This window comes from Delphinus delphis, chromosome 9, assembly GCF_949987515.2.
Source record: "Delphinus delphis chromosome 9, mDelDel1.2, whole genome shotgun sequence".
In the NCBI taxonomy this organism is placed as follows: domain Eukaryota; kingdom Metazoa; phylum Chordata; class Mammalia; order Artiodactyla; family Delphinidae; genus Delphinus; species Delphinus delphis.
Window position 1 is genome coordinate 7,594,716 of NC_082691.1, and position 288,358 is coordinate 7,883,073.

The 288,358-nt window shown below is 39.6% G+C and overlaps 1 protein-coding gene and 1 long non-coding RNA gene across 8 annotated transcripts; one reads left to right on the plus strand and one right to left on the minus strand.

Annotated features, from left to right (window-relative positions):
- Window positions 1-59,154: 59,154 nt before the first annotated feature.
- On the minus strand, window positions 59,155-66,828 carry SEC61G (SEC61 translocon subunit gamma). 2 transcript variants are annotated; one of them, XM_060020114.1, is made up of 4 exons: window positions 66,719-66,772; window positions 65,058-65,156; window positions 63,659-63,761; window positions 59,155-59,473 (listed from the first exon to the last, which is right to left on the minus strand). In XM_060020114.1, the coding sequence occupies exons 2-4, from the start codon at window positions 65,149-65,151 to the stop codon at window positions 59,464-59,466; spliced, it is 207 nt and encodes a 68-aa protein (XP_059876097.1). In that variant the 5' UTR covers window positions 65,152-65,156; window positions 66,719-66,772; the 3' UTR covers window positions 59,155-59,463. The 2 variants fall into 2 exon arrangements, with proteins under 2 accessions (XP_059876097.1, XP_059876096.1); XM_060020113.1 differs by having other exon boundaries at window positions 59,165-59,473; window positions 66,715-66,828.
- Window positions 66,829-66,884: 56 nt separating this feature from the next.
- Window positions 66,885-223,040, plus strand: LOC132430854 (uncharacterized). 6 transcript variants are annotated; one of them, XR_009520577.1, is made up of 5 exons: window positions 66,885-67,109; window positions 83,411-83,499; window positions 88,111-88,195; window positions 136,991-137,065; window positions 198,776-199,899. It is a non-coding gene; the product is annotated as an uncharacterized lncRNA (long non-coding RNA). The 6 variants fall into 6 exon arrangements; XR_009520576.1 differs by lacking the exon at window positions 198,776-199,899 and adding an exon at window positions 71,977-72,109 and having other exon boundaries at window positions 136,991-142,073; XR_009520579.1 differs by lacking the exons at window positions 136,991-137,065; window positions 198,776-199,899 and adding an exon at window positions 223,002-223,040.
- Window positions 223,041-288,358: the final 65,318 nt, after the last annotated feature.

The following is a 288,358-nucleotide window of genomic DNA, read 5'->3' on the forward strand; positions in this document are numbered from 1 at the left end:
GTCTCTGAAAACCTTAGAAGATGATCTGAAATGACTCTTCAGATGAATGCAAATGCATGGACAGAAAACTGGCTGAAGGTCCTCATACGAACAGCCCGCACAAGCAGCGACAAATAGCAGGCACCTATTTCCATTTCTCAGGTGTGTGTTGAGGAGGAAAGGTGGAACAGTTTTCATTGCTAATCTCTCAAAGGAAGGAACACACCGTGTTAATGTAACTCACTGATGAGAGAAAAAGTGGGGGTGGATTAATCACTTCTAATGGCAGAAAAAGTTTCTTTAAATGCTAGTTTTACAAAGAACCGGGATTCACCGAAAGAGAACTCTGTTCTCAGAGAATGCACACACGTACACACGTTCGCACACACATACACACGCACACACAGACACAAAACCTAACTCCCCCCAGGAGTTAGGATTACAGGCTGTGCATTTTTCAAGTTGTTTTAAAAGGTGCAGTAACCATAAGAATGGCATCACTCTCTGAACAAAGCTGTATCAGGCACCTGTTTATCTAAAGCTGTGGCTTGAATAATGAAAGAAATTAAGTAAATGCACCTGTTCAACTATATTTTTGGGCAGTGGATGTTTTCATACAGTCTGTATATCACACATTAGAGACCAAATTCGCTTTTTTTTAGCACTTCAACAAGGTAGCATCAGAAACCCCCAAGGGTTGTGGGTGTACCATTTTATTGACTGAAAATGCTTTAGATGCCCTGGCATATAATAAGGTATGGATCACCAGGGAGACTCTGAGCTTTGTCTTTACAAATAGAGAAGATGGAAAAGTAAATAAAGTACAAGTTACAAGGATTATATCATGTTTGGTTCTCCAGACCTCATACTGGAAATATCAAATTATCAAAATCCAGAGATGGAGCAGTAGGTATCCAGCGAGACCTGGAAGCAAGATTGCTGCAGAGGTGAAAGAGCATTGAGAGAAACGTTTCTCATGTGGTTCAGGGCTCCCAACAAGTTCCTTTGGGAGTGCGGAGTTTCTGTAGGTGCTGTGCCCAGACCAGAGCCTGGCTCAGAGAGCAAAACGGACCCCAAGCAGAGAACCCAGCATGGCCGTGAGAACAAGTTACTACCCATGGCTTAAAACGAAAACTGTGCTTTGTTGGTGATCTCCCTCCTGGAGACCAGGGTGCCCGATTGGAAGTAGAACTACCAGAAAAAGCCACGTGGAACACCCACTCAGTAACCAAGATCCATACATTTTTATCTCCTAGCTTGTCCACATATATGTATTTTGTTCTTACTAGAACAATGAAAACTTACACAAAACCCTACTATTTTTATTTCATCTCTTGACATGCTACCAACACTCCCTATCTTTAGCTTGCTGATGACAAAGAAGGGCTCAAGGAAGAGGAATTATATTTCCATTTCCTTCTTTTTTCTTTTGCAGCGTAAGTGGTTGGCTAACGTCAGAAAGTAACAAGAATAAGAAAGGCTTCCCTGGTTGTTCCTGTTTCTTAAAGTGCAAATGCATTCTTTCTCCATTCAAAGCAAATTCTAAGTCAGACAAAAAGTGTAACCTCTTGGGGCTGTCAGTACCCTGCTTACTCAGACACAGAGGTAACATGCTTGACACCTTGTAACTCACTGAGTCCCACTGAAGTCCCAGCATGGTGGGTCCCTGGGACTTCTGTGCTCATGGGGACTCTAAGGTTCTGTGGGGTTGGGAGGCGGAACTGCAGACACACAGACCCTGTGTATCTCCTCTTCTCGCAAGTGTGCTCCATTGGCCCATAGGACTTCACTGATAAAATACAAGTTCAGAGATAAATTTTTAAGAATCTCAAGATGGCAGCAGTAGAGCATAAAACCAGGCACAGGACCCTTCTGAGAGTGGGCGCTTCTGAGAGGGGCCCATTACCACTGTCCAGGTCACACGCCCCTGCAGCATCCCTGTGGGGAAGACTGTTAATGATACCTTGAATCTTGGGAGGTGTGGCCCCTATAAGCCAAATGCTACAGGCAGGTCAGACATAGAATGATGCCTTGTGGGAATTTCTACCAGGCATCAGAGTTTTTCAAGTTTTCTATCTGCCCACTATGTCAAAGAACCAGGCTGTAGAGTAGGAAAAGATTGCATTTCAGCAATAATAATAACAGCTGCTCCTTCTTTAGCCCCTATTAAATGTCTGCTCCCTACTAGAAATTGTACGGAGGAATGTTGCCCCTTAACCTGCCCTTAGCAACCTTCAGACTAGATAGATCTACCAGTATGAGAATGACTACATGGGTAAATAAAACATCATGGTACAAAACCAATGGCAGAATGATTTAAATTTATAAAAAATTGGAATGAAAACCCCTGTGCATTAGCAATGACTATCTCTAAGCAGCAGATTTAAAAGTATATATTTTTCTATTTCATTTTACAAATTTTCCACATGGAGCTTGTGATTTTTATAAGGTGGGGGGAAGTTCTGCTATCTTTTAAAGAGGCACAAAGCTTCCTGACATACGAACACTGGCTCTTTCCCTTCTCCAGAGCTGGTATGTCTCTTGCTGTGAATCAGTACAGCAGCCTTAGACAGAGTAACAAAACTCAGGCACACTTGGAGGATGCCTTCCCTTTATTTGGTCCTGGCAAGTCAGCTAGCAATGATAAAGGATGTCTGAGTGCTAAGAAGATTAGAAAACAACAATCTTTCTTGTAAAGAGAAGTTGGAATAAAAACAACAACAACAAAGAAAAAAGAGGGAGCTCGCTCAGCCTCCCCGCTCCAGTGTAGGCAAAGCTCAGTGAGCATGTGAGAAATCACATTCAGGGTTTTCCTGTTTTCTCTCTGTCTGCATTTGACGAGTCACATGAGTTTTACTCAATATATTAGAGTTGGGACACTAATGCTTTTGTAACAATTTTGTCCGCTTGTTTGCTTCCCCAGATCTGTACATGTAAGATTTATGCTTTGTATAGAATTTGGAGAATTTGGAATCTCGTTGAAATCCATCTATGCACATCTTTAGCCAGCTACGCCAGAGAATCGAAAACATTAAATTTATGCAAAGTGAGGAAGTGGCAATGATTTCTTTACAAGTGATTGTTGATTTATTGCCTGAGATGAAGGCTCGGGTCTCCTCACTGATCCAGGAGCGGGATGAATAACTAGAATGAGCACCGGAACTTTTAGACTCACCCCACTTGCTGCAATTCTCACGTCAGGGGCTGGTTCTTGAATTTTTGTTTTTCCATTAAGCCTCCTCTCTTTGCAAAACCACCCACCTACTCTGACCCCAAAGTCTCCTGAAGGACAGGCACCCAAAGGCTTGTGCTCTTATGAAGCCTTGTACTTCATAGACCTCATGATCCCTAGACAGAGTCCACCTCAACAGATAAAATCAGAAGGAGGAAGCCGACAGCCACAGAACAGTTTGGCATGTGTGTCAGGGGGCTAACTCCAAAGCTCGAGTTAAAATGAAAACACGCACAACGGGTCTGTCTCAGTGCAGCAGTGGCGGTAGAGTGGAGACTGCCTCTCCCAGGCTGCTTTCACCCTTGGAACCGGCGCCCTCCAGGGGTTCCCAGCCAAACTGGCAGGAAAGGGTGGTCACGGGGCAGGAGTGCGGGCATCTCTTCCAGGCTGGCCCCAAACCCTTGCCGCGGCTGGTGAGCACACCCAGGCGGCTGCACAAGCCTGTGAGGACGGCAGTTGCCCCTCAGCTGGCTCTGAACGGCTGTGCCTCAGAGACCCCTCCTCTGACCAGAGCACCATTGCCTGGGAGTTACGACACACCTTGGGGACCATTTGGCCTAACAGTTAGCTTTCCTTAAAAATTGAGATATTTACCCAGAAAGAACCAGTTAAGTTTGTTTGGTTATTCAGAACATTTAATGAAACAAGTTAACTTTTTAGAAAATCACAGAATGGAGGCAAAGAGTATGGAAATTTTATAGGAGCCGTTAAAAAAAATTAGCAATGTCGTTGATATACTATTTGAGAGTATTTTATAACCCCAGCTGCGGGCTCAAGTTGAATGCACATACAGAGAGCCTTACATTTGCATGAATACTGTATACTTAATACTGCTAACCTAGAACAGCTCTGTTGTGTGTAACCAATTCAGCTTTTGATCAATTTCAAATAATCTTCACCATGATTTTCATGTATAACAAGTTGGCCACATTTCGCATTTGTCTTCATGCTTTCTGCCTCTGTTGATGTTTCATTCTTTTATTAGTGACAGGAACAAGATTGTTTACCTGGGCAAGTGCCTTCCCCTTCCTCTCCCCTCACCCCCTGGACACATCCCCATTCTTCATCCACTGAGAAGTCAGTGCAGCTCCTTTGCAGGTGTCTCGTCAGGTGGAAAGAAGGGAAGAAGTAGTCTCGGAGGCTGAAGGACAGGGGACCTCCTTATGCACATGTCTAAGGTCATCATTATTTTGACAGGACTACTCTGCACTTGAGGCCGTGCGGCTCAGCTGGATGAGACAGCATGTTACCATACTGCTCTGTCTCCTTCAAGGTCATGACCACAGCCTCAGTGGCCCTTGTAATGCCGAACTTCCTTCACACACTTACTCTCCCTCTCCTTGTTGACTACTATTCTCTCTGTATTCCTTCACACCTCCCATGCCTTCCTCCCATCCTCCTTCTCAGTAGTCACCTGGCTCCCTTCCACTTAGAAAATAAAGCAATTAAGGGAGGATGCCCACAGCCCCCTTCTTCACACTTACCCGCCCACCTGAATCTGTGCCCACAAACTCCCTGCTTTCTCTCCGATTACAACATTGAGGCCAACATCTCAACTTGTTCACCACATCTCATTCCCTCTTGCTTACTGTCTCTCTCTCTCTCTCTCTCTCTCTCTCTCTCTCTCTTTCTCTCTTTGTCTCTCACTCCCCTGCATCAGTAGTTTTTCCCACTCTGCTGGGTCGCTCCCTAATTTTGCAAACACTTTATTACCCTTCCCATCGAAAGAAATCCTTCTTTTGACACCACTGTGCCTCCCCCTGTTGCCTGACTTCTCAGCTCGCTTTGACAGCAAATCTACTCTAAAGAGTTCTCGCTACTATACACTTGCCATTTCCAACTTCTCTCTTTCACTTCTCTCCAAAATCCACGCCAATCAGATTTTTGTCCTCTCCACACCAGTGAGCTCCATGTTGCTATAGGTTTCTCATAAAACCTACAGAAATTGACCCTATGGATCTCATGCAGTTGAGATTCTTCCCAAATTCTGAAAATGACCTTTCTGTGGCTCTTAATTTTTAGTGTGGTGAGTTTATGTCTTTTAGTAGGAAGTTAAGGGCGTTGACCTCAGGAGCTAGACCTTAGGTAACATTTAAAACAAATCTTTTAGACTATATTTCTCTTTTTTTTCCTTAACTTGTATTTGAGTTTTCCATGATTTATCTTATCAAAATACTTTATGGACACTGTTGCCTTAATTTCAACGTTCAAGTAAATCTCAAGATCTGTTTTTATAAATATTTAGAATATTTTAAGAATATAAAAATATGTATGTTAAAAAATTAATTACATTCAGAAAAAATGGATAATAGCTCAATTGTTATTGAGGAAAATAAATATAACCCATCAGAATTCCTATCTTTGTTACCTTCTGTTGTCTGTGTTGGATGTTAAAAAGCAGGGACAAAAAAGAACAAAGTGTTGATACTGTTAGTTAATATTGTTCTGGAAGTCCTAGCTAATAGAAAATGCCCCATCGATGTCAATATAAACGCCATCAAAGAAAGGAAATTTACAATATTTTCAGGTAATTTACTCATTTATTTAATAGTTCTTGAGACATTGTGCCAGGTGCTATGATCATCTATCTCATTATCCCAAAAGGATGAAGTGAAAATTTTTTGTATGTGTGCATGATGGCTTAGATGGTGGCAAGATATAAAATAAATACACAGACATCAGCTGGTTTCCTATTAATATTCTGGCAAAATGACCAGTAGGAAAATAGAATGGAAAAAGACACCATTCTCATGATACCTACCTCAGTGCAATGCTTCCCATGGTGTGGATCACATCACCCACACCAGGCTAGCGGAGGAGGAGTACAGATTCCTGAGATCCCCAGGATTCCTGACTCAAAATCTCAGAGCATAGGCCAAGGATTCTGAAATTTTAAACTATTTTAAACAGATCCCCAGGTAGTTACTTTGTTCTCTAAAGTCTAGGTTCCCTGATGTAGTAAATAAGAGGACACATGGTGTGATTTTGAGCAAATTATTAAACCTAGTTAGGTTTCAATTACTTTATCTACAAAAAAGAAACAATGATAATACCTACATCATAAGGCACTTTGGAAAAATAAGTGAAATAAAGTAGGTGAGGGGGTTAGGACACTATAAGTACTCAGTTGTTGTTAGATATTAGTATTAAATATTGAAACAAGAATATAAAATATATAGAAACAAGCTTGAGAAGGAAGGATGACTCAGGTCATAGGTGAATAAAACAACAAAATTACTTAGGAATACTTCTAAAAATCATATAAACTGAGAAACATACTATGTTCCTACTGGAGCAGAGGTAGGGAAGAGAATGAGAAAGCAATATTGTAAAGAAATCAATTTTTCAAAGTTGAGTTTTAAATTTCAGGTAGCTCTATACAAAATACTAGATAGACACTCTTCATAAATCAACAAAATGAAGCTAAGGGTCATCTTGAAAAACATGCAGTGGAGAAAAAATTATCCAAACCTTACCTCACACACACACGAAATGCAGAAGGAAGCATATAAAAGGCCACTTTCATTTCCAGGCATCATAATGCAAAGTTACAATACATTTAATAATATTGTATCATTACCAAAATAAGCAGGCACATTGATGAAAATGAAGAGAAAATGCAGAATTCTATCGAAGAACATGATAACTTAGTATATGATAGAGTTTGTATTTCAGATCAATGGAGAGAACAGGAATAATTTAATGCATAGTAATTGGATTATTGATTAACTAGTTAGAAAAAAGCTCACTCAAAATTCATTTCAATATGGATTAAAGAGTAAAATTAACTATAAAAAAGAAAATTGGCGTATACTGAGTAAGTATGTGCTTGGAAGCATTCTGTATGTTATGCTTATAGAAAGAGAAAATAAAATATCAGTGAATTTAGGAAGCCAAGCTTGATTAGTAAAATGTAAAAAGAAACAGGCAAGATAAGAAGAAAGAGGTGTTGAAATAATTACGATCTCTTGATCATAAGAAGATAAGCCAAGAACATTCCGACAAGTGGGGAAACATTTGGCTAGGATGAAGCCACATCGGCACCACTGAGAGTTGCTTAGGTTACTGGATACTCTCACCTTGCTAATGATATAATGCGATGATAATTAGCAAACCTACAATCCAATCATTCAAAGGCAATAAATAAACTATTAATCAGGAATGGAATGGCAGGTAGAGCTCCAGAGATCTCTGTGATCAGACCGTTCTGAAAAACGCACTCTACTATCTAATATGGTAGCCATAATCTGCTTCCCGTATCTCATACCTTAGATGGGTCTGTGACCTGGCTTCTGCCATCTCAGCATGTTCCCACACCTCTTGAAACCAGGGACCATTTTAGTTTCATGAGCATCTATAGCCAACGAAAGACAGCCATGAGAGCACTCCCCTCCACAGTGGATGTTAGAGATATGCTCTTTTCCTTAAACTTTGATAATCATTTCTACCTTTAGAAGGTAGCAGCGTTTTACAAGCTCTCAGGGGACATAATTCAAGAGTGGGTGGGAAAGACACACATGAGAGAGGTACTTTAGCATATCAATTTCCTAAAGGAAAAATGACCCCTCCAATCAGTAAATAGGTACAAACTTTCTGTAAGTCAATTTGATAATAGACCAACAATTTTGGCAGTATGCACATATTTTGACCCAGCAATTTTACTTTTCTTCACTGTGTTTTATTGTAGTAAAATACATATAAAATTTGCAGTCTCAACCATTTTTAAGTGTACAGTTCAGTGTTATTAATTATATTCATAATGTTGTCCAGTCATCACCACCATCCATCTTCAGAACCCTTTCCATCTTGTAAAATTGAAATTCTATAACCATTCAACAATAACTCCTCATTCATTTCTTCTCCTCTCAGTCCCTGGCAACCACCACTCTACTTTCTATCTCTATGAAGTGGAATCATACACTATTTATCTTTTTGTGACTTGCTTAATTCACTTAGCATAATATCTTCAAAGTTCATCTATGCTGTAGCATGTTTCAGAATTACCTTCCTTAAGGCTGAATTATATTCTATTGTACATATATACCACATTTTCTTATCCATTCATCCATTGATGGATACTTGGGTTGTTTCCATGTTTTAGCTACTGTGATAATGCTACCTGGGTGTACAAATATCTCTTTGAGACCCTGCTTTCACATGGTAATTATATTTTTATTTTGGGGGAGGAACCACCATGCTGTTTATCACAGTAGCTATACCATTTTACATTCCCACCAATAGTGCACAAGCATTCTAGTTTCTCACCAACATTTGTTTTCTGTTTTTTGATAGTGGCTATGATAGTGGGTGTGAGGTGGCAACTCATTGTAGTTTTGATTTGCATTTCCCTAATATATAGTGATGTTGGACATCTTTTCATGTGCTTATTGGCCATTTGTATACCTACTTTGGAGAAATGTCTATCCAACTCCTTTGCCTATTTTTGCATCAGTTGTTGTTTTTGTGTTGTTGAGCTTTAGGAGTTCTCTATATATTCTGGATATTAATCGCTTATCAGATACCTAATTTGCAAATATTGTCTCCCATTCAGTGGGTTGCCTTTTTACTCTGTTGATAGTGTCTTTTGAGGACAAAGTTTTAAATTTTTCAATAAATACGATTTGTCTATTTTTCCTTTTGTTATCTGTGCCTTTGGTGTCATACCCAAGAAATCATTGCCAGATCCAATGTGCTGAAACTTTTGTCCTATGTAGTCTTCTGAAAGTTTTATTGTTCTAGGTTTTACATTTAGATCTTTGATCCACCTTGAGTTAATTTTTGTACATAGTGCTAGGTATCCAACTGCATAGTTTTACACGTGGCTATCCAGTTCTCCCAGCGCTGTTTGTTGAAAATATTGTCCTTTCCTCACTGAATAGTCTTGGCACCCTTGTCAAAAATCATTTGACCTAATATGCAAGGGCTTATTCCTGGACTTTATTCTATGCCATCGATCTATATGTCTGTCTTTATACCAATATCACATTGTTTTTATAACTGTAGTTTTCTAGTAAGTTTGGAAATGAGGAAGTATGAGTCCTCTGGTTTTATTCTTTTTTTCAAGATTGTTTTGGCTATTCAGGGTCACTTGAGATTTGAGGATGAGTTTTTCTATTTCCACAAAAAAACATCATTGGGATTTTGATAGGGACTGCATTGAGTTACTGTCTAATGGCTTTTCATTTCATTTTGCAGGACTCCCTTGAGCATTTCTTGCAGGGCAGGTCTAGCGGTCAACTCACTCAGCTTTGATCTATCTGGGAATGTCTTACTTTCTCCTTCAGTTTTGAAGGACAGTTTTGCCAGATGTAGGATCCTTGGTTGACTTTTTTTTTTAACTTTTGGAACTTTGAATATATCAGCCCATCGGTTTCTGGCCTCCAAAGTTTCTGATGAGAAATCTGTTGACAATCTTGTCAAGTACCCCTTGCATTGATGATTCACTTCTCTTTCTGCTTTCAAGATTTTCTTTTTGTGCTTGGCTTTTGAAAGTTTGATTATAATTTGTACCAGTGGGTCTCTTTGATTTACATTGTATGGAGTTGGTTGAATTTCCTGACTGTTTATATTAATGTTTTTCATAAAATTTGGGAAGTTATCTTGCATTATTTCTTCAAATATTCTCTCTGTTCTTTTTTCTCCTCTCCTTCAGAGACTCCGACAACATGTCTGTTGGTGCCCTTGATAATGTCCTGCAGCTCCCTCAGGCCCTATTAACATTTTTTCAATCTTCTTTCTTTCTGTTCCCCAGATTTAATCAATTTTATTGTCTTATCTTCAAGTTCACTGGCTTTTGTCTTCTGTCTGCTCAAATCTGTCTTTGAATCCCTCTAGTGAATTTGTCATTTCAGTTATTGTATTTTTCAGCTCCAGAATTTGTTTTGGGTTTCTTTTTAAGTTTTCTATCTCTTCAGTGATATTTCCATTTTGTTCCTACATTATTTTCTCGACTTTCTCATATCTTCCTGTAGTTCTCTGAGCATCTTTAAGGTAATTGTTTTAAAGTTTTTACCTAAATAGATCTGCCATCGGGATTTTTTTCAGGAACGGTTTCTACTGATTTATTTTTTTCCTTTGAGTGAGCCATATTTTCCTATTTCATTGTATGCCTTGTGATATTTTTGTTGAAAACTGGACGTTTGAATCTAATAATGTTACTCTGGAAATCAGATTCTTTGCCTTCTCCATGCTCATTGTTATTTGTTATTGTTTTTGTTATTTAATTGCTGTTGGTTGTCTCTGTGCTGGGATCAGTCTGAGGTGTAAACTCAAGGTCTTCTCTTAGCCTTTCTGGGCATGTATAGTTACTTTCTCATTTTTCTTGTACATGCAGGTTCTTTTGAATGTCCGTCTTTAGTGTGTGGTTCCCAAAAGGAGAGAAATGATAGGGTGGAGTGGAAAGGGTTCTGGTCTTTAAATATTCTGGAATTCACTTCAGTAAGAGAAGGGGCTCACAACAGTGGTGGGAGATACAACAAATGGCTGCCCCCTCTTTTTCTTTACCTCTGTGATCAGAAGGAGCAATCAGCAATCAGAGCACAGACACCTGATGTCTGTGGACAGGGTCCTTTTCGCCACCCCTGGCTCTTGCAAGCTGTGTGCAAGCTGCTTCAGGAATGTGCGCACAGCTGCCTGCCATGTGGTTGGGGAGGGGGCATGGGTGACTGCTACTGTGCTAAGCACTGAAATTGACTAATATTAACTGTGCTTTCTGGTCCAAGTCTTCCCTTGGAAGGTGAAAACCTTTAATAGACTCCAGACTTCCACAGTAGTTACATCAAACAGATTCTGCCAATGCAGTTGTTGTCTAGGTGGGAAGACAGATTCTGGTGCTTCCTACTCCACCCTCTTCCCAGAATTCTCTGGTGTAATTTCACCCTTACTAACTTTTTAAAGAAAATAATTGGAGTTATTTTAAAAGATGTTTGTATAAGACTGGTCATAGCAATACTATTCATTATTGCAAAAAAATGAAACAAGCTGTGTTTCCAAAAATAGAAAATTGTTCAAATAAATTATGGCACATTTATAGAATACAATATTATGACATTAAAATTATGCTATAGATCAAGGTTATTATATAGAAAAACACATCATGTACATTGCTAATTTTACAAAAATCAGGTTAACTGGTTCATGAAACATTAAAAATAGTATGATTGACTTTTTGTAAAATAAATATATGTCTCTGTGTGTGTATGTGTATATGTAACAGAGGCTCAGTAAATTGTAACTTTTTTGCATGAGAAAGTCAAAATCCACCTGTATTTGTTGTGCATGAGACACTTAATCGCGTCGAGAAGAATCAGTTGCATTTCCCTTGTCATTATTTAGATGTAATTCAGGTTCTTGTTTTAGAGGAACATTGGAACAGACATTTTGTTTCTGGTTTAGCACAGACTAAGAAATAGCTCTAAAATGTTTTAGGAAAATCTCACTCATAACAATGTAAAAGTTAGAAGAACGGGCAAATCTGTAAAGGGGCCAAGAGAGTTCTTATGAGAAACGGAAGAGAAAATCTCTTTCTTCTTTTTTGAAGTTCAGCGTTATGAGAAAATTCCCCATGGCTGAAGTCACCATGCAGGCAGCTACCAGAGGCCCTTTACAGAACACTCATGTGTGGGAAGTAGGAAAACAGGTGGGCAAATTGTGCTAAACACCAGGGCATTTGGTCCTGGGCAGCAGAGGGTCCAGGCTCAGCAGAAGGCTAATGCTATTGTCAATCTTCTGACTGACCCTGCTTATCACCCCTCTCTTAGTAACCCAACTCATTTTGGGGGGAAGGCACGGTTCTGAGTGCTGGGGAGACAGCAAAACCTATGAGGGCATGGCTGTGTGTGTGAGTGTGTGTAGATATACTGAAGGAGTTCTGTGGTGAAGTATAACATGAGAAAACAAGAGCAAAAGAGAAAGAAACAAAAATTGCAAACCGTAATTTTCTCAGAGTAATTGACCTCTCTGGCAGTGACTTTTGTGAACTTGCTGGCTTGTTTTTCTAGAACTTATTTTTCTGTGTGCTTTGGAGAAAGTTTGTAGTGAAGCCAGCTACACCATGGATTACTCTCCCTCTTCCTAATTTATGCAACACATATAAGAAATAAAATTCAAAGTAAATTTTTCATGATCAGCTCACAAAATGGTTGAGGCAGCTTTTGGGCAAATGATCTCTATTGTTCATTCAGCTAATTGGTTTCTTTTCTCTCTTATTTCTGCATTTTGAGAGTATTTATTCCTTCTGCAGGAATGTTTTGGGAATTTTTGCTGACTGCTTTTTGAAATTGAATCCTCTGGGAGCAATACCAGAGAGAGATAAGCCTGTAGGTTTCCACTTCAATAAATTTTATAAGTTTTGAAAAAATACAGGCAGGACACCCCTCACGTCCCTGCTTTCTTGAGTGTGGGAGAATAATGCAGCGGAAGGTCCTTGCACAATGCACGCCTGCCCCCGGCATTGGCCTTGTTCCCTATGCTCAATGAATAATTGCCTAATGAACTCATTCATCCAACAAGCATTAAGTGGTTACCTACGATATTCTAGGTGCTGTGGAGAAAGCAATAAATAAAGTTCCTCCTTTGATGTAGCTTATATTCTTGTCCCCCCAAAAGTGAACCAACAAAAAGATAAAATGGCAGCTGGAGAGAGATACAGGGAGAATAAAGCGGGCACAGCACAGAAGGAGTATGTTTTGTATGAGGGATTCAAGGAGCTACAAGCAGGCCAGCAAGGCAAGAGGAAGGTGAATGTGAGGACAAGTTGAGCCCCGGGCACCTGGCTTTTTGGGCGGTGATAAACCACTCTGCTGTTCTTGAAATAGCAGCAAAGCCACTCGAGAGATTTAAGCAGAGGACAGAGAGGATCTGACTTGCATGTTCGAAGCCTCCTTCTTGCCAGTGTGTGGGGACAGACTCTCTTGTCTCCCAGGTTGGTTCACTGATATTCTTTGTTCTGCTCTCTATCCTAAGAGGGATGGCTGGGAGGCCTGGGCTTTGTAGCTGCTCAGGATTTCAGTTAGGTTTAGCTTTGCTGCTCCCTGGCAGGGTTAGCCAGAGAGGCTCCAGGAAAGACGGGGACAGGTCGAGGGAGAAGCTAGGTCTTCCTCTCCCTCTTTGTCTCTTCCAGGCAGCCAGAATCCACTGTTCAGATCCTGCATGATTCTAGGTCTTTCTTACTACACTGGCTTTCAGAGACTGGAAGCATCATCTCACCTATTTGTGCCTGCAGCCCTCAAGGCATTTCCCCACAATCCCATTCACCTTCTCAGCCATCGTTATGAAAGCAATTTCCTGTATAAAAGTCCCTCTATTTGAAATACTTAGAGTAATTATTATCGCCCTGTTAGACCTTGATGGATACAGAGGCAATTGCCTTAATTCAGGCAAGAAATGATCATGGTTGCACTAGGATTTAATGGCTAGAGACAGAAATAGAAAAACAGAAAAACAAACACAACACAGGGATCAAGGCGAAAACTTCCAAAAAGCTATAATTACTCTCAGAGAGATACAAAAATATACTATAAACATGAAAGAAGAACCAGATGCTATGATAAAAAGAAAAAGCAAGGCAAAACTATTTAAAATTGAAAACATGATAGGTAAAACAAAGAATTCAATTCTATGGACTGAAGGTTTATATCCTCCCAAAACTCATAGGTTGAAGCCTTAAGCCCCAATATGATGGTCCTAGGAGATGTGGCTTTGGGAGGAAATTAGGTTTACATGAGGCCATGAGGGGGTTTAGATTAATGTCCTGATAAGGTGAAGAAGACCAGAGCCTTATTTCTCCCCCCACCCCACCATGTGAGGACACAGCAAGAAGATGGCTGTCTGCAAACCACAAAGAGATTGACCATCAAATACCAGATCTGCCAGTCTGCCGGCATCATGATCTTGGACACCAGTTTCCAGAACAGTGAGAAACTGAGTTTTCTGTTTAAGCTGCCCAGTCTATGGTATTTTTGTTACAGTAGCTTGAACTTGACTAAAACACAGGGATTGACAAGGAAGTCTAAGAAACTCCCAGAAAGCAGATCAAAACAACAACAGAGACTAAAATTATCAAAGGCAGAAAATCAGGGACTAATCTAGACAGTGGAGAGGACATTACTGAACAAATAATACCATTTTGACTCAACTTTCAGATCTGTAGGAAAACGGCAGCTGCCTGATTTCAAATCTTCCCACACCCCCTCCCACACATGAGCAATTAAAAGCACACAGGAGCTACACCTTCAGCAGCACTAGGAAACAGAGATTGCCACAACCTTCAGACCAAATTGCAAATTCCACCACCACCAAGCCTTCGAGTGTGAAAGCATGGAAGGTGTGATAAGAGAATGTGTACAAGCAGAGAGGAGCATGGGGGATGCAGAAAAGCAGAACAAATCACCAAAAGCAGTGACAAAGTACTGAGCACTGTCAGGACCTGATAAACCACAGAGAAAGGCTTAGAATGACTGGGACTAGAACGGTAGCCATAAAGAATCAGCGCTTCCGTGGGAGAATCAGCTTCATGGAAAAGGGTGGTGCCTCTTGGAGACATGCTAGAGAAGAGAAAGAAGAGATAGGAAGGGGAGTTAAGTCTTCCGGTGGAAGAATGGTGTGTTAATGTCATATGTTTTAACAAAGTAGAAAGAATGTGGCTAAAATGGAAAGAGAGAGGGGAAGGCAGAATAAGATGATTAATTGTTCTACCGGTAATAAGTAGGAGTCAAGGATACCTCTGAACTATAGATGAAATAGTAAAATGTTAACTAAGGGGCTTCCCTGGTGGCGCAGTGGTTGAGAGTCCGCCTGCTGATGCAGGGGACATGGGTTTGTGCCCCGGTCCGGGAGGATCCCATGTGCTGCGGAGCGGCTGGGCCCGTGAGCCATGGCCGCTGAGCCTGCACGTCCAGAGCCTGTGCTCCGCGATGGGAGAGGCCACAACAGTGAGAGGAAAGTTAACTAAGAAAAGGGATAAATTAGGAGCACAATAAAGAAAACTTCTAGATAATATATATTTTGCTAACTACCAAGTGAAATTATTTAAAAACAAGAAAGATATACCAAAGAGAGAAAAATCCCAGTAAAACACACACAGCCTCATAACTGAATTCTGCCAGCAGCCACGTGAGCTTAGACAGGACCCCAAGCTCTAGAAAGGAACACAGCCCAACCAACACCTTGACTGCAGCCTGGGAGACCCTAAAAGGAGCCACCACTGTGCTCCTGACCAGTGGAAACTAACTAGGAGATCCTGAAGTGTGGTTGTTTTAGAAGTGTACAGGGAAATTAAAATAAAATAAAATAAAATAAAATAAAAAACTGATATTATTACATGTACAAAAAATACTATTAATATACATGGAGTAAAGATATTAGCATATGTGGGAGAAAATTAGGTAGAAATAAATAGGTAAAGAAATCAATTCATCAATCAGAAGTGAAGGGTAATTAACAATTAACATTAACAATTAACAATTAACATTAACAATATGTTAAGGATTTTATAAGAAAGGAGAAATTTTTAACCATATGGCTCAAAAGTACTTTTTTATTTTTTCAATTTTTTAATAATATTTGTAATATAATATTGATGTTGATTTAACCATAAATTATAATGTAACTATGTTAGGTGATGTGGCATGTAGGAGAGCAATACATGAAGTCCACACGTTAGATCTAATATGAATAAACAAAGGAAAAGAATAAAGTATTTTTTAAAAAACACCAGTGGAAGCAGCCTAAGTGTCCATCCACAAAGGAATGGATAAAGAAGATGTGGCACATATATAAAATGGAATATTACTCAGCGGTAAAAAGGAATGAAATAGTGCCATTTTTAGAGACATGGATGGACCTAGAGACTGTCATACAGAGTGAAGTAAGTCAGAAAGAGAAAAACAAATATTGTATATTAACTCATATATATGGAATTTGAAAAATTGGTATAGACTATCTTATTTACAAAGCAGAAATAGAGACACAGACGTAGAGAACACACGTATGGATATCAAGGGGGAAGAAGGGGTGGGATGAATTGGGAGATTGGGATTGACATATATACACAACTATGTTTAAAACAGATAACTAATGAGAACCTACTGTATAGCACAGGGATCTCTACTCAATGTTCTGTGGTGACCTAAATGGGAAGGAAATCTAAAAAAGAGGGGATATGTGTATACGTATAGCTGTTTCACTTTGCTATACAGTATAAACTAACACAGTATTGCAAAGCAACTATACTCCAATAAAAAAAATTTTTTAATAAAAATTAAAAAAATAAAAAATACCAGTGGAATCGGCTAGAGGAGTTGAAGTGGATCGCATCTTGGGAACAGGTCTGAGTGGAGGGAAGAGGTAAGATGAAGTACCACTGTTTTTTATAAGACATTACAACACTTTTACTTGAACTGCAGGCAGATGAATTTTTCATTACATTTGGGGTTAAGCAGCTATGCTAGAGCCGCCTTGTAATGGTTCATTTTCATGATTTACACTTTCAAGTTTATATTTACATTTTCATAATTTTACATTTTACATTTTCCAGAATCTGGCATGCCAGTTAGTAAACAGCCATTATTAAAGGGTGAATTATTTAAACTTACACGTAAGTAAATTATACTTAAAAGGTAATAACTACTTAGAACTCATCACTTCCTAGTTATTTTACTATTGGTATGCTTTACGCCTGGTACACTTTGGGATTATTTATGTCTGCCTGACTTGATGACAGAAACTCTGCTACAGAGCATCTCTGCCCAGCTCCTCACTCCTGACATCACGTTGACGGTCTAAACTGGCCCTGGTGAAAGTATTCACAGCATGGAAATTAGCACATGCTTCATTTCAGAGCTTGATTTATGGCATTTTTATTGTCTAAACATCATAAATTGATGAATAACATGTTAAGAATGAAAAGTTAAATTTTGCCCTGTCTGTAGCTGCTGTATTGTAAACAGCACAAAATGTCTTAAGAAATATTCATCCAGTATTTGAAAATTACTATTTAATTCTTCAAAGAAACCCCCATGAGGGCAGTTCCAGCACACAACTTCACTGTTTCACATTTGGCTTACTTGTTAACACAAATGAAAACTGATCAACCAACATTGAAATCACAACTATGCTCACTTGTCAACTGCAAACGTAAATTGGCTGCTGACACAATAGTTCGGCAAATTATCAGTGAAAGCCTTCTGTGACAGTCAATTGACTATCTGGAATTTACAATAAAGAATATTGGACACTCTATTATTATTTGTAAATTAATGCTACACATCCTTTATAGCAATAGAATCTATAATAAACTTTTGTACATAGATAATGCATACTTTTTTTTATTCAGAAAGCCAGTTGTTAAAATATACTAGCACATTAATGAGTTAAAGTATAATTCATTGAGCTCTATTACAAGAAGTCTGTGTTTCCTCACTTTTCTCCATCTAGAATTATGAATAATTTAAAATAAATTTAAATAAATATATTGGTACCACCTTTTCCAAAATTAAAAAACATGAGACTCCAGGTTGAAAGTGACCCACAAAAGATCAAACACAAGAAATGGATGCTGACATAGACCAAGTCCTTAAAAGCAACTTGCCTTATGTTTTAAGAGCCTTGAAAGTACTGAAAAATTTTACCAAATAATTATACATTTAAACATATTTCACAATGGAAATTATTAGAAACATGAACAATATCTACATAATAAGATACATTATTATTTGCAAAAGCAAAAATTGTGAGAAAATGAATATTTAAATTAAGTGTTAAAGTAATTATAATACACCTATGTGATAATGAGATTTGCAGATAGTTTTTATGAAATTAGACTCATTTATAGAATAATATTAGCAATGCATAAAAATAATGTATAAAACTCAAATATGCAAAGAAACATGAATAGAATTTTTTGGAAAAATATCAACATATTTATTATTATTATTGGACTATATGGGGTTTTTTTATTTTTGCATCTTTTCACATATCAGTGATTTCCAAATTTCTCTACCAGCACTTTCATAATGAAGAAAGTATAAGGATTACATAGAAATATTACGAAAGGAAATGGAGTAGGACATTATTAGACCCTTGGAGACAGAACTTGCTATATTCAGAGACCATGAAATGATGAAAGAAATTAGATAAATAGGCAAAAGACATAATCTAGTGATTCATATTTTATAAGAATATGATATAGTAAACAAGCACATGGGAAAATGCCCAATCTCAGATAGGAGCAAAAAAGAAAAGCAGTGTAAAATTAGTAAAATAAAGAATAAGACAATATATGGACAAATTGAAATGAAACAGTAACTTAAAATTCTTTGGAGTAAAAATTGGAATGAGACCTTTTGAATGTATATATATACATTGTGTGTGTATGTGCATGTATGTGTTTGTGTGCATAAGCACAGACATATACATCTATATACACACCCATCATTCCTAGTCATTGATTGAACAACTTCAGCTCTAGATTTCTACACTAAGCACCCAATTCCAAAACAGATAATGCTTTCTCACAGTGCAAACCAAAATATACTAACAGGAAAAACCAAAAATATATAACAGGAAAATGGCAGGTTGAATCACACACACACACACAAACATACACAGACATATTCACATATGATGGAAATACTATAAACCCAGTTAAAACTGTGTTTAAAATTTTTGATTTAAAATATTTATATCTGAATGGGGAAAAGTAGAGTCTTATATAAAGTTAAACAAAGTGCAAAATTTTACAACCATGTAAATAAAAAAATAATAGCTAATATTCATTAAATACTGTATGTTGAACACTGCTTGATGCTTCATACTTTTAATTTTGTTCAATCCTCACAACTCTATGAGGAGGTAAAGTATTGCTCCAATCTTATATATTTTGGAACTTCATAAACTAAAAATACATATAATAAAAATTGAAATATAACAAATGTTAAAAAAGGATTATGTTTTAGATTATGAGTTTTTCTTATTTTTACTTTTTGGTATTTTTTGCACATCTATAAATGAGAATCTATTATTTTTTGTAACTGGGATAAAAAGCAATGCCCTTTATTTTTTAAATAGGTCAAATAAATACAGTGAACAAACAATAGGAAAATGTTTGATCTCAGATACTAGCAACAAAGAAAAACAAGTGGAGAGAACATGAATAGTGTAACTGTAAATTAAAACACATGACTTGATCAGGAGGGTCAAGAACAAGTATATATTGAAATATCATTGATATGATAATATTTTTAATGCCTATCAACTGTGTAAAAATATTTAAGGTACATCCAAATAAGATAACTTCCAAATCAAACAAAAATAAAACTTTAAAAATCTAAAAAGAAAATCTTCAAGTAATAGAATATTTACCAGATCTGTATCATGAGAGCAATCTCAGCTTTGAAGCAGTAGAAGAAATCACAGTTGGATAAACTAGTGTATTTGAACATAAAATATTTACAAGCTACAGAAGGAAGAAAACAAAACAACCTAAAAAGCAACAGATTAGAAAACATTTTTAATATTACAATTGGGAAAGAATCATATTTTTTAAATGTAATTTTATATTTTTAATTGATCTTTATATTAACATCCCATTAGATATGTGGGAAAAGATTAAAATATTTCACACAAAACTGTATAGAGGTTTACAAATAATGAACAAAACATGAGAGAATATGATCCTAAATAATAACCAAAAATACTAATTAGAACAATAGCTGAGAATCTTGCACTTAATAGCAAAAAATATAGTATAAAAATGATATAAACACCCAACGGATGTAATTATATTGAAACTAGATTATCATAGCTCACTTCAAAGTTTACAGTGTTTTAAGAAAATGTTTTAGCACAAAACAATCTCACATCATTTGATTGTCTACTTCCAGGTAGAGGACTTTGATTTTATGAATTTATTCTAAACCCAGTAAATTTAGTCTCTCATGCTCTTCTCACAGCCACTCTGAAAAATAGGTATTACAATCCCCATTTGGCAAAAGAGAAAGTTAAGTGTCAGAGCAGTGGAGTAAGTCGTCCAATGCACTTATCAGAACTTTATTTCTGCTTCGGGAGATTATGTTTCTTCCACTGATAACATGCAGTCAGCAGACCGCAGGCAGTCACCAGGGATGAACAGAGCTGCAAGCATCACTCCTTGTACCTGCTAGGTCCACCTGCCTGCGTGGATTCGCACGGTTTATCACTTACAGCAGAAACCAAACAGCCTGGTGTCAGTTCACCACGTCCTTAGTTCCACGGATGACACTGAACCAGAGGGTCCAGATGACAAGCAGCATGCGGGTCACTGGCCGCCGAAGAGCCAATTCTAACTGCAGCCACGTGGTTTATAGCTGCAGCTGTACCCAAGGGGCATGCGGAGGAATTCCAGCGCTTTAGTGACACCGGGGTGCAGATGCCAGGCACCTCCCGCGAGGTAGGGAGGGAGACAGACAACTGCCTTTGACAGCTGCTTAGGGCTGTGTGTCTCCCTGTGTTCCAGAGCTGTTACGCGGCGTCACGCAAGTCATGAGTCTGGCCATGGCTAAGCCTCCCTTCCCGTGTGACCGTGTGGAGACAGCAAGATCATCAGGGCACTGCAGCAGAGCTCCTCGTTTTGCTTTCATCTGTCTCCTTTGTGCTTGCTTTTCCCTCATTGATCTATGTTCTACTGTTGTTCTCCCCTGGGATAGCTATCTTTCCAGTACTGCCTCCAAAATCAAGAGTGGGACCCAAATCCATTTAGGACCTCTGGGCCTGACCGTGCAGAGCGTAAGCGGAACCAGGATGGCAGGTTGACAGGGCCAGGCTGCTGGCAAGGCTACCAGACACCCCGGAGGGCCACCTGCAGGACTGCAAGGAGCTGCAAGTGTGTATCAAATAGAATCACAGCCAACAATATATCCGATAAGGGGTTAATATCCAAAATCTAATACAAAGAATTCATACAACTCAACATCAAAAAAAGAAACAACCCGACTGAAAAATGAAGAGACATTTCTCCGAAGAAGACATACAGATGGCCCACAGGCACGTGAAACAATGCTCACCATCACTTGTTATCAGGAAAAGCAAATCAAAACCACCATGAGATATCACCTCACATCTGTCAGAATGGCTGTTATCAAAAAACAACAAATAACAAGTGTTAGTGAGGATGTGGAGAAAAGGGAACCTTTGTGCACTGTTGGTGGGAATGTAAATTGGTTCAGCCACTTTGGAAAATCATACGGAGATACCTCAAAAAATTACAAATAGAACTACTGTATGATCCTGCAATTCCACTCCTAGGTATTTACCCAAAGGAAATGAAAACACTAATTAGAAAAGATATGTGTGCCCCTATGTTCATTGCTGCATTATTTATAATAGCCAAGGTATGGAAGCAACCTAAGTGTCCATTAATAGATGAATCAATAAAGATGATGTGGTATATATATATACAATGGAATATTACTCAGCCATAAAAAAGAATGAAATAATGCCATTTGTGACAACATGCATGGACCTAGAGGGTATTATGCTAAGTGACATAATTCAGACAGAGAAAGACAAATACTGTATGATCTCACTTACATGTAGAATGTAAGAAACAAAACAAATGCACAAACATAACAAAACAGAAACAGAGTCATGGATACAGAGAACTAACAAGTGGTTTCCAGGGAGGAGGAAAAGGAGAAGAGAAATAGTTGAGGGAGATTAAGAGGTATAAACTTGCAGCTGAAAAATAAATGAGTCACAGATATGAAATGTGCCATGTGGAGAATATAGTCAATAGCGATATAATATCTTTGTATGGTGGCAGATGGTAACTAGACTTACCATGTGGTCATTGCGAAACGTATAGAAATATCACTATGCTTTGTAACAGAAACTAACATAGTGTTATAGGTCAATTATACTTCAAAAACAAACAAACAAACAACCTCATAGAGAAAGAGATCAGACTTGTGATCACCAGAGGCAGAGGTTGCGGGGAGGGAGAATTGGATGAAAGCAGTCACAAGGTACAAACTTCCAGTTATAAGATAAATAAGTACAACATAATAAATATAATTAACACTGCTGTATGCTATATGTAAAAGTTGTCAAAAGAATAAATCCTGGGCTTCCCTGGTGGCACAGTGATTGAGAGTCCGCCTGCCGATGCAGGGGACACGGGTTCGTGCCCCGGTCCAGAAAGATCCCACATGCTGCAAAGCGGCTGGGCCCATGAGCCAAGGCCGCTGAGCGTGCACATCTGGAGACTGTGCTCCACAATGGGAGTGGCCACAACAGTGATAGGCCCGCGTACCACAAAAAAAAAAAAAAAAAGAATAAATCCTAAGTTCTCATCACAAGGAAAAATATTTTTCTACTTCTTTAATATTGTATCTATATGAGATGATGGATGTTCACAAAACTTGTGACCATCATTTCATGATGTATTCAGGTCAAATCATTATGCTGTACACCTTAAACTTATACATTGTTGTATGTAAACTATATCTCAATAAAACTGGAAGAAAAAAATTAAAAATAAATAGAATCACAGCACTCGAGTGGTGATTCTCCACTTAGAATATAACTAGTGGTTTTAGGAGAAGATTCCCCCATTACTACACCACCAACTCCACATTCCACGGCTGGATCAGCACCCACTGGGTGGGGCTGGCTTTACGCAGGTGCTGCTGTGGGGTAGGTACTGCCATCCGACTGCTGGATTCTCTCTGCAGCAGCAACCACCAAGCAAGAGGGCTGAGAACGTCTTGAACCAGAAGGTCTCTCACAGTGAGGACCTCTACAATACCTGCTAATGTGGCTCATGTGATAAGACACCTACTAAGATGCTTCTATGGTCAAATACCTGGTAGAGGGACTTCCCTGGTGGCACAGTGGTTAAGACTTCACGCTCCTAACACAGGGGACTAGGTTCAATCCCTGGTCAGGGAACTAGATCCCACATGCATGCCACAGCTAAGGAGCCCTAGAGCCACAACTAAGGAGCCCATGTGCTGCAACTAAGAAGCCAGCAAGCTGCAACTAAGGAGCTCACCTGCCGTAACTAAGATCCAGTGCAACCAAATAAGTAAATAAATATTAAAAAAAAAATACCTGGTAGAAAATTCACATAGTTCAAGGGGAAAAAAAGGCCTGAACTTTCTATTTTTCATCTGTGGGCTCTGATGATCAAACTATCAACAGGGACTCACTGGGCAAAGGCACTGTATTGGTTTCCTAGGGTTGCAGTAACACAGGGTCACAAACCAGGGCTTGAAACAACAGACATGTGTTCTCTCATTGTTCTGGAGCCTAGGTGGTTGACATCCAGGTGTGGCAGGGTTGGTTCTCTCTGGGGGTTCTGAGCCCCTGAAGAAGGGTTTGGTCCACGCCTCTCTCCCAGTTTCTAGTGATTGCCAATATTGTTGGCATCCCTTTGCTTGTAGAGGCACCCCTGCAATCTCTGGCTCCATCCTCACATGGTACAGTAGTCAGAGTCCTCCAGAGAAACAGAACCAACAGGATATATATGCATAAAGGGACTTATTATAAGGAATTCGTTCCTATAATTATAGAGGCTGGCAAGGAGACCCAGGAGAGTCGATGGTGTAGTCCATCGACTAAAGGCTGGAAGGCTTGAGACTCAAAACAGCCTAACTTTCAGTTTAGGTCTGAAGGCAGGAAAAAATCCAATGTGCCAATTCCAGGCAATCAGGCAGGAAAAATTCCCCCTTACTCGGTGAGGGACAGCCTTTTAGTTCTAGTCAGGGCCTCAGCTGATTGGGCGAGGCTCACCTGCATTGGGGAAGGCAATACGTTACTCAGCCTACCTACCTAAATGTTAATCTCATCCAAAACACCCTCACAGACACCCCAGAATAATGTTTGATCAAGTACCTGAGCACCCTGTGGCCCAGTCAACTTGACACCTAAAATCAACCATCACCCATGGCATTCTGTGTGTCTGTGTCCAGATCTCTCCTTCTTATAAGGGCACCAGTCAGTGGATTAGGGCCCACCCCAATTCATTATGACCTCATCCTAGCTTGATTACAGCTACAAAAAATTAATTTCCAAATAAAATCATATTCACAAGCACAGGGGTTAGGACTGGAACATGTCTTTGAGGGACACAATTCAACCCAAAACAGGTATCAATAGATGAAATAGATGCCTTGATTTCTGGTAGATCACATACTCATGGAACAATAGACCTTGACTGGAATCAGTTGACAATTTTGTAGAAAAATACGAGACAAAAGTCATCTATGCTCTGGCCCTCTTGTAATGGGCTGGCATCCATAGTGAGGGAGTTAGTTCTGAAGATGTTAGATTGAATTTGGTCTGGATACAAGATTGTTTAGCTCCTACAATGTTAAAGTGATGACTTCCAATCAGACAAGGAATTTCCCTTTCCTGAAAGAGTGAGGGTAGAAAAATGAGGGGGAAATAACCAGTAGTTATCGCTGGTGGGGGTGTAAAATGGTACAATTACTTTAGAAAACTGTTTGGCAGTATCTACTGAAGTCCATGCCATCGCCCTGCCCTCCTAGACATATACCCAAGAGACATGAGTGTGTCCACCAGAAGACACGCATATTTGCCAAGAACTGGAACAGCCCAAATTTTCACCAACCAGAAAACCAATGAATATATTGTTGTATATTCATGCAATAGAATACATCCCAGCAATGAAAATAAAAGAGCGAACTAGCAGTAGAGCAACAACATGGATGGATCACACAGACATCATGTTGAGCAAAAGAAGGCAGACATAAAGGACTTCAAAACGTGTGGTTCATGTGTGCGTAGTTCAAAAACAGGCAAAACTAACACATGGTGACAGATGTCAGATCAGCAGTACCTCCTGGAGGGAGTATTGAGTGGAAAGGGCCAAGGGAATCTTCTGGAGCGACAGACATGCTCTGTATCTTGGCGGTGGTTCTGTGTGGTTCTGTGCATATGTAAAAATTCAGTAAGCTGTACACAAGACTCACACACCTTACTGCAGGTATTTCATAACTCAGTAAAAAAAAAAAAACTAAACTAAAGAATGAATATCTTGAAGCCCTACTATGTGACAAGCATTATTCTAGGTCCAGCAGTAAAATAAAGTCTCTGCTCTCATGGAACTTACATTCTAGGGAAAGAAGATATTTCATAAACTAATAAACAAAAACAAACGAACAAGATGTGTGTGTGAGAGAGAGAGTGTGTGTGTAGAAACAGGGACAGAGACGAAGAGACAGAGAGATAATGAGTGGGAGAGAGTGAAATGGTGGTAGATATTGAATACAAGTGAAGTACACAAGAGGAGATAAAAGGACAGTGCCAGGAGAAGTGACCCTATGCATCAAGTGGTCAGGAAAAGGCTCACTGATGAGGCACCAGGTAAGAAGAGGCCTGAAGGGAGTGTGGAGGCAGCCAGAATTCTCTCCAGGTGGAACAGCATTGAGGCTGAAGGAACAGCACATGCTAAGGGAAACAGGAAATGCTCGAGGGATGGCAGGGAGGGCGATATGAGTGGACAAGAGTAGAATAGTGAGATCCATGAGGATGTGACAGAAATGGTGAGATTCTGGGACTATTTTGAAGATAGAGCCAACAGGATATGCTGATGGATTTGAGGTAGGATTTGTAAAGAGAGAGATTTTTATTTTGTTCTGATCATCTGTAATCCTAAAGTTCTCTTTTACAGATGTGAGGAATATGGAGTGGGATGCAGGTTTGGAGATGAAAATCCAGAGTTCAATTGAATCCTACTAATCTGCGATGCCTGTTAGGTTTCCAAGTGCTGTGCTCAGGCAGGCAGCCACATACATGTGTCCAGAGCTCAGGGGAGTGGTCTGCACTGGACACTTCCATTGGTAAGTTCATGGTGTAGATTTGATTTTTTTAAATAATGGGACTGGATAAGATGGACAGAGGGATCTTGGGGGCTGGAAGGGTTGGAAACTGTTGGATTTTTTAAAAGGCCCTATAGAATTATTTGACTCCTTAAAACATGTGCCTGCATGATTTTGATAAAACAAAAACTATAAATAAATGTAATAGTAAATATAGTCTCATAGTTAAATAATTTCTGTACACATTCTATCCATACCTTCCCTCCAAGCTCATTTTTCTTCTTACAGAAATACATCTCGATATGTTTTAGCAATTGTCAAACCTCTTAGTCTTTTTATATCTAAAAATGTCTAAGTTACCCTGAATGATAATTTAGTTGGTATAATAGGATATTTAGTAGGAAAATTCAAGGTACTGATGTACAAAGTGGGTTCTAAGACAGATAACCCTTTAAGATGTGAACAATTTTACAGGAAACAGCTCAGCAATGGTTGGACAACCTTTAAAATATCACATGAGAAACAGTGGGGAGGAGCTTCACTGTGTCCTCCCCCCATACCCCCAGCAATGGTGGGGGTCAGTGGTGCCAACTCAGATCGAGCTCCAGTTGGGTGACGTGGGGAGTTTCATATGTGGGCTGTGAAGTATGGTGGACACGGCGAACTGGCTTCTGAATCCTGCCTGTGAAATCTGAAGAGCTCTAGACAGCAGTCTAGCTGCTGAGGGAGAGGGGACCGTGGTGGGACCAGCCAGCACCCCCAGCGTTTGTCAGGACAAAGGGGAGCGTGCACTTAACCCATGGACCAAATGTGGGCGGCACCCTGAGAGCACTGGCGTGAGTCCTCTGAGGTCTGGCTTCCAGTGGGCAGGGGGTCTCAGCACCAGAAGCTGGAGGTGGATCGCTGGATTCTTAGAGGCCAGAGGACAGAGGGTAAAGAACAACACAGGTCATGTGGGTCAGGCCCATGCAAATCAAGCCAGCTTCCAACATTACTCAGGCCCAGAAAGTGCAGAGCCAGCTCTGATCAAGTCCAGGGAAATTTTCCTGTTCCCCTCCCTGACCTCCCCTCTCCAGCAACTTCAGAGTAATTTTGAATGAAGGGGAATTAGGAACTTTAACTGTAGGATGGAACTGGACGTCTCGGTTTGAATGTATTTCACATCTTAAAGTGCTCATAAAACTTTATTAACCGAAGAGTGCTCAGAAGCATCATGGGTCTGCTCACTTTGAGAGAGAGAAATGACTTCCCTCACTGACAATATTTTAAAGGAGTTGGAAGAGCAAGAAAACTTGCAATTATGTCGTCCTCCCATCTGGGCTTGTCCAGCATACAGGTAAAAGTAGCTACATCAGCACACTGAAAATACGATCCCTGTTTACCAAGCCTACAATTGCCATCAGTAGACTATTGGTCATTGCCCTCAGAATGCATATTAGATTTTCTTTACAGTCTTATATTCTGCAGTAGGTTACGTGTCTGGATGTGGATTTGTTTTTTTATCTAGCTTGGAGAGCTTGGGCTGCTCTCTGGATCTCAGGTCTCAAGTGGTTTTGTTTCAATGCTTAAAATATTGTGTCCTCATCATTCCTTCTATTTCCTTATTCTGGAACTCTCATCATATCCATATGGTGTATTCTCTGTCCATTTTCCAGGTCCCATTACTATTATCTCACCGTCTGGGCTCCAGCTCTCTCAGCAGCACTCTGAGACAATCTCTCAGTACGAACTTCTGTTCACTGCTTCACTATTCAATGGTGTCTGGTCTAAAATCCTTCCCATCTACCTTTCTAAAATAGTTATATTTCTAACTGATTGATTAATTGATTCTTCTTTATATCTTGCTGCTTTTACCTTTTCTACTTTTTAATGTAATATTGGTCACATGTTTATAGATGCCATTCCTTACTATATCTTTTTACATCTTAAATGTGATTATTGCAAATATTTAGCAAACAACTCCAGATAATTTTATCTGAAGTAATTTAATATTTCACTTCTTGATTTTTTTCTTCTCTTTTTATCCTTAAATATTTTATGCATTTTATAAATTTTTGTAAGCTTGTGTTTGGGGAATTTTTCAGTTTCTTTTTTTTAATTGGCTTTCATTTTCTCTTTGTTGTTTTTCCTGTATACTTCTTCCTATGTAGAGATTTTTACGTTGTCTTCCAGATACCAGTTTAGAGAAAGGTAGTTTTAGGACTCTTAGTCCATATTCATATTGGGGACAATGCTATTTTGTCAATGCTATTAACCCAGGAGGTACCTTGGCTCAGGTGTAGATGTGAAAATGTGTCTTTGTTCAGCTGCCTTCCCAGGCCAAGATCTTCTACAATGAAACTTTATTTGTATTTCTCTATCTTCTTTCATGAGAAAGAGGGTTCACCCCTCATCTGGCTTCAAGCTGTGAGCCTGGTTTCAGAATTTTTACCCAATAGGTGCTAAACCCCCACTATTGTTATACTCATAGCCACAGTCCAATAACCTTTGCCATCAACATTGCTCTATTTTGTCTTTTTACATTTTATCTATTATTGTTTTGGGTTGAGGATATGCGGTGCACCAAATATTCCACTTTGACCAGAATCTCCTTATCTATTCTAACTTATTGAATAAACACTTGGTTTATTGATTTCATCTCTTTGTTTAAAAACAAAAGCAGTCTCATGTAATGTAATATGACAAGAAAAGGAATTAAAGAGTATACTAACTGGGAAGGAAGAAATAAACTTTTTTTTTCATAAATAATATGATCGTCCATGTAGAAAATCCAAAAGAATCAACAAAAATCTCCTGGAATGAATAAGTAGTTATAGTAAGCTTCTAGGATACAAGGTTAACATACAAAAGTCAATCACTTTCCTATATACCAGTAAATGAACAAATGGAATTTGAAATTAAAAACACAATACCACTTACCTTAGCACTTAGTATAAATCTAACCAAATATGTACAAAATCTATTTGAGGAAAACTATAAATCTCTGACAAATGAAATCAAAAAACTAAATAAATGGAGAAATAGTCCATGTTCATGGAAAGGAAGACTCAATATTGTCAAGATGTCAGTTCTTCCCAACTTGATCTATAGAGTCAATGCAATACCAGTCAAAATCCCAGCAAGTTATTTTGTGAATATAGATATACTTATTCTAAAGCTTATGTGGAGAGGCAAAAGACCCAAAATAACCAACACAAGACGGAAGTAGAAGAGCAAAGTTGAAGAACTGACACTACTCAACTTCAAGTCCTAGTATAAGCTACAGTAATCAAGATTGTGTAGTACTGTCAAAAGAATAGACAGGTAAATCAATGAAACAGGATAGAGAGCCCACAAATAGACCCTCATAAATATAGTCAACTTATCTTTGACAAAGGATCAGAGGCAACACAATGAAGCAAAGATGTTCTTTTCAACAAATGGTGATGGAAGAGCTGGATGCCCACATGTAAAAAACAAACAAATAAATCTAGACTTTACAACCTTCTTAAAAGTTAACTCAAAATGGACCACAAACATATTTGTAAAATGCAAAATTATAAAACTCCTAGGATATAACATGGGAAAAAGTACAGAGGGCCTTGAGTTTGGTGATTGCTTTTTTCTTTAGACACAATGCCAAAGGCACAGTCTATGAAAGAAACGATAAGTTGGACTTCATTAAAATTAAAATTTTTTGTTCTGCAAAAGACACTGTCAAGAGAATAAAAAGACAAGCCAAAGACTGGAAGAAACTATTTGCAAAGACACATCTGATAAAGTACTGTTATTTTATTTTATTTATTTTTTTACTAAATTTTATTTATCTATTTATTTATTTTTAATTTATTTTTGGTTGTGTTGGGTCTTCGTTGCTGCATGTGGGCTTTCTCTAGTTGCAGCAAGCGGGGGCTACTCTTCGTTGTGGTGCACAGTCTTCTCATTGCGGTGGCTTCTTTTGTTGCGGATCATGGGCTCTAGGTGCATGGGCTTCAGTAGTTGTGGCACGCAGGCTTCAGTAGTTATGGCTCACGTGCTCTAGAGTGCTGGCTCAGTAGTTGTGGCACATGGGCTTAGTTGCTCTGCGGCATGTGGGATCTTCCTGGACCAGGGCTCGAACCCGTGTCCCCTGCATTGGCAGGCAGACTCTTAACTACTGTGCCACCAGAGAAGCCTAGTACTGTTATTTTAAATATGCCAAGAACTCTTAAATTCAACAAGAAAAACATCTCATTAAAAAAAAATGAGACAAAGTCATTAACAGTCACCTCACCAAAGAAGATACGCAGATGGCAAATCAGCATATGAAAATGTTCTCTACATTATATCAGGGAAATGAAAATTAAAACAATGAAATACCACTATACACCTATTAGAATGGCTAAAATCCAGACCACTGACAACATCAAGTGCTGGTGAGGATGTGGAGTAACAGGAACATTCATTGCTGGTGGGAATGCAAAGTGGTTTGGCTGCTTTGGAAGACAATTTGGCAGTTCCTTACAAAAGTAAACATAGTCTTACAGTATGATCCAGTAATAGCACTCCTGGGTATTTAACCAAGGAGCTGAAAACTTATGTCTACATATACACACACACAAACTGTACAAAGATACTTATAGCAGCTTTCTTAATAATTGCCAAAACTCGGAGGCAACCAAGATGTTCTTCAGTAGGTGAATGGATAAATAAACTGTGATATATCCAGACAATGGAATATCATTCAGTGCTAAAGAGAAATTTGCTATCAAGCCACGAAAAGACATGGCTGAATCTTCAATGCATATTACTAAGTGAAAGAAGCCAGTATGAAAAGGTGACATACTGTATGACTCCAACTCTATGACATTCTGGAAAAGGTAAAACTATGGAGACAATAGATCACTGGCTGCTATGGGTTGGTGGGAAGGAGAGATGAATATGAAGCACAGAGGATTTTTAGAATAATGAAACACTCTGTATGATACTATAATGGTGGATGTGTCAGTACACATGTGTCCAAACCCATAGGATATACAATACCAAGAGTGAACCCTAACGTAAACTGTGGACTTGGGGTGATAATGACATGTCGATATCAGTTGTGACCAATGTACCTCTGTGGTGCGGATGTTAATGGGGAAGACTGTGTGTGGGAAGAGGGTATAGGGGAAATCTATCTTCTCAATGCTGCTGTGAATCTAAAACTACTCTGTAAAAAAAGTCTAAAAAACAAAAAAAAAACAGTTATTTTAGGGTTCGAACCAAACTTGATTTATCAGACCAAATCAGATAAATTTTTATACAGTCTTTTCATTAACTTCATTTTCTCAGTAAGTGATGATTATATTTTTTTATTTCCTCTTTGACCAAAGAGCTATTTAGGAATTTTTGCTTCTTTTCCATCATAAATATGAATCAGTGAATAAATCACCTCTTTTTCTAATTTTAAATCTTTTTTTTTCAGCTATTCTATATATGCATTTCTCACTCTGTGAACCATGAAAGAAACGTCGCAAGTCATCAAAGTCCCTATTAATCTGTTCTCAGGAAGAAAAACACGAGAAATCCTACCTCAGCAAGCTTCATAGCTGTTTCCTATGTTTCACTGCTAACAAGATCCTGGCTAAAATTCCCCACAGCTGACAATATAACCAATAAAATAATACGATATTTTTAAATAATACATGCCTCCATTCCATAATGTTAGCTTTATGCTGTTTTTTCTTTATCTTATACATACTCTGACAATTCAAATTGAGAGGGGAAATGAAAATACTTCAGGAGACTTATTTAATATCCATTTTATTAAATCCACACTCAATCCACTAAGGCATTCTAGACTGTGCCTCAGAGCCAGAACCTACTTGGGGCAAATTTTTATATTTTGATCCTACTTCACATTGTTAGATCCAGTAAATATACATTGAGGAAACAGGAACATTAAATGAATTTAAATCTTATTTCAGCTGCTGACTTAATCTGATAAACGTGCACCCCTCTTAAGACAGTGAAGTAAAAGTTGAAATAGGCTCTGTGATTTGTGAGGTAAAAGGATATGCTAAAGGCACTGTCAGCAGGGATGCCGGTCACTCCAGCCTGTCTGCCAGCAGCTTTGTCTGAGTCATTTGGTGTGCAAGCACCTCGGTGGCCAGAATGAACTGATAAGAAGGAGAGAAAGTTAGAACTGAGCTTGATAGAGGTTTGGAAGAAAAGCAGCTGGGTACCAGAGAGGTGCCCCCTCTGGACAGTACTTGATTCAAGAGCATCAGATTTACCTGTGAGCTTCTTAGAAACACAAATACGTGGACCCTTCCATGACCTACTGAATCAGAATCTCTGGGGATAGAGCCCAGAGAACTGTGTGTTAAAAGCTCTCCTGGAGATTCTTCTGCACTAAAGCTTTGCATAAGTAGAGTAAAGCATAAGATTCTTGTGCATTACTGTTTGAGAACCACTGAGGTGGAGGAAGAGATTCAATTAGGCAAATTGGGTAGAAGAAGAAATTCAAGGAAAAATAATTGTCCCTATTAATTGAGGAAACATATAAATACTTACGTGGCTCCTAGGATTGATGTAGTCATAGCAAGACCATAGTTCACAGCTGGTAGTGGAGAGATCCAGAGAGGAGGTATAGACTTTTGATTGTCAGAATTATTGGCCCAGACAAGCTAAGCGATATTAAGAGTTTTAATCTACTCCCAACATGGAACTGGATTGTTAACCACTTAAACCAAAATTTGAGTCTGGTCATAAAGGTTAGAATCAAATTAGAATCTAATACAATCATTAGATAAATAGGGCAGGGGAGAAATGAACATTGCTGTGACACATGCTACACAGATGTCTGGAGCGAATCCCCAGCACGTAAACAGAGTCCAGGTCCCACAGGATGGGTGGATTTCGTCTCTGCTTTGGTCTGCACTGACTTAAACTGGTTCCATCAAGACAATGCCTGGCAGGTGGAAAAATGAAACAATAGTGGAGGACATGGGAAAACTACCCTGACTGTAGCATTTAAATCCAAGATCCTAGCAAAATCTTAGTCCCGGGAAAACCAAGATGTTTGGTCACCCTACAGCCAAGTAAGTTCTGATTTTCTAAGGAAAATATAACATTTATAAGATACTCTTTGTTATCTTGGCACCTTGTTAAGTCAATTAAGATATTACTTCGATAATAATTTTTAAATAATTCAAGATATTCATGTGCTTTGGAAGTGTATTTCCAGAAATTCGTATAACGGTTTATAGATTGTGAACCAAAAACAATGAAAGGCCATGTGAAGCTGTGTGCTATAGGGTTTTTTTTTGAAATACCACTATTTTAAAAAATGAAAAAGGTCATATTTTAATCAAGCATTGATTAATGGTTGCTAGGTGGGACACCTGGAGTGACGATGCTGTTGAAACCTTTGAGCAGATGTGTTGTGAGTGAATTATGAAGTGGCTGAATGAGTCACTGAGTCACAAAACTTATGGGCACATAAAATGACTCCAAATAGGTGCAGAGTAAAGCAACCGACTCTGATCTCTTTGGGCAAATTTGAGGGCTTACGTCAGCTTATTCAGAACACTTGTAAAGAAACCCAATTCCCCTTCACTTGAAAAGACAGCAGGTCCGGGGAGCATGAAGTGTAAGGACATGATGCTGCTGAAAGTCCAGGGAAAACTCAGAGTTAAATCTGAGGCTGAAGCGGAGGCATTGGCTGGGGGAGAGTGTTCCACATGGAAGAGAGTATGTGGTGAAGGCACTAAAGTATGGGAAAGGATGCACTTTTGAGGGACAGAGAACTCTTCAGATATTGCGGAGCACATAGAGTAAGGAGGAGAGTGGCACGAGCTGAGTTTGGAGACCTTGGGGGGACTTTGGAGGCCATTTAAGAGCGATGGGAAGCTGGTCCAGTTCCTTCCGCAGCAGTTACGTGAGGACACGGGATGTCTGGATCCCTCACGCTTGAGAGGATGTGGGGGACCTGGCAGGAGGTGATGGTGTTCAGGTGAGTGACAATGAGATTGGACAAGAGTGTGTGCGTGCTGGGGTGGGAGCACGCAGATATAGAGGAAGAGAGAAATGAATCAGTTCACATATTCAGATAAACAAAAAAACTTCCCTGAAAATAAATTCTCTTTAATATTTCAGTGACTTAGTGATTTCTCATCCTCAGCGTCATAGTTCTATTTGCCCTGGTATCTCCTTTGCTCCCTCTGTCTCTCTCTCTCTCTGTCGCTCTGTCTCTCTGTGTGTCTGTCTCTCTCTCTCACACACACACACACACACACTCATTGCCTCTCTTCATACATATGGCGATTTTATTTCCTGTTGAATGCTCTAATTTCACCATCAAATTCAGCCATTACCCAACTATCTCTCTTTTGCATCCACTTCATCAGAAGGCAAGAGGTAGATTGTAAATAAAATATTTATTTATTCTTTTTACACTTAGTTCTTTATTCCATATCAAAACTATTTCAGTGTATGGTAGAAATGAGTATCTATCTTTTTTTAGTCCAAATACTTGGCCAGTTTTTCCAAATCCCTGTACTGAATAGCCTCTCTCTTCATCTTTTGTTTTATGCACAGTACTTATATAAACCAGGATTCTTTTAGGTCTGCTTCGTTACAGTAGCTTGCCTGCTGGTTCTTGTACTACCATCTTATTGTTTTAATTTTTAATATTGCCTTAGCTAGTCTCATCTGTTTATTTTCCAAAGACCTTTAGAAATATTGAATCATGGTTAAAATTAGATTCAAATTGCATTAAACCAACAAATCATTTAGATCCAATGATAGTGGTGTCTAATTTATAATATTTCATATTTTCAGCCATAAACTATTTATTTCACTTTGTCTTATTCTTTTTAGTAATAATTTTTACTCACACATTTCTTATTCTTGGATAGTATAGGCTTGTGCTGCCGTTGTTATTTTTCCAGTACAATTTATATCTGGCCATTCTATTCATTAAGCCGTTTAACAAATGTTTATTAATCGTGAACCAAGTGGCAGGCACTGTATGTAATAGGTGCTGATGAACAAGACAAGTATTTTTTGAAGAGAGTTCAGATGTGCTCTGGCATGTATAACAGGAGTGCTTACCTAATCTCAAGACATTTCTTAATGAAATGATGCTTAAACTAACTTATCACAAATGGACCCCTAGGTGGCATTTTTGAAATCTGCATGGGTAATTGTAGTTGTCACAATAAATGGGGTGCCTCTAACATTTTGTGCAGTGTGGTTTCTTACTGACATTTTGTATTCAAGGAAGTCTAGTCACTAAGTACAAGGATGACAAAACCAGATTGGAGGCCATGAGGGGGTGTAGATAGAAGTAACTGAGGATTTCTGGAATGAGCATATGGATATCTAATATTAAAACTCAGGAAAAGCTATAGTCATTGTAAGTAGGCATCACTGGCACAGGAATAAACAGAGCAGTGAAATGACCAAATACACAGTGGATTCCTGTAGAGTATAAAGGTGTCATTTTTAATCAGTGGGGGAAATATGATTGATCAATCATGCTGAGATAATCATCTAACAGTGTGGAAAAATTAAATTTGATTTTTTTCCCTTAGAACCAAATTCATCTAAATGAATCCTAAATAGATTAGAAATTCAAATGGAAAAAAAACATACAAGGGCAAGAATACAGATAAGTATAATAAAATATTTTTGAAATAGAGAACTTATTTTAAAGCATATTATCAAAGAAAAAAGCTCAAAGGAAAAGATTGATAGTTTTGACGATTTAAAAATTTGAATGTCAAAAATACATCATATTTGAACTGGATATTAGGTGATATAAAATTGTTAATTTTATTAAGTGTAGCAAATGGTATATGGTTATATATATATACGTTTTATTTATATAATTCAATATTTTTACAGATACATTTGGAAGTATTCAGGGGTGATGTATTATGATTTCTGAAATTCATTTGCCAATGGTTTAGGGAAATATATAGAGAACACACCAAATAAATAGGGAAAATTGTTCACAGTTGTGAAGACAGGTAGAGACTATACAAGTATTCATTGTGTTAGTTCAGTGCTTCTGGATGTTTGAAAATATTAACAGTAGAGTTTTGGAAAAATACACTGTAAACAAAATGAAAAGGCAAATTATACACTGAAAAATTTTATTTGCAACTTACTGTGCCAGCGAACCAAAAGAAATCTTGCCTTAGCATGAAAAGTTTTGGCCATTTACCATAAGAAAAATCTGTCCTTCCTTCCTCCAGGAAAAAACTTGGAAACTGACATCAGAGGACTGCTGTACCAACAGACTCATATAGAAGTTATAATCAACAGAAAAAACAGAAGTATGAGGTAAAAATAATTATAGCTTGCTCTGTATCAGAAAATGTTCTCATGCTGGCTCTGCTGTGTTTCTGCTGGAGTGTAAAGGAAGTGCAACTTTCTACCCAGTCAAGAACGGAAAAGCTGTAATTGGATACCATCGCTGGCAATCATCCCACAAACTAAAGAGGGAGGTGCGTCCTTCATCCAGGGAAAATGTAGTGACTAGATTGTGTCGACAAAGGTTTAACAACTGACCAGCCTCATCTTTGTCTCATCTCCTAAGATACAATGGATCTAGGAAACAGATCAAAGAAATATACCTTGCCAACAGAAAGCTGTAGAACCACTGCAGATTGTACTCAATCATAAATACTATTTGTCCAGAAAGTAAAGGGGACTTAAGAACTAAAAATAATAAAAAAAAAAAAAAACCTCTTCTGACTAATGTCACCCTCTTGAATTCTCTCTGGCTGAAACACAGACAGGACATAGAAAAGGTTAACTTTGTAAAAAAATATATAAAGAGCTCTTACAAACCAAGAAGAAAAATATTTTTTAAGAATAGAAACGTAGGGAAAAGTCAGAATCATGAAATTCACAAAGTAATAAATACAAATGCAAGTAAACAAATAAAAAACAAGCTCAATCCTACGTTATTCAATGAAAGGCAAATTATAGCAACCAAAAAATATATAATTTTCATCTATCAAAAAGGCATACATTCTTGAAAGGATGATAATATATAGCAATAGACATTTCTTATATACTATTCATATATGACAGTTGTAGACATAAATTTGAAAAAGGCATTTGGAAAACTATCTTTAGCAGGAAAAAGGCATGAATGTGCATAAATATGCATCTATGTAAAGCAATAGCTGATTAGTGAAATAAATTCCGGTACATTCCTAAGATGCAGTCAAGAAAATGAAGTTGAATTAAAATATTTGTAATTTAAGCAAGTAAATACATGTAAACTCTGATTCTAATTTTAATTTTCATGTGTAGGCAGAGAAAAAACTTTGAAGGTAGTCACACCAAGTCCCCTCTGCAGTGGAATTCTGAGATATCACCCCTTTTTTTTGGTGTGTTTATTCATTTTCCATGAGTATGAATAACTTTCGTAATTTAAAAAGAAAAAACTGATGTGAAAACAGGGGCTCATGCAGCTACCCTAACTTAACAAAAATCAAATTGGTGATTAATGGTAAAACCAAAATTCAAACATGTATGGTTTTCCCTCTAAAGTCCATGGTTTTATTACTATGACATTTAACTAGCTAGTTGAAAAAATATATATTAAATTTAAACGGCGGGGCCAGAATGTACAAGACTCTTGAAAGCACACAGGGTGGCCTTCCTGGGTGGATGGATTAGAAGCGTCCCCTTCCTCCTGGATGATCCTGCTCGGTGCCAAGGCCCCCAGCTCTGACCAGTGGACGCCCCAGCTGGCGCCTTTCTGCTGTACACACTGTACCACCAATGGGCTTGGGAACAGGAGAGACCTGCAAGGTCACTCAAAGGACACTGGATTTAAGATTTACAATCTCTTCAAGTTCCCCGTTCCCTCAGAAAGTAGGAGCAGAAAATAACTCAGAACTTCACTGGCACCAAGTAAGATTCTCCTGAACTCTGGGGGAGCAAAGTTCTTTATCGTATGAAGTGTTAATTATGTACCTCCTGCTGCACTGAGAGAGAAGTAAATGACAAGGAGCAAAAGCAAGAGAGCAGATATTCATCAACCAAGGCAAGGATGAGGGAGCATTTCCTAATAAGCAATAATAGACATTTAGTAGGACTTGAAAATCAATATTTCTCTACAGTGCTGAAGCAATTCAGTTAAGATGAAAAAATATATAAATATGAGCTTTTTGTTTAAAGATGTGTGCAGCTGCATTCAAAGTAAGAAAAATTTATAAGAGATTCTGTGAAGTAACTATAAATATGGAGTTCTAATAATACAAGGTGGCCCACAAAATGTATAAGGAATCTAAGGTACTATGACTTAAACAAGGGATACACGATATTCATCTTAGAAAAATCTTTCCAACTTTAGGTTGATCATACAGTATTCTGTTTCCAAAATCATGATTCAGTCATTTCATTTCTATGCTTCTGGCATTGTTTTAACAGCATGGCCAAAATTATACCATGTGGTTTGTCCCTCTATTCAAAATCTGATTTTTTTTAGTATATCTAAGGGGCTTGGGTTATAGCCAGAAAAGTTACATCCTCCAGTAGCTCCCAACCAGATTTCCCCCAACCTTCTCACATGACTTGCCTGTATTAATTCCTCGACAGCATTGTCTGTGGTCTGACATTCGGGTGTGCATGCCCCATTCTCACCCCACTCTACTCTATAATTAGCTTAAGAGGTTCCCCTGGATAGAACCGGACATAGGGTTCGTTATGTGGTCAGCTCCCAAATTTTATCACTTACTCTCTCTCTGTTCAAGGATGAAGTAAGTGATGGTTAATTTTATGTGTCAACTCGACTGGGCCATGGGGTGCCCAGTTAAACATTGTTTTGCAGGGTATTTGTGAAGGTGTTTCCAGACGAGGTTAACACTTGAATGAGTAGTCTGAGTAAAGCAGATTGCCTTCCCAGGCAGGCTGTGCTTCTTGTCCTATATTTTTCTAAGTAATCATGTTCTAAGAGTAGCCTTTGGTAATTCTGTGAGTCTGAATGTTTAATTGAGCTTAAGAAGAAGACTCTTTGTTGGGTATTGCAGTACCATCTGAGCATAGCACTCTTCACCAGGATCTTAACATAGCTCACTACTGGAACCCCTACAGACCACATTGGTGACTCTAAGTTGGTGAGTACATGCCTTAGAGGATGCTACTTCTTGCTGCCTGCTTCCACACTGTCAGTATGCCATGCAGGCTGGTCTTTGTGCTGGTTGATGGTCACTCCAAGTCACATTTCTGCTTCTTGTGGTAGGGCTATCTCTGCTCCTGTCTGGAGAACTTGCAGCTGTCTTGAGAAATGGCCATCCCTCCACAGTGACAGGAAATTAACCATGGTTATTGTAAAATCTTTACCTAATAAGTTCAATGTCTCAATCACTTATGGTTTTATTTTTACTGTCTGACATTACTTTTAGTTATCACTCACTTGATCTTGTTTCCCAACATGCCTGGTGATTTTGTTTGAATGCCTGAATTTTCAATTTAATAACTACATTTTTGCATTTCTAGAAATCCCACTGGCTACTTTTTAAATCTCTGTTTTTTGCATTGTCTTTTTCTTTGGTTATAATGCCTTTTCCTTCTTTTACATTTATAATTATTTAAAAATAGAGTTTTAAAATAAAGTAATCAACATTCCACTTGTTTGACTTTCAGATTATCCCTTATTTAAAGTTCTTTAAGTACTATATTTTGAATTGTTTCTTAATTAATTTCCTTGTACACTTTATTAATTATGATATGCTCAGTTATGCCATGGAAGCATATAATCTCCAAATTTAAATGACTTTAAGATGCATATCTATCAGGCCTCAGGTTCAAGTTACTAAGACAGTGTCCTCAGTATGAGGGCTCAGAGTTACATCTTCATTATCAACATATATGCTTTCACAATCAATCACCAAGGTAGAATGAGAGTATTACAAATAATAGCACATACACTCTGAAATGCTCCCAGCAAGAAATGACACATGTAATCTCACTCACAATTTGTTAGCCAGTCGTGCCATTCACATGGCATTCAAGGGAATGGGGAAATGCATTAATACTGAATACATAATGGGAAACACCCAGAAATGTTGGTGAGCAGCCTTAGGAAACTACCATCTATGGTGACTAATGTTTTATTGTTAGCTCAACTTTTGGGGTTACTTTTTTTCTGTGGGCACTCTGTACCCTATAAATGTGAGGTGCCCGTACGGAGAAGATTTGTGTTAATTTCTGCCTGATATCCCAAGGATTTTACAGATAGAACAGTTTTGTGTTAATTTTTCAGCTTTGGTTTTCTTACAAATTATTGGCTCCATGCCCATTGGTTGCCCAGGTTTAGTGTTTCAATATTTCACTAGGTTGTTCAGGTAGAAATTTTAGACCCTTTACATGAAAGATGCAGCAGTCTGTTTCCATTCTCTACCCTTCCTCTCCCTGGACACCTTCAAACCCTGGCCTCTAGCCTTTAAAGCTTATATCCTGTTGGATGTCTTTATAAACCACTGTAGCATCACTTTACACACTTAACGTGCTTTAAATTTTATCCTCTTTATTTGTGTCACTGGAAATTTCCTGGCTATGCATTAAAAAATTTGTCAAAGTTTATTCTGCATATTTTATGTTTTGTCTGGGTTATTTAATCTGCCATGTTGCCAAAAACACAGGTGCTGTGTACTTGTTTAATTGTCGATCTTTTCTACAACACTATAATTATCACAAAGATAGGAACCATGTCAATTTATGGACTCCATCTCCATTTTGTTTCCCAGGGCTCAATAAATGTTTGCCATCTGAGAAATAAACAATTATTACCACTCTAGGGTAATAGATAGTGTTAATGAAAGCAGCCATTAACGCCTTCTGTTCGTGTACATGTATGCCTCTCATCTCAACAACAAAGGAAATCTGTCTTCCCTCCCTTGAATCTGGAGTGGTCCTGTGACTTGACTTGTCCAATAGAAAACAGTGGAAGTGATGTTCTGGGGCTTCCAAGCCCAGGCCTGAAGGGGATTTCAACTTCCACACTCTTCTCCTAGAGCTCAGCCATTTGGATGTAAGGAAGCCCAGAACAGAGCCCTAAATGGAGCTTGGCCCTGTAGAAGGAGAGGGCACCTTAGATATCCCCCCGGCCAAGCTTTCAGCTAAATGCATATGTATAATAGACCTTATGCAGAGAACCACCCAACTGAGCCCTGGCCCATGAAACTGTGAGAAATAATAAATTGTGTTGTTTAGGCCACCAAATTTGGAAATGGTTTATTACCTAACAATAAATAACTGAGACACTTGGCTAACAAACAGTGATTGGATGTGCCACTGAAGGAGACAGCAGAGGAGAATTGGACACTTACTTAAAAATTACATTTTTTAATTTTTAAGGGAAAATTTCTAGAAAGTAGAATGACTGTCTTTAAGGTAACATGACTAAAAGAAAAAATTTGAATTTAATTAAACAATTTGGAAGTTTTCAAAACTTCTAAAACTCAGAGGCATTGGTCTTTTCTTGGGTTGAAAGGTAAGCAGTTAATCATTTTGACTTTGCCAACTGGTTTCTGAAAAGATTTGCTGAATTTGAGGTTGGTTTTATTATATGTGCATCACTTCTCAGAATTTCTTAAGAAGAAGAAGAATATAACGTACAGATTTCCAGCTGAGGAAACCCACCAAGGACTTTCTTTTCACATTCAAGTGAATACAGTTCTTTACTGATGCATCTTAAATCTGGCATTTTGAAATAAAAGAGATAACACCCCTCCAGAACCAATGCCAAACAAAGGCTTCAGCAATAATCACCATGAAGACTGTAATTGTTCTTGCTTTTGGCAGTTCATAAATTCTCACTCTAAGTTTTAGAGAAAATGGAAAAAATTCTAAATTAACCTATTTTATTACAAATATAAAAAACACATTTTATATTATAGCACAATAGTTTTTATTTTATGAATGTCTAGATCAAGGAAATAAAACCATTTCCATGCATCTCAATAGAACTGTCCAAACGATGTGTCAGGTGTGTGGATGTTCTCCCCTTGGGCAGGGCTCATACTGAACGGAAAGTGGGTCTCAGCTTTATTCTGGGTGACTGCTGTATTTCTGCAAAGTTCCTAAAAAGTAACAAACTGAAGCATTCTCTAAACTTAACATTCCTTGTTTGATGAAGTATATTTATCATCCATATCATTTGTGTTGATTGCTAAAGCATGAAATAAGAGAAAAGAGAAGAAAATTGGCTGCTACTCACTGTTAAGCCCATGTTAATGATAACCCTACCTTCTGTGTGAACTTTTTGCATAAAACTGTCCTTTGGTCTTAAAATAGCTCCTCCAATACAGTTCTTCTGACATTATCCTTTCATTAAATAATCACTCAGGTAATTGCATCCTATTGATGAAAGAAATCTACTGATACTCTATTTCCTTTTTATCTAATAAGGGTCACATTAAGTGAACCTGGCTATTAAGTAAACAGCAAATAAATTGAAGGCTGTAATAAATGTCTTCATCTGTATACACTACAGAGAGGAAGAAAAATACTGTAAATATAGATTTTAAATGAGTTTAGATAAATATAAAATATTGTAGTATCTTGAGAAAATACTGCATAAGTGAAAGTCAGATGGCTCATAAGCAATGGATTTCAAAGTGTGGACAATTTTTCATTACTATAGAAAACTTTACTGCTAGTCCAGTAGGACACTCACACTTTTCTCCTGGTTTGAAAAGCAGATATGTAAGCTATATCTACATAATACTAAATAACTAGAAGAATAATGAAGGATTATACAAATTTTATTTCCTTTATCCATAGTACATATTAGGAATTTTATCTGGACTTAATTATTAACCAAGAATCTGGCAGCTATACAATGCACACACACACACACACACCACACACACACACACACACACACACACACACACAGTAATTCTTGAAGCTCAAACTCAAATAAAATATCGATAGTTACACTTTCTACCAACTCATGAAAAGAAGTAAAATATCTTCCTTTTAAAACAAAACTATATTGAGTAAATAGAAGTGAACCTAAATTTTAAACTAGCATAAGTTTTAAGCATCAAAACAGTCCTTTCAGTAATTCTTCAAGGACTTAAATCAAAGGTGATTATTCGAATTTCCTGGTACAGAGATGGTGGCATCAAGATAACGGTACTAAACATTTCACTAAACATTCACAAGTGTCTCATCATGTATGCAAATCTTAGAACTTCACCATATATTTTACACACTAAAGTGACATTGGGAATGCTACAAGACAGGATCAAGATGAAACATTGCAGTAATGAAAGAGACTGATTAACATAAGATGTGTTTGTGACAAACAGATTAGATTAGAAGAGGGATCACGGGTTTCTATTTTGCCAGAATGAGAAGGCTGAAAGACAGAAGACCTGTTTGTACTACAAATGACAGGAGAAGCAGGACTTCCATGTAAAGACTATGTTAAATTTGCAGTGCTAATGTTGACAGACTGACTTTACAGGACACCAGGGAGTCAGGGCTGGAACACCTGAGTGCTGAAACCACTTTTTCCTCAAGTGACAATGTGGTCTTAATGAATTTGATTCAAGAACCAAACACATCGGGACTTCCCTGGTGGTGCAGTGGTTAAGAATCTGCCTGCCAATGCAGGGGACACAGGTTTGAGCCCTGGTCCGGGAAAATCCCACATGCCGTGGAGCAACGAAGCCCGTGCACCACACCTACTGAGCCTGTGCTCTAGAGCCCACGAGCCACAACTACTGAGCCCGCACGCCTAGAGCCTGTGCTCTACAGCAAGAGAACCACTGCAACGAGGGGCACGCGCACCACAACGAAGGGTAGCCCCCGCTCGCTGCAAGTAGAGAAAAGCCCACGCACAGCAACAAAGACCCCACGCAGCCAAAAATAAATAAATGAATTAAATTTTTAAAAAGAACCAAACACATCTAGATGTCTATAAGTATTTTCTATTTAGGCCACAAACTAGTGATCTCCATCATATATAATTACACATGCCCCAATTATACAAATGTGTGTGGCATCTTATACAATTAAGATTCTCCCACCTGACAGGACCCTTACCTCAATGCTGCCAACAGCCAAAGGCCCTACAGAAACACTCAGGCCCTCAAGCAGCTGCTCTGAACAGGTTTTCCTTCTACTCTTAGGGGCAGCCTGGCTTTCAATATGTATTGAATAAATCAAGAAGCTAATCCAAATTTATTTGATATGCAGTAGGGAAGGAGCTCTTTCCACTGATTTTGAGGGCTTCATTTAAGATTCTGACCCAGTATAAGATAAAAGTAGGTTTAAGCTTGGTATTCAGAGCTGCAGAGGGATTAAAATTAGCTCAGAATTTTAAAATTAAGACCCAAAAATCTGTTGTCAATACCAGGTCACCTGAGAGATCCATCCATCTGTGCCCCCAAAAGTGGGCAGACTGGACCTCAGAGGCTGCAAAGTAAGGGGAGTGGCAGCAGACGTGGTGCTGGGTCAGGCACGGAGTGGGACAGCAGGACCTTTCTGGCAGAGGAGGTGAGGGTAAAGGCAATGAGTGGGGCTCTGTCCTGCCGTGTGTCCTGCAGCTGGAGGGACCTGCTCTCCCTGAGGAGAGACTTGGTGATGGGTGAGGGAAAGGAAAGGGAAGTAGGCAAAGAGATCTGAAGGGAATCTCTCCTGCTGTCTCCCCGGATGCTGGCCCAGACCTCTGGGACACGGCCCCACCTGAGGATCCCTTACCAGACATGGACCCCCCTCCCCCACCAAAGCTCCAAATGCTAAGTACACACCTCCCCTCACTCTGCCCCCAGACTTTCTTTTTACCATGTTCTGACCTTAGCTTCATCAGCTCCTCTAAGAGAAACCAAAAACTTGTGGACAGCGCCACCTTCTGGAAAACAAAAGGAAGGCTCCTAACTGCCAGCAGCCTGTTGAACTGTTAGAATCAAAATAAAGCTTTACCTGAATAAGAAAGGCTTTCACTACTTCAAATGTAGCAGCAAAGGAAAAACTCATCAAGCAGCATAGTAATTGGTCCCACACACAAAAAATGACAATTTTCCAGCAACCAAACCCAAAGACAGAATATCACGATATAACTGATAAAGAACTCAAAAGAGCTGTTACGACAAAATTCCGTGAGCTACGGGAAAACTCATAAAGCTAATACAATGATCTCAGGAATAAAATTAATGAAGAAAAGGAGTACTTTACCAAAGATATTGAAACTCTAAAAAAGAACCAAACAGAAATTCTGGAGCTGAAGGACTCAACAGATGAGATAGATGAAGAATGCATTAGAACACATTGGAAATAATCAGATCAGATGGAAGAGAGAGTTAGCAAGCTGGACGATAGAATCTAGAAATGATTCAGATGGAAGAGGAGAGTGAGCTAAGATTTTTAAAAAGTGAAGAAATTCTACAAGAACTATCTGATTCCATTAGAAAATCCAAAATAAGAATAATGGGTATTCCAGAAGAGGGAGAGAGGGAGAAAGCAGCAGAGAGTGTATTTAAAGAAATAATAGCTGAGAACTTCCCAAACCTGGGGAAGGAACTGAATATACAAGTCCATGATACTATTAGAAAACTTTTTATCTCAATGCAAAAGAACTTCTCTAAGACACATTATATTAAAACTATCAAAAGTCAATGATAAAGAATTTTAAAGGCAGCCTGGGGGAGAAGACAGTAACCTACAAGTGACCCCCATTAGGCTATCAGCAGATTTCTAGCAGAAACTCTACAGGCTAGGAGAGTGGAAGGACATATTCAAAGTATTGAAAGATAAAAACCATCAGCCAAGAATACTCAATCCAGCAGAGTTATTATTCAGATATAAAGGAGAAATAAAGACTCTCCCATCAAACAAAAGTGAGAGAGTTCACCACTATTAGACCTGCCTAACAAGAAATGTTGAAAGGAGATCTTCAATCTGAAACAAAAAGTACACAAAACTCTGATCAAGGTGATAAGTAGATAGTCAGAATTAGAAAACTGTAACTCTTTTTTAGAATAGTATATTAAACTCTTAACTACAGCACAAAGGTTAAAGGAAAAGAGCATTAAAATATGTATAGCTACTGCAATTCAATAACAAAATCATAACATAAAAAGAGATAATTTGTGACATCAAAAATACAAAAGGGAAAGAGTAAAAGGATGAAACTTTTATAGACAAATGAAGATAAATTACTATCAGCAGAAAAAGGACTATTTTATCTAGAAAATGTTTTATGTAAACCTGATGGTAATTACAAAGCATAAAGATAGAGAAGAGACACAAAACATTAAAAAGGGGAGACTGAGCAAATCACCACGGGAAACCACCAACTTAAAGGTAGAGAGAAACAAAAGGAAAAAGAAACAATGGAAAGACAAAATAACCAGAAGGCAAAAGATAAAATAGCAGTAGTAAATCCTTACATATTAATAATCACTCAACTGTAAATGGACTGAACTCACCAATCAAAAGGACAGAGTGGCTGGATGGATTGAAAAAACAAGACCCAACTATATGCTGCCTACAAGAGGCTCATTTCAGCTCTAAAAGACACATATAGCCTCAAAGTGAAAGGACATAAGATGATATTACAAGCAAATGGAATCCAAAAGAAGGCAGGTGTAGCCATATTTATATCAGACAAATAGACTTCAAGCCAAAAAAGGGTAACAAGAGACAAAGAGGTCATTATATAATGATAAAAGGGTCAGTACGTCAAGAAGATATAACAATCTTATATATGGTCACAACACCCAAGCACCAAAATATAGTAAGCAAATAATAACAAATCTTAAGGGAGAAATAGATAACAAAACAGTAATTATAGGGGACTTCAATATCCCACTATCAGCAATGGAGAGATTGTCCAGACAGAAAGTCAACAAGGAAACATTGGGATTGAACCACACTTTATAACAAACTGTCTTAATAGACGTATATAGAATATTCCATCTAACAGCAGCAGAATACATTCTTCCTATGTGCATAGGGAACATTCATCCAGGATAGATCATGTGATAGGCCACAAAACAAATCTTAGCAAATTTACAAAGATTGAAATTATACCAAATCTCTTCTCTGAACACAGTGGTATGAAACTAGAATCAATTACAAGAAGAAAGTAAGGAGATCAGCAAATATGTAGAAACTAAACAACACACTTGTAAACAGCATTTGGGTCAAGAAAGAAATCCAAAGGGAATAAAAAATTACCTTGAAACAAATGAAAATGGAAATATAACATATTAAGTATAGTGGGATGCAGCAAAAGCAGTTCTGAGAAGAAAGGTTATAGCAATAAATGCATATATTAAGAAGTTAGATCTCAAATAAACAACCTAACTTTACACATCAAGGAAATAGAAAAAGTAGAACAAATTAAATCCAAAGTCAGCAGAAGGAGGAAAATAAGAAAGATCATAGTGAAAATAAACTATAGACCTGAAAAACAACTGAAAGAATCAACAAAACTAAGAGCTGGTTCTTTGAAAGGATAAACAAAATTGACAAACCTTTAGTTAGACTAACTAAGAAAAAAAAGAGATAAGAGTCAAATAAATAAAATTAGAAATGAGAGAGGAGACACAGTTGATACTACCAAAATACATAGAATTGTAAGAGACTACTGTAAACAATTTTATGACAACAAATTACATAACTTAGAAGAAATGGATACATATCTAGAAATGCACAACCTACCAAGACTGAATTAGAAAGAAATAGAAAATCTGAAGAGATGAGTAATGAATAAAGAGATTGAATCAGTAATTTTAAAACACTCAACACAGAAAACTCCAGGACCAGATGGCTTTACTGGTGAAATCTACCAAACATTAATGAAAAATTAACACTAATCCTCCTCAAACTCTTCCAAAATATCAAGGAGGAGGGAACACTTCTAAACTCATTCTATGAAGCCAGCATTACATTGATACCAATACCATATCAAAATACCAGAAAAAAGAAAACTGTAGACCAATATCCCTGATAAATATAGATGTAAAAATTCTCCATAAAATGTTAGCAAATCAAATTCAAGAACACATCAAAAGGATTCTGCACGTGACCAAGTAGGATTTATCCCTAGGTTGCCAGAATGGTTCAACATATGTAAATCAGTAAATGTAATACATCACGTCAATAAAATGAAAGTTAAAAATCACATGATCATCTCAACAGATGCAGAAAAAGCATGTGACAAAATACAACATCTTTCATGATAAAAACCCTTAACATATTGTGTATATAAGGAACATACCCCAACATAATAAGGGTCATGTATAATGAACCCAACAATAACATTATACTCAATGGAGAAAAATTGAAAATGTTTCCTCTAAAGTCAGGAACATGGCAAGGAAGCCCATTCTCACCATCCCTATTCAGCATAATACTGAAAGTCATAGCTAGAGCAATTAGGCAAGACAAAGAAATAAAAGGCATCCAGATTAGAAAGAAAGAAGTAAAGTCATCAGTATTTGCTGATGATATGATCTTATACATACAATTTTTTAATTTACCCAAAGAGTCAGTCAAAAAAACTGTTGGAATTAATCATCAATCTAAAAAAAGTGGCAGGATAAAAAATCAACATACAGAAATCAGTTCCATTCCTTTATACTAATGATGAAGCATCTGAAAAAGAAATAAGGAAACCTTCCCATTCACAATAGCATCAAAAAAATAAAATACTTAGGAGTAAACTTAACCAAGGAAGTGAAAGAGCTATACAATGAAAACTACAAGACTTTGCTGAAAGAAATTGAAGACAAAAACAAATGGAAAGACATTCATGTTCATGGATGGAAAGAATTAACATTGTTAAAATGGCTATACTACTCAAAGCCACCTACAGACTCAACACCATTCCCATCAAAATACCAAAAACATTCTTTACATAAATAGAAGAAACAACCCTAAAATTTGTGTGGAAACACAGAAGACTCTAAATAGTCACAACAATCCTGAGAGAAAAGAATAAAGCTGAACATATCATGCCTCTGGATTTCAAACTATACTACAAAGTCATAGTAATAAAAAGTTTCGTACTGGCACAAAAATAGACATACTGGCCAATGGAACAGAATAGAAAGCCCAGAATTAAATCCCAGTATATATGATCAATTAATATTTCACAAGTGAACCAAGAATATCCAATGGAGACAGGATAGTCTCTTCAACAAATGGTGCTGGGAAAACTAGAGAAATGTTTGAAGAAAAATGAAATCAGACTTCTATCTTATACCACTCACAAAAATTAATTTGAAATGGATGAAAGACTTAAACATAAGACCTAATACCATAAAACTTCTAAAAGGAAAGGTAGGGAAGAAGCTCATCTATATTAATCTTGGCAATGATCTTTTTTTTAACATGACACCAAAAGCCCAAACAACAAAAGCAAAAATTAATAAATGGGACTACATCAAACTGAAAAGCTTTTGCACACAAGAAAAAAAATCAAATGAAAAGACAACCTACAGAATGGGAGAAAAATTTTGTAAACCATGTATCAAATAATGAGGTAATATCCAAAATATATAAAGAACTCAGTTAACTTAATAACAACAAAAAAAGAAACAATCTGATTAAAATATGGGCAGAAGAACTAATAGACATTTTTGCAAAGAGAACATCCAAATGGCCAACATACACATGAAAAGATGCTCACATCACTAATCATCAAAACCACAATAAGATTCCACCTCGTACATGTTAGGATGACTATCATCAAGAAGACAAGAGACAACAGGTGTTCGTGAGGATGCGGTGAAAAGGGAACCCTTGCATACACTGTTGGTATACTCTTGAGTCATTCCTCCCTCCCACCTTATTCCTGGAAGACTTTATTCCTGGCTTGCTCTCTCCACCCCTCTACTTCTAATGTAATTCTTGGTGATGTTAATATCCACAAAAATAATCTTTCCAATACTTTTGCTTTTTGTTTTCTTCCTCACTTTCAAGGATCTGGATTTTCACCCTACCTTAGTTGCTGTTTCCCACGGTGACCAGTGTTATGACTGGTCATTATCAATAACACCACCACCTCCATAATTTAAATTCAAGCATTCTACTTTTCAATCACAAACTCCTATCTTTCTAGTTCACTCCCTCCAAGACCTTAATTTCAACAAAGCTTCAACTCACTGGGACCCATAATCCATTGTCCCTCATCCAACACTTGTCCTCTATTTCTTACCTGGCTTAAATCCCATGGCACATCATTATATCACTGTCTGACATGTACCCTCAATCCACCTGCCTATTTATTTCCTCACTTGGAAAAAAATCAATTCTATATGCATATGCTCTTTCTTTCTGTTAGCAAGGATGAGGCAGTCCCACTGCTTGGGCAGTAGATCCCCTCTCTTCTCACCCCAGCATTAAAATGTTTCCCTTCTCTCCTGGACCATTCCTACCACTATAAAAACACATTACCATTTCTCTCATGTTAAAAATAAACCGTCTCTTGACCCTACTACTCCTTTCAATGGCCACCTTTTACAGAAATCTCTAAAGACTCATCCATAATTCATTTCTTGTATCTCTAGCCCCTAACCCTCTCCAGTCAGGCCTTTGTCCCAACACTAAAACTGCTCTTATCAAGGTCACAAATACTCTGTACATTGCCAGATTTGTCATATCTCAACCTTCATCTTACATAACCTCTCAGCAGCACTGACTCAGTGGTCACTTGCTTTCTGAAGCTCTTTCTTCACTTGGTTTCCATAGCGCCATGACCCCAGGGCTGTTTCCTACCTCACTGGCTGCTCCTTTTCCCACTGAGTCCTCAACATTGCCGTTCCCAAGACGCTACCCCAGGACTTCTTTTCTTCTCTTGCTACCTTCATTCCTTTGATGATCTTATTCCACCTCAAGGTTTAAAAAAATTTCTACCCTGATGATTCCCAAATTTATATCTCTTGCAGAACATCTCCCGGAAACACCAGACTAGTATATCCAACTGCCTACTCAACATCTCCATTTAACTGCCCAATGGGCATCTCGAAGTACCATGCCCAAAACCAAACTCCCAATTATCCTCCAAATCCACTCCTATCCTAATCATTCCCATTTTATTAACTGCAACCTCATCAGGCCTATATTTGTATGGGAGTGATTCTCCAGGATTTGTATATAATTGTTCAAAAAGGAGAACTATTTTGATGTCTATGTGGTCTTCAGGTCCCTTGGGATTGAAATATAAAATATTTAATTTGGGGGCTTCCCTGGTGGCACAGTGGTTGAGAGTTCGCCTGCCGATGCAGGGGACACGGGTTCGGGCCCTGGTCCAGGAAGATCCCACATGCCGCGGAGCGCTTCAGAAAATGATGGCCAGTACCAAGGTGGAGTGTGGACATACTTTTGAGCGTGTAATTTTACTCTTAAGTATGATCCAAGAGAAACCCTTGTACAGGTACATGTATAAGCAAACTCTTAGCAGAGTTCTTCTTAATAGCACCAAAAAAAAGAAAGAACGAAAGAAAGAAAAGAAACAATCCAAACATCCATCAACAGTAAAATGAATAAATAAGTTGTGGAATAATTTTACAAGGGACTGTTTGTTACACAGCCCTGAGAATAAATGGACTACAGCTACTACAGCTAAGTATCAATATACATGAATATCAAAAACACTATTTTGGGCAAAGAAGGCAAGTCATAGAAGAATACAAACAGCATCTTTCCATTTACATGAAGCTCAAAAACAGGCAAACTAAACAATATATTGTTTATGCACTCATGCATGTTGTGTACAGCCTAAAGAAAACTGAGGATAGTTATAACCTCTGTGTGGGTGGAAGGAGAGAAATACAACTAGGGAGCATATAGGATGCTTCTGCTTGGATTTGATTTCTTAAACTGGGTAGAGAACATGGGTATGTGTGCTATTATTCTTTAAACTGTTGAATCATTTGGTATATTATGTCTGAATATAAGATTAACATCAATGTTTAAATAATGACCATTTATCGAACACCTACTTTCTTCCACCCACTGTGAAATAAACTCCTCGACATAATAGATTGAATATTTACCACAACCTTGCATGGCAGGTATTTCCTCCCTGTTTTACAGACTAGTGAACAACACAAACTTGTCCTTATGGTTACTGAAAGCCCAGGGCAGGATTTGAACCAGTCTGACCCTGAAGTCTTCTGACCCTGAAGTCTTCTGATATCCCCTTTCTCATAATGTTCGTTATTATTGCGCTGGGAACACTTCCAAGCACTTTACATGCAACCTTCACAAGCACCCGGTTTTGAAGATGAGGGCATCAGGCACACAGAGACAATACCGATTTACCCAAGATGACACAACTGGCAAGTACTGAAGTTGCCTCCCTTTACACTCTAGTGCCTTCCAACTCTAACCTCCTCAATCTCCCTGTAACCCATTTCCCATCCTCTCCTTTCCTTCTGACTAGTGCTCTTCACTCAGGATAATCTCATCGCCTCTTAGAATCTTAGACCGCAAACTACCTTCTGCTTTCAGTTTTACTCACTGTTATTACCCCAATCAGTATATCCTCTGCACTACTTCTACTATGGTCTTTCTAAAATGAAATTCTAGCTAGTCCCAGCAACAAGATGGACTGACCTAATGCAGACACCTCACACTATAAATGCAAAGAAATACTGGATAATATATGAGGAAAACAAATTTAATATGCACGCTGGATTGAAGAATGATGCTGAAAATAAAGAGTCCTGTTCCCCTTTCTCACTATAGGCAGGAAAAATTGCAGACAAGTGTTTTTCCCCAGACAAAATAATAATAAAATAACTTTATTCCAAAAATGGATTGGTCCGAGAAGAATATTTCCCATCCTGGTGATTAGGAGTCTCCAAACATAATGGCCAGCTACCTGCCACCATAGGTAAATTTTGTTGGTCTATAAGCTCCAAAGATTTGTCAGTAAGAATCCAGTCAAGAAAAGATACTCCATGTAGCACAGACAGAAAATTTAATACAAGGAGCTAGTTTCAAAGTTGTAAAGTTAAAAAGGAAAGCGGGAATGGTGAGTAAACACCCAAATTAGTAAAAGGAAGCCACTACCATGTGTAGGTCTGAAGGAATAATGGGAGAAGGGGTGTTCCCTGAGGCTTGGTGCCAAGGCCACCAGTCGGAGCAATGTCCGGGAGCCTAAACCAGAAGGGAAATGCAGCACTGTGGCAAACTTTACCTGGAGCTGAAAGAGAAAAGAAGAAACAGTCTAGGTTCTTCCCTCCTCCAGCCAGTGCCTCTCTATGGCTGAAACCAGTCACTAAGACAGTCTGGAAATCTAGTTTGCAGAGTCAGCCACTAGGATGAATCTTAGAGCAAACAGGTAAATGATTGGCCCAAAGAACTCTCAATGATATTTTTATGCCCTATCCTTAAATATGAGCTAAAAAAAAAAAAAAAATGACCCAGCAGGAAAGATAACGCAAAGAATGGGAAAACAAACGTTCTTAAAATGAGAAACAGAAAACAATTCTCTTCTCAAAAAGACTTGAGATGTTATCGCATCCATGGAACAATAAGATGATGCTATTAAAAAATCAAAACAAAAAAGAAAGCTTAAAAAATGCTAAATCATTGCTGAAATTTAAAAATTTAAATTTGGAAGATTAAACTCTCCCAGGAAATAGAACTCCAGGACAAGGAATTTGACTAACTAGAGTTCTGGAAAAGAAAAAGAAAGAAAACAGGGAAAACAGAGGAAAGAACATTTTCAGAAATAATTTCCTAGAACTGAAAGACACAGGTCTTCAGACTTAAAAGGTCTAGTAAGTGCCCAGCACAAGAGATAAATCACACCTAGGCAATTCTTTGTGAAATTTATCAAGGTAAAGGAAAGCCCCTAAAAGCTTTCATAATATCAACAATAATAGTAATAATTACAACTATAATAACAAAAGTAACCAACAAAAAATGAGAATCACACTGAAAATATATCAAAAGCAGTACATTATCAGAGGCAATTATCAATATCTTCAAAGTTCTGAGGGAAAAATATTTAAGTTATTTAGAACCTAGTTTTTTATATGCAGTTAAACTATCAATCAAATACGATATAAGACTAAAGATATTTTAACCTCATACATTTTACTTAGGAGGTTATTTGGTGATATACTACAGTAAAATAAGAGAACAAAGCAAGAAAGTGGAAGAGAATCAAGAGAAGAAAGATCCCAGGGTGACAGCTGTACATCAGGACAAGAAAATGATCAGTCTGAATTGGAATGGGAGGACAGGCTTCAGAGGGAGGTGGGAGGGATGCAGAAAAGGGAAAATGCCATACATTCGATATTCCTTGAGAGATGGTGACAAGGCAGGCCATGTTAAGGAAAACAGAAATAAAAACATCAACACACAAAATACATACAACTGGTCAAAAAAGGAATGTAATCGTGGTATAACCCTTGGCCAGAAAATTAGCAATATTTACTTGTTATAGTAATGTAAACCCCAGCTATTAATTTTTAACTTTTAGAATCTACCTGTATAAAAAGGACACAGCATCAAGTCTGAAAATGTAAAATTAAAAGCTGAGATGACAAGAGATGAGAGGTGATGGAGAGGGGCCAACTGAAGAGAAAAGCAAGTCCACAAAATCCTCATCCTCACGGCGGGGAGTTGAAAAGATACCTTCCACACTTGTTAGAATAAGAAATAGAGGTGTGAATATATTATTTAAAGATACAAAGGTAGTCAGAGCAATTAAAAAGAGTGGTTTAGCTATGTTAGGAAGATGGAAAAGAACAAGTGGCAGGTATGTGAGCTAAAGTATCACCTATCATAACAGAATATCAAGAGTATATCTACATAGATGAATCTAGAAATCATTTCTATGATTTTGAGATCATCAGAAGAAACAGCTAAAATAAAAGAGTATGCTTCTAGAGAGTGGACTGCCAAGCTGAAGGAACAGAAAAGGTCGATGTTATTTATAAGCCTCCGTAACACTTGAAAGTCTTGCTTCTTATTAGTTTGATAAAATGTACATGTGTGAGAGTTGCAAAGGTTTAAGCTACAGAATACCCAGGTATGAATTTTACACCATAGACTAGGATGCAAGAAATTCACATTTTCTCCTCTAATAAAAGTTAACCTGTTCCAAGATCCCATCCTACAGGTGGTCAGGAATTCAACCTCAGTGGTTTGCAAAGACCCTCCCCCCAGGCCCGATGTTGCACAGGCCCTAAGGGCACACGAAGCCTTCAGCAGTCACAGTCTCCCTGGCGTTAGGTCCATCCAGCTGGCTGTCAGTAAGTTCATCATCTAACCCCTCAGCCCTCTAGAGGCAGAAAGCAGTAACCCTGTGCACTTCCACCTCATAGAGTGCAAGCCTTTGTTTTTTAAAAAATGAAACGGAATACATTTAATAGAAAATATAAGAATGCACAGTGAAAGGATAAGTACTGTTACCTAACCCTTTCCTTTCTCGTGTGTGTTCATGGACTCCTGTGTGTGTTTTTTTTATTGACCCTGAACAATGCTCCTTACTGACTTCTTTTTCTAAACGTCTTGTCTAGTTACAGAGCATTCAGATAATGGCCTAGCTTACAAGCGTAGTTTTGCGACTGCTGGTTCCAACAAAGGCTTAATCTAGTTCAGGTCACCTCAACATTAAGACCTATAATATCGACAGATAAAACATAGATGAGAGAAAGAACCCAAGCCTCCTAGGTACCCTAACTGTGCTGAAACTAATCAGGACAATCCAGGTCAGGTAAAGGCAATACGTGCAGAAGGCCAAAAAAGAAATATTTAGCAAGAGATGAGTTTTCAGGATTTATTACTTTTGCTTTTAGTACAATTTTTAATAATGGCAAATTTAAAGACAATAATGAATCATAAACCATTGAAAAATATGAATCAATGAGTCCAAGTAAAGCAAGTAAATAGAAAATTGAATAAGGCAGGACTCTTGCTCAGAGTAGAATTCTAAGGGCCAGGAGTAGGGGAGTGTCCACTTCTATAAAAGGAGAAGGACTTGAGGATCTCCTGTGCTTTTCAACCTCTACCATTTTTCCTTCTAACTTTATGTGCTTTTAAGGTTATCTGTAAAATCTTTTAAATGAAACATGTTCTTACTGAACAACAATGGAATGGGGAAAGACCAATTTCTAATAAATATTGAAAATAGTCAACACGTATTTCTTTAAACATATAGCATATAAATACAAACATTATTTATGTGTATATATATATATATATATATATATATATATATATATATATATAGACACACACACATATATAACTGTAATCGTTAAGTAGATGACTGACCTGGATTGTAATCCATTCTAGTGAGTTATTGAACCTGAGGACAGTTGCAGAAACCCCCCGGTTTGTAGCCAACTGTCATAAGTAGGGGTCGTCTGGGGACCCCACTTGCAGTTGGCGTCTGAAGTGGGGCAGTCACATGGGACTCAGGCCTTTACCAGGTGGGATCTGAGGCTACTTGAGACAGTGTTAGGATTGAGTTCAACTGCTGGACACTCAGTTGGTCGGAAAACTGGAGAACTGGGGTGGAAAAATGACACATACTTGGTGTTAAAAGAAAACCATTACAGATCCAGGGAGTGCCCCTGAACTGAAGGCCAGCTTTGGTGGGGTGGGGACACTTTCAGATAACCTAGTCTCCTCTGAATACGCCAGATCACAGAAAAGCAACACTAAGAGACACCTGAGAAATCGCCTCTAATTTCTTCAGAGACTAAACAGGTAGTGAGTCATGCACAATTTTTAGATGTCTTGAGGTGACTATTTTGCAGCTTCCTAAAACGAGTAATCATGCGTTTTCTATTGCCTACAGTGGATGTAATTCTTTCTACCCCAGGCTGATTAGGGAAGTGGTCAAAATAAACTACCAATAGGACTTTCTGCATCCTCTATACAGCCACACTTGGGAGGTTACACACGTTCTTCTCGCTTCTCAAGAAGGCATACCTGGGCTTCCCTGGTGGCGCAGTGGTTGAGAGTCCGCCTGCCAATCCAGGGTACACGGGTTCGTGACCCGTTCCGGGAAGATCCCACATGCCGCGGAGCGGCTGGGCCCGTGAGCCATGGTCGCTGAGCCTGCGCGTCCGGAGCCTGTGCTCCGCAACGGGAGAGGCCACAACAGTGAGAGGCCCGCGTACCGCAAAAAAAAAAAAAAAAATAGCAAGCTCTATTAGGACCTCAAGATCATGAGATAGGCATATACATTACTATAATAGTGGTTAGGGAGTGAGAGATGCTACAGGTAGAATAAGCCTTACAAAACTGCATCCACAGAATCTAGAAAATCTGCCACAAGACTTCTAGAGCACACTATGACATGCGTAACTTGCAGTAGATCGCAGCTGCTGTTAAGCAGGAGCTTTCCAATGTGAGGTGCACCCTTTAAACATGAAGCACCATGGTGCCTCCCGTAATCAGGTGAAACTAAGTACCCTTCTTTCCATGCAGATAAATGGGAGACAGATGCCCCAAGAGGGACAGAGTCTGGAGCAAAGCACTGCTTTCCAGCAGTAACAAAGACACTGAAATAGAAACAGGGCTTTACTTCCTACCCTTTCCTATCAAGACTCTGCCATCCTGTCTGGACCATTAACTGCCTCCCTCTTCGACGTGTCTTTCTGTTGTTAACAGCAGGTTTTAGTCTAGGTGGCCAAGCACTTGGTTGTAAGGTGTAGGGGTTCATGGAAATGCCAGAACTGCCACAAGGGCATTAGTATGTTTTGCTGCAGGTATTAAGACACCAGAAAATTACCAAGAGCTTTAAAACCTTGCCACTGAAAGCGTGTTCTGTGTACCAGAAGCATCAGCAGGGAGACAGAAATGCAGACTCTCAGGCCCACCCAGACCTGCTCACTCAACACTCTTCAGGCTGGGAAGAAACTCCCTCAGGTGATTCTTAAACTTGCTGAAGTTTAGGAAGTATTGTTTTACAAAACAAACACACTAGCATATCTTAGATATACTAGGGGTATGGTTAGTAAGAAAAATCTAGTTATTTATTCTTTCCTATTTAAGAATTCAATTGTTGAGTGTGAAGGTTATTCTGTTTTATCACCACAGTCCTTGGTCAGCCCTCACTTCACATTTATAAATACAAAATATTTATGTCATGCCTTACCTACCCGTGTGTCAGGAACCAGTAAGTCAGAAAAATAAAAAATGAGCTGCACAAATGTAGGCTATAGAGATTCATAATTATCTTACATCAAGTCAATACTTATGTACAGATTTTATCCTACAAGAAAATACACACATTTGCCAGAAGCAAGTCTGACATTTTAGCAAGTGTACATTTTAGATTTCTACCATAAGTACTCAATACATATGTGTATATATGTAAACGTGTATATATGTGTATAGGCACACTATATATGAGTGCTTGTGTAAACATAGAGACAAACATACATATGCACGTAAACACACACTTCTGGCCTTTAAGGAGCTACATAACTATCAAACGTAGCTATATGGTCTTCTTAAGAGCAGAGATGGCCAAGGCTTTATTTCCTTGAAGACATCAATTCATTCAAGACTGAAAACAGTTATCAGTATTTCAAAAATAGGCAGAAAATCTGTTATCATCACTATGAAAACAGACTTTGCTCTCTGAACCATGGATCCCAAAACTGAGGAATACTGCCAAACAATACCAGTTAGACACCTGTCTACCTTACTTGCTAAGAATCAGAGGACACCTACCAAATGTGTGCTGCTATACAATTTTTTTTTTAAATATTAGAACTTGAGAAATAAAGTTCAATAACACTCAATGAACAGATTAATAGTTTTATAAATAAAACTGAGAATAGACTGTCTCAATTTTATACCAGTATTTTTTTTAAAAGGGAAAGAAGACAAGGCACCTTTTCATCTCACATTTAATTATCAAAAAAATTATTTAAAATATTTAGAACTCCAATGTTTATGACAGTATAACAAATTATAGTTTACCTGAAGAGGAGCTCTCACTTTAAAGTTTTTAACCATGATTTTCAGGAAGCTATTTCAAGTAGCACATAAACTTGTATATAGGTCTGACTACCTACTTACACCTTCAGTGTTTAGGGACAAAACTCCTACCCCAACTTCAAGCTCTCTCTCACTATCTCTACCATCCTTTACTTCCTGTTTCTTCCTCCATGATGGCAAAACACTGATCTGATAGAGGAGTACTCAGAAAGTGCAATATTCCACTGTGCCCTTTAATTTCTCCTGTAAACCAAAATATAAAGGATTGAAGGAAGGAAAGAAGGGAAGAAGGGAAAAGAACCCATTATTTTTTAACCACTAAAATTTGACAAATATCTGTGATGGAAAAAAGAGAAATTTGTCTATTTTGAAATTATTTTAATTTACAAATAGAAAACATCTTGGAAGAAAAAAATGAAAGAAAAACACAAAACATATAGGCAAATTTTTAGTCCATGAGCGTCTCAAATCCTCACTTGTTCACCAATCCCCAAGATGAAAAACACTTTTCTAAAAAGGTATTCAGCCACCACTGTAAAAGAAAAAAAGATGGTCAATTTTGAGTGTACGTAAGATTTTAATAAGAAGAAAAATTTGAAATGCAATATGCTGTAATTTTACAGAACCAAAACCAGTTATTTGAGAACCACGCCTACGTTACTCCAAAATAGCACAAAAGGGAAGAAACTGAACTTTAAAATCTTGGAACTGAAAAGGTCCTTACAGAGGACGTGGCTGCTGGAACAGGCTTAATCTGTTAAACCTCAGAATCCTCATTTGGAAAACATGCTTAACAGTCTAGCATAAAATCTTTCTCAACAAGACGAAAAATATGAATTACATAACAGGGCGGTTAGTTAAGAACTTTTTCAATTTGATGTACAATCAGCCATTTGAAAATCAAGAGTGCAGAGTAGTATGCTGGTTCTCAACCACTATATCTTCCCATAATCACTCAAAAACCTGGATTAATAATGAACATAAGAATCACCTTTTCTACAGAAGACCTTCCAAGTTTCAAAAGCATAAACATTAAAACTGTATACTGAGATATACATTTTAAAACTGTGATGTTAAAGAAAGAGAATAATTCCAGTACTAGATGAAAGTTATACTCCTAAAAGAAACACTCCTGCATCTATACTTTAACGTGAAGTGCGTTAAGTGCTTATATCATTAAACCGTATTGCTGCAGCTAAAATACCCACAACTATAAAACTCCTTTAAATTATAACCCTGTGGATATTAATTTTGACTGCTGTAATTGTATAGAAGAAAAAATTTCATCATAAGGAAAAACATGTGATAATTCAGCCTAGTGAAAGAGAAGCTTGTGTTTATACTTCACTTGCTACCGCCTCAAAATGATTTAAACAGTGATTTATGCTCTTTCAAGTAGGAAAAAAAGATTTCTTTTAGTTTTACAGCTGTCATGGCGTATCATGAAGAAACTTAAAGTTTTCTGATAGCTTTTCTCACAAAATGTTTTATTTGGCCCTCATTTTAATGTAAAAACTATCTAGAGATATATTTTTTTAACTCTTTAAACACTGAAAACAATTGTGTTACTAGAAGAGAAGTTTTCTAAGCAACTAGCTTCCAAAAGGTCATAGTTCAACAATCTCTGACTAGCAAGGTTGGCAAAAGATATATTGTGCCTGTTGCAGAAATAAGAATTAAGAGAAAGCAAATTTTTTTTTAATTTTCTTTTTTTTATTAGTTGGTCAGAGTTTGAATGCAAGCCAAGGTTTCTAAGAGGAAAAAAAAAGCAAAGAGCAAGCATAAAAGTAAGGACATATTGTTTTTCTTCTCTGACTTGCTATCTGTAAGTTTCCCTGTGCCCTTCATTCTGGCAAAAATTAAAATTCATCTCAGTCAGGAAACACACACAGCATAACACCTGTATAGTCTAGTGAGACCAAGGCAAAAGACCACTGATAACGTGCATTTTCCGTGTAAAAGACAACTACATTCAATGGATTTTTTATACTAAATAATGATAATTAATCCTTGGATCTAAGCACACTAGTACCACATGCTGATTAATTATCCAGTGACAAATAATATTTACATTTACTGGACGGAATCAACCTAACAGAAATAGCCTTGGCCGGTGAATAAATGGATCCTTTTTTCTCAACAATTCAAATTATTACTGAATGTTTGTTAACTCTCTTGCCTTTTTTTTTTTTTTAACATCTTTATTGGAGTATAATTGCTTTACAATGGTGTGTTAGTTTCCGCTTTATAGCAAAATGAATCAGTTATACATATACATATGTCCCCATATCCCCTCCCTCTTGCATCTCCCTCCCTCCCACCCTCCCTATCCCACCCATCCAGGTGGTCACAAAGCACCAAGGTGATCTCCCTAAAATAGATAGCTAGTGGGAAGGGAGAAAACAAATCTTTAACACTTGTTTCAAAGACCTGTTGGGAACAACTGGACTAATGAATCTCAATCCCGAAAGGGTGTGCTAAGGGTGTCCTAAAAGGTACTTTAGGTCACAACTCAGATAATGAAATAAAAGATGTCTGAACACAAAACTAGGATAAATAACAATGATGAACAGATTAAAAATGCAAAAGTCTTCCATCACGGAATCTAGCAAAATGGAATTTAACAAGGGGTAATGTTCCATTCTTAGGCTAAAAACAAACCACACCAACTATGTAAACCCAGGATAAAGGAAGTTTATTGTAGCCATTATCTGTGAGAAACTGAAGATTTTAGCCTTTAGCAAGAAGACATCCACAGTAAGCACTGGTTTCTAAACACTGGATTTTAAGAGGGCTTAACGAAATGCAAACTGGAGCCTGAAGTGAGGCGCCTGACTCAGGATGAGTAGTGGTCTGAAACTGAGCCGGAATGAGAGATGGCCTATACAATGGTTAAGAACACAGGCTCCGAAGCCTGGGTTTCACATGCTGCTTTACCACTTATAGGCATGCGACGTACTTCCTTACTCTCCATGCCTCAGTTTCTTCATCTATAAAATGGAAATAATAATACTGCTACCTCACACAATTGTCATGAGGGTTAAAAGAGTCAGCTCACAGTAAGCTGTGTGTCCTCGGCACACAGCAAGTGCTCAATAAATGTTAGCAATTATTATTACCATCATAATCCTTAGAAAAAGGCTAAGAACCTGCCGTTGTTCACTTAATTCAACACGTACTCAAGTGTTTTCAATGTGTACAAGAATACACTGGACTAGGTTCTGTAGTGTATACACACACACAAACTACAGAATATATATATATATATATATATATATATATACAGTTACGTATTAATATTACCTTACCAATTAATTAAACTTCATAACAATTTCAAGAAATAACTGTCAGTTATACCTGTCTGACAATGGACTAGGGAGCAGGAGAGCAGAAGCACTGAGCTTATGTCACAGACTCCACCCTACCTCCTCTGTTTACTGACTAGGTAGGGGCTGTAGCCCAGAGACACTGAGCTCAGGTTTCCTAATTCTACTTCAGGATTCGCTCCGTGATTCCACTATTCCAGAAATGGCATTCCTCACTAGGCATATAATAGAGATTTCTGAACTGATGGAGGAGGTTTGAGAGACTTGGTCCTTTCCAGGTCTAACTTTCTGTGATCCTAAAATACCCCTTTGTGGCATGTCTGCATAATAGCTATGAAAACCTACTTAAGAAAGCCACCTGACAATACTCATCCAGTCTCGTCATTTAAAAGACAACTTCCACCAGCATCCATAATAAAATATCTAGTACTTAAAGAGACTTATAGTTTACAAAGCATCCCCACCCCATAAAGTCTAAAAGGCTTCTCTCATGATTATCTCACTGGCAGGTAAGGCTCAGAGATTAGGTGAATACAAAATCACAGAGCAAATAAGTACTGCAACTCATACTAACTCTTTACACCAAACAAAATGGCCTAAAATGACTGCTCTAATTGCACACTGCCATAAGGTGTTCCCAACAACTTGTAATGAATCTTGTAATGAATCTAAAAAGCAAAAGCATTTAGAATAGAATAAAGTAATCCCAGTGTTCCTCTGTCTTTTCTCCTCCTAATATACCTAAAAGTATATTAGTATCAATGGCTCATTACAATAACCACAACTTCCATTTAGGTTCTTACCCAAATTATTTTTTAGGGTTTTACATGACCTAAGTCATTAATCTTTCCATAGCCCTAGTTAAGAACTATTATCCTTATTGAATAAACTGGGCACAGAGGAGCTAAGCAAGCTGTCCAAGGTCATGACAACTATTAAGTAACAAGAAAGAGAATCTAAACCTAAGCAACCTGGTCCAGAGTCTGAATTCTATCGCTGTAGTGATTTTCAGATGGGGAGCATTTTCTCCGCACCTTAAAATTCTTGTGGACAAGTTAATATATTGCAGAAAGAGGACTTGGATTTGAATATTGGTCCTGTCACTGAATACTTGTTTTGTCTCATACTGAGTGCCTTTAACTCACTTCCTTGATCCTTTAAAATTTTACTTATTAAAAAATTAGTGCCTATCTCACAGAGTAGCTATAAAAATTATACAAGATTTAAAGTCACTTTGAATTATCTGGTACTCAGTAGACAGCAGCAGACTGTACCAACATTAAAAAGTCAAGAAACATATCTGTGTATTAACGAAATAGCAGGCTGTTAACTCAAATGGTTTGCATTTTCATTCTATCCTAGATATTGTCTATTTCATAAAGTTTACTTACACAATGATGTTATTAATAGGAATATGGATCAATTTCACAAAAAAGCCAATGAATCCCATTATAGCAAATCCTATTGCAGTTGCCATGGCAATCTTCTGGAATTCTGGATTTAAAAACACAAAATTTACATTATTTTTTGCATTGTCACTGCAAGTATAGGGGGAAAAAAATTAGCACTGACATAAACTTACTGATGTACATTTCTCCTGATAATAAGTACATAATTCTACATAAAACATGACAGTATTAATAGTAAATAAGGTATTTGACAGATTTTTTAACTTTCATATTTTATTGATATTTAATGATATATAAAAATAAACTGCATGTTCAGGCTAGTGATTCCATCAACCAACAGTGACATATTTATCTTCCTAGCAAATGACCAGAATACCAAAAAGAAATGAAACATGGACAGAATACACAGTATCTGTCTTAAAAACTTTGTAACATTGCTAAAAGTATTAATTATAAAAGCACAGAACATAACTTTTTATAAATAATAGGTCAACTGTCTTTGATATTATAATGAAGCCAAAAATAAGGCTTGAAAAACCGAACTGGATTGAGCACAATTTTATGTAAAGGTCCCAGACCCTGGTAATATTTCCATTTAATGTTATTTCCTTGGGGAAGCTCTCCCTGACCTCCTGACTTGGTCAGTCCTCCTATTACATGCTATCAAATATTCCTCTATTTACCTTCCATAATACTTACCATAGCAGTAACTAAAAATTGTAATTGTCATTATTTATGACTATTTTCTCTCAAAGAATCTAAGGTCCATAAAAGCAAGGACTGCTCCCTATTGTACATTTTTATATATTATGCTATATATGTATTATAATGCATCATATTATAGTCTCTATTATATTCCCACCTCCTAACTCAGGCAGCAGTCAATAAATGAACAGAAGCAAATTGTGGTACACCTTTTAACACATGAATTGTGATAAATAAGAAGTTAAACTTCCTAGGTTGGCACCAACTATGCTGTTGATTTCACGTTAAGGCCTTTTTTGCTTGGGGGAGGCTTGGGGAGGGAGTGGCACCACAGGAAGAGCTCCAAAAGATTTTCCAGAGTAGAAATGTGAAAGATACTAAAAACTCTCAAGTCATTAAATACGACTAAGGCAAAAGCAACATGGAAAATAAGACTGTAACAAATAACCTTATACGATGTGAAAATACACATAAGAGAAAAATTTATGAGGCGTGTAAAAAGTATACAAAATTTAGAAAAAATAACAATGTTAAAAAGCAATAAAGCAAAATAAATCAATAAAAATGTTGATGAAAGAATTGCAACAATTATTAAACAGGAAGACATTAATCAAATAAAGGGCTTAGAGAATGCAAAGATTTAATTTTTTTCTCTCATTTCAAAGCTATTTATTACCTTTTCTATCCGGTTTGGTGCATCTTTTAACCAGCCGAATTGAGTCCTTCACAAACTGCCGACTTGGCTCAACGAACTGCATTACCTGATCCATGATGCCTATTTAAAAAACAAAAAAGATACTCACTGATGTTATTTATTATAGAGCAAGGACTTGTTGAGTTATATCAAAATGTGAATGAGACCAGCCTGATATGGGTGGGTCGGTATCATCTCACAAAAAAAAAAAAAAAAAAAAAAAAACAGACTCCAAGAGTAAATTGACATTATTTTTTGCAATCTCCAGCCAATCATCAAAACAAAGGCAATAAGATAACCGCAGGTTTTCCCGTGTTCTTATCACTGACAAAGAATGCAAGCTCTTAATATAAAAGGGCTCTCACTACGAAAAGTCTAATAAGCACTTGACAACAGATCCGCTCCTCACCCACCCTGCAGTCCCCCGCTGCTCCTGCTGAGGAATCAACAGGGTTGGGCCCCAACAAATATTTGCTATATTTTATTTTAAACTCCCCAGACCCCAGTGTCCCGTGCAGTGAATGCTAACTGTGATGCTTCAAGGGCCTAGAGTAGAGGTAAATGTGGACTTCCATCTGACTGTTCCAAACCGTGGCCACACAACATTTTAAGAAAAGAGTTTCTCTGCATGGGGCAGATCATCTGTACAATTTTCAAAACCACAACAACGGGCTAAACCAAGACCCAGACTCTCAGAAGCTATCCGCTGAAGTCTGAACCTTTAGGTCTGGACACACCTTTTAAGGAAAAGGGCTATATGTATGTTACCGATGGGCTCTCTTGTGGAACCCGTCACACAGAAATGTCATCCAACCTTGGCTCTGACAGTCACTGGTACAACAGCCAATGAAGCCGATTCGCTACTTGGACTTCACTGTATTTCAGGTGCTTACAACCGTGGCCAGGCACCCAGATACTCGATAAGCTTTTGTTGAGCTAATGCCACCCGCAAGAGGTGGTGGTTCAAATCCCTTTCTATGAAATGCAGCCTCTCTAAGCCCCGGGTTCCTCACCCAGGAACACTGAAAGGACGTCCGGAATTCTATAAACGTCCCGGGCCAGGTGTGCTGGGCCCCTGCAACACACAGGTAGTAACGCCTGTTTCCTTAGTCTTGCACTTAACTCTGTTCTGCAAATCCACTGAGCCTAAACTTTACAGATGTCGTGATAAATGCGAAGGGTCCTTTCAGGAAAAAAAAAAAAAATACACAAAAAAACCCGTGCAACACCCGAAACACTGCACTGAGCGTCAGGAGAGGGGATCCAATAACCCACTATGGCCTCCTGATCCAGACTCTAGATCAACCCTTTCACCCTCACAGCACAGGGAGGAGCTCCCCGAGACACGCTCCACACACACGGCCCCAAAGCCAACACCGAAGAGACTCTCCGTGACCACAGCACCGAGACGGCGGAAGTGTTCCCAGCAAGGTGGCCGAGCCCGCGCGGCCGCAAAGCCGACCCCGAAGGCCAGAGGCCCTGGAAGCCCTTCTCCATCGGGTACGCGGGCCGCGGCCCCGGGTCTGCTTCCCCCGACGCCGTGCGGGCAGCCGGCGGACGGCCGGCGGACTCGCCCACGTCCGCCACCTCCGCGAGTGACCAAACGGTAGCCCGGAGCCCCCGCCAGACGCAGCCTGACCTACCCGCCGTCCGCTGGCCAAGTCCAAGACACGTAGCACAACAGCCGACACACAAAGGCCGACCGGAACCGGAAACCGCCTACTGCCCGCCCACCCCTCCGTTCATTGGTCCTTCGGGAAGACGTCAGCGCGCAGGCGCAGTCCGACGTGCGTCTCGCCCCCGCTTCCGGAACGGGCTCGCGGAGTGCGAGTCTATGGCGTCGGCGGCGGCTTGGGTAGTTCCGTGGAGAGCGTGGGGAGTGGCGTGGGCCCCTGCGCGGCGTGGGCGGGGCGTGCTCCCCGACGCGCTCCTCACCCGAGCTCCCTAGCTGGGTCAACTCTGCTGGACCGGTTCGGACGACAGGCTCTGATAGGCTTCGTCTTGGGCGGTGACCTCTTGACTGCCCGTCCCTTTGTACGTATTTAATTGTAGTCGTCAACAATGAACCTTATAAGCAACATAGTGTTTTGTGACCGACCTCCCTCGAAACGGTCTCCCACCCGCAAAACCTGGCCTTCCTCTGTGTCCATCTTTGGAATTCCCCAGGAATTGAGGCCATGATCTGGGTTTGCCGTGGGGACATGGTACAGGGTATACGTGTTATCCGACTATGGGTTTTGCTGAGACTATTATGAACCCAGACATTTGGTGCTAAATGGTGCTGTGATGTTACGTTTTTGGAATGAATCAGTGTGTCCTCGATTATTTATCAAGCACCTAAGGTGTATAACGCTTTACTAGGTGCTATGAATGAGCCAGATATGTCATGCCCTCTTATTACGGTCTAGTAAGGAATTTACAGGGTAGGGAAGGGAACAGACAAGAAAGCAAAATATACGTTAGTAAAAATACTATATGGCAAATAAAAAGTGTGTTGTGAAGAGAGAAAAAAAAGAAAGGACGGTGGAATAAAGACAGCATTCCTTTGGATGATCACTGTAGGATTCTAAGGCCACGTCACCTGAGCTAAAGGCCTAGGGGTGAAGACTTATTTAAACACCCCAATCTGTCCAGAATTTTAAACTTCTTAAAATTAAGGCCAAGTACCCATGTGAACTTTACAATACGTATGGACCACCTGCAGTACAGTGTATGAAAACTGTTAAAAACGTAAATTCCTGACCTCTAACCCACTGAATCAGAATATTTAGTCATTTAGGGATTAGAAACCTACATTTTTTTTAAACTTAGCAGGAGCGTTTAGGTACTGAAGATCACAGCACTGAGGGTTCTAACCTCTCAACTCAGCTCTATCAGCTGCTCCTGAGTTACATTTATTCCTCTGGTACCCTTGTCATGCTCCATTGTTAGGCAGAGAGAAGAAGTATGTTTTACAGACCTCTGGGCTTTGGAAAAGTTTTTACTCTGCTTCATTCCCAACACATCCTGTAGTCAAATATTCTGTGCAATAACTATTAACAGGCTCCAGTATTTTGCCTTGACATGGGACAAAAACCCATAATCATATCATCACATATTCGGAAAACCTAGGTCCTTACCTAGAAAACAAGTGATGCCCATCACCCTGACAATATATATATTACAGCAGACCGCTGAGCTCTGTGGACGCCACATTGAACCATTATGTCCTTGATATTTAGGTGAGACTATATTTGTATATCCACACTTGAGTAATTATAGAGTTTCTCCTTGAGTTCTGAACTTATGGACATAGATATGGAAATGCCAAATGTCATACAAGCAGAGTACAGCCTTTTACCATGGAAGGGGTGCATGGAACTATACTATTGCAACATTCTTATATTTTTCATGAAGTGGTGTAGTATTAAGACTATGTTAAGAATGCAACCACTAAAGAAAAAAATTAAAAACTGCAAAGCTATATAGCTGAAAAAACAATCACGTATTAAAATGGCATTCAGAGAAATACGCAATTAACCCAAAACCCAAAAGGAGGAAGGGAGAAAAAAAAAACAAAACAAACAAAACAGGAGAACTAAATATAACCACATCTGTAATTCCATTACATCCAAATGTAATTTTTATGTTTAAAAACTCCCCTTAAAAAGCAGATGTCAAAGTGATTGAAAAAAACAAAGATTTAGCTATATGCTGATTATATAAGTACACTTTAAGTATAAAGACATATAGGTTGCAAGTAAATAGATGGAAATGCAAACAATAAGAAGACGTCAGAATTTGGTACCGGGGTTTGTTTATATCAGATAATATTAGATAGTGTAGACTTTAACATAGGAATTACTGGAGATAAAAAGGAAGCATTTTCATAATGATAAAAGGTATATCAATCATAATATCTTCATCAGGAAGGTATATCAATCAAATTTGTGTGCACCAAGTAACTGAGGTTAAAAATACAGGAAACAAAAATTAACAAAAAGACCACTGTACAAACAAGTAGGGGATTTTATGTCTTCGTTCCACAACTTACAGCATTAGACAAAAAAGTAAATCAACAAAGAAATAGAATATCTGAACAACATTGTCAACTACCCTGACCTGATGAGTCTACAAGTGGAGCACTACCCCCCAAAACTGCAAATACACATCGTTTTCAAGTGCACATGGTAATTTTACCAAGGTAGAACATATACTGGGTCATAAAACAAGTCTTATATTAAAAAAGTTTCAAATCATACATTTTTTTCTGACCATTGTGGAATTAAATTAGAAATCTATAACAACCAGATACTTAGAAAAATCTCCAGGTATTTGGAAATTAAATAACATGCTTCTAAATAAATAATTCAAAGGGTTAAAGCAGAAATCAAGAGGGAAATTAGAAAATTATTTGAACCGAATGATAATGAGAATGTAGTATATCAAACTGCAATATATCACTACACACCCTGAGAATGCTTAAAAAGGTTGACAACATCAAATCTGGGTATAAATATGAGATCAATCAGAACTGTTATCATTGTCAACAGGAGTGTAAAATGGTACCCAGCAGTTTTATAAAATTAGGTGTATACCACTCTATAATCCCTCAATTTCAATTTTAGGTATTTACTGAAGTGATATGAAAATATATTCACCAAAAGACTTGTACAAAGATATAGCCAAAAAACTAAAAGTGAGTCGAGTCCATCAACAAAGAATGGATGAACAAAAAGATGTATTTCCACAATGAAATACTATTCCACAATTAAGGGAAAAATATATATATATTTATGTAACACCATTGATTAATATCAGAAACATTGTGGTGAGTGAAAGAAGTCTATGCAAAAGACCGCATACTGTAAATAATATTTGTAAGAAGTTCCAGACAAGGCAAAATTAATATATGTTGAAAACAGTGTTTGGGCATAGGGATTAAGACGGAGGATGAGAGAACTCAGGCGTGAAAATAATGTAACTTGACAAGGATTAGGGTTACACAGGAGCCTTAGTTCAGACTGCTGTAATAAAATACCATCAACTGGATGGCTTAAACAGTAAACAATTATTTCTCACAGTTCTGGAAGATAGAACTTCCAGATCAGGGTGCCAGCATGGTTGGGTTCTTAGTAGAGAGTGTGGTCCCAGTTTACAGAGGGCTGTCTTCATGGCATCTGCACATGGTTGCTAATCCCACCATGGGGGCTCCACCCTCATCCCCTGATTACTTCCCAAAGTCCCCACCTCCAAGCACCATCACATTAGCACTTCAGCAAATGAATGTGGGGCGTACAGACATTCAGTCATGGCAGCAGGTGTGTGCATTTCTCACACGGCATCAAATGGTACTCATAAGGTCTGTATTCTACTTCATGTAAAGTTTACCTCAAAAATAAAACACCATACACAAACACTGAACTCTCGCTCTAGTTAAATGATATAACCGCTGACAGGAGTGAAGTGTACAGGTACGAGTATACAGTCATTGAAAGATTCTTAGGTGTAGTAGTATGGGTATTCACTGAACAATTCAACTTTTACGTATGTTTGAATTTTTTCATAATGTGGAAAAGATCTATATGCACATGATGAAGTCAAGTTTTTAAAATTTTGTTTTGACATAAATAATGTCGACTATAAATTGTAAGTATACATAGTAGAAATTTTAAATTGCCCCTCAATTTAAAAATATCAGTGAAATATTGATAGTGTTATTTGAGATAAGCTGAATTAATGCTCCATTTAGATTCCTGAATCTCTGCTTGAAGTAAGAAAGTTTAAAAACCCTTGTATAGATACAGGATTTTTTTAAAAAACGCCAAGTTTAAATAATACACCCTCCAAGTAGGTTAAGTAATATTTTACCCAGAGTTCTAGTCTTTTGTTCCTTAAAGTAGAAAAATATAATCTTTAATTGAAAATGGGGTATATGATTTTTTTTTACATTTATTTTACTAACAAGCAAGATCTCTGTGCTTCTCTGAAAGAGAGTTAAAAATTATACCTCTAGGGCTTCCCTGGTGGCGCTCCGCCTGCTGATGTGCAGGACACGGATTCGTGCCCCGGTCCGGGGAGATCCCACATGCCGCAGAGCGGCTGTGCCCGTGAGCCATGGCCGCTGAGCCTGCGCGTCCAGAACCTGTGCTCCGCAACAGGAGAGGCCACAACTGTGAAAGGCCCGCGTACCGCAAAAAAAAAAAAAAAAAATTGTACCTCTATATCTTCTTTCTATAGGTTTTCAAAATGGGTACAGGTTTACCTTGGAGATATTGTGGGTTCAATTCCAGACCAGTGCTATAAAGCAAATATCACAATAAAGCAAGTCACATGAATTTTTTGGTTTCCCAGTGCATATAAAAGTTATGTTCATAATATAGTATAGTCTGTTGTGTGCAGTAACATTATGCCTAAAAAGTGTACATTACTTAAAAAATATTTTATTGCTAAAAAGCGCTAGTCATCATCTGAGCTTGCAGTGAGTTGTCATCTTCCTGATGGTGGAGGGTCTTGCCTTGGTGTTGGTGGCTGCTGACTGATCAGGGTGGTGGATGCTGAAAGCTGGGGTGGCCGTGGCCATTTCTCCGTAAAGACAGCAATTAAGTTTGGCACATGAATTGACTCTTCCTTTCACTTGAACACTTAGAGACTGTTAATTAGCCCAGTTTCAATATTGTTGTGTCTCAGGGAATAGAGAGGCCTGAGGAGAGGGAGAGAGATGGGGGAACAGCTGGTCAGGGGAGCAGTCAGGACACACACAACATTTATAAAGTTCTCTGTCTTACATGAGTGTGGTTTGTGGTGCCCCAAAACAATTACAATAGTAACATCAAAGATCACTGGTCTCAGATCCTCATAACAAATATAAAAATAATGAAAAAGTTTGAAATATCATGAGAATTATCAAACTGTGTTACAGAGACAGGAAGTGAGCAAATGCTGTTGGAAAAATGGTGCCAGTGGACTTGCCCAACACATGGGTGCCACAAATCTTCAATTTGTAGAAGTGCAGTATCTGCGAAGCACAGTAAAGTGAAGTGCAATAAAATGAGGTATGCCTGCTTTAAAACATGTAATTCTCTAATAATTATATTCTCGTTGCAGTAATTGAGCTAGTTCTATATTGGGTTACAAAATAGTAAATATCATACCACAAAATAGTAAATATGTACCACATTGGGTTACATTATAGTAAATATCACAACATCTATGTATTTATATATGTCTGAGGGAAAGCCTTTAAAGATATAGATCTGATATAGATTTGATGATGTTTGCTACTTTAGGTTTGATACTGTTTAAATTTTTTTCCACTGACAATTTTTACTAGTTTAAATTTAAAAAAAATTTTTAAGTCCTGTTTTTTTAAGGTAATAAGATATTTGATAAAACAAGAGATAGTAAAAGTCTACAGATGACTTAGTTTTCTAAAATAATTGCAAGAGAAAAAGAATCTATGAGTCAAATATATCTAAAAAGCATATTAACTTATGACAGCTTATATTTATCTTGATTCAATAAAGAAGCTGCTATTTTATACATACACTAATTATAATATTAAAAATTATTGTTAACAATTTAGGAATGATACTGTTATTGTCCTAAGCTTTAAGGTATGTGAAATAAGACTTGCTAATTGGGGAGTGGAGAGGATAGTCCACCAATTTAGTTGTTTCATAAAGTAGATTCTGCATAATAATTAAGTCTGTGGTTGTGCAGTTTTTGGTTGATGTAGCATTTTAATCCCTCATGTAGAGGCAGATGGGAAAGGTTAAGACAGTGATTGCTACCTAACCCCCTAAGTTATGTGGTACTGCTTCAGAGGGTAGAACCTGTGTAAATATGATGTCAAAATCTAACACTATAGTATGTATGTAGAGCAAATTCCATCCATATTTGGACATATAGCTGTTATCTTAATTTTTTTGGTTGTTGAGTACATCTTTTTTAAGCAGTTGTGATTATATTTTGGAAATAACTTTTTTTTTTTTTTTTTTTTTTTTTTGCGGTACGTGGGCCTCCCACTGCTGTGGCCTCTCCAGTTGCGGAGCGCAGGCTCCGGACGCGCAGGCTCAGCAGCCATGGCTCACGTGCCCAGCTGCTCTGCGGCATGCGCGATCCTCCTGAACCGGGGCACGAACCCGTGTTCCCTGCATTGGCAGGCAGACTCCCAACCACTGCGCCACTAGGGGAGCCCCTGAAATAACATTTTTATCAAAAATAATACATGCTAATTATTTTTAAAATTCAGACAGTACAGACAAGTACAAAGAAAATGTTAAAAATCAACCACTATCCTTTATCCAGTAAAATGCTTTGTTAACAGATGAACCCCACTCCTGTTCTGTCTCTGCAAACATACAGGTTGAAAGCTATCTAGGTAAATAGCTAGAAAAAGTATACAGATATATAATAAAAATATGATCATATTAAAATTATATTTAAAATATTAAGTTTATCTGAGTTTAACAGAAGAAAAATGAACTGAAATGAAAATGAAATAATTTCCAAATTTCTGAATGTAAGATGATAAACATTTCTTTACCACATGCTATATTGCTCCTTAATTATAACTCTTAGATTAAGAGAAAACATTAAGTTGGAGTTATTATAAGGTATATATTCTTGAAATGTTTTAATTTTAGTAAAATTGGTGCCGTGCTATGATGAGAAATTTAACACACTTCCTCCCTCCTTATTCCTCTCCCCTCCAACTTCTGTTAGTGTATTGGAATAGTCCCTACACAAGGAATTAATCTCTTGGTGAAGCCCACTTTAATTCTTTTAAAATAATAAAGTAAAAATTATAAGAAAAGTAAAAATTGTAAGACCTTCACACTCCTATTAACCATCATACTAGATGTCCTCACTCATGACATAGAAAAGGGGAGGGGGGGAAGGCATATAGATGGAGAATAAAAAAAACTTGTCTTTTTTCACAGATGACATGATAGTCTATGTAGAAAATCCCAAAAACTCAACAAAAAAATATCCTGGAACTAATAAACAATTACAGCCAGATTACAGGATTACAGGATACCAAGTTAATATACAAAAGTCAATTGCTTTCAAATTGGAATTTGAAATAAAAAATACATCACTTTTATTAGCACCAAAAAAAAAAAAAAAGGGAGAGAGAGAGAGATAGGCAGGAAGGAGGCAGGCAGACATAGGTATAAATTTAACAAAATATGTGCAAGATCTATACTAAGAGAACTACAAAATTGTTGAAAGAAATACAAATGTAAATAAATGGAGAGATATTCCATGTTCACAGATTGGAAGACTCAATATTTTAAAGATGTCAGTATTTCCCAATTTGGTATTCAACACAATTCCTATCAAAATCCCAGCAAATTATTTTGGGTATCAACAAACTGGTTCTAAAGTTTATAGAAAGACAAAAGAGTAGCCAACACAATACTGAAGAAGAATAAAGTTGGAGAACTGTCACTACTAGGCTTCAAGACTTACTGTATATCTGTAGTAATCAAGACAATATGGTATTGGTGAAAGAAGAGATAAATAGATCAATTGAACAGTAGAAAATCCAGAAATAGACCCACACAAATGAGACAACTGATCTTTGACAAATGAGCAAAGGCAATTCAAAAGAGCATAGATAATCTTTTCAGCAAAAGGTACTGGAATAACTGGATATCCAGTCACAGAACTTAGACATTTTACAAAAATTAAAATGGATCATAGACCTAAATGTAAAATGCAGAACTCTAAAATGTCTAGAAGATAACATAAGAGAAACAGAGGTGACCTTAGGTTTGGTGATGTATTTAGATACAACACCAAAGGCATGATCCATGAAAGAAAAAGATAAGTGTGACTTCATCAAGATCGAAAACTTCTGCTCTACATAAAGACACTGTTGAGAAAATGAAAAGACAAGTCACTGGGAGAAAATATGTGCAAAATGCATGTCTGATAAAAGACTTGTATTCAGAATATACAAAGAACTCTTGAAAGTCAGCAACTAAAAAAATTCAAAAAGAGGCAAAAGATCTGCACAAGATACCTCACCAAAAAAGATATACAGATGGCAAATATGAAGAAGTGCTCAATATCATGTCATCAGGCAATTGCAAATTAAAGCAATGAGATGTGCCTATTAGAATCGTTAAAATCCAAAATACAACAGCAAGTGCTAAGGAGGATGTGGAGCCACAGGAGCTCTCATGCCTTTCTGGTCAGTATGCAAAATGGTGCAGTCACTTTGGAAGACACTTGGGCATTTTTTACAAAGCTAAACATAATCTGACTATACTATCCAGCAGTCACGCTCCCTGGTGTTTAACCCAAATGAGTTGAAAACGTACACAGGGATTTTTATAACAGCTTTATTTATCATTGTGAGATGTGGAGGCAACCAAGGTGCCTTTCAGTAGATGAATGGATAAACAATCTGTGATACATCCATAGAATAGAATGTTATCCAGTGTTTAAAAAAAAAAAAAAGAGCTATCAAGCTGTGAAAAGACGTGAAGGAACCTTAAATGTGTATTTCTCGGTGAAAAAAGACAATCTGAAAAGGCTGCACACTGTTTGCTTCCAGCTATGACATTCTGGAAAAGGCAAGACTGTAAAGACAGGAAAAAGTTAGTAGTTACCTGGGGTATGGGGACAGGGAAGAAGGAATGTCTAGGTGTAGCATGGGATTTTGAGTGCCTGGAAACTTGTGAATGAACCACAATGGTGGCTACATGATGGTATGCATTCGTCAAGACTCAGAACTGTACAACACAAAGAGTGATACCTAGTGTAAATGATGGACTTTGGTTAATAATGTATTCATCAATAGTAACAGATGTGCAAGTTGTGAATAATAGGGGAAACTGCAGAGGGAGTGGGAGGGGGAGGGTGTAGTCATTTTCTGTACTTTATATTCAATGTTTTCTGTAAACCTTAAACAGTAAAGTGAGTGAAAATAAAAAATAAGACTAGGAAATGGGAAGAAACTAGTCATTCTGCTGTTTTCTTTATGCTTTATCAAAACCACTGTCAAACAACACTGAGTGTCCTGTGCTCTTTCCCTCTACTACCAGTCAGTCTTTTCTTCCCCCAAGATGATAAGAAGTCCAGCACCTCTCCCAAGACAAAGTGGATGAGATGACTTTGATCCCAAACCTAGCTATAACCAGTTGACTTATTTCAAGAAGGCAAGGGGTTCTGACCTTTCCATTGCATTCCCTGGGGCTTAAATAATGGAGCATGATGACATTCAATTGCACTTTCTTTACATCGAGCCATGGAGAGTGTTAGGAGCTGAATTGTGTCTCCCCAAAACTTACATGTAGAAGTCTTAAGCCCCAGGACTTAGAATGTGATTGTATTTGGGGATGGGGCCTTTAAAGAGGTAATTAAGTTAAAATGAGGTAATTATTGTGGGCCCTATTCCAGTGTGCCTGATGTTCTTATAAGAAAAGGAAGTTTGGACCCAGGTGCAGAGGGAAGGTGGTATGAAGATACAGTGAGCAGACAGCCATCTGAAGTTAAAGAGAGCAGTCTCACAAGAACCCTTCCCTGCTGACATCTTGATCTCAGAATTCCGGCCTCCAGAATTGTGAGAAAATAAATTTCTGTTTAAGCCATCCAGTCTGTGGTGCTTTGTTATGGCAGCTCTAGCAAATTGGGGCAAGTTTTTATTGCCTTTTTTTCTTTCTGCTTTCTAAAAGAAATAAAAGTTCAAGCAAGTATAATTTTTGGACACAGTAACATCACAAGAATATAAAAATCATGAAATGTTGTTTTCCATTGTTGCACTGTAGAATTAACCTTTTAGGAAGATATTTGTAGAGCTTTGTGAAAATTTATATTGAGAAAGATTGCAGATTTTAAACTATGTTTTCAAAATTATTTCTTGATCAGTTAAATTTCCTTGTCAAGTAGTTTTATTTTTTTTAAAGGTTCTTATAGACAGTACATTTCCTGAGTTCACACATGTTTGAATATATCTGTCTTTATATTTTAGTGACATGGGTGGGTATAAAATTGTCACTTTATTATTTTTAAAAATTTGGCTGAAATTAATCACTCCGTTATATCCTAGCACTAAGTGTTACTAAGGAGAAATTTGACACTGGCTTGAAATATTCCCATCTTACTTTGTCCCCTCTGTGCGATTAAAGAATTATTTCTCTATTCCTGAAATTCAGTGGCAAACAACTCTCAATAAAAACTGATATTCTGTATAATTTTTTACGTAGACTATTTGATTCGTACTTCAGGGAAATTTTGTAGTAAGTTTTCTGCTTGATCTGCTGGGGTATCTGTTTAAGGAAATGACCTTTTGTTAGCTTTTCTTCTTTCTTTATATATTATATTTTCTTAATTGTTTTACCTTGCTTGTTCCTTTGTTCACTGTGATTAGCTCAAGCCCTTTTGTACTTTATTATTTCAGTTTTTAACTCTCTATTCTGTTTCTTGCTATTTCTAATTCATTCCCTGATATTATTTTGTTCTCAATTTTTTTCTTTAGTAGTACAGTTTTGTCTTTTTTATTCTGTTTTTAAAATTTTACTGGCGAGTAATCATTTTCTGGAGTTCACATCCTTATTAAGGTTCTTTTGTCACAAAAAGTTGTAGAGAGTTTCCTTCTGTTTCTTTGAGATTTCTACTCTTAGTCTTCTTATGCTATCTTCATATCTCCTTGTATTTACCTTTCAGTAGTATGCTTGTATAATTTAAATTTAAACAATCCTTTAAAAATATTTATTATGAAAAATTTAAAGCCACAAAAAAACAGGGAATGGTATAATTATGTCCTTTCTTTTCATCTTGCATGTGCAGAACATAGGCTACTCTGCTTGACTTGCCCTTTGTTCTCTATAGTGTGGTCGAGTTTTCCTCAGTGTCGTTCATACTCAGAGTCCTGATTGTTTCCTTAGACCTGCAGCTCGGAAGATGAGCATTGCTCCTGTTGCCTTCTCTGTAGCCTGAGGATGCAGGGAAATGGCATAGGCCTGGCTCCAGCTATGTTTCCTTTGCTTAAGGATATGGATTCTGTTTTCTCCTCTGACCCAGTGCCCTATCTTAATATTCGCTTGCCCCAAAGTGCACCCAGTTATTGTGTGGGTGATCCCTTACTCTCAGACTGTTCTTCCAACCCACACAGGTCTTAGAGCTCTTCTGCCCCTCCAGAGCGTCTTGCTATAGATGCTTTTACTCCTGAAGATTTTGTTACCGAGCCCAAGCTCATACTCCTCACCACATGACAGGCCAATAAATTGAGAGACGAGTTGTTGGGATAAGAAATAATGACTTTATTCAGAAGACCAGCAGACTGAGAAGATGGTGGACTAGTGTCCAAAAGACCCATCTTGCCCAGGTTTGGGTGCTAGTTTTCTTTTATGGAACAGAGAGGAGGGAGATGAGGAGGTAACATTAAAAAGATAAGTTGTTGCAAATATTTCCTGGTTTCCGCCAGACTCCAAGGGGGTGAGTCAATTTCTTCTTTCCTGCAGCCATTCACAGGTGGGCCTGGTCAGGATGCTTCCTGTGAGCTGAAAAAAGGGATTTATCTTAATGTTCAGGCATAGGAGGTGGGGTTCCCAGAGATGGGCTGTTATGCATAACAAAGGTTAAAGTAAAAGAAATACATCCAATATGGAGTCAGATTTGTTCTTCCCTATTACAATTTCTTTTTGAATTTTACCTGAGCTTCCTGTTCAACCCTCCAACTACCTTTCTCCAAAATAAGAAATAATTGTGGAAATTCTCAATATTTCATTCCCTCTCTTTCTGGAGCTTAGGGTTAAGGCTAGGAAGCTATGCCAAACCATGCCAGAATATTTTGTTTTTCTTTTTTCACTACTTATTGAAGTCTATGGCATGAAGTTGTATGCTTTTCCTTGTTTGGTTCTTGCTCTTGAAATTTTCGCTGTGCTAATAATTATTGTTAGTTACGTTAGATGTTGGAGGAGATGAATTCTGAGCTCCTGCTTTAATTCACAATCATTGCTATTTTAATAAGAAGATTGGAGATTAAAATATCAGGCCCTGCTATCTTGTGATTGTTTTTAACCCAGAAGCTCTCTTTAACTGGAAATACAGAGATCTCTACACTATTACAAGAGGCTATTTGATATGCCTGTTTTTATCTTCTATTCACTTTCCTAGCACTGCTCTTAGCACCTACCCTCTACTAATAGATGCAATAGGAATAATTTAACCCTTAAGAAGGTAACTGTTCTAGCCTATGATATTACACCAATTAACATGGGATAATACTAGGAATAATGGTGAGAAAACAGAACAGTAGTAAAAATCGCCAAGCCAGAAGGATTGTTAAAGGACAAAGAGTTCAATTGCCCATTTTTACAGATAGAAATGGAAGGAAGTGTGGAGGATTATAAATGCAGAGTCTTGGCCTTTGAGCCAAGCTTCCTAACTCCCAGGAAGGAATTATTTTTGCATTTTATCTCTTTCTCTACTACCCCATAGTGAATCCTCAGATTGTTACTTTCTAGCTGTTTTAAGAAATGAGAAATTTAATACTTAACCCTCAGGTTAGTTCAACCCAACCTAAGGATTAAGTACCAAGGAAGGACATAATTTATTCACTGCACAGGAGGACCATCTATCTACCCACAACATCCAGCTCCCTCCATTATAGCTGGTGTTGACTCAGTGGATTATAATATCTCCTCCCTTTCTATTATTCATAATGCATACCACTTAAGACTGATAGTGCTATTAAGAGCTCTGTCAAAGGGGTTGAATATACCAGATGAAGAAAGATTACTGGTTTGGTCAAGCATGTATAAGAACTTCAGCTTCCAGCCATGATGGAGAAACTAGAAAAAGACATGTCCTCCCATTGTTTAAAAGAAATGAAACTGGACAAAATATATGAAATAACCGCTTTCAAACACTGAGTCTTAAAATCACTCCAGCCTTCTGCCTGAAGGGCACTGTCTAAAGCAAAGCTTCAGGGTTGAGGGGAGGATCCGTTGCAGAGGTCTTGAGTTCAGGAGATTATTATTAGGGATCAATAAGTCTGAGATGCTGGAATTTCTAGGGCAGAGCAGCATAGAGGAGGGAGCTAGATGGAGAAAGAGCTGTAGAAATCTTCAGGGTTCTCTGTGAGTCTGTTGATAAAAACTAAGCTATGCTAACATAAGGTAAAACTCCACCAGGCTGGGCTAACAATGACCAGGTGCCCTCAGATGAATCATTCCCAGAGGACACAAGATCTAGGAAACATGCAAGTTCTGACCAGCCAAATGGGGAATCTTTGTCAACTATATGGAACATTTAGTAGAAACCTCAGAAGGGTGATACCTTAGTAATAGTATTAAATTAGCCATAGAGTAAACACAGAGAGGAAGGGAGGGAAGGAAGAAGCAGTCGAAGCCAAACAGGAGTTGACAGTGTTCCTGTCAACAATAACAGGGAGTTAACAATGAGTTACTTTGAAACAATTATTAAAAATATGGTCAAGGGGCTTCCCTGGTGGCGCAGTGGTTGAGAGTCCGCCTGCCGATGCAGGGGACACGGGTTCGTGCCCCGGTCCGGGAAGATCCCACATGCCGCGTAGTGGCTGGATCCGTGAGCCATGGCCGCTGGGCCTGCGCGTCCGGAGCCTGTGCTCCGCAACGGGAGAGGCCACAACGGTGAGAGGCCCGCGTACCGCAAAAAAAAAAAAAAAAAAATATGGTCAAGGGACTTCCCTGGTGGTGCAGTGGTTACGAATTCCACCTGCTGGTGCAGGGGACTTGGGTTTGATCCCTGGTCTGGAAAGATCCCACATGCTGCGAGCAACTAAGCCAGTGAGCCACAACTACTGAGCCTGTGCTCTGGAGCCCGCGAGTCACAACTACTGAGCCCTCGTGCCACAACTACTGAAGCCTTTGAGCCACGACTACTGAGCCCACGTGCAGCAACTACTGAAACCCGTGCACCTAGTGCCTATGCTCTGCAACAAGAGAAGCCACTGCAATGAGAAGGTAGCACACTGCAATGAAGAGTAGCCCTCACTCGCTGCAACTAGAGAAAGCCCGCACACAGCAACAAAGGCACAACGCAGCAAAAAAATATATATATATGGTCAAGGATTCAAAGAAAAACATCATGAAAAGATCAATGGAAAGTATTATAACAAGATCCAAACAGAACTTTACAGCTGAAAAATACAGTATCTTAAATAATAAATTTACAGTATAAGGATAGCATCCAATGAAAACTTAAGAGTATCAGTAAATGTGAACACATAGCAACAGAAACTACCATAATAGAAAAACATAAAGAAAAAAAATTCAAAAGAACCAAATTTTAGTGACCTGTAGGCAGTAAATTTTAACAACTAGCTCCATGGGGGAAAAAAGACTTGATTTATAGCATAGGCCAATTTTTATGATGTAAATACTCACACTATTGTTGATTTCAAAGTACCAATGTGACATCACTGAACACAAAATTTTCCAAATTTGATTAATTATAAACCAACACACATATCCAATAAGCTAAACAAAGAAACAAACAAATAACCAAGCTGAAGAAACAGAAAAACACAGCAAAGTATATCATTATCATAATCAAATTTTTGAAAATCGTGATTAAAAAGATCATCTTAAAAGTAGCCAAAGGAAGCAATACACAGAAACAAAGACCAAGAGCAAGCATTTCATCTAAAACCAATCACATCTTTAAACTACTGGTGCTGGTTGGGGGAGTGAACCTAGAATTCTAAACTCTTTGGAAATGTCCTTCAGAACTGAAGGATTAAGATTTCTACCTTACAAAGCTAGAAAATGAGAGAATATCAACTCCAAAGTACAAGGAAGGAAAAATAAAGATGAGTTGAAATTAATAAACCAAGGGTCGGCAAACCACAGCTCGCAGGCAAAATCTGGCTCACCACTTGTTTTTGTAAATAAAGTTTTATTTGAACATAGTTCCACTCATTCATTTACTTGTTGTCTAGTGCTGCCTTAGAGATCATATGGCCGAAAAACCTAAAATATTTATTTGGCCACGAACAGAAAACATTTGCCACCTTTTTAAGTAGAAAATAGAGATAAATCAATGAAACCAAAGGATTCTTTGGAAAATCAATAAAATTGGTAAATCTATACCTAAGATGATAAAAGAAAAAAATACAAATTTCTAATACCAAGAATGAAAGAGAAGACATCACTATCAATCCTACAGACATTAAAAGGATAAAAAGAGAATAGTACAAATAAATTTATGCTGTTAAATTTGGTAACTTAGAAGCAATGGACAAATTCTTTGTAATATAAAAATTGATAGAAAATCTGAATAGCCATGTATATAGTAAACTGAATTCATAATTAAAAATCTTTCTACAAGGAAAACTCCCAGCCCAAATGTCTTCACTGGTGGATTTTACCAAACATTTTTTTTTAACTTTTTTAAAAATTTTATTTATTTTATTCATTTATTTTTGGCTGCATGGGGTCTTTGTTGCTGCGTGCGGGCTTTCTCTAGTTGTGCTGATTGTGAGCTACTCTTCATTGCAGTGCACGGGCTTCTCATTGCGGTGGCTTCTCTTGTTGCTGAGCACGGTCTCTAGGCACGCGGGCTTCAGTAGTTGGGGCTCATGGGCTCTAGAGCACAGGCTCAGTAGTTCTGGCACACAGACTTGGTTGCTCCACGGCATGTGGGATCTCCCTGAACCCCGCTGCATCGGTAGGTGGATTCTTAACCACTGCGCCACCAGGGAAGCCCTACCAAACATTTTAAGAAGAAAAAAATAATAATAATATTCACAAACTCTTTTAGAAAATAAAGAAGGAACCCTTTCCAACTCGATTTTTGAAGCTAACATCACTCTTATACCAAAACCAGACAAATACGTCAAAGAAAAAAACCTGCACACCAATATCTCTCAGGAACCTAGATGCAAAAATCATTAATAAACTATTAACAAACTGAATCTAACTATGTGTAATAAGCATAATATATTATGACCAAGTGGAATTTTTCTTGGGAGTGCCAGGTTGACTTAACATATGAAAAATTACTGTAACTCAACCTTAACAGAATAAAGAAGGGAAAAATAAGTTTTCCTGCTTCAGGAGGAGAAGAAAAGGTGCATTTGACAAAATTTAGTCTGCAATTATTACAAAAACTTGCACCAAAATAGGAATAAAAGGCAACTGATAAAAGACATTTTTCTACATAATATGTACAGCTAACATCACAGTTAACAGAAAAGATTGAATCCATATTCCCTAAGATCAGGCTCCATCCCCATCACTTTTATTCAGCCTTGCACAAGAAGTCCTTGCCAGGCTAGCCAGTACAAAAAAAGCAAGACAGCAGTAAAAGGCATTTTTTGTCTTGGAAACAAAAATGTTCATTTGTTTTATTTGCAGATGACATGATTGTGTGTAGAAGTTCCTAAGGAATCTCCAGAACTTATGTTAGAGCTAATGAGTGAATTAAGAAGGCCACAGGATGCAAGGTCAGTATACAACACCACTTGTATTCCTACATACTGAAAAATTAGAAAATGAAAATTTTTAAATACCATTATATTTATATACTGTCATCGAAATCATGAAATATTTAAAGATAAATTTAACAAAATATTTGCAAAACCTATTCACTGAATACTATAAAAGAATTGGTGAGAGAAATTGAAGATGTAAAGAAAAATATCGTGTTCATGGATTGAAAGACTCACTATTGTTAAGATGTTAGTTCTCCCCAAATTAATAGATGCAATGCCAATCCCAATCAAAATCCCAGGTAGCTATTTTGTAGAACTTGACACGCAGATCCTAAAATGTATTGGGCTGGCCAAAAAGTTCCTTTGGTTTTTAAGTAAAAATAAAAGACACATTTTCACCACGAACTTTATTGAACCACGTAGTCACCATTTTGTCCCACTACCTTCTGCCATTTTTCAGGCAACTTCATAATTCCATCTTTCCAAAACTTTTTATCTTTTTGAGCAAAGAACTGTTCCAGGTGCCTTTTACAGTCTTCCAGGGGATGGAAAGTTTTTCCATTAAAAGAATTTTGTAAAGACCGAAATAAATGGAAATCTGAAGATGCAATGTCTGATGAATACTACGGATGAATCAGAACTTCCCAGCCAAGCTGTAACAGTTTTTGCCTGGTCATCAAAGAAACTTGCAATCTCGTGTTATTCTGATGGAAGATTATGCATTTTCTGTTGACTAATTCTGGATGCTTTTCGTCGAGTGCTGCTTTCACTTGGTCTAATTGGGAGCAGTAGCTGTTGGAATTCATCGTTTGGTTTTCTGGAAGGAGCTCATAATAGAGGACTCCCTTCCAATCCCACCACGTACACAACATCACCTTCTTTGTATGAAGACTGGCCTTTGGTGTGGTTGGTGGTGGTTCATTTCATTTCCCCCACGATCTCTTCCGTTCCACGTTATTGCACAGTATCCACTTTTCATCACCTGTCACAATTTGTTTTTAAAATGGACCGTTTTCATTACGTTGAAGTAGAGAATAACATGCGGAAATACGGTCAAGCAGGTTTTTTTCGCTTAACTTACGTGGAACCCAAACATCAAAGTGATGAACATGACCAAGCTGGTGCGAATGATTTCCAACGCTTGGTTTGGATAATTTGAATATGTCGACTATCTCCCGTGTGGTATAACGTTGATTGTTCTCAATTAAAGTCTCTGTTTGATCACTATCAACTTTAACTGGTCTACCCAACCGTGGAGCACTGTCCAGCGAGAAATCTCCAGCACAAAACTTCGCAAACCACTTTTGACACGTTCAGTCAGTCACAGCACATTCTCCGTACGTGGCACAAATCTTTTTTTTTTTTTTTTTTTTTGCGTTTCAGTTGTGTTCTTATCTTTATTGAAATAAATAAAGCATAATATGCAGAAAATGCTTTTTCTTCCATATTCGATATTAAAATGGCTACACAAAAATTCACCAATTTTGATGTTTTTTTTTAAATGCACGCTTGTATGACAGCTATCACAATACAATCTAACAAAATTGTTTCAAATGAAGTTAAAGACAACTAAGGGCAAAAAACCAAACAAACTTTTCGGCCAACCCAATATAAGGAAATGCAGAGGACATACTGTAGCCAAAATAATTTTAAAACAAGGACACATTTGGAGGATCTCAAGACGTATAGAATGAGAGTAATCAGGACAAGTCTAAGTTTTGATAAACAGATAAAAGGAATAAAATAAGGGGTCCAGAAATATGCCCATACAAATATGGTCAATTGATGTTCAAGAAAGGGGCCAAGGGGAACAGATGGTCTTTTTAAGAAAAGATGCTGGTGCATTTAGGTATCTATCTAGGAAAAAGGAAACCTCAGTACTTCCCTCTTATCATATACAAAAATTAACATGAAAAGGATCATAGGCCAAAATACAAATATTAAAACTATAAGGTTTCTAGAAAAAAACATAGGGGAAAATTTTTGTGATCTCAGTATAGGCAAAAATTTTAGATAGGTAACAAAAAGCTATACCTATAAAAATTATTGATGAATAAACTTCATCAAAATTTTAAATGTTTGCTCTTCAAAGGACACTTAAGAATACAAAAAGGCAAGTCACAGACTCAGAAAATATACTAACAATGCATGTATTTGGCAAAAGACATGCAGAGCATATACAAAGAAATTTATAACTCAATAATTAGAAGACAACCCAACTTTATAAAAAGAGGGAAGCAAATTAATTAAACATTTGACAAAATAATATATATGAATGACCAATAAGCATATGAAAAGATGCTTAACAGTATTAGTGAACAGGAAAATGCAAATTAAAATCGTCATGAGCTACTACTATATATCCATCATAATGGATAATATGAATGACAACACCAAATATGAAAGATATGACTCAGCTGGAACTCTCATTGATTGCTCTGGGAAAATAAAATGGTAAGGCCATTCTAGAAAATACTTTGTCTGTTTTATGTAAAGTTAAACATCTATTTACCCTGAAACCCAGCCATCTACTTCTAAGTATTTACCAAGAGAAATGAGAACATTTGTACACACTTACTATACACATACTTTCGGAGCAGTCTTACTCAAAATAATTAAAAACTGGAAACAAGCTGTGGCCATCAACAGGAGAATGGTAAATAGAGGAGTAGTCACGCAAAGCAACAGTACTCAGGAGCAAAAATGAATGAGCTACTGATAGATGCAAAAGCATGAACAGATTTTAACAATGTTATGATGAAGAAAAAAGCACATACTTAAATACAGGCACAAAAGAGCACATACTGTATGATTTCGTTTATATGAAATTCTAAACATCAAAACTGATCTCTAATGATAGAGAGCAGATGAGTGGTTGCCCGGGGCAACAGCTGGGCATGGGGTTATCTGTAAATAGGCACTAGGGTACCTCTGGGAGATGATGGAAATGTTATGCAATTTGATTGTTCTGGTGGCTGCCTGGGAGTTTACATTTTTGAAACGCATTGAAAACTGGTGCACTTTAAAGGGTGCATTTTATTGAGTGTAAATCATACCTCAATACAGTCTTTTAAAAAACTCTTCTTTAAATAAATAAAACTTCTGTTTGAACCTTGAAACAAATGTTCAAATTTCTTTAATTAGAGAACATTTAGGAGTGCTAAAAGAAATAAGGGTTTGCTTATTTTTATCAGCAGTATTTAAGAAAGACGCAAGATGGCGATGTTACTCCAAGAAAGCATATACTCCCCCGGCCTCCTCTCAAATCAGGTTCTAGGCCCAGCACTTTCTTCTCCAGGGGCTTTCAGGAGTCTTTTCCAATATACTTAATTATTGTCTACATTCCAACTATGCCAACAGATTCTTTAAATATCTCCAGAACTTTTAAAGTTCTTCTAAGCATTAAAAATTTTTCTATTGTTGTCAAAGTCAAAATTGAAATAGTTCACGATCAATAAGATTGTTGTTAGGAAGATTTATGTCTACTACAAGTTGTTACTAACCAATTGAACTGTCTGAGATTTGTCTTACCTCTAGAAAAAGTGCCTGCATTTCGAAAATAATACAGTCATCCCTTGGTATCTGAGGGGATTGGGTCCAGGACCCCTGTGGATACTAAAATCCAAAATCTAGGGATGCTCACGTTCCTTATATAAAATGGCAGAGTATTTGCATATAACCTACACACAAACTCCCCTATACTTGAAATCATCTCTGGATTACCTATAGTACCTAACACCATGTAAATGCTATCGTTATGTAAATAGTTGCTTATAAGTATAATATACATGCTTTGTAAATAGTTGCCAGCTTGCAGAAAACTCAATTTTTGCTCTTTGGAACTTTCTGGAATTTGATTTTTTGAACATTTTGGATCGTGGTTGGTCGAATCCCCGGACGCAGACCCTATGGATACAAAGGGCCTGCTGTACTTTGATTTGTATTTCAGACAGTCAGCCACTAGAGGGCAGTACAGAAACATAAATAAGACACCAAAATGCAATGTGGAAAACGCCAGTGGAATTGTGTGGTTATTACGCTATGGGCACCGGGTTTAGCGTAGGAACCAACTAGATCTTCTACAAAAAGAGACTAAAATGAGATGATTAGTGAGCACCGAAAAGCATTCATTCTATCAGAGTAAAGGGTGAAAAGAAAATGAATACATTTCTAGAAACCATTTATTTGATTCAGAATTTTTTTGTTTAAAACATTATTTCTCAGTAATAGAGTGTCGAGGAACTCTCCTGAAGATAACTGTAATCTCGACATAATATATTTTAAACACTACATGAAGACGTAGGAGAGAGAGGAAAAGCAGGCAGATTCTGCAGGGGGTGGACGTGGAAGGAGAGAGGTCACTTGGTAAATTTCCCATTTTTATGACTCTTCCCCTGAGGGCAGACCCCAGTCCCAGGGGTGAGCCTCGTGATAGTGAAAGCAGAGGCCAGAGTTCAGGGCGGGCACGGTGATGGTGTGAGGGGAGGTGCCCTCACCTGTAGCAGCCCCACACCTGGCCCAGGAGGCGGAACCCGGGGCTCATCCCTGCTGCTCATCCCTACCACCGTAGGGGACACCTTGAGCTGTTCATAAACCTCCCTGAGCTTCAGTTTGTTCTTGCAGATCCTGAAGGAAAGCACGTCTTTCTCACGGGTTCTTTTTGAGGATTAACGGATAATGTGTACGGGGCCTGGCACATCGCAGTTCGGTGAGTGCTGTCTGCTTCCCACTTCTCTTTTGTGGCTTACGTGGAATCTTGTGACTAATTCTCAATTTCTGAGGTAAAGTCTGGTGGCCAACCCCGCAGTCAGCTTGAGACTCTGGTCCTGAACTTTTTTTATAAAGGGCCGTGAGAAAAGAAAAAAGCTTCTCACAAGCTTAGTCTATCTTCTCATCCCCCTTTTAAAATGCAGGTTTGAAGAAGAATCTGCCACATTTTTGCAGTGAGTGCTAGCTTGCGGGACCCCCTAAAAGAAGCCCTCAGATGACAGCTGCCTGTAAGGAACTGCAGGAGTTAGCACTTCCCGGGAATGTTTCAGAACCACTGCCTGTCTCCAGCTTCCTGTCACCCTGCACCCTCCAGTCTTTGTTCATCTTTATTTCCTGTGGCCTCCTACTTTCTTCTTGGTGGTTAATTTTACAGAATTTTGAGTGATCGTGTGCACCAGCTTTTAAAAGGGCTGCAGCCCCTCTCTACTCTGGAATCATCTGTGATTCGCCTTGTTCCCACCTCTCCCATCCCACCAACACTCACTGCAGGTCCCGTAATTAGACTAAGCAGTCTTTGCCCCTCTACCTTTCCCCACTCCCCTGGACCACGGTGGTAGCCTCCTAACTAGTTCCCTGCTTCCCTCCATGTCACCTGCATGCCATTCTCCTCCAGATCCAAGAGTTAAACTATTAAATATGCTTATGAATTTTTATTAATCCTTCACTTTAACTTCTCCCATAGCTCCTTCTTTTTTTTTCTTTTTTCCCGTAACTTCTTATTCCAGTTAGAACAAAACCTCATCTCCTTACCAGTCCCCTGATTACTTCTCTGAAGTCACCCCTAATACTCTTTCCCTCATTCACTGTGGTGCTCGATTTCTTTCTGTCCCACAGACATTTCAATCTCATCCTTTCATCCAAGCCACTGTTCTTGCTGTTCCCTGTGTTTGAATGTTCTTTCTCTGCTGGGCTGCCTGCCCTTTATCACTCCCGCTTTGACTCTGTTACCATCTCTTCCAAGAAGCCCTTCCTGACTGTCCTGCCTAGGTTGGTCCTGACCCAGCCTCAGTCCCTCTCGATCCAACTGCACTGTTCTGCTTCCTTCACAGCACTTATCACTATCGGAAATTGTATCTCTATCTATTTATTTGTTGCAGCACCATCCAGTTCAGATATAGAGTTTATTGAGAAAAACCTTCAAAGAAGTAGTAGAAGCAGATAGAATCTCCTTGACTCTTGTTACTTGTCAGAGCTTAGGCCGGGTATAGATATGTCCCATGGCCAAGGTACCAATGAAGAAGGACAGTCCCCTGCAATGTTCCATACATTTGTGGTGAGGGACATATGTATGAGGGACAGGGATGAGGGACAGGGTCAGAGAACATCCTTGAGATCACGTAAGTTCCCTGGCTGGGGAAGTAGCTTTGATGGAAAGGAGGATGCTCCAGGTCATGGAAACTAGTAATTAGCCCATCCTTCTGTTAAACTGGCTCAGGTCTCCTTCCCAAGCTCTCTGCTCAGCCACCAGAAGTGGGGAGGGCCTGAGCAGCGGGGCCCATCGGCTCTGTCTCCCCATAGAGCCAGGGATGCTGTCTGTCTTGTTTGCCACTAGAACAGTACATGGAAAGGCACATAGAAAGGTAAACAAAAAATAATTTGTTGAAGGAATAAAATAATAATAGCATGAGTAATGATGAAGTAAATGACTGAAAAAGGAACTGAAAGTTAGAAGGAAAGGCCATATTTACTTGAAGTTATGTCTCGGTAGTGACAGAGGCCTGCTAGGGAGATGTCTGAATTTACGGCAGTGCTGTAACTGGGAGCAGAAGCCACAGGTGCAGGGCAGTCACTGCTGTGACTCCAGCTATTGCTCTTAAATACACAGCCAAGCTCACGTCATGCTGTCCATACCTCATTTATAGAATTCTAATCGCCAGCTTGACGTGCACTGTCTCTTAAATCAGCGGTACATTCATTGGTATTGGAACCAAAGTTTCATGATCATTTTTGTAAGAGGAACAGATCGGGATTTGGGGGGAGACATCTTCCCAGTGTCTCTGTTTCATCCTAAGACTGTTTTCTTCATCTCAAACCACGACCACATCTGCCCTGGATTGCTTTTGGCAACAAGAGTGATAATGAGGTCATTTCCACTACAATAGGGTCATTGTTGGTAATGCTTATTGCGTCGTGATCAGTTTCTGGAATGCTTCTAAATCAGCAAAGTTAGAAAAAAATTATTAAATGAAGGAAGAGTATATGATGAGCTAAATCCTGAGGAGTATGACTAATAGCACAATGTAAAATCCTCAAGTTCTTGATTAAATTCAGGTCTTGAGGATTTCTCATTATAACAAAGTTCCCTGGGGTTTAAGTCAGCATTCTAGTTTTACTTATTTCATAAATATCAATCCTTGGGGTAGATATTATTGACTCATAAAATTAATAAGATTTACTTTCATAATGTTGATAAAAATCTATAAAGTAGGCAAAACAAATCTTTTGCAGGCTCTACCGTGACCCATTTCTGGGGTCATTTTCCTCTACCAGTGTAATATCTGTTTTCAGGGCTCTTAGGGACTAAAGAATGACACATAATGGAGAAATTACACAAGTTATTTCGCTGTGTATTTCTAGAAGTCAAGTCATCTGCTGCAGTAATTTTAAAGCAATTTTCTTAAACTAACAGTTAAGCTTAATACAATCATAAACTCTTACATTTTACACCCTTGGCTGACTAGTCCTTAAAATTCTCTTCCACATCATCTTTCCCCATTTCTATTCTACTCTCTTCCTGTTCCTTCTCGGACTATTTACTGATTGTTTTCTTGCTGTGATCACCTCCTAAACGTTAGTGAAACTCCACATTCAACCCACTGGTCTTCTCACTGGCCTCCAAGTCCCTCTGTCCCCCACCAAACCCTTTGTAATTTCATTTCAATATTGTGATAAACATCATCTACTTTCCAACCTCTCTCACTTACCACCACTTTCCATACCCAGTCATCAAGCCTCATAGTATATATTTCCTTAGAACCTTTCCTATCTTTTCCTTCCTCCACATCTTCATTCTACCCAAAATCACTATAATCGCAGATCTCTCTAAAGCTCGGTAGTCACTCAAGGTTCACAGCCACTGGGAGGCAGCAGTGCTGAATCCTTAGGTGTCTTGAGGATTGGCCTCAGGTCCACTCAAGCCCTCTTGTATGAAGCATGACCTCTTCACTATAAATAAGGCTCTAAGTTGATTATGCTAAAATTATAGGGAATATATTGGGATGAACGCAAATGATGCTAGCAGATCCTTCTTAATATAAAGAATTTATAAGAATTGGGGAATAAAAACCATAGGAATGAAAGCTGTGAGCCTGGCATCCAGAAAGGATGGGGGAGGGGATGAGTGGGAAACCGCAGCTGGAGTGGCCTGGGGTCAGATTTCTGCCCCACCGTCAGTTTGACAGTGGGCGAGATACTTACGTGATTTTTAGCTTTTCCTGATCTGTTAACTGGAGATAGGAATATCTCCACTCAAAGAGGTATTTTGACAGTTAAATAATATTGTATATAAAGTTTCCATCCTGGAAACTTGCATGTGGTAGGTTCTCATCAAATCATAGCTATTAATACTTATAGGCACAGCACTTATGCACTTGAAAAGTAAAATATCAATAATATCTTTAACTAATGGCTTAAGGAAATAATTATCAAAATGCCATAAAGAAATGCACATTATCTGTCAAGGAAGAGTGCTGATAGCCATTCCTAAAGGAGCCTGGCGTGTCTGTAATGGAGAGAAGTTATAGGCAGGTCACCCTTACCTTAGACAGGGCAGGACCACGTACAAAACGTTGTTTGACACTTCAGCTTCTGCAAAAAAAGTTTGCCACACACAGCAAGGAAAGTATAGAAGGTTTGCAGATTTTGGTGGTCTTTAAATAAAGTCAGTCTAAGGGTCAACCTCTCATCTCTGCCCAGTGACTTCTAAGTTTGAAAGCATTTTCCAGCTACTATCAATTATTTAAGAGAAGTACTGGGGGAAATATAGATAAATAAACCATCGTACATTGCCACTCCCTGGACCACCAGACTCACCTGGCTGTGAGCTGGGTGGGGAGGGCAGAGGTGGTCAGGAGTTGCCATTCATTTGTGTCTACTGCAGACAACAGTAAGAGAGATTGCCACTCGACGGGATTGTAGAGATCCTTTAGTCGAGCATTTCATTTACCGAAGAGGAAACCCAAGCTCAGGCCGGCTGAGCTGGGCACAGTCAGGCAGCTGCTGAATGGCAGAGCCGGCCTGGAGCCCAGTTCTCTCAGCTCCTGGTCCAGAAGTTCCTTCCACTGCACCCCAGCTGCTGCTTTTCAGCATTGAGGTTTGGGGATTGTACTCATTCAAATGCAAATGTTTTGTGTGCTTCTTTAACAGGACATTCTTTTGTCTTACTTTACCAAGTAGGGTTTGCTGTACTGAGTAAATGAGTATAGACCTGGAGGTGTTAAAATCATCAACCTCTTCTAAAGCGTCATTCTTTCCCCTTTGTTTCTATTTGTAACGTGGAACACTTGCTTCTTTTTTTCCTTACAGCTTGAATCGAGACAGCCATCCTTATATAACTTGATTTACTTGTTCTAGTGGATGATACAAGTACTGAGGATGAAATTAATGAAATCAGTGTAGCTCACAGGAAGCTCTTGCCCGTCCCCGCTCCCACCCCTCCTTTGGGAATTCATCCAGGGGATTCGTTGAGGGAATTCGTTGCTACGAAACAGGGCTGCAGCTGGGCTCAGTGAGGGGTCTGCGTGGTCTCACAAAAGCGAGCAACGTCTGCAGCTTTGAGAAGGTTGGAGATGTTAGGGGCCACCCAGTGTTATACCACTGGGAAAAGTTTCCCCGTCTGGAATGTCCCCACGGGCTCCATTCTGCCACCGCGGGCACTCTCTGACTTCCTGCCCAAGACGGAAACCGTCCTCCGCTTCCATGACAATTGGGGTCATCACCCTGGCTGTCGCACCACTACCCACCCACTTGCCCCCATTCGCGCCTGAGGAGTAAGTCTACCTGTAGGATCCCGGTCACCACCATGCACATGAAGTAATTCATGATCAGAGTGAAAGGGAATCACACCCAGCACTGGCGGTGGTTGGGCGGGACAAAAAAGAGGCTGCAGCTACCAAGGGGAAGAAGAGAAGAGGAAGAACCAAGGCTGATAATAAGTAGATGCCAACATGGCCACACTTTTGTTAAAATACTGCAGTATTTCCAAGTGGCTGGTAAATGGTCCCTGCTCCAAGCCTTCACAACGCCCTGTCACTCCAGCCAGTCAAGGCTAATGTCTGTTTCATTTTAATGATTGGTGCCTGTGTCCTAGGCAGTGGATAAATATGTTAAATATTACCCCTTAAGAGAACTAATACTAAAAGTGTGGCAAAAGGACACACTTGTATCTACCTTTAATTATTTTACTCCAGAGAGGAATTTCCATGAGGTACAGTCTCTCATGGAAAATGGAAATACGTAGAAATACTGTTCTAGTTGGTATCCTTCATCATTTAACTCTGATGCGGAAGATTCTGCTTTTACTTTCCTTCCTTGGCAGAAACATCCAGCAGAGAAAACTTTCAGCTCTGGCTCCCGTGAGCCATTCGACAGGGCCTGCTCCTTAGGAAGGAGGAGAGGCACGAACCACCCGGCCTCTTGTCTGGAGTGGCACCAGGATGTCCCAGGACGTATCCATAGGGAGGGCAGGGAGGCACTTATAAGTTCTCAGGCCCAGTGTGGCTCCTTCCCTGAAATCAATGGCTCACGTATAGAAGTATGGTTCAGCCACAAACTAATTAAAAAGGCATCGCTGGCATCTTGCAGGGACATCGAGAGAGACTCGGAACCCAGAGCAGCCCTTCTCCAAAGCCCCTTCCTTCACCCCCTTCCTTTGCACCCTGGATCTGCCCTCTGGTGGCAGACCCGTCCCCCCCAAGCCCCTCCTCCTCTCACATCCCCTTGCCTTACTTTGTAGACTGATAGCCTCTCCTGGCCCTCCTCTGTTCCTCCTTGTCTCAGGTCTCATTTCTCCTCTTTTCTCCATGTTTTGAAGATCCATAATCCAAAAGGTCCACAAATTACCTGGCAGAGGACGTAGAGTAAAAGGAAGAAATCTTCCTCTGTCTGGGCACAGAGGAAGTGAAGGACCAATAGAATTGGTGCTTATGGGTCCATTTTGCTTTCAGAAGATTCAGGAAGTTTTGAAAAAGCCCAAACTTTGAAAACGTCAGTTTTTATGCATTTCAGAAGCTTAGGCTTGACCGTCCTAAATTTTTATTGCCTAGAAAATGATGGTGGTGCGTAGTTACTAGGAGGGGCAGTGCCTCAGGGAGGAGACTCATCTGAGGACATTAAGTCAGTCATCTAAGCAAACCACTTCCTGTGAGTAACACAAATTAATTCTAGTATTGGTGAGGGAATTGGGGTGATAAGGAAACCCTGTGGGGGCTTCAGACACAACCCAGAACTCCTGTAGCCTGTGCCATTAGCCTGGGTGACTTACCAGTCTGGTTTCAGCAACACCTGTAGTCCTTCCTACCTTGTGCATGTCTTCTGTTTGAATTTTCCATATACTATTTTAAACTCTTAAATGAAACTTACAAAATAAAATCACCCATAATCCTAACACACTAAAAGAATTGTGTTAACTCTCCAGTGTGCTATTTTAGTGTTTTTCCATAACCATATAAATGTTACCATACCCTTTAAGTATTATCTCAAATATTTTTCGTGTTATTACATCGTTTTCCAAATTACCATTTTAATAGCTAAATATGTCATTGAGCCACTATGTCCTAATTTCCTTAACCATTCCCTTATTGTTAGATATTTGGTTTGTTTTTATTATTTTACAGTTACAGATAATCCTGCAATTAATACTTTCATGGACCTAACTTCTTCTCCTTTTTACTATTTCCTTAGGATAAATTTTTAGAGGTTAGAGTACTGGTCCAAATTATATGACTATTTCCATAGTCGATTAACGTTCCGTTAGGGCCGTAGCAATTTATACCACTTGCTTTATTATATGTGTGCACTCTGTTTGTACGTGTTACCCAGTCTTCTGTTGCATTTTTATTCTAACCCTTCTTTGCTTACAAAAATTTTACATTTCTATGTAATAGAATCTGTTGTTTTTCTCTCATACTTTTATATTGCTTCAATTCTTCAAATGATATCAACAGTTTAAAGTTATAACAAATTCTGCCTTTATGCAAGCTCGTCTGTGATTTCCCTAATATTTAGTTCTTTGATATATTCAGAGATTTCCGAATATGGTTATATATTTACTTTTTCCAAAATACTGTCTAATTTTTACCCAATATAATTTATTAAGTTTCTGCTGTTTCCCACTCATTACCCAGCAATATTTCAATAATCCCACACTGATCTAGGTCAATTTCTGGGCTGTCTATACTTTACCACTCATATGTTTTTCTGTTTTTCAGCCATATTTCTTTGCTTTAAACATGATATGTTATAGTATGTTTCTATATCTGGTTAGAGACTCTTATCTCATGTTATAATTTTTCTCAAAATATTCTTCTCCTGAACCCTGACAATCTTCACTTCTATTTCACTTAAGCAGTTTCTTCTCTTGGTCACACTGTGATTATTCCACCTCTGAAATAATGAGCTTAGATGTCACCGAGGCTGCCGTTCTTTCTCTTTGCCTTTTCTTTTATTCCGAGTAACACTGCTCTTTGTATCACTGGGATGTATATATCATCCTAGTTTCCCAGTTCACTCTATCAGCAAGGCTGAACAGAATGATTGACCATTTTACAATAGTACATCAGCATTGCACTTTTCTTGCTTTCTATCTTTCCACCAAAGCTGTGTCGTCAAATCCCAACTCCAAAGGAACCCATCTGCCCACACTCTGTTTCTCCTTCACTGCCTGGTGCAGCCGGATTGAAATCAAGTGATGGCGGATTGACGTTATGACAAATGCTGTTCGTGAGCATTTAGGATTTGTGCAAGGCTGGTAAGAGATGGGAGTCTCAGATGTAGGTAAAGCCTTGACAAAAGAAAATAAGATGCGTTCTTAAGTCCACAACCTTCTTATGGTCGACGTTAAAAAATCCTAGAGCAGATTATTAGAGGCATGTCAGTCACTGAGGAGGAGACTGTGTAGATACCCTGGGGATAAGACATGTGAGAACAAAATTCCTTTTTTGAAAGTAAAATAGGAAACTCTAGAAGAAAAAATAGAGGAGGGGTGATAAAGAGAGGGACAGAGACAGGGGGGACTTGAGGATTCTCATCTCAAATAGAAAAGATCTTTTAGAGTTTTTTAACACGTTATCTTTTTCAAGCCTGACAAAAATCCTTCACTGAAGTGATGACCAGAACTTGCAAAAGAGGGAGAGCTGAGACTCAGAGAAGTTCAGTGAGCTCAAGGAAACTGCACTCACGTCCGCGTGGCGTGAAGCCCTGTTCTCGTCTCCCGTAACATGCCTTTGCGACACTTCTGCAAGATGCAGGAACAGTGACTATGATACTGCCCTAGCCAGGGAAAGCTATGTCTTGTTGAATGAACGCACGGGTCTGATCCCCAGCCCCACAGATGCACCTGCCTGCCGCTTCTCCTGCCTGTGCACGTCACAGGCGCCTCACACCCCATCAGGCTGCCCGGACCGCTCCCCCGGCTCCAGGACTTCCGGTCTCGGTGAGCGCTTCCCCTTCCCGCCTGACTGTTCACGGAGGCCGGGGAGTCAGCTCTTCCTCTCAGCGGCCCCTGCTTTCCCGTCTCCCCGCTGTCCTGCTCCAAGCCCCGCAGCCCCTCTGGACTGCTGCTGCTCTCCTCCCCACGGCGCCTCTCACCTCCCTCCCGTCCGTTCTCTCTTTGAGAGGCTTGTTTCATCATCCCTGTTGTTTAAAACCGTGGAATGGCTTTCTATTGTGCGGGGAAGGAGGGCATAGAGTTCCAAGCCCTCCCCTCAGCCCATGCAGCCCAGCGTGCTCTGGCCTCGCAGCACCCTGTGGCCTCATCTGTCTCCTGCTCTCCACGTGGCCATCACAGACTGGCCTTTCCACACTACCTCAAACCCGCCATGTTCCTTCCAAGCTCAGATCCAGGGCACTTGAATAATTAATGATCCCCTCCACCCCTTTCTGTTTTTCCCATGATGCTTAGATTTTCCTAACCTATTTGAGAACTCATTTGTGATGTTATTGGTTATTGTCTGTCTTCCTGCTCACGAATATAAGTTCCACCAGAACTTATATCTTGCTCACTGATACCAGAGCAATGCCTGGTACACACCAGTTACTTAACAAATAGTTGTTGAAGAAATTGGTTCATTCATTTTAATTTATGACGTATACATGAACAAAGAACATACTCACCAAACTACTGGGTAGTACATACCTACAAGAGAATAGGGCATGTGCTGGGTGGTAGAATCATGGTCAAACACTATCAGACTAATAAATACACAGTGCAGTTTAATAGGGACTAAATAAAAAGCCTGCTTTTGGGTCCAGAAGGTAATAGAAAAACAGGATAATGGGATGAAATGACATGCTTAGAGGGATTATGAAAACTACTTTAGGTTTTATTTAAGAGTTGGGGTTTTTTTCTTTTTCTTTTTTTCTATTAACATCTAGCATTGGTATGGTACATTTGTTATAATCAATGAACCAATATTGATATATTATTAACTAACATCTATAGTTTACATTAGGGTTCCTCTTTGTGTTGTGTAGCTTTATAGTTTTTTTTTCAAATTTTTATTGGATTATAGGTGAGTATAATTGGAGTATAGTTGTTGTGTTAGTTTCTGCTGTACAACAAAGTGAATTAGTTATACATATACATATATCCACTCTTTTTTAGATTCTTTTCCCAAATAGGTCATTACAGAGTATTGAGAAGAGTTCCCTGTGCTATACAGTAGGTCCTTATTAGTTATCTACTTTTTATATAGTAGTGTGTATAGGTCAATCCCAATCTCCTGATTTATCCCTCTCCCTGCCATTCCCCACCCCCAGGAACCATAAGTTTGTGTCTACATCTGTAACTCTATTTCTGTTTTGTAAATAAGTTCATTTGTACCATTTTTTTTAGATTCCACATATGAGCGATATCATATATTTGTTTTTCTCTGTCTGACTTCACTCAGTATGACAATCTCTAGGTCCATCCATGTTGCTACAGATGACATTATTTCATTCTTTATTATGGCTGAGTAATATTCCATTGTATATATGTACCACATCTTCTTTATCCATTCCTCTGTTGATGGACATTTAGGTTGCGTCCATGACCTGGCTATTGTAAATAGTGCTGCAGTGAACATTGGGGTGCATGTGTCTTTTTGAATTATGGTTTTCTCTGGGTATATGCCCAGTAGTGGGATTGCTGGGTCATATGGTAATTCTATTTTTAGTTCTTTAAGGAACCTCCATACTGTTCTCCATAGTGGCTGTACTAATTTACATTCCTGCCAAAGGTGTAGGAGGGTTCCCTTTTCTCTACACCCTCTCCAGCATTTACTGTTTGTAGATTTTTTGATGATAGCCATTCTGACTGGCGTGAGGTGATATCTCATTGTAGCTTTGATTTGCATTTCTCTAATAATTAGCAATATTGAGCATCTTTTCATGTGCTTTTTGGCCATCTGTATGTCTTCTTTGGAGAAAAGTCTATTTAAATCTTCTGCCCATATTTTGATTGGGTTTTTCGTTTTTTTGATATTGAGCTACAAGAGCTGTTTGTGTATTTTGGAGATGAATCCCTCATCAGTCACTTCATTTGCAAATACTTTCTCCCATTCTGTGGGCTGTCTTTTCATTTTGTTTATGGTGTTCTTTGCCATGCAAAAGCTTTTACGTTTAATTAGGCCCCATTTGTTTATTTTTGTTTTTATTTTCATTATTCTAGGAGGTGGATCAAAATAGATCTTGCTTCGATTTATGTCAGAGAGTATTCTGCCTATGTTTTCCTCTAAGAGTTTTATAGTATCCAGCCTTACATTTCAGTCTTTAATCCATTTTGAGCTTATTTTTCTGTAGGCTGTTAGGGAGTGTTCTAATTTCATTCTTTTACATGTAGCTATCTATTTTTCTCAGCACCCCTTATTGAAGAGACTGTTTTTTCTCCATTTTATATTCTTGCCCCCTTTGTCATAGATTAATTGATCATAGGTGCTTGGATTTATCTCTAGACTTTCTATCCTGTTCCATTGATCTATATTTCTGTTTTTGTGGCAGTACCATACTGTCTTGATTACTGTAGATCTGTAGTATAGTCTGAAGTCAGGGAGTCTGATTCCTCCAGTTCCATTTTTTTCCCCTCAAGACTGCTTTGGCTATTCGGGGTCTTTTATGTCTCCATACAAATTTTAAGATTTTTTTGTTCTAGTTCTGTAAAAAAATAATGCCATTGGTAATTTGATTGGGATTGTATTGAATCTGTAGATTGCTTTGGGTAGTATAGTCATTTTCACAATATTGAGTCTTTCAATCCAAGAACATGGTATATCTCTCCATCTGTGTCATCTGTGATTTCTTTCATCAGTATCTTATAGTTTTCTGAGTACAGGTCTTTTGCCTCCTTGGGCAGGTTTATTCCTAGGGATTTTATTCTTTTTGATGTGATGGTAAATGGGATTGTTCCCTTAATTTCTCTTTCTGATCTTTCATCTTTAGTGTATAGGAATGCAAGGATTTCTGTGTATTAGTTTGGTGTCCTGCAACTTTACCAAATTCATTGTTGAGCTCTTGTAGTTTTCTGGTAGCATCTTTAGGATTCTCTATGTATAGTATCATGTCATCTGCAAACAGTGACAGTTTTACTTCTTCTTTTCCAATTTGGATTCCTTTTATTTCTTTTTCTTCTCTGATTGCCGTGGCTAGGACTTCCAAAACTATGTTGAATAAAAGTGGTGAGAATGGACATCCTTGTCTTGTTTCTAATCTTAGAGGAAATGCTTTCAGTTTTTCACCATTCAGAATGCTGTTTGCTGTGGGTTTGTCATATATGGCCTTTATTATGTTGAGGTAGGTTCCCCCTTTGCCAACTTTCTGGAGTTTTTATCATAAATGGGTGTTGAATTTTGTCAAAAGATTTTTCTGCATCTGTTGAGATGATCATGTGGTTTTTATTCTTCAGTTTGTTAATGTGGTGTATCACACTGATTGATTTGTGTATATTGAAGAAACCTTATATCCCTGAGATAAATCCCACTTGATCATGGTGTACGATCCTTTTAATGTACTGTTGGATTTGGTTTACTAGTTTTTTGTTAAGGATTTTTCATCTATGTTCATCAGTGATATTGACCTGTAACTTTTTCTGTGTGTGATAACTTTGTCTGGTTTTTGGTATCAGGGTGATGGTGGCCTCGTAGAATGAACTTGAGAGTGTGCCTTCCTCTGCATTTGTTTGTAAAAGTTTTAGAAGGATAGGTGTTAACTCGTCTCTAAATGTTTGATAGAATTCACCTTGAAGCCATCTGGTCCTGGACTTTTGTTTGTTGGAAGTTTCTTGATCACAGTTTCATTTTCAGTACTTGTGACTGGTCTGTTCATATTTTCTGTTTCTTCCTGGTTCAGTCTTGGAAGGGTGTACCTTTCTAAGAATTTGTGCAATTCTTCTAGGTTTTCCCTTTTATTGGCATATAGTTGCTTGTAGTAGTCTCTTATGATCCTTTGTATTTCTGTGGTGTCACTTGTAACTTCTTTTTCATTTCTAATCTTATTGATTTGAGTCCTCTCCCTTTTTTTCTTGATGAGTCTGGCTAAAGATTTATCAATTTTGTTTATCTTCTAAAAGAACCAGCTTGTAGTTTCATTGATCTTTGCTATTGTTTTCTTTGTTTCTATTTCATTTATTTCTGCTCTGATCTTCATGATTTCTTTCCTTCTACTAACTTTGGGTTTTGTTTGTTCCTCTTTCTCTAGTTGCTTTAGGTGTAAGGTTGGGTTGTTCATTTGAGTTGATTCTTGTTTCCTGAGGTTAGATTGTATTGCTATAACCTTCTCCTCTTAGAAGTGCTTTTGCTGCATGCATCCCATAGGTTTTGGATCACTGTGTTTTTGTTGTCATTTGTCTCTAGGTATTTTTTGATCTCCTCTTTGGTTTCTTCAGTGATCCATTGCCTATTTAGGAACATATTGTTTAGCCTCCATGTGTTTGTGTTTTTTACAATTTTTTCCCTGTAATTGATTTCTAATCTCATAGCGTTGTGGTCAGAAAAGATGCTTGATATGATGTCAGTTTTCTTAAATTTACCGAGGCTTGATTTGTGGCCCAAGATGTGATCTACCCTGGAAAATGTTCCTTGTGCACTTGAGAATAAAGTGTATTCTGCTGCTTTCAGATGGAATGTTCTATAAATATCAATTAAGTCTTTCTGTTCTAATGTATCATTTAAACCTTGTGTTTCCTTATTAATTTTCTATCTGGATGATCTATCCATTGGTGTAAGTGGGGTGTTGAAATTCCCCACTATTATTGTGTTGCTGTTGATTTCCTCTTTTATGGCTGTTAGTGTTTGCCTTTTATATTGAGGTGCTCCTATGGTGGGTGCATATATATTTACAATTGTTATATCTTCGTCTTGGACTGATCCCTTGATCATTATGTAGTGTCCTTCCTTGTCTCTTGTAACAGTCTTTATTTTAAAGTCTATTTTTTCTGATATGTATTGCTACTCCAGCTTTCTTTTGATTTCCATTTGCATGGAATATCTTTTTCCATCCCCTTACTTTCAGTCTGTATGTGTCCCTAGGTCTGAAGTGGTTCTCTTGTACACAGCATATATATGGGTCTTGTTTTTGTTTCCATTCAGCCAGTCTATGTCTTTTGGCTAGAGCATTTAATCCACTTACATTTAAGGTAATTATTGATATGTATGTTCCTATTACCATTTTCTTAAATTTTTTGGATTTGTTTTTGTAGGTCTTTTTTCTTCCCTTCCTCTTTTGCTGTCTTCTCTGATGGTTTGATGACCATCTTTAGTGTTGTGTTTGGGTTGCTTTTCCTTTTTCGTGTGTGTATCTACTGTAGTTTTTTGGTTTGCATTTCCCATGAGGTTTTGATATAACAGTCTATATATATATATCAAGGTTGTTTTAAGTTGCTGGTCTCAATTTCAAATGCAATTCCCATTTCCTGAATTTGTATTCCCCTCTTCTCATGGTAGCTGGTTTTGATATCATATTTGTGTGTGGATAATTTCCTCCTTTTACTGTATGTTTGCCTTTACCATTGAGCTTTCCCATTTGTGATTTTCTTGTTTCTAGTTTGGCCTCTTTTATTCCCCTGCCTAGGGAAGATCCTTTAGCATTTGTTGTAAAGCTATTTTGGTGATGCTGCATTTGCTTAGCTTTTACTCGTCTGGAAAGCTTTTGATTTCTTCCTCGAATCTAAATGAGAGCCTTGCTAGGTAGAGTATTCTTTGTTGCAGGTTCTTCCCTTTCATCACTTTAAATATATCATGCCATTCCCTTCTGGCCTGCAGAGTTTCTGCTGAAAAATCAGCTGATAACCTTTGGGGATTCCCTTGTATGTTATTTGTTGTTTTTCCCTTGTTGCTTTTGATATGTTTTCTTTGTCTTTAATTTTTGTCAGTTTGATTAATATGTGTCTTGGCATGTTCCTCCTTGAATTTACCCTGTATGTGACTCTCTGAGCTTCCTCAACTTGGGTGACAATTTCTTTCCCATGTTAGGGAATTTTCGACTATAATCTCTTCACATATTTTCTCATGCCCTTTCTCTTTCTCTTCTTCTTCTGGGACTCCAATAATACGATTGTTGGTCCATTTAATGTTGTCCCAGAGGTCTCTAAGAATGTCCTCATTTCTTTTCATTCTTTTTTCTTTGTTTTGTGTCAGTGATTTCCACCATTCTGTCTTCCAGCTCACTTATTCGTTCTTCTGCCTCAGTTATTCTGCTGTTGATTCCTTCTAGTGTATTTTTCTTTTCAGTTATTGTGTTATTCATCTCTGTTTGTTCTTTAAATCTTCTATCTCTTTGTTATTTCTTTTATCTTCTCAGTCTGTGCTTCCATTCTTTTTTCAAGATTTTGGATCATCTTTACTATCGTCATTCTGAATTCTTTTTCAGGTAGCTTGCCTATCTTCTCTTCATTTAGTTGTTCTTGTAGTTTTTATCTTTCTCCTTTATCTGCAACATATTTCCTTATCATCTCATTTTGTCTAACTTACTGTGTTTGTGGTCTCCTTTCTGCAGGCTGCAGGATCATAGTTCCTCTTGCTTCTGGTGTCTGCCCCCTGGTGGGTGAGGTTAGTCCAGGGGCTTCTGCAGGCTTCTAGTGGGAGGAACTGGTGCCTGCCCTCTGGTGGGTGGAACTGGGTCTTGTCCCTCTGTTGGGCAGTTCCCTATCAGGGTATGTGCTTTTTTTTTTTTTTTTTGCGGTACACGGGCCTCTCACTATTGTGGCCTCTCCTGTTGCGGAGCACAGGCTCCGGACGCACAGGCTCAGCAGCCATGGCTCACGGGCCCAGCCGCTCCGTGGCACGTGGGATCCTCCTGGACTGGGGCACGAACCCGTGTCCCCTGCATCGGCAGATGGACTCTCAACCACTGCGCCAGCAGGGAAGCCCAGGGTATGTGCTTTGGGGTGGCTGTGAGCATAATACTTTAGGCAGCCTATCTGCTGATGGGTGGGGCTGTGTTCCTGTCTTGCTGGTTGTTGGGCCTGAGGAGTTCCAGCACTGCAGCCTGAAGCTGTTGGGTGGGGTCAGGTCTTGGTGCTGAAACGGGGTCCTCCAGGAGCGCTCATGTCGATTACTATTCCCTGGGGCCTCTGCTCCCAGTGTCCTTGCCCCCACTGTGAGCTGCAGCCCACCACTACTTCCCCAGGAGGCCCTGCAAGGCCCGAAGGTAGGTCTAGCCCCGGTTCCCCAGGTCCCAGTGTACGTGAGACCTTGTGTGCACCTCCCAGAGTGGAGTCTCTGCCTCTCCCAGCCCTGAGGAGCTCCTGCACTCAACCCCCACTGGCCTTCAAGGCTAAATGCTCTGGGCGTTTTTCTTCCTGATGCCAGACCCTCAGACTGTCTTGGAGGACTATTTTTAAGTGGGAACGATGCTGTGTAGCCTGCATGGGTTTAATTGTTTTCTTTTTTTTCTTTTTTTTTTTGGTACAAGGGCTGTTTTTAGTATGGATGTCTGCCACCACTTTCTTCAGTGTATGCTGGCCTTTATCCCCTTGACAGGGGTTTTGATTGGTGTTGTGGTGACCAGAGCCTACACTGGGTATTGAGCAGGGCCTCCCGTTTGCTCTGTGGTTGTCACTGCCCTGTCAGAGGTGTAGTCTGCTCCCTAGTTGTTGCAGTAGAGGCCCCCAGATCTGTTTCCTAGCTGTGTTTCTGATCTGCGGTGTGAGGTATGTGCAATTGGAGCACTCCCACTGCGAGAGAAGCCACTGAGTATTCCTCCTTTGGAGCTGTTCACCTGTGGGTGTGCTCTGTTGTGGCGCCTTTCACCTGTTGTGTGAGCTCTCAGATTACACTGTTGTTGGCACTGCTCTCTGCTCCACCTTATCTGTGGGTGAGCCGGCAATTGGCCCTGGTGTCTCTCGAGCATTGTTCACACCAGGCCACCAGCATAGATCCACTGAAGTCAGGTTCCAGAATTGCAGTAATCATGGATCTGGACCCACTGTGGGAGTTATGATGCAGCTCAGAGTCCGGCCTGGCCCAACCCCGGCATGTACGTGCCCACAAAGTCCATAGCTGTGAAAGCAAGACCGGTCTCAGTTGCAGGAGCACTTGTTGTCCGTTCAGATGTTCCGCAGGCGCTGAGTTTACCAAGCCAGTCGTGGTGGGGTTTAATCCAAGGTTAGTGGCTGCGGCTCTTCTTCCTTAGTCACACAGCCCCTGGGGCTCAGCTTTGGTTTCCGCCACACCTCTGCGTGTGGACTACCCTCAGGTGTCTGCTCCCTGCACAGGCAAGAGGGGTGGAGGTGGCAACCGACTGGGGCTCATGTGCCCACTCAGGTGGGAGGGAGAGGAGGCGGCGACGGAATGAGGCACACGAACCTGCTCTGGTGGGAGCCCCTCCTAGTGCCTGCAGAGGCAGGGGCCGGCCCCTGGGGAGAGAGGCCGCAATGGCGACCCAGTCACTCAACAATGGCCCTTTGCTTGTACGGCAGACCAGGCTTCCTCCGGGAGCTTTTCTGGTTGCAGAGCTCCTCTCTCCTTTCCCCTCAGGCTGTCTCTGCACAGCCAACAGCAGTCCTCTCCCCAGGTTTGCTCTCCAAACCCCATGTTGCAGCACCCAGCCCCTGCCCATACCTCTCAGGCTGGGTCATGCAGCGCTGTGGCATGACCATCTGTGTAGGTCTCACTCTGTCCTGCCTGCCACAAACTGGGTGCTCTGCTCTCCTCAGGGCCCCCAAAGCTCCCCTTCTGTCTCAGCTGACCTATTCCGCAGTGAGGGGCTTCCCCGGGTGCGGGAAGCTCTCCGCTCCTTCAGCTTCCCGACAGGGGCACAGGTCCTGTCCTACTTCCTCTTTTCTTTTTTTTTCCTTTTCTCTCTTTCGTCCTGCCCAGTTACACATGGATCTTTCCTTGTCCTTTTAGGTTTCCCAGGCCCTCTGCTTGTGCTCAGCAGGTGCTCTGTGAGAATTTCCATCTGTCAACGTACTCTTCATGCGCCTGTGGGAAGAGGTGAACTCCACGGCCTCCTACTCTGCCTTCTTGACTCAGCCCCCCCTGTAGTTTTCACAGATGCATAATGTCATTTATCCACCACCATAGTATCATACACAATAGTTGCACTGCCTTAAAAATTCCCTGTGCTTCACCTGTTCGGTCCTCTATCCCCAGCTCCCAAACACCGGCAGCCATTGGTCTTTTCACTGTTTCTGTAGTTTTGCCTTTTCCAGAATGTCGTATAGTTGGAATCATATCGTGTGGAGTCTTTTCAGATTGGCTTGGCTGCGCCTCTGGTTAATTTTTTTGAGAGTTCATTGATGCATAACATTGAATTAGTTATACATGTACAGCATAATGATTTGATGTAGGTATATATCGTAAAATGATTACCCCAATAAAGGTAGCATTCATCACTGCACATAGTTACAAATTCTGTGTGTGTGTGTAATGAGAACTTTTAAGATAATCTCTTAGCAACTTTCAAATATACAATACGGTATTGTTTCCTACAGTCACCGTGCTGTATGTGATGTCTCCAGGACTTATTTATTTTATAACTAGAAGTGACTACCATTTGCCCACCTCTACCCCCTGCCTCCGGAAACCACCCAGATTGGCTTCTTTTACTTAGTAACCAGCACTTGAGATTTCTGCATGTCTTTTGGTGGCTTGATGGCTCTCTTTTATTGCTAAATAATATGTCTTTTTGTGGCTTGATGGCTCGCTCTTTTATCGCTAAATAATACTCCGTGGTATGAATGTATCGTAGCTTGTTTATCCATTCACCTATTGGAGGACATTTGGTTGCTTCCAATTTGGGGCAATTATGAAGTAGGTTTTAAGTTAGTAGAAAGCACGTGACTCTGCTAACACAGCTCTCTAACTGCTCGCCCAGCACGGACTAGTACTAGAGACATCTGCACACGGTGGTTCTACTCTTCTCTGCAGATTTCAGATTAGCTCTTTGACGCTTTTCACGATTATGTATCGAGGACTAAATAGACCTTAAATTCTGAGCCTAATATTTCTTCATAAGCTAGCACATTCAGGATAAAAGCAGCCAAGACAATTAAAAGATCCTTTGAGGAAATACGGAAGGCACTAAGGATATTTTGACTGAATCAGGAGAACTCAGAGACCCTGCCAAGACATCATAGGGAAGGGGGCTATCCCTTGTTCTGTGGGACCATGAGAAGCAGACTAGGAGCATGTGTACAAGCATGATGGAGTCAGGTTTTGAGAGGGTGCAGGGATCCCCACCCATGCTGTTGTAGGTATTTCCCCATCTCTCGTCAAGGAGCACGAGTGAGTGGCCATCTGACAATCTAGTCTCAAAATATCCCATTCCTGCTGAATCCCTAAATACACCCCACATAAACTTTATTCCAAAGTTTGTCAATCAAGAAATCTTCTGGGGCTTCCCTGGTGGCGCAGTGGTTGAGAGTCCGCCTGCCAATGCAGGGGACACGGATTCCTGCCCCGGTCCAGGAAGATCCCACATGCCGCAGAGCGGCTGGGCCCGTGAGCCATGGCCGCTGAGCCTGCGCGTCCAGAGCCTATGCTCCGCAGTGGGAGAGGCCACAACAGTGAGAGGCCCGCGTACCGCCAAAAAAAAAAGAAATCTTCTGAATAGAAACATTCTAAAACAATATTGAAATTGAAGCCAATAACCCATGTATTTACCTATATCTCAAACGTCACGAGATACCCTTGAAGCTGATTTAAGTTGTTTTTTTAAGTTGATTCTTAAAACCTGTAAAAGAGAACATTCACTATACTGGGGAGTATGGTCTCACCTGTGAGAAGGCGGACCTTGCTTCTCTCTGGGCCCACATGATTTGGTATCCAGAGCATTATCTGTGTCCTCCTAACTTCAGTTCAGAATTCCTCCTGCAGTTTCCATCTGAAGCGAAGCCTTCAGGCAGCCCCCGGTGCTTTTCACTAAGTGCTCTGCGGACCTGTGTGTGGCTCTTTCCGTTGCAGCCCAGAGGCCCCTGCCGTGCACACGCTGTCTGATGCCGAGGTCCTTCGCGTCCAGTGAGCCTCTTCTTCAGTTGACTCCCAGCCAGGGCCCGGTGCTTACAACTCCTGAGAAACATTCCTGGCTCTCCTCTGAAACTAAGTTGCTCAGGGCCTTAGTTTCATGCCTGAATCTCACTTCATTTACCAAGACCCCAATGTTCTGCTATTCTTCCTGATATTCTTAAACTCGATTTACCTTATTGCCCCCTCTCTGCTTCTCTATTACTTTCATACAAGCAGACATCAGGCACTGAGAAAACTGCCGTTCTTCCATGATGTTCTTGTGGGTGGATGTTCTGGTCTGAAGATCTGAGCCCCATTCTTTTTCTGATGCTGGTGTAATCTCATTGTGGCTGAAGCCTGGCTCTGGGTTAGGAAATAGTTTTCCATATTTAAGAACAGTGCCCCCAGGACATGCCTCGACTTTATGAACTCAGCCAGAGCTCCTCATATGAGAATCATAAAGGCCATTTTGACTCAAACCTATATTTCTCTGGGCTTTAAGGGAGGACTACATAAACTTTAACTTGGCTGTGCAGGTCAGGAAAGTAAATGTCATTGCAAGCCTCCATTTAAGATCAGACTTTATATTTACACCCTCTCTGTCAGAGTAAAGTACATAGACGCAGCAAGTCATGCTTACAGTGCAATCAGTTTAATGGGTTTCTACATTCTAATAAAATAGCAAACATTGGCAGCGTCACCATTTTCTGACTTACACTCGTCAACCTGAATGCATCACAGTGTTATCCTTTAGCTTCATGTTAGAACTTTATTGCATCATTTCACACACACACCCCAAACCCTTTATTTGTTCAGTCAGTTGTGCCAAAATAATCGAGAGAGAGAAGCAGACAGAAAACACAAGGCTGGCCTCGGTGTGACTCTGAAAGTAGTGGCCATTTAACCCCACACCATGCCTGTGTTTTTTTGGAAATTCCCCAAAGTGGTAGACTAGGGAGGCTGACAGAGGGGATTCCAGGGTTTGTCCTGAATGGGACTGTCCCTCGTTTGCTCGGCAGGCTGGAGCGCACGTCCTGGGAAAGTCGCACCGGGGGCTCTGGGAGACCCTCCCAACCTCAGCAAAGATGTAGAGGTTTAAGAGGCTGTGATGTCCTAGGAGCCATCAGATAGTTAGAACACAGGGTTTGTGCCAGAATTCCCCAAGGCAGTGGCTACAGAGTTATCTTTGAGACGGATCCTCTCCTCTGAAAATGGGATACGAAGGCACTGCGTTTTGTAAACAATTTCCAGGTTTCAAGGTCTCTGAAAAGTCCACGTCCTAAGCCTCTGAGTTTGTATCCACAGGCCAACCCTTGGGCACCTGCTGATGCACTGTCCCTGCTCTCGGGGAACCGGGGCTGGTGCTTCGCAGGTTAAGATATTTTCCACGTCAGCGCTGTTCACAGCTCGGGAAGGTGTTTGTTACCACCGAAAGCTGCAGTAATAAAACGCCAGTTAACAAGGATTAAGCCCACCTTGATACCAGAGGAACCTGAGGAGATGGGCTCCTTCAGCCTATTTTCTCCTCAAGCAGACAGCTTTTTCAAACCATCACAGATAGATGTGCATTTTCTTCTCAAACGTACCCTAAACCCGGAAGGCCGCGCTCCAGCATTTTTCTCAAATCACTTTTTTTGAATGAAATCTCTTCTCTTGTATTTGAAGCCATTCGTTCTTCCTCAGTTCTCTGTAAGCACTTAAAAATGCTGACTAGGACTTCCCTGAAAAACTCATTTATTCGTTTGTCAGCAGACTCTGATGTGTGCTTGGTGGTTAAAGACTGGTGTAGCGGCAGCAGCGATGCCTGTGCCGACACTGCCCTGTGGGCGCATCACGTCTCCAAGAGCAGGGCCCCGTGTGGCTGACCCTATAGCCCCCGTGCTTTTCCTTCTTTAGCTCTGTTCACTCATGCCATCCCCACCTTGCACGGAGATCTCTGAGATTTTGAGTGTAAAGTGCATTTCCTCGTACATCTCACAAAGGTGAGAGTGTATTTTCTAGTTCCTTTGTTATAATTTTCCATAGTCATGGAAACATTGATTTACATCTTTTAAAGCAGTAGCAAACCTAATACTTGGATGTTTCTTTTCAAAATGTGAATGAAGAGTTTGATTCAATAATCAACCCACAAATGTGCTTGGAGATTCTGCTCTGTGAAAGGCATCATTTTCTTGAAATGAGAAAATACTGAAAAATGTTAAGTGCACCATAAAATTCACTGTTTAATTCAATGTTTAGATAATCTGGATATGACATGACTAAAGAATAATTCCCAGAGCTACTTCTGTGCCTCTTTACTAGAGACAGAATGTTGTTTAGTGGTGTAACCTGAGACTCACCAAGGCACTGAGAAAGCAGAGGGTCTGCTTTCAGCTTTGTCTCCAAACAGAAAATTACTTTTCACATCAGTGTTGGATTAAGTAGCTTGTGGTGCCCTTCCTTTGGGTCATTAAATCATTAGTGAGCAATAATGCATCACTGGAAAACTGGCAAAAAGCCTTTCAGGACAGTCTTATGTTGTTGGAAGAGATCCTTTGATAGGCCATGGGGTGAGACCCAAGGGGGGCTCAGGTAACAACACTGGCCTGCCATCGGCCTCTGGGGAGGTAGGTCTGGGCCTCCACTCTTCTCTGTTCCTTCCCAAGCCGTGCTTAGCCTTCTCCTCTAGAAAAGTGCTGGACAAAGCCAGCACCCATTTCAGGGACACCAATAGGAGAGCTGTGCTGAGCACCCACTTTAAGTTTTTTCACTGTCAGTGACATCGGGGTGAGGCTCTCAGTGTCTGGAGGAACCTAGGAAGCCGTGTCCTTTGCAGAGTTCTGTCTCAGTGAGGCTATGCTGGGCTTGAGTATATCACCTTACGTTTGTAGGTCTGTAAAAAGTCCTGTATTTGAATTGGTAGAGGTACACTTAAATTTTCCCATAGACACAGTGGTGTAATATTAGGATACGTATTTGGCCAATGGCATCACACAAACTAGTTTTAGTAGACATGCAGGTAATTACGGTTATTCACTCCTTTTACTTGCTTTAGGGTCTAGGTTCTACCTCACATAATCTTCATAAACAAGACTGTGTTATTAAGGAAACATGCCGGAACACAGTTCTAGAAACTTTTCATTTTGTTTTTCCAGAATTATGCAAGCCAGAATGGCATTCCAGCGCCTCTATTTTTCCATTTTCTATCACTGATTATTTTTAAAAGCTGCAAGTTTACTCCCCATTCCTCAACAGAGGCAGATGCCTGCCTCTTACCGTTTCTGCCTGGAAGTGGGGTTTAAGACACTGTCGGAATATCTACTAACCTCCTTGCCCCAGTCAGTGCACCAGCGCCCGTCCCCACCAAACATCTGTGCTGGAGCCTCAGGAGAGATACCGGCTGCCTCTTCCAGAATCATCACACTGCACTCACAAACACAAAGGGGGAGTATTGTCACTACAACCTTTGCCCCTAAAAGACTGCGATACCTTCTGAGGCAGAGACCACTGTCTGTGTATCTTTCTATCCCCCAGGCTTGACACAAAGCTGGTGTTCAATTAAAGTTTTCAAAATGAGTGAATGAAAGAGTGAGGGAGATATTTGACAGAAAAGGCTCTGCAAATGTAGCTTACCTACAGTGGAGAGTTTACCTCATCCAGCCCAGTCCTTACCACGAGTGGCAACAGCAAGCACCAGACTTCAGGGACTAGCCAATTAGAAAGCCGCTAATGGAAGGAACGGAGCTCTGGGTGGGCGGACATCATGGTACCAAGGCAAGGTATGTTTCTGCCCCGACCCGGGTAGATGCTAACCACTGAAATCGGGTCAAGACGCAAGAAGCTACCAGACCAAAAGCCGCCTAGCTTGCCTGAGTGGCAAGGGAGGGAAGCATGAGGAGTATAGAAGTACTGAGAAAATATTCCAGTATTTTGAATTTTTGCCCAGGGTCCTCTTGCCAGCGGGAAGAAGGTGGATGTGCAGCGTGCCTTGTCCCATGTAAAGTCAGGGGTTCATGGAGGGGGGGCTCGAGAACACTTCTCAAGGCAGGCACACAGGCCTCTGAGGCCACTGCACACCAAAGTGTTCAATGCGATTTTAGCTCCCGATAATTCAGCTTTGTTCTCACATAGGTCCAAAATCACTTTTTTAAAAACAATGGATTGTAGGACTACACCAATAGAAAAATGACAAATTCCCATATTAAGTCACACCTGTACTATGACATGTGGCCAACGGGGCCCTCGGAGCAGGATTGCAAATTACAGGAAAGCATGTGTGCGGCACCTCCTCCCCAGCATCCTGCGCCCCTGTCCTGCTTCCCCATCACTTCCTCTTCGCCCCCCGCCCCAGGGGTGGGTGCTGCCCTCCATGACGGAAGCCTCCTCTCAGCCACGCAGGATGGTTACTGCTCTGCTTGGGTCTCCTTTCCCTGAGCCCACTGATCTCAAGCAGTTGTTAGGAAGAAAGAACACTCATACTTCTAATCGATTTGTTCACGTTGAGGTGGTAACTGCAGGTTTAGACTTACTGGCAAGGCATTCGCATTTACGAAATGTCTACCCTTCCATGAATCCCTGACTTAGCACAAGGTGTTGGGGGGATGTTTCCAGAGGAGAAGGTTTCCCAGGCCCAGGCCTTTTTCTCACATACAAGGGCAAAAGTCAGCACTTTAGATTGGAAGGCTGTGGAAAGGAATCCGAACTCGGTAGAATCTGGACTATTTCCTCAGTCACTGAACTCTGAACTTGGTTTACTTTCTTCCCTTATGACGGCAGCTCTGAACTTTACTCAGCCTTCAATTTAAGAACCAAAAAGCAAGAGGAGTCGCTGACCTCAAGGAAGTGATCTTGAATTTCTCTCGTAGGAGGGGTAGACTGTTACATGTTGTATAACCATAGCTCATAAAACAAGAAATGGCTTGAATTACATCACAATATTATAGGATGAGTGGCTAGAAGACATTTTATATTGTTAATTAGGTTCTGTCTGGTTGCGCAGATTCACCACTTTTTCAGAACATTTTTGGTGGCCGAATGGAATTGTTGTTTGTGTATCAGGCAACTTAGTACTTGGAAGATAACCCCAAATAAAAGAAGAAACAATCATAGATAAAAGTTTTTAGCTATGACCTAGACCAGTTCTTTGCTCAAAAAAGGTAAAAAGTTTTGGGACGATGGAATTATGAAGTTGCCTGAAAAATGGCAGAAGGTAGTGGAACAAAAGGGTAAAATAACTTGTTCAATAAAATTCTTGGTGAAAATGAAAAAAAGAAAAGTTTTTAGCTATGAATCAACTATGGAAAAACTGCCTAAGTTGAGAGGTGGAATTCAAATAAGAAGGAAGGAAATATTTTCAATGAACCCAGCCCATTAAAAAGTATACCGCTATGGAGGCAAGAGGATTCTAATCCTAACACATTCTGTCATGCCTCTGCCTGGTTCCACCTCATACATAAGCACCATTGACCAAAAACATTCAAGTGGTTGAAGATGGATCATAACGTTCAGTCTTATTTTCTGTTTTTACACCCATTTTTTTCAAACAATTTTGCTTCCGTATGTTGTTTTCCATTATTCCAAGGCAAAATTTTAATTTAGAACCCCTTGATTAATTTCAAGGGACCAGCTTTTGCCCTGGGTTTTCTACAGCTTCCTGTGAAATAGCTATTCTCATTTTATCTTCAGTCCACTCACCTCGTATAACCACGCCTCTTTCTGATAGCAACAGTGGTAGAATCCTTTCCCAAGGCGAGTGCTTGGCCTACTGAGCTATTTCTCCTACTTCTTATCCACTTCTTCAGTCTTTTCTGAACCATGTGCCAACAAGACCTTCTGCCCCTGGATACCTATTTCCTAATCGTACATTCGTTTTCCTTCTCTTCAAGGTCACTTAGTGTCTCTTGCCCCAAATCCAGTGGGATTTACCACTCGGTCACCTAAAGAGCCCCCGTGCTGCCATTTCTCCATCTCTCTTACCACATCATAACTCAGACACAGCTCTCCAATCCTTCTACCTGGAACGCTCCATTCCTTCCAGCTCTGGCTCCCACTCTCCTGCTCAAACAAAAGCCCCACGCTCTAGCACCTCTCACACCAGTCCACTGAGTATGGCTTCCCTCGTACGACCCACCTGGAAAGGAACAGCACAGGCATCGTGCTGACTGGCCTCTAGACCTAGACATGCCTTCTGGCTCTTCTCCAGGCATTGACATACCACCTTTCACATCAGCTGGGCAACTCCTGGGGGCTCTTCAGGTAATGAGACTCTCACATCTGGGGACTTGTCTAACTTTAGTAACCCTCCTCCTTTCCTGCAACACATCCTTACTGTAGTGTCAGTGGAGTGGGGAGTACTGTATTGTATTCTGGGGGTGTGGACCCTAACAATGAAATGCCTGACCAGGACTCAGTCTACTGGGAAAGCAGTGATCTGAAGACCAGCAGTCCCACTTCCTCTTGACCTGTAAAAAAGGGGTGCTGGTCAAGGGAAACTCTCCTGGCTCCTCAAACCACTGATTCCAGTTTTGCCTTCCTTTACTTAAAATTCCTGTTTCAACTTCTCTGGGCTTGATGCTCTACATTGCTACATACACAGCCTCCTTTTGTCTGGGATATGGTCTCTGATTCACCTTTGCTTTAGGCCTTTATTTACTGGCCAGCCCTTCCCCAGTGTGACTCCTAGAACAGAGGCTGGAGCCCTGGGATTCCTCTTACTTTCAAGGGAGCTTGGAACCTTCAGCCACCCCAGAGCTGAGCCTGTGCTCAGCACCTGCAGAGAAAGTCACTTTCCATGGGCCTCTCCTTACTCACACCAAGACAGTTCTAATTCAGTTGTGCTTAATACATTGAGCCAAATTAATCCCGACCGTGCTTCACATTTCTTAGTGTCTTTAGTGTCACATGTCTTAGGTCTCCTTTCTTAGTGTAAACCTGTAGTCACCTCCTCTATTTGTAGTCTGATCGCCTTATCGCTCTTCATTCATAGGCTCACTCATTCATTCATTCATCCTGCAGATATTCACTAGTGCCTACTATATGTCTGGTACTCTATTCAGCAGTGGGAATACAATAAAAATTCACACCCTCTGCTCTCAAGGATATAAAAATGGTAAGAATTTATAATTCTGAATTTTTCACTCTTCCCTCTGGAACCACAAATGTGGTAAACAAACTCTTCTGCATCATGAAACTCTTTGCAGAAGTGACACCCTCTGGCCTTCCCTGAAACCCGCCTCTCTCCTGAGGATGAAGAGTCCCTAGCAGCCAACTCGAATAGAGGCTGCTCATCCTCCCACACTCAGAGCCAAAAGGTGAGGCCAACATTCCTTTTCATCCCCAGTGTCACCTTAAGGTCATTGACTGCCCATTCTCATAGATACTTTTGCTCCTTTGAGGGTCTTGCCCCTCACAACCAACATATTTGCCCCACCTCATTTCTACCATTTATCAGATGTCTAGTAATTCTGCTGCATTTATAGAAAATCTGGTATCTGGCTCCAAGTTTTTTTTTTTTCCTCCCAAAGTCCTGCCATCACTCTGGGTTATCAGTACCCACCACCACTCAGATGGATAACCTATCCAGATCCTAGCCTCAAAATGCCTTGACCTCCTTACTAAAACGTAGGGAACATAAGTCATTCATTCCCTTCCCAGCAGGAGTTTCTAAACAATAAGGAGTCAAGATATGTTTGTTCTGTTATGACTAAGGCTTGGGGTGTGGGAGGGGGAGAGTGCAGTTTGGAACTGAGGTTAAATTGTGGCTTCTGTCTTCCCCCACAAGTGCAGACCTTGGCATGAACACAGTCTTGACTATTCACCCAAGCGCAGGCGCTGTCACCTAGCACGAGGGAGCACGAAGCAGAGAACATGGGCCAGTGTCACCCACATCACAAGACAGCAAGGCGGCCCCTGGAAATATGGACCAGTGAACCTAGCTTCCATTGAGCTCAGTGATCAAATAAGATTCCTCCTCCCAAAGAGAGCAGTGAGTAAGGAAAAGGGAAAGGGACCAAAATGTTCACCCTACTCCTGTTCACTACCAGGGGGTGAAGGAGGGGTTCTGTCCCTTCTCATGTGAGCAGGAGAGGGAAGAAAATAAGCGTTTTCTTTTGAATAATTCTCAACTCCAATAACCACTATCCCCTTTTTTCTTTACTTTCATGGCCACACACTGTAACTTATCACTATGAACTAGTCAACCTCTGAAATACTAGGTTTTATTCCTTCAGTTTCCAGGGCTTCAGCTTCCTAGAGATATCTTAAATCTCTGTTTCCCAAGGCTCATAGGCCTGGCCTGCCCCCTCCTCCTTCATTCACACTAGATCCAACAGCACTCTTGGTTCCCACTCCTGTCTTCACTCAACACCTGCCTGGTAGAATTTAGTCGTGTATCCATGCTCAAATCTGTCCTCTCTATTCCAAATCTGAGCGACTGAGTACAGACATACCTCAGAGATATTGTGAGTTCGGTTCCAGACCACTGCAGTAGAGTGAGTATTGCAATAAGGCAAGTCCTAGTGTGTATTAAAGTTATTTTTATGCTATACTGAAGTCTATTAAGTGTGAAATAGCATTATGCTTAAAAAAAAACAACGAACATATCTTAAAAAATACTTTATTGCTTAAAAATGCTAACCATCATCTGAGCCTTCGGTGAGGCATAATGTTTGTGCTGGTGGAGGGTCTTGCCTTGGTGTTGGTGGCTGCTGACTGATCAGGATGGTGGGTGCTGAAGGCTGGGGTGGCCATGGCCATTTCTTAAAACAAGACAACAATGAAGTTTGCTGCGTCGATTGACTCTTCCTTTCATGAATAATTTCTCTGTAGCATTCAATGCTGTTTGAGAGCATTTTATTGACAGTAGAACTTCTTTCAAAATTGGAGCCAATTCTCTCAAACCCTGCCACTGATTTATCAACTAAGTTTATGCAATATTCTAAATCCTTTGTTGTCATTTCAACAATCTTCACAGCATTTCACCAGGAGTAGATTCCATCTCAAGAAACCACTCTCTTTGTTCGTACATAAGAAGCAACTCCTCATCCATTAATGTTTTATCATGAGATGGCAGCAATTCAGTCACCAGTCCTTCAGGCTCCACTTCTAATTCTATTCCTCTTGCTGTTGCCACCACATCTGCAGTTACTTCCTCCACTGAGGTCTTGAGCCCCTCAAAATCATCCATGAGGGTTGGAATCAACTTATTCCAAACTCCTGTTAATGTTGATATTTTGACCTCTTCTCATGAATCACTAATGTTCTTCATGGCCTCTAGAATAGTAAATCCTTTCCAGACGTTTTCAGCTGACTTTGTCCAGGTCCATCAGAAGATTCACTGTCTATGGCAGCTATAGCCTAACAAAGTGCATTTCTTAACTAATAAGACTTGAAGGTCAAAATTAATCCTTGATCCATAGGCTACAGAATGGATGTTGTGTTAGCAGGCATGAAAACAAAATTAATCTCATTATACATCTCCATCAGAGCTCTTGGGTGACCAGGTGCATTGTCAATGCAGCAATATTTTGAAAAGAATCTTTTTTTCTGAGCAGTAGGTCTCAACAGTGGGTTTAAAATATTCAGTAAACCTTGTTGTAAACAGGTGTGCTGTCATCCAGGCTTTGTTGTTCCATTTATAGAGCACAGGCAGAGTACATAATCCTTAAGGGCCCTAGGATTTTAGGAATGGTAAAGGATCATTGGCTTCAACTTAAAGTCACCAACTGCATTAGCCCCTAACAAGACAGTTGGCCTGTCCTTTGAAGCCAGGCATTGACTTCTCCTCTCTAACTATGAACGTCCTAGATGGCATCTTCTTTCAATATGAGGCTGTTTGTCTACAGTGGAAATCTGTTGTTTCGTGTAGCCACCTTCATGAATTATCTGAGCTAGATCTTCTGGATTACCTGCTGCAGCTTCTACATCAGCACTTGCTGCTTCATCTTGCACTTTCATGTTATGGAGTTGGCTTCTCTCCTTAAACTTCATGAACCAAACTCTGCTAGCTTCTGACTTTTCTTCTTTTCTTCTGCAGCTTCCTCACCTCGCTCAGCCTTCATAGAATCAAAGAGAGAGTTGGGGCCTCGCTCTGGATTAGCCTTTGGATTGAGGGAATGTTGTGGCTGGATTTTTTCTTATATCCAGACCACTAAAACTTTCTCCATATCAGCAGTAAGGCTGTTTTGCTTTCTTATGAGTCACGTGTTCACTGGAGTAACAACTTAATTTCCTTCAGGAACTTTTCCTTTGCATTTATTCTCCTTAAGTCTCCTTCTCAACAGCCCTTATCAACTTTAGCAGGTTACTTTCCATCCTACCTCTTAAAGGAAGTTGAGAACAAGAGGCATGATTACTTTCAAATGTCTGTCCCCTAACTTTGTATATCTACATCTGTGCATATTTTCACATTTTCTTTAAGATCAGATAATAAAGTCCCTACAATAAAGGCTCTGCCCTTAGCTACTTCCCTCCCCTCTAGAAACCACCTGTTTTTTTTCGTATTGATGACTTTCTGTTTTATGTTTGTTCATTTGTTTTGTTTTTTAGATTCCACATATAAGTGCAACCATATGTATTTGTCTTTCTCTGACTTATTATTTCACTTAGTATAATACCCTGTAGGTTCATCCATGTTGTTGTAAATGGCAAGATTTCATTCTTTTTTATGGCTGAATAATAGTCCATTATATATATACCTATATATATGTGTGTGTATATATATATGTATATATACATATATATATATATCACATCTTCTTTATCCATTCATCTATTTATGGGCACTTAGGTTACTTCTGTACTTTGTGAGTAATGCTGCAATGAACATAGGGGTGCATATATATTTTCCAGTTAGTGTTTCCTTTTCTTTGGAAAAATACCCAGAAGTGGGATTGGTAGATTGTATGTTAGTTTTATTTTTAATTTTTTGAGGAAGCTCCATACTGTTCTCCATAGTGGCTGCACCAATTTACATTCCCACCAACAGTGCATGAGAGTTCCCTTTTTTCCCCATACTTGCCAACACTTTTTATTTGTTGTCTTTTTGATAATAGCCATTCTGAGGTATAAGGTAATACCTCACTGTGGTTTTGATTTTCATTTTCCTAATGATTAGTGATGTTGTACATCTTTCTTTGTGTCTATTGGCCATCTGTATATCTTGTTTGGGCGAATGTCCATTCAGGTCCTCTGCCCATTTATTAATCAGGTTTTTATTTTTTTTCTGAAGGTGAGTTGTATGAGTTCTTTGCACATTTTTGATGTTAATCCCTTAACAGATATGTCATCCTGCCATTCAGTAGTGGCCTCCTTTTGTTGATAGTTTCCTTCTCTGTGAAAAAGCTTTCTGGTTTGATGTAGTCTTGTTTCTTTTTGTTTTTGTTTGCCTGAGGGGAGATATTCCAAAAACATATTGCTAAGACTGACATCAAAGAGTATACTGCCTATGCTTTCTTCTGGGAGTTTTATGGTTTCAGGCCTTCCATTTAAGTCTTTAATATATTTTGAGTTTATTTTTGTGTGCAGTGTGAGTAAGCAGTCCAGTTTGATTCTTTTGCATGTAGCTGTCCAGTTTTTCCAACATCATTTATCAAAGAGACTTTATTTTCTGCATTGTGTATTCATGCCTCCTTTGTCATAGATTAATTGGCCATAAAAGTGTGGGTTCATTTCGGTACTCTCTGTTCTGTTCCACTGATCTATTTGTCTGGTTTTTTTGTGCCAGAATCATACTGTTTTGATTACTATAGCTTTGTAGTATAGTTTGAAATCAGGAAGCATGGCACTTCCAGCTTTGTTCTTCTTTCTCAAGATTGTTTTGGGGCTCCCCTGGTGGCACAGTGGTTGAGAGTCTGCCTGCCAATGCAGGGGACACGGGTTCGTGCCCCAGTCCGGGAAGATCCCACATGACACGGAGTGGCTGGGCCCGTGAGCCATGGCCACTAAGCCTGCACGTCCAGAGCCTGTGCTCCGCAGTGGGAGAGGCCACAACAGTGAGAGACCCACGTACCACAAAAAGAAAAAAAAAAAAAAGATTGTTTTAGCTATTCAAAGTCTTCTGTGTTTTCTTACAAATTTTAAAATTATTTGTTCTAGTTCTGTGAAAAATGCCATTGGTGTTTTGATAGGGATAGCATTGAATCTATAGTTTGCCTTAGGTAGTATGGTCATTTTAACAATATTAATTCTTCCAATCCATGACAAGTAGAAAGCTACTTGTTTGTGTTGTCTTTAGTTTCTTTCATCAGCATCTTATGGTTTTCTGAATACGGGTTTCTTACCTACTTAATTAGATGTATTCCTAGGTATTTTATTCTTTTAGATGCAATTGTATTTCTAATAGTTCTGGGGTGACGTCTTCAGGATTTTCTATGTATATTATCACGTCATCTGCAAATAGTGACAGTTTTACTTCTTCCTTTCCAATTTGGATTCCTTTTATTTCTTTTTCTTGTCTGACTGCTGTGTCTAGGACTACCAATACTATGTTGAATAAAGGTGGCCAGAGGAGGCATCCTTGTTTTGTTCCTGACCTTAGAGGAAATGCTTTCAGCTTTCCACCATTGAGTATGGTGTTGGCTGTAGGTTTGTCATATTTGGCCTTTATTATGTTGCGGTATGTTCTTCTATACCCACTTTGTTGAGAGCTTTTATCATAAATGCATGTTGAATTTTGTCAAAAGCTTTTTCTTCATCTATTGAGATGATCATATGATTTTTATTCTTTCATTTGTTACTATGGTGTATCACACTGATTTGTGAATATTGAAACTTCCTTGCATCCATAGGATAAATCACACTTAATCATGGTGTATGACCCTTTTACAGTATTGTTGAATTCAGTTTGCTAATATTTTGTTGAGGATTTTTGTATCTATGTTCATCAGTGATACTGGACTGTAATTTTCTTTTATTGTAGTGTCTTTGTCTGGTTATGGTATCAGGGTGATGCTGACCTCCTAGAATGAGTACAGACGTCTTCAATTTGGTGGGATAGTTTGAGAAGGATAGGCATTAATTCTTTAAATATTTGGTAGAATTCATCTGTGAAGCTGTCTGGTCCTGGACTTTTGTTTCTTGGGAGTTTTTAATTGCTGAGTCAATTTCTTTACTGGTCATATTTTTTATTTATTCCTGATTCAGTCTTGGGATATTGTATATTTCTAGGAATTTGTTCAGTTCTTCTAGATTGTCCATTTTATTGGCATACAGTTGTTCATAGTAATCTTCTGATCCTTTTGTATTTCTGTGGTGTTTGTTGTACCTTCTCCCTTTTCATTTCTGATTTTATTGATTTGGGACCTCTCTTTTTTTCTTGATGAGTCTAACTAAGGGTTATCAATTTCGTTTATCTTTTCAAAGAACTAGCTCTTAATTTCATTGATCTTTTCTATTTTGCTTTAGTCTGTATTTCATTTATTTCTGCTCTGATCTTTGTTTCTTCTTCTACTAACTTTTGTTTTTTGTTTGTTCTTCTCTTTCTAGTTCCTTTAGGTGTAAGGCTAAGTTGTTTATTTGACATTTTTCTTGTTTCCTGAGGTAGTCCTGTGTCACTATAAACGTTCATTTTAGAAATAATTTTACTGCATACCGTAGATTTTGGATAGTTGTGTTTTCATTTTTATTTGTCTATAGGTGTTTTTTAATTTCCTCTTTGATCCTCAGTGATGTATTGACTATTTAGTAGCATCTCGTTTATGCTCCATGAGTTTTTTGTTTGTTTGTTTGTTTGGGTTTTTTTTTTTTTTTTTTGCAGGTTTTTTCTTATAGTTGATTTCCAGTCTCATAGCATTGTGGTCAGAAAAGATGCTTGATATGAGTTCAGTCTTCTTAAATTTGAGACTTGTTTTGCATCCTAGTATGTGACCTGTCCTGGAGAATATTCCATGTGCACTTGAAAAGAATGTGTATTCTGCTGCTTTGGGATGTAATGTTCTATATGTATTTATAAAGTCCATCTGATCTAATGTGTCCTTTTAAGCCACTGTTTCCTTACTGATATTCTATCTGGACCATCTGTCCATTGATGTAATTGAGATGTTAAAGTCCCCTTACTATTATTGGGTTACTGTCAATTTCTTTCTTTGTGTTAGTATTTAGGCGCTTTTATGTTGTGTGTGTGTGTGTGTGTGTGTGTGTGTGTGTGTATATATATATATATATATATATATATATATATATACACACACACACACACAATTGTTATATATTCTTCTTGGATTGATCCCTCAATCATTATGTAATGTCTTTCTTTGTCTCCTGTAACAGTCTTTATTTTAAAGTCTATTTTGTCTGATATAAGTATTGCCACTACAGCTTTTTTTTATTTCCATTTGCATGAAATAACTTTTTCCATCCCCTCACTTTCAGTCTGTGTGTGTCTTTAGATGTGAAGTGAATCCCTTGTAGGCAGCATATATATGGGTCTTGTTTTTGTATCCATTCAGCCAGTCTGTGTCTTTTGATTGAAGCATTTAGTTTGTCTACATTTAAAGTAATGATTAATGGGTATGTACTTATTGCCATTTTTCTGTGTGTGTGTGTGTGGTATGTGGGCCTCTCACTTCTGTGGCCTCTCCTGCTGTGGAGCACAGGCTCCGGATGCGCAGGCTCAGCGGCCATGGCTCACGGGCCCAGCCGCTCTGCAGCATGTGGGATCTTGCCGGACTGGGGCACGAACCTGTGTCCCCTGCATCGGCAGGTGGACTCTCAACCACTGCACCACCAGGGAAGCCCAATTGCCATTTTTTAAAGTTATTTTGGGGTTGTTTTTATAGACTTTTTTGGTCACTGCTCCTTTCTTCTTTTGCTCTCTTCCCTTGTGATTTGATAACTATCTTTAGTGTTATGTTTGGATCCTTTTCTCTTTTTTGTGTGTGTATCTATTACAGATTTTTGGTTTGTAGTTGCCAGGAGGTTTATGTATAACAATCTGTAAAAAATAAATAAATAAATAAATATATATATATATATATATATATATATATATATATATATATATATATAGTTATTTTAAGTGCTGATCTCTTAATTTCAAATGCATTTTAACTACCCTACATCTTTACTCCCCACCCAAAATAATGTTTTGGACATCATATTTACATATTTTTGTTTTGTATTATTCTGTTTTGTGTTGTGTTATTTTGTTTTGTATTGTGGATATAGATGATTTTACTACTTTTGTTTTAACCTTCCTACTAGCTTTATAAGTGTTTGATCTACTACCTTTACCATATATTTGCCTTTACCAATGAGATTTTTCCCCTTATAATGTTCATATTTTAGTTGTGGTCTTGTCTTTTTCACTTAGAGAAGTTCCTTTAACATTTCTTGTAAAGCCAGTTTCTTTTACCTTTTGCTTGTCTGTAAAACTCTTTATCTCTCCTTCAAATCTGAATGATAACCTTGCTGGATAGAGTATTCTCAGTTGTAAGTTTTTTCCTTTCATCACTTAAATATATCATGCTACTCCTTTCTGACCTACAAAGTTTCTGCTGAAAAGCCAGCTGACAGTCTTATGGGAGTTCCCTTGCATGTAACTAGTCACTTTTCCTTTGTTGCTTTTAATATTTTCTCTCTATCTTTAATTTTTATCATTTTAATTACAATATGTCTTGGGTGGTGCTCTTTGGATTGATCCTGTTTGGGACTCTCTGTGCTTTCTGAACCTGGATGTCTGTTTCCTTTCCCAGTTTAGGGACATTTTCAGCTATTAGGTCTTAAAATATGCTCTCTGCCCCTTTCTCTCTCTCTTCTCCTTCTGGGACCCCTATAATGTGAATGTTAGTATGCTGGATGTTGTCCCAGAAGTCTCTTAATCTGTCCTTAGTTTTTTTTTAATCCTTTTTTCTGTTTCCTGTGTGGCTTGTGTGATTTCCACTACTCTGTCTTCCAGTTTGCTCATCTGTTCCTCTGTATCATCTAATCTACTGTTAATTCCTTCTAGCATATTTTCTATTTCAGTAATTGTATCTTTCACTCAGTTTGGCTCTTCTTTATATTTTCTAAGTCATTGGTAAACTTCTCACTGCGTTTATCCATTCTTCTCCCAAGTTCATTGAACATCTTCATGGTCATTACCTTGAACTTTTTTGAGGGTAGACTGTTTATCTCCATTTCACTTAGCTCTTCTGGGGTTTTATCTTGTTCCTTCATTTGGAACATATTCCTTTGTAGCCTCATTTTGATTAATTCTCTGTGTTTATTAGTTTACATTGTGTAGGTCAGTTATGTTTTCTGACCTTGGAGAAGTAGTCTTATATAGGAGATGTCCTGTGGGGCCCAGCAGCACACTCACCTCTGGTCACCAGAGCTATTTGCTCTACAGGTGCAACCCTATGTGGGTTGGGTTGGCCCTTCTGTTGTGGCTGGGCTGACTACTGTGGATGGGCTCATAGGTGGGATTGGTCCCCAGCCTGGTTGGCTTCCAGGTCCTGTCTCCTTCAGAGGCTGCCATCTGCTGTTGGGCAAGACCTTGCATTTTGTGATCTAGCAGCAGAACTGCTTGTCATCCCCAACTTGCCAGACCATTTCAAACAACTTTACATTTTTTTAATCTTGCCCCTGTGACCATTTTCCCCCTCAGTTCTCTGGCAAACTCCCACTTTAAGTCTTAATGGAAATATCATTTCTCCAGAACATTCTCCCCAGAACTTCTGTAGACCACGTGGGTTTCCCTCTATATTCCCAGGATGCTTTTTGCATACGGACTTATGAAATTTTAAAAACCTCTCCTATTATTTTCCCTCCGAATTGACACAGTTAAGAGTAATCAAATCGTTGATTTTATTCTTGTCTAATTCCTTGGCTCCTAGACTTCTCTGCAGTTGAGCAAAAGGTACGTCAAGTAAGTACACACACACCTCATCATTATGTGCACACCTTGAGCATTGCACTCTCCAGGCTGTACCGGAATAACACAGACTATATTGTAATAATTATTTCAGATGTCTCTTCAGCAGTCTCTAAGTCCCTGGGAGGAGTAAATATGTTTCTTTTCTTTATGTAACTCTAGCACCTGGCAGGATGACAGTCACAAAACAGATGCTCCACAGTAGTTTGTTGAGTTGATGAAATATTAACACTTTCTCGTCATCTCAGGTGATATCTTATCTCTAGGGCAGACGAGGAGGGTACATTTTGAGTTTTCAGCCCAGTTGTTTGCAATCAGGACATAGAAAAATATGTTTCCTCTTGGAACAGAAATGATCAAAAAACGTCTGCAAAACCCCATTCTCCCTTCAACTTCCTGTATGTAAACCTAACACCATTTGAAGCTTAGGGTGGTGTGACTTAAGAGTTTCTCACTTGAAACTGTGACTCAACTTCAGTGTTACTTGCTCTGTCACACTGTGTGCAGAATATAAATACACTTCCAAGCCCTTTTGAATCAGGCATTATTTCTTAAGAAATAAAATTTGTAGTGGACTTCATGGGAGTAATCTGGAGCAGGAAACAGCATGTTATTTGTTCTTTCTAACTTACCTTTAAAATATCCCAGAAAATGGAAAAAGCAGAGAGAGAAAACCCACAGCAGGTCTGGCACTAAATATAAACTCTATCACTTGCCTCCATCATAGGGTGCTGTGGCCTTAGCACACTGGGAATAGTTTATATGAATTAGAAAACTGTTGAGATCAGACTAAGTTTCCTCATCAGCAGACAGCACACAGTAACCTTCAGCTGACAGTCCACACAGGATAAGGTGCAAGCGTGAAGGCTTTTCTGAACATCTCTTTTACATTTGTGTTTGCTCTTTTTTCTCCAGTCCCTTACTGCAACTTTCCTTGCACCTAAACAAAACTCCTTTTTTTTTCTAGAATAAATTTGGAATGTTCTTTCAGACATTACTCAGTATGTAAAAATTTATGCCAGGAATAAAATTACTTGAACACTTAACCTAATTCTTGCAGCTGCCCTGGGATTGTAACTGGAGTCCTGATGCCCTTCACTCAGTCTAAGGTGTGCAGCTTTCTTGCTCAGATAATTATTCTACATCTTTATCTGGGTCTAGGACCATTCCTGATGTTACGAAGTCAGTAAATCTATTTTATTCACTCCCTTGTGATTTTGACTGCACCTTTCTTCTGAGTGTAGGCTTTTTGATGCCCAGGTCTATCTGACCAGGATAATTTGTGAAATGATAAGTGGGAAAAACTCCTATATGTGCTTTTGTGTCCCAATTTACTCTCCATGCTAAATCCAACTTGCATTCAGTAGCGTGAGTGCTGTGGCCTTAAAATGCTGTAGATGAGTCAGAGGAGCGGGTTTCTGTCTTTCACTGACTCTCATCTCAGCTGGGAAACTGCTAACTGAGGAGTTACTCCCTTGTTCTTTCCCTATCCCTTGTTCTTTCCCTAATTACTAGCCTGTCCTTATGCTCTATTGGGTTGGTGCCTCCTGCCCCTCGCTGAGTCTGAGCTGCTAGGAGGCTGACGAGCACTTCGTGCAAGGCTGCTGGAGGCCTTTCTAACTTTCTCTGCTAACTCAGATCAGCAGCTTTCGGATCTGCTGCCTTTCTGCTCCTTCTCCACTGGATGGACTTTGAAAACACATTAGGTTTCGTGGAAAGTTCTTCTGAAATAGTAGGAAACCAAACGTTGGCTGGTTAATATTTATGCTGAAAATTATTGCCATAATTTTGAAATAATCTATAAAAATATGCAGAATCTTTCATAATCCAATTATAATCCAATTTCATAATTCAGTTCAATATAAGATCTGAATCCTCACATCTGTAGACTTGAAAACATTACCAGGCACCTTTCCAAAATTCTTATGGCATTTTATTGTGTGGTGAATAAACTGAAGGTGATGAGTCTGATGTATTTATTCCCTTTCGTTTACCTCCCCTGAAAAATATGGTCATCCCATAATAATGCTCTAACTTTTACATTTCTTCTCCTGGAGTTTGTTGCTGTAGTATAAATGAACATTTTTTAAATAAGTGGTTGAGAATCATCAAATGAAAATATGCTATTTAAAATATGATAATGGGTAGATCTGTTTCATAATAAAACATCGTGGACTTTAGTAATGTGGAATTAGTAGAATTCACTACAATATGTCAATGAATCTAATCTTGTACAGTAAGTACAAAATATATTAAACTGTGTACTTTTAGTTCTTGAAGCAGCAGGACGAAAGGCAAGCTGTCTTTCCATATCTAAACTTTTCTTATTGTTCACTTAAATTCATTGCAGCTCATTTCTTTCTAAGGGAGAAATGTCGTGGCATTATTGCTAAGATATTGGTTCACGTGAAAACATGGGCTTTCGGGAGTAAAAAAAAAAAGAAGCTCTGATTTGTAGCATTTGCTGATTTCTGTGGTGTAAATATTCCAATCATGGCCAATGTCAAACTACAAACAGTTTAACAAACCAGTCACAGAATTCCTGTGTATTTACCAGTTGGTGCTTGGGAGCCAGTGTGACTGGGCTCCATGACCCTGTGTGTGGTGTCCCACCCGAGATGCCCACTCACAGTGTCCAGCTGAGGGCCTCCCAACACACACGGTCACTCCTGAGAGTGGTCACTCCCACTCAGCTGGGAGCGCTTCCTACAAACTCCTCTCTGTGATTTGAATATGACAGCAAATCACAACAAAAACAGGCTTTCTCATTTATGCAACAGACTTTACGTTTCCTGTATTATTTTCTGCACTCTTATAATTGGCAGAGACGAGTCCACACCTTCCTCCAGCGTCCACAGTAAAGAGCTACTTTGTTCATCTCAACACCATTCCTTCCAATGCTGCATGGAATTCTGCACTTTAATCAAAATGCTCGCTGCTGGGCCCTGCATTAGGGTGCATGACACACCCAGGCTGAATGGTTTTGTGAAGACAACCTTCTTGAAGATGGGCTGCTTGGACCTCCCAAGTTAGGATTCCAAGAGGTGGGAGGATCTTGCCCTTCCAGACAGATGTATGACCTGGGAGGTTTGCTTGTTTTAACTCTTGACTTAGTGGGGAAAAGTGAAACATTTGGGAAGTATCTATAGAAAGTCCTTAGTCTTTGCATATCTACATACTTCCCCAGACATCCATTTAGGGTAGCCCTTATCAGTACCCTTATCAATAATACCTCCAGGAAGGCGTTGTGTTCCCGCAAAATGAGTCCACGTATTTGCTGGTCGAGTGGATCTGTGTTTTGCTGTGCTGAGGTCCAGTCTGTCATCTAAGGGCGCCCCTTCCTGCATCTTCTCCATCAAACTGATGGGGTGCGGGGGTGGGCGTTTTAATGTCTTTTGAGTAAGTCTGATTTTGAAATAGATTTCTCAGGACAAGATTGTCGTAATACTTCTTGGATAGTGACATTAAATTCTCCCTCACTGACAGAGTAGTTTGAAGGTATTGCTACTTAATGGTTTCATCCCCAGTACCCTGTGGGTCACATACATTTGTTTTATAAAGTGTTCATGTGGGAGAGATATGAAAGTAATATAGCCACCGCTTTCCCTACAACCCAACTCTGCAGATCCCAGGAGAGAGAGACAACACTTCATAAATTCAGAGCATTGCTCTTTTCCTAAAATAAGCCAATAAAATAAGGTGGGAACTAGAAGTGGTTGGATCCCAATTTGGGAAGAGAAGGGGTCCCTGAGTAGAAGAGGCAGAGGTCCTGCAGGGAGTGGACTTGAGTTTTTTTCCGTGTCCCCTGCAGACCCTCACTTCACCTGCAGCAGGCCTCTTGCAGGAGCTGCTCCCTGGGTACAGAGAGCTGGTGCCCAGGCAAAGCTGGACAGCACCCCATCCTATGGACTGACAAAATCTTCCGTGGGCTTATAGGCTGGCATGGAATTTGAGGTGCTCACACCCCCCAGTGTAGAATACTTGGTACACACACATGCACACATTCCAAAGACTAGAAGCACAAATCTATCACCCCAAACCCAAATCCCTGGATTCTTACCCACCACATGAGAGAATGCTGAAGTTCTTCAGTTATCCCGAGAAAAGACATAATCATAACCTTGAAACAGTGATAGGGTAATAAAAGCATAAGCGAAACTCTGAAAAAGTCAGATGTAAATGTAAGAAGAATAAGAGAAGAATGTATAACTTTCAGGGATAGCAGAGAACTTTTGATCTATTCAAAGATTAAAAAAGAGGAGGAAAAGAGCAATAAAGTATAGCAAACCGAACACGTGAAATAAGATGAAAGAAACAAACTTTTCCATAGCAACCATAACACAGGAAGAGCATGCAGGCGGCGTGCATGCCGGGAGCCTGCTAGTGGCCAGGGCAGCTGTTGGGACCGCGTGTGGGTGGAGCCTGTGTATGTCCACCTGTGTCCGCATGTGTGCATGCGTGTGCACACGGGGCCAGGGTGGGGAGGGGAGCTGGTCAGGGCTGGGGCTACCGCTGCCACCCTCAGCTGATGGTATTCTATCACAGAGATCCAAGGAGTCTCGGACTTCTATAAACTCTGGGCCTCCACATCCTTTGGAAGATGTATTTCTCAAGAAAGAAGACTTCTTAAGTTTAATGGTTTGCTTTATACCTTTAAAATATTGAGAAATATGTTTGTGAGCCTCTCTTTGAACATTGTGGGTAGGCCTGGCAGTTGTAGGGGTGTTGAGAAGGGAGCAGATTCTGGGTTATTGGAAGCAGGGCCAGCAGGCCTTGCTGGTGGGTTGGATGTGGGCTGTGACAGAATGAGAGGGGTCCCCAGACCATGCAACGGATGGGCTTGCCAGCATCCGAGACTGGGAAGGCTGGGGGTGGGGTGGGCTTGGGGAGGGGTGTTCAGAGTCTCAGTTTTGGAGACACTGATCATTAGACGCCCACATGGAGCTGTCAAATAGGTAGTCATGTGGCTCCACAGGAGAGACGTCACCAACCGTGTGACTATAGACAGAGACCAGAAGAGGGGTGAGGACAGAGCCCCGGGGTCGGGTCTTCTAACCTAAAATAGCAGCTAACTCGTCCAACACGGCGGCACAGACCACTACTTTAGGTTTGTTGTTTTTTTTTTTTAACATCTCTATTGGAGTATAACTGCTTTACAGTGGTGTGTTAGTTTCTGCTTTATAACAAAGTGAATCAGTTATACATACGTTCCCATATCTCTTCCCTCTTGCATCTCCCACCCTCCCACCCTCCCCATCTCACCCCTCTAGGTGGTCACAAAGCACCGAGCTGATCTCCCTGTGCTATGCGGCTGCTTCCCACTAGCTATCTATTTTACGTTTGGTAGTGTATATATGTCCATGCCACTTTCTCACTTTGTCACAGCTTACACTTCCGTCTCCCCATATCCTCAAGTCCATTCTCTAGTAGGTCTGTGTCTTTATTCCCGTCTTTTTTTTTTCTTAGATTCCATATATATGTGTTAGCATATGGTATTTGTTTTTCTCTTTCTGACTCACTTCACTCAGTATGACAGTCTCTAGGTCCATCCATCTCACTACAAATAACTCAATTTCGTTTCTTCTTATGGCTGAGTAATATTCCATTGTATATATGTGCCACATCTTCTTTATCCATTCATCCAATGTTGGACACTTAGGTTGCTTCCATCTCCTGGCTATTGTAAATAGAGCTGCAATGAATATTTTGGTACATGACTCTTTTTGAATTATGGTTTTCTCAGGGTGTATGCCCAGTAGTGGGATTGCTGGGTCATATGGTAGTTCTATTTGTAGTTTTTTAAGGAACCTCCATACTGTTCTCCATAGTGGCTGTATCAATTTATATTCCCACCAGCAGTGCAAGAGTGTTCCCTTTTCTCCACACCCTCTCCAGCATTTATTGTTTCTAGATTTTTGGATGATGGCCATTCTGACCGGTGTGAGGAGATACCTCATTGTAGTTTTGATTTGCATTTATCTAATGATTAATGATGTTGAGCATTCTTTCATGTGTTTGTTGGCAATATGTATATCTTCTTTGGAGAAATGTCTATTTAGGTCTTCTGCCCATTTTTGGATTGGGTTGGTTGTTTTTTTGTTATTGAGATGCATGAGCTGCTTGTAAATTTTGGAGATTAATCCTTTGTCAGTTGCTTCATTTGCAAATATTTTCTCCCATTCCAAGGGTTGTCTTTTGGTCTTTTTTATGGTTTCCTTTGCTGTGCAAAAGCTTTTAAGTTTCATTAGGTCCCATTTGTTCATTTTTGTTTTTATTTCCATTTCTCTAGGAGGTGGGTCAAAAAAGATCTTGCTGTGATTTATGTCATAGAGTGTTCTGCCTATGTTTTCCTCTAAGAGTTTGATAGTTTCTTGCCTTACATTTAGATCTTTAATCCATTTTGAGCTTATTTTTGTGTATGGTGTTAGGGAGTGTTCTAACTCATACTTTTATATGTACCTGTCCAGTTTTCCCAGCACCACTTATTGAAGAGGCTGTCTTTTCTCCACTATATATTCTTGCCTCCTTTATCAAAGATAAGGTGACCATTTGTGCGTGGGTTTATCTCTGGGCTTTCTATCCTGTTCCATTGATCTATATTTCTGTTTTTGTGCCAGTACCATGCTGTCTTGATTACTGTAGCTTTGTAGTATAGTCTGAAGTCAGGGAGCCTGATTCCTCCAGCTCCATTTCTCGTTCTCAGGATTGCTTTGGCTATTCGGGGTCTTTTGTGTTTCCATACAAATTGTGAAATTTTTTGTTCTAGTTCTGTGAAAACTGCCAGTGGTAGTTTGATAGGGATTGCATTGAATCTGTAGATTGCTTTGGGTAGTAGAGTCATTTTCCCAATGTTGATTCTTCCAATCCAAGAACATGGTTTATCTCTCCATCTATTTGTATCATCTTTAATTTCTTTCATCAGTGTCTTATAATTTTCTGCATACAGGTCTTTTGTCTCCTTAGGTAGGATTATTCCTAGATATTTTATTCTTTTTGTTGCACTGGTAAATGGGAGTGTTTTCTTAATTTCACTTTCAGATTTTTCATCATTAGTGTATAGGAATGCCAGAGATTTCTGTGCATTAATTTTGTATCCTGCTACTTTACCAAATTCATTGATTAGATCTAGTAGTTTTCTGGTAGCATCTTTGGGATTTTCTATGTATAGTATCATGTCATCTGCAAACAGTGACAGCTTTACTTCTTCTTTTCCGATTTGGATTCCTTTTATTTCCTTTTCTTCTCTGATTGCTGTGGCTAAAACTTCCAAAACTATGTTGAATAAGAGTGGTGAGAGTGGGCAACCTTGTCTTGTTCCTGATCTTAGTGGAAATGCTTTCAGTTTTTCACCATTGAGGATGATGTTGGCTGTGGGTTTGTCATATATGGCCTTTATTATGTTGAGGAAAGTTCCCTCTATGCGTACTTTCTGCAGGGTTTTTATCATAAATGGGTGTTGAATTTTGTCAAAAGCTTTCTCTGCATCTATTGAGATGATCATATGGGTTTTCTCCTTCAATTTGTTATTATGGTGTATCACATTGATTGATTTGCATATATTGAAGAATCCTTGCATTCCTGGAATAAACCCCACTTGATCATGGTGTATGATCTTAATGCTATGAGACTAGATATCAATTACTGGAAAAGATCTATAAAAAATGCAAACGCATGGAGGCTAAACAATACACTACTTAATAATGAAGTGATCACTGAAGAAATCAAAGAGGAAATAAAAAAATACCTAGAAACAAATGAAAATGGAGACATGACAATCCAAAACCTATGGGATGCAGCAAAAGCAGTTCTAAGAGGGAAGTTTATAGCAATACAATCCTACCTTAAGAAACAGGAAACATCTTGAATAAACAACCTAACCTTGCACCTAAAGCAATTAGGGAAAGGAGAACAAAAAAAACCCAAAGTTAGCAGAAGGAAAGAAATCATAAAGATCAGATCAGAAATAAATGAAAAAGAAATGAAGGAAATGATGGCAAAGATCAATAAAACTAAAAGTTTGTTCTTTGAGAAGATAAACAAAATTGATAAACCATAGCCAGACTCATCAAGAAAAAAAGGGAGAAGACTCAAATCAGTAGAATTAGAAATGAAAAAGGAGAAGTAACAACTGACACTGCAGAAATGCAAAAGATCATGAGAGATTACTACAAGCAACTCTATGCCAATAAAATGGACAACCTGGAAGAAATGGACAAATTCTTAGAAATTCACAACCTGCCGAGACTGAACCAGGAAGAAATAGAAAATATGAACAGACCAATCACAAGCACTGAAATTGAAACTGTGATTAAAAATCTTCCAACAAAAGCCCAGAACCAAATGGCTTCACAGGCGAATTCTATCAAACATTTAGAGAAGAGCTAACACCTATCCTTCTCAGACTCTTCTAAAATATAGCAGAGGAAGGAACACTTCCAGACTCATTCTACAAGGCCACCATCACTCTGATACCAAAACCAGACAAAGATGTCAGAAAGAAAGAAAACTACAGGCCAATATCACTGATGAACATAGTTGCAAAAATCCTCAACAAAATACTAGCAAACAGAATCCAATAGGTATATTTTTTAAGGGTCTTGTACTGAGAGGTTGGAGAAAATATAATGCTATCCAACACTGACAGCCTACTGAGATTCTTGGGAAACTTCTCAAGTGAAATTGTTTCCTCTACGTTCAGCAACATAGAAGTTTGACTTCAAGAAAGCATTCTTGGTTTTTAAAAAAACTCCAAATTTCTTTGTGTAAAGTTAAAATGGCCTTGCCTGTGAGTGTCCTTATGACCCTTTGACTTAGCTGTGATTGGCTGATCGTCCGTGTTCCTGAATTGTCCTAATACACCGTCAACTATGCATTCACGTTGTCTGTCATTTGTTTGTTTGTTTGTTGAAAATCTCAAGGACCAGAAATTCCAAATGACTCTTCCCTTTGGAGGTGGACACCTGCGGCACGGTCCCACCTCCTGTTGACACCAGTGTCTCTCTGAAGCTGAGGAGGTCTGTTCACAGAACCCAGACATGGAGGGTCCCCAACCCCTGGGGACAGGGGTCAGGGGGCGAAGGCCCAGCCCTGGTCTAGGGAGACAGGCTCTGTGCGGATGGGTCACCAGTGGGACCGAGCCCCAGGGACTAGCTCAGTCTCGCTCACTGTGCTCACTTGGCTCCCTTCTCTGTCTGGCTTTTCCAGCCACCTCACTCCTGTGACCTCGGTACCATTCAAATCCTCATAGGGAGTTTTACTCTTCACTCCCTGTAAGGATTTGCCATGTACCTAGTGTGGAAGGTCATCAAGTGAAAATACCTCGTGTTGCAGTACTTACCTCAAGCGTCTGCAGTTGCTGCTTCCTCTGTCCTAAATGCCGTTCCTCTAGATGTGACTTGCTTCACTCCCTCAAATCCTCACGATCTTGTTCAAATGTCACCTGCTTGCTGACAACGTGTCGACCATCCTGGAAACTAATACCCTCACCTGTGCCTTTGCTTCTCTTGTGACTTTTCTCCATGGCACTAATCCTCATCTGACATTCTTTATATGTTATTGTTTGTTTGTCATCTCTCGCCCTTTACAAAAATCCAAGAGGACTGGAGTTTCACCTGTTTTGTACGTTGACCTGGGCCTTCTTCACCCACAACAGCACTTGGTACAAATAGGCACTCAAAAAAAAAAAAAAGAAAAAATAGGCACTCAAATATTTGTTGAACACGAAATTTATATGGCAGTGGTTTTCTAAAGAATATGGCCAGGAAAATGCTTTTTCCCTTCAAGATGTTTTTAACCTTGCAGTGAGCATTATAAATGTATTGTGGTGTCTCTTTTGCCTTGGCTAAATTTAATACTCAATTCGAGCAACTTTGATACCCTTTGTTTCAGCATTCGATACGTGCTAGTTAATATTTCTATGGATGAAGATTTTCAAGGAATTAGCTGTTAACTCGACAGAGAAGAAATCAGTCAACCCAAATGAAACAGACAACATTGTGATCACTGATATGTACTTACTATTCCATTACCTTCCAGAGAGGCTAAAAAAAAGGATTAAGTTAGCTCAGTGGTTCTCACAGCCTGGTCCCCAGATAAGCCCCTTCAGGATGCCCTGGGAATTTGTTAGAAATGCAGATTTTTGGGCTCCACTCCATAGCCACTGAATCAGAACTTCTACTCATTGAGGGGGCCCAGCAACCTGTGTTTTACCAAACCTTCCAGGTGATTCTGATGCACACTGAAGTTTGAGAGCCATAAAATTAGATAACACACTCAGATTTTAATGAAAGAGAGTATATCAAACTCATTTTTTCTCTTATGTCTTAAAACAGATTTCTGACTCCGTTTTAGTGGTCTTTGCTGAAAGGCCAGGGGTAGATGAGGAAACTTCATGGAGTAAAATCACTGCTTGACAAATATTCTCTGAACTTAAGGGTGAAATCTCAAATCCCAGCCATTCTGAGGAGCAAACCTATTCACATCCTTGCTATAATATCTGAATTTTAGAATAAAGATGTTCTTAAGGACACAAATTAGTATACAGTGTTCTCTAAAGTTAGATTACCATGTCTATGGTTGATACCAATTAACGTTCTTACTGTTGAATATGGTACCACGGAGGACACATGATTTGGAGCGTGAGGTGTTTCTTCAGAGGTGATGGAGGGGTCCCACCTGCTGCCTTTTGCTAAGAACAGACTGCGATTTTTGTCTCTTACAGGTATACACATGTGGTAAAAGATTATTTCACTTCCTTACACGTGCCCAATGGCTATTTCCAAGTTTGGGGAAATGTTTCCTTCTTCCTAAAAAAAATGAGTTCTTATCCATCTTAAATATTTTCTTACCAATTCAAAGTGAGGCTACCAAAACAACAGCATGAATCCCTGGAGGAACGCTCCTACACAGACAGGAAAACGCCTATAATTCTTGTTGATCAGAGGAAGTCCCAGAATACACGTTAGTCTAACGGGTTCCCTCAGGTCTTCTAAAGAGCTATTAATAAAATAATATATATATACACAAAATGAAAGACAAACAAATAAACTTAATAAAATGTGTTTCAGTACCTCTTACAGGGCCCTGGTTCATTTGTTCATTCGTACCTTTTCACTGGTATACTGAGGTTAATATATTTCATTTTTATCACTGTTAGTGTAATTATAATTATGTTTATGATTTCCCATTGTTTTTTCCTCTTTGTACACACACGCAGAAATTGTGCCTTCTATTATGACTGCAGAATTGACTATATACACAGAAACGTAATGAAGTACAAGAAGCATAATGAAGGTTCGAAACAGGAAGGTTTTTTTTTTGTTTTTTTTGTTTTTACTGCAAAGAGGAGGTTTCCATCCTGTGAGGTCTTGACACAATTATTCTGTTTTCTTTCAGATAAAAAAAGTTTGTGTTTAATTCCATTTCAGTGTTTTCCTGTTTCTCTTTGTAGAGTTTCTCTACTCTCATCAGATATGGTTTTTCACAGATTTGGACACTGTGGGTCTGTGGGAATAAGGTTCGTAACCACGTATGTGAAAACAATTTCCTGTAAAGCTTCATGACTCCACGCAGATACACATATGAGTACCAATTGACATGTCTGCTCTGAGAAGCTGCAGGGCCTGTGTCTCCACTTCACCCTAAACTCATTTCCTGCCAGGCAGAACTCTTGAAACAGTTCAAGCAAAATCATTCTAAGAATATAGTGAATTATGTGCTGATCTCATGAGGGGAGCATTAAGCTCGTCGTTTGCCAGGAGTTCATTTCTCAGTAACCCTGATGCACCACTTGCCAAAAAATTGCCGTTTAGTGCTTCAGTTCAGAAGTGATTTATTTTTAAAAGTATTTCCAGATGTTTGAATTCACCTTCAAAAAGCCACATTTTCAAGTGAGTGACCGTGACTCTCAGCTACCCTGTCAAGTCCTGCACTTTTGTTTAATGTGTTGAAATAAAGATGCCTATTTGTTTTGACTCACCGCCGTCTTAGCTCAGGAAACCCCCACTGCACATGCGCTGAGACCAGCTCGCAGGACTGCGTGGGGGGGCTGGTGCCACATCTGCTTCTAGTCTGTCCAGCCCCAGTGAGGATTGCCCCGCTGCTGCTGCAGCTGCTCGTGAGAACCTGGGCTCCTGCTGCCTCCCATTACCAAAGAAAGGAAGAGGCCAAACGGCTGAGTGACCTCTGTCATTCCGTACCATTCTCTGTGTAAACACGTTTCTGGGGATGAACAGCGCACTCAGAGCGGTGTACCTTTCCTGTCTTCCAGGGGCAGAATGAGAGCACGTGTGCATTCCGTGCACTGGAGTTTAAATCTCGGCTCTTGCTAAGACACAAAGTGGCTGTAAGTTGTGTGTTTATCAATTGTCTACTTGGTCCATGGAAGCAGGGAAAAGTCATTTTCTGTGCAGAATTGGAAAATTGTATTTTGTTTACTTACACTGAATACAGAGAAAGTTCTACCCTCCCTTTAAATTAGAGATTTATTGAACCTACTGCTTAGCAGCTGCTTCAGAATATTTTGACATTAGATGTAGGCTCTTAGAAAAAGCACGTATTTATGAAAAAATAAAACTTTATGAAATGATCTTTCTCGGCAGGAGGCCAGCTAGCAATGGACACGTGCTGGGTCAACTATTGTAAATGGAGTTCTAATTTATTAACTTACAGTGCACACTGCTTTTGGAGTTCTATCCCAATGAGTGGTCGTCTTCACAGTGCCCTGCAGTGCCTACTGCACAGACCACAAGATTTCTCCCTGCAGACTTGCGTATTCAGTGTGTGGGGGGGGTGTGGGAATTCTTCAGATTGCGCGCTAGAGCTTCTGTTTAGATGCTTGTCTGAGCTGAGAACTCTTCTGGCACTTAGCCATGATGATTAACACCATGGCCTTCAAATTGGCCGGCCATGGATTCAAGCCAGCTCTCGTTCACTAACCATGTGAACTCGGGAAGGTAGCCTTGTGTCCACTCATTTTTAAAATGGAGATACTCTTACCACAACCATTGTGAGTGATGAGGCTCCGAAAGTAGATTTGTCACAGAATAAGTGCTAGGTATCTACTTTTTATATATATATAAAATTGTAATTATTTCTATTACGGTTATGACCAACTATATGCCATCTTGAGTATCTACTGTGGGATTCTAAAGCAGAGCTCCTTGAATGAGAATGACTTACAGAAAAATAGCAAAGCCAGTATTCCTTTCTTAAGCGATATCTTGATTCAGTCACTTTTGAAATGTCATCGTCACCTTAATTATCTTAAGAACATACTCTTTCTTTTTTGTTTATGCATCATTTTTATCAGAGAACTTCGTGTAGGGAGAAGATTTGTTTCTTCCTGTGTAGCAGGCAGAAGTCAGTCTGTGACCCCTGCTAAGCACGGAGCCTTCAGGGGGCAGCTGAATAGAGCTTTCTTGCAGCCTTGCTCTGGTTTTTGTCCATGTGTCCACGGCCCTAAACTTTACCAGTTCCAGCGCGTGTGTAAACCACAGAATAATGGATATGAAATTGGAAAGCTCGCACCCTGAAACTCCGTTGCCAGGGAATGCGTAGCAGTGTTTATAGGAAGTAAATGGTGCTGACAACACAGTATCCACTTTCAGCTCTGATGTCAAGCAGGAAGCAGCTCTTCCTGCCAGAGGGGCCCAAGCGTCTAGCTCCGCTCTCCTGTCTGCCTTCAGCGGGGCGGGTGTACGCTGTGTGCACGTTTCCCTGCATCTTTCTGGGGACTCCAGGCGGGTATGTCCCAGAATGTCCCTCCTCCTCAGAGACGCATTCTCCTAGATCGGATCATCGTTGGTAACCCTTCCCTTTCCTTTGGTTCCCGGCTTCTCAGCAATGGGTCCAGACTGGCCTATTTCTGTTACGGACTTTGAACTGAGGGGGATCCGTCAGGCGCAGTCTCAGCGGCTGACCACTTGTCCTGGTGTGCCGGGCTACACCACTTGTTCCCATAATTAATACGACTGCTCCCTTTCCCTTGCAAAGTGACCCGGTTTAGAAATAAGTTGTAGGAGTCTCAGTCCCGAGTCTCAGACAGCGTGGGCACAGCGTTCGCACTGCTGCTTCAGCCTCTTTCCTTCTGACGGAGACTGGGAAGAGGAGGTCGGTGTGCCTCTCCCTGGCTGTGTGTCTCCCCGGCTGGGGAGGCTGCAGTGCAGTGGGGTCTTGGCCAGTCCCCTCTTTGCCAGGGTCCCTAACTCTGCTACTGATTTCCAGGCAGCCTGTAGTTCTTTGACAGGGGCTGGAAGCGGAAGGCTGGCGCTAAGGGCACCCTTGGGTGGGAACACACCGCACCCCACTCTGCCAGCCCGTCCTGAATATGGCAGTTGCATTGCCCTCGGCAGATCTAGCCAACGGGGCTGGCATGCGTGGAAGAAGTCATGGTTATGGCCAACTCTGGGGACTGCTCAGAGCAGTAGGGGGTGCCCGCTTAGTTTTCTGTTCAGTGAATCCTGGATATTTGGGCCTGCAGGGAAATACGAACACTTTTCCCTACCAGCTTTGCCACCCTCTCTCTGCGTTATATCGGTTCACAGAGTCCAGTATATAACTCCAAAATGTACTTTTCTATATATCTTCATTGATGATGCAGTTATTATAATTTTTCTAACTTTGGCATATGATAATCTCCATCTTCTAAGTAATGTTGCTGATTTTTCCCTTGTGTGTGTTCATGGCCATACAGCTCTCCATGGGACTTTAGTAGAGGATAGATCAGGCACCAATAAATTGACAAGTTAACTCCAAATTCCCAATTCAATTAATACCTGGTTGAGTTATGTCCTTAAATATTTCCATTTGTTTTATTCTGTCTTCAGATGCGAGGTGGTTCTATGATTTTTTATTAATACTGTTTACATGGCAAGTAATAGAAACTGATACTGGCTTGAGAGAAGGAGAATTTATTGGAAAGATACTGGAATATCTCGCAGAACCCAGGAACGAGCTCAATAACCAAGGCTTGAGGAAAGGGAACAGGGAAGCACTGAGGTCCTGGCAGCAGGGGTCCAAGGCAGCATGGGGACAGTAACATCTGCTGTGTAAGTCTCCAGATTCTCAGCCCCAAATTACACATTCCTGGCACGAAATCTGATGGCCCAGTTTGACTGTGGCATGGGGGTAGGGTCACTTAACACAGACATGACTGTTGGACAGTGTTCAGAGCAGACAGACTTGCAGCAGGTCAGCCTTTTTAAGTGGTGTCTACTCCAGTTTCCTATGTGGGCTATCTTGGTTACATCTTTTGTATCAAAACTATCGAAATATGAAATGTTCTCTCAGCATTTCCCTTGGCCATCTCCCACATTTGTGCATCCAGGACATCTGTACTCTAAGGAAAGGCATGTGATAGATAAAAAGAGAAAAATTGGATTATTTTAGAAGGAGTGTTCTTATGAGATGGTAAGGAAATTATTAACCCAAGCCTTCTCTACCAAGATTATTCCCTGACTTGGGGAAGGGTATAACGTTAGAAGGGAAACTGTGAGAATGAAAATACCATTAGATCTCAGCAAGAGTGAGCGGGCATGCTGCTCCCCAGACCAAGCCCCAGGCGGGTGACAGAAACCCCGCCTGATTTGTGGAGCTGAGACACTCAGGGGTTCCTGGAGAGACAGTGAGACCCACAGAAGAAAGGAATAATTCCCAAGCACGTAGGAGCAGCGTGGAGTGGCAGACAGTCACCGAACCCAAGAGTTCATGAAGATGGGGAAGACAAACGACCCCACACGCAATCAACTGCCTGTATCACGGGTCAGATGGGGGGATGGACACGCCAGCAGATGCCTGGAATGCAGCAGAAGGTGCACAGATGAATGAATGAATGAGTGACACTGTGGCAGTTGGTAAACTCCCTAGAATTTAGACACAATCCTGGTGAAATTTTAGGTTAAAATTCTTCCATCCTGAGTTGGAAAAGGAAAACAAAAACAAAGAAAATTTACATTTCTGCAATGACTGAGGTTGTAAACTGATATATCAGCAACATTTACTTACTAAAACTGAACTGCATGCAATTGTAACTTTTTCTGTGCTGGGGGACTTTTTATATGGGCTTGGGTTCATTTATTTCTTGAAAGTTTGAGAGCCTCCACCATCAATCCTAGCTGTACACATACAAATGTAGCTTTTGTGGAAATGGACAAAATTTTGACATTTTTGACAGTGGTTGTTTTTTTGAAGAAATGAAATTATTTACTCTTCCCTCTTGCTGTGTCAGTATCTTAAAATACATTTCCCTTTGTTAAAAAGTAATGTATCCATTTGTATACGATTTAAAAAATTCAAGTCAAGCAGAGGGAAGACAAATTATCCATAATTTCACTACTCAGAGAAAAAATACTGTTAAGAAATTGGTGTCTATTTATCTATAATTCTTAATATATAATACTTTACATTTTAATCAACTTTATTTTCCATTTCTTTTAAACATTTAAATTCATTATAATTGTGTAGTATTTACTTATAATTTTATTTTAAAATATTTTATAATGTTATTATTTTTATTATTTTAATACTTGCTTATTGTAAAGGATTTGGGAAACATACTAAAATATAAATAATACGATAAAAACCATCACACAACTTTTAACATTTTGGTGTTTTTTCCTTTCAAATCTTCGTGTGTATACACAAGCATACACAGGCAAATTTCAATTTTATGTATATTGTTTTATAATTTATAAATTTAAAAATTCTCATTTATTTTCTTTTTCACTGAATAAATTTGTCTCAAATTTATCTATTTCAGTTATCTTCTAAAATATTTTTTTCTTGGTGCATCCACTGTGGAAACCAGTATTGGATGTTTCTCAAAAAACTAAAAATAAAACTACCATATGACCCTGCAATTCCACTCCTGGGTATAAATCTGAAAAAAGCAAAAATGCTAATTCAGAAAGATACATGCACCTCAGTGTTCATAGCAGTGTTATTTACAAGAGCCAAGACATGGAAACAACCTAAGTGTCCATCAACAGATGAATAGATAAAGAAGATGTGGTATAAATATGTGTGTGTATATATATATATATATATATATACACACACACACACACACACACACAATGGAATATTATTCAGCTGTAAAAAAAATCTGCCATTTGCAGCAACATGGGTGGATTTGGAGGGCATTATGTGTAGTGAAATAAGTCAGACAGAGAAAGACAAATACTATATAATATCACTTATATGTGGAACCTAAAAAATACAACAAACTAGTGAATATAATAAAAAAGAAGCAAACTCACAGATACAGAGGACAAACTAGTGGTTACCAGCAGGGGGAGGAGGGACACTATATGGGTGGAGGAGGGGGAGGTACAAACTATTGGGTATAAGACAGGCCCAAGGATGTGTTGTACAACATGGGGAATATAGCCAATATTTTGTAATGACAGTAAATGGAACGTAACCTTTAAAAATGTATAAAAATAAATTAAAAAATAAAATAACATAGCTTTTTCTTAATTATATATTTTTAATTATTTCTAGTTTAGGTTTATAATGCCTGTTCTCTTAAGAGAACTTCCTTGTTGCCACTCTTTTCTTGATTGTTTTATTTATTTTCTCCTCTTTATTTGGAATTATGATTATGGTAAAATTTAGGCTGAAGTGTGTGATTTTCTTGTTATTTTCTAAATGTATATTCTTGTGTTTTTATTTTTCCTCCTTAACTCAATAGTTATTTGAGAGATTGATTTAAAAAATAGATATACAAATTGATTTATTTTAAAAATAGCATTTTGTGTGATTGCCACACATTAGAGAAAAATATGAAAAACACAATTAACTGAAGATAACTTTATTCCACGATTCAGAGATAACAATTATTAACCTTTAGTTGTATATCCTTTTTATTTTTATTCTAAGCATAGGCAGAATACATTAAACTAAGGTAATATTGTAAATACTGCTTTATGAAATACCTTCTTCCACTTCATAAAAAACATGAATATTTTACCACAGTGACCTGTAGACTTGCACTGTATTAATACAAGATAATTTATGTAACTGACACCATTTTATTGAATGTTTGGAGTATTTACTCCCTTTTTTCCTGTACATAAAATCATTATGGATTTCTCTGATTATTTGTCTAGGAAAATTCTGTAAGTTGAATTATTGGATCAATTTTTAAGGGCATTCTAAAGCTTTTGATTCATATTAGCAACTAGTCCTACAAAAAAGTCACACAAAATTACACAAAATTACACAAAATTAGACAAGAATGCTTTTTCCCTCTATTCATGTCCTCAATTAAGATTATTTAAACAGCTGTCCATTTTATTTTTCATTTTATAGTGTTTCTACTACCATTTTTTTTGTACTTTGATACCTATTTGTATTTCTTTTTTAATGAATAACTTCACATTTTTATTCATTAAAACTTGTTGGTTCCATTTCTTTTTGTTTATTTATTATAGCTTTTATAAGTTTGTTATCCCTTTGTGGACCATGTTTTTTCTAGTTTGTCATTTAAATTTGTTTTTGCTTGCTTTTCCTATTTTAAATGTTTAACTATTAATTTCCAGTTTTGTTGCATTTTGATCATTGCATAAAATATTATACAAGTGATAATTGCTAATATTGTTGTACACATGAGTATGACTGTCTCCTAGTTTTAATACATCTTATCTTTGTGTGGTTATCTCCCCATTGCCTTGAGAAAGGCATTCTCTGCTTACTTCTCTGGTAATATTCTTTTCTGTTCCTTGTTACTTCTATAAGAGCCCTCACAGTTAATTAATTTTCTGACTCTCTTGCTCTCTTACCTGTTCTCAAGTAAATAGTTTGATGACAGTTTGATGTTTCTTCATGCAATATTCAGTCTCTTACAGAATAATAAGACATTGTAGTGACCTAGAATGTCATGGTCTTTCCAGTTGAGAACATTGTAATTTTAATTTTAATTTTGTGAGGATGTATTATTCGGTGTCTGATACTCATATGATAGTCATATATGTAATATACGTATATACCATATATACCAGAATGAGTATGCCAGAATATAAACTATGACTGTCCCAACAAGTAAAATCAAAGTGGTGTTTATAGAATGAATACCCCAGGAGGACCTGGGATTCCAGTTTCCTGATAGATGAGCGATGAAGGGATTCTTGGTGCGATACTTTTATTTACAAGTAAATGGTTGGCAATCAATAAATCAAAGGGAAAAATAAGTATTTTTCAATAACCTCAAATTGTTGCAATTCCATTCCATATTCTTCTGCAATTGTTCTCTCTCCTGAGTAATCTACTTCTTTTTCTCTCTCTCTTTACCACCTCATCCCAATCTACAGAACGGTATCTCCAATCCTAGAATGAACAAACAAACAAAGAAAACATAGCAAATAACAAAGAAGTTCACCTCCCTTGATTCCATATCACCTTCTGCTCCATTTTCTGCAATACTTCAAAGCAAACGCCTTGCTCGCATCCAAGAGAACTGGCGTTTCCACTTCCTCCTCTGCCCAGGTCCCCACGGCGGCAGCTCTTGCCAGGTCACCAGCGCACCCCACTTGGTCCTGTCCTGTTTCCCTGCTGGCTCAGCAGCAGTGCAGACAGATGACATTGCCTCCTCCTCAAAACGCCCTCTCTCCTGGTCTCCTCCTAGCCCTCTGGCTGCTCCCTCTCAGACTCCTTTTTTGGATCCTTTTCTCCTTGGTTTGAAAGCACTGAGGGACTCTAGACTCTGGACCTAATATCGGGCTCACTCTCTTCTCTGTCCACGTAATCGCCCTTCAAGGCTTGATCCTGTCCTGTGGACTAAAGGCTTTTTTTATGTCTGACTTCTTTTACTCAGCAAACTATTTCTGAAATTTGTCCATGGAATTGCATGTATTGATAGAGTTTTCTTTTTCATTTTTATTGCTGGTATTTATTAATTTATCCACCTATTGGTGGACATTTGGGTTGTGTTCAGTTTGGGGCTATTATAAATAAAGTTACCATGAACATTCAAGTTAAGTCTTTATGTGGACAAAGTTTTCATTTTGGGGGTGTGGGTGGTAAATACTTTTGCTGAGTCTTTTGGTAAATATATGTTTAACTTTATAAGAAACTGACAGACGACTTTCCAAAGTAGTTGTGCCACTTTTGCGTTCCCAGCAGCCCGGTGGGAGGTTCCTTTGGCTCTACATCCTCACTATCAGTTGTCATTGTCAGATTTTTCTTTTAATTTTAGCCATTCTAGTTGGCAAATAGTGATGTTAACTTGCATTTATATGGTGAGTAATGATGTTGAGCATCTTTTCATGTATTTATTAGCTACACATCTTGCCCATTTTTATTAGGTTATTTGTCTTCCTCTTATTTAGTTGTATGAATTCTTCATATATTCTAGATACACATCCTTTGTCAGATGTATGCACTGAGAATGTGCCTCCCAGTTTGTATCTGGATGTGTCCCTCTACCTAAGGGCACTGTTCTTTTGAAAATGGCCAACTGTACAGAACCCTGTTTCTTTCTGGATTCAAGTAATCATGCTCTCCCTACATCCTTATAGGCTCATATGGTGAGAGCAGGGCTGCCCCCAGCTGGGATACTGCACTAACACATGCTTCTGTGAACGTTTCCTTTGAAAATAAATTCTCCTTGAGCCATATATCTCCTTTAGGGCCGTTTGTTTTCTCTCTCATCTCTCTATCTTTCTGATTATCTTCTCCCACTAGAATACAAACTCCATGAAAGACATGATCAGTGTGTCTTACCTGCCGTTGTATCTTTAAAAAACTACCTTGCTAGGGGCTTCTCTGGTGGCGCAGTGGTTGAGAGTCCGCCTGCCAGTGCAGGCGACACAGGTTCGTGCCCCGGTCCGGGAAGATCCCACATGCCGCTGAGCGGCTGGGCCCGTGAGCCATGGCCGCTGAGCCTGCGCGTCCGGAGCCTGTGCTCCGCAATGGGAGAGGCCACAGCAGTGAGAGGCCCGCGTACCGCAAAAAAACAAACAAACAAACAAAAAAAACTACCTCGCTAAATAAACATTTGCTGAATGAATAAACACACGAATAAAAAGCAGACTTTTGCCTAGGCAGAAAGCCAGGTTTGATTCTAGACTAATAAATGGTTTCAACAAACCTAAAGAAACATAGGAAAGGAGGGTTTCTTGATCAACAAACTCAAATGATCAACAAACTCAAAAAGCCTTTGCAATGGCTTCTTTGGCAGGGTATTGTCACCATGGGACTCTGGGTGGCTGGGCAGGCCCCCTCTAGAAGGTCTGCCCACCAGAACTGCCCACAAAGCTTTTATGAGTACAGATTCCGAGAATCCATCCAGGACCTACCGATCCAGGGTCTCTGAATTTCTATTTTTAAACTCTCTGGGTGATGGTAGCACAGCTAGTTGCCAAAAAGCCAGCATGTTCAAGATTCTCTCTAGGGTGTACCCCGCCAACAGTCTCCACTGCTGCTCCCCTCCCCTCACATCACACCCCCCAAAACTACACATTTCTCTTCATATCAGGATGAAGGTCAGGATGTGCTTGATGAGGCACAGTTTTAAAATAAAAGAAAAACACACTGTATGTTTATTAAAAAAATACTAATAGTGTTTGGTTGAGGGCTCTGTCAGTCTTGGTCCTTGAAAACCAAATAGCAGTCTATCATTGAATTCAAAGTTAGGATTTGGTCTTAAATCTTGGCAAGAAGCTCAACACTCAGAACAGTTATAATCTAAGCAATGAATTCACAGTTTTCCTGAAGCAAACTGAATTGTTTCTACCATCATCCTGCTTAAGAGATGTCCTAAAGGATCCCATTACCGGGCAAAATGATCCTTTAAAGTCTAAAAGAAAATCCTTATAAAAATGGGTCTGTACATGCTGTGGCCACCGTAGAGTGCAGTTAACATGGCAGTTAACATGTTTCTTAAAGAAAAACTGAGTGCCGTGGTAGCACAGGTAACTGCTGGGCCTTCCCCACATGACCATAACAGGCCTCTGATCTGTACTTTCTTTCCCACCCTTGTTCATATTGTAACTACGCAGATTCTTCTAGAAAATTTTTACACCTTCAAGCGATTTCAGTCTCTATCACACCCCAAACTTTCCCTGCTGTAACCCTAATCCTTCTAAAGCACAGCCCTGCTCACGTCCTTCTGAACGTTTAAGTCTCTTGACTGAGTTTAGGAGCATCGTCAGCTTCACCATCTTCCAAATGCACGTTTCAAATTCCAGCCTCGGTGCCTCTGTTTTCGAGTATTCCCGCTTGTTCAATAGCAGTTCCAAATTTCCTAAAAGGGGGAACTCTGGGACAGCCATCTGATTGTAAGAACTGAGGGCTGCTCTCAGAGGAGTTATTCTGAAGCTACAGTTGAAAAGGTAGCTCATTGGTTTTACTTAGGTTGTAGCTTCACTTGTTGGGGCGTCGAGGCATGGTAGAGGGTAACTTACGGTTGTTATGATTATGCAGTACAGGGATGGGGAAGCCAGAGTCCCTTCCACTCCATCCCATGGTGTGGCTACTGAATCTGTATCTCCCCAAATGTGTTCCAAGTCATCACCTGTCTGTGTCTGCCCATCTTACAGAGCTGACCTCAAGCCCTCACTTCCTGCAGTTACTCTCAAAAACCTTTAGTAGTAAAAAAAAAAAAAAAAAAAAAAAAAAAAAAAAAAAAAACCTTTAATAACTTCCTTAATCTCTTTGTTTTAGCCCCACTAGACAACAGGGAGACTGAGTGGGAGGAATACATCTCACACCCAAGTACCGATCTAGTATTTAACACGGACGCAGCAGACATTTGATCTGCATTTCCTGTCCACTCACTTAAACAACTAAAATTTCAATGGAAAGAAAAAACATAAGTGTGTGTGAGACAGTAATGATCAACACAAGAGCATCTGGAGGTGTAGCGCTCTGCTCAAAAGACTGGGTTCAGGTCCACCCCCGTGAGCTTTGCTGAGTCAGCCACACTCTCACTCAGTTTCCCAGCACCTCAGAGGGAAGGATGAGGACCATCAGTGAGGACCACATCGAAAATGGATGTGAAAATGCTTGGTAAACCGTGAATCTTCACACAAATGATAATCCACAAGACAGCCAGGACCATTTTCTCAAATATAATGATCCTGTTGTACCATTCTTTTTTTTTCTTTTTTAACATCTTTGTTGGAGTATAATTGCTTTACAATGGTGTGTTAGTTTCTGCTGTATAACAAAGTGAATCAGCTATACATACACATATATCCACATATCCCCTCCCTCTTGCGTCTCCCTCCCTCCCACCCTCCCTATCCCACCCCTCTAGTTGGACACAAAGCACCGAGCTGATCTCCCTGTGCTATGCGGCTGCTTCCCGCTAGCTATCTATTTTACGTTTGGTAGTGTATATATGTCAATGCCACTCTCTCACTTTGTCACAGCTTACCTTTACCCTTCCCCGTGTCCTCAAGTCCATTCTCTATGTCTGCATCTTTATTCCTGTCCTGCCCCTAGGTTCTTCAGAACGTTTTTTTTTCTCTAGATTCCATATATATGTGCATATATAGTTTTCTGTTGGCATACGGTATTTGTTTTCTCTTTCTGACTTGTTTCACTCTGTATGACAGTCTCTAGGTCCATCCACCTCACTACAAAAAACTTGATTTTGTTTCTTTTTATGGCTGAGTAATATTCCATTGTATATATGTGCCACATCTGCTTTATCCATTCATCTGTCAATGGACACTTAGGTTGCTTCCATATCCTGGCTACTGTAAATAGCGCTGCAATGAACATTGTGGTACATGACTCTTTTTGATTTATGGTTTTGTCAGGGTATATGCCCAGTAGTGGGATTGCTGGGTCGTATGGTAGTTCTATTTTTACTTTTTTGAGGAACCTCCATACTGTTCTCCATAGTGGCTGTATCAATTTACATTCCCACCAACAGTGCAAGAAGGTTCCCTCTTCTCCACACACTCTCCAGCATTTACTATTTGTAGATTTTTTGATGATGGCCATTCTGACTGGTGTGAGGTGATACCTCATTGTAGTTTTGACTTGCATTTCTCTAATGATTAGTGATGTTGAGCATCCTTTCATGTGTTTGTTGGCAATCTGTATATCTTCTTTGGAGAAAGGTCTAATTAGGTCTTCTGCCCATTTTTGGACTGGGTTGTTTGTTTTTTTGATATTGAGCTACATGAGCTGCTTGTATATTTTGGAGATTAATCCTTTGTTAGTTGCTTCATTTGCAGATATTTTCTCCCATTCTGAGGTTGTCTTTTCTTCTTGTTTATGGTTTCCTTTGCTGTGCAAAATCCCATAGGTTTTGGGTTGTCCTGTTTTCATTGTCACTTGCTTTTAGGTACTTTTTTATTTCTTCAGTGATCTCTTGGTTGTTTAGTACTATATTGCTTAGCCTCCATGTGTTTGTATTTTTTCCAGATTTTTTCCTGTAATTGATATCTAGTCTCATAGCATTGTGGTCAGAAAAGATACTTGATATGATTTCAATTTTCTTAAATTTACCAAGGCTTGATTTGTGACCCAAGATATGATCTATCCTGGAGAATGTTCCATGAGCACTTGAGAAGAAAGTGTAATCTGCTGTTTTTGGATGGAATGTCCTAGAAATATCAATTAAGTCTATCTTGTTTAATGTATCATTTAAAGCTTGTGTTTCCTTATTTATTTTCATTTTGGGTGATCTGTGCACTGGTGAAAGTGAGGTGTTAAAGTCCCCCACTATTATTGTTTTACTGTCGATTTCTTCTTTTATAGCTGTTAGCGTTTGCCTTTATGTATTGAGGTGCTCCTATGTTGGGTGCATAAATATTTACAATTGTTATATCTTCTTCTTGGATTGATCCCTTGATCATTATATAGTGTCCTTCTTTGTCTCTTGTAATAGTCTTTATTTTAAAGTCTGTTTTGTCTGATATGAGAATGGCTACTCCAGCTTTCTTTTGATTTCCATTTGCATGGAATATCTTTTTCCATCCCCTCACTTTCAGTCTGTATGTGTCCCTAGGTTTGAAGTGGGTCTCTTGTAGGCAGCATATACATGGGTCTTGTTTTTTTATCCATTCAGCAAGCCTGTGTCTTTTGGTTGGAGCATTTAATCCATTCACATTTAAGGTAATTATTGATATGTGTGTTCCTATCACCATTTTCTTAATTATTTTGAGTTTGTTTTTGTAGGTCCTTTTCTTCTCTTGTGTTTCCCACTTAGAGAAGTTCCTTTAGCATTTGTTGTAGAGCGGGTTTGGTGGTGCTGAATTCTCTTAGCTTTTGCTTGTGTGTAAATGTTTTAATTTCTCCGTTGAATCTGAATGAGATTTTGCTGGGTAATCTTGGTTGTAGGTTTTTCCCTTTCATCACTTTAAATATGTCCTGCCACTCCCTTCTGGTTTGCAGAGTTTCTGCTGAAAGAACAGCTGTTAACCTTATGGGGATTCCCTTGTATGTTAATTGTTGTTTTTCCTTGCTGCTTTTAATATTTTTTCTTTGTATTTAATTTTTGATAGTTTGATTAATATGTGTTTGGTGTGTTTCTCCTTGGATTTATCCTGTATGGGACTCTCTGCGCTTCCTGGACTTGATTGACTATTTCCTTTCCCATATTAGGGAAGTTTTCAACTATAATCTCTTCAAATATTTTCTCAGTCCCTTTCTTTTTCTCTTCTTCTTCTGGGATCCCTATAATTCGAATGTTCGTGCATTTAATGTTGTCCCAGAGGTCTCTGAGACTGTCCTCAGTTCTTTTCATTCTTTTTTCTTTATTCTGCTCTGTGGTAGTTATTTCCACTATTTTATCTTCCAGGTCACTTATCCGTTCTTCTGCTTCGGTTATTCTGCTATTGATTCCTTCTAGATAATTTTTTCTTTCATTTTTTGTGTTGCTCATCATTGTTTGTTTGCTCTTTCATTCTTCTAGGTCCTTGTTAAACGCTTCTTGTATTTTCTCCATTCTATTTCCAAGATTTTGGATCATCTTTACTATCATTACTCTGAATTCTTTATCAGGTAGACTGCCTATTTCCTCTTCTTTTGTTGGTCTGGTGGGTTTTTTCCTTACTCCTTCATCTGCTGTGTAGTTCTCTGTCTTCTAATTTTGCTTAACTTACTGTGTTTGGGATCTCCTTTTCTCAGCCTGCAGGTTCGTAGTTCCTGTTGTTTTTGGTGTCTGCTCCTGGTGGGTAAGGTTGGTTCAGTGGGTTGTGTAGGCTTCCTGGTGGAGAAGACTGGTGCCTGTGTTCTGGTGGGTGAGGCTGGATCTTGTCTTTCTGGTGGACAGGACCGCATCCGGTGGTATGTTTTGGGGGTGTCTGTGACCTTATTATGATTTTAGGCAGCCTCTCTGCTAATGGGTGGGGTTGTGTTCCTGTCTTGCTAGTTGTGTGGCGTAGGGTGTCCAGCACTGTAGCTTGCTGGTCGTTGAGTGGAGATGGGTCTTAGTGTTGAGATGGAGATCTCTGGGAGAGCTTTCACCATTTGATATTACATGGAGCCAGGAGGTCTCTGGTGGACCAATGTCCTTAATTTGGCTCTCCTGCCTCAGAGGCTCAGGCCTGACACCTGGCCGGAGCACCAAGACCCTGTCAGCCACACAGCTCAGAAGGAAAGGGAGAAAACAAATAATAATAAATAAATAAATAAATAAAATAAACTTATTAAAATGGAAAAAACTTATTAAAAATAAAAAAGTAATTAAAAAAAGAGAGAAAGAAGGTAGAGAGCAAGCAAACCAAAAAACAAATCCACCAATGATATCAAGAGCTAAAAACTATTAAGTGAGAATAAAACCAAAGGACAGTCTGAGCCCTAGGACAAATGGCAAAAGCAAAGTTATACAGACAAAATCACACAAAGAAGCATACACATACACACTCACAAAAAGAGAAAAAGGAAAAAATATATATATAAAGAGAGAGAACCAAATCAATAAACAAATCTACCAATGATAATAAGCTCTAAATACTAAACTAAGATAAACATAAAACCAGAAACAAATTAGATGCAGAAAGCAAACCCCAAGCCTACAGTTGCTCTCAAAGTCCACCACCTCAATTTTGGGATGATTCGTTGTCTATTCAGGTATTCCACAGATGCAGGTACATCAAGTTGATTGTGGAGCTTTAACCCACTGCTCCTGAGGCTGCTGGGAAACATTTCCCTTTCTTTTCTTTCTTTGCACAGCTGCTGGGGTTCAGCTTTGGATTTGGACCCGTCTGCGTGTAGTTTGCCTGAGGGCATCTGTTCCTCACCCAGACAGGATGGGGTTAAAGGAATGGCTGATTAGGGGGCTCTGGCTCACTCAGGCCGGGGGGAGGGAGGGGTATGGAATGCAAGGAGAGCCTGCATTGGCAGAGGCTGGTGTGACGTTGCACGAGCCTGAGGCACACCATGTGTTCTCCCGGGGAAGTTGTCCCTGGATCACGGGACCCTGGCAGTGGCAGGCTGCAGAGGCTCCCGGTAGGGGAGGTGTGGATAGTGACCTGTGCTCGCACACAGGCTTCTTGGTGGCGGCAGCAGCAGCCTTAGTGTTTCATGACCATCTCTGGTGTCCATGCTGATAGCTGCGGCTTGCACCCGTCTCTGGAGCTCATTTAGGCGGTGCACTGAATCCCCTCTCCTCGCACACCCTGAAACAATGGTCTCTTGCCTCTTAGGCAGTTCTGGACTTTTTCCCAGACTCCCTCCCAGCTAGCTGTGGCACACTAGCCCCTTCAGGCTGTGTTCATGCCGCCAACCCCAGTTCTCTCCCTGGGATCTGACCTCCGAAGCCCGAGCCTCAGCTCGCAGTCCCACCCGCCCCGGCGGGGGAGCAGACAAGCCTCTCTAGGGCTGGTGAGTGCCAGTTGGCACCGATCCTCTGTGCGGGAATCTCTCCACTTTGCCCTCTGCACCCCTGCTGCTGCGCTCTCCTCCACGGCTCCGAAGCTTCCCTGCTCCCCCACCTGCCATCTCTGCCAGTGAAGGGGCTTCCTAGTGTGTGGAAACGTTTCCTCCTTCTCGGCTCCCTCCCCGAGGTGCAGGTCCTTTCCCTATTCTTTTGTCTCTGTTTTTCCTCTTTTCTTTTGCCCTACCCAGGTACGTGGGGAGTTTCTTGCCTTTTGGGAAGCCTGAGATCTTCTGCCAGAGTTCAGTAGGTGTTCTGTAGGAGTTGTTCCACATGTAGATGTAGTTTTGATGTATTTGTGGGGAGGAAGGTGATCTCCACGTCTTACTCCTCTGCCATCTTGAAGGCACCCCCTCTGTTCTATCATTCTTAAGCTTAAAACTTCTCAAACATTTATCTTACCTAAAATAATAGGCTCTCTCTAGCCCTTGTCTCTACAGCTTCTCTCTCTCTCTCTCTCTCTCTCTCTCTCTCTCTCTCTCTCTCTCACACACACACACACACACACACACACACACACACACACACACACACTTACTTCATTCACTCCAGCCCACTCGGCCCCCTTTCCATTCCTGTAAACTTTTAAGCCTCTTCAATGGTTGAATCTTTCTTATCTTCAGCTCTTGGTTCAAATACCACCTCTGCAGAGATCTTTCCAGACCATTCTATCTAAACTTCATCCCTTGCCAAGTTGTTCCTCATCACATCACCTTGCTTATCCACCTCCTGATACCAACCATGGTTTGAAATCACCTTGTTTATTTCATTGTTTATTATTCACAGTCTCTCCCTCCTCCATGAAATTAGGGACAAGGTTTTGTAGCGTGTAGGCACTCTATGTTGTGAAAGTTGTACAAATGAGAAAATGATTCAAATAATGATCAAAACCCAGACAAAACAGAGCTGAGAGGAGAAGCAGAAGAAAGTTTCGGAGGTATTAGCCATGATAGACATGAAGCTGATGGATAAGGTAAAAAATTGGATAAGATAAGGAAAAATATAAAGTTAAAAATTAAGAAAGAAATTACATTCTTCTAGGTAAGTCAGAAAGTTATTAATTTTAGGAAGTAATATGTTAGGTAGAAAAGTAACTTTCAATATGTCATTTGAGAGAGTATTACATTTTTTACATGTTTGAACTTCTCATATTCATAAGCAATACATTTTCAATCTAGTTGAAACCTGTTGAATATGGGAAAGATCAGAATTTATTTTATTTTTTAATTTATTTTATTTATTTATTTTTGGCTGCATTGAGTCTTAGTTGCTGTGCACAGGCTTTCTCTAGTTGCCACAAGCGGGGGCTACTCTTCGTTGAGGTGCGTGGGCTTCTCATTGAGGTGGCTTTTCTTGTGGAACATGGGCTCTAGGCACACGGGCTTCAGTAGTTGTGGCATTGCAGGCTCAGTACCTGCAGTTCACGGGCTCTAGAGCGCAGGCTCAGTAGTTGTGGCTCACGGGCTTAGTTGCTCCATGGCATGTGGGATCTTCCCGAACCAGCACTCGAACCCATGTCCCCTGCATTGGCAGGCAGATTCTTAACCACTGTGCCACCAGGGAAGCCCCAGAACTTATTTTAGATGCTAAACTTCTGGGAAAGAAAAGAGACTCTTTGAGAGTCAAATCCAGTGAGACATATTTGGGGCCTGCTTCTAAGGACAATTTTACTCTCTCATCATAAATTTTCTCCCCCAAAAGCCAAATTTCTTTCCAAATTATAGCTTTTTGTGACAGAGTCCCATTGCTGGTGAAGTGACATGCCTTGAAGTCCTTAGCAAAATCTTGTTTGTCATACAAAAGAGATCAACCTGTGGAATGAACTTAGATCTTGTGTCTGGTGCCAACAGCTAGCCATTGGATGAACTGCTAAACAGCAATCTGAAACCTTTTGAATACTGCCTCCACTGAATCTCTCCCCTTTCATTTTACTTTATGTATTTCTTGTCTTCTGACTTACTATTTTTTCCCTCACATAATCTCTTATGCCTGGAATAGAACTTGCCCAAGTCCAAACTTGAAATAAACAAATAATTGCAGTTTCTTTTTCATCCATTTCTGGGCTTGCTATATTCAGCATCTCCAAAAAGAGAGAGAAGCCTTTGCTTTACATTCCCTGGTCCCCAACCTACTTCCTCCCAGACCCCTAGAGTCATGCTTTTCTCTTCCAACTTACTCAGCACAGCCCACATTCAAAGCAAGATTTTTATGTCAATCGTTTCTACTTCTGTATGAATTTAAATCCATGGTGTCTTGGTTCTAAACATATTTAACTCAAAGATGTGGTCTCAATTCTGACTGCTTATTGAAATCACATAAGGGTCATGTAAAATCTACCTATACCTGAGCCCCCCACACCTAAATATTTTGATTTGGTTTGTCTGGGATGGTGCCCAGCATCCGTATTTTTAAAAACCTTCTGTGTGATTTTCTTGGACAGGATTGAGAGTCACCGACCTAAAGCCTAGCTCTAATCCTTTGTCTCTTATCAAGAGAGATAAGTAACTTTAAAAAAAGGAGATACTGTTTCCGTCAAGGTACTATAAAGGGAAATAGATCCACTGCATATTACAGAAAAGAGATTTATTATTCGCTATTAGACTTTACATATTGTGGGAGGAGCTGGGGAAGTTCAAAAATGAAAGCTGTGGGGTCAGAGGAAAATAACTACCAGCCTCCAGAAGCCCTGGCTTAAGTGGTCAAGTTGGAGGTTGCAGGGACACCTGGGAAGCCAGCCCTCCCCGACCCCCCCGGCTGCAGAGCCAGGCTGGAAGGGCAGAGGCTGGAGCAGGCTGCACCTGCTGCTGGGTCTGGCGGCTGCTGCTCAGAGGGACCACGGCCAGGAGAGGAGGTGCTGAGAGCCAAGGCGATGGCGGCCACGCTGGAACCACCACCCCTCTGCCTGCATCTCTCAGACAGCTAAACTACTCACTTTGCCTTCCGGATTTCACTCAAATTTCTCTTGTGACCAATTCTAACCTGGAGTAAAACAGAGAAGGGGATGCTGCAAAGACAGTTTCTGTTGAGCCAAGTTGACACCTGGAGGGGTCAGGAGGAAAACACGGCAGGATTGGGGATTTAAACTAACATCAGCCTCTAGGCAGCTTTCTATGTTCTTCCCACTTCAACAGATGAGACTAGTCTAGCTCAAAAACATCTTATAACCACCTCACACCCATTAGGATGGCAACTGTCAAAAAACAAAAAAGCATAAAATAACGAGTGTTGGTGAGATGTGGAGACATTGGAACACAGTTGTGCACCGTTGGTGGGAATGTAAAATGGTACAGCCACTGTGGAAAACAGTATGGAGTTTCCTCAAAAAAAAATAAACATAGGAATATCATATGATCCAGCAATTTAATTTCTGAGTATATACCCCCAAAAGTGACAGCAGGTACTCAAACAGATATTTATACACCCATGTTCATAGCAGCATTATTCACAACAGCCAAAATATGCAAGCAGCCAAGTGTCCATCGATGGATGAATGGATAAACAAAATGTGGTATATCCATGCAATGGAATATTATTCAGCCTTAAAAAGGAAGGATATTCTGACACCTGCTACAATGTGGATGGACCTCGGATACATTATGCTAAATGAAACTAGCCAGTCACAAAAGGACAGATACTGTATGATTCCACTTGTACGAGGTCCCTAGGGGAGTCAAACTCATAGAAACAGAAATGGAATGGCGGGTGCAGGGGCTGGGAAGGGGGAACCAGGAGTTATTGTTTAATTGGGGCAGAGTTTCACTTTTGCAGGATGAGAAAAGTTCTGGAGCTGGATGTGGTGATGGTTGCACAACAATATGAATGTACTTAATGCCACTCAACTCTACACTTAAAAATGGTTAAGACGGTAAATTTTATGTTACGTATATTTTACCACAATGAGAAAAGTGAGGAAGAGGGAGCCTAGGAGCCTGTTTAAAACGCTGAAATGTCTCATGCCAATTCTAAGTCTCTTTGCTCTTTGTTCTTCTGATAGAGGGGAATAAAAGTCACAGACAACTCAGGAAATTAAATGAGCTCTCAGGAAAGGGGGAAGAGGGGGAGAAAAAAAGGAAACCACTCATTACTAATTTGGAGAAAAGATTTCCTCAATAGTCTCAACTTACTTGATTTATGGGGAAGGCAGTATGCATTTAAGAGAAAATAAGGAAAACACTTGACTAGCAAACAATCCAAGAGGAAAAACAAGTAAATGATTTGTGGAAGCTATTTGATTAAAAACATATATTTTTAAAATATATATACACTCCACATCTGTCAAAGTACAGGACACAACCATCAAAGACTCAATTCAAAAGAAGGTATAAAGGAGAAAAGATGTTAGGAGCTATCATGAGTATTTTTGCAAAACAGTATTTAAAAGATTATAGCAGATGGAATCACTTATAGTAATTAAACGCCATGAAAAAAGGATTAAATCATTATTGTTTTAAAAATCTCTCTCTCTCTCTCTCTCTCTCTCTCTCTCTCTCTCTGCGTATGTGTGTATCTGAAAGGACATACAACAAAGTATTATCAGAAATTATCTTTAGGATTTGAGATGACAAATTATTTTCCTCTCTATGTATTGAGTTTCTAGCAATGAGAATGTCTTACTTCTACAATAGGAAAAACTGTAGTGCTATTTCAAACGAAATAGACACAGCTCCCCACTTCCGGTCAAGTGTCTTCCTGGGAACGCAAGGGAGGAGCTGCTCCTTAGAGCTGTCCCCTTGGAGGCGCTTGGGAAGCATCCCGGGCCCTTCTTGCAGCGCCTGGCAGGGCTGTAGGTGTACAATCAAGGGCAGCGAGGCAGGCTGACCATCCACAGTAACGCGGAGAGATCACGGCTGCGACCCGTCACAGCCCGCTGGTGCCCAGCAGTTCCCATGACCCGCAGGGTGGGGAGGACCCTGTGGTGATGCAGGTGGACCGTGGGCAGGGATGCAGGTGGGGGCTCCCAGCTGGACACAAGCTGCAGCTGGGGTGCCAGGGTGCCTGCCTGGGTGAGTGAGGGGCGTGTTTCTTTTCCAAAAACAACGTGCATCTCACTTGGAGCCAGCACAGCACGGCTAAGACCTTGCCAGTTGGCTGCCAGGAGGCCTGGCCCTGGTGGCAGCGAGCTTCCCCCCAACGTGGCCCACTGGCTTCAGCCCTTGCGTCTGTGAGGAGATCGTCACCAGCCACGAGGGCAGCGGTGATGGATGCTTCTGGAAGCTCCTGCTGCGGTGATGCTGGCTGGCCCTGAAATCTTTTGCTCTGATGAGTGAGCTCTTTATGGCTCCTCAACCTGGGTTTCTGTACCCACAGGCCTACACAAGGTGGAATTGGCACAGAACACGCCCAGGGAAACTCCCGACAGTGCATTTCACTGTGGCCCGAGGGGCGGCTGACCTGGATCCTGACCCAGCAACCCCCGGGGAGCATCTCAGCCTGGTCTGCAGAGGGATCCTGGGGCTGCAGGGGTTCTCACACCCGTGTCCGGTTCTGGGCCCCAGGTGGTCCGGGCACTGGGATTTTCCAAAGCTCCCTAGGACTCAGGCAGCAGCTAAAGCTGAGACCCCAGGTCAGACTCGTGGCCTGTTAGCCTCTCCAGTGTGGCCCTTTGTGGTTGAGGCCACTTTAACAAGGCTGGCTCCCTGCGGGGCTGGGATTTCTGGGGGACAGAAGTGAGGCTGCTTCAGGGAAGGCTGGAAGCAGATGAAACTCGACACCAACTACTGCTTCCTGGGTGCCGTGTCATTACCAGGGTGTCACCTGTGAGCCACAGCAGTGAGTCCCTTCTGCCCCCTCCTGCTTCCCAGGTCCCCTTCTAGGACCCCCAATGGCAGAACCTAGGAGGACCAACTGGCAAAGGAGAAAGTTTGCACATGTCCCCAAAAGTCACAAAAGCAAGGTGTAGACAGGTGGGTTTGGAGGCAAAAGACAATGTTTTAATAGCAGGCAGAGTGTCATAACTGATTTACCTATACGCCCTTTAGTCATTTCAGAACCCAAATCTCGTTATCCACTTCACCCATTCTGCTCCCACGCTGACGTTTGGATGAAGTTCAGAGCTCCTCCCCTCAGCCGCACATCTGCCCCAGCTCCTGCCTCCCCTGTGTGCTCCACTCAGGGGACTTTCTCTCCATCCGCAGGCTCGCCATGCTGCCCTCAAACACAGAGGCTCTGCATCCACACCTCTGCATCTGCCCTCCTCACCGCCTCCTCCTTCACATCCTATTTCAATTCCCACCTCCTCCCCTCTCTAAGTCAAATCCTTTCATCATACAGTCTCATAATGCCACGCGGCAATTCTTCATAACGTTTATCACAGATGGAAGTTACAGACATTGACATCGCACTTGTGAGATCTCTTTTGTTGCCTCTCTACTAGACTAGAAGTTCCAAGGGGCAAACTCCAGTATCCAGCATCTAACATCTTGTCTGGCACAAAGTAAGTCCTCAAAAATAGATGTTGAATGAAACTTGCCCAAAGCACTAAGCAGGACCCTTTGCCTAAAAATATTTTTTAGAAGTCACAGAATTTCTACAGCTAGAACCCAGCTTCTGTGAGGGTAAGGATCTTCACCTCTTTTGTTCACTGATGAAACCCCAGTGGCTCACAGCATTGACACGCCCAGACTCACACCTGTTCACTAGGGGCAGCTGACTTCCCAACCTGCCTTGGGTTGGGAAGTTTTTTCAGGCACATGATGAATTTTGAGTTTCTAATAATCTATGTGCCAGCAGGTTCAGAGTGATGAGGTCTGTCTTGCTTTAGTTGTTTCTTTGCCTTTTTATAATGCTAAAGATTAAAGCCAGCTAAATATTTGGGGATTTTCCACTGAAATAAATCTCTATGTTTCAAAATAAAAACAATATATACTTATTTTTTACCACTTGAAGGATGCTCGTCCATCCTTGTTTCCCAAAGATGGTGCTTCTCTGCAGAACCGCCCTTCACTGCCCTCCCTTCCATGCATGTGGTGGGTGTCACAGATCCTGAACAAATGGATTAGGCATCCAGGCCAAGCTGGATGTTGAAGTTTCCAACCACCAGTTCAATGGTTGGTATGGAGTAGAGTTTCATGACTTATAAGAAGGATCTTAGGTGAGGGTGCTTCTGAGCTACCTCACTCTTCAGTGTGTCCTGGGTGTTACACGGAAGTTATGACGGAGTTAGGGATTTGAAATAGGGCTCACTGAACCCGCTCCCAAGTGAATGCCAATTTCCAAATCAGTTCTGGGGGCCTGTCCTTGGTCAACATCCCACCCTGCTCTACAGTACAAAGTGAGACACCAGCAGCCATTGCAAATTATTCCTGAAATTCAAACATGTTTCTCCCATCAAAAAGACCAGTGTAATGTCATGCATCACCAGAAAATGTCTTGGAGAAAATTGCAGACCAAATTAGTCCAAAATTGTACAAAAACAATTGAACATCTGCCCTTGGATAAAGCAAGATAATGCATGTAAAATACTTGTCAATGCAAAGAGCTACATACGTCTTAGTTATTATTACAATCAGCAGAGTTCTAGTCTTGAGTCATAAGAACTGTATTTCATTCTTTCATTCAACAAAATAAGTGCCTACCACATGCCAAGCAGCCCCTGATATAGAACAGTGAGCAAAAGAGACAAAATTCCTAACCTCCTAGACCTTCTAATGAGGCAGCAGGAAAATACGGAAAATGAATAAGAAAAATAAATTTCATGTTAGATAATTAGAAGTTCAAAGAGAAAATTAAAACAAGAAGGAGGGGTAGACAGCAGGGGGAGGGTTGGAATTTTCAGTGAGGTGACAGGGAAGGCCTTCCCCTGATGTGCCATTTGAGTAAGGTTGAGAGGCCAGCGTAGCTGCAGCATCTAAGTGAGGAGAAAGAAGCAGGAGGGCAGGGATAACAGGGGCCAGATTCTGTAAGGACATGGTTTAAAGGGCCTTTTCAAGGATTTGGCTTTTACCCTAAGATGGGAAGTCACCAGAGGATTCTGAACAGAGGATTGGCAATATTTTAACTTTATCACATTGTCCACTGTTTTGAACCCTTTCTTGGTCTGAGTTGTCTTGTCTTTAAAAGAAAAAGTGATATAGTTGTGTGCCTGTCATGTGCCAGAAGTACATGATACCATTTAATCCTAGTGATGGATTTTATTATCTCAGTTTTATTCTAGAGTCTAACAAGAATAAATGACCATCCCAGGGTCACGTAGAAAGTAATTAACTGGCCTAGGATTAAACCAGCCTATTATAGTCCAAAGGCCAGGCACAATCTAATAACCACACTGCCTTTCACAAAACAAATGAATCTTTTAGAAGACTGATCATCTGATCGTGGGGGCATAGGTACACAAAATCTAGTCACTGAAGCCCTAGTAAAAAATAGTAGACTACATCTGTATAGTGTGCAGTTTGCAAAGGATTTTCACATCCATTATATCATATTATAAGCACAGCAGGACTTCTCTGGTGGTGCAGTGGTAAAGAATCCACCAGCCAAGGGAACATGGGTTTGATCCCTGGTCCTGGTAGATCTCAAATGCCATGGAGGAACTAAGGCTGTGCGCCACAACTACTGAAGCCCACACGCCTAGAGCCCGTGCTCCACAACAAGAGAAGCCACCACAATGAGAAGCCCGAGCACTGCAATGAAGAGTAGCCCCTGCTTGCCGCGACTAGAGAAAGTCTGCGCACAGCAATGAAGACCCAGCAAGCCATAAATAAATAAATTTATTTTTTTAAAAAAGCAGAGCAGTAATAAAAGCAGTAGTACCTTAACTTTGAGAGGTGACTTGTTAAAGTACAGAATGCAGAATTTCAGATTACCAGTACTCTTTATTCCTCACAAGCTTTACAGTTCTTAGTGCTGAAAAACTAATGGCCAAATAAAGGACCCAGTGACAGAGATCAGGGGCAGAACGTTATGGCAAAACCCTGCCCCAATATAACCTGTAAATTTAAGAATTAGAAGTAAAGGTCTCAAGCCTCAACCACCAAAAGGAAGACAGCAGAAGCAAGAAGAGCTACAATCCTGCAGCCTGTGGAACAAAAACCACATTCACAGAAAGACAGACAAGATGAAAAGGCAGAGGGCTATGTACCAGATGAAGGAACAAGATAAAACTCCAGAAAAACAACTAAATGAAATGGAGATAGGCAATATTCCAGAAAAAGATTTCAGAATACTGATAGTGAAGATGATCCAGGGCCTCAGGAAAAGAATGGAGGCAAAGATAGAGGAGATGCAAGAAATGTTTAACAAAGACCTAGAAAAATTAAAGAACAAACAAACAGAGATGAACAATACAATAACTGAAATAAAACTACACTAGAAGGAATCAATAGCAGAATAACTGAGGCAGAAGAATGGATAAGTGACCTGGAAGACAGAATGGTGGAATTCACTGCTGCAGAACAGGATAAAGAAAAAAGAATGAAAAGAAATGAAGACAGCCTAAGAGACCTCTGGGACAACATTAAACACAACAACATTTGCATTATAGGGGTCCCAAAAGGAGAAGAGACAGAGAAAGGACCCGAGAAAATATTTGAAGAGATTATAGTCAAAAACTTCCCTAACATGGGAAAGGATATAGCCACCCAAGTGCAGGAAGTGCAGAGAGTCCCATATAGGATAAACCCAGGGAGAAACATGCTGAGACACATAGTAATCAAACTGGCAAAAATTAAAGACAGAGAAAAATTATTGAAAACAGCAAGGGAAAAACAACAAATAACATACAAGGGAACCCCCATAAGGTTAACAGCTGTTCTTTCAGCAGAAACTCTACAAGCCAGAAGGGAGTGGCATGATATACTTAAAGTGATGAAAGGGAAGAACGTACAACAAAGATTACTCTACCCAGCAAGGATCTCATTCAGATTCGATGGAGAAATCAAAAGCTTTACAGACAAGCAAAAGCTATGAGAATTCAGCACCACCAAACCATCTCTACAACAAATGCTAAAGGAATTTCTCTAAGTGAGAAACACAAGAGAAGAAAAGGACCTACAAAAACAAACTCAAAACAATTAAGAAAATGGTAATAGGAACATACATATCGATAATTACCTTAAACGTGAATGGATTAAATGCTCCAACCAAAAGACACAGGCTTGCTGAATGGATACAAAAACAAGACCCATATATATGCTGTCTACAAGAGACCCACTTAAGACCTAGGGACACATACGGACTGAAAGTAAGGGGATGGAAAAAGATATTCCATGCAAATGGAAATCAAAAGAAAGCTGGAGTAGCAATACTCATATCAGATAAAATAGACTTTAAAATAATGTTACAAGAGACAAGGAAGGACACTACATAATGATCAAGGGATCAATCCAAGAAGAAAATATAACAATTATAAATATATATCCACCCAAAAGAGGAGCACCTCAATACATAAGGCAACTGCTAACAGCTCTAAAAGAGGAAATCGACAGTAACACAATAATAGTGGAGGACTTTAACACCTCACTTACACCAATGGACAGATCATCCAAACAGAAAATTAATAAGGAAACACAAGCTTTAAATGGCACAATAGACCAGATAGGGGCTTCCCTGGTGGCACAGTGGTTGAGAGTCCGCCTGCCGATGCAGGGGACGCGGGTTCGTGCCCCGGTCTGGGAAGATCCCACATGCCGTGGAGTGGCTGGGCCTGTGAGCCATGGCCGCTGAGCCTGCACGTCCAGAGCCTGTGCTCCACAACAGGAGAGGCCACAACAGTGAGAGGCCCGTGTACCGCAAAAAAAAAAAATAGACCAGATAGATTGAATTGATATTTATAGGACATTCTATCAAAAAACAGCAGATTACACTTTCTTCTCAAGGGCACACGGAACATTCTCCAGGATAGATCACATCTTGGGTCACAAATCAAGCCTCAGTAAATTTTAAAAAATTGAAATCATATCAAGCATCTTTTCTGGCTACAACGCTATGAGATTAGAAATCAATTACAGGGAAAAAATGTAAAAAACACAAACACATGGAGGCTAAACAATACGTTATCAAGAGATCACTGAAGAAATCAAAGAGGAAATCAAAAAATACCTAGAGACAAATGACAATGAAAACACAACGATCCAAAACCTATGGGATGCAGCAAAAGCAGTTCTAAGAGGGAAGTTTATAGCTATACAAGGCTACCGCAAGAAACAAGAAAAATCTCAAATAAACAATCTAACGTTACACATAAAGGAACTAGAGAAAGAAGAACAAACAAAACCCAAAGTTAGTAGAAGGAAAGAAATCATAAAGATCAGAGCAGAAATAAATGAAATAGAAACAAAGAAAACAATAGCAAAGATCAATAAAACTAAAAGTGGGTTCTTTGAGAAGATAAACAAAATTCATAAACCATTCGCCAGAAGCATCAAGAAAAAGAGGGAGAGGACTCAAATCAATAAAATTACAAATGAAAAAGGTGAAGTTACAACAGACCCCACAGGAATACAAAGCATCCTAAGAGACTATTACAAGCAACTCTATGCCAATAAAATGGACAACCTGGAAGAAATGGACAAATGCTTAGAAAGGTATAACCTTCCAAGACTGAACCAGAAAGAAATAGGAAATATGAATAGACCAATCACAAGTAATGAAATCGAAACTGTGATTAAAAATCTTCCAACAAACAAAATTCCAGAACCAGATGGCTTTACAGGTGAACTCTATCAAACATTTAGAGAAGAGCTAACACCCATCCTTCTTAAACTCTTCCAAAAAATTGCAGAGGAAGGAAAACTCCCAAACTCATTCTGTGAGGCAACCATCACCCTGATACCAAAACCAGACAAAGATACTACAAAAAAAAATTACAGACCAATATCACTGAGGAATATAGATGCAAAAGTCCTCAACAAAATACTAGCAAACAGAATCCATCAACACATTAAAAGGATCATACACCATGATCAAGTGGGTTTTATCCCAGGAATGCAAGGATTCTTCAGTATACACAAAGCAATCAATATGATACACCATATTAACAAACTGAGGGAGAAAAATGATATGATCATCTCAATAGATGCAGAAAAAGCTTTTGACAAAATTCAACACCATTTATGTTAAAAACTCTCCAGAAAGTGGGCATAGAGGGAAGCTACCTCAACATAATAAAGGCTGTAAATGACAAACTCACAGCAAACATCTTTCTCAATGGTGAAAAACTGGAAGCATTTCCTCTAAGATCAGGAATAAGACAAGGATGTCCACTCTCACCACTATTATTCAACATAGTTTTGGAAGTCTTGGCCACAGCAATCAGAGAAGAAAAAGACATAAAAGGAATACAAATTGGAAAAGAAGAAGTATAACTGTCACTGTTTACAGATGACATGATACTATACATAGAAAATCCTAAAGATGCTACCAGAAAACTACTAGAGCTAATCAATGAATTTAGTCAAGTAGCAGGAAACAAAATTAATGCACAGAAATCTCTTGCATTCCTATACTCTAATGATGAAAAATCTGAAAGAGAAATTAAGGAAACACTCCCATTTACCATTGCAACAAAAAGAATAAAATACCTAGGAATAAACCTACCTAGGGGGACAAAAGACCTGTATGCAGAAACCTATAAGACACTGATGAAAGAAATTAAAGATGATACAAACAGATGGAGAGATATACCATGTTCTTGGATTGGAAGAATCAATATTTTGGAAATGACTATACTACCCAAAGCAATCTACAGATTCAATGCAATCCCTATCAAATTACCAATGGCATTTTTTACAGAACTAGAACAAAAAATCTTAAAATTTGTATGGAGACACAAAAGACCCCGAATAGCCAAAGCAGTCTTGAGGGAAAAAAACAGAGCTGGAGGAGTCAGACTCCCTGACTTCAGACTATACTACAAAGCTACAGTCATCAAGACTATATGGTACTGGCACAAAAACAGAAATATAGATCAGTGGAACAGGATAGAAAGCCCAGAGATAAACCTACGCACCAATGGTCAACTAATCTATGAGAAAGGAGGCAAGGATATACAATGGAGAAAAGACAGTCTCTTCAATAAGTGGTGCTAGGAAAACTGGACAGCTACATGTAAAAGAATGAAATTAGAACACTCCCTAACACCATACACAGACATAAACTTAAAATGGATTAGAGACCTAAATGTAAGACCGGACTCTATAAAACTCTTAGAGGAAAACAGAGGCAGAACACTCTTTGACATAAATCACAGCAATATCTTTTTTGATCCACCTCCTAGAGTAATGGAAATAAAAACAAAAATAAACAAATGGGACCTAATGAAACTTAAAAGCGTTTGCACAGCAAAGGAAATCATAAACAAGATGAAAAGACAACCCTCAGAATGGGAGAAAATATTTGCAAATGAATCAACGGACAAAGGATTAATCTCCAAAATATATAAACAGCTCATGCAGCTCAATATTAAAAAAACAAGGGACCCAATCCAAAAATGGGCAGAAGACCTAAATAGACATTTCTCCAAAGACATACAGATGGCCAAGAAGCACATGAAAAGCTGCTCAACATCACTAATTATTTGAGAAATGCAAATCAAAACTATAATGAGGTATCACCTCACATCAGTTAGAATGGGCATCATCAGAAAATCTACAAACAACAAATCCTGGAGAGGGTGTGGAGAAAGGGGAACCCTCTTACACTGTTGGTGGGAATGTAAATTGATACAGCCACTATGGAGAACATTATGAAGGTTCCTTAAATAACTAAAAATAGAAGTACCACATGGCCCAGCAATCCCACTACTGGGCATATACCCAGAGAAAACCATAATTCAGAAAGACACATGCACCCCAATGTTCATTGCAGCACTATTTACAATAGCCAGGTCATGGAAGCAACCTAAATGTCCATCGACAGATGAATGGATAAAGAAGATGTGGTACATATATACAATGGAATATTACTCAGACATAAAAAGGAACGAAATTGGGTCTTTTGTAGAGACGTGGATGGATCTAGAGACTGTCATACAGGGTGAAGTGAGTCAGGAAGAGAAAAACAAATATCGTATATTAACACATCTATGTGGAACCTAGAAAATGGTACAGATCAACTGGTTTGAAGAGCAGAAATTGAGACACAGAAGTAGAGAAAAAATGTATGGACACCAAGAAGGGAAAGGGGCAAGGGGTGGGGGTTCTGGTGTAATGAATTGGGATATTGGGATTGACATGTATACACTGATGTGTGTAAAATGGATGACTAATAAGGAAAAAAACCTTAATTAATTAATTAAAAAAAAGAAAGCTCTAAGAATAAAATGTTGGAAATGATTCAAACTTAAAAAAAAAAGATAGAAAGAAATACAGGTCCTACAGCTGGTCTTAGGAGCCTTATAAGGTGATCCCTGAAGAGAAAGCTGTAGCAGGTCTGGCTTGGGTCCCAAATGCATCCTTCAATCATGACTGTGCTTTGCCTGATTAGCTGACATCTATGTGTAATTTGGTCTCCTCTTCAATTCCTCACCCTCTGCTTCCACTGATCCACCCACACTCTGTGTCCCCAGCTTGACCTGGCATCTGAGTAATCCAGGCTCCACCCTGGGGATCACCTCCCTCTGGAATCTGATCTGCACTTGGCCGGGGACATCCTTGGCCAGAGCCTGCTGGGTGTTCCCCTTTCCCACTCGGTCCACCTCTGCTCTGCTGCCCTTTGCTTCCCTCTGGTGGCACAGTGATCCACCCCTGTTAGCTTGACTCAGTCAGGACCCAAGCAGACCTTCTGAATCAGAGTCCTTGGGGCCACAGCTGGGTTACAGTCATCTGAGGAGCTTGTTAGAATGCAGCTTGTCATGTCTCACCCACAGAGGCTTTGATTCAGTCCGTGTGTGGCACAGTCTGGGCATCTGTGTTCCTAACATGTTCACAGGTGCTGCTGAGGCTGCAGGCAGGGACCCCATTGGCAAACCACAGCTCTAGACCCACCAGTTAACAGAAAGGTGCTTCAGTGAGGGAGTGTTTAAGAATTACTAAGGCAGAGACAGAAAATTCATTTCTAAAGGGGAAGTTAAAGGCATCCCTTTATTTAACAAATATTATTACACAATGCTAGATGCAACCAAGTGGGGACCAAGAATCATGACCAGGGCTCCTGGACCTTACAGTCACAGAGTGTCACAGGCCATCGAGTAGGCAACTGCAATGAATTGATCTGTGCCCCATCAGGAAGCTGTAGGACCACAGGGAAGAGGGGATACCTGATCCAAACTCAGGGAGTCTGGACAGTTTTCTGCAGGAAGTAATTTCTAAATTAGGAGGTGAAGCAAGGAATTTTCCAAGTGCTTCATGAGCTTGAAATTGTGGTAACTCTAAAATTTGATATTATATGTAACTGCAGATTCCTTATAACTACAGATTCAATGCAATCCCTATCAAAATACCAATAGCATTTTTCTTAGAACTAGAACAAATAATTTTAAAATTTGTTTGGAGGGCTTCCCTGGTGGTGTAGTGGTTGAGAGTCCGCCTGCCGATGCAGGGGACACGGGTTCGTGCCCCGGTCTGGGAAGATCCCACATGCTGCAGAGCGGCTGGGCCCATGAGCCATGGCCGCTGGGCCTGTGCATCTGGAGCCTGTGCTCTACAACGGGAGAGGCCACAACAGTGAGAGGCCCACATACTGCAGGAAAAAAAAAAACAAAAAAACAAAATTTGTTTGGAAACACAAAAGATCCTGAATAGCCAAAACAATCTTGAGAAAGAAGAACAGAGCTGAAGAAATCATGTTCCCTGGCTTCAGACTATATTACAAAGCTACAGTAATCAAAACATATTAGGCTTCCCTGGTGTATAGGGCTTCCCTATAATATAGGGCTATATAAGTATAAGTATAGGGCTTCCCTGGTGGCGCAGTGACGCAGTGGTTGAGAGTCTGCCTGCCGATGCAGGGGACAAGGGTGGCGCAGTGGTTGAGAGTCTGCCTGCCGATGCAGGGGACAAGGGCTTGTGCCCCCATATGGGAAGATCCCACATGCCGCGGAGTGGCTGGGCCCGTGGGCCATGGCCACTGAGCCTGCGTGTCCAGAGCCTGTGCTCTGCAGCGGGAGAGGCCGCAGCAGTGAGAGGCCTGCGTACCACACACACACACAAAACAAACCGTATAGTATGGCACAAAGACAGACAGACAGACACGTAGATCAATAAAACAGAATAGAGGACCCAGAAATAAACCCACACACTTATGGTCAATTAATCTACAACACAGGAGGCAAGAATATAAAATGGAGAAAAGGCAGTCTCTTGAACAAGTGGTGCTGGGAAAACTGGACAGCTACATTCTAGTAAAAGAATGAAACTAGAGCATTCTCTAACACCACATACAAAAATAAACTCAAAATGGATTAAAGACCTAAATGTAAGACCAGAAACCATAAACCTCCTAGAGAAAAACATAGGCAGCACACTTTCTGACAAATGGTAGCAATATTTTTTTGGATCTCTCTCTTAAAGTAAAGGAGATTTAAGAAAAAGAAACAACAGATGGGACCTAATAAAACCTAAAAACTTTTGCACAGCAAAGGAAACCATCAATGAAATGAAAAGACAACCTACAGAATGGGAGAAAATATTTGCAAATGACATCCCTGATAAGGGGTTAATATCCAACATATATAAACATCTCATACAACTCAACATCAAAGAAACAAACAACCTGATCCAAAAATGGGTAGAAGACCTGAATAGACATTTTTCCAAAGAGGACATGCATATGGCCAACTGGCACATGAAAAGATGCTCAACATTGCTAATCATCAGGGAAATGGAAATCAAAACCACAATGAGACATCCCCTCACCCCTGTCAGAATGGCTATCAGCAAAAAGACAAATAACAAATATTGGCAAGAATGTGGAGAAAAGGGAACACTTGCACATTATCGGTGGGAATGTAAATTGGTATAGCCACTGTGGAAAAAAGTGTGGTGGTTTCTCAAAAAAATAAAAATAGAACTACCATATGACCCAGCAATTCCACTCCTGGGTATATATCCAAAAGAAACAAAAGCACTAACTCAAAAAGATACATGCCCTCCAATGTTCATATCAGCATTATTCATAATTGCCAAGATATGGAAGCAACCTGACTGTCCCTCAACAGATGAATGGATAAAGAAGAAGTGGTATATATATACAATGGAATACTACTCAGCCATAAAAAATAATAAAATGTTGCCATTTGCAACAGCATGGATAACCTTGGAGGGTATTATGCTAAGTGAAATAAGTCAGACAGAGAAAGACAAATAGTGTATGCTATCACTTATATGAGGAATCTGAAAAATACAACAAACTAGTGAATATGACAAAAAAGAAGCAGACTCACAGATACAGAGAACAAACTAGTGGTTACCACTGGGGAGAAGAAGCGGGGAGGGGCAATATAGTACAAACTATTATGTATAAAATAAGGATGTATTGTACAACTCAGGGAATATAGCCAATATTTTATAATAACTATAAATGGAGTGTAACCTTTAAAAATTGTGAACCACTATAACATATAATATTGTATATCAACTATACTTCAATAAAATTTTTAAAATAATAATAATAATTCTGTCATAGCTAACATTTTCATACTACAGACCATGTTCTGGATACTTTCAACACATTGATTCATCTATCCCAAACACTAGCCTATGGAAATAGATTCTATTATTTTCCCTCATTTTACAGATGTTAAAACTGAGATACAGAAGGGTTAAGTAACTTACCCAGGATCACACAGGAAGGAAGTGGAGAAGCCAAGATTCAAACCCCAGTGATCTGGGCTTCACAGCCCATGCACACAATGATTGTGACATATTTAAAAGTTAAAATATGTTTTCCTGTTAAAAATTTAATATAAACAAATGTATAAAATATGAAAAAAACGGCAAAAAATTTTTTTAATGGAATCATATCCCCACCACACAGAGAACTACTATTTACCTTTTGGTATATTATATGGTATCTAACTGAGATATACAAAATTGTTACGATATACATTTTATATGATGTTGCTTAGAAATACAATCTACATACAATTACACAAAATGCATGTTCATTGAAACAACTGAAATAAAACAAAAGTGGGGAAAACAAAATAAAAATCATTAGTACTTCAAGTTTATAAATTAATACTCCAAGAGATAACAAGAATAAATTTAAGAACGTCTGTATAGACGCGAGGTGACAGGAAGAGGAGCCTGGTTCACAATGGCGTTTTCTGCATTCTTGATTTTGCTTCTTCATGTTGATATTTCTATTTTGTGCTTTTATGTTATCATTGAAGATGTGCCTTCAAATATTTTACTTAGCATTTTAATGGACTTAGTGTGGTGGAGACACCTTGAGAAGCGCAATCTTCCATCATCCAATAATATTTTACTTTTCACCTTAACTCAGGATAAAAAGATACAAAGTTTGTGATTTTAGAGGAAGGACTTAACATAAAATTGGCAGACATGTGGATTGAGTTCTCTAGAGAATCATAAGGGAAAGAGATATTTTAAGTGAGTTTTTTGCACAGTTAACCCAATGCTTTGTTATACGTCTTGCTTTGACTGCTTCTCCTGGAGATATCTAATTTCTTGAAAGATTAACTTAGAGGTGCATTTCTGCATTGGTATTCATTTGTGTTTAAGGTTATGAATTCTGATAACAGTGTTTCCCAAAGAATATTCCTTGGGCATTAATCCTTCATGATACTCCACATGAAAAGGACGTTGGTTTGGGGGAAACACCACGAATTCTCTCCTAGATACTTGCAATGTCTAAGAATTTCTATAGAGGAAAAAAATAAAGTCACTAGTATACTAATGCATGATCATTTAGAATATCTCAATTAGTTTTCACTCCATTTAAAAATAGTTTTTTATCTGTCATACACATGCTATACATTTTCAGGATTTCAAATTATAACCGTTGCAAATCAGTCATTCACACTGAGATTTGCACGTCACACCCACCGGAGGGCTGCAGGACAAGGTCTTGGGAGTCTTTGGCTTTTGTTTGCTGAAGCCTTAACAGAAACACTTTCAACTCTCTTTTCTCCATTTCCTAAGTGTACTGGGGATTCAAAGCAAACCAGGATGTCTGCCAAAACTTAAAGGGCACCAGGAGGGTCTCAGGCTTCCCTGCAGGAAGAGGGAAATGGCTATTCTTGGAAATGAGACTGACTTTCTCAAAAGATAACCATCTAGCAAAAGCAATACTGTTTGCGCGTCCCTCTCTCAAATTGCTGGTCTTTCACAATGAGAAGAGCTTGGCTGCAACAAGATGAATGAGGAACCAAGGCTGCCTGCAAGGCTGGGATGACATAAAAAGCCTGGTTGCTGCCACTGAGTTGACTTAAGACTTACTGCATTTTAAAACTCAAATCCATTTGGTGAGGCGGGCTAATCATCTAATAGAGACAGGTATGTAAAGAACAGGATGCTGTGTGTGACTGATGTGTAAGAGCAGCGGGTGCTGAGTTGCTGTCCATGCACGGGACAGACAACAGCACTTTACTTATTCCCATTTCCTTTCTCGGTGTACAGCCATTCCCACACTACAAAATATGCCTTCAAAATCCCACACCCTGCGTGAGACAGAATTCCTGGCTTTTGAAGGGCCTGAAATTAATTCCCAACAGCAGTTCATCTGTGGCTTTGTTCAAACAAACTTGGAATCTTTTGGCTCATGGCACCACCAGTAATTAAAAGAAGATCTCCACCGTGATGTTCTGCATTACAGCGGGTCTCCTAGGATGGGTGTGTTTTCTTTCCTGATCACGATTTTACTGTGCTGCAATTTTCTTTGGCCCCATATGAGTGTATTAATCATTCATAACCGTCATTTTTGTTTTTGTTTAGCTATTTTCCTTTTTTTATTATTCAAGAATAATTTCAATAATATTGCTAGATATATAATGACATCTTATATATAAGTATGTCAAAGTATGTTGTGTTATATCTAGATATTTACAGCAGAAACACAGTTATATATATACTTCGGAATTTCCAGGGAATTTAAAATTTTTAACCATATGTAAACGTGTGGTCTCATTAAGAGTTTTCTCTGTGGTTTGGGGTGAACAATATTTATGCAACCAGAAAAAAACTTTAAAAAATTTACAACTAATTCTAATATGAAGAGGAGACTGTATTTGCTTTGTAAAGATTTGTTTTCTCTAGAAATATTACTTTGAGCTGACAAGGTTTGAGGAAAGAGTATTTTCAAAGCGGAAGCAAATGTGGAACTAGGTAGAAAAGAATGACGTAGGAAATTATGGGCCTCTGCAAATTTCTTGTATTTTTTTTCTATTAACTAGGTTCCCTAAAGGGTTTTTCGCCCTGTGGAAGAAATACTTGTTTTGACACTCACTAGAGTTATGACTGCAATAGTACTTTTTCTCCAATATATGTGTAAAATAGTCTCGGTGATGGGGAAATTTTTCAGATATTAATAAATGAATTGTAACTACCAAAATGTGGCTGGGCGGCTTGGTCCTTTCAGCTTAGGGCACTAATAGTAACTGAAGGAAGAAGTAATTGACTCATTACTTCATTAATGTTACATTGTGCATTAATGAGCATGCTTTCCTTGAAACTTCCAGTGTGACCTTATAATAACAATAGCACTTACTGAGCATTTACTATTACCATGCTCTACACCAATACTGCACAGGGACAAACTCGCTCGACCTTAGTGAGGGCGTGGTTAGTAGTAGTAGTAGTAGTAGTTTAGCACCTCCATTTCTCAGAAGAAGAAATCGAGACAGAGGTTAAGTAATTTGCTGAAGGTCATAACCAGTAATGGTATAAGGATTCAAATCCTAGTGGTTTAATTCCTGGAATTCTAAATATTACTTTTCATACTATAGGTCCTCTCTTCAAGTGAGATGCTCATTAATTAATTCAAATATACATGGAGCTCTCCTTTAAAAACATTCAGAGCAAAGGTGAACAATTAAATTATGCATTTACTGCCTTTGACATTGAGCAATAGACGTTCCTCTAGACAGGGCTAACAACTTCACTTGGATTTGAGTAGATGTAAGAATTGCTGACACCTCAATTTTAAGTCCTAGGAAAAGTGCTTTATCAGACTGAAATGTTTCCTAGGTCAGTTGGCAATCACATGTATGTAGTCATTTACTATCTAGCTAAGTTGTCCTAAGCCACACATACGTTTTAATCCATGAATAATGTAGTGATGACTCATTGAAAGCTATTTACCGGTTCCTATTGCTTTCAGACTAGCTGTTTTGTTTTGTTTTGTTTTGTTTTGTTTTGTTTTGTTTTGTTTTGCAGTATGCGGGCCTCTCACTGTTGTGGCCTCAGAGCACAGGCTCCGGACGCGCAGGCTCAGCGGCCATGGCTCACGGGCCCAGCCGCTCCGTGGCATGTGGGATCCTCCCGGACCGGGGCACAAACCCGTGTCCCCTGCATCGGCAGGCGGACTCTCAACCACTGTGCCGCCAGGGAAGCCCAGACTAGCTACTTTTAAATGATTCCAAGTAGAGCACTTCTGAAAGTAAGACAATGCAAGTGGAAAGGAGACATTTCACTTTTACTTTAGGGTGGGTGACATAAAACAAGGATGATTTAGTCGTAAGCAATTGCTCTATGATACCTGGAATTATCCCTTGGTGAAACTTGGTGCCATGGCTCTACCTTTAATACATATCCAGTATGCAGCCACTTCTCACCACTTCTAAAATCAAACCCCTGGCTCTGAACCCGAATCTTGGTCCACAGCACCTGGACTTCAGCGATAGCCCCCAGACTGTCTTCCAGATTTCTACCCTTGTGTTATTCTCAACTTGCAAGCCAGAATGAGCCTTAGAACATGTAATTCCATTTAGAAAGTGTAAATTCCCTTTCTCAAAACCCCACTGTTATCTCACGCAGAGAACTGCAGGTCATCTGGTTCCCTGTGACACCTCTTTCTTTATGTCCTCCCACCCGCCTCCTCGCTTACTCCAATCCAGCCCACTAGCTTCTCGCTGTCGTTAAAACATGCCAACGTCACCTCACCACCTCTACCCTCACACATAAAAGCCCCTTCAGCCTGCCACGCTGTTTCCATAGAATTGAGATCCTCCAACATCCTACATAATTTACCTATTTTACTATTTCTTGTTCACTGTCTATTATCTACATCACCTGATTAGAATGTCAGCTCTAAGCAAGGCACTCAGTAGATGTTTATTGAAGGAACAAGTGGGTGAATGAATGCTTTAATGCCAATAGCCAAACCACGCTTCTATGATTGAACATGAACATTCACTTTAATCAATATTTGCACGAGGCATTGGTCTAAAGGCGAATGATGATCATAGAAAATGAACTGGCATTAAGAATCAGCATTTTTGGCTTTAAAGGAGGTAAGATACAATGGTAGAAATGGGCCCTGGCTCTGAAGCCCACTAGGCCTTCGTTAGAATCCCAGTTGCACCATTTCCCAGCCCAGTGACCTTGGACAAGGCACTTTGGCATCTAATCCTCAGTTCTCTCACATATAAAATAGTGAAAGCTGTGATGCCTGCTTCATGACTGTTGTCATGACGATTAAATGAGTTCGCACACGTAAAATGTTCAATATAAAATAACGGCTCAATAAATAACAACTATTTGTGGAAGTAAACACAATTTTTAAAAATCATGTAGAGAGCCTGAGAACTATCTGAAAGACAAGACATCTCCCTCTTAGTTATTATAAACAACTAGTTTTGAAAAATGATGTCTGATGAACATTAATTTTTAAAACATGGGAATGAATTGGCCTTTGGTCTTTTAGAAGGGGTGGAGGCTGCGTAACTATCTGCTATTTAATACTAAGACTGACACTTTGGTCAGTGGTCCTCAAAGTTTTTGGTCTTAAGACTCCTTCTCACTCTCAAAAATTATTGAGGACTCCAAAGAGCCTATACTTTTGTAGGTTATGTCTATCAGTATTTTTGGTATTTAAAAGAAAAACATAACTTTATAAACTTAATTCATTAAAAATATCAATAATAAATCAACTACACTTTAAAATAAAAAACATATTTTTATTTTTAAAAGCTATATTTTTAACAAAAAAATTTAGTGAGAAGAGTAGTGTTTCATAATTTTGCAAGTCTCTTTAATGTCTTGCTTAATAGAAGAGAGCTGGATTCTTTTATCTGCTTTTACACTAATCTGTTGTGATATCACACATCATGCAGACTTTGAAAAACTCCATCATACACTCATGAGAAAATGAGAGGGAAAAAGACCAACAACATCGTAGTGCTATTACGAAAGTTATTCTCACCTTGTGGACCCTCTGAAGGGGATTCAGAGGATTCCCTGACTCTCCCAGTTTCCCTGGAACACACTTTGAGAATCAGTACACAGGACTGTGGTCTTTTTCTTCTTGAGGTATAATAAAAATAGAATATTACATAATTTTATTTCAAATATATTCTCTAACTTTTTGTTGCTTTGACAGCCAGTCTGATAGAGAAACTTAAAAGATGAAATTTAAACCCTTTATCCCATACCTTTCACCCTTTACCTGAGAAAACTAAGAGTTAAGAGTCTTACAACAAAGATTAGAATTAGGTCGCCTAATATAACGAGAAGTGTTTCCACTAGTCGTCAGCTGCCCAGGATTCAACACTTGCCTTCAAATAATTTCTAATATAATTGTACAAAGCACTGAGAGTTCTTTGAAAAATGCACTCAGAGAAACCAAATTCAAAAGCAGTAGATTTGTTTCTTAGTTATCATTAAAAAAAAAACCTAAGAAACAGAAGTAAAAGGTGTCACTCAATTTCCATTAAAATATTCATGAAAACAAATAGGAAAAGGTCTGCATCAGTATTGAAAATTAAGGATAATAGTCAACACATACCAAAAATCGGAGGCCATTTTACTAAATAAATCATCACTGGGACCAGATTTAAAAACACAATTAATGGATAACACATGCTTTGCTCCATGAGCCAAAGCAGCCCGATTCGGAAGAAGGCGGAGCCCTGACCAAGCCCGTCCCTCCGACCCCAGCTCCCGCCCTGGGAAGCAGGCAACCAGGGCCCAGTCCACGCCCCTTGGGGCTTCTTTTTGTCTCTTCAAACTACTGTCGTAAAAACCCTGCCATCAATATAAATGTAGGAAAATTCTTAAAAGAGCAGAACCGAGCTGAAGCAATCTGAGAACTAGACAGTGGGTCTAAAGAGAGACCCACGTGGACATTATTGGAGCTGAACTAACAGAGGAGGCGGAGGGGGCGGGAGGCAAGTGGGGAAAAGGGTGCAGGGCAATTCTGCAAAGCTCGCCCTTGCCTTTGTGTAGCTGGGGGCGGATGGCGGAGCTTAGGCTCCTGGTGGAGTTCTAAAGCCTGGACACGGCCTGGATAATGTTCCCCTGCCTCTGTCTCTCTGGACCACAGCCCAACTGCAGTGCCCTCCCTCCCTCAGACCTGAGTGGACCTGCTTGCACGCCTTAAGGGATCCTTAGACACGTGGTTAATACTTGCTAGAGTCTCAGCCACATCCAAGTACTCTCCGAGGGCGCTAAGGAGACTCAGTGTATGACGACTGTTAAAAAAAAAAAAAAAAAAAAAAAAAGGTCTGGAAGAGTTTCTCTTCATTCTCGGATAAATAAACCTAAATAATCAACATGCATGTCTAGACAAGACTGGTATTTCTAATAGCTTCCTTCCTGCCCCTGCCAGGGCTGCCAGCCCTCCGTGAAAAGTCACTGTTGACAAACTCCTTGGCTCCAGGGAACTCTCCAGGCTCCGCTGCCCATTTTCTGTTGCTCCTCCATCTGGTTTCTGTCCCAGAGGCTCATAACCGGATACACCCCCTTCCTAACCCGTGGTGCTGGACCCATCTCATCACGTGACTTCTCACATGTCTCTTCCCAGCTGGCTTCCCGCACTACCGTCTGTGAACAAGAGAACTTCATCCTGGGGATTTTCACAGACTCCTGTCTGCATCCAGCCAAGGTCCAGAGCTACAGACCCCGTTCTTAGCAAGGCAGGACAACACAGAGCAAGCCAATACGGACAGATCTGCCACATTAGAGAGGGGGAACAATGCCTCAGGACTTGAATGGAAAACTTTCCCTGAAATAGATTTGCTGCAGGAAACAGGAGAACATTTTAAAATATATTTGTTCCATAGTCTTAAAAAAACAGAAACTTGAGCTGAGGCAAGAAGAGACTGCATGGAAACCAAAATCACAAGAGAGCCAAACTGAAATGTTTGTTGGAGACAGAACAGCAAATCTGATGCTGCAGACCGTCCTACTGTTGACATGGGGAAGGAATCTGAGAAGTGATCCCAGGACATGGAGGCAAGGAATGAAAGTGCTGACCAAGGTATTAGAGAGAGTCGCAAAGCCAAATTGTGAATAATCAGCCTCCCCAGAGGAGAAAGCCGCACAAAAGAAACAGAATAAATAACTCAAAGGAAAATAGAGAAAAGAAAAGAAGTTAATGTGTACTGGAAGAATCTTTCCGCAATATTTAAAAGAAACCTGAGTCTGGAGATTTCAAAAGCAAACTCACCACGTTGTGCAGGGATGAGAAGGGATGTCCCTGGGGAGGAGTCCCTTTCCCACCCCACTTCCTCCTCCCCCCACGGACCTCCCCCCCCGCAACACCACAGGCAAACCCACTTACAAAGCCTGATTCACATCCACCTCTGCCAGGAAGCAATTTCCTGATTTTAACTGTTGCATTTCTCTCTTTAAAGCTGGCAAAGAAGCTTAATCATATTCTGCCGCTAGTGATTATAACAATGAAAGTTTCTTATGTTAGTCTAAGTCCTCTAAGAAGCAGATGCCAAGAAGGGATGAAACGTGCAAGAATGTTATGATGGGGAAACACCTGTGAGAGAATGTAGGGAGGGGGCGGGGCGGCTGGGAGTGTGGGCAGACATGACGCAAGTCTTACTCAAAGTGAAGGAGAAGGGGGGGAGGGGTAGAAGCGTCCCAGAGTGCTGTGCTGTACTTGCAAGTTTTGTCAGGCTGCTGGGGAGTCCTAGAGACAACGTCGGCCAGTAGAGGGGTCCAGCATCTCCCAGGAACCGGCCTGCACTAAGTCATGGGCTGGGAGGTGTGCATGGGAGGTATGCATCTGTGAAAACTCAGCAGTAAATTTCAGAGCGTGGAAGCTAAAGCCCTTGGGTCAGTTACGCGTTCTGTAGCTGGTCTGTCAGATACAGTCTCATGGCCACCACAATGGTCAATAAATATGAAGTCAGCAATCAATTATCAAGCAACTAAGCACCCAGTGCCACACTCAGCACACAAGAAAGTACACATGCTCCAAACACCAAAATGGTAAAGACTGCATCCTTACATTTACATAGTTCAAAATCTAGTGAGAAGACAAACACGGAAATATGCAATTACCACAGAACATGAACGTGTGAGTGTAGAGGCACGTCCCAAATGCTACAGGAACAATAAGCTCTACACGCAAAGTCAGAGATATAAATGCAGAGGAAGTAAAAGTTAAGATATGCCTTAAAGAATGTCTGGGCATGCACCAGGCAGAGATTCCAATCAAAAGGAACTCACCTATGTGTGATGGGCTCTTACTGTTTATCTCGAATATCTGCAGTCCCTCCCTAGAGCACTGGGTGTACTTCCCTATCTCATTAATGCCAGACTTGACCACATGGAATGCGAACAGGAATGGCTCCAGGCACTTCTGGGGGAAGCTTTAGTAGCCTGGCTGGTGTGTTCGCCCTGCTCTCTATTTTCTCTGACCAGAAAGGATCTGGAGAGGCGGCCCCATCAGCCTGCATTCCAGAATGAAGATGACATGAATCAGAGCAGCAGCTGTCTCTTGAAGGACACGTAGCATGAGTGAGAAATAAACCTTCGTTTCTATCACCCATTAAGATTTGTGAGCACAGCAGAACCTAGCACTCCAGCCTGTATCTGACTGAGGCACTGATGGAGGTGAGACAGAATCCTGTCATAGAGTCTCCTAACCCATAGGCAGTGGAGTCCCAGTGAGGGCTTTTAACCAGGGAGCAGAAATGAGCAGATCTGGTTTATACAGTGTGGGAAGGAAGCCTACAGGGATGCGTTGTAATTATCCAGAGAAGAGTCTCTGAGGACTAACTCAGTGACAGCGCGGGGCAGTGAGGGTACAGGAGGGGTGGGTCTCAGTGACCTGCAGTGGGAGATTGTGGTCAGTGGGAAGAGTTGTGAGTCAATGGTAGCGGCACACCCCCAGTGCACAGGGGAAGAGAGGCTTCAGGAGAGCTGAGAAAGTGTCTGATTTTTGAATCAGAAGTTCCTTCAGGACATCCATGTGACAACAGGCAGTAGGTTCTTGGAAATATATGTTTGGAGTTTGGATAGCGCTGAAGTAAGTCGCTTTAATAGCTGAATCTTAGAGAATGTTAATCTTTTCCTTTTCCCTAAATGGCCACTGTAAGTTTGGTCCATTAAGAAAAAGGTAGGTGGGGGGGGATGAATTGCCACACATAGTCAGTCAAGCTCCCTTCCAGACCACGGGGACCCCGTCACTTGCACAGTCTTTCCATATGCTCAATGGCCTTGATCATGAACTTTTTTAAAAAATAAATTTTATTTATTTATTTATTTATTTTTGGCTGCATTGGGTCTTCGTTGCTGCACACAGGCTTTCTCTAGTTGTGTTGAGCAGGGGCTACTCTTCCTTGTGGTGCGCGGGCTTCTCATTGCAGTGGCTTCTCTTGTTCCGGAGCATGGGCTCTAGGCACGTGGGCTTCAGTAGTTGTGGCTCACAGGCTCAGTAGTTGTGGCTCGTGGGCTCTAGAGTGCAGGCTCAGTAGTTGTGGCGCATGAGCTTAGCTGCTCCACAGCATGTGTGATCTTTCTGGACCAGGGCTCGAACCGTATCCCCTGCATTGGCAGGCGGATTCTTAACCACCATCAGGGAAGTCCTGATCATGAACTTTTTGTTAGCTTTTTTTTCTCCTTAACACAGATGCAGAGGGATGAGAGTTCATCTTAGGCCACATTACCATCATTGATCCTTGAATGTCCTCTTCTCTTGTGTCTTTTGAATTTTCTTTTATCTCCATCCTCCACTGCCACTTGCCAGCTCCCACCTTCCCCATGATCAACCATTCTAATTTATTTAACATATACATTTTCATTTGTTCATATTCTTTCAAGACATGTATTTTCGAGGGCTCATGATTTTTGAGGTAAGCAGTACTGTACTATATTTCACTGTGTTTCACACGTGACTCTGCATGGTATAGACAGCAATTTTCCCATCTATTTTTTGGTGATGCCATCCAGGTTGACTCCTACTTCCTACTATTGAAACCCCACAACTCAGATTGGGACTTCAATTCATGGGCCGGGACTCGAACCCAGCCAAAACTCAGATTAGGACCTGAACCCGCTGTCTTTTAATTAAAATCACACACTTGGTCTGAGGACCTATTGAAGTTCAGGCTCTTTATGCACAGAAAGAATTCAGTGAGAGACAAGTGATAGGTAAGAAGTGGATTTTTTTTTTTTTTTTTTTTTGCGGTACACGGGCCTCTCACTGTTTTGGCCTCTCCCGTTGCAGAGCACAGGCTCCGGATGCTCAGGCTCAGCGACCATGGCTCATGGGCCCAGCCACTCCACGGCACGTGGGATCTTCTCGGACCGGGGCCTGAACCCATGTCCCCTGCATCGGCAGGTGGACTCTCAACCACTGCGCCACCAGGGAAGCCCCAGAAGTGGATTTATTTAGAGAGGTACACACTCCAGAGACAGAGTGTGGGCCATCTCAGAAGGCAAGAGGCCCTAAAATATGGTGTGGTTAGTTTTTATGGGCTTGGTAATTTCATAGGCTAATGAGTGGGAGGATTATTCCAACTATTTCGGGGAAGAGGCAGGGACTTCCAGGAATTGGGCCACCGCACACTTTCTGGCCTGTCATGACGCCTGTGGGTGTGTTATTTAGCATATGTTAATCCATTACAATGAGTGTATAACAAGGCTCAAGGTCCACTGGAAGTTGAATTTTCTGCCATCTTGGACCTAGTTGGTTCTAACCAGTTTATGTCATATCCAAGGCCACGTTGTTCTTTTAAAGGTTGTGTCCTGCCCTCTTCCTTCTTGTTTCACTCTCACAGTGAACTCTGCACACACCTCCCCTGTATCCTTTGCAGTAATTTCTTTAGAATGTATAGGTAGGTGCATAGTATACCTACCGTACACATTCTTCACCTGACGTAGCAGATGGCCCCAAGGTGGCTACCAGTCTACCCTCCACTCACTTGTGCATGGACACTCCCAAACCCTCACATCTCTGCCAACACTTGGCATTATGCAGCATTCTAATTTTTGCCAATCTAGAAGTATTAAGTGATACCTCATTTTTTAAAAATTTCTGTTTTAATGATTTTGAATGAGTTTAAGCATCTCTTCGTATCCTAGCTTGGCTTTGTTTTCCTCTTCTCTTTCTAGTTTCTAGAATTTACTGGTTTCTTGAAAATAGAGATTAATGTTTTATTATTATTGCTGTTTTTACTGATTGGCAGTATTTTCTTTTGCATTCTAGATAGGAATTGTGTATCACCTTTACACCTTTTATAATTATCCCACAGTCCTTGGATATTCTGATGTGTGGGGGTTTTTTTTTCTCTCTCTCTCTCTCTTTGTTTTCCCATTTGGGAAGTTTCTTTTTTTTTCTTAATTAATTAATTATTATTATTATTATTTGGCTGCATTAGATCTTCGTTGCTGTGCGTGGGCTTACTCTAGTTGTGGCAAGCGGGGGCTACTCTTCGTTGCGGTGCACGGGCTTCTCATTGCGGTGGCTTCTCTTTGTTGCGGAGCATGGGCTCTAGGCACACGGGCTTCAGTAGTTGTGGCATGCGGGCTCAGTAGTTGTGGCTCGCGGGCTCTAGAGCACAGGCTCAGTAGTTGTGGCAAGCAGGCTCAGTAGTTGTGGCACACAGGCTTAGTTGCTCCACGGCATGTAGGATCTTCCCGGACCAGAGCTTGAACCCGTGTCCCCTGTATTGGCAGGCGGATTCTTAACCACTGCGCCACTGGGGAAGTCCCCTGGGAAGTTTCTATTGCACTGATTCTTTCCTCAGATGTGTCCGGCTGCTGGTGAGCCCATGAAAGGCAGTCTTTATTTTTGCTTCAGAGTTTCTAATTCTCATATTTCCTTTTAATTCTTTCTAAAAGTTTACATGTTCTCTAATTACATTGCTCACCGATTCTTGTATGTGGACGATTTTCCCACCAGAGTTCTTAGCATATTAATCATAGTTATTTTAAATTCTCAGTCTGACTATTCCAAAATCCCTATCCCTGCCATATCTGAGTCTGGAATTCTTTCTTTGCCTCTTTGGATTGTATTTTTTCCTTTTATCAAGCTGTGTAATTTTTTGTTGAAAGCTGGACATGAAAATAGCTGGATAAAAGAACTAAGGTTAACAGGCCTTTATATTTATATTAATATATAATATAAGGTTTTATATTTATCTGGGTAGGAGGTAGGCTGTGTTTAACGTTTGTAGAGGTCAGAAACTTAAATCTTCTCTGAGAATTTTTAGCAAAAAAGCTGCTCACCTGTATTCTTTGTGTTTTCCTAGATACTCCTCCTAGAGGCTGAGCCTCGCAGCCAGTTCAGTTGTAAACTCCCATTATTACACCAGAGAGCTACTGATGTGGCCACCTGGTGTGGTGTGTGGAGGGGGGAAAGCATTCTAGAATTCTATTATCCCATCTCGGTCTTTTTGTGAGTCAGTGCTCCTGGGCTGTGACCTCCACAAGTGACTCTCAGTTTCCTGCCACCTCCCCACCCTTAAGACCTTAAGTAAGACAGGAAGGCTAGAAAAAGGTAGAATTGGGTATATTCCATCCCGATGTGGAAGGCTGGAGAAGGCTGGAGTTGGGTATTTCCCTCCCCCGCAGTCCCCCTTGGTTAAGGCTGTGGTAAAACCCAAGTTGCTTAGACTCTGTCAAAATAGTTTTTCTTGAGGGCAGGTCTTTGTTAAGGAGAATGGAATGCCCTGGGTGTGTATCAAAATGGTAATGTTTCCTCTCCCGGCCGAGAAGCATGAGGGTTTTTTCTCCTATCTTTACCCTGAGAACCTGGTAGGGCTTCTGGAGGTAAAATTAAAGCTGGGTCTCCAGGAGTTCTTATCTTGCAAGCTGGCCCAGGCTTAAGCTCCCATCTTCCAGCTGCTCTTTCCAACAGCAGCTTTGCTCCCAGTAAGCAGTGATTCTCTGTATCTGCCCAGCTGTCTCTCTAGTTTGGGGCATGCTAGTTTGCCCTGAGGTCAGTTCTCTGATAGATCTGAGAAAAGTTGATTTTTGTTTAAGTTCTTTTTCTTGTTCTGAGAATGGGAGTTCTGACTTCCAACGTCTTTATATGTTGGACTAGAAACCAGAAGTTGCAGGTCACTTTTAGAGATCATAAACACTTTTCTAATTCTGTCATGTTTCAATTACCCATGGTTACATTTCGTGGAATGAAAATCTTTAATTTGTCTGTCAAAACATCACCAGTATGTTTGCCTTTGAGCATGCCTTTTAAAATTGTGTTCAAGGAGACTTTTCCTGTCCCTAGTTGAAAGAATATCCTTTTATATTTTTCTCTATTGACTTTGTAATTTTGCCTTTAGCACTTGGGTCTTTAATTCACCTGGTGTCAAGGAATGATTCGGTTTTGTTTTTCTCCATAGAGTGAGCCAGTTTTCCCAATAGAATCTATGAAACAGTCCATTCTTCCCCATTTGATTTATGGTATATTAAGTTCCCATTTATACAAATGCCTTTCTCCCAGGTCTCTGTTAAATCGCCTTGGTCTATTTGTCTGTTCTTTTGCCAGTTCTGCTGTGTTTTAATGCTGTGTCAGTATCTAGTAAGACAAATCCTTCTTCTTTCTTCTTTCAAGTTGAATGTATTTAAATGTACTCTTGAAGTAAATTTATTCTGGGTTTATCTTTGAGGCTTGTTTCTCCCATCTTTAATACAAAAGGAAAACAGAGATTCCATTAAGGCAGTGTTTCAGACAAACAAACAAACCCTTTCCTTTGTATATAAGGACATAGTTATTAATCCTGTGTTGTTGGGACCTGTACGCCAGGCTGTTTCTGCAGTAGTTCCATTATAAGCCTGTCACTCCCTTTCCCCCAGCTCACTTCAGAGCAGAGGGCGTACACTTTTGACAGAGCTGGCTGAGGTGCTGATGGTAGGAAGACGGCTTTTCTGTTGGGACCACATCGTGAATTCATCAATGTCATTCTTTACAAAAGCTAGTCAACCTAAAAAGGCCCCCACTCCTAGAGGCCATCTAGCGTAACTAGCTTGTTTTCTGGGTGAAACAATTGAGGGCCAATGAGGTGAGGTTTTTCACCAAGATCTTCCAGCTTCCTCTTCACAGGCCAAGCGCCAGACCTTTTCGATCCTGAGTTCATTGCTTCACCCACATTCCCCACACCACATGGCTTTCTTCAGCGAACAGGGCAGATAGAGACTCAACATGATAAATTCTGAGAGAGAGCCAAACATAAGCATGCTGTTCATTTTATATACGTCTGATGGGTGGATGGGAATGCAAAACAGTCTTTGAGTGAGTCATCAAACGTGACTCAGGACCTTGCTTCCAGTCACAAGATGGAATCTCTTTTCTTGTTTACTGATAACTTCAGGCCTCTTGGGTTTCAGTATTTAAGTAAAATAAGGTAGATTTCAAGGTCTATTGCAAATATTTTGAGGACAGCAAAGCTCTGACAGCAGGAAAGGGACTGAATTAGAAGCTGCAGTGACCTAATTGTCCTACCATTGACAAATGACTAATTGATTCTGTACACACAGCTGCTAGAACTACAGTATGGAGATAAGGCTTGCCTGTATCCTTAATGTAAACCATGTATCATTAAAAGGTAATTTGTGGTTTCCTTTAAACTAAGAGGCTACTCTTGGATGACAGAGGTATTCATCAACCAGTAGTTGCAACAGAAGATTATCATATAGCTTTCTATTAAGAAAAAAATTAATTTACCAAGAAATAATAGCACATAAGGTAATATATATTGTGTTTATTAGAAGTTATATTTTATACTATTTCAAATGTTTTATGATTCTTCCACCCTAGGAAAACAGACGTTTATATTTTTGGTTTTTCCTTATTTATAGGAATACATATTTTACATGGTATCAAATGATATTGTTAGTAAAAAATATCGCTCTATGAATTAACCTTAGAACTTTTTTTGTGTTTGAATGCTCCTTGCAGTTTGGTGAGGTAATTTTTTTTGCACCTATATTAGAGCTGACCAGAACCACAGACTGGACTGCAGAGCTGACTTTGGCCTGGACAAAGACGTCTTGGTGCTGGACAACCTTCCCTTCTGGGCAGACAGCTCTTTGAGTTAGCCAGCATGAAATCAGTAATTTCATTCTCTTGGTTCAGATGAAATGAAACTATGCAGGAAAGGTACTTTGGGGCTTATAAGGTGATATGTTTTGAGGTCCCATAGAGAGCAGTTTGGTGATACTTCTCCAATCTTAAGCTGTAAGCTGAGAAAAGTCTGATAATAAGAATGTGGCAAAATCTATGTACCAAGGTCTTCATTACAGCATTATTTATAGTAACGAATAATTAGAAACAACTTAAATATTCAGCCATACAGAACATACTATTCATTAATATGGTATTTTAAGCAGCTACATAAAAGGTTGCTTTTAAAGACAAATGACAGGAAATATTTATGTTGAACAAATAAAGACATTTGAATGTGTCAACCTTAAAAATGAAATAACATTGTTTTTTTTGGTTTTTTTTTTTTTGGTTTTTTTTTAAATAAGGCAAGATGAGTTTATTTGGGAATTGCAGAGAACTGCGATTCGGGACATGCAAGCTACAGGGAGCCAAACGCAAGTCCAAAGAGACCAAGGGAAAGTCAGCCTTTTTAGGTTTTAGGAGGAACCAGGAGATGGTTGCTTTGAATAAAAGTTCACTGGAGGTGGGCTTCCCTGGTAGCGCAGTGGTTGAGAGTGTGCCTGCCGATGCAAGGGACATGGGTTCGTGCCCCGGTCCGGGAAGATCCCACATGCCGCGGAGCGGCTGGGCCCGTGAGCCACGGCCGCTGAGCCTGCACGTCCAGAGCCTGTGCTCCACAACGGGAGAGGCCACAACAGTGAGAAGCCCGCGTACCGCAAAAAAAAAAAAAATTGTGCTGACTGCATATATTCCCCCTTCACCAAAATCACATATTGATATATACTGACCTTCCCCCTACCTCTTTGGAGCAGTTTCTCCAGAAACTGAAATGCTGTCTCCCGGGCTATAGTCCTCATTTTGCCCCAAATAAAACTTAACTCACAACTCTGACACTGCGCAATTTTTTTTTTAGTCGGCATTACTTTTACAAAAATTACCTTTAAGACAAAGAATAATCTTCACAATAATTTATGACATGAAGAGAGAAAATGAAAGTGTTTATGCAAGACAGATACACGCTTTGCCACAAGTATTTCACACTGAAGTATTTCTTGAACTTCTAAAATTGAAAATGAGTTATGCATTTGATGACATTATACATTGTTGTGTGAGTAGTATGTTGTCTAGCAGATAATTTGTAAGTATATTACAAAACCAGCTCATTTGAAAGATGAAAGTGATGTTTTTTAATTGTTAGTATGTCATGATTTTATAATGTCATATTTTTACTTGTTATTTATTGTATGATTTCTATTAAAATAGAAATATATGATTTCTATTAAAAGAAATCATGTCTCAAAAATTTTGAAATTAGAAACAAAATTTTAATCTGTTTGAAAAACTTCTAAAACTATCAGAGCCGAGAGGAGCTTGAGAAGACATGACAACTAAATATAATGGACATTAGATAAAAACCAAGGAAATCTGAAAAAGGTGTAGACTTTATTTATTAAAATGTTTCAATATCAGTTTATTACTGTAACAAATGGACCACACTAGTATGAGATGTTAATAATGTGGTATATGGCAACTCTTCATACTCTGCAAGTTTTCTGTAAACTTAAAATTTTTCTAAAAAATATGTATAAACAATAGCTTCTAAATGAAATTTCAGTCATGTAACCACCCCCATAATCAAATATATAGAGCATTTCTATCACACTTAAAAGCCTCCTCCTGCCTCTTTTGCAGTCAGCCCTCTTCTCCCCATCCCAGCCCCTGGAAACCACTGATTTCATTTATGTCCCTATAATTGTGCCTTTTCCAGAATGTCAGATGAATATAATCATACAGTATCCATCCTAGAATATGTAACCTTTGTGTCTGGCTTCTTTCCATTAGCATAATGTTTTTTAACTTACTGATGCATGTATCCATAGTTCCTTCATTATTATCACTGAGTACATTGACGGTTGTATCTCAAATTGTTTATGCATTTACTAGTTGATAAACATTTGGACTGTTTCCAGTTTGGGGCTATTATGAATAAAGCGGAAGCAAACATTCACTGACAGGTCTTTGTGTAGGCAAACGTTTTCATTTCTCTTGAGTAAATACCTAGGGTAGGGATGGGTCATATGTTAACTGTATGTTTAACTTCAAAAGTAACTGCTAAAATACTTTCCAATCTATTTGTACTGTTTTGACTTCTGACAGATAATGTACAGGTGTTCCAGTTTCTCCACATTCTTGCCAGGAATTAGTGTTAAAAAATATTTTCCATTTTAGGCCATCTAGTAGGTATATAGTAGTGGTGGATTTAACTTACGTTTCCCTGATAACTAATAACATGGAGCATCTTTCTATGTGCTCACTTGCCATCCACATACATTCTTCTCTGAAGTATCCAATTTTTGCCCATTTAAAAATTGAGTTGCTTATCTCTTATTATTGGATTGTAAGTATTCTTTATATATCCTGGGTATAATTCTTTTACCTTATATCAAGTTTTTAAAGATTTTCTTCCAATATGTCTTTTCATCTTATTAACAGTGTGTTTTGAAAGCATAGCTTAAATTTTGTTAAAATCCAGTTTATCAGTATTTTTCATTTTATGATTATGCTCAAGATCTAAGCAATATTTGCCTAGCCTAAGCTTCTAAAGATTTTTGCATATGCTTCATTCTTAAAGTTTTAGAATTTAAGGTCTTATATTTAGGTTTATGATACATTTTTTTACATCTTTATTGTAGTATGATAGTTTACAAAGCTGTGTTATTTTCTGCTGTAGAACAAAGTGAATCAGCTATATGTATACATATATCCCCATATCCCCTCCCTCTTGAGCCTCCCTCCCACCCTCCCTATCCCACCCCTCTAGGTGGTCACAAAGCACCGAGCTGATCTCCTTGTGCTATGCAGCAGCTTCCCACTAGCTATCTATTTTACATTTGGTAGTGTATATATGTCAGTGCTACTCTCTCACTTCATCCCAGCTTTCCTTTCCCCCAGTGTGTCCTCAAGTCCATTCTCTACGTCTGCATCTTTATTCCTTCCCTGCCACTAGGTTCATCAGTACCATTTCTTTAGATTCTGTATATATGCATTAGCATACGATATTTTTCTCTTTCTGACTTAGTTCACTCTGTATGACAGACTCTAGGTCCATCCACCTCACTACAAATAACTCAATTTTGTTCCTTTTTATGGCTGAGTAATATTCCATTGTATATATGTGCCACATCTTCTTTATCCATTCCTCTGTCGATGGACACTTAGGTTGCTTCCATGTCCTGGCTATTGTAAATAGAGCTGCAATGAACATTGGGGTGCATGTATATGATACTTTTTTTTTTTTTTTTGCGGTACGCGGGCCTCTCACTGTTGTGGCCTCTCCCGTCACGGAGCACAGGCTCCGGACACGCAGGCTCAATGGCCATGGCTCACAGGCCCAGCCACTCCGCGGCATGTGGGATCTTCCCGGACCGGGGCACGAACCCGTGTCCCCTGCATCGGCAGGCAGACTGCGCCACCAGGGAAGCCCCTATGATACATTTTTGTGTTAATTTTTTTTTACATAGGGAAAGGTAAGTGTTGAGTTGATTTTTCTTTACTTTCCTTCTGTTTTCTTTCTCTTTCTTTCTTACACTCTGTCACTCTTTTTTTTTTTTTTTGGATATATCCAATTATTATATTATATCCAATTATTCCAGTACCTTTATTTTAATACTACCCCTTTCCCTCATTAGGTTAGCTTGGCATCTTTTATTAAAATGAAATAACATAGATGTATGGTTTCAATGGCCTAAAAATAGGTAAACCCATTTGGGGAGTAAATACTATTTACTTTTGTGTTTACTGTTCTACACACAATGTTCAGAATCCACTCAAAAATTATGAAGCAGAACAAACACAAATAAGATCAACCTTAAGAGAAAAAGGAAGCAACAAAGTCAGAACCACAAAAGATCCAGATACTGAAACTATCAGATGGATATTTCAAATAACTATGACTTATGTGCTAAAAGATCTAACAGAAAAGACAAAAACACAGAGAAAATAAGGGGAATTTTACCAGATAAATATAAACTATAAAAAGGTTCAAATGTAGATGGTAGAAAAATGCACACACACACAATATCAGAAATGAAGAATTCCTTAAGTGGGTTTATCAGCAGACAGGACACAGCTGAAGAAAGAATCAGTGAACACACTAGGTCAATAGAAATTATCCAAACCAAAACACAAAGAGAAAAAAGGGTGAATAAAATAGAGTATCCAGGAGCTGTGAGACAATATCAAACTGTCTAACATACATGAAATTGATGTCTCCAAAGAAGAAGAAGAAAGAGAAAACATGACAAAAAAGATACTTTAGGAAATAATGGCCAAGAATTTTCCAAAATTAATTAAAGAAAAGAAAACATATAAATCTAAGAAACTCAAACACCAATTAGGATACACACACACACACACACAACACACACACTACAGTCAAATTGCTGAAAAACAAAGATAAAGAGTAAATCTTGAAAGCATCAGAGGAAGGAGAAGACACATGACACACAGGAAAACAAACACAAGGATGACAACAGACTTCCCCAAAATATGCAACCTGGAAGACAATGGACTGACAATTTTCTTGAAGTGCTTTCTTTGTTTTAAGAAGCATGCAAGATTTTCAACAAATGGTCTACTAATTTTTTAGACTTAATTTTTTTAAAGCAGATTTAGGTTTACAATAAAATCAAGAGGAAGGTACAGAGATTTCCCATATACCCCACCATCCCAAACATGTGTAACCTCCCCAATCATCAATATCACTCAGCAGAATGGTACATTTTTTAAAAACAAGAATGGACCTACACTGACATACCATAATCATCCAAAGCCCATGGCTTACCTAGAGCTTCACTCTTGATATTGTATATTCAATGAGTTTAGACAAATGTATAATGATATATACCAATTATTAAAATATACAGAAAACTTTTACTGCCCTAAAAATCCTCTGTGCTTTGCCTATTCATCTCTGCTCCCACCCAAAGATTGACATCTTTAAAGTATTAATATTTTTAAAAACTCCATCCAGAATTCTATACTCAGTGAAAATATACTTCAAAAATAAAGGCCAACTGAAAAGTTTTTCAGAAAAACAACATAAGCTGAAGATAAAGGAAGTTCTTTAGGCCAAATAAGGATGACAATAAATCAAAACACCAAAGTACAGAAATGAATGAAGAGTGCTATAAATATAAATGGTAAATACAAGGGTAAATATAAAGTATATTATTCCTTATTTTAAATTACTTTAAAAGATAATTGACTTCCTAAAGCAAAAAACAATAATGTATTGTGGGGTTTATTATATAGAGAGAATTAAAATCTATGACAAATATAGCACAAAAAATGCAAGAGAATAAACCTTATGGTTGTAAGGTTTTAACACTATATGTGAACTTATAATTTCCAGTTGACTGTGATGAGTTAAAAATGTACATTTAAACTCTAGAGCAACCACTAGAAAGTTCAAAGAGATGTTGTGAGTGGTGTAGCAAGATGATGGAATAGGAGTTTTCTACCATCATCCCCCCATAGAAGTGTCACATTTGACAACTACCCACGGACAGGAGCACTTTTGTGGGACTCCAGGATTTTGGCAGAGAAATTCATCATCAGAGAAGAAATCCTAGAATTCATCATCAGAGAAGAAATCCTAGAATAGATGCACTGAAGAAAGAAAAAAGATAGTTTCACTTTAACCATGTAATTTCTCTCCAGAGAAGGCACAGTTTAGTGCCAAGAGAGCCCCCCTTGGCCCACAGTGTCTCCCATGTGGGAAAGTGAGAGCATAGTGAGTGAGCACACAGCTACCCCAGACATGTGAAGTGCTGTTCAAGAGGCCCACTTCTTTACTGTCTCTCCCAGATTACTGAGGTGATCAGCACAGCTGAGAGGTTGAGACAGGCTGGGAGTAGGAAAGAGAGGCCCATATCCCACCAACTGCTCTGCAATCTCCATCAGGAAGACTGCCATGATCCACCTGTGATGCCTCTCTTATTGATCCCCAAATGGCCCAGGGCGCCCAAACACTCCACATGCCTCACTCCCTTTTTCCTCTGGCTGAGTCCCCAAAAGCACCTGTGCAGACAGTGAGTGCAAATATTTCACACAGATAGCAGGACTAGATGAAGGCCCACATACCGGACACTACCTTAAGGAAAACCAACAGGAAGCACCAAGTCTGGCTTTGCAGGATCAAAAGAAGGCTCTTAAGAATTCTTCCTCAGAGGGGAACAAGAGGTGTGGAGTAGATGAATCCATAGAGAAGGTCTGAGAGACCCTCAGAATCCCTAACCAGGCTGACTGGTGAAGGCATTTCCTTCCCAAAGCTAGTCAATAAAGAGTGGAGGAGGTGACTGCATCTTCAAATGTGAGGACAGAAAGACAAGACTCAAGACATCAAAAAACATGAAAAATCCTTTGGTACTGTGAATCAAAGGAAGACAGTATTATTTCAATAACCAGCCCCAAAGAAATGGAGATGTGTGAATGGTCCAGCAAAGATTCCAAATTATTGTTTTAAGGAAGCTCCGCGAGCTACAAGAGAACATAGACAACTCATCACAATCAGGAAAAACACATGAACAGAATGAGAAGTTCAATAAAGAGACAGAAACTATTATAAAAGAACCTAAGAGAAGAGTTGAAGAACATAGTGAAGTGCAAATTCACCAGTAAAGAGTGTCAAAACAGATTTGATCAAGTAGAAGAAAGAATTCATGAACTCAAAGGCAAGTCATTTAAAATTATGCATCAAAGATTTCCTGTAGAAAAGAAAAAGAGATAAAGAAGTTCCCTGACCAAAAAAAAGTTGAGGCAGTTCATCACCTCTAGACCTACCTTACAAGAAATGCTAAAGGGAGCTCTTCAAGCTGAAACAAAAGGACACTAATTAGCAACGTGAAAACATGTGAAAATATAAAACTCACTTTTCCTGTAAGGAAAGCACATTGTCAAATTCAGAGTACTCTGATACAGTAATTGTGTGAAAATAACTTAAAAATCTAATATAAAATTTTTTAAAGTGTTAAAAATAATTTTAGCTATAATAATGTATTAATGTTTACACCATATTAAAATGTAAATTGTGACATCAAAAACATAAACTGTGGGATTTTTTATAGTTTTGCATGCAGTTAATTTGTTGGCTGTTGTAACTATAAGATGTAACTATAAGTTGTTTTTTATAAGCCTCATGGTAACCACAAAGCAAAAACCTATAGTAAGTACACAAAAATAAAGAGAAAGGAATGAAAGCATAGCACTACAGAAAATCATCAAATCACAAAGGAAGAAAGAAAGAGAGGAAGAAAGAAGTTACAAAATAGCCAGAAAACAATTCACAAATCGGCAATGGTAAGTCCATAACTATAAATAATTACTTTAAACATAAATTATATATTAAATTATCTGAGCAAAAGACGTAGGGTGGCTGATTGGATTTAAAAAAAAAGATCCAACTATATGCTGCCCACAAGAGACTCAACTTCAGCTTTAAGGACTCACACAGATTGAAACTGAAGGTATGGAAAAAGATGGTCCATGCAGATGGAAACTAAAAAAGTGAGCAAAGGTAGCTATATTTATGTCAGACTTTAAGTCAGAAACTACCACAGTTGTTCATAATATTTCCTTATACTCTGTTTTGCTTCTATAAAGTTGATAGTAATATTCTCTCTCTCATCCTTGATGTTAGTAACTTGAGCCTTCTCCCTTTTTTTCTTGGCCAGTCTAGCTAAAGGTTTGTTATTAGTGTTGATCTTTTCCAGAAACCAATTTCTTTTTTTTTATTTTTCTATTGTTTTCTGTATCCTAAATAATAAATTTCAACTTTATCTTTGCTATTTTTTTTCTTTGTGTTTGCATTGGCTTTAGATCACTCTCCTTTTGCCAGTGTCTTAAGGTGGAATATTAGGTTTTTGAATTGAGATCTTGTTGATATAGACATTTACAGCCATAAATTTTGCCCTAAGCACTGTTTTAGCTGCATTCCATAGTTTTGGTATTTTGTGTCTTCATTTTCAATCATCACAAAGTATTTTTAAATCTCCTTTGTGATCTTCTCTTCAGATATTTAGCTGTGTGTTGCTTGATATCCACATATTTGTTAATTTTCCAAATTTATTTGTTTTTTATTTTGAATTTTATTTTATTGCAGTCAGAAAATATATTTTGTTTTACTTCAGTCCTTTTAATTCTACTGGGGCTTGTTTTATGGCCTAGCACATTAGTATATCCTGGAGTTCATTCCATGTAAACTTTGAGAAAAATGTGTGTTCTACTGTTGTTGAGTGTGTGTTCTACAGATGTTCTACAGTTTGGTCTGTAGACTAGACTTGAGGTCTTCTATTTCCTGTTCTTCTGTCTAGTTGTTTTATCCATTATTAAAAATGGAGTATTAAAGTCCTCAACTATTATTATTGAATTGTTGATTTCTTTTATCAATTCTGTTATCAACTTTGTTTTATTTATTTTGTTACTCTATTGTTAGGTGCATGTATGTTTATAATTGTTATATCTTTCTGTTGGATTGGTCCTTTTATAAAATTTATAGAATTTTAATATGTATAAAATGTCTCTATGTCTAGTAATATTTTTTTGTTCTCAAGTACATTTTTCTCATATTAGTATAACCACTCCAGCTTTCTTATGTTTGTTGCTTACATAAGGAAAGAAAATATATATTTCTATTGTTTGTTCTATTAACCTTCCTTTTTGCAATTTCTGGTTCTCTTCTTGTTCTTGTAGATTTGAATTGTTCTCTGCTGTCATTTCCTTACTCCAATATAGCTTTGCTCCCATTCACCTCTTTCATGCTGGTATTGTCAAATATATTACATTTCTATATGTTACAATCCTAACAATACATATATGTGTATACTGTTTTATACAGTTGATAGTTATATAAATTAAGTGATAAACTATGAATTTATACTGCCTTTCACAATTACATAATTATCTTTACTGGTACTGTTTATTTCTTTGTATAAATTTAAGTTACTGTGTGGAGTCACTTGCTCTAGGTCTGAAAACCTTATTTTAGTATTTCTTACACAGCAGGTCTGCTAACAATATATTTTCTAAAATTTTGTGTATCTTGAAATTTTTTATTTTACCCTCATTTTTGAAATATGGTTTTGGTGGAGATAAGATTCTCTTTTGACAGTTTTCTTTTAGGAATTTGAATACGTTGTGCCATTGCCTTCTGGCCTCCATTGTTTCTAGTGATCAGTCAGCTGTTCATTTTACTGGAGTTCCTAAAAACATGAAGGTTGTTGCTTTCAAGAGTTTGTCTTACACTGTGATGTGTCTGCATGTGAATCTCATTGGGTTTATACTACTTGCAGTTGGATGAATTTTAGATACGTGTTTTTCATCAAATTTTGAGTTTTCAGCCATTATTTTTAAAAACATTTTTCTATTCCTTTCTATCTTTCCTCTAACTCTTTAATCCCATTACACATATGTTGTTGTAGTTTATGGTATCCCACTTTCTCTAAAGCTCTGTACATCTTTTTTTAAATTATTTTGTTGTTGTTCAGATTGCATGATCCCTCTCACTTTAAATTCAGTGATTCTTTGTTCTGCCAGCTCAAGTCTACGCTGAGCCCTTTTAGTAAAATTTTTATTTTAGTTATTGTATTTTTCAAGTTCATATTTTCCATTTGGTTCTTTTCATAATTTATCTCTCTTAATTGTTATTCTTTATTTGATGAGTCATATTAGAACTTCCTTTATTGCTTTAAGCACTGTTTATTTTAGTTCTTTGAAGTCTTAACTGCTTCTTTGAAGTCTTTCTCTTTTAAGTTTGAAATCCGTACACTCTCAAAGGCAGTTTCTGTTGCCAGCTTTTTTTCTTGTGTATGGAACACATTTTCCTTTTTATTTGGAAATCTTGTAATTTTTTGTTTAAAGCTGGTCATTTTGAACACACTGTTTTAGCAACAATGGATGCTGATCCCTCCCACCCTGCTCCCATACTTTTTGCAAGGCATCTTGTTGCTTTGTTAATGCTTTTCGTTTGTTTGTTTGTTTAGTGGCTGCTGAACTATGTAATGACGTATAATTCCCTGCAGTGTACAACTTCTGATGCCACTCCTCAGAGGGTGCAGCCTGGAGCACGTGCAGTTACTCTGCAATTGTAGTGGATTTAGCAGGGTTCCATTTGACTTTCTCCTTCCCTGTGATTATGTTAAACTGTCTGCCTACCTTGGTATCACATCCAGCTCTCAGTCTCCATTAATTGCTGGCTGACTGTTTTCAATAAGCTTTTGGGCATAAAATGCTACCTATTCTGACCCAAATCCTTGAGCCCACTTGTTGAGGTTTGTTCTGACCACAGGAGGGCTCTTTTTCACTGTCTCTTTCCCTGGCTTTCTCTGATAAACTTCTAGCTTGTTTACACTGTAGCCTGTTGCTCTCATGAAGCTTCCAGCCTCCTTTTAATTGCTTATCATCACTGCTTACCTCCATTGTTTTCCAGAGCACCCTTAGGCTTGAATTTCTCCACACTCTGTTCTAAATAGTTCCCTTGGGTAGAGCTTTAAAGCTCTGTGTTCTTATGACCTACATATCCTGTTGGGCAAAACCTCTGTGTCACTGCTCTGGAGGTGGGGACCAGCTCAGTGGCCCTCTTCTCTCAGAGTGATACTCTGCTTCACAAACAGGTCACTGGGCTGGGGCACCTGCCTCTGGACTTCTCTGCTTTCCTCCCCTGGGATACAGACTCTGGCCTATATGCTGAGGTGAAGGCAACTGGGGTCCCAGTATTCTTGGTCTGCCATGCCTGGGTAGTTTCTGTCCTGTGAGTAGCGGTTAGGTGGAGGAAGGGATCCCCAGACCTCTCACTGCTCTTGCTTCAAATACAGCCTCTGCAACACTGAGCTGGTGGCCTGCCCCTCAAGTAGAGGCACCACAGCCCTTGACTGGGAGCTGATGGAAGAGGGAGCACTATGTTCTTGGCTACAGCTCTGCAGAGTGAAGCTTCCACTTTGCTGAGCTAGAGCGAGGAAAGAAAGAGTGAGTCATGGCTCCAATACCACAGACTTCTGCTGTTCTTACCAAGTAGATATTCTTAAACAAATGCTTCTTCCTTTCTGTGTGTGCTTCCAGAGATTTAAAATGGTTGAGTTTCTTTTCTAATTTTTACCAGCTAGGTTATTTCACTGGGGAGGGGGTCCATGGAGGTCCTTATGCCACCATTCTGGAAATTGTCTCCTAATATCATATGATTTTAAGTCAAGAGCTTCAAAATTAGTGAAGCATATACATTGTGCTCAATAAAAAACATATATATGCAATAAGTTTTATTTTTATGTATTATTTATTATTTATGTATTAGTTATCTATTGGTGCATTGAAAATCGCAACAAAACTAAGTGTCTAATAACAACGTTCATTCTGCTTATGAATCTGCATTTTGACAGGGCTCCATGGGGATTCATTTTTGCATTACTCCATGTCAGCTAGGGTTCCTCAAAGCTTGGGAATTGGAATAATCTACGGGCTTGCCCATTCATACTTCTGATGGGTGATGTTGGAGGCTAGAATAGCTGGGGCTTTGGGGGTATCTCTCTATATCTTGTGTACATTTGTGGCCTGTCCATGTATGCTTCAGTATGTTTCAGCGTAGCTGACCTTTTAAATGTCACCTGAGGGCTTCTAAGACATGTGTCCTGAGAGAGTCAGGTGGCAGCTCTATGACCTTTTATGATCTAGCCTTGGAAGCCATGCAGTAGTCAGAGGCCCACCAGATTCAATAGGGGGTAACAGGGCTTCCCTGGTGGTGCAGTGTTTGGGAGTCCACCTGCCGATGCAGGGGACACGGGTTCGTGCCCCGGTCCGCGAAGATCCCACATGCCGCGGAGCGGCTGGTCCTGTGAGCCATGGCCGCTGAGCCTGCGCGTCCGGAGCCTGTGCTCCGCAACGGGAGGGGCCACAATACTGAGAGGCCCACGTACCGGAAAAAAAAAAAAAATAGGGGGTAACACAGACAAAATTTCTTCTGGAAGGAGTGTCAACAGTACAACTGGAGAAGAATGCATGGGATGGGATGCATTGGTATGGCTGCTTTGGGAAAATACTACCTGCAACAGGGGTAAAAGCTAACAGGTTGCTATTTATTGTTAGGAAATATAAAACTTTTAAATAATTTAAAATATAATTCACCTTTCTTTTTTAAATTCTATTTTATTTGTTTATAATGTATGTATTTCAGTAGAATATGCATGTAATTTATAAATAAGTAGTCACATAATGGGATTCTCTTCAAATTCCTTATTTTTTTTTTTTCTTTGCTGTACGCAGGCCTCTCACTGTTGTGGCCTCTCCCGTTGCGGAGCACAGGCTCCGGACGCACAGTCTCGGCGGCCATGGCTCACGGGCCCAGCCGCTCCGCAGCATGTGGGATCTTCCTGGACCGGGGCACGAACCCGTGTCCCCTGCATCGGCAGGCGGACTCTCAACCCACTGCGCCACCAGGGAAGCCCCTCAAATTCCTTTTAATAATGTATTGTATGATCAAAAAATTTAGAAAACTCTAATACAGAAATTCAAAATCAGGTTGAGTGATTTCCTCAGCAGTACACCAATATATATATATTATGATAAAATTATTTTGTGATAACTTCCAAACAAGTATAAAACCCAAACTATTGGAACAGAATTATAATAATAATTAGCATCTGGTAAGAACACCCTATGTGTCAGGCATAGTCTTATGAATTTTACATATATTACATAAACACATAAATATTTACATTTAGTTCTCTTAATAACTATATGAACCAGGTATTTATTATTTCTCTTTTGCAGATGAGAAAATGGAATCTTGGAACGGATAAGTCAGCCAGCTTGTATGACAGAGCTGAACTCCAGAGCCCGTAATCTTAACTACCGTACAGAGAAATGAGACTTTTACAGGTGTCTATTGTGGTGTGTGTTTTTAGGAAAGTCTGTTTAGGGCCCAAAGCAGTGGTATGTGGAAAATATTTAACAACCAGCCCCCCAAAAAGAAACTGTAGGCAAGTATATATGTACATCTGTTTATTATAATTTTTACTGACCCAAAGGAGATGCCCACATAATTTACAAATAAAAGATATATATTCTTTATCTTAATTCCATAACCTATAACTTCAGTGTGACTTGCTATTTCTTGCAAAATGCAACCTATACTTCTACTGCTCAAAAACAATGTAACAAAATCAGATGATGAGTAAATGCTAGATTACTGTCTAATCAGCAAAGAAATTATTCATACTGTCAGAAAAAGGGTAGTTTCAACATGAATGTTGGTTGATAATTTTGTTTGGGCTAATGAGTCAGATGGAAGTGAAACAATGAAGATGTATGTCAATGAAAATAAGTGGAGGAAGCCAACTTTTTTAAGACATTACTACTATTTAGCAGAGGCATAAGTGTATTAAATACAGTAGGTTTCTAGAATATGCTCCCAGATACAAGAAGTATTCCTTAATTTTTTATCGTGGTAAATTGCAATATACATAACATAAAATTTACCATCTTAACCATTTATAAGTGTACAATTCAGTGGCCTTAAGTACATTCACATTGTTGTACAATCATCACCACTATTCATCCTCAGAATTCCTTCATCACCCCAGACTAGAACTCTGTACCCCATGAAACAGTAACTCCCTATTCACCCCTCTCCAGGTCCCCAGAAACCACAATTCTACTTTCTTTCTATATGAATTTGCCTATTCTAGGTACCTCATATAAGTGGAATCATATAATAGTTGTCCTTTGGGGTCTGGCTTATTTCACTTAGCAAAATGTTGTAGCATGTGTCTGAATTACATTCCTTTTAAGGCTGTATAGTATTCCATCGTATGTGTATATCATATTTTATTCATCGTTCATTTACCAGTGGACATTTGGGTTGTTTCCACCTGTTGGCTATTGTGAATAATGCTGCTATAAACATTGGTGTACAAATATTGATTTGAGTCTTTGCTTTCAATTTTTGGGGGTATATACCCAAAAGTGGTATTGCTGGATCATATGGTAATTCTATGCTTAATTTTTTGGAAGAAGTATCTTACTGTTTTCCAGTGCCATCCTTTTATTTATTTGTTTAAGTTTACTCTCACTCTGTGTTCTGCCGTTATCCTGGGGAACTTCAAGTTTCTAACATCTCCTTTGCTTCCACCCATGCTCCGATCACATATTATATCTCATTTATTAATGTCTCAAACTCTTACTATTCTCTCCATCATTACAAACTTAGATTCCGAACACAGTCTAAGGCTTAGCTTGATTTCCAAGTATAGCAGAGACAGATCAGTGATTGAAGAATGACTCTGTCTGGTAATATTCAATAAATGCATTATAACTTATTAAATTTTTTTATATAAAAACAAATTTATACCTTGTGAACAAGAAACAAAAATTCCTTCTAGGAGACAGACTGTGAGCCAGTGGGAAACACAACTCACAGTACAAACAAGTGACAAATGACAATAATGCTATGTGATATATACACTTCACTAGTAGGAAATGCAAAATTTCAAGGGAAGTTAAAAGATGGAGAAATTTACTCTTCTTTGAGGAAGAATACCTAGCTGAGAGGTAACACTTGAGTTGAGCCTTTATAGATCTTCAGTGACAGTTTGTAACCGAGGAAGGGAGATCAGGGCAATTCAGGTCAGCAGAACAAACGTGCAGAGGCTCAGAGCTGGCAGGCGAGGCGGGGTGTGTTCAGGCAGGTTAGACTCAAATGTGCAACTGTGGAGGCAATGAAGAGGGGTGGGGTGGAGGTGGTGTCAGAGGATGAGGCTGAATAGAGTTTGGCCCTAGACTGAGAATGATTTTGAGTGACAGACTAAGGAGCTGCTCTTTAGTTTAAGACCAATGGAGACTCACAGCAGTTTGTAAGTAGAGGAGTGACATGGTAAATTCTGCATTTAGAAAGCCCAGCTCAGTGATCACATAGAGAAAGAACTGAAGGGATTTAAAACTAGAACATAAGAGACCGGATAGGAGGTCAGTGTACCAGACAGTGCTCTGCTGTTGAGGATGACATTGGAGAGATACCTCTTGCATTTTTCTTCCAACACTGTTATAAATGTCTCACCTTGAAGACCAGTAATAGAAAGTTCCATGCAGCAAAAAGAAATCTGTTTAGTTAGAGGTGTCAACTTTTATAAACGACATTTTAGCAAAATTTTAAGAGTGGCTTTTGTAGCATTAGGAAAGAGGAATCACCATGTAGAATTTATTTGGCTTTCATTCTTTCTTTCCTCTGATAGGAGTTCGTCCCTGAAGAGCAAAGTACAAGTTTCTGACCTAATGTGTCTCCAGTCTCTTCTGTTTGATCACCTTTACATTGAGGCCAGCACACCTTTAGTGCGACACTTTTTATATTCACAATATCTTGTTTGCAGAAAGATTTTTCTTTTATCAGAAACAAAGACAATGTCCATCAGCCAGTGTTAGTAAAGGCAAGGATCAAACAGCCTTCCCAATTTATACTATGCTGACCACACTCAAAAATGAGAATTTATGTGGGCTTCCCTGCTGGCGCAGTGGTTGAGAGTCCGCCTGCCGATGCAGGGGACACGGGTTCGTGTCCCGGTCCGGGAAGATCCCACATGCCGCGGAGCGGCTAGGCCCATGAGCCATGGCCGCTGGGCCTGCGCGTCCGGAGCCTGTGCTCCGCAACGGGAGAGGCCACAACAGTGAGAGGCCCGTGTACCGCAAAAAAAAAAAAAAAAAAAATGGGAATTTATGGCAGGATTCAAATCAATGCAGATAATTCCTTGATATATTTTAGGGAGTGGAATTTCTAACAGGTCTATTCTTTGCCTGAAACCTGCAAATACATGTGACTTTTAATGTTGTCAATGGCATGAGTTACAAGTAGAGATAAGTGGTGATGAACACAATGTTTGTTATGTCAAATCTTTCCCTTTTACCTCTAAAAATCAAAATAGCCTCATCCTCTAATCCTGGCCACAGTCACTGAGGAGAATTACAATAAGAGCCACAAATACTATTAGTTGAAACTTGAGATAAGTAAAATATGCATAAATCCTCTCAAGTGGAAAAATATTCGCTGTGGGTGTCTTTCCTTTTCAGTCACTGAAAACAAAGTTCTGGGCACTGATGACCACAGTTGTTGTTCAGTTCCCTCTTGTACTCAGAAGATTCAAAGAGGGCTGACATTAGCATTCGAATCACCCTCCTTCAGCAGGAGCTGACCGCACTGTGTTTTGAATGGGACTAAATGTCCATTCCTGGGACAGAGACCACAAAGAGAGGAGACAAGGGGCTGGTTTCCAACTTGTGAGCTTTAGACTCCTGCAGGGATTCACGTGAAGAGGGGTACCGTGCAGCTGAACGCAGGTCAGAAGAAGACTCTGGACTGGAAATACAAATCCGGCTGGAAAATGCATCTCAGATGTGTACGTGCATCCTCCCTTGCTACAGAAATACATTAAATTCTTTCAAATACACCCCAGGGTCTCCTCTCTCTGTCACACCCTCAACACACACCCAAGAAGTGAGTTTATTGGGTAAAAACAGAAACAAATGCTGTCACTGGGATGCATACTTGGAGAGCAAAGTTTCTTCTCTGTGTCAGAAATTAGATCAAAGCTTGAGGAGAAAGATTATGGGGAGGAAGAAATGGAGACCCTCCATTCTTCAGTGTTGGAAGCTGATCAAAAACATTTCTTGGGAGTGCCTCGAAGATTTCTCAGAGCGAGTCACCCTTCCAGCCACCTTTGGAGGAAAATCAGCGACTCACCCCTCACTCACTGCGTGTCTGGTTTGGGGTCACACTGGTCATGTCTGGGAGACAGCACAACCTCCTCTCCTGCAGACGAGCTCAGGCCAAGGGCATGAACTACTCCCAAAAAGAAGAAGAAGCTTCTGGATAGCTTTGGAGGAGATATCGTTAAGCCCACACCCCTAGACTAAATTGAACCATTTTGTCACTATCTAACTCACACAATTTTTGCCTACTATATTTGGAAACTTATCTGGGATACTTCTGTTAAAAAGAAAAAACAACAGGCCCAAACTAGAGTCATTCAAAATGGAGTCATTTGTGCTAAGCCCCACGACTGCAAGCCAAGACTTAATACCCAACCTAATTGCAGTTTCAAACTCTCAGGAATGCAATCTTAACTGGTCAGCGCTAGTGAGGTGATCCTCCCGATAGGACCCTTCTGTTCCCCTCAGGAGGTCGACCTTCCTGGAAACAATGCATTCTTTGCTAATAAGTTCCTTGTTTCACCCTCTTTCTGCCTTTAAGAACTTGGATGAGATGCTGCCTGATTCATGAATCATTTGATAAAGACAATGTGGTCTTTACTCAATTGAATTTTCATTATTTAACGCTGTTAAACTCAGAATATCACTTTTGGTTTGTATTGCAAAGCTAGTAGCAACACTAGATGAAGCCAAGTATATCTCTTTCAAGAATTACAAGAGGTCTGAGAATTTATCCTACTTGCAAGCTAGTAAGTTAGCCTGCCACAGTTTCATGGATGCTGAGAGAAGACACACGATTCCTGGGTCAGAGACAGAGAATCTTATTCCTCAGGGCACAGCAGGCAGCATGAACTTCATGTATGCATCAGCTCCCCTTGTCCCCCAAGTCCCGCTGGGTAATGAGGAGGTGACCAAAAGGTTGTTGTGCTGGCCATGGGTTTTCATCATAGCCAAAGAACCCCAAGCTTCGGAAACCCCAATCTTTTATTAAGGCAACTGCAAGAAGACCTGCCTGCCCTTTTCCCCAGGGAGGCATTATCTCTATTATACTGGACAGTAAACACATCTGCCCTTGGTTCACTATCTCTACCTAGCCTGGCTGTTTGCTATACAAACATCCTTGAGAGGAGAGATTGGGCACTAGACTGCTTGGAAGAATGGTCCTCAAGGGATAAGAGAAATAGATTTGATCCATACTTGGAGAGGGTAGGCTAGTAACTAACTTAATCACAATCCACGGGACCATTCACCAACCAAACAATATTTCTTACGCAATTTCATGGGAATGTAATAGATAATGGGAAACTACAAGAAATTATTTCCCATAAAAGTGAAATGTCACCTTTACTAGATGGGACTGAACACTGCCCAGTGAACACCTGTTGCGCAGACTTAGACACACAGGCAGGCGTTAACCCCGTAGGCCTGGAGGAAATGACTCATGGGGTGGAAGTAGAGGTAGAAGAAAGGAAGGCCAAGAAGGAGAAGCAACTGCATACATTCAAGGCACTCAGCCATATCCTGGCTTGTCATCCTAGCGCTGCTGCCAATAAGACACTTGCACATTTGATGAAGATTTGTTAGCAATGAAATCTGACTGAGCTTGAAGCTACTGCTACCCCTGAATGTTTGAGTTTTCTACACCAGTAAAGTACTTCTTTTCTTTCCTGTCTTAGGAACACCTTGATTGAAGAATAGCATACATTCAGAAAAGTGAATTATGTAAGTGCCCAGCATGATGAATTATCACACATACAAAAAGCACATCATGAAATCAGAAGCCAGATCAAGAGGTAAAATACGCCAGCCCCGGGCTTCCCTGGTGGCGCAGTGGTTGAGAGTCCGCCTGCCGATGCAGGGGACACGGGTTCGTGCCCCGGTCCGGGAAGATCCCACATGCTGCGGAGCGGCTGGGCCCGTGAGCCATGGCCGCTGAGCCTGCGCGTCCGGAGCCTGTGCTCCGCAACGGGAGAGGCCACAGCAGTGAGAGGCCCGCCTACCGCAAAAACAAAAACAAAAACAAAACAAAACAAAACAAATACGCCAGCCCCTCAAGCGCCCCTTTAGCCCCCTTGGAATCAGTACTCCTAGAGTCATCTCCGAAGGTAACTACCATAGTGATTTCGAACATCGCGGACTAGATTTATCTGTACTTTAACTTCATATAATGGCATCACACAGCACACATTTCTTGTGTCTGGCTTCTTTCTCTCAACATCATGTTTGCAAGATTTATAGTGTTATATTGTGTGCAGCTGTAATTAATTCATCCTAATTACTGGATAGCATTCCATTGTAGGAAGATATTTCATACAGTGAGTATTATTTCTTCATTATAATGTTGATGAAATTTTTATCTGTTTTCAGTCTTTAGCCATTAAAGATAATGTGCAATAAACATTCTTGTACACATATTTTCACATATGTATGTATTTCTGTTGAGTTGAAACCTAGGAGTGGAATTACAGGATCTGGGGTATGCATAAGTTTAGCTTTAATAGATAATGGGAAACAGTTTTCCAAAGTGACTGTACCCATTTCTACTCCCACCAGGGGTGTATGAGAGCTTTCCATTCTTGCCAACACTTGCTATTGGCAGCCTATTTGATTTTAGCGATTCTGGTAGGTGTGTGGCAGAATCTAATTGTGGTTTTAATTTGCATTTCTCGGATGACTAATGAGTGTTCGTTCTTTTTCATATGTTTATTAATCACTTGTATTTCCATGGGTGAAGCTGTTGTTAAAATCTCTTGCTCACTTTATTCTTATCGGGCTGTCATTTTCTTATTGATTTTTAGGAGTTTTTTGTTTTTAATACAAGTTCTTTTCAATTATATGTGTTGCAAGTATCTTCTCCAATTCAGTGGCTTGTATTTCACTCTCTTAATGTGTTTTAGTGTTAATGTGTTCTTTCCGTAATCTTTTTTTTTCTTATTGGTCAATACTTTTGACATTTAAGAAAACTTTCCCTACTCCTAAAGACATACATGTTCTCTTGTTATCTCCTTAGAAATGTTATTGATTTATTTTTCACAATTATCTCTACAATCCATCTGGATTTATTTTTGTGTAGGGCATGTGTCTGAGAAAAAAACTCATTGTGTTTTCCTTTACTCTCATACTCACAATACTTGTGACACCAGATGTGCGGGTTTTCGACACCAGCTGAGTGTCCTGCATTTCAATTCAATTCTGACAGTGACTAGAGTGAGCACACATCCCACAGGTTAAAGGCTCAGTCCCACAAGCCTTCCCCCACTTCAGATGCCAATTGCAAGTAGGAGGTCCCCCAGTTACCCACAACTTCTGTCTGACTTGGCTGCAAATGGAAGAATCCTCTTCCTTCCTGCTTGATTATTTGCTAGAAATAGCTCACAGAACTCAGGAACACACTTACTTATGTTTACCTGTTTATTATCTAATAAAGAATATGATGTGAAGGCTACAGATAAACAGCCAGATGAAGAGGTATATAGGATGAGGTCTGGAAGGGTCCCCAGCACAACAGCTCCTGTCCCCATGGATTTGGTGTGCACATAGATGTGTTTACCAACCTGGAAGCTCCCCGAGCCCCGTATTTTTGACATTTTTAAGGAGGTTTCTTCATGTAAGCATGATCAATTAACTCCACTTCTCCTCTTCTGAGAGGACGGGGGTGGGGCTGAAAGTTCCAAACTTCTAATCATGGCTTAGTCTTTCTGGTGACCGGCCCCCATCCTGAAGCCCACGAAAGGTCACCTCATTAAAACGAAAAACACTCTATCACTCAGGAAAATCCAAGAGACTTAGGAGCTCTGTGTCAGGAACCAAGGTCAGAGACTAAATATCAGAACAAAAGATGCTCCTGGTGCTTTTATCACATAGGAAATTACAAGGGTTTTAGGAACTCTGTGGCAGGAAGCAGCGCAAAGACCAATCTGTGTAGTTTCTGTTATTTTACAATGTGAGTTAAAGATTAAGATTAAATCTTTTTCTTATGGATATGCGGTTTTTATGCCTATCCAGCACCATTTATTTATTGTATTTTCCCCATTGCTCTCCAATAATATCTTTGTCATGAATCAAGTGACTGCATGTATTGAGCTTGTTTCTGTGCTCTCTATTCTGTTCAGTGGTCCACACACACTTGCTAGCTCTTTTAAAATAAGGATTTTATCAATTAAATCAACTCAGAAAATTGGCATCTTAATAACACCCAATCTTCCGATCCAAGAACAAAATATATTGCTTTACTTATTTAGGTCTTCTTTAACTTCTCTCAGTACTGATTTAAAGTTTCCAGTGTAGAAGGCTTGTGCATTTTATATTAGATTTGCTCCTAGATATTTGATGTTTTATGATGTTATTGTGAATAGTATAATTTTAATTTCATTTTCTAATTATTGATGATACATAGGAGTAAAATTGTGTTTTGTGTTTTGCATACAGTAAGTCCCCTACAAACGAACGAGTTCCATTCCAAGAGTGCATTCGTAAGTCCAATTTGTTCGTAAGTCCAACAAATTTAGCCTAAGTACCCAACTAACACAATCGGCTATATAATACTGTACTGTAATAGGTTTATAATACTTTTTGCACAACTAATACATAAAAAACAAACACAAAAATAAAGAAAACATTTTTGATCTTACAGTACAGTACCTTGAAAAGTACAGTAGTGCAGTACAACAGCTGACGCTTCTCAGCAGTACCAGCTACATCACCACTGCTTTTACGCTTGCTTTCAGACATCCTGGGCTTGAAATAAAGATACTGTGCTACTGCACTCTATACAGTACTATACAGTAAAGTACACAAAAGCACAACCATTTGCAGAGGATGCACACACATGACAACATATGCCAGACACGTGAACTAACTTACGTGATTGGATGTGTGAATGCACATTCACATCTTTGAACGTTTGCAACTTGAAGGTTCATATGTAGCAGACTTACTGTATTTAATTCTACCAAGCCATTGTGTTAAATTCACTCTTTAATTCCAATGGTTCATCTGTAAAGTTTTTAGATTTTCTACATACACAGTCATGTTGTTGGCAAACGACAGTTTTACTTCTTCCCTTCCAATCCTTCCATATTTTATTCATTTATCTTGCCTTATTTTACTTGCTAAAGACCTACAGTAGTGGTCATCTAATATAAAAGAAAAACTTTCAATATTTCACTAATATATTTATTAGTTCATTGCTATAGGTTCCATTTATTCCTTGCTAAGGAATGTTAAACTTTATCACATGGCTTTTCTGCATTTATTGAGATGAGCATATTATTTTTCTCCTTTATTTTGTCATAATTCTGATTTGCTTTTTTTTGGACTTGATATACACGGAACCATTTAATATGTGATCTTTGCATCTGACTTTTTTGCTCAACATTAAGTGTAGTCATTCGCATTATTGCATGTAGCTGGGATTGTTCATTTTCATTGCTGAAGAGAATTCCATGATATGATTTTGACACCAATTATTCATCCGTTTGATATTTGATGGATATTTGGTGTTTTTTACAGTTTGGAGGAAATCAAGCTATCCACCTATCTCTCTCCTCAGAACAGATTCTTACAGGCAAGGCGCCCTAAATTGCACTCCAGCACTGCTGCTAATTACCATGGTTACTGTAGTTGTATCCACCGTGTCTGCCTGCGATGGCCAAGTGCCTTCCATCCACACTACCACTCTCCCCACCGAGTCTATGCACCCCTACGTCCTACCATCAATTCCAGAGAATAACCACCACGGAAATTCCCAAAGATGCTGCTACCTCCCCCTCACGGTATATCCCTTACTGCCTCAGTGAGATGAACATCCTCACGGAGCCCCTGAGAAGCCTGCTGAGATGCTACATCTTTTCATCTTACCTGATAAATACATTTCTTCATTTCCACCTTCCTGAGTTTTTTGATCCCTTCCTCAGTACTACCCTGAAGCAGTGGGGCAGCTCCATCTGACTTTCCTGTCCAAGCTTCAAGGAGCCATCCCAGGAGTGTGCTAAGATTGGCTACAGTGGTCAAGGAAGGTGGTTGAGCCCAAGTCCTGGGAAAGTGCTGCCAGGCCAGCGAACTTTCCCCATTGAGTCTCTTGAGTCTCATATTCTCTTTTGTTTCTCTCAAGATCCACTCCCACATGGGGCCTCCCAGGTGCAGCTGGTATATGTAACTCAAGGACAATTACTTCTGTGTCCAAGTTATTCCTCCTGGAGCAGGGACTAGGTTTTCTCCCTCAGACTCTGCTGAGATTTGGCTGCAACTGTCACAGATGGTGAGGGTGGTAAGGATGGATCTAAGGTCATCTCGTGAGGTGCCTCTCAGGGGAGGGCTCCAAGAGGTGGGGACTGCAAGCACAAGGAGTCTGTGCTCCTGTTCAAAGAGGGAGGATGTTGCTTCTGTTGGCCCGGAAGGTTCAGGGGAATCTAGGGGTCCGGGTTCTGAGCTCATCCACATACATACACCCAATCTCAGATTCCATTAGTTTCCTCTTAGGGCCCTCACCGTAGGACCCCTGTTAAGGCTGTGTGCTCATTCACCCCCCTTTGCAGCTCTGCAACCTTAGCCGTTAGCTGCTGGGCTCTTGTGCCCGCAGGAGATAAGGGGCTACACGAACACTGCCTTAGAGACCCTTGGAATCTCAGAGTGCTTAGAATGATAGTTGGTACAAGCATATCACTGTACTGTTTTCAAAGCTTTCAAAGCAGCTAACAAAAGCCAAATTTTAATTACCATTTTTTTCCATTCAATTTGAGTGACATAAAAGAAATATTCAACACAGATATTTGGACACTGTCTGTTGAGACAAAGTTGGACCAAGTATGATTTACATTTGCTTCTGCAGGCGACGGGGCACTAGCTCCTGTTGCCCTTCATCCAGTGCGAGTAACTGAGGTGATTCCCAGCTGAGCCGAAGTCCCTGTAAGTCTTACTGCCTCTTAGTTCACTACTGGAGAGCAGGTTTCCAGGGTCTGATCAGAAATGATGGGGGTTACCAGATTCATCCTTCCTCTTGGGAGGTCTTGGAGCCTCTGTCCCCGTGAACCTGCCCACGTTGCAGCAAAGGGATAAAGACCACTAAATCTCAGGTTGTCTAGCTGACCTCACTCTTCCCCTGTCTCCTGAATCTGTGGTTCACTGAGTTATTAGGTCTCTGATGCTACCTTGCAGGTGTTTTGTCACATTTTCTAGTTGCTTTTAGTGGATGAGTTGTTCCAAATTTCTTACCCATCCATTTCACATAAACAAAGTCATCTTTTAAACAAAGGTCATGAACCAATAAACCACAGCATAAAATAAATTACAAATGGTTAGTAAGCATTTGAAAAATATCAGCTTCCTAATTATAAAAACTTTTCAATTAAAAATGAGATGATTTCAAATGTTAAGGTACAAAGATGAAGTAAACAGAAGTTATTGAGTGCCCTCAGATATTGCTAGTAAGAGTCAAGCAGAAACTTTTCTGAAAGGAATTTTGGCAATATTAACAAAAATGATGTAATTTTTCATACATATTGACACAGTAATTCCACTTCTGAGGAGTTTATTCTAAGGAAATAATCTAAAATGTGGACAGGTGTTTAAGCCAAATATATTCAACTTAGGGTTTTTTTAAAAAAGAAAACATTTAAAACTCTCTGAAATATAGTCATAGATAATTAAATCATACTATATCAAAGAAATAAAACGCAACTTTAAAAATTTAATTTAATTTCCCTTTAATTTAAAGGCCTGGGAAAACGCCTTTAAATACCACTAAGTCAAAAGCAAAATTTAAAGTATGTACAATATGAATTCAATTACTCAAAAGTATGCATAAAGGAAAACTCTTGAAAAAATATTCCAGATGTTAAAATCGCTTTCCTGGGCAAGGAGTTATAGATATTGTCTTCTCTGCATTTTTATAGCTTCAACTGCTTCTCAAATTTTCTACTGAGTGGGCAATTCTTTTACAATTAGAAATAACAGGGGGAAAAAAAGAGAATGTAGCTTTTTATTAAAATTAATAATAGTAAATTATCCAGGATAAGATAGAGAATGTTGGTTGGTTTAATTTTTCAGATAATTAAATATTTATGATAGGATGTATACTCCAAATAGAGTGAGTGCCTTTCAGGAATACATAGTAAATTAAACCTAATAACAAAACTACACAAACAGAAATCAGCTTTTCTGTTATGATTCGTAGGGAACTTCAACTGTTACACTTTTTGAGGGTCACAGTTAGGAACATCGATTGTCATTCCTTCGAAGTGCCTTAATCTCTTTCTTAACTGTCTTTTGTTTCCCACGGGTGCTGGCTTGTTCGTTAAGTCCCTAGCACTTTACATCTGATATTTTCATTAATTTTCTTCACACTTCATTTAAGGTAAACATTATTTTATGCACTTTACAAATTAGCATTGTAGCTTTGCCAAATTTTGCATCAAACCTTAGAGCTGGGATTTAAACCCCAACCTCATCCCCTCCCCAGCCTGCCCTCTGGCTCCCGCCTGGAAATACTGGGGACCGGTAATTATTTGTTGGTTTAATATAATTTGTTTAGTCGCTCGAGGACACCGATTTGCATTTTTTTCTCTTTTTATATTGATCTGTAACCCGCTTTGTCTCCTACCTAACCGGTATTTGGGCACGAACTGGCCAGTGTCACTTTCCTGTCCTTTCAGGCGGGGTTTCGCCCCCAGGGTTCTCTGGCAGCCGCCTCCGTCGCTATGGTGACCCGGTGTCAGAGCTGACACCGCAACATCAGCAGCTGCGCCGGGTCCTCGCCGGCTCAATGGAGAGCGCGGCGGACTTGGCACCGAAGGCGCAGGGTCTGCGCCGAGCTGCGCGCGGGGCCTCAGTCCCTCCCCAGGCAGGAGCCCACTTCCAAAGACAGCCTGGCTGCGTTCCGAGCCATGAATGCCTTGAACTCAGCCCCGGACTTGATTTCTTTTTTAACCGAGAGAAACAAAACAAAACAAAACACCCATCAGAGCACACACTGGTGTAGTGGTGTGTCCTGAATCTTGGAAACATCTCAGCAGAATTCACAATCTTTCCTTTCCAGGGTGCAGGCATGGGGGACTCAGATTAAAACACGGGGAACTTCTTATAACCCCATCTGATCAACATAACATGGAACGCAGCACTGCAATATTATAGTTTTGAAATCATATAGGAACACATAAATATGAGCTTATAATGTACTAAGTTTGAAAACTAAGATATAAAATCATATGCAAACTCAGAATACCACTAAATGAAGATATTCATATGCAAGTAAAGGTAAAATATATACGCCAACAGGATTCATAGAGGCTGGATATTCCATGATAGAAAGTGGCAGATACATTGTTTGGTATTACACCTAAGCTGAATGTAATTTAAAAATAGGTATGATAACATTTTGTCAAATTACAGGGGGCTCCCTATAGCAAGAGAGAATGCTCCTTTCAAGGCAATAAATAAATGAGATGATAAAAATTCTTACTCTATTGCATTATGAAACACAAAATCATATTTCAAAAAGAAAACTACCTTTACGTTTTTTTTTTTTTTTCAAGAAAAGCATAATCTGTGTCCTTTAAAGAACATCCTGAAAGAAGCTGTAAGGGCAGAGGATGAATGCCCCCAGCTGGGCTCTCCTCCTTCCTGTTACTGGGCAGCCTCAGCCCACAAATGACCCAACCCACTAGTGCAATATATGAGGTCCTTAACTAAGGCTGGTACCATTGTTTTCCTAAGACAGACAGACAGACACACACACACACACACACACACACACACAGAGGCACAGATACACGAGTGCTGTGTTATTCTAAATAAACGTGCTTCTACAATTATTACTTATCATTTTTATTTTGAAGATTTTCCTTTTTATCCTTTTTTTTTTTTTAACTTAGGAGGTATACATGGGCCTAGAAGAATCCTGACTTTATTCAACTGGCCACACGAATTCCCATTTCCCACTAAGGAAACCTTGTTCTCTACATCTGTGTCTCTATTTCTGCCAGTTCATCTGTACCATTTTTCTAGATTCCACATGTATGCATTAATATACGATATTTGTTTTTCTCTTTCTGACTTACTTCACTCTGTATGACAGTCTCTAAGTCCATCCATGTATCTACAAATGACCCAACTTCACTCCTTTTTATGGCTGAGTAATACTCCATTGAATCTATATACCACATCTTCTTTATCCATTCATCTGTCGATGGGCATTTAGGTTGCTTCCATGACCTGGCTATTGTAAATAGTGCTGCAAAGAACATTGGGGTGCATGTACCTTTTTGAAATATGGTTTTCTCTCGGTATATGCCCAGTAGTGGGAATGCTGGGTCATTTGACAGGGATTGCATTGAATCTGTAGATTGCTTTGGGTAGTATAGTCATTTTCACAATATTCATTCTTCCAACCCAAGAACATGGTATATCTCTCCATTTGTTTGTGTCGTCTTTGATTTCTTTCCTCAGTGTCTTATAGTTTTCTGAGTACAGGTCTTTTACCTCCTCAGGTAGGTTTATTCTTAGGTATTTTATTCTTTTTCTTGCAATGGTGAATGGGAGTGTTTCCTTAATTTCTCTTTCTGATCTTTCATTGTTAGTGTATAGGAATGCAAGAGATTTCTGTGCATTAATTTTGTATCCTGCATCTTCAACAAATTCATTGATGAGCTCTAGTAGTTTTCTGGTGGCATCTTTAGGACTCTCTATGTACAGTACCATGTCATCTGCAAACAGTGACAGTTTTACTTCTTCTTTTCCAGTTTGTATTCCTTTTATTTCTTTTTTGTCTCTGATGGCTATGGCTAGGACTTCCAAAATTATGTTGAATAATAGTGGTGAGAGTTGACACCCTTGTCTTATTCCTGATCTTGGAGGAAATGCTTCCAGTTTTTCACCATTGAGAATGATTTTTGCTGTGGGTTTGTCATATATGGCCTTTATTATGTGGAGGTAGGTTCCCTCTATGCCCGCTTTCTGGAGAGTATTTTCATAAATGGGTGTTGAATTATGTCAAAAGCTTTTTCTGCTTCTATTGAGATTATCATATCGTTTATATTCTTTAATTTGTTAATATGGTGTATCACATTGATTGATTCATGTGTATTGAAGAATCCTTACATCCCTGTGATAAATCCCACTTGATCATGGTGTATGATCCTTTTAATGTGTTGTTGGATTCTGTTTGCTAGTATTTTGTGGAGGATTTTTGCATTTATATTCATCAGTGATATTGGTCTGTAATTTTCTTTTTTTGTAGTGTCTGTCTGGTTTTGGTATCAGGGTAATGCTGGCCTCATAGAATGAGTTTGGGAGTGTTCCTTCCTCTGCAATTTTTTTCAAGAGTTTGAGAAGGATGGGTGTTAGCTCTTCTCTAAATGTTTGATAGAACTCACCTGTGAAGCCATCTGATCCTGGACTTCTGTCTGTTGGAAGATTTTTAATTGCAGTGTCAATTTCATTACTTGTGGTTGGTCTGTTCATATTTTCTATTTCTTCCTGGTTCAGTCTTGCAAGGTTATACCTTTCTAAGAATTTGTCCACTTCTTCCAGGTTGTCCATTTTATTGGCATAGAGTTGCTTGTAATAGTCTCTTAGGATGCTTTGTATTCCTGTGGGGTCTGTTGTAACATCTCCTTTCTCATGTCTAATTTTATCGATTTGAGTCCTCTCCCTCTTTTTCTTGATGAGTCTGGCTAAAGTTTTATCAATTCTGTTTTTCTTTTCAAAGAACCAGCTTTTAGTTTTATTGATCTTTGCTATGGTTTTCTTTGTTTCTACTTCATTTATTTCTGCTCTGATCTTTATGATTTCTTTCCTTCTACTAACTTTGGGTTTTCTTTGCTCTTCTTTCTCTAGTTGCTTTAGGTGTAAGCTTAGATTGTTTATTTCAGATTTTTCTTGTTTTTGTATTACTATAAACTTCCCTCTTAGAACTGCTTTTGCTGCATCCCATAGGTTTTGGATCGTCGGGTTTTCATTATCATTTGTTTCTAGGTATTTTTTGATTTCTTCAGTGATCTCTTGGTTATTTAATAACGTATTGTTTAGCCTCCATGTGTTTGTGTTTTTTACTTTTTTTTCCCTGTAATTGATTTCTAATCTCATAGCATTGTGGTCAGAAAAAATGCTTGATATGATTTCAATTTTCTTAAATTTACTGAGGCTTGATTTGTGACCGAAGATGTGATCTATCCTGGAGAATGTTCTGTGTGCACTTGAGAAGAAAGTGTAATCTGTTGTTTTCAGGTGGAATGTCCTATAAATATCAATTAAATCTATCTGGTGTATTGTGTCATTTTATGTTGTGTTTCCTTATTAATTTTCTGTCTGGATGATCTTCCACCTCCTCTGTAAGTGAGGTGTTAAAGTCCCCTGCTATGATTGTGTTACTGTCGATTTCCTCCTTTATAGCTGTTAGCATTTGCCATATGTATTGAGATGCTCGTATGTTGGGTGCATATATATTTATAATTGTTATAGCTTCTTCTTGGATTGATCCCTTGATCATTATGTAGTGTCCTTCCTTGTCTCTTGTAACATTCTTTATTTTAAAGTCTATTTTGTCTGATATGAGTATTGCTACTCCAGCTTTCTTTTGATTTCCATTTGCATGGAATATCTTTTTCCATCCCCTCACCTTCAGTCTGTGTGTCCCTAGGTCTGAAGTGGGTCTCTTGTAGACAGCATATATATGGGTCTTGTTTTTGTATCCATTCAGCAAGCCTGTGTCTTTTTGTTGGAGCATTTAATCCATTCACATTTAAGGTAATTATCAATATGTATTTTCCTATTACCATTTTCTTAATTGTTTTGCATTTGTTTTTGTAAGTCCTTTTCTTCTCTTGTGTTTCCCACTTAGAGATGTTCCTTTAGCCTTTGTTGTAGAGCTGGCTTGGTGGTGCTGAATTCTCATAGCTTTTGCTTGTCTCTAAAGATTTTGATATCTCCGTCAAATATGAATGAGATCCTTGCCTGGTAGAGTAATCTTGGTTGTAGGTTTTTCCCTTTCATCACTTTCAATATATCATGCCACTCCCTCTGGCTTGTAGAGTTTCTGCTGAGAAATCAGCTGTTTATCTTATGGAAGTTCCCTTGTATGTTATTTGTCATTTTTCCCTTGTTGCTTTTAATAATTTTTCTTTGGCTTTAATTTTTGTCAATTTGATTACTATGTGTCTCAGCATGTTTCTCCTTGGGTTTATCCTGCCTGGGACCTCTGTGCTTCCTGGACTTGGGTGGCTATTTCCTTTCCCACATTAGGGAAGTTTTCAACTATAATCTCCTCAAATATTTTCTTGGGTTCTTTCTCTCTCTCTTCTCCTTCTGGGACCCTTATAATGTGAATGTTGTTGTGTTTAATGCTGTCCCAGAGGTCTCTTGGGCTGTTTTCATTTCTTTTAATTCTTTTAAAAGAAAGAAGAGTAGAGTCTGAAGTCAGGAAGTGTAATTCCTCCAGCTCTTCTTCTTTCTCAAGATTGTTTTGGCTATTCAGGGTCTTTTGTCATTCCATACACATTGTAAATTTATTTCTTCTAGTTCTGTGAAAAATGCCATTTGTATTTTGACAGGGATTGCACTGAATTTGTAGATCACCTTGGATAGTATGGTCATTTTAACAATTTGATTCTTCCAACCCGAGAACACAGTATATCTTTTCATCTGTTTGTGTCATCTTCAATTTCTTTCTTCAGCATCTTATACTTTTCAGAGTAAGCTCTTTTGCCTCCTTAAGTGAGTTTATTCCTAGGTATTTGATTCTTCTAGATGCAATGGTAAATGGGATCGTTTCCTTAATTTCTCTTTCTGATATTTTGTCTTTAATGTATACAAATGCAACAATTTTCTGTACATTAATTTTGTATCCTGCAACTTTATTTAATTCATTGATTAGCTCTAGTAATTTTCTGGTAGCCTCTTTAGGATTTTCTATATATAGTATCATGTCATCTGCAAACAATGACAGTTTTACTTCTTCCTTTCCAATTTGGATTTCTTTTATTTTTTTTCTTCTCTGATTACTGTGACTAGGACTTCCAAAACTATGTTGAACAAAAGTGGCAAGAGTGGGCATCCTTGTCTTGCTCCTGATCTTAGAAGAAGTGCTTTCAGCTTTTCACCATTGAGTACGATGTTAGCTGTGGGTTTGTCACCTATGGCCTTTATTATGCTGATATATGTTCCCTTTATCCCCACTTTCTGGAGAATTTTTATCATAAATGGATGTTGAATTTTATAAAAGTTTTTCTGCATCTACTGAGATGATCATATGGTTTTTTTCTTCAGTTTGTTGTTGTGGTGTATCACATTGACTGATTTGTGGATATTCAAAACTCCTCATCCGTGGGATAAATTCCACTAGATCATGGTGTTGCCTTTTAATATATTGTTGGATTCAGTTTGCTAGTATTTTGTTGAGGATTTTGGCATCTATGTTCATCAGTGATATTGGTCAGTAATTTTCTCTTTTTTGTGTTATCTTTGTCTGGTTTTTGGTAACAGGGTGATGGTGGCCACATAGAATCAGTCTGGAAGTGTTCTTTCTTCTGAAATTTTTTGGAATAATTGCAGAAGGATAGGCATTAACTCTTTTCTAAATGTTTGATGGAATTCACCTGTGAAGTCATCTGGTCCTGGACTTTTGTTTGTTGGGAGTTTTTAAATTACTGACTCAATTTCATTACTGGTAATTGATCTGTTCATATTTTCTACTTCTTCCTGGTTCAGTTCTGGGAGATTGTACCTTTCTAAGAATGCATCCGTTTCTTCTAGGTTGTCCAGTTTATTGGTGTATAGTTGTTCTTAGTAGTCTCTTATGATACTTTGTATTTCTGTGGTTGGTTTCAGTTGTAACTTTTCCTTTTTCATTTCTGATCTTATTGGTTTGGGCCCTCTCCCTTTTTTTCTTGATGAATCTGGCTAAAAGTTTATCAATTTGGTTTATCTTTTCAAAGAACCAGCTTTTAGTTTCATTGAACTTTTCTATTTTTTTGTCCCTATTTCATTTATTTTTGCTCTGATATTTATTAGTTCTTTCCTACTACTAACTTTGGATTTTGTTTGTTCTTCTTTCTCTAGTTGCTTTAGGTGTAAGGTTAGGTTGTTTATTTGAGATCTTTCTTGTTTCCCGAGGTAAGCTTGTATTGCTATAAACTTCCCTCATAGAACTGCTTTTGCTGCATCCCATATTATATAATTTAAAAATTAATCATGCATGACCTGTCCCTTCCAGAGTAAAGGATTAATTAGATAGAGATTCACTGTTGAACAAAGAGGAAAAACGATTACCAGCTGAAAGTACAAATCTTCCTTGACTTACAATGGGGTTACAACCCAATAAACCAACTGTAAATTGAAAATATTGTAAGTTGAAAGCACCTTTAATACACCTAACTTACAGAACATCATAGCTTAGCCTGTCTACCTTAAGCATGCTCAGACATTTATATTAGCCTATAGTTGGGCAAAATCATCTAACACATGCTTATTTTATAATACAGTGTGCACTATCTCAAATAATTTATTGAATGCTGTACTGAAAGTGAAAAACTGAACTGTTGTCTGGGTATAGAATGGTTATCACCCCATGATCCTGGGCTGAGAGGGAGCTGTGGCTGCCACAGCCCAGCATCAGGAGAGGGGATCAGACTGCATCATGCTCACCAGGGGAAGGATCAAAATTCAAAGTGAAACTTCTACTGAAAGCATATCAATTTTACACCACTGTAAAGTCAAAAAATCCTAGGTCGAACCATTGTAAGCCAGAGACTGTTTATCCCATTACCGTGTCTTTATACAATGTCTAAGACTGTCCTGAGTTAACTGTAATGCTGAACTCCATAAAGGCCACCCTGGAGAGGACAGTGCTGTCATCTTTACCCTTCCATTATGTTGGCTTTCTGCTCTCTTTAATCATCAGGATTTTGGCTGCTTTATATTATTTAGTAGTTGCAACCAACGAACCAGGAAACAGTAAGAAAAATCAAGTATTACATAAAGACAACTGGGAATTATAGATTCAAGTATTGCTGTTCCCTCCAGAAACTGCTCCATTATCTTTTGTGTTCCAGTGTTGCTGCTGACAAGTTCAATGCTATTTTGATTCTTAATTGTTTGGAAACCATTTCTTCCTCAAGTGTTGCAACGATGCATGCTGGTGCCGGGCACACTGGTGTTCAGGTGTGCCTTTAGCTTAGGAACTCATATCCTTCAGTCTTGAGAAATTTCTTGAATCGTTGCTTTCATTATTTCCTCTCTTCTGTTTAATATGTTTCTTCCTTCTTTTGGAATTTCTATTCTTCAGCTGTTGGATGTCTCAGAAAATCTTCTCAATTTCTGGTCTCTTACATTTTGTCTTCTTTATGTTCTGCTGTCTTAGAGAGTTCCTGTGCTCTATCTTTCATTCCTTCTATCTTTCAATTTTGTTGTCACATTTTTAACTTCTAAGAGCTCTTTTTGTACTTTGAATATCTTCTTCTTTTTCATCTTTATTTTTTAATAGTATCTCTTTATGTGTTTCAGGCATTCATTAACTTTATCTCTCAGAGGATATTAATGGTAGCCACCTTTGAAGTTTCTGTCCTTCCGACTAGCAGGACACCTCCTATAGCATGTGTAGGCATATTGGTTGTAGGCTCACTCTAGGTTATCCTGGCCAGGTCACTACCTTAGGGAAGCAGTTATCCAATTTTTTGGTATCAGAATCTCTTTACCCTTGTGAATATAATTGAGAATTCCAATGAGATTTTCAGAAGAATAGGGAGTGGAGGAGAAAAGATAAATTGTTTCAGCAGAAGACTAGACTCAAGAGGAGTCCAGCCCAATGCAACAACAGAAAGTATGGATGAAGTGTAGAGTACAAGGTTGAGAATGACAGGAAATTGGAGACATGGGCAAAACCCACACATTTCCAGATCCTGCAATACAAGTTAAGGAACTAAGACCTCAGGAAGAATCCTGGAAGGGTTTTCATCTGGGGAGTGATATAATTTAAAACTAGCCTTTTTGGAAATCCCTTCTGCCTGCAATATGGAAATAGAATAGAAAAGGAACAAGCCTGGAAACAGCAAGATTAGATTAGGGGCTCTGGAAGTAGTCCAGGGAAGATATAACATGGCCTTGAATAGGGCAGCTAACAAGAGGGTTGGAGAGAAGTGAAGAGATTTGTGAGATATTTAGAAGATGGAATCATCACAACTGGGTGACAGATTAGATGGAAGGAGGAGGTGGGTGAGACACCAAGATGAGTCAAGGATCATCCCCAGATTTTTGTCTTGAGCAAATGAGTAAGTTACGACTTTTCACTGAAATACGGAAGGAACACATTTAAGAGTAGCCATTTATTTATTTATACATGAATTTGTTCATTATGTCAAATTATCTGAGCCAAATTACTCTGGATTCCGAATCCCTATTATTACTTAGTAAATAATAATTAATATTTATTAAACTCTTATTCAAGCCCTCTCTCTCTCTCTCTCTCACACACACACACACACACACACACACACACACACACATATATATATTCATTTATTCCTCATAAGACACTTATGAATTAAGGACTATGATTATTCTTATTTTATGCTTCTTAAAAAGAGGCACAGACTGGTTAAGTAGACTTCCCGAGGACCCACAGCTTAGTGTCGGTGCAGGGAAGAGAAGAATCTGACTCTAGACAGCACTGGTAACCACTAGACTGTACTGTTCAGTGGTGTGTACGTGTGTGTGTTTTCCTAACAAGTCTTGGGGTTAGAGGCAAAAAATTAATTGTGGAACCCATTTTCTCCACTGATAACTTAATATTTTCTATTCCCATTTATTCAATCTTTATTTATTGAGTAACCTTGTATTTATCAGGCCTTGAGTTAGATAAAAATTCAAATATGAAAAATATAATTCGTGCCCTCAAATTAGTGAGGAAACAGGTGAAAGGACAATGACAACACAGTGTGACAAGGTGGCTCAGCGGCCATGGGAGCACAGAGGCAGAACTCCTAAGTCGACTGGACTGGGGCGTGCGTGTATATATATCCTGAAGGAGACACGGGGAGAGCTGTCCTAGTGCTGGGGTAAGAGTCACACACGTGAAGAAAGAAGAAGGAGACGCTTGAAGATGGAGCCACCTGTACAGAGAAAGAGGCAACTGAGAATCAGGTGGATTTGGGAAACTACACGTTGTACTGTTTAGACCTTCTCAACCTCCTTCAGTCCTAACACTCACAAAAATGTGAAGATGTTAGTATGGCACCCGAGGGTATGAGGCTGCCTGTAGGTCAATAGACATACGGGTCAGAACTCAAGGCAATTCTAAGATGCCGATACTCTGCAGTGTCATGACTGCTACTTTTTCAAAAGAATCAATACGCACATTGCCAAAGGCTCAGAACAAATGACAGAATTTGGGGAAAGAAGTGGAGCAATAAATAATTATTTGTTTGTATATACAAGCATAAGATGCTCTCACTTAAGGCAAAACTAAACATTGGTTTTATTTGGAAAGAGAAAATAAGTAGCTGGAGGGATGATGTAGGGAGAACACTTGTTATGATCTCTCCTTTCTTCCATTTTGAATTTTGATTAGTGGGAAATATGACTTAACCTCATATATAAACACAAAATTCACACTTTGCCAGGTTGGTGGGTTATAAGGAGCAGAGAATAATTATTTGTTTAATTATATTACAAACAAGGGCTCTTGTGCTATTTTATGTCCCATGACTGTATGGTCAAGCATAAGGGCTTATTTTAAGCAATTTGAATCAGTCACTTTTTAAACAATTGATCAAACTGTCTAGTACCATTTCTTATAATGTTTACTATGCTCATATTTATATGTTAATCATAATAATCAGGACTGAACAACCACAAAGATTCCACAAATTAGATTAGAGTGTGGAAAAACCTCATCATCTGGAGAATTGTGACCTCAACAGTTTTGTTCCAAACTAATTGGCAAAATTTTACAACCAAGCTGATACCCGAGAGCTCCACCTGCTTCTCCAGGGAAATAAGTCCAGGATGGAAGGCAGATTCAACTGTTAAATGTTAGAATATAAATGATGTGTCCAGAGACGAAGAAGTTATAGCCTGGAAGCAGGTCTCTGAGGAAATTGCAACATCATCCCGTATCTGAGGTCATCTTGTCCTCAGATCTCAAGGACATTTTTCTCACTGAGCTGAAATCTAGGCTTCTCAAGGGAATTGAGCATAAAATCATAGAAATTAAAGATGATTTTTTTCAATCTCTTCATTTTATGGCTGCAAAATAATGCTCATGGAGGTTGAATAAATAACCTGAATTAGTTGCAAAGCTAGACTAGAATGCAAGTCTCTGCATTAAACCCTACTTTATGAACTCGTCATTGGACAGTGTAGAAAGAATGGGTGATGCCACAGCAAAATTCAAGTCTCCACAGATTCCAGGGACTGGCAATCCAGAGCATTCAATCCACAAGTTAAAAAAAAATGGCCCTTGAGATAAAGATTCCATTGTCAAATAAGTCTGAGAATTGATTGCATTAACTAGGGGTAAACAGACTTTTGTGTTTGGTTGGTAAGTTGGTTAGTTGGTTTTACTACAGGTGTCCTTAGGGCCTTTATATCTGAATTGATCTTTAAGAGAGGCATATAAAAAATAATATGTTTCCAATTAATGTGCTACAGAGCATCATTTTCATGGAATACCTACTATCATCTTACTTCCATGGAGAAATAGTAGCTTATAGAATAAAGTTCAAAAAGCTTCATCATGACTTTCAAGTTTCTCTACAATATAATACAAACTACTTTTTAAGTCTATATATGCCAGTTATCACCTGTTTCAGACTGTTCATAAAATTCATGACTTCCCGTATTTGTTTACACTGCTCTCTCAGGCGGAACTAACCGTGCTTCCATCTCCACTGCATGGAACTTCATAACCCTTCTTCATGGAATTATCTCTAATCCTTTCTGTTAGAGTTCACTTACATTTCCTTTTTGTCATTCACCAAGGCTTACTTTTATTTGACAAACATTTGGAAAGTGCCTACTCCGTGCCAGGTACTGGAGCTACAACTGTGAGCAAAATAAAAACCACTGTCCCATGGAGCTTACATTCTTATGAGATGCAAAGGTGGGGAAAGGGCAATTTTTTTTTTAATTAATAAGTACACCCATAACACAACATTTATCTCTAATATGGTATTTTTATGATACTTAGGGTGTTTACACACTTGTCTCCTTTTAAACTTGTTGAGGGTAATGCTGTACTAGTCAGCTCTGGCTGCCATAATGAAATACTATAGACTGTGTGACTTTAACAGTAGAAATTTATTTCTCACAGTTCTGGAGGCCAGAAGTCCAGGATCAACGTGATGGTGAGGTGGGTTCCATTCTGAGGCCTCTTCTCTGGGCTGGAGGGCGGCCACCATCTCCCTGTGTGCTTCTTCTCTGTGTGCTCCAGATGAGAGAAAGCTCTGGTCTCTCTTCCTCTTCCCATAAAAACATTAATCCCATAGTGGGGGCATAGACATGCAGTCCACAACTGTACTATTTCTCCATCATTTTTATATCTTTCAGAGATCAGCAAGCTCTTCCCATCTAGTAAATCTTCAATAAGTACGAATGACTTAATGTTTCACAAAAGAACCATCTTGGAGCATCAAAAGCAGGCATTAGTAGGGCCTGCCCCAGAGCATGGGAGGAGCAGGGCCTCCAGGGACCATCTGTGCATGGGGGCTTTTTCTGAGGGGAGGGCAGAGGGAGGATAGTAATCTTCATGGTAAGTTTGCCAGGCATCCTGCATATTTCTCTTGCTTCCTGTATCGACTTCATCAGGATGGCCTAAATGTCCTGTATTCAGCTTTTGCCAATAAATTACAAAAATTTGGCAGCTAGAGCTATTTTTCAAATTTAATTGGATATCCTGTATTTTTATTTGCTAAATATCCAACTTTACCTTTTGGATATATAAAAATGACTGAAACCTTCATTTCTGTAGGACTTTTCCAGATAGGAACACAAGTCTCAATGAAAGCCAACAAAATCATTTTCTACTTAGGCACTTGTATACAAACCTTAATGGAAAAAGAAGCTGCCTCTCTCCTTCATATATGAAAAATGGGCATTCTTTGGCTAGATGGGAAGAATACAGATAACTTTTACTGACTGACTGGCCTACCATATCAGCTCAACAGAAGTTTCTTCCCCAACCTATAAGAACAGTAAGGACATCCTCCATAAACCTTGTAGTGCAGTATGATCACCCACTGTTGACTCAACCAGCATCCACTGAGCGTCTGAGGCAGGCCTGGCTCTCCTTCAGGTGCCAAGCGTGTAACAGTGAGCATAGCATCTGGGATAACAAACTATATTTTTACTTGATTATTTATTCATTTACTTAATTATACATATGTGGTTTAAACAGCATTTGACATACACTAGTACACAAAAAAATACATTCAAAAATAAGTGAGGAATACACAGCTCTAAACTAATGTCTGAGTAGCCTGAAAATGTCTAAGAAAAAAAACAAGAATCAACACGCTAGAAGAAATGGTAAGGGACTATATATAACTAGATATAATTATATATAATTTAAATCTTATGTACATTATAAAAATCTATCCACAAAATTAAAAGGGAAATAAAAGGAGAGAACATATGTGATCCACGTAAAACACAAGTGGTTAATATTCTTTGCAGATAAAAGACACTCATAAATAGTAAGAAAATGGTAGACACTCCCAATCAAATGAGGCTGAAGGGCATAAAACATATATTAAGAACTCAAAATAAGTTTCCTCCTTCTTTCAAACTTTGTCTCAGACAAAAGCAATGTTATTTCAGAAGAAGAAATAGTAAGAGAAGGAATCATCACAAAGAAGTGGGGAGACCTCAAAGAATTTAAGAGCAGAAAATATAGCAGACAACTGGAACTGAAAAGAAGAAAAGTTTCCAAGGAGCAGGAAAGGGACAGGCTCTCTCACCAGGGGTCGTGGAGGCAGGACCCTTCCAGGTGCCCCTCTCAGGGATGCTGCTGGTGCCATGGAATTTCCCAGTCGTGAGGACAGATGTCATGGAAAGGCCCAAATTTAAAACTTGATGAAATCAGTGGAGCACACGTGTACCTCGGAACCAGGTGAACCTGAATTAGACTCCCGTCCTGCAACATGTTAGCTGTACTGACATTGAAAAGCTTATGTCACCTCTCTGGAGCCTCAGTCTCCCCATCTGTAAGGTAGGGACAGTGGAGCCTGTCTCACTAGGTCACTGCAAGTGCTAAAGAGCCACTAGATACCGAACGATGATGGGGATGGGTTCTCAAGCAATGCTCGTCTCCCTCCTACGTCCGTGTTGCACATGTGATCATAACTAATATGAGGCCAAAGGGCAGATGAATTGAAATGGAATATTCAGTTAAACAAAAGTACATGCCATGTTTGAACACAGCAGTTCCCAAAGTGAAATATTGTTCCTGCAGGAAGCTTCCTGAAAAGGCCATTTTCAGTCAAATAAGACTGAGAAATGATGCGGACTCTCTCCCCACTTACAGATTTGCACTCTATTAAGAAGATTTTCACCTATTAAATGCATTTCTCTGTCCCACAGTAAAGTAACCAGTTGAATTTTGCTTCATCTGGCAAGTTCCAACTCTCCAAATAGCTTTAATTATGAAATAAGAAGAGAGGTTTTTGTTTTGCTAACTGCTAAAATCTCATAGAACTAATTTTCTACAGAACACATTTTCAGAAAAACCACACTCCAATGATTCAAGCTTTGTCCTTGTTAGAAAATATAATTATCTTTTCATTTATAAAGCATACACAACACCAGCATGACACTAGCAAGTCTTATTTAATATCCATTCATAGACTCAGTGGATGTATTTCAGGCATTCATCGAAGGCTGGAAATTGGGGATGTGAGAGCCAGGTCCTGACCTCACAGAAATGAAAAGACTAGCAGAGAAGGTGGACAGTTAGCAGCAAACACAAGTGTTATGACAAAGATGTACAGCATCCAGGGAGAGGATGCTCAGAGGATGGAAGGCAAGTGATAATTCTAAGAGCACTAGAAAATTTCAAGATCATTTATTGAAAATAACATATATTCTACAGGTAAAAATATATGTGCAGTCATATCAGGGTGCATAAAAACACCTCATTTCTCTAAAACTGAGCTATTTAAGGTCCCAAGATAATGAAGTAGGGGAAAAGACTCATATGCATTGTAGAATTTGGAAGATTTTATTCTATCCTTTTGAAGCCAGCAAGAATTTCCTCAGACTACTTCTAATTCACGCCCACCTCTCACCCACAATAAACGGATGAATTCGCAAAAAAAGTCCGGGGAAAGTCCTAATGAATCTCCCTTCAGAGGCATCACTCAAATGTTTATCTTTTTCTTGCAACTTGCGAACTTTCACGATCCCTCAGCCCATCACCTAAGCTAAGCTTCTCAAGGTGGAAAAGTAAGGATAATGAAGATGTCAGGTAAGGTGTTCTCTGGATTGAGAGGATGGAAAAACTGCAGGAAGTCTAGTGCAAATCCGCCTGTTCAACTCCTCAGCCAGTGGGATTATTCCAAAACTTAATTCAGCTGATTATCAGTAAACATCCTTTTGACCTAGCTCTCAAGACACTCATTTTCAGTATTACGAAGATACTCCTGAACTTATTTCATTTCTAAAGAATGGAGTATTGTTTCCTTACTCATTGACATAGAAAAGGACACTAGAACAGGAGTTGCACATGTGCAGCAAATTGAGAAATAAAAGATTAACATGACACGGTCTTGGCTTCCTATTTGTACAAAATTAAAATGAATTCCACATGCAAAAAAGAAAACAAAAATATCTCACAAGAATTGAGTTCAGGGACGACCGTCAGAGAACGCAATGATGAACACATAGGGTATTTCACAACTTCAGTCAATGGCCATTTGTCTTATCATGTATAAATAGGAATTTTCTAAATAATTAATTCAATGTGTTCCACCACTTTTTTTTTTTTTTTTTTTTTTTTTGCAGTATGCAAGCCTCTCACTGTTGTGGCCTCTCCCGTCGCGGAGCACAGGCTCGGGACACGCAGGCTCAGCGGCCATGGCTCACGGGTCCAGCCGCTCCGCAGCATGTGGGATCTTCCCAGACCGGGGCACGAACCCGTGTCCCCTGCATCGGCAGGCGGACTCTCAACCACTGCGCCACCAGGGAAGCCCTGTTCCACCACTTTTGATGTTTTTCTCCATGTAGACATGTCCATTAATTAGATCAATTTTCCTCTACTCTACATTGATTTTGTCATCGTATTACTTTTTTCCTTGTAAGGAATTTCTCCTTTGTCTCAATCTACTAGGGAAAAAAATAGATTTTGATCAAATTGAAGCAAACCTTTATGTGAAAGGAACTGCTACAGTGAGCAAAGAGCCAGAAAACCAGAGGAGAAAATGAAAGAAAATATAGAATAGATCCCCGGTGGGAAGAGATACTCTTAAGTGCTCTTAGCTTAAGACAATGACCTGATTTATTATTCAACTAAATGCCCCTATCCAAATCCTGACCTAATTTTCCTTCTCCTTTATGTGAAAATATTTTTCATAGAAAGCCTTTTATGTTTAAAAATAAGAGATCAATGTCAATGAAAGTACTACAATAACAGTTGACCAAAATCTTCAACGATAGAGCCAAAAAATCCAACTATTACAAGGCTTTGGGGAGTCCAGAAACATTTACTAGGGCTTCTCAAATTTTCTATTTGGGGATTTGAAAAAGACTAATTTTTTTTTTTTTTAATTGCGGTACGCAGGCCTCTCCCTGCTGTGGCTTCTCCCGTTGCGGAGCACAGGCTCCGGATGCGCAGGCTCAGCGACCATGGCTCACGGGCCCAGCCGCTCCGCGGCATGTGGGATCTTCGCGGACCGGGGCACGAACCCATGTTCCCCTACATCGGCAGGGGGACTCTTAACCACTGCGCCACCAGGGAAGCCCTAATTTTTTAATTGTTTTCTTAAATGTATGATGAATAAAGTAAAGGGTGTGACACTGTGTGCTTGATTGTATGTTTGTGTGTGTTCCTATGTGTATTCTGAACAGCAATAAAACAAATGCTATGCACACATCACCCAGTTTAAGAATAGAACATTACCAGCCCCTTAGAAATGCCTTCCTGATTTTATCCCACTCTTCTGTCCTCTCCAAGGTAACCACTATGTTGAAGGATTTACTAATCCCTTCCTTCATTTTATTTATACTTTTTCCCTGTATCTATGTATACAGAATAATACGTTATCTAGATGTGTTAAGAATTGCTCTCTCAGGTCGATCTTGCCACTGTTAGAAAAGTTTCCAGGATAAGAGAGGCTGATGTGCATCTTTCCCAGGATCACAACGTGGCTCCAGTTTACCTGAAACATTACCAAAGCACCATTTGGGAAAGTCAGTGGTCAGTGAAATAGTTAAAACTTTTAGTAAGGCTGTAGTGTGGTCCAGCAAGAATATGGTTGGGGATAGGGTGGGAACAGGGTACGTTTTCTCCTAAGCTGCTCAACGTAGCCAACCTCCAACTCTCAGGGGTAACAGAGAAGAACGCTTCCGTGGGGTGACATGAGTGATCTCAGCTGATTCGGGCAATAAGCATGGAAGGTAGAGCAAGAACAATTGGATTTCTTTGTACTCAACTCTGGTTAGAGGTCAAAATCATCCTCAAAATCATCCCAGAATTCCCATTGCTTCTCACATCTGTTGCATCTTCTTTTTCCTATTTCCTGCCTTCCTATTAATTGGTGTTTTCACTTGTTTGGTGGAAACTACCTTCCAGTAACTTCCTCAGTAAACGTCGCCTGGGAGCAGAAAAGGCTGAAAATGTATTCACAGTCAGCTCTCCGTATTTGCAGTAGTTATGTTCTATGAAGTTGCCACAAACACTGGATTAGCAAATACTGAACCACTGTTCATGGGGTTATTCCTATAAACCCATTCTCAACTTGTTTGTCTACCAATTGGTACCTTACAAAGGGACAGACACGTAGATCAAAGGAACAAAACATATCAATGTACTCAACTGATTTTTGTCAAAGTTATAAAGGCAATTCATTGGAGAAGAAGACATCTTTTCAACAAATGGTGCTAGAATAATGGGACGTCCTATGCAAAAGAAATGAATCTTCACCAGTAACTCACATATTATATATATCATACTTCATAATGAACCATAGACATAAATGTAAAATGTAAAACTACAAAAAAAAACCAGGATGGAAGTAGGAAATGGGAATCACGCAGAGTGGAATTGGGGTGGCGTGGCTTTCATTCTGGCCAATTGAGGCAGGAGTCTGACATGCTGTCAAAGCCAAGAACTAGAGCGAGATGTCTGCAGCTTGAATGACTGTTGGGCTGTGGGTGAGCCCAGAAAGGGACAGTGGGCCCAGGACTATCTGCTCTTTTTGTCTATGTAAACCCAGACCTGCAGGCGAGCGGTGGTTCTGATTGCTGTGCAGACTACTGGATATTAGTAGACATACTCTCAGGGGTCCATGAGTTTTCTGTGAACTTTTGAATTTTATATATTGATTTTATGGCTAATGGCAAAAAAAAAAATGTTGGTATATCCTGGATCATCTTATAACCCAGAACTGCCTTGTAATTTAATATCTGAATGTATATTTGTGTTTACAATTATTTTGTTACCAATAGATAATATAAAGATGCATTATTCAAGATTAATATCGTGATAGATAAGTATGTGTGGATCCCATTAAGTGGGCAAAGGCCTAATGTTAAAATGCCAATAATTCACCCCTTCCCAGATTACCAGTTGTAAAGACAAACTTCGGCCACTGAAAAGCCTTATCATAAGGTTAGACTTTAGCTTCCACTGTTGAGAGCCTGACTTGATGCTATGAGACCCCTTCCTGCAGTGGTTAAGTGTGTTACTTTAATTGCTGTATGCTAACGATCAAAGATCAGAGGTGGGCTTAATGCCAAACGATGCCCCAGAGCCAAGTGCAGGCTAAATGACATTACAGCACATTGGGATGATGAAGGGATGCAAGCTGCTACAGTAGAACGGAGCAGCGGGAGAAGTGAGTTAGCTTGCAGCGGGGGTCAGTGTAATCAGCCAGAGAAACCCAGCAGTCAGCACTTTATTGTGCTGATGCAGATTCAGTCACCTTTGTGCCAGTTTGGAACATGCTTTTAGTAGTAGCAGGGCTACTAGCTAATAAGCAATGATTTTTATAGATGGAATGTTTTTAAACTAATCATGCATGTTGAAGTATACAACTAAGTTGATGATCACACCTTAATAGTGTAACAGTGGTTTACACAATAATGGTGATGGCTTGTGTGACAGTCCCGCAGGCTTAAATTTAAGTGTTGAGACAGGAAAGTATAAAATACAAAATGTCATCTCCCAACTATGAATTGCAACAACAAACATCACCAGTCACTATGAATTAATGTTGCTTTTGGTTGTTATGGTACTTATTTAGTAAATGTGTTTGGTTTTACAGATGTGTAAAAACTATAAACATAAGGAATTTATACGTATAAAAATGACACAAATAATATATCAACATAAGATATATTGAGATTTTTTTCCTTTTAAAGGAGGTCCACATTTACTGTCTTTTGAGAAAGAAACGCATCAACATCAACTCGAGCTTTGTTAAAAATAATAAACATTGCAGCTCTGATCACATAAATCAGGATCTCCTGGATGGGAGCCTGGGGATGTGTCTTTCAAAGCCTGTGGGTGAGTCTATGATCACACATCCCCTCACTCTGGGCCAAAAGTTTATGAGTTCATTTATTTTATTCAATTTGTACATTTTCCCTTTCAAATTAATTACTTTATATTTTGTAGTTAATTCCTTTCACCTACTTTCCTTAGATTAATTTTTTCTCACTTCTTGAGATGAATACTAAATTGATTTATATTTATTCCTTTTTAAAAAACGTTTACTTAAAATATGTCTCTTACATCCAATTCTTCTGAACATTTAGTATTTTTATAGTGTTTATTTCCTAAATAGTCTAGAATTGGAGTTCTAATTTTGTCTTTGATGTAATATTTTCATACAATAGTTGTTCTTTTTGATGTTGTTTTTATTTTAAAATTTCCAGTGGTTTGGATTTTGTTTGAGCTTGGTTGAACTTTGTTATTAAAATCTAGATTTTTTTTCATTGTCATTGAATGTAACCAGTGATACTTCTATATTTTTTAATTCATTAAAAGCTTTGATTTGTTTTTATAAATATTTTCTTTATATCTGCAAAGTAAGTGTACTTTCTGTTCATCAGATACAAAGTGCTAAGTATACCTATTAAAGCAAGCATATTGATTATACTTTTCAAAACCACTCTATCCTTACTTAGTATTCCCTTTTATCTACTAAAGAAGAGAAGTGGTACCATAGTGAATTGCAGTTGAGATTTTGTCCATTTTTTTGCATTTTTAAGAGTTTTAGTTTTATTTTGGTGCTGTATTATTTCACATAAAAGTTTGCAAGTGTCATAATTCCACTGTAGCATCCACTGCCTTTATTAACGTAGCCTAATCCCCTGTGCTGGTTCCACTGAATTCTCTGAACTTTGTCCATTAAGTTCTATTTTGCCTGATTTTAAAATTACCTCAGTTACCACCAAACTCCCCATCCTGCTGTCTCTACATTGCATTTTTCTAGTATATTATTGCATATTTTTAAATTAAATTGTTTCTCTACTACTCTGCTTAGGTGCATCTCATATGCATAGTCAAATTTTATGTTGTCTTTCAATGTGTGGGTTTTAATATTAATCAGTCATGGGTATTAATATGTATTTATATGTATATTGGTACATTTAGTCTTACTTCTGACTTATGCTTACTCTTTTTCATGCTTTTTATCACTGTTTTCCTTTATCTGTGATTATACTGATCATGTATTCTTTATATTTTTATATTCTTTTTGTGATTTGAAAGTTAAAAATTCTTATCTTTATTCTATATGTAACTAACTTGAAATGTTAAAAAAATATTTTAATGATGTCAATGTAAAGAATGTAACATCCAATATCACCAGCTGTGAAAGACGAGACGTGTAGAGTGCTTTCACACCTTCTGTTTTCTAACACATCTTCCAATATTTCACAGGTGTTTTCTCCAATTTCATGAATAGAATTTTTATTTTTTATACTGTGCACTTTTACTTTCACTTTAATGTGTGTATTGCTTTATAACAACAGTGACAATTATTTAGCTGTACCAGGTTTCATTGTTTAACATCATTTCCTTTAAATCTTTCCTTTTCTTGGAAGTAATTACTATGATTAATCTCTCTCTTTGTAAGACAAATTTTTCAGGGATTTTTTTCCAAGGACACACGATTGAACTGTGTCCCCCAACCCCTACCAAAAGATGTGTTGAAGTCCTAACCCCCAGAACCTCAGAATGGGACTTTATTTGGAAATAGAAATTGAAGATGTAATTGGTTAAGATAAGTTCATTTTGGAGTAGGATGGGCTTTGAAGCCAATATGACTGGCGTCCTTACAGAAAAGGAGAGACACAGGCACACAGACTCACGAGGGGAAAATTACACGTGATAACAGAGGCGGAGATTCAAGTGCTACTGCTGGAAGCCGAGTACACCAACGATTGCCAACACACACCAGACACCAGGGAGAAGTAAAGAGTGGGCCTACCCAGAGTTTCAGAGGAAGCATGGTCCTGATGACACCTGGATTTTGAATGTGCAGCCTCCAGAACTGTGAGTCAGCACATTTCTATAGTATTAAGTCACCCTGTGTATGGTACTTACACCCTGCTTGTGGCGGCCCTAGGAAATTAATACAGTGGGTACTATCACTTCTGATTTTTGGTGTTTCTGCACACGTATTCCAGTTAATTAGCACATAAATTTATTTCACATCCCAAAATGAAAATCTTGAAGCACAAATTTTTTTCTCAACCCTCAAATTGTGGCTTCATTGTCTTTTTGAAGATTCCTTGTTTCTGTGTGATATCCAGTACCCGAAGCACTTCTCAGAAAGTTTGGTGTAATCAAGATTTACTCTGCAAAAAATGGATGCATGGCTACCGTGTCCTCCTTCTGAAGTTCAGGACTGGAACACTGGGGGAGGTTCTACTGGGGGCATTTTCCATTTACTTACTAAGCAACAATTTTCTTTAAATTTCCTAGGTCCTTGGCTCTATCTGCTTGAGATCTTCTATTTTGAGAGAATTTCTTTATATTTCTTGAAATGTTTCCAGTGCTGATATGGATTTTTCCATAATACCATATTCTTTGTTCAGTTTCATTGATATTTCGTGAGGTTGGGTTTTTCTCAGGGAAAAGACAGGCTTTCGGAGAAGTGATTAGAGGGTGTTACAGATGGCATCAGCATTGTCGTGTTAGGATGGTTTTACGTGTCATTGGCCACTTCAATGGGACATGAGTTTACTTCAAAGCAAGAAGCCTTGGGCATGTGACAGAGTTGTAACTGTCAGAAAAAGCTTGGGGGCATCACTTCTTCCTCTAACATAACATCATTCTGGAGCAAGAAGCCTTAAGTTTCACAAACACCCGTCCTCGGACCAGTTCCTCGCACACATCCTTCTGAGAGTCCTGAACAGACCCTCACTTGTATGACAGCCCCTCTGGATATGTGAGTAAAGTGGCTTCATCTGATGCAGAAAAATTCTAGCTCCTGAGTCAGGCAGGGCACCTGCTCTGCGGCCTGAGCCACAGTGAGTGCGGACCATCTGGTCTTGGCAGGAGAAGTTTATGGCAGCTGCAGGAATTTGGGTGTCTCCATCGCTATGCTGGTTTCTTTACAATGAGAAAAACGAGAAGAGTTCGGTGTCATTTAACACATGGTGACATTTAGTGACCTTTCTGACACTAAACCCGCAAGTCTGAGTCTGGAAGCTGAAACTCCTCAACCTAGCAGTTCCTATGCTCCTGCAAACCTTCCAGTGACATCTGCTGGAAAAGACGGGTCGTTGTTGACAACTGTGGCCATAGAGTCTAAGCAGCCTTTGAGAGGTGGGCTGCACAGCACCCTGCATGCCCTTCAGCAATGGTGCCAAGTGACGCCCCATGCAGCTATTGGTGCAGAATTAGCAAAATTGTGCGATAAAGGTTACCAAATCAAAATGTACAGAGAAAAAAAAAACTATTGGGTTGATTCTAGGGTAACTGATGTACAAAGATTTCAAGGTTAACAAAGGGTGATAGAATGGGAGTGATTCACTGAGTGAAGAGACAAATATTTGCAAGGACTTTAAATATAAGTATTTCGCAATTGCAGGAAAGGGCCAACACCTGCCAGATAAAGTTAGAAATGTGCTTATTCTATTTATGGCCAATTATATTTTTCTGGGTTTGAAGTGTGAATTTGGACAGTTTTAATTTATCAAAAAATTATCTTTTCATTAAAATTTTCAAATTTATTTGCATGCATTTGTGTATCATATTCTCATAACTATTTTCCACATATATAGATTATTTTCACTTCCACTTTTGAAATTTTTATGTGTTCTCATTCAGAATTATACTTTCTAATTTTTGTGATTTTCCTTCTAAGTTTGTTTTCCAGAGAACTGTCTAGTATAAATATTTTAAAAGCCAAATTTTGTAATCACTGTCTATTGTTTTCTTTGTTCTAATTGTCTATTTCTGATTTAATCATTTATATTTCAATCTTCTTTTTTTAGACTATTGCTTTTTGTACATTATGGCACCTAATGCAATATATTAGTTTCTTTCTCAGTAAGTTACTTCTGGCTGTAAAATTATCAAGGTCTTGAACAGATACTTCAAAAAGGAAGATATACAAAGGCCTGATAAGGACATGAGAAAGTGTCCAGCAGTGTTAGTCATCAAGTAAATACCAAGTCAGATGTCACAACCCACCCACCAGAATGGCTAAGATAAAGAGAATGATATTGGAGCAACTCGCTAATGTTGCTGGTGGCAGAGAAAAGGGAACAGCCACTTTGGAAAAGGTTTTGCTATTTTTCATTAAACACACATCTACCCTCTGGCCCAACAATTCCACTCGTAGAAATGAAACCATATAAGCACCAAAAGATTTGTACATAGTGTCCACAGCAGTTTTATTCACAATAGGCAAAAACTGGAAGCAGCCCAGACGTTCACCAACAAGAGACTGAAGACAGACTGTGAGAGTCATAGATTGGGAATCTCACTGCTCAGCATTCAAAGAGAGATGAAAATAATGATAACACGGACGAGTCTCTAAAACGTGTCGCTGAATGAAAGTAGTCTGACACAAAAACAGCACATACTGTAATGATTCTATTTATACAAAGTTCCAAAATAGGAAAAATAATATATGTTAAAAAAAAAAAAAAAGAAAGAAAGAAAGAAATCAGAACGATGATTGCCTTTGGAGTGAGGGAGTAGGTAGGGTGGAAATTGATAAGGATGTGGTCCAAAGGAATTTCCTGCATTCTAGCTATTATCCTATTAGGTTGATATGAGTTTTTCAAAATTGCAAATGATACGCTTAGGATTTGTGCATTCCACTATCTGTAAATTTTACCTTAAAAAGTTAAGAACCAGAAACAAATACTGATAAGATAGTTGAAATGTTTAGAAGTAAAGCATATTGATATTTTCAACTAACTTTGAAGTGCACCAAAAAATAAGATGAATTGATGGACAGGTAGATTTATTATATATGTGGGTTAGCTAGAACCCGGGAAATTCCTTTGGGCCACATCCCTATCAATTTCCACCCTATAGATTTCCTCCCTCCAAAGGCAATCATAGTTCTGATTTTTTAATTTTACCATATATTATTTTTTCTATTTTAGAACTTTGTATATATGGAATCATACAGTAAGTGCCCTTTGGTAAATTTTACCTAAAAAATTAAGAACCAGAAAAAAAATATGATAAGACAGTTGAAATATTTAAAAGTAAAGCGTACTGTTATTTGCAACTTACTTTGGAGGAGTCAAAAAATAGGATGGATTAATGGATGGAGAGATTTATTATACATGTGATAAAACAAATGTAACAAACTGTTAGCAATCATGGGACCTAGGCGGTGGGTATGTGGATATTCATTATTCAGTTATTTCAACTTTTCTGTAGAGTTGAAAATTTTCAAAATAAAATATGAGGAAAATATCTTTGGGCACACTTCAGGGGCAGCCCGATGGTGGACCCCTGGATGAAGCCTCGCACCATAAGCAGAGGTTGAATGACCTGGACTTTAACTGGAATGAACAGTTATGAAACATTTAAGAGGCAGGCTGTCGTGTGCTTCAGTTTCCAGTAAGCATTGTCAATAGTGGAGGAACCGAAGGCTGTTCACGTAATGCGCATGATTCCCCATAAGCAGCCCCACCGCAACTCCGGTCTCATTTGTGTATCACTTGGTGTTCTAATTTGTGTATTATTTTGCAGTTCATGACCTAGTATTGTCTTATGATTTGGATATGAAGATGAAGTACGAAATTAGTTTTTAATAACTTATGATATGGCCTTTAATTCTTTAAAAAAATTTAGGTCAGAACTGAAATACCTCACAAAATGGTAAGAAACAATAAGCATGGGCTTATTGGTTAATATTTTGTCCATTGTATAATGGTTCTAAACACCTCTTAAGATGTTCCAAAATATTCATAAGACACGATTTGATGATTCATACATGAAATAGTGTAACGTACTTATTTAGAAAGATCAAAAACATTTTTAAAGTGACTAAATACAGTGTTTTTTAAAATTCTAGAAAAGTTCAAAAGTATACTAATAGGAAAAAGGTACATCAAGAGTGCAAAAATAGTCTAAATGGATAAACCAAGTTTTTAATGTGACAGCAGCTAAAGTACGATTATTAATTTTTATTTAAATCTTAGATGGCAATGCCTTTAGAAAACTGGCCAAAATATCTTTGAAATGTTCAGAGGTTAGAAAAATATAAATAGGTATATTTAAAAAAACTTTCAAAAGAGGTTAAAACAATCCTGTTACATATAAAATAAGAATAGGTAATAGTATGGGGTAAATATAAATTTTAGGTAAATGTACCAGTCGCCTAAATCTGCTTTAAGTGAATGGGTTTTTGGCAAATTAGCCTCAGGCAAATTGGTTTACTCCTAGCTTGGTCACAGTAGGAATTCAATAAAGGTTTGTGGGAAAACGCAACTACTGAATGGGAGAATTGGGAGTATTTGCAAATCATAAGTCTGATAATTAATATCCAAAATATATAAAGAACTCAAACAACTCAGTAGCAACAAAACCAAGCAACTTGATGAAAAAATGAACAGAGAATCTGATTAAACATTTTTCCAAAGAAGACATTCGGATGACCAACAGGTACACAGAAAGGTACTCAACATCACTAATCATCAGGGAAATGCAAATCAAAACGACAATGAGATATCACCTCACACCTGTCAGAGTGGCTAACATGAAAGAGACATGAAATAACAAGTGTTGGTGAGGATGTAGAGAAAAGGGAACCCTTGTTCACTGTTGGGAATGTAAATTGGTGCAGCCACTGTGGAAAATGGTATAAAGTTTCCTCAAAAAATTAAAAATAGAGCTACCATATGATCCAACAATTCCAGTTTTGAGTATTTATCTGAAAAAAATGAAAAGCATTAATATAAAAATATATATGCACCTCCACGTTCATAACAGTGTTATTAACAATTGCCAAGATATGGAAGCAACCTAAGTGTCCATCAATGGATGAATGGAAACAAAGGATGTGGTACATATATATATGTATATACACAATGGAATCCTATCCAGCCATTAAAATGAATGAAATTTTTCCATTTATAATAACATGGATGGACTTTGAGGTCATTATGTTAAGTGAATGTCAGACAGAGAAAGACAAATACTGTATGGTCTCACTTGTATATAGAATTTTTAAAAAACAGCAACAATAAACAAGCTCATAGATACAGACAACAGATTGGTGGTTTTCATAGGCGAATCATTACGTTGTTCACTTGAAAATAATATAATGCTACATGTCGATTATACCTCACCTTTTTAAAGTAAATAAAATTTTTTTTTAAATATCTGTAGCAAATTGCAGAGAAGGAGCTAAGCTAATTTCTTTCTGTTACTTTTATTCTAAGAAAATTTAACACGATTCAAATCCCTTTATATCACAATTCGATAGTTACAGTACCTGAAATCATGGAGTTTTAGTCCATAATGTTCATTAAAACAGATTTTACTGAAATGCGAATTGGAACAGTGAAAAATCACTATTGCTGTATAATAGAGTTCAGCAATTAGCTTAAACAATAGTTTCACAGAAAGTATTTTGCTCCTGGTCACAATTCAAGAAAACATATTTCAGTGATTTGCCAGGCACTATCAGACATAAAGATCATTAAGAAATGGTTTTAAGCTTCAGTGAAGTTGTGATTGAGCGGAGGGCAGAGGGGCATGGAAGTAGACGGCACACTTAGGTACCAACTGGGATAAAGCCAACCCTAGCATGTGTGATGGTGGAGATACAACAGAACAGGGGGAGCCCAGAGAACAGAGGAAGGTCATATAATGAGAAAAAATTCATAAAAGAAATAACATGTACATCTGACTTTGGAAATGGGACGAAATTTCACGGGTGGGAATGGCAGAGACATTCTAAGAGATAGGGCTGAAAACCTCAGAATTAATGAAAACAATCCTCCCATTCAGGAACTATATTAAACACCAAATAGGATAAATAAAATTAAGTCCAATACTTGACACATTTCAAATTATACTGAAAAAAGCCAAAGTAATAAATGATCTCCAAAAGACCAAGTGTGAGAAGAGAGAGTACCTGCAGGGCTTGACACACTGAACTGACCTTGGGTTTCTGCAGGGAAACATGAGGTCCTAGGAGACAGGTATCTGAGAAAAAGTAACTGACTCCTTGGAATTTTACATAGAGCCACACTAGGAGTCAAAAAAGAGGATGAAGTTAATGTATTTTCAAGCAAAACTTGAGTTTACCACCAACAGACCCTTTTAAAGGAATTTCTAAAATATGTAGTTTATTAAAAAGGAAAAGGTGATTTAAAGTGATATCAGTTCTTAGGAAAAAGACTTAGATGCAAAAAGTAATGGTAAGCAAATGAGTTATAAAGCATGTGGGTAAATCTAAACAAATATTAATGTGCAACACTTTAGGAATAATAATTATTTGCAAAGAAGGTAGAGGTAGAAATAGAGTAACTTTAAACTATCTTAAGTGTCCAAGCTACATTTAAAGGTGACCAGTAAAACAATACAGTAGAATATATAAACTGCAAACTAGTATGATGAAATTGGAACTTCAATCAATCAATTCAAAATAAGAAAGGGAGAAGGAAAAAAGAAGAAAGATCTGGGCAAATAGAAAGAAGATGGTAGAAAAAATGCAAATATACCATTAATCGCAGTAAGTGTAAATGGGGTAAACGCAAATTAAAACCCAGAATTTGTAGGATGGGATTTTTATAAAGTCTAATTAAATGCTACTGAAGAGAGACATTTGAAATTACTATACAGAAAGACTGAAAGTAAAACAATGGAGAAATGATAACTAGGCAAATACTAGATCAAAGAAAGGTTAAGCAGTAAGAATGTCAGATAAATTAAATTTTAAGGCATAGCCTTGCTGAGTTGAGGAGACAGACATCGGCATTCAGCAAGTCTGAGACAGCTAGATTTGCACACTATAGTAGAAAAGATGGAGAAATGTAGAGCTAGAGTTCCAGAAGTCTATATATAGTCTCCTTAAGTCTTTGGCTGAAGAGAAAGCTGAACATTCAGAGAGTATGGTTCCATGAGACTAAACAGAAAACTACCGTAAAAAGAACAACTACTATAAAGTAAAACCGGACAACCACTGGAGCTTGCACAGGGCAGACCAGTCAGAGTGTAGAAAGCTCATTAGACACCAAAGACATCCAGTAGAGAGCCCAGGAAAGTCAACCTGAATAGCAGAACTAACACGGGGTTGCTCTAAACCTGCCCTAACAAAGGATCCAGCTGATCCAGAAGAAACATAACTGCCTGCCAGAAAAATTCTGTACTCTTTAAAAAAGACAACAAAATCCAGACATGAACAGCGTCTGAAATCCAGTTCATTATACAGCATTTAATTAAAACACACTGAGCATGTGAAGAAGCAGGAAACTGTGACCCATAACCAGCAAAACACATCAGTGAATCAACACAGACCCATGAGGGACAGAGATGATGGAAGTGACAGATAAGGACCTTAAAACAACTGTTGTGTCAAGGTTTTAAAGGAAAATATGAACATAATAGCACAATAGAATGAGAATTAATATCGTGGAATCCAAGCAGGTCAATGCATACATGTGAATGTATCTGTCAGGGTGCACATGTCAACATTAGAAATGAGAGACATTTATTCTCTAAATCTGAAGGAAAGGAGGATAGGATGGATGATAACTGGGGGGAAATGTGATTGTATCCAAGAAACAGTAAGAAAAATTCACATCTGATGGCCTTGCTCTGAGTATAAGCTTCATGGTAAAATTTTTAAAACTCTGCTGGAATTAAGAGGAATAAAGTAATGGGCTTGGAAACAAATGATAGCACAAAACAAACAAATATATGATGATATGAAAGATACACACTACGTCGGACCTTGCTAATTTCCAGCAGAAAAAGCTAACATATCACATGATTTTCATCATCAGGGTTTTAAAATCGGCCAATATGGTGCCAGGCTAATCAATAAACAGAATCAAGGGTGTTAGTTAAGGCAAAAGCTATGTGGGAAAAACTCAGGACACAAATGGTGTAATGGAATACTAGAAAAAAATCAAGTTCTTAGAGATTATAGGAGTGGCAGAGTTGATTCAAGAAAATTGGGGGAAAGTCAACAGGACGGATGACTGTGTCCAAAGGAGCAGACCCACCTCAGATAGGTGATCTAGCATATAGGTTATTGATTAGAAGTGACATAAGGTTGGATTGAAGTAAGAAAATAACGGAGCTGATCAAAAACATGGCAAAGTGTCAGGGTAGAGACAAGTAGAGGAACTCATGTGCTGAAGTCCTCGGGGGATTCTGAGGACCTTTCTTTCTGTTGGTGAGTGTGTCATAAACAGGTCACATGTTGCTCCTTGGGAAGGAGAGCAGGGAGAAGACCCTCACTGAGGCATGAGATACACAGCCACTCATACTTGCCTGAGAAAGGCATCTGGGTGTTAGGGTAACAGGAAGGGGACACTAGCCACAAACCACACTTCTCATGTCCCCAGCCTGTCCTACTCGCACGCCAATCTATTAGGAAATCTTCATCTTTTAGCTTAAGGTTTACTTTCCTGTTAAAATTTTAAAAGCTCTTGAAAGGGGTGTTCATTCAACCTGATCCTTCATCTTTTATGGAGCTGATAAATTTCTCAAATCTTTTTACTGGAAGCAGTTTTAATAAAAAGAGAAGGGGAAATGCTAGTTAATAGAGAAGTTCCAATGAGAAGAAAAGAGTGCAGCCAAGAGGAGCCTGGGAGCATGTCATTTATGATTTCAGCTGAGATTGCTCCTGCTGCCACACCTTGTACATACCTGGGCGTGCAACTCTAATATAGGTGTGGCACCAGTGTCCCAGGATGTGTCCAGGCAAAGACTTTTCCTGAACCCCTGTCAAATTTACTACACAAAAAACTTGGGTTTAATCCAAATCCCCTAAAAGAAAAGATGTCATTCACTCAATAAACTCAGTTTCCCCCCTTTCTCAGCAATTGTCCACAGAAGACTGAATGGAAAAAAAATGACTACATATAATCTCTGGGTGTGTCTGGGAGGGAGGCTGGGGGAAAGGTGGGAAAGAGAAGAGGAAGGATGCCTGCTATTTGGTTGACTGTATCCAGGGAGTTAATCCCTTTCTTTGAACAAGTCAAAATGATTTGACAGCTATGATTAAAAAATAGGCTCTGTCCTTGTTCGAACTGAAAACCAGATAAAAGTACATTTCCAGCTTTCCTGCTTGAACATAAAATATCACTACCTGTCCTTTATTTTCATCTGTGTGTGAGTTTCCATAAATGAAGTAACAAAAATTTTAAAACTCTCCCTCTTGTCCAGAGTCACATAACAATGGGAGGCAGTAACTATGTCACAGAAGAATCTTGACCTTCATCAGTTGCTCAGGGTTCTGAAGCTCACCCTGTACTTGTAGGGGCAAGGAATGGCCTCCTCATTGCATCCTAAACCTGCATCTTTGTCCTAGAGAGGTTAGAAGAGGGGTGCGTGAAAGTGAGATTAGGTGTCGGGAGTGTGTGGCATGCAATTTCCAGCTCACTGGTTTTGACAAAGCTTTTCAATCATCCACATCAGTTGTGTTCCACTTGCCATTTATTATGTTATTGTAATGCTTCAAACACCAAGACTTCCTGAGCACAGTCTCTAAAATTATGTGACTTCATACAAATAGTAGCTTAACTATGTAGTAATCTGTGGCATTCAAGATTTAGACTTAAAGGTATATTTTTATAATAAAAAATAAATTTAGTGAGTGATGTCGGTGAAAATGGCAGAGTAAAAAAATCCCCCAATCCTCCTCTCCATAAAAGCAATGAGAACAGTGACAAAAATTGCCAGAATTGACGTTTTCAGAACTCTGGAAATTAACCAAAATTCTTTCAGCAATCTCGGAAACATTTATTCTTCATATAACTGCTGAATTTCAGGAAGAACAGCAGGATACATGGCATTTCAGTGTGGCCTGTCCCCATCTCCTTCCCCAACTCTGTAGTAGCCTGGAACATGACAGCCTGCAGTCACCATGGAAACCAGTAGTCTGGCAGCCAATAGAGGGAGAAGAACATGGTTAGAGCTCCTTCAGAGTCCCATTTCCAGATTATTGTCATTATTTGACCTTCCTAAGTTTCTTGGAAGACCCTACTCATACCCCCTTTCTTTCACCTGACTTGGAGATTGTGCACTGCAAAAAGCCTTTTCTCCACAGATGTGTGTCACAAACAGTCAGAGAGAGAGAGAAAGAAAGAGAGAGATTGAGAGCAAGCAAAGACTCACATTACTAGAAAAGGAAATGAAAGAGGGGACATTACTACCTAACCAACAGGGGAACGAAAGAATTATAACAAACTACTATACAAATGTATATGCTAAAAATGAGATAATGTAGATGAAATGGACAGATTCATAGAAAAACACAAACTACCAAAACTGACTCTAAAAAAAATAGACAATCTAAATAGACTTATGGCAAAAGAAAGGAAATTGAGTTATTTGTAGTGAGGTGGATGGACCCAGAGTCTGTCATACAGAGTGAAGTAAGTCAGAAAGAGAAAAACAAATACCGTAAGCTAACACATATATATGGCATCTAAAAAAAAAAAAAGGTTCTGAAGAACCTAGGGGCAGGACAGGAATAGAGACACAGACATAGAGAATGGACTTGAGGACATGGGGAGGGGGAAGGGTAAGCTGGGACAAAGTGAGAGAGTGACAAGGACATATATACACTACCAATTGTAAAATAGATAGCTAGTGGGAAGCAGCTGCATAGCACAGGGAGATCAGCTCAGTGCTTTGTGACCACCTAGATGGGTGGGATAGAGGGTGGGAGGGAGACGCAAGAGGGAGGGGATATGGGGATATATGTAGATGTATAGCTGATTCACTTTGTTACAAAGCAGAAACTAACACACCATTGTAAAGCAATTATACCCCAATAAGATGTTAAAAAAAAAAAAAAAGCTATTGGAGGGAGTACTCTGCTAAAACAAGAGTAAATCAAGAAAAAGGAGGACTTGGGATACAGGAAATACAAAAGCCAGCACAGGAAGGAGGAGCAAGCTGTGTGCAGATGCCCGGGGCAAGTGGTCCAGGAGAGAGTATGAAAAGTTCTCCAAGGAGGTGAATCAATACCTAATGTATCTGAATATATGAAGGAAATTTAGGCCACTGGAGATGAGTTTGGAGTTGAAACGATAATTACACAAAACTAAAAATTTAAGGCAATTATTAACACCAGGGAAAACAAAGAGTGGTGCAGGGAAGGAGAAGTAATCATCATTAATCATCATTAGTTCAAGGCTCAGCTATAAACAGGATTTATATAATCACAGTCAGAGAAAAGGGATCTAACCAAAATTATGATATATCTATCTTGAGAGTAGCAGTGGGGACAGAAAGGGTGAATGTGTTGTGAGGAGGTGTGTGGGAAGACAGACAAGGGTTAAATCTTCATCTTCTCTAGCAGGAAGTCATTAGCTAATTCCTCAAGCTCCTAAGTCAGAGAGCAGCAAGATACTGTGTTATTTAAAAATTTGAATGTAGGGCTTCCCTGGCGGCGCAGTGGTTGAGAGTCCGCCTGCCGATGTGGGAGACACAGGTTCGTGTCCTGGTCCGGGAAGATCCCACATGCCGCGGAGCGGCTGGGCCCGTGAGCCATGGCCGCTGAGCCTGCGTGTCTGGAGCCTGTGCTCCGCAACGGGAGAGGCCACAACAGTGAGAGGCCTGCGTACCGCAAAAAAAAAAAAGAAAAAAAAATTGGATGTAAATACCAAAAGAATGTGACGAAAGAGTTTAAAGTGAGAGCCACTGGGGAGTGGAGAATGAAAAATAAGGGGATGGAAGACTGCTGGAGGGTTTTTTTGTTTTTGTTTTTATTTGCGGTACGCGGGCCTCTCACTGTTGTGGCCTCTCCCGTTGCGGAGCACAGGTTCCGGACGCACAGGCTCAGCGGCCATGGCTCACGGGCCCAGCCGCTCCGTAGCACGTGGGATCTTCCCGGACCAGGGCACGAACCCGTGTCCCCTGCATCGGCAGGCGAACTCTCAACCACTGCGCCACCACGGAAGCCCTGGAGGGTTTTCTTGGTAACAAATCTTTGATTATGTACATGCATCTATAATTTATTTGTATATGTAACTACTGAAAATAAAATAACATATGCATAATTTTAAAAATAAATAAATAAATAAATAGACTTATGACAAGTAAACAGATTGAATGAATAATTTTTAAAAACAACACACAAAGAAAAGCCCAGGTACAGATCACTTCACTGCTGAATTCTACCAAACATTTAAAGAAGAATTAATACCAATTCTTCAAAAACTATTCCAAAAAAATAGAAGAGGAGTGAATACTTCTCAACTCATCTTATAAGGTCAGTATTGCCCTCATACCAAAACCAGGCAAAGACATCACAAGGAAGGAAAACTCCAGGCCAATATCTCTTATGAATATGTGCACAAAATTCTTCAACAAAATAGTAGCTAACCATATCCAGCAACATATAAAAGGAATTATACACCATAACAAAGTGTGATTTATCTCAAGTAAGCCAGGCTGGTCTGAAAATCAATTAGTATAAAGCATCGTATCAATAATTTTCTTCAATGACAAGATCATCTGAATCGATGCAAAAAAATTTGACAAAATCCAACATCCTTTCATAATAAACACACTCAGCAAACTAGGGACAGAAGGGTGTACTCTCATCCTGATAAAAGGCATTTACAAACACCCACGGCTAACATCACACTTCATGGTTCAGAACTGGATGCTTTTTTCTTAATATTAGGAACAAGACAAAGATGCCCTTCTTGCCACTTCTACTCAACATTGTCCTAGAGGGATTCTAGTCAATACAATTAGGAAAGAAAAAGAAATAAAAGGCATCCAGACTGAAAAGGAAGAAGTAAAACTATCTCTAGTCACAGATGACACATTCTTGTATATAGAAAATCCTATGGAATCCACTAAAAAACAATTAGAACTAATAAATGAGTTCAGCAAAGTTGCAGGATATAAAAATCAATTATACGTCTATATACTTGCAATAAACAATCAAAAACTAAAGAAGCAATTTCACTTCCAATAGTATCAGAACGAATAAAATACTTAGGAATAAATTTAACGGAAGTGCCTGAAAGCTTATACACTGAAAACTACAAAACAGTACTGAAAGAAATTAAAGAATATCTAAATAAATGGAAAAACATCACATGTTCATACATCAGAAGACTTAACACTGTTAAGCGAAACACTCTTCAAATTAATCTACAGATTCAACAGGCAATCCCTGTCAGAATCTCAGTTGACTTTTTTGTAGAAATTGACAAGTTGATTCTAAAATTCATATGGAACTGCAAGTGATCCAGAGCAGGCAAAACAATCCTGAAAAAGAATAAGGTACAGAGACGCGCATAATCTCAAAATTTACCACAAAGCGATGGTAATCATGAGAGTGTGGTACCAGCACGAGGACACACAGGTAGATCAGCGTGCTAGAACTGAGAAGACACAAATGAATCTGCGTCCTTGGCCAACTGATTTGCCACTGAAAACCATTCAATGGGCAAAGAATAGTCCTTTCCACAAATGGATATCCACATGCAAAAAAAAGACGGTTGGATTCATCTCACACCATATACAAATTTTCTTTTAAATTAGACCAACAGCTTTATGGAAAGACAAAGAGAGCAGAACTCCTCCCCTCTACCCACAGTCCTAGGGCCTTGGCCTCAGGCTCTGAGCATTCAGCCATCCTGCAGCCCAAGAGGACTGTATACGAATTTTAATGCCAAATTTATTAAAGACCTAAGTGTAAAAGCTAAAACTATAAAACTCTTAGAAGAAAACATAGGGGTAAATCTTCATTACCTCATATTTGACAATGGTCCCTTAGATGCAACACTAAAAATGACAAAAGAAAAATAGATAAATTGAACTATTAAAATTTAAAAATTTTGTGCATCAGAAATACAATCAAGAAAGTGGAAAGCAACCCAGAGAATAAGAGAAAATATTTGCAAATCATGTAAGGATCTATTATCCAGAACATAGAAAGAATTCCTATAATCCAACAACAAAAAGACAAAGAACTCAATTTAAAAAATGGGCAAAAGGGGGCTTCCCTGGTGGCACAGTGGTTGGGAGTCCGCCTGCCGATGCAGGGGATACGGGTTCGTGCCACGGTCCGGGAAGATCCCACATGCCGCGGAGCGGCTGGGCCCGTGAGCCATGGCCGCTGAGCCTGCGCGTCCGGAGCCTGTGCTCCGCAACGGGAGAGGCCACAACAGTGAGAGGCCTGCGTACCGCAAAAAAAAAAAAAAAAAGGGCAAAAGACTTAAATAGACATTTCTCCAAAAAAGATGTACAAATGGCCAATAGGCACATGAAAAAATAATCATCCTCATTAGTCATTAAGGAACTGCAAACCAAAATCACAATAAAATACCACTTCACACCCGCTAGGATGAGTATAACAAACAGGATAATGGAAAATAGTAAGCATTGGCAAAAGGATATGGAGAAATAGGACCCTCATACATCGCTGGTCGGAGTGTAAAATGGTGCAGTCACTTTGGAAAACAGTTTGGCAGTTCCTCAAAAGGCGAAACACAAAGCTAACATATGACTCGGCAATTCCACTGCTAAGTATATACCCAGAAGAAGTGAAGACCTATGTCTACACAAAAACTTGTACACTAAGTTTTTAAACACTTGTGCATTGCAACATTGTTCATAATAGCCTCAAATTGGAAACAACTCAAATATCCGCCAGTGGTTAAAAGGGTAAACAAACTGATACATCTATATGATAGATTATTATTCAGCCATGTAAAGGAATGAAGGTCTGATTCATGCAACGACGTGGATGAACTCTGAAAACATTATGCTAAATGATAGAAGCCAGACACAAAAGGACATGTATTATATGATTTCATTCACATGAAATGTCCAGAATAGGCAAATCTATACAGACAGAAAGCAGAATAGTGGTTGCCATGGGCTAGGGACAGGAGAGGAATGGGGAGTGACTGCTAACAGATAACGGGTTTCTTTAGGGGATGATGAAAATACTCTGGAATTAGATGGTGGTAATGGTTGCGCAACTTTGTGAAAATACTAGAAACCACTTATCGCAATTTAAAAATGGGTTTAGCTTTTAAAATGTGTCCAACTAATATTATTAAAAATAAATGCTACACTCTCTTGCTCTTTAAGTTATCGTCACTTTTTGCCAAAATTGATTCCTAGGCAAAATCTTTATTATCCCTGGACAGGCAACTTCCTTTCACCAATCCTGGGGTCGCTGATTCTATTTTAGAACTGAAAAACTTATCAGCTGGATAAGTAAAGGCATCTAAGTAAAATTCTTTGGCTTTAAATATTTTAAGCTATTTCTCAAACCATGGCTAAAACTACTACTGGTCTATTTGGGTTCATATCTTAGAGTCAGAATTCTCTTTATATGATTTATTTTCTTTCTTTTGGGGGTGTGAATTCTAAAAGGTGACTCCATAAATCTAGGAACTTACATTTTTCTCATCCATTTGTTAGGTATCCTTAACTATACAGATTTTGCCCCAGCAACAGTGGATGTGTCAGACCTCAGGCAGAAAAACGTTTCTTGAATTTGAACTGATTTTACTCTAAATGTGTTTTCAGTCTGACTTCTAAAATACCTACCCCTTCCTCTCAATTCCTATTTGACATTTGCATGAACAAGTGCCTTCTAAGCCACGGCTGAGTCTAGTCTTAGGGACAGTATTTTGAAGAGGAAGAGAGATGCTACATAATCAAAGAGAAAATAACAAATCAATGCAATCATAATTACTTCACTTAAAAAAAGAATCACGATGCGGGGGGCGCGGGTTCGTGCCCCGGTCCGGGAAGATCCCACATGCCGCAGAGCGGCTGGGCCCGTGAGCCGTGGCCGCTGGGCCTGCGCGTCCGGAGCCTGTGCTCCGCGGCGGGAGAGGCCACAGCAGTGAGAGGCCCGCGTACCGCAAAAAAAAAAATAATAATAAATCAATTAATTAATTAATTAAACTACTACTAAACATAAGTTTCAGAAACTAAAATCCTCGAAATATGGCACTAAATTGCTTTATTGAACAACTTGATTCACCTTAAGGAAAAAACTTCAGAGTAATCTTCTAAAAAAATAATAATAATGGGGTGAGCTAATATGTCAGCATAGGAACAGAATATATGTTATTTATCTAATTCGGGAAACAGTGGTAACACAATAATAATAAGAGCATAGGCCAGCAGTATAAAAACCTGGCAGATTAGACTACAGAGGCAATTTGAAGTTATTTCATAAAACCTTTGCCCAAGTTACCATGGACTTTTATTTAGCATCCCTTTAATATGTGATGGTGTCTAATTCAATGATACATGACAAACAAAATCATGATAACAGTTCTTTAGTTCATTTGCAGCATAATATTTTTGCAAGCACCTAAATCGTCTAAGACAGAACAAAAATAAATACAGTATATGAAATATGAATTTTATATATTATATGTTCTTTAAATTTGTCACATTTTGCTGACTAGTAAAGTTTTAGTAACATTTTAAAATTAAAATTGCTTTAAAAGTAATTTATGTACGTGGTTAACATATTTTTAGACATTACAAGAAGGTATAAAATTGAAAGGCAAGGCCTTTTTAACCCCAATTCCATTTCCTAGGATTATTGCCATTAAGATTTTGCTTCAGTTTCTTCCGGTGAGTGACATTATGAGTTTTAATAATAATTTTATATCAGTGTTTCTTGATTTATCAACTTTTAATAACTTTTAATATTGAGATAATGTCTACTTACAGAGAAATTGCAAAAAAAAAAAAAGCAGACTTCCCATATACCTTTCACTCAGCTTTCACTTATGTTATCATCTTAAATAACCAGAGAACAATTATCAAAACTAAGAAATGACATCTGTGCAATATCATAAACTAGAGAATATGCTCAGATATCATTGGATTTTTTACTAATATCATTTTCTGCACCACGATCTCATGCAGGAGTTATTAACTTTTAACAGAATCAATTGCTCCTTCTCAAAGAAACGTGAGATTAGTGCACTTTCCATTTTCTTTCCCCCTTGGCATCCCTATAATTTTTCCTTACATATTTTTGTCCTCTTAATGGTGTAATTATAACTCCCATGTTTTGACTGCCAACTTTTTAAAAGCATCTAATGATTTCTCACTCAAAAGATTAGGAAATTAGCATACTTACACTTCCTTTCACTTCTTTTTCCCTACTTCTTAATTTTTGTTAAATTATTATTTTTATATCATTAAATTATCATTCTATATATTACAGTAGCCTGGTCTGAATTTTTGGCGTCACCAAAAATGATCCATTTAACACTTTGGCTTCTCCGTTCCTTGAGTTTACCTCCCCAGCGAGCTTCTCCTCCACCTTACATCAATCAGCCTCTTATTCTTTCAAGCACACCCAGAACTTGTCACCCCCCATTTTCACAGCTTCAGCAAAATCTCAAGCATTACTCTCTCTTCCCACTGCCTCCCATATTTATAGTTCACTTCTATCAAAAATTCTTTGGGGCTTCCCTGGTGGTGCAGTGGTTGAGAGTCCGCCTGCCGATGCAGGGGACGCGGGTTCGTGCCCTGGTCCGGGAGGATCCCACATGCCGCGGAGCGGCTGGGCCTGTGAGCTATGGCCGCTGAGCCTGCGCGTCCGGAGCCTGTGCTCGGCAACTGGAGAGGCCACAGCAGTGAGAGGCCTGCGCACCGCAAAAAAAAAAAAAAAAATTCTTTGACTTCTAAAATTCCCTCATACCCTTTTGTACTTTCTCCCTCATGCTGCTCACCGCTCATCCTTCAGCAACCCTTGATGCGCTTTCTGTCACTACGTATTAGTTTGTTTTCTAGAATTATAAATATAGGAACTGGGACTTCCCCGGTGGTCCAGCGGTAAAGAATCTGCCTTCCGGGGCAGGGGACGCGGGTTCGATCCCTGGTTGGGGAACTAAGATCCCACAGGCCACACACAGGGCAAGTAAGCTGGCGCACCTCAACGAGAGAGCCCGAGTGCTGCAAACTACAGAGCGCATGTGCTCTGGAGCCCGCACACCTCAACAAAGAGCCTGCGTGCAGCAACGAAGACCCGACGCAGCCAAGAAGAAAAAATAAATAAATATTTAAAAAAATAAATATTTGAACTGATTTGTTGCGAGCTTCTTTTACTAGCAGCATAATCTCGAAGTTATTTTGAAATTCATCCCTCTCTCATTTCTTTCTATTGCTGAGTAATATTCCATTGTATGGATATAATCCTTCACCTGTTGATGGGCATTTGGGTTGTTTTTTCTCTAGTTTGGGGCTATTACAAATAAACCTGCTTTTAGCATTTGTTTAGAAATCTTCATATGGACACGTTTTCTTTTCTCTTGAGCCGTTCCTAGACATCGAATGGCTGGATCGTATGGCAGGTTTATATTTAACTTTCAAAGAACTAGCAAATCTTTACCAGAGTGGTTGCACCGTTTTGCATTTCCACCAGCACTGTGGGAGAATTCCAGTTTCTTCATATCCTCAATGACACTTTGTATGGGAGTTTTTTAATTTCAGCTACTCAAATAAATAGTGTGTATTTTGTCTGGTTGTGGCTGAAGTTTGCATTTCACTAATGATTAATGATATAAATCGTTTTGTAATTATTTGCCATTCACATGCCTTCTTTGGTGAAGCATGTGTTCAGACTCTTTGCCTGTTTTTTAACTGGGTGGTTTTAACTGGGTTGTGTTCGAGAGTTCTTCAATATTCAATTCTATATCTGATAAAGGATATTCAATATCCTTTATCAGACATATCATTTTCAAATAATTTCTCCCATGATATACCTGTCCTTTTATTTTCCTAACAGTGTCTTTTGAAGAGCAGAAATTTTTAATTTTGATGAAGGTCCAGCGATCATTTTCTTTTGTATACAGGCACTTAAAATATCCATCCAGGCACTGGATTAACATCATTGCTTTGGGTGTATCTACCCTCATTCAAAACTGTCCCTTCCACTTTGGGGAAAGGCCTCTGTCTGTTGTGAACATCCCGAGGTGACCACCAGCTCTGCTTTGCCCCTCATCCAGGTCCCCCTCCATCGCTAGGCGCCCCTGCCGAAGCTGAGCCCCACTTCCTTACCTACAATTAACAAGCCTTCCCCTACCTGCTACCAAAGCCTGAGGCTGCGGGTGCTGACCTGCCAGCAACGAGAGTGCTCACCTATGTCCAGTGTGATTTGCGAGGGTCTCAGATCGCCCCAGCTGGTGGCACTTTTCAGCTCTGGGTTTCTCTAGGGCTCTCTTGGGGTGAGCGGGGAAGGTTCTGGAGTCTTCAGCAGTGACTGATTTCTCTGCTATTCCTACCCCATTTCTTTTCTGTTTTTCTAGGACAGCCCAAAATTTCTGATGTGCTCATCTTTCATGTTTTCCAGAATGGTTACATTTTCATTGAATTCAGAGTTTCATTTCATTCATGAGAATTTGAGAGGCAGGTAAGGCAGCCACATGTGCCATGGTTACCACTCCAACTTCTGTGTCCAGTCTTTTACATGGACTCCTTCTACTGGACAAGATTCCTTCAGTTGAAAGTGACAGACAGAAGCCAGTTTTAGGGGGAAAAGGCAGAGGTGGGAGAAGAAGATGTACGTATTCACATGACTGGGAAATCAAGGCACAGCTGGATCTGAAGATTGGAACACTGCCTTCTGATCTCTGTCTTTCTCTTTTCCCTTCTGCTTGTCTTCATTCTCCACATGGCAACAGGATGGCTTCTGGCAGCTCTAAGCCTATACCAGCATCACAGGTCATGATCCCGAGCCCAAAGAGAGACCCTCTCTCTGGCAGCATCCGTCTTCCATATCCCCTTAGGAAATTCTGGCTGCCCCGTGTTGAGTCATGTGACTCACCCTGAATCACCAAGGCCAAGGAGATGGATATTGTGCTCGTGTTCACAGCTATGGGCAGTATTTGGGGGCTGGGAAAGTTGAAGAAGGGTCAACCCTATCCAAATACACAGAATGGGTTCCCCTGTTGTAATTATGAGTTCTGAATCTAGAAAAAGAACAGGATGTTGGACAAATATTCACCTGTAATTAACAAAACCATGAGTTGGATCACAATATCTAGAGTCTAGAATAGACTATCAATGAAATACATACGTTTGTAGAAACAAACCAGCTGCCTATAAGAAAGTAAGCATATTATAAAAGCAGTATTTCTAATAAATGGGGAGTAGCTAGAATGTTAAATTAATGGTGCTGGTACAAATGAATATCTGTTTAAAAGAAAAAAGTTAGAATTTCTCTTCACTCATTAAACCAAATATACCATGTGAAACCCAAATTGTGATGAAAAAAGAATGAGATTTTAGCCTCAGCGTGGAGGACTTCCTAAGGATCTCTTGAGTCAATACATATCTACTGAATATCTTCTACATGCCAGGGACTTTTTAGTTATTGGGATACATCTGTCAACAATGTAAAAAACCTACCCTAATGGAGCTTACGTTCTAGCAGGGCAAATACATGATTAAAAGAATAGACAAAATAAATAAGTTATGCATTGTGTTAAGAGATGAGACACACTATAAGAACTACAGCAGGATAAGAAGGTGATGTTTAAGCAGAGTTGAGGGCGGTGAGGGTCAGGGATGGGGAAATGCAGGGGAAAGAGCCTTCCCAGTGGACACCACTTGGGCAAAGTGCCTGAACAAGAATGTCCCTGGTGTGTTGAGAAGCAAAAAGAGGCCAGGATGGCTGGGAGGGAAGGAGGAAGAAGGGCAGGGGCAGGAGGTGGGGTCAGAGAGGCCGGGGAAGAGATTACAGGTCCTGCAGGCCACCGTAAGACTTGCGCTTTCAGCCTGAGTCAATGGGGTCGGCTCCAAGCAGACACAGAAGGAACCCTCTGACCACTGCGTTGGCTCGACCTTGAGGGGAAGAGGGGAGGAGGGGGAGTGTGCCCAGTTAGGGGCCAGTGCCGGATGAGAGAAGACGGATGGCTCAGAACAGGGTGTCTGCAGTGGAGATAGGGAGGAATGGCCAAAGGTCGGGTGCAGCCGAGGAGAGAGCCAGCAGACTTCCTGAGAGACCGGACTGGGGGTTGAGAGACAAGGATAAGTAAGGATGACTCCTGCTTTGGCCTGAGCAGCTGAGATGGGGAAGCGGACGGCGGTGCCGGCCTAAGGAAAGATCAGGAGTTCAGACATTCTAAGTATAAAATGCTCGTTTGACAGCTGAGAGGGGCTATCAAACAAACAGCTGGCAATGCAGCCTGGGTGTGGGAGAGAGGTCTGCCCAGAGTCACAGATGGGGCAGACGTGGCCACACGGGTGACATAGAGCCTGAACTGTATGCACAATTGAGACGGCTCGGGGCTGAGGGCAGACAGAGGAGTTTGGGTAAAGGAGAACACAAAAGTGAACAACATGAAGGAAAACTTAAGAACTTGCCTGCTGAATAATGTAAAACTTCTTTACATTCAAAAAGTAAAATATAAAACAAAATGGAAAATAAATGTGAACCACATATGACAGACATAGGATGACTTACCTTACTATACAAAAATGACTTAAAATCATAAGAGAAGGACAACTACATCACTAGAAAAGTGGGCCAAAGACACCAGGGACAAATGATTAAAACCGATAAAAGAAAATGATCAACAATAAGATTTGACGCAATCCTAAATAATACACAAATACATGCAAGTGGAAACAGCCATATATTCTATGCTTCTATTATCAAATGAGACATTAGTTTTTATGATAAAGCACTTGGAGAAGACAAAATAATCTCCATACCTTGCAAAGTGAAAAAGCAGGTTGCAAAGCAATATGTACAGAATAACTCATTTTAATAAAAAATAAATACCTATTTATACAATGTTGACCCATCATAGGATATGAGGCTACACATACCATATGATATAAATTGTAAAGGGGAATGTGTGTACACACACGCACACGCACACACACGCACACGCACACACACGCACACGCAGACATTTTTACACGTGAAAGGAGACAGGCCAAAATGTGGATAATGATTGGTCCTTGGTGATGGGATTGTGCAGGGTTGTTTTCTTTTTTGCAGTACGCGGGCCTCTCACTGCCGCGGCCTCTCCCGCCGCAGAGCACAGGCTCCAGACACGCAGGCCCAGCGGCCATGGCTCACAAGCCCAGCCGCTCCGCGGCATGTGGGATCTTCCCGGACCGGGGCACGAACCCATGTCCCCTGCATCGGCAGGCGGACTCTCAACCACTGCGCCACCAGGGAAGCCCCCCCATCCATTTCTTGTTCAAATTTACTTGCCTCTGTCTCCTGAAACTCCCATTATTTGGGTCGCTCCTTCGGATTACAGAAGCACATGCTTCTGGATGAGGGGGAGAACCCCAGGACCTCTCATCTGCACAGTACACGGGTTAGTCCCTGAGCGTAACTAACTGCACCTACAGAAGGAGACACAGAATCTGGCCTGAATGCAGACCCCAGTGCCCACGTTCTGGGTAAGCATGGCAGACTGAAACTGCAAATTTATCTCCAGGCCTTTCTGTAGTCCCAAGAAGTTTTTTAAGAAATTGAAACTTTATTTCTGTCTAAATCTCTCCAAAAGGAAAAAGAAAATGAGAGAGGGGAGAGAGTAACTGAGAGACACTGAGACCTGTTCGGAGGCGGAAGGCTTGAGACAATGGTCACCGGCTCAGTGTGGGGAGGTCCACCTGCAGTGGGGTAGAGGCACCAGCGAAGGACACACTGGTTGATGGCCCAGGCCCTAGAGGCTTAGCAGTTGACAGCAAGGCTGCCTCTAAAGGCCGGGTTCAGAATGTGCTTGAAAATGAAGGCTTGATTAAAAGTCCACACGAAAAGCACTCAAATTCCCAGATTTCCAATCCCGATTCCCGATCTCAGCCTCCACAGCGAAGCCTGCTCTCTCTCCATCCTCAGGAGTGCACAGACCACCTGCCACAAAGGTTCCTGAAGCAGCACAGAAGGAGCTGAGAGGTTTATCTTAACACAATCTCTCTCTTATAAATCAGACGGGTCCCACGAACAAGGGTGCTGTGGAAGAATTTCAATCTAAAATGGAAACACCAAAAATCAATAGGGACTTCCCTGGCGGTCCAGTGGTTAAGACTCCACACTCCCAATGCAGGGGGCGTAGGTTCAATCCCCGGTTGGGAACTAAGATCCCACATGCCGCACGGCGCCGCCAAAAAAAATAAAATGGAAATGAAGACATGAGATGGGAAATCTCACACGTGTGTCCCCAGGAAAACAAAACTTCAGGGCTGAGAGATTGATTTTCTGTAAATGCCTCATTTACAAAAAAAAAAAACCAAAAAACCCTGATAATATTGGAATGTTCTTATTGATATCACCTCATATCAATCCTGGGAAGTTTTGCTTATGGTTTTCAGAGGCATGAACAAGAAGTGACCCAGATCGGGTTGTTCTGACAAAGTAAGCTGAATTGAGCTTTGCTGTTGCCGCTGGACTGGTTTTGTCTGCTCAGGGAATTTTCAAAGCTGGTTTCCGTTTGTTTCTGATTTTAATAGATTGTAACTGAACTCTCCCTTCTTTACATTCCCGGCCCATATATGCAGCACCCCGAACTCTCAACGGACACGCTGCAGCTCGCTACACTTTGCTGTCTCAAATTGCAATTCCCCCCGTTATTCCCAAATAAACTCATCTTTCTGACCTTTTGAGCTGGCCTCATTTTACCTTTTTATGTAGGTGGACGGTGCACCATCCTGAGATTCGAGATACCGAAAGAGGTGACGTGTGCGTGGACACTTGAAGCATTTTAGAGGACACTGTTACATACTGATCAACAAACCTCCAGGCTTTATGACCTCGATGTGTCAAAATGAAAGAACAAAACCAACCAAATGAAATGGTCCATGAAGATGCTTGAACAAAGCAGGACATAGAATTGACTGAAAATTTATACAAAGCCCTTGAATTTATTAGTTGCACTTTGTAACAAAGGTTAACACATGCCACATTGCCTTCACTTATTTCCTTAATACCAAATTAATTTTAGCAAAGAGGAATGAAATTCCCAGCAAGTGTCTGGTACGTACTGGTACGTTCTGTATCTGAGCCAAATTATTTAGTCTTCCTGGACCTATCAAACTAGTTTACTTTTTTACTGGTGTATTCATAGTCCTAGCTGTTTATTCATCTTACCACACTAAATGCACTGAAAATATCTTCACATTCTGAATAATATTACAATAAGACGTTGTGTGTGCAATCTTGTATCGGTATTGCATATATGGCAGAGAGAGAGAGAGAGAGAGAGAGAGAGAGATTGATTCATTCCACAAGTATGTTCTGGGTGTGGTTGGGTGTCTGCCTGATGCTACCACATAGCTGGCACATAGTATATAAAATACTTTTCTCCCACCTTTTCAGTCATGCCACCAAATTCAGCCCTGTTACAAATAATGGTTATACTGTCTGCTGATGTATTCTGGTGTGGATAGAAGAAAATATTTTATTTTATTATTTTATTTATTTTATTTTATTTATCTTATTTTATTTTATTTATCTTATTTTATTTTATTTCCTGAGACTTGAAAGTAGCCACACCAGGCTCCCCTGGTAAGAGCGGATTCCGGGGTAACTTTGAGAAGTCAGTTGACAGGGAGATTGGAGGAAGCGGTGTCTGCCGCAGCGCAGAGGAGCAAGAAGCAGCCGGGAAAGCGCGAGGCTTGCCAGTCATGGGTTGTGCCACTCCGGGATGCAGAAATAAAAAATTAAAAAGGCCAGTCCCGGCCCCTGTGATTTCCTTTTCTCTGGGTCCAACACTTTGGACTCCAGTCAAGGCCAGCAGCTGGCACCCCAGACGAGTCTTAGTAGGTCAGGTTAGAAGGCTGGCTGTTCCCACTCAGCCCTTCATCTGTACCCACCACACACAAGGGGCATCTGAATGAGCACTTAAGAACCAGAGCTCTGCCTATTCTTCATTTGGGGCTAGATTCATCTTTGTGCCTCAAGACAATGGCTGTGCTCCTTTCCCTCTCGCTTGAACTCTTGGCAACCTACAAAGAGCAGGGCATCTGCCTCTGTGGTCTTAATTTCCCACTGAACACACTTTGTTCCGCTGCATACATCAGGTCTCCAAACATCTGAAATGTATTTGTAGCTCTTGGATGAATACCGTGAACTTCGTAGCCGATGTGCATGTCCCCCCATCGGCCAAGTGGGTGTGGGAGCTCATGGTAACAGCGTGGGTTCATCATGAGAGGCTGCAGGACCAGAAGCAGGAATTCCAATCAGCAGACAGTCCGTGGCTGCCAGCCACTCTGAAGCAATTTTCCTCTCCCCTCACCTGGTTAAAGTGAACATTGATTATGGAGGAAATATTTGGTGGGCTCCAATACGAATCGGGACAATGCATGGTTGCTCTTGTAAAGTCAAGTAAGACGTGATCCTGGCCCTTGAGGATATTTCAATTTAGTGAAGAATATATTAGTCTGTGACGTCCACTTGCTCACTGAAGAAATGTATATTGTGCTCCGGCCACGGGCCAGGGTTAGGATAGGTCATCTAGCCCTTGCTTCTTATTTTTTTCTCACCCCCAATCCTATCTGCTTTAGATCCTGTCAGCTCTACCTTCAACATACAGTCAGAATCCACCCTTCTCATCACAACCACCATCTGCCTCAAGCCATCAGCGTCTCCCGTGTGAATTATTCGGAGAACCAGCCAGACACACATACTGGTGGCCTCGTTCTCCACACAGCAGCCCAGAGTGCCTCTTTCAGACATGAGTCAGTGATGAGATACCCTTGTCCAGAACACTTCAAAGGCTCCCAGATAGATGAGAAGCAAAAGCCACGTCTTCTCACTGGCCCGCGAGGCCTTAGGAGACTGAAATCACAGCTGTGCGTCCAAGATCATTTCCCACGGCTCTCGCCTCCCTGCCCTCCGGCGACCCTGCCTTTCTTGCTGTCCTGCAACGTGCCTTCGTGGCAAGTCCCAGCTCAGGGCCTCTGCACTTGCCATCCACCCCGACCCCACCTGGAACTTTCTTCCCACAGACAGGCACACAGGCCACCACATCAACTCCTTCAAGTCTGTGTTTAAATATCACTTTCAGAGACTTCCCTGGTGGCACGGTAAAGAATCTGCCTGCTAATGCAGGGAACACGGATTCAAGCCCTGGTCCAGGAAGATCCCACATGCCGTGGAGCTACTAAGCCCGTGCACCACAACTACTGAGCCCGTGTGCCACAACTGCTGAGCCCGCACGCCTAGAGCCCCAAGAGAAGCCACAGCAATGAGAAGCCTGCGCACCACAACGAAGAGCATCCCCCACCCGCCGCAACTAGAGAAAGCCCGCGCGCAGCAACGAAGACACAACGCAGCCAAAACTAAGTAAATAAAATGTATTAAATAAATAAATATCTCTTTCACAAGGAGACCTTCTCCGACAGCTTCCAAAATTCTCATCTCATTGCCAATCTTGTTTTACCCATATCCCCAGCAATAGATACCCTAACCTATTACTATTTTGAACTAAATATCAGATACCATATCTCTTTACCCATAAATGTTTCAAAAAGAAAGACACTGTTTTAAAAAATAACCACAATATCTTTATCACATAAAAAAAATTAGCAATGATTTCTTAATGTTATCCAATATCCAGTTGGTATACAAACTTCTCCCAATGACCAAAGAAGAATCTCTCTCAAGGCTTTTTTTTTTATCCTCTCTCGCTCTCTCTCTCTCTTCCTCTCTCCCTTCCTTCCTGCCTCTTTCTCAATTTATTTGTTGAAGACAGTGAGTGATTTGTCTTGTCGAATTTTACAAACTCTAGATTCTGCTGATTGTACACTATCCTCTATATTTCTGCAAACTGGTAATCAAATTTAGATGTGTGATCAGATTCAAGTTCAAATTTTAATCACACAGGCGATGTTATATATTTCCATCACGAGGCACCAAATGTCTTCTTGCCTCCCCTTTTTTGATCTTAGTGGCCACTGTTAGACTCAGCAATGCCTGGACCTATGATCTCGTTAGAGGTGAAAAGATGCTGAAATTCAGCTCTATCAATCCTTCCTCATGGAAGAGATAATAGTAAGTCAGGAAATCATTGTGCCAGGTTTGGATGAGGTCATCCAGGAAAAAAAAACAGAGAGAGAACTCTGGGGAATGTCAACATTTAAGGAGAAAGGAGAGGAGAAGAGGCGAAAGGGACTGAAAAATAAAAATCCTGAAAGGGAGGAGAACGCCATCAAAGAAGCCAATACAGAAGAAACGTCTCAAGAAACAAGAAGGAAGCCACAGTGCCAGAGGTCACAAAGACATCAAATAAGACAAAGGATGGAACAAGGACCACTCAGAAACAGCAGCATGAAATTATGCTTCTTACCACAACTCCCAGTGTTATATTTGAAGACATGAAAGGAGACTGACACTTATTTATCACCTGATTTGACACCTCCCACTTCCAAAACTGACTTCCAGGTGAGGTCTCTACCACGAGGGGAAGTCGACTTATCAGGCTAGCAGATACAGCTGGTGCCACTTTGGGAAAACTTCTGACAGTTTTTCTAAAGCTAAGCCTATAAGTACCCTTGACCCAGGAATTTCAATTCTGACTATTTATCTAAGACAAATGAAAATTAATGTCCACAAAAAAACTTGTACACAAATGTTTGTAATAGCCCCCAACTGGAAACAGCCCACGTGTCAATTTGTAGGTGAACCAATAAATAAATTGTGGCCTATTTCTAAAATAGATTACTACTCAGGAATAAAAAAGAACAGATTACTTACACACACACACAATTGTTTGATTTCATTGACACGAATATCTAACACAGGTGAAAACTGTGTTGAAAAATGTAGAACAGTGGTTGGCTCTGTGTGGGGTTACAGATTGGCTGGAATGAGGCATGGTGATGGTAATGGTCTGTGTAATCGTAGGGATTTGGGTTGCAAGAGTGTATGCATTTGTCAACCTCAAATCATATACTTCAGACTTATTCATTTCATTGTATGAAAATTTTACCTCAAAAGAAATAAAGGAACCACAAAAAACACCAAACTCTTGCTGATAATGCATGCTGAAGTAATTAGGAAGAAAGTACAAATGTCTTCAAACTATTTCAAAGTGTATCCAAATATTTGTATCCAAATAACAAGATAGATTGATGGACGGATAGAAGGATGCATAGATGGATAAATATGTGAAAAAGCAAGTAAGGTAAAGTGTTAAATTCAAATCGAAGTGGTGGTGTATAAGTGTTCACGGTACCTTTGTTCAAATTTCCCATATGTTTAAACATTTTCATAATAAAATTGTGAAAATTTTGCTGTTACGTTGAAAAATTGTGTCACAATGTAGCAGCAAAAAGATGAAGATATAACAAGACACCATTTGCAAAAGCATTGAGAAACATCAAATACCTAGGAATGAATCTAACAAAATATGTACAATACATCTATAGAAAAAAAACCTGTGAAACATCATTGTTACAAAATAAAAAACACCTTAATATACCAAAGAATCCATTATAGTCATGGTCTGGAAGGTAAAATATTGTAGACACGTCAACTCACCTCCAGCTGATCTGTAGATTCCACGAGATCTCACTCAGTTCCCCAGAAGGTGTTTGTTGTTGTGTTGAAGTCGACAAGCTGATTCCAAAAACTTACTTGGAAATACAAAGTAAGACCCCTCCCGGGTCAAGAATAGATAAGTCAATCTTGAGAAATAAAAACAAAGCTGGAGGAGGTTTAGGAAAGATGGCGGAAGAGTAAGTCGCGGAGATCACCTTCCTCCCCACAGATACACCAGAAATACATCTACACGTGGAACAACTCCTACAGAACACCAACTGAACGCTGGCAGAAGACCTCAGACCTCCCAAAAGGCAAGAAACTCCCCACGTACCTGGGTAGGGCAAAAGAAAAAAGAATAAACAGAAACAAAAGGATAGGGACGGGACCTGCACCAGTGGGAGGGAGCTGTGAAGGAGGAAAGGTTTCCAAACACTAGAAAGCCCCTTCGTGGGCGGAGACTGCGGGTGGCGGAGGGGGAAAGCTTTGGTGCTGCGGCGGAGAGCGCAGCAACAGGGGTGCGGAGGGCAAAGCGGAGAGATTCCCGCACAGAGGAGCAGTGCCGACCGGCACTCACCAGCCCGAGAGGCTTGTCTGCTCACCCGCCGGGGCGGGCGGGGCTGGGAGCTGAGGCTCGGGCTTCGGTCGGAGTGCAGGGAGAGGACAGGGGTTGGCGGTGTGAACACAGCCTGAAGCGGTTAGTGCACCACGGCTGGCCGGGAGGGAGTCCAGGGAAAAGTCTGCACCTGCCGAAGAGGCAAGAGAGTTTTTCTTCCCTCTTTGTTTCCTGGTGCGCGAGGAGAGGGGATTAAGAGCGCTGCTTAAAGGAGCTCCAGAGACGGGCGTGAACCGCAGCTAAAAGCGTGGACCCCAGAGACAGGCATGAGATGCTAAGGCTGCTGCTGCCGCCACCAAGAAGCCTGTGTGCGAGCACAAGTCACTATCCACACACCCCCTTCCGGGGAGCCTGTGCGGCCCGCCACTGCCAGGGTCCTGGGATCCAGGGTCAACTTCCCCAGGAGAACGCACGGCGCGCCTCAGGCTGGTGCAACGTCACGCCGGCCTCTGCTGCCACAAGCTCGCCCCGCACTCCCTCCGCCCGGCCTGAGTGAGCCAGAGCCGCCGAAGCAGCGAAGCAGCTGCTCCTTTAACCCCGTCCTGTCTGAGCGAAGAATAGACGCCCTCAGGCGACCTACACGCAGAGGCGGGGCCAAATCCAAAGCTGAGCCCCTGGGAGCTGTGATAACAAAGAAGAGAAAGGGAAATCCCTCCCAGCAGCCTCAGAAGCAGCGGATTAAAGCTCCACAATCAACTTGATGTACCCTGCATCTGTGGAATACCTGAATAGACAACGAATCATCCCAAATTAAGGAGGTGGATTTTGAGAGCAAAATTTATGATTTTTTTCCCCTTTTCCTCTTTTTGTGAGTGTGTATGTGTATGCTTCTGTGTGAGATCTTGTCTGTATAGCTTTGCTTCCACCATTTGTCCTAGGGTTCTATCCGTCCGTTTTTTGTTTGTTTCTTTGTTTTAATTTTTTTCTTAATAATTATTTTTAATTTTAATAACTTTATTATATTTTATCTTACTTTATGTTACTTTACTTTATCTTCTTTCTTTCTTTTTTCCTTCCTTCCCTCCTTCCTTCTTCCTTCCTTCCTCCCTCCCTCCCTCCTTTCTTTCTTTCTTTCCTTCTTTCTTTCTTTCTTTCTACTTCTACTAATTCCTTCTTTCTACTTTTTCTCCCTTTTATTCTGAGCCGTGTGGATGAAAGGCTCTTGGTGCTGCAGCCAGGAGTCAATGCTGTGCCTCTGAGGTGGGAGTGCCAACTTCAGGACACTGGTCCACAAAAGACCTCCCAGCTCCACATAATATCAAATGGCAAAAATCTCCCAGAGACCTCCATCTCAACACCAGCACCCAGCTTCACTCAACGACCAACAAGCTACAGTGCTGGACACCCTATGCCAAACAACTAGCCAGACAGGAACACAACCCCAGCCATTAGCAGAGAGGCTGCCAAAAATCATAATAACTCCACAGACACCCCAAAACACACCACCAGACGTGGACCTGCGCACCAGAAAGACAAGATCCAGCCTCATCCACCACAACACAGTCACTAGTCCCCTCCACCAGGAAGCCTACACAACCCACTGAACCAACCTTAGCCACTGCGGACAGACACCAAAAACAACGGGAACTACGAACCTGCAGGCTGCAAAGAGGAGACCCCAAACACAGTAAGATAAGCAAAATGAGAAGACAGAAAAACACACAGCAGATGAAGGAGCAAGATAAAAACCCACCAGACCTAACAAACGAGGAGAAAATAGACAGTCTACCTGAAAAAGAATTCAGAATAATGATAGTAAAAATGATCCAAAATCGTGGAAATAGAATAGACAAAATGCAAGAAACATTTAACAAGGACCTAGAAAAACTAAAGATGAAACAAACAATGATGAACAACAAAATAAATGAAATTAAAAATACTCTAGCTGGGATCAATAGCAGAATAACTGAGGCAGAAGAACAGATAAGTGACCTGGAAGATAAAATAGTGGAAATAACTACTGCAGAGCAGAATAAAGAAAAAAGAATGAAAAGAGCTGAGGACAGTCTCAGAGACCTCTGGGACAACATTAAATGCACCAACATTCGAATTATAGGGGTTCCAGAAGAAGAAGAGAAAAAGAAAGGGACTGAGAAAATATTTGAAGAGATTATAGTTGAAAACTTACCTAATATGGGAAAGGAAATAGTTAATCAAGTCCAGGAAGCACAGAGAGTCCCATATAGGATAAATCCAAGGAGAAATATGCCAAGACACATATTAATCAAACTGTCAAAAATTAAATACAAAGAAAATATATTAAAAGCAGCAAGGGAAAAACAACAAATACCACACAAGGAATCCCCATAAGGTTTACCGCTGATCTTTCAGCAGAAACTCTGCAAGGCAGAAGGGACTGGCAGGACATATTGAAAGTAATGAAGGAGAAAAACCTGAAACCAAGATTACTCTACCCAGCAAGGATCTCATTCAGATTTGATTTAGAAATTAAAACCTTTACAGACAAGCAAAAGCTGAGAGAGTTCAGCACCAGCAAACCAGCTTTCCAAGAAATGCTAAAGGAACTTCTCTAGGCAAGAAACACAAGAAAAGGAAAAGAGGTACAATAACGAAGCCAAAACAATTAAAAAAATGGGAATAGAAACATACATATCAATAATTACCTTAAATGTAAATGGACTAAATGCTCCCACCAAAAGACACAGATTGGCTGAATGGATACAAAAACAAGACCCGTATATATGCTGTCTACAAGAGACCCACATCAGACCTAGAGATATACAGACAGAAAGTAAGGGGATGGAAAAAGATATTCCATGCAAATGGAAACCAAAAGAAAGCTGGAGTAGCAATTCTCATATGAGACAAAATAGACTTTAAAATAAAGACTATTAGAAGAGACAAAGAAGGACACTACATAATGATCAAGGGATCGATCCAAGAAGAAGATATAACAATTGTAAATATTTATGCACCCAACATAGAAGCACCTCAATACATAAGGCAAAACCAAAACCAGATACCAAAACCAGACAAGGATGTCACAAAGAAAGAAAACTACAGTCCAATATCACTGATGAACATAGATGCAAAAATCCTCAACAAAATACTAGCAAACAGAATCCAACAGCACATTAAAAGGATCATACACCACGATCAAGTGGGATTTATTCCAGGAATGCAAGGATTCTTCAATATACACAAGTCAATCAATGTGATAAACCATATTAACAAATTGAAGGGGGAAAACCATATGATCATCTCAATAGATGCAGAGAAAACTTTCGACAAAATTCAACACCGATTTATGATAAAAACCCTGTGGAAAGTAGGCATAGAGGGAACTTTCCTCAACATAGTAAAGGCCATATATGACAAACCCACAGCCAACATCATCCTCAATGGTGAAAAACTGAAAGCATTTCCACTAACATCCGGAACAAGACAAGGTTGCCCACTCTCACCACGCTTATTCAACATAGTTTTGGAAGTTTTAGCCACAGCAATCAGAGAAGAGAAGGAAATAAAAGGAATCCAAATTGGAAAAGAAGAAGTAAAGCTGTCACTCTTTGCAGATGACATGCTTGTATACATAGAGAATCCTAAAGATGCTACCAGAAAACTACTGAGCTAATCAATGAATTTGGTAAAGTAGCAGGATGCAAAATTAATGCGCAGAAATCTCTGGCATTCCTATACACTGATGATGAAAAATCTGAAAGTGAAATCAAGAAAACACTTCCATTTACCATTGCAACAAAAAGAATAAAATATCTAGGATTAAACCTACCTAAGGAGACAAAAGACCTGTATGCAGAAAACTATAAGACACTGATGAAAGAAATTAAAGATGATACAAATAGATGGAGAGATATACCATGTTCTTGGATTGGAAGAATCAACATTGTGAAAATGACTCTACTACCCAAAGCAATCTACAGATTCAATGCAATCCCTATCAAACTACCACTGGCAGTTTTCACAGAACTAGAACAAAAAATTTCACAATTTGTATGGAAACACAAAAGACCCCGAATATCCAAAGCAATCTTGAGAATGAAAAACAGAGCTGGAGGAATCAGGCTCCCTGACTTCAGACTATACTGCAAAGCTACAGTAATCAAGACAGTATGGTACTGGCACAGAAACAGAAATATAGATAAATGGAACAGGATAGAAAGCCCAGAAATAAACCAATGCACATATGGTCACCTTATCTTTGATAAAGGAGGCAGGAATGTACAGTGGAGAAAGGACAGCCCCTTCAATAAGTGGTGCTGGGAAAACTGGACAGGTACATGTAAAAGTATGAGATCAGATCACTCCCTAACATCATACAGAAAAATAAGCTAAAATGGATTAAAGACCTAAATGTAAGGCCAGAAACTATCAAACTCTTAGAGGAAAACATAGGCAGAACACTCTATGACATAAATCACAGCAAGATCCTTTTTGACCCACCTCCTAGAGAAATGGAAATAAAAATAAACAAATGGGACCTAATGAAACGTAAAAGCTTTTGCACAGCAAAGGAAATCATAAACAAGATGAAAAGACAACCCTCAGAATGGCAGAAAATATTTGCAAATGAAGCAACTGACAAAGGATTAATCTCCAAAATTTATAAGCAGCTCATACAGCTCAATAACAAAAAAACAAACAACCCAATCCAAAAATGGGCAGAAGACCTAAATAGACATTTCTCCAAAGAAGATATACAAACTGCCAACAAATACATGAAAGAATGCTCAACATCACTAATCATTAGAGAAATGCAAATCAAAACTACAATGAGATATCATCTCACACCAGTCAGAATGGCCATCATCAAAAAATCTAGAAACAATAAATGCTGGAGAGGGTGTGGAGAAAAGGGAACACTCCTGCACTGCTGGTGGGAATGTGAATTGGTACAGCCACTATGGAGAACAGTATGGGGGTTCCTTAGAAACTACAACTAGAACTACCATTCGACCCAGCAATCCCACTACTGGGCATATACCCTGAGAAAACCATAATTCAAAAAGAGTCATGTACCAAAATGTTCATTGCAGCTCTATTTACAATAGCTAGGAGATGGAAGCAACCTAAGTGTCCATCATCGGATGAATGGATAAAGAAGAGGTGGCACATATATACAATGGAATATTACTCAGCCATAAAAAGAAATGAAATTGAGCTATTTGTAATGAGGTGGATAGACCTAGAGTCTGTTATGCAGAGTCAAGTAGGTCAGAAAGAGAAAGATAAATACCGTATGCTAACACATATATATGGAATTTAAGAAAAAAAAATGTCATGAAGAATCTTGGGGTAAGACAGGAATAAAGATACAGACCTACTAGAGAATGGACATGAGGATATGGGAGGGGGAACGGTAATCTGTGACAAAGCAAGAGAGAGGCATGGACATATATACACTACCAAACGTAAAATAGATAGCTAGTGGGAAGCAGCTGCATAGCACAGGGAGATCAGCTCGGTGCTTTGTGACCACCTGGAGGGGTGGGATAGGGAAGGTGGGAGGGAGGTAGACGCAAGAGGGAAGAGATATGGGAACATATGTATATGTATAACTGATTCACTTTGTTATAAAGCAGAAACTAACACACCATTGTAAAGCAATTATACTCCAATAAAGATGTAAAAAAAAAAAAAAAAAGCTGGAGGGCTTACCCTGCCAGTTGTCAAGACCTTTTATAAAGCTGTAGTAATTAAGACAATGTGAAATTGGTGTAAAGACAGACAAATTGGCCAATGGAATGAACAGAGAATCCGGAAGCAAAACCACACAAATACAGCCACCAGGTTTATAATAGTACATGCGGCTGGGCCAACAGAAGTCTCTTATGAAAAAATTTACCCTTGGCGCCTACCTCACACTATACACAAAAAAGATCAATTCCAGATGTATCATAGACAAATATGGAAGGCAAAACAACGAATTTTTTTAGAAAAAAGCAAAGTAGAACATCTTCAAGAACTTAAAGAATGCAAATATTTCTCAAACAGGACACAAAAAATACGAACCATATAAAAGAGAAAAATAATAAATTGGACTGTTTTAATTTAAGAAAATCTATTCATCAAATACACTATAAAGGGTATGGACATGAAAGCTGCAGAGGGGGGAAGATGTGCGTATTGCATATTTCCAACAAAGGGCTGTGTCTTGTTCAGCTGTAGTATAAAGAACTACAGCTCAACAATGAGCTGTAGTATAAAGAACTGCAGCTCAGTAAGAAAAGAGAAATCCAATTTTTCAAAAAGAGGGTAAAACTTGGTCAGATTCAACATCACAGGAATTTGACTCACTTTCTTTTCCTCCTCCTGGGCTTTTTTTTTCCCCTCCAGTTTTACTGAGATATAATTAACACATATCACTGTATAAGTTTAAGGTATACAGCATAACGGTTTGACTTACAAATATTATGAAAGGATTAGCAACGGTTACCAAATGATTATTAAGTTTAGTTAACATCCATCATCTCATATAATCACAATAAAAAGAAGAAAAAGGACTTCTTTTCCTTGTGATGTGAAATCGTAGGATTTACTCTTTTAATAACTTTCGTATACATCATAGAGTAGCGTTGTCTACAGCAATCATGCTGTACGTTACATCCCTGGCACTTAGAGAAACTTCTCTAGCAGCGAACAGTAGAAATGATCCCTGAAAGTATAGCCTTTCCAGGGCTTCTTATACTTACTCACGCTTCTAGGTTATTTGAAATTGCACTAGGAATTATCTTAGATGTTACTATCAAAGTTCTCTTCTATCTCTTCCATCAGTTTTGTTCAGTAAAATCCTTCTATTCAGAGACTCCTCAGTTGAGTTGTAATTTTTTTTCCCATCCTATCCACTCATAGGGGTTTCCTCTCTACCTGTATAGGTCAGATGATAAACCATCAAGCAGCCTGAAAACTTGGACCCTTCAGATAAAGTGTAGGGATTGTGTGGGGGGAGGAACCTCACTGTTCTCAAGTTCTCTGGGCACAAAAAGAGAAAGGCAATCCTCTGATAATCACCTGATCAAATAGGAATTCAACTCAGTGCTGCAGTTCCCTTTAACCTGCTGGGGCCAGCAGGATGAGGGGACCACACTACTTAAAGTATTCCATACAACAAACCCCTTTCCCCAGTCTACTGGTTGGTATCTCTTGGGAATCTCTAAAATATGAGCTTTTCGAGGGTCTCCCCCTAAGAGGAAAGCCTTCTCCCTGATTCCTGGATCCAAGTGTGCACCCTGGGACCACAGATCCACTAGAGCACTTGGGCCTCCAGGTCTACTGCTTGTGCAAGCATGGAGTTTGGAAGGAGATGATGCCACAGGTGTGTGTTTGGGGTTGCGTCTTCCCAGTTATCTTCCATGACAAAGGCTCACAAAACTCTTCTCTCAGCTCTCCCACAGGTGTCCCCTCCATCCACATGAACTTTCTGCCAACCTCCATTGTGCCCTTTGCTGTCTACTAAATATGCAGCTCTGTCCTGAGTCCCACAATGTTCTTGGCCTCGACTTTAATAACCCCACCACATTTACTGTCACCTACTAATTTGAGTCCTGCTTCAACCCTAATTGACACTAAAGCTGAGATCTTGCTGCTGGTCCGCAGAATGAAGAGACCCTCTCCCCTTTACACCAGTATGAAGCCTAATGCAAGTTGACCTTAAATTATTTGTGCTGTTGGGTCGTCCTCTTGGAGTCCAGTCCATCCTAAACCTCACACTATTGCCCTACTGCTCTGTCCCTCTTGGTTTTGAGATGCCCCTGGTTAGAGCCAAAGCACATTCTAGTATCTATCACTTTTTGCTTTTAACTGAGAACCTAAGGAGGTCGCCATTATTGACTTTTTATTGTGATAAAATATCTACCTATATATATAATAAAATTTGCCATTTCAACATGCATAATTCAGTGGCATTGATTGCCTTCACAATCTTGTGAAACCATGGCCACAATTTATTTCCAAAACTTTTTCATTACCCCAAGCAGGGATTCTAGACTCATTAATCTACTACTGATTTTAAGTGATGAAAACTTTCATTTCCTGGATTACTGATTTGAGATAAGGTAGATTCAGCAATCACTCAGTTAAAACATTTTCTTATAGTACTTTCTCATGGGAAGGGAGGAATGACAATTAATTTGAAACCTGCTGCAGTGACCTTCCTGTTCTGGAGCTAACCTTGTCTTCAGAACGGTTAGATCTCCTCCAGAACCATGGCATGAACTGCAACCTCTATTTCATTATAAGGTTCCTTGGACACAAAATCTATATTCCATCCACTGGGACAGATAATGAAACAGGTTGAGAAGATGTGTCCAGGGAAATTATCTCATGGCATCTCAGAAATGCCACTCAGCCACTGACACACATATATACCCTGTCCCTTTAGTAACATCATCACTACCTAAGCAATGTGAGGCAGGTCGGAGGACAGAGCAAAATGTAGATACCACGAGTGAGAAAAGGGTATTTAGTGCTTTGATGCCGGGATATCTGATTTGACTTTTCAAAGTTTTGTTTGTTTATGTTGGTTGTACACCACACAGTGTGGTGTTTAAGTACCCAAGTGGACCCTGGAATTAAGCTACCTAGGTTCAAATTAGAGCCATGGAATTTAATAAGCCTTAGAAGTTCCTAAGACTTTTACTTACTAAGGCAAATTAACAAGCCTCTAAGTCTCAATTCTCTAAGCTGTATAACGCACAAAGAAATCATTAACTAAGGCTGTCATGAGGAGTTAATGAAGTATACCTTCTAAATTGTTTAGCTCAGTATCTGGCCCATACTTAGAGCAATAGTTATAATATTGAAAGTATAAATGAAACAGATCAACAAATAATTTTCAACAAATGAAATATTTAGGTACTGCTTTTGAGATGCAAAAACATGACAGAAAAGATATGAGGGTTTTAATTAACAAGACTGTTCAAAATGTCAACTTTACAGATTATCAAACTGTTTCTTTAAATAATATTTGGATGTCAAGTTTCTTCATGGAGCAAATTAAACATTCTTTTCATAGTTTTTCCCTTTCGGTTCCAAGATGTCAACTTTCAGACAAGCACCCAAATTCCAAGTAAAAATCTAACATAGCCCCGGTATAAGGTGCCTACATGATTACTCATCTATAACCTGGATTTAGTCCATTTGTTTTTTGTGGGTAGAGGGGTTTGCATTCAATAGTTATGTGGGGAGTCCAGAGAAAATGTCAAGTCTGTGAGAAGTTTGTACTTTGTACTGCTTGATGTTATTCTGATTCCAGCAGAACATCCTATTTCTGTGTATTGCAACAGCCAGGGTGATTGCACACCTGAACGTACCCTTGGAATGTGCTGAGCCACAAACAGATGCCAACTATTCCAGCTATGTCTCCGTAGCTCAGCACACGTATCTTTTCACAAACAAGAACCGAAATAGCCCCTGGTCCCATTGCTTGAACGTGTTCGGGAACCTCATGCTCTCAGGTCATCATCTCCCATCTCAGGTCAAGCAGTAAACATCCATAAATGAGGATGACTCAGACTGAAAGCTAAAAAATAAATGAATAAGTTACCCAGGAGAAGTCACAGTATCCAGTGCAGAGTTTTTTAGAGATGGTGGACAGAACAGTAATTGGGTCTATTCCTAACTAGATCAATGATTTCCAAAAACCTAAATATTGTATATCTAACGGATGTGACAAACTGTAGACCTCTATAGACTGGGCAGTCAAGAAATGTGATGACAAGTGGAAGAGGAGAGCTCAGTAGCAGTTCTTGACATCTGGGGGGGGCAGCCACAGTCCAGAGAAGGGAGGGTCACCTGAACCCTCTGAGGAGTTATACTTGATTCCAGACACAAGAAGAATCTAGCAGAACTTACAGAGCTGAAAAAACAAACAAAAAAACAAAATGTAGTTCACCGACGTGACCTGGAGTGTAAACCAAGACCTAGAACGTGGTAGGTTGGTCATATAACCTGACCACACCTGGTGATGGGGATAGACAAGGCTGACCTTGTCTCCTGCAGGCACTGCCAACCCTATTCCCAAGATTTGGCAGAAAACCATTTGCAGCCTTCATTTTGCAAGGGGCAGCTGCCAGACACCCAGGTGTGTGTATTGTAGGCTCAGAAGGGCTGAAAGCACAGGTGGCAGCTTGGGGTTGGGAGAGACAGGGACTGACAGTCACAAAGCCTTTTAATACCATCAGTACCAGTGATAAGGAATTAAAGTTTATTTAATATTACATATGCCACATTTAATAGCAGTTTATTTAAAACATGGATGTTTGCTTCATTGTTGTTAAATTAAGTTGATGCTGCTATCCCATTATACCATATTATTTCCATTTTTCTGTTGCAGAAGAAAGTAGAAATGAGTTTATATTTTGCTTTTATGTCAAGCATTTTCATGTGGCATAAACTCTATAATTATTATTTTAAGTTCCTTTTTTTTTTGATAGGTTAAGAAGTGGACTTATTTAGAGAAAAACACATTCCACAGACAGAGTGTGGGCCATCTCAGAAGGTGAGAAAGGCTATTTTAAGTTCTGCATCCTATAATTCACTTCCATTTTAATTTTTTGTGAATATTAAGGTTGATGCTGATATTTTGTATCAACATCTATTGTGCATAAATACTACAATAATTATCTTTTTACTTTTAGATAAAGTCTTTAGTTTAAATTCCCAGAAATAGGATTCTGATCGAAAGGTATTTTTTACTTGTCATTATGTATGTTCATTTGTTTGTTATGTTTCTCATGATAGATGCTGTTAAATTAATGGCAAGAAGCATTGTGTTAATTTACATCACACATATTACGGGTGAATGTACCACCTTCATCTCTAACACACCAGCTATTTTACCATTTCACTAAGCTTGAAAGACAACTCCAAAGTCTTTAAAATATAATTTCATTCATAAATAACCATGCTGACCACTGTTTTACATTTGCATATTAAAAATATTTCCTACTAGGTAAATTTTCTGTACTCAAACTCAGAGATTTCATTTGATTCCTACTAGTTTGAATAACACTTTCCCATGAAAACTGAAAACAACACAAATGTCTTAGAAGTTCTGGAGGTCAGAAATCCAAAATGGGTCTGTATCCGTTGGCAGGGCTGTGCTCCTTCTGGAGGCTCCATGGGAGAATCCATTTCCTTGTGTTTTCCAGCCTGTAGGTGCTGCCTTCATTCCTTGGCTGGTGGCCACCTTCCTCCATCTTCAAAGTCAGCAACAACAGGTCAAGTCCTTCTCAAGCTGCCATCATTCCACCCTTCTGACCCCCTTGTCCACTTTTAAGGATTTTGTGATTACACTGGGCCCATCTGGGTAATTCACAATGATCTCGCCATCTTGGCATCTATAAATTAATCAAATCTGCAAAGTTCCTTTTACCATGTGAGGTTAACACACTCATAGGTTCCAAGGATTAGAATGTGAAAAATATTGGGGGGGGGGGACATTATTCTGCCTACCATAGTCCCTAAATCTGAGGTACTCTCTAGGGCCCGACCAAAAGGATGAACATCCTCTCTAGATGAACACATCCTCAATCTAAGTCCACAGGATTTACACAGAGGAAGACCAAGCTTTGAGCCCACAATCAGTGATCAGCAAATACATAAGGAAACAAGTCACCATGAGTGAGAGACAGCAGAAACAACAAATAGAAGACTTAATCCCCAATGAATTAGCATAAAGAGATTATCAGGAATCATCCTAAATAGTAAGACTCAAAGAAAGGAAAAAACAACTGTTGAAACGAAACACCCTGCACCCCCACACACACATATGTCAAACTGGAAGATAGAGTAGAAGACACTACCCAGGATGCAGCACAGAGGGGCAAGGATATGAAAAATATTTTTTTAATTGAAGCTACGTAAAGAAAAAATTAGAAGTTCTAAATCCTGTCTTATCAGTCACAGAGAGAAAGAAGATAAAGGGGTAGAGAATAGAGAAAGGACAGTATTTGAAAAGATAATTGTGGTGCTCCAAAGACAAAGAACAAGATAAACTCGAAGAGCCAACATTGCTGGGACAGAGAATTACTGTACTCTTATCACTCTGTCCCTAGCAACCATTCCATTATCCCTGAGCCCTCCCCAGCAGCATGCCCTGTCCCTTTCCCGTTCCATATAAGGAAAGGTATTTGCCCTGTTCTCTCGTTCAACACACTGGAAGTATGCATACCCTACCCAATCAGCAGATGATTTGCTGGTTCCTTTGTTCCCTGGCTATAAAAACAGACCAGTAACCCAGGCTCGGGGTCGACTCTCCCTGACTACCAGGAAGTCAGCCCACTGTTCCGGCAGTGACACTTCCCTTTAATAAATTCTACCTTCTTTATATTCTGCCTGGTGTCTGGAAATTCTTTTCCAACCCGCGTTCGGACCACGACAGCAATAGCTGAAAATTTTCCAGAAATTCTGAAAAACAAAATCCATAGATTCAGGATATATAACATACATAAAACTGAAGGAACAAAAATAAAATGTGTAGGACACTTCTTGTGCCTCGTCTCACATTTTCTTGGCCACTTTTTACCCAGTCATTGCTGTAGCAACCATCTTTCTTCAGGCATAACTGACAGCATCTTGCCTCAGGTACAACTCACAGCTTTTGCGTTCTGTTCTGGCACTTCTCTGGTACAGGTGTGAACCTGACAGAGACCCACTTGTGCATCAATCCTGAAATTGCAAGGGAGTGTAACGCTTCATGAAATCATCCTTGACAAGTGAGGAACAGGAACTGGTGGATAAATGCTCCCAGGTGCATCTCCACACAGCCACTTCAGAGGCACATTCTAAAACCTACCTCCGAAAGTCCCAGAGGGCTTGAGTCCCAATTTTCTATAGCAGCAACCAGATCAACAAGGTGCCCTTGCACTGGCTCTCCCTACATCCTTGTTTCATTTTTTTTTCTACTCCCACTTTTCTTTTCCCTCTGATCAACTGAATAAACAACCTACTCAAGTCTATATCTCAGAATCTGCTTTCTGGGGGGAGGAAGAGATCAAGGTTCATAGAAAAAGTCATCTCCAGGTATATCGAAGTATAACTGCAAAATAACAAAGATAACAGAAAATCTTAAAATTATCCAGAGAGAAAAGTGAAATAATATAAAAAGAGAAGACAATAAAACTGACATCAGATTTCTCAATGATATAAGCACAAAAAACAGTAGAATAATACTTCAAAAAGCTGGGAGAAAGCAACTATTAATTTACTCTGTATCCAGCAAAATCATATTTTAAGAGCCTGGGAAAAATAAAGAAATTTATAGATAAATAGAAACTAGAAATTTTGCCATCAATGTATCTACTTTAAAGGAACTTTTAAAGAATGTTCCTCAGGAAGTAGAAAAATAAACTCAGAAAAATGTTGTGAGATGCAAAAGAATGGCAGGGGAAAAATTGGTAAACATGTATAAATCTAAAGAAATATAACTCTATGACATAAGAGAAATAATGTCTAATTTGAAGGCTAACAAATAAAAAGAACTTAAGTTCTGGGAAACAATAAAATAAGGAAGAAGTATCAATCAAAGCTAGTATGTTCCAAGTTTCCTGTAGCATTTGGTTGGGAAGTTAAGCTATTAATTTTGAACTTAGTTAAATATACATGGTAGCATTTAAAAATTTAACACAAAAATAGAAATAGGATTTTAAACTTCCAACACATCAAGGGATAAATGGAATATAAATCAAGTAAAAAGAAACAGCAAGTGTAATAAATGGAGAGCAAAAGCATAAAATGAGAGAGACTGGTAATAAATCTGTGATCATAATAAGTAAAAATGACCTAACTCTCCCACCAAAATACAGAGAATTTTTTGACTTCCCTGGTGGCACAGTGGTTAAGAATCTGCCTGCCAATGCAGGGGACAAGGGTTGGATCCCTGGCCCAGGAAAATCCCACATGCCATGGAGCAACTAAGAGCCTGTGCACCACAACTACTCAGCCTGCACTCTAGAGCCCCCAGGCCACAACTACTGAGCCCACATGCCACAACTACTGAAGCCCGCACACCCTAGAGCCCACACACCACAACTGCTGAGCCCACACACCACAACAGCTGAAGCCTGCATGCTCTAAAGCCCGCATGCTCTAGGGCCCGCATGCCGCTACTACTGAGCCCGTGAGCTGCAGCTGCTGAAGCCTGTGCTCCTAGAGCCCATGCTCCACAACAAAAGAAGCCACCGCCATAAGAAACCTGCACACTGCAATGAAGAGTAACCCCCACTCGCCACAACTAGAGAAAGCCCGTGCACAGCAACAAAGACCAAACGCAGCCAAAAAAAAAAAAAAAAAATACAGAGAATTTCTTAACAAATAAAACGGCTTAACAAATAAAACCACAACAAGCCCATCTGTGTTGCTTGCAAAAGCCTTACCTAAATCATAAGAGCACAGAAAATTTGAAACTAAAAGGATTAAAAATTTTACCAAGCATATACTTCCCAAATGTTTATCTCTAAACGCTTACAACAGAAAAGAATAAATCCAGAGAAATTTAAAAGGAAAAGAGATTAAGAATAGGAGAAGAAATCACCTAAATAGAAAACAAATATAAAATGGAGAGGATATGCAAAGCCAAAAAAAGTAGGATCTTAGAAAAGACTCATAAAAGAGGTAAGATTTTGTTGAAATTGACCAAGAAAAAAGGCTCGAATAGAATATTAGAGCAGAAAAAGTAGATATAACTTCAGATAGATCAGAGACTAAATTAGTTAAAGTATTAAGAACAAACTTATTCTAATACAGCTGAAAAAAATTAAATGAACAAAGTTCCACAAAAATATAACTAACCCAAATCAAGATGAAACAGAAAATCTTAATATTACTGTAACTGTAAAGAAATTAAATTATTTTAAAATATTCCAACAAATAAAACCACAGGTCCAAAATACCCTACTGATGGGTTCTACAAACTTTCAAGGAGCAGATTATTTCAATCTTATAAAACTTTTTCCAGGAAATAGAGAAAGAGGAAATACTCGTAGCATGCTATGAAGCCAATAAAATTTAATAATAATACCAGATATGAACAGTATAAAAATTCAAAATTAATCTTTCTAGGGTTTCCCTGGTGGCACGGTGGTTGAGAGTCCGCCTGCCGATGCAGGGGACACGGGTTCGTGCCCCGGTCCGGGAAGATCCCACATGCCGCGGAGTGGCTGGGCCCGTGGGCCATGGCCACTGAGCCTGGGCATCCGGAGCCTGTGCTCCACAGAGGGAGGGGCCACAGCGGTGAGAGGCCCGCGTACCGCAAAAAAAAAAAATTAATCTTTCTTTATAAACAGGAAAAATAAATTTTAGCTAAAATTATAATCTTTATTAAAACCATAAATAAAATATTAGCAACTAAAGCCAAGAATATAGAGCAATGATAATAAATGTATCATGCTCCAGTTGAAATAGGCAGGAATGCAAAGTGACTTTAGCATTTTTTAAAAACTATAAATATCACTCAGCACATTAAATGCTTAAAGAGTAAAAATTATATAACTACCAACAAATGTAGAACAAATATTTGACAATTCATCCAACAGGTACATGAAAAGATGCTCAAAATCACTAATCGTCAGGGAAATGCAAATCAGAACCACAATGGAGAGCACCTCACATCTGTCAGAATAGTTATTATCAAAAAGACAAGAAATAACAAGTGTTGATGTGAAGAAAACAGAACCCTCATACACTGCTGATGAGAATGTTAATTGGTGCGGCTACTATGGAAAACAGTATGGACGTTCCTCAGGAAAGTAAAAATGGAACTACCATATGATCCAGCATTTCCACTTCTGGGTATTTATCCAAACAAAACAAAAACACTAATTTGAAAAGTTATCTGCACCTCCATGTTCACTGCAATGTTATTTACAACAGCCAAGATATGCAAGCTAAGTGCCCACCAATAAATGAATGGTTTAAGAAGATGTGGTATATATATGTGATTGACTACTACTCAGCCATAAAAACAGAAGGCAATCCTGCCATTTGCCACAGCATGGATGGACCTGGAGGGCATTATGCTAAGTGAGATAAGACAGAGAGAGACAAACACTGTAGGATTTCTTACACGTGGAATCTAAAACAAAAATAAAAACAAAGAAACCAAGGCCATAGGTACCGAGAACAAACTGATGGTTACCAGAGGCAGGGGAGAGGGAGTGAGTAGAATGGGTGAAGGGGTCAAAGGGTATAACAAACTACCAGTTATAAAATAAGTAAATAAGGCAGGGGGACATAATGTACAGCATGGTAAGTAACCACAGTTAATAATACTCAATTGCATATTTGAAAGTTCCTAATAGAGTAGATCTTAAACGTTCTCATTACAAGAAAAAAAATTTTGTAACTGTGTAAAGTGACAGATGTTAACCAGACTTACTGTGGTGATCATTTTGCAATGTGTGCAAATATTGAATCATTGCATTGTACATGTGAAACTAATGTAATGTTATATGTCAGTTATACCTCAATCTAAAAATATTTGATAACGCATCACTATTCACAATTTTTAAAAACTCTTAGCAAACTCAAAATAGAAAGGAACTTCCTTAAGCTGAAGTGTTAGTTACAAAAAAATTATACAGAAAACACCAGCCTTTGATGGCAGTATGTTTGAAAAACCTTTCTAAAATCAGGAGCAAGATAGAGTATCCATTATCACAATCCCACTCAACACTGCACCGTAGATCTTACCTAGGACAATAATGCAAGATATAGAAATGAAGCCATAAAAATTGGGAAGAGACAAAGCTGTCATTATTTACAGATGATTTGCTACATATAAAACCCAAAAGAATATATGGAATAGTATAAATCATAAGAGCATTTACTAAGTGGCTGGCCGGTAATTGCATGATGTGTGCCATCAACACGCAAGTAGTATTGCTTAAAAGACACAATTCTTAAAAGCGTGATTTATATACATATGCATTTATAGCTATATAAATTTATATTCATATATACATATTAGAAATATTAAAATCCATGATACATAGGAAAATACTAATACGTACAAGACGTGCAAAATTTATATTGAAAAATTTTCAACACTTGATTTAAAACATTAAAGAGGGGTTTCCCTGGTGGCACAGTGGTTGAGAGTCCGCCTGCCGATGCAGGGCACATGGGTTCGTGCCCCGGTCCGGGAAGATCCCACGTGCCGCGGAGTGGCTGGGCCCGTGAGCCATAGCCATTGGGCCTGCGCCTCTCCCTGTGCTCCGCAACGGGAGAGGCCACAACAGTGAGAGGCCTGCGTACCAGAAAAAAAAAAAAGAAAAAATTAAAGAGGACAAGTAATGACCATGTTTCTGGATAGGAAAACTCAGTATGGTAAACATTTCTTTCCTTCCCAAATTGAAATACAGATTCAAAGAAATGCCAGTTAAAATCCCATAAGGTTTATTCTGAAACTTGACAAGCTGATTTTAAAATTTACACTGGAAAAAAAAAAGGCAAAGTAAAATTAGCCAACACTCTCCTGAAGGAGGAGAAGAAGAAAGAAGAGAAGGTGGGCAAGGGGTAAACTGCCTCAATTGATTTCGGGGTTTTCTGTAAGGGTCTGGCAATTAAGATAGTGTGGTACAGGCAGGAATAGAAACATATACCAGCAGAAAAGACTAGAGATCCTAGAAGCAGATCCAAAAATATACAGGAACATTATATATGAAAGAGTTTGAACTGCAGACAATTTACAAAGAAGACTGTAGAATTAATAGACCTGGGAAAGTTAGCTATCGATTTGGGGGAAAAAAATCAATGCCAGCCCAGATTTACTCAAAAATTTTTTAATAAATTAAGGACTAAAACATGAAAGGCGGGCTTCCCTGGTGGCGCAGTGGTTGAGAGTCTGCCTGCCGATGCAGAGGACAAGAGTTTGTGCCCTGGTCCGGAAGGATCCCACATGCCGCGGAGCGGCTGGGCCCGTGAGCCGTGGCTGCTGAGCCTGCGCGTCCGGAGCCTGTGCTCCGCAACGGGAGAGGCCGCAGCAGTGAGAGGCCCACGTACTGCAAAAAAAAAAAAAAAAAACCATGAAAGGCAAAATTTAAAACCTTTAGGGTGCCAGCATCATAAAAAAATTGAAAAGATAAGTCACAGTCTGAGGGAAGACATTTGTGATATATACTGCACAAAGGATTAACAGATTAAATATACAAAGAACTTTATAAATCAGTAGGAAAAAGACCAAAAAAAAAAAAGCAGTAGAAAATGGGCAAGTGACATGAACAGGCATTTCACAATAGATGGACTACTAATGGCAAAGAGAAAAATAGTGAAAGGGAGGGAGGGAGGGAGGAAGGTCAGTTCTCAATGGTGAAAAATTGTCCCACTCTGGTGGGGAAGGTGGACATAGTGGAGGCTGTGTATGTGTGAGGGCTGAGAGTACATGGGAATCTCTGTACCTTCTTCTGAATATTGCTGTGAACCTAACAGTACTCTAAAAACAGTCTACTATTTAAAAATAACCTTAGCAGTTACCCAAAACAAGTTCACAGGTAATTCGTGAAGTAACTCCTTAAATAGGTTATGCATAAGGTAAAGACTAATCACTGAACAATTCCATTACAATATGGGCCCTAAATTCCAGACGACATCGCCAAACCTGGTAAACAGAGAAAGAGGATGAAAAAGCACACTAAATACTTTCTTATGAAGCTTATTATCCCCTTAAATGCTAACCCTTCACAATCCCTCCACCAAGCACCTCCTCTCCAGACAGGCAGCTAGTCCAATTACTCCCACAAGGACCTACTTCTGCCCTCATTGGGATGCCCTGTCCTGACCTACCGGCCCTCCAGATGTCCCCTTTCTTGACTTTTCTCTTTATTCCATTTGATTCCTTGGGCTATCAAGTCACTAGCATTTTTGTTACTACCTTAAAATGTATTTCCATTATAATCACCTGGAAAAAACAACATAGGATGTACCTGCTTCACGTGAGCCTTTGCTCAGGAAACAGGGCACAGAAGAGTCCCACAGAGATTCACATTGGTGTGGGTATCAGCTGGGCCCTTGACTGTCACTATAGCTACTAGCATCACACTTTCCGCTATTTCAAATCTGTCCCTCTCTTACCAAACTTCTAATTCTGCTCTTATCCCCAGCACTTTCAACAAATTCTTTCTCTTTTTACTTTAAAGAAAAAATGGAAGATATCAGATATTACTCCTTTATCATCAAAACCTGAAAGGTATAAAAGTAACCTATAAATTCGTGCATCCTTTTCCTTCCTATTGGAGAAATTGTATATCCTCCCATCAGTTCACCCGAGCTTTGTAGCTACTCCATCAGAAATAATTAGAAGCCCTTGTTGCTTTTGTATATTAAACATTTTCCTCTCAACAGGGCAGGACCAGCTACATACTTTGCTCATCCCAGTGCAAAATGAAAATATGGGATCCCTGGTTCAAAAGCTATTAAGAGTTTCAAGATGGCAACAGCAGATTTCATCAAACCAGGTGCAGGTCCCTACAAAACGCAGGACCCCCCCCCGATTACATGGGTTTCCCATCCACAAAGTCAGCCTTACAATCAGATCTTTCTCATCACATCTTATACATGCTCAAATAGGATCCACTTAAAAAACAATACTTTGTTGAGGATTTTATTACCAATGGCATTTTCACAGAATTAGAACAAAAATTTTTACAATTTGTATGGAAACACAAAAGAATCTGAATAGCCAAAGCAATCTTGAGAAAGAAAAACAGAGCTAGAGGAATCAGGCTCCCTGACTTCAGACTATTCTACAAAGCTACAGTCATCAAGACTGTATGGTGGACTTCCCTGGTGGTGCAGTGGTTAAGAATTCGCCTGCCAATGCAGGGAACATGGGTCTGAGCTCTGGTCTGGGAAGATCCCACATGCCACAGAGCAACTGAGCCTGTGTGCTGCAAATACTGAGGCCACACTCTAGAGCCCGTGAGTCACAACTACTGAGCCCGTGTGCCAAAACTACTGAAGCCTGCTCACCTAGAGCCCATGCTCCACAACAAGAGAAGCCACTGTAATGATAAGCCCACACACCACAATAAAGAGTAGCCCCCACTTGCTGCAACTAGAGGAAGCCCGCACGCAGCAACAAAGACCCAACACAGCCAAAAATAAATAAATTAAATAAATAAATTTTTTTAAAAAAGACTGTATGATTCTGCCATAAAAACAGAAATATAGATCAAGGGAACAGGATAGAAAGCCCAGAGGTAAACCCACGAACCTATGGTCACCAAATCTCTGACAAAGGAGGCAAGAATATACAATGGAGAAAAGACAGCCTCTTCAATAAGTGGTCTGGGAAAACTGGACAGCTACATGTAAAAGAATGAAATTAGAACACTCCCTAACACTATACACAAAAATAAACTCAAAATGGATTAAAGGGGGCTTCCCTGGTGGCGCAGTGGTTGAGAGTCCGCCTGCCGATGCAGGGGACACGGGTTCATGCCCCGGTCTGGGAAGATCCCACATGCCGCGGAGCGGCTGGGCCCGTAAGCCATGGCCGCTGAGCCTGCGCATCCGGAGCCTGTGCTCCGCAACGGGAGAGGCCACAACAGTGAGAGGCCCGCGTACCACAAAAAAAAAAAAAAAATGGATTAAAGATCTAAATGTAAGACCAGATACTATAAAACTCTTAGAGGAAAACATAGGAAGAACACTCTTTGACAAAAATCGCAGCAAGATCCTTTTTGACCCACCTCCTAGAGAAATGGAAATAAAAACAAAAATAAATGGGTTCTAGTTAAACTTAAAGGCTTATGCACAGCACGGGAAACCATAAACAAAACAAAGAGACAACCCTCAGAATATTTGCAAACGAACCAACCAACAAGGGATTAATCTCCAAAATATGCAAACAGCTGATGAAGCTCAATATCAAAAAAACAAACAACCCAATCAAGAAATGGGCGGAAGACCTAAATAGACATTTCAGCAAAGAAGACATATAGATGGCCAAAAAGCACATGAAAAGATGCTCAATATCACTAATTGTTAGAGAAATGCAAATCAAAACTACAATGAGGTATCACCTCCCAGTCAGAATGGCCATCATCAAAAAATTTACAAACAATAAATGCTGGAGAGGGTGTGGAGAAAAGGGAACCCTCTTGCACTGTTGGTGGGAATGTAAATTGATGCAACCACTATGGAGAACAGTACGGAGATTCGTTAAAAACTAAAAATAGAGCTACCATATGACCCAGAAATCCCACTCCTAGGCATATATCCGGAGAAAACCATAATTCAAAATGATGCATGCACCCTAATGTTCACTGCAGCACTATTTACAATAGCTAGGACATGGAAGCAACTTAAAAGTCCATTGACAGAGGAATGGATAAAGAAGATGTGGTACATATATACAATGGAATATTACTCAGCCATAAAAAGGAACAAAATAGTGCCATTTGCAGAGACATGGATAGACCTAGAGACTGTCATACATAGCGAATTAAGTCAGAAAGAGAAAAACAAATATCATATATCTCTTACATGTGGAATCTAGAAAAATGGTACAGATGAACTTATTGGCAAAGCAGAAATAGAGTCACAGATGTAGAGAACAAACTTATGGTTACCAAGGGGGGTTAGTGGGGGAGAGATGAGCTGGGAGATTGGGATTGACATATATACACTATTGATACTATGAATAAAATAGATAACTGATGAGAGCCTACTGTAGAGCACAGGGAACTCTACTCAGTGCTCTGTGGTGACCTAAATGGGAAGGAAATCTAAAAAAGAGTGGATATATCTATACACAAAACTGATTCACTTTGCTGTACAGCAGAAACTAATACAACATTGTAAAGCAACTATACCCCAATAAAAATTTTAAAACATCTGTCACAAACAGAAATAAAAAATGAAGGCAACAACAACAGCAAATCAGCCTCTATCATCCTATTCCTGTCCTGCTATGAAAGACTCTCCCCTCCTCTTGAAAACCTATCTAGTTTGTCTAAATTTGTCATCTCCAGTGTCTCACTCATGCCTCCACCCCTCCCAGCTGGCTTCTCCCATGACGTCACAGAAAGGGTCCCAGCTGCTCCCTCCTCCTTCATGCTCTGCCCTTGGCTTCCATGAAGCCACAATTCCTGTTGTTCTGCTGCCCCTTCACCAGCTTCCTTTTTTTCCTTCTTTGCAAAATCCTCCTCCTCTCCTAGCCACTTGGCAGTAACACCGTTCCATCGACCTGCCCTCTTCTCTCTTCTGCGTGTGATTTCTTCTGCCATAGCGCTGAGCCTGCACCTTCAGTTTTGACTTCCCTTATGGTGATCTCACGACGTAGAATTTGTGTATTTTTATATAGCTAAAACTGACTTTTTTCCTTTTTTTCAATAATTTGCTGGCCTGTTTAGGAAGCCCTCTACACCCCAAACATAGGAACAGCCTCTTATTTATTTTTTACTACTTTCATGGGTTTTTATCCTTTTTTGTTTTTTTAAAACATTATTTCAACAAAATTTATTTTATATGTGATATCTAACATCTTGATAAATTATCTGTGGGTTCCAGCATCATCTCCCTAGTAATTTGAAATCTCATTTAATCATCATTTTTTACAATAAACATATTTTTATCAGAGAAAGTAACAAATTTTAAATAAGATAATGTATATAATCAAACTGGTTTTTCCTTTATAATTTGTTTTTTTTCACTTAGAGTAAGAAAAGGTAGAAACTGATTAATTCTTCATTATAATTTCTGATAGCTTTTCAATCATTTTATTTTCTATTAAACTTTTAAATAAATTATAAAGTTTTTACATTTTTCCCCACTTCAGAATATAAGCTCTGTGAAAGCAGGGGTGTTATATCTTTTCTTCAATGCTATATCCCTACTCCAGTGCTTAGAACAGAATGGCAGGAAGAGTTTAATATGTATTTGTTGAGTTAATAATTAAATAAGTAATTGAACAAATTAACTATTTGCTAACCAGTCTCTCCACACCTGTATTTTTTTTTATCTTTTGAAGTGTTTTAAATGGCCTTCTAGAAGTCAATTATTAAATTCTAAAGTCATTGGTCTATAATTACAATGGTAATCCCTATTGGTTCCACTAATTTAATTGTCTAGAAACATGCCGTATGCCTGCATCCCAATTACTATGCCCATGTATTATGTTTTGGCTAAGATCTATTTAAACTAATCTTTCAGGACAGTTTTTGATAGTATCATAATTAGATAAATGTGAGAATCAGTTCGCTGTGCTGGACAAAAAATATTTTATGACATATTTGACTCAAATCTATTAATTTGTAAAAAATCCATTTTTTTACCCTATCCATCTGTACAGTTGACATTCCGGGATCCCAGGTGTCTGCCAGGAGCAGTGTTGGGGAGGAGCCTCAACAAGAGAGAAAAGAGCTGAAGTCCAGTTAGCTGGGAGGGGTTTCTACCCAAAAACCCCCTCCCACAGCATCGGTGTGTTCCAACTAGAAATGGTTGTTGAAAGCAGAGCCTCACAGGAGCCAGGAAGAGAGAGTCAGACTGCATATCTAAAAGGCAAAGCGGGGGGCAGAAAGGGGAGGAAGAGCAATGGATTAAAAGTTGAAAGCAAGAAATAACTGGCATCAAAATAAAGGATGAGGGCTTCCCTGGTGGCGCAGTGGTTGAGAGTCCGCCTGCCGATGCAGGGGACGCGGGTTCGTGCCCCGGTCCGGGAAGATCCCACATGCCGCGGAGCGGCTGGGCCTGTGAGCCATAGCCGTTGAGCCTGCGCGTCCGGAGCCTGTGCTCCGCAACGGGAGAGGCCACAACAGTGAGAGGCCCGCGTACCGCAAAAAAATAATAATAAAATAAAATAAAATAAAGGATGATAAAAGGATTTGAAGGGATGTCAACCCTTCAGCAAGAAGACAGGGAGTATGGGAAGAAGGAAAGAAGAAGGAGGAGATCCTTTTCCATTTCCTTGTGTTTTCTGATCAGAAATATTATGTTTAGTGTAGGGAAAATAGAAAACAAAGCATTATGAGAAAGAAAATACAATTCACCCATAATGGGACAAAAGAGGAATAATAACTTTCTAATATATTACCTTGTAACCAATAAAGTCAAATATATTTTCGTTTATATTTTTATAAATAGGTTCACCCTTTCACCAGCCATTTCCTGGATATAATATGTTCATCTCTTTTTTCCACCTTTCTTTATCATATTTTAGATCCTTCCTTAAAACAGAATATAGATACGTTTCATTTTCTTAACACAATCTGATAGTCTTTTATGATCGTCAAGTTTTTTTACACTTAGTTGTGACATATCTGTTGCTGCTCAAAAACTTACCCCGAAATGTAGTGGCTTATTATCTCACAGTTCCTCTGGGTCACGAATGTGGGAGTGGCTTATCTGAATGCTTCTGGCTAAGGGTCTTTGACAAGGCTCCAATCAAGATATTGGCCAGGGCTTTCGTCATTACTATGCTCAACTGGGGAAGACCCACAACAGACGCTTCAACCAAGACCCCTGGTTTTTGGCAGGACTTGGGTCTTTTCTGGCCCTCGGTGGTGAGACACTGAGTATAGAAACAGTCAATGCAAGACCATATGTAAAAATAGAGCTCTGACCCCCCACCCGCTGCAGCCCGCACAGGGAACCGACCTCTCATCCAGAGTCCTCCACAGGAACCAGCCCAGGAATCAGCCTGCTGTCTCTAGTGACAATGCAGAAAGTCAAACAGTAACCTTTGCAACATTCAGCCCCAAATGCCCAGGACCTGATGAACGAGCGACAGCACACTTTTGTCCCTACTTCCAACTTAGGACCAACCAGAGGAAGCCAAATATGTCCCTCTGACAAATCGCATAGGATGCCCCGTCTAGTAGCCACCTCCAGCCAGGGCACGCCTGAAACCTTCCACTTCTTCCACTATAGAGCTTTCCCCTTCCTCTGCCTGCCTTTGGGTCTCTGACAAAATGTAAGGGAAGATGGTTGACTCTTTTGCTGCAGCCAGCTCTGCGTAAATAGCCTTTGCCTGTTCTCACGTGGGTGCTCTTCATATATTTTCACGGTGGGAGACATCAGTTCCTTGACACATGGCCCTCTCCACAGGCAGCTCACAATATGGCAGCTGGCTTTCCTCAGAGCAAGTGACCATAAGAACGAGAGAGGGCAGGCCAAGACAGAAACCACAGTCTTTTTGTAACCTAATCTCCAAAGTGACATCCAACCACTTCTATTCTTAGAAACAAGTCACTTGGTCCAGCCCACATTCAGAGGAGGAGATTACACAAATATGTGAATACCAAGATGCAAGGGTCATTGGGGTCCATTTAGAGGATGCCCGCACTTAGTGCAGTGACTGAAGTACTTAATACCATCCCGTAAATCATTTTTATGTTATTCTTTTTTTGTCTTTTTTTATGTTTTTAATACCATTTCCACATGATTGTTTTGAATTTTCACTGTACATTTCCATTTCATTAATTGTAATTTTCCTTTTCTATGCTCTCAGAGATACATATGATGCTATTTTTTAAAAACAAGGGACCAGCTATTTCCCTCCATGAAATTCTAGTTCATCACTATCTCATCACAGAAGCATGAGGGTTCCTTTAAAATAGATCCATTTCCCCACCCCTTGAGTCTCATCCTATTGTGACCTTTACAACATGGTGGGGGTGGGGGGGATGAAATGGGAGATTGAGATTGACATATAAACACTATTGATACTATGTATAAAACAGATAACTAATGAGAACCTACTGTACAGCACTGGGAACTCTACTCAGTGCTCTGTGGTGACCTAAATGGGAAGGAAATCCAAAAAGGAGGGGTATATGTATATGTATGGCTGATTCACTTTGCTGTACAGCGTAAACTAACACAACATTGTAAAGCAACTATACTTCAATAAAAATTAAAATAATGATAATAAAAATAAAACATGGTCATATGCCCCTCTCTCTGCCCCACCCCCAGGCAACTCTAGTGTGTTGCTAGAATAATTTAGTACTTATTCAGGTTTCCCTCAGGGGTTGTCTCTTTGTTTCAAGAGTTGTCATTTATGCCTCTATTTCCTCTTCCTAAGATGCATAATCTTATCCACTTACACATACACAAATACACACACACACATACACATGGTTGCCAGGTTTATTTTCCACTGCTCTTTCCCCTGTTTTTGCAATCTTCCATCTGAAAGTCTCTGTTCTGATGGTTTGTTTTTATACGTTATCAACTTTTCATTGAGGTATATGACACATACAGCAGAGCACACAAATCAAAAGTGAACAATTTGATGACTGATCACATCAGTCACTCACATCACCTTTACCCAGGTCAGGAAATAAGATTTTGCCAGCACTCCAGAAGCTCCACCCAGGCCCCGGCCAGTCCCTACCCTCTCCGTCCACTCAAAAGGAACCACCATGCTGACTTCTAACACCAGAGATTTGTTTTACCTGGTTTTGAATGTATATCAAAGGAACAATGCAATATTTATTCCTCTGAGCCTGGTCTCTTTCACTCAACATTATGTTTGTGAGATTGATCCATGTGGCTCTAGTTCTTCATTCATTTAAATTAATAGATAGCATTTCCTCATATGAATTACCACAATGTATTCATCCATCCTACTCTTGGTGAACAATTTGGTTGTTTCTCATTTGGAGCCACTACAAACAATGCTGCTATACTTTGTGCATCTTTTGGTGCACACGGGCATGAATTTCTGTCAGGGCTATATCTAGACGTTAAATTTCTGGTTCACAGGGAATGCATTTTTCACCTTTAATAGATAGTTCC

Bases quoted from the DNA above. Each gene is read 5' to 3' on its own strand.
- SEC61G (XM_060020114.1), bottom strand. From the start codon at position 65,151: ATGGATCAGGTAATGCAGTTCGTTGAGCCAAGTCGGCAGTTTGTGAAG. The intron at 63,762-65,057 runs GTAATAAATAGC...TTTTAAATCCAG, and splicing joins CACCAAACCGGATAGAAAAG to AATTCCAGAAGATTGCCATG.